This window comes from Psittacula echo (assembly GCF_963264785.1).
Source record: "Psittacula echo genome assembly, chromosome: 10".
NCBI lineage: Eukaryota > Metazoa > Chordata > Aves > Psittaciformes > Psittacidae > Psittacula > Psittacula echo.
In genome coordinates this window covers 22,185,177-22,433,448 of record NC_137741.1, presented here as the reverse complement: position 1 = coordinate 22,433,448, position 248,272 = coordinate 22,185,177, and the positions used below count along the sequence as shown (strand labels likewise).

The 248,272-nt window shown below is 57.9% G+C and overlaps 17 protein-coding genes across 19 annotated transcripts in view; 10 read left to right on the top strand and 7 right to left on the bottom strand.

The window, feature by feature from the left end:
• Positions 1-3,002, bottom strand: part of TTLL13 (tubulin tyrosine ligase like 13) — a gene marked incomplete at both ends in the record, with an annotated part of 9,977 nt that extends 6,975 nt beyond the window's left edge. Inside the window, 4 exons of the mRNA XM_080626778.1 lie at positions 524-654; positions 1,169-1,287; positions 2,520-2,560; positions 2,722-3,002. Of these exons, the coding sequence (XP_080482904.1) occupies positions 524-654; positions 1,169-1,287; positions 2,520-2,560; positions 2,722-3,002 (572 nt within the window). The remainder of the gene's footprint in view (positions 1-523; positions 655-1,168; positions 1,288-2,519; positions 2,561-2,721) is intronic.
• A 17-nt stretch (positions 3,003-3,019) lies between these two features.
• GDPGP1 (GDP-D-glucose phosphorylase 1) lies at positions 3,020-4,207 on the bottom strand (the record flags this gene model as incomplete). The annotated part of the gene is made up of 1 exon (XM_080626649.1): positions 3,020-4,207. The coding sequence occupies one exon, from the start codon at positions 4,205-4,207 to the stop codon at positions 3,137-3,139; it is 1,071 nt and encodes a 356-aa protein (XP_080482775.1). The 3' UTR covers positions 3,020-3,136.
• A 29-nt stretch (positions 4,208-4,236) lies between these two features.
• Positions 4,237-6,934, top strand: CIB1 (calcium and integrin binding 1). The gene is made up of 7 exons (XM_080626650.1): positions 4,237-4,360; positions 4,451-4,485; positions 4,933-5,035; positions 5,350-5,503; positions 5,739-5,857; positions 5,941-6,029; positions 6,256-6,934. Exons 1-7 carry the CDS (start codon positions 4,310-4,312, stop codon positions 6,275-6,277), a joined length of 573 nt encoding a protein of 190 aa, XP_080482776.1. The 5' UTR covers positions 4,237-4,309; the 3' UTR covers positions 6,278-6,934.
• Positions 6,935-8,961: 2,027 nt separating this feature from the next.
• Positions 8,962-16,378, bottom strand: SEMA4B (semaphorin 4B). The gene is made up of 15 exons (XM_080626545.1): positions 16,302-16,378; positions 15,948-16,141; positions 13,337-13,497; positions 12,975-13,037; positions 12,783-12,881; positions 12,582-12,693; positions 12,338-12,454; positions 12,102-12,259; positions 11,456-11,637; positions 11,229-11,379; positions 10,920-11,130; positions 10,728-10,843; positions 10,440-10,603; positions 10,260-10,354; positions 8,962-10,153 (listed from the first exon to the last, which is right to left on the bottom strand). Exons 2-15 carry the CDS (start codon positions 16,048-16,050, stop codon positions 9,378-9,380), a joined length of 2,508 nt encoding a protein of 835 aa, XP_080482671.1. The 5' UTR covers positions 16,051-16,141; positions 16,302-16,378; the 3' UTR covers positions 8,962-9,377.
• A 7,509-nt stretch (positions 16,379-23,887) lies between these two features.
• IDH2 (isocitrate dehydrogenase (NADP(+)) 2) lies at positions 23,888-26,614 on the top strand (the record flags this gene model as incomplete). Its single annotated transcript, XM_080626530.1, has 10 exons — positions 23,888-23,953; positions 24,506-24,671; positions 24,938-25,098; positions 25,172-25,315; positions 25,405-25,541; positions 25,634-25,785; positions 25,866-25,978; positions 26,054-26,151; positions 26,259-26,351; positions 26,527-26,614. The coding sequence occupies exons 1-10, from the start codon at positions 23,903-23,905 to the stop codon at positions 26,612-26,614; spliced, it is 1,203 nt and encodes a 400-aa protein (XP_080482656.1). The 5' UTR covers positions 23,888-23,902.
• Positions 26,615-50,505: 23,891 nt separating this feature from the next.
• Positions 50,506-56,839, top strand: AP3S2 (adaptor related protein complex 3 subunit sigma 2). The gene is made up of 6 exons (XM_080626351.1): positions 50,506-50,748; positions 50,919-51,010; positions 51,086-51,197; positions 52,901-52,972; positions 55,827-55,934; positions 56,184-56,839. The coding sequence occupies exons 1-6, from the start codon at positions 50,680-50,682 to the stop codon at positions 56,310-56,312; spliced, it is 582 nt and encodes a 193-aa protein (XP_080482477.1). The 5' UTR covers positions 50,506-50,679; the 3' UTR covers positions 56,313-56,839.
• Positions 56,840-59,434: 2,595 nt separating this feature from the next.
• On the top strand, positions 59,435-64,279 carry ANPEP (alanyl aminopeptidase, membrane; the record flags this gene model as incomplete). The annotated part of the gene is made up of 19 exons (XM_080626777.1): positions 59,435-60,039; positions 60,126-60,492; positions 60,570-60,696; positions 60,820-60,974; positions 61,055-61,168; positions 61,254-61,397; positions 61,493-61,558; positions 61,671-61,736; positions 61,881-62,053; positions 62,138-62,214; positions 62,321-62,454; positions 62,541-62,596; positions 62,678-62,825; positions 62,904-62,995; positions 63,133-63,243; positions 63,318-63,485; positions 63,558-63,698; positions 63,829-63,910; positions 64,121-64,279. 19 exons carry the CDS (start codon positions 59,435-59,437, stop codon positions 64,277-64,279), a joined length of 2,985 nt encoding a protein of 994 aa, XP_080482903.1.
• Positions 64,280-64,578: 299 nt separating this feature from the next.
• LOC308225692 (uncharacterized protein) lies at positions 64,579-66,683 on the bottom strand (the record flags this gene model as incomplete). The annotated part of the gene is made up of 2 exons (XM_080626776.1): positions 64,579-64,656; positions 65,739-66,683. 2 exons carry the CDS (start codon positions 66,681-66,683, stop codon positions 64,579-64,581), a joined length of 1,023 nt encoding a protein of 340 aa, XP_080482902.1.
• A 3,010-nt stretch (positions 66,684-69,693) lies between these two features.
• Positions 69,694-70,936, top strand: LOC308225691 (uncharacterized protein; the record flags this gene model as incomplete). The annotated part of the gene is made up of 2 exons (XM_080626775.1): positions 69,694-70,581; positions 70,874-70,936. 2 exons carry the CDS (start codon positions 69,694-69,696, stop codon positions 70,934-70,936), a joined length of 951 nt encoding a protein of 316 aa, XP_080482901.1.
• Positions 70,937-70,964: 28 nt separating this feature from the next.
• On the top strand, positions 70,965-75,020 carry LOC308225690 (gonadotropin-releasing hormone receptor-like; the record flags this gene model as incomplete). The annotated part of the gene is made up of 4 exons (XM_080626774.1): positions 70,965-71,167; positions 73,342-73,891; positions 74,231-74,441; positions 74,626-75,020. 4 exons carry the CDS (start codon positions 70,965-70,967, stop codon positions 75,018-75,020), a joined length of 1,359 nt encoding a protein of 452 aa, XP_080482900.1.
• A 1,908-nt stretch (positions 75,021-76,928) lies between these two features.
• On the bottom strand, positions 76,929-78,717 carry TMED3 (transmembrane p24 trafficking protein 3; the record flags this gene model as incomplete). The annotated part of the gene is made up of 3 exons (XM_080626771.1): positions 76,929-77,165; positions 77,642-77,890; positions 78,385-78,717. 3 exons carry the CDS (start codon positions 78,715-78,717, stop codon positions 76,929-76,931), a joined length of 819 nt encoding a protein of 272 aa, XP_080482897.1.
• A 2,187-nt stretch (positions 78,718-80,904) lies between these two features.
• On the bottom strand, positions 80,905-82,428 carry ANKRD34C (ankyrin repeat domain 34C; the record flags this gene model as incomplete). Its single annotated transcript, XM_080626648.1, has 1 exon — positions 80,905-82,428. The coding sequence occupies one exon, from the start codon at positions 82,426-82,428 to the stop codon at positions 80,905-80,907; it is 1,524 nt and encodes a 507-aa protein (XP_080482774.1).
• A 30,894-nt stretch (positions 82,429-113,322) lies between these two features.
• On the top strand, positions 113,323-139,783 carry RASGRF1 (Ras protein specific guanine nucleotide releasing factor 1; the record flags this gene model as incomplete). The annotated part of the gene is made up of 27 exons (XM_080626599.1): positions 113,323-113,598; positions 122,796-122,902; positions 123,823-123,970; positions 126,187-126,279; positions 126,888-127,141; positions 127,471-127,550; positions 127,962-128,155; positions 128,520-128,629; positions 128,773-128,891; positions 129,318-129,478; positions 130,066-130,129; positions 130,468-130,604; positions 131,198-131,280; positions 131,875-132,123; positions 132,228-132,598; positions 132,965-133,090; positions 133,640-133,810; positions 134,148-134,254; positions 134,593-134,705; positions 135,022-135,082; positions 136,264-136,367; positions 136,708-136,792; positions 137,074-137,271; positions 138,065-138,144; positions 138,489-138,606; positions 138,897-138,965; positions 139,691-139,783. The coding sequence occupies 27 exons, from the start codon at positions 113,323-113,325 to the stop codon at positions 139,781-139,783; spliced, it is 3,771 nt and encodes a 1,256-aa protein (XP_080482725.1).
• Positions 139,784-140,364: 581 nt separating this feature from the next.
• On the top strand, positions 140,365-147,127 carry CTSH (cathepsin H). Of its 2 annotated transcripts, XR_013957720.1 has the most exons (13): positions 140,365-140,953; positions 141,096-141,127; positions 141,231-141,336; positions 141,426-141,496; positions 141,933-142,037; positions 142,286-142,372; positions 143,056-143,111; positions 143,864-143,945; positions 144,023-144,091; positions 144,494-144,600; positions 145,031-145,156; positions 145,777-146,216; positions 146,995-147,127. XR_013957720.1 is itself a non-coding variant. In XM_080626046.1 (12 exons), exons 1-12 carry the CDS (start codon positions 140,878-140,880, stop codon positions 145,850-145,852), a joined length of 993 nt encoding a protein of 330 aa, XP_080482172.1. In that variant the 5' UTR covers positions 140,365-140,877; the 3' UTR covers positions 145,853-146,321. The 2 variants fall into 2 exon arrangements, 1 of the variants encoding a protein (XP_080482172.1); XM_080626046.1 differs by lacking the exon at positions 146,995-147,127 and having other exon boundaries at positions 145,777-146,321.
• BLM (BLM RecQ like helicase) lies at positions 146,828-162,189 on the top strand (the record flags this gene model as incomplete). The annotated part of the gene is made up of 21 exons (XM_080626770.1): positions 146,828-146,922; positions 146,995-147,548; positions 147,948-148,134; positions 148,567-148,688; positions 149,002-149,137; positions 150,105-150,850; positions 151,693-151,869; positions 152,269-152,387; positions 152,852-152,965; positions 153,715-153,813; positions 153,898-154,046; positions 154,855-154,961; positions 155,731-155,891; positions 156,346-156,541; positions 156,949-157,139; positions 158,159-158,306; positions 158,678-158,877; positions 159,645-159,837; positions 160,245-160,367; positions 160,779-160,983; positions 161,886-162,189. The coding sequence occupies 21 exons, from the start codon at positions 146,828-146,830 to the stop codon at positions 162,067-162,069; spliced, it is 4,206 nt and encodes a 1,401-aa protein (XP_080482896.1). The 3' UTR covers positions 162,070-162,189.
• Positions 162,190-162,835: 646 nt separating this feature from the next.
• WDR76 (WD repeat domain 76) lies at positions 162,836-171,823 on the top strand (the record flags this gene model as incomplete). The annotated part of the gene is made up of 13 exons (XM_080626769.1): positions 162,836-162,904; positions 163,082-163,378; positions 164,194-164,286; positions 165,004-165,059; positions 165,810-165,930; positions 166,720-166,821; positions 166,904-166,947; positions 167,032-167,185; positions 167,532-167,684; positions 168,758-168,978; positions 169,658-169,810; positions 170,844-170,897; positions 171,544-171,823. The coding sequence occupies 13 exons, from the start codon at positions 162,836-162,838 to the stop codon at positions 171,797-171,799; spliced, it is 1,773 nt and encodes a 590-aa protein (XP_080482895.1). The 3' UTR covers positions 171,800-171,823.
• Positions 171,824-174,629: 2,806 nt separating this feature from the next.
• On the bottom strand, positions 174,630-239,312 carry FRMD5 (FERM domain containing 5; the record flags this gene model as incomplete). Of its 2 annotated transcripts, XM_080626044.1 has the most annotated exons (14): positions 174,630-175,210; positions 177,348-177,454; positions 177,559-177,627; positions 178,255-178,329; positions 179,554-179,645; positions 180,198-180,261; positions 181,080-181,168; positions 182,886-182,973; positions 183,433-183,556; positions 184,846-184,943; positions 187,833-187,911; positions 188,145-188,187; positions 188,730-188,834; positions 239,211-239,312. In XM_080626044.1, the coding sequence occupies 14 exons, from the start codon at positions 239,310-239,312 to the stop codon at positions 174,630-174,632; spliced, it is 1,716 nt and encodes a 571-aa protein (XP_080482170.1). The 2 variants fall into 2 exon arrangements, with proteins under 2 accessions (XP_080482170.1, XP_080482171.1); XM_080626045.1 differs by lacking the exon at positions 188,730-188,834.
• Between the last annotated feature and the right edge of the window lie 8,960 nt (positions 239,313-248,272).

Below are 248,272 nucleotides of genomic sequence, written 5' to 3'. Positions count from 1 at the left end.
GGTGACGGAAGCCCCACCTCGAGGGCTGCAGGAAATGGTAAGAATTAAACCTGTCTAAGAACGGGAGCCTCGTCTCCTTACAGCCACCAGAACTTGTGCTCTTTGGTCTCTTTCAGCTACAGCTCTGTCATTGCTTGCCTCTACATGGCCAGAGAAGCCCAACCTCTGCCCCAAAGCCCAGTGATTCAGTATCAGCATCAGCCCTCTCTTCTATCCCCACTACTGCAGTGGGTGGTGGGGCTGCAGGGGCTGTGAAGATGGTCATCACTGCCAGTGGGGTGGAAGTGCCTCATGCCCTGTCCTGTGCCCTTCCTGCCCTAATTCCAATAGGAATTAAAGATGTGCCAAATGAGAAAAGTGTCTCCACATCCCCTTGAATGCCAGGGAACATTATGAATGCCCGGACCAAGAGGTGAGAGCTCAGTGAGGATCCATCCCAGCCCCTGCTGTACAGCGAAGAGGGAGGTTCCCACCTCCCAGTTCCATGCCTCTGCTCTCAACTGCACTACTGTGCATCACTCACTCTGCTGGCAGGCACCAAGTGCGGGGGAATATCTTGTACTCCTTGGGGAAGAGCTTGAGCATGCGGTTGAGGTTCCGAGCCAGCAAGTCCTTGCGGCAGATCTCGATCATGCCTGGAAAGTGGTTGATTTTCTGGAACAGGCGCAGACAAAACCCAGGATCAGCACAGGAAGAGCAGGGACCCTCCTGGAGGCTGAGGAAAGCCGGTGTGTGGAGAAACCAACGGCAGCACAGGGAGCCGGGCCTGCGGGTGCCTTGACCCGCTGCTGAGGGAGAAGGTTACACTGCAACTGCTTAATCTGAGCTTCACCAGCGTGATTTATCTGCTCCCTCCATCTCAGCCCTGAAGCTCTCCCGCCTTCCATCCATCACATCCATCACAGCCTCAGGAAGGAGCCATTTGTCATCATAACAATTTATTTCATGCTACATTAAAGGGGCTGGCAGCTCTCCAGTTCACGCCACTAACTGCCAGAGCGCTGCTGATGGCACCGTATACCAGAGGCACAACGGCAGTAAAGGCTTGTGAAGCTCCAGAACTGGTGTGGAGAAGGGGGCCCAGGTACTAGTGCAGGCACTGTTCTGTTAACAGCCCCATCTCACCCTCCTTCCTGGGCAACTCCTGCCTTTCCACAGGGGCAGTTACCTGAAAGCGCTTCATTTCCAAGACACGCTCCAAGGAGACCGAGTTGTCCGTCCAATACACCGTCCACTCCTCATTTTGTCCCACCTCTCTCAGCCCGCAGCACTGCGCTGCCCGCCGCACTGTGCCAAAGCAAGCAGGTGACAAGGGCCAGGGTCTGTTAAATCCCCACAGGAATCAGGGCTGGAGCGTGGAACCAACCTCTGCAGCTGCAGCTCCCCTCTGAGATGCAGGGCACCCGTGGGACCGCCGGGAGGTGGCCGGAACACAAGTGTTACCCACCTAAACCCACCTCAGGCCCTGGCTGCGGCTGTGCTGGGAGCCATCAGCCCTCAAAGCCCACATGCTCAGGGTCCTTCCTGAACTACAGCAGGCTTGAATCCACCCTGGGTCTGACACCATGCGGGCAGACATGAGCCTTCTGAAGGTATGAGTTTGGTCTTTGAAATCAAAAGCAACCCACCAGCAGAATGCACAAGCCCTGCAGCAGAAGGTCTGTGTTAGCACCAGTTCTGAACTGAGCCTCTCGCGGGGCTGGGGAGTTGATGAAGGTCACTGCATGCCAGAAACCATTGTGAAATGGTTCTGGTTCTTGCCAACCACCTCCTGCCGTGGGTCTCCTCTGCCTCCCGCCATCAAGCTGCCCCAGCATGGCCTCAGGTGAAACGTGCAGCACCCATCCCACTGCCTAAACCCCATGTTCCTCATGCTGTGACCTTCAACAACGTGGTCACGCGGTGAGAACAGTCATTAGCAAACTGGCTAATAACAGGCTCCTGGCATTTGACGGATGTTAAGATAGTGCTTGTGGCAATGAAGAGGAGCAGGGCAGGAGGGGACCAGCTCCTTGGAACATGTCACTGGAAGCAGACAGCACAGGGAAAAGCTCCAGGTACCGATCCTGCATGTTCCGTCACTGGCTTTAACAGATGCACAGGTACTGGTCTTGCATTGTAACTGCTCCTGACTAAACCCTTGTCACTGGAATAATCTCCTCAGGGAAGTGGTGAGTGCCCAGTGTTGGACACTGTTAAGGTTTGTCAGGACAGGGTGCTGGGACATCCAGTCTGGGTCATGCTGGGCCTGGAAAGGTTGGACCAGATGGTCCTTGAGGTCCCTTCAACCTGGGATTCTGTGATTCCATGATTCCTTGTCACCAATTTTAGCAGATTTATGGCAAAAGCAGGGCACCTCGGTCCAGGGGGTGCAACACCCCAAACCTCACACGGGTCCAGGCCACTTGCAACCGATGAATGTATAAACCAAAACGAGCATGGGGTGGGGATTCGGCACCAGCCCTTCTCCCTCGCTGTCGGTGGCACCCAAGGGACGTCCTGCAGCGCCCCGGACTTACCGCTCTCGTACCTGCAGGCGGTCAGGTTGATGGATGGAACACTGCAATTGAGAGACCACAGAAGAGCTGCTCAGTGAGGAACCGTGGCCCCGGGCACAGGCAGGAGGGACGTTCACACATCACACACACACAGCGCGGGCTAACGGCCGCGGGGATAACGGGAAACGTGACCCAGAGCCAACGCGGTAAACAGGGTCCCAACCACGGGGCCGTCCCGGGGCGCGGCAGGGTCGGGATTATCGGGACAGTTACAGGGGAAGAGCGTTTATTGCGGTTCGGAAGGGCCCTGGCGGCGGCCCCGGGGCGTGCGCACGGGAGGGAGGGGTTCTGGGGCAGCACCGCCGCACGGTAACGGCAGACACAGCCGGCACAAGGACCGGCGCTCGGCCCCCCCCGCACTCGCCTGCGTTTCCTCCGCCTCCTCCGCTGCTCGGGGTCGGGGGTGGCAGGGCCCGAGCTCTGCTCCCCGCTGCCGGTCTCCATTGCGCCCTCTGCCGGCGGCCGCCCCGTTGCCATGGCGACAGCGTCGCTCCCGCCGGGCGGCGCCGCGACGCCCCCCCTCGGACCATAGAGAGCGCCGCCGCGGGCGCCAGGGCGCAGTCCTCCGCCGGTGTCGGTCAGCGCTGCAGGAGCCGCACCAGGTCCCCGCCGAGGCGCAGCAGCTCGGGCTCCGGCAGCAGGTGCTCGCGGATGGCGCCCAGCGCCTCCTGCTCGGTGATGCGGTGGAAGAGCGGCGCGGCCGGCAGCGGCAGGTACCCCGCGAGCTCGCACAGCGCCACCTCCAGGCCCGCGCCCGCCGCGCCGCCGAAGCTGGGCCGCCGCGCCCACAGCAGCACCCGCAGCCCGCGCCCGGCCCCCCCGCCCTCCGGGGCCTCGCCCCGAGTCGCGAAGACGTTGTAGGCCAGGCCCGAGCCCGTCAGGTGCTCCGCGGCCCGGCACACGTCCTGGCACAGCGCCGGCAGCGCCGCGGGACCCTCCGCGTACAAGAGGAAGGCGGGCGCGGGGACGGCGCGCAGGATGCTGAGGCCGTGGCAGAGCGGCTGGGCCGGCGCCGCCTCCACCAGCAGCGGCCGCGGCAGGTAGAAGCCGTGGAGGTGCAGATGGTTCACGGAGGCGCGGCCGCCGAGGCCGTTGAAGCCCACGCGGAACCCCGGGTGCGCGCTGAGGAACGCGGCCTCCAGCGCCCCGCGCAGCGCAGGCGCCGTGAGCGCCTGCGGCAGCCGCCGCTCCGGCTCCGGCAGCAGCAGGACGTGGCCGCGCTCCAGCGGGCTGGCGTTGATGGCCACCAGCAGCGGGTCGGGGGCGGCGGAGCCGGCCCTGCGCAGCCGGAGCAGCACCTCGCCGCGCCGCAGCCGCGTGAAGTTGAAGACTCGGGGGTCGAAGGGCTGCCGGAGGCTGTGCACCAGCTGCGGCGGGCGGCGCTCGGTGCTGCGCTGGACGTTGAGCTGGGCCACCAGGCGCATGGGGCCGGGCAGGACACGGGTGGGCAGTGGCCCCAGCCGGTATCGGAAGAAGCCACGCTCCATCCTGTCGGTCCAGCTGTCCAGCAGCGCCCGGTCGAAGCCGGACAGCGCGGAGTCGGGTTCGCCCTCCCACCCGGCTGCCTGCTGCACGAAGTCCTCCTCCCCGTACACGAACTCCTCGAGCTCCGGTTCCCCGGAACCCGACTCCTCGCCCTCCGCCGCCATCGCGGCCGGGGCGCGGGGCGGGACTTTAGGGTGCATTGAGGCGGGGCTTGAGGCCAGGGGAGCGGCAGACTGACGTGCGCGGCGGAAGCGGCGCGGGCCGCCATGGGGGGCTCTGCCAGCCTGCTGCCGCGGGAGGCGCTGGGCGAGTACCAGGTACGGGCACCGGCACCGGCTCTGCCGGGGCGGACGAAGCCCCGAGGCCGAGCCCCCCCGGCCCAGCGCTGATCCCCGCTCTCCCCGCAGGAGCTGACGTTCCTGAGCAAGCAGGAGATCCTGCTGTGAGTAACTGCCGCGGGGCGGGGAGCGGGACCAGCGCTGCGGGACCGGGGGGCTTGTCTCTGCCCTGGGGCTGCCCTCCCGACGAGCGGCCACTCGACGCCCCGCGCGAGCCGGGCCCCGCCTGGGCCTTTCCTCGCCAGCCGGGCTTCGTGGGGCAAAGGTCTGGCTGGTGCCAGCCTGCAGAGCGGGGCGCTGGCCGTGGCCTGGCGGGAGTTTGCTCTTCCCTCCTGATGTCCCGGGTGGGCGGGCACCAGGGCCGGGCTGGAGCTGTGGCTGCTGCAGGACCACCCTGGCCGGCTCCTGCCCATCCCGCTCTGCACCGCTGGCAGGGGCTGTGGGAAACGGGCTGTCAGCCGCTGTGCAGCGCTGGGAACCGCTGCCTGCGCTGCCCGTGCCCAGAGGGCTGCCTTCCGCCACAGAGCGGCTCTTGCTCTTGCCTCTTCAAGTGCCTACAAGAGGTTCAGTGAACTGCTGCCAAAGGAGGAGAGGGAGAATGCCTGCTCCGCGCGCGTTCCCAAGAGCCGCATCCTGACGCTGCCGGAGCTGCGGGTACGGTGCTCAGCAGGCAGCGAGCGGGACGCGCTGCTGCGCCTTGGGTCTGGGCGGGTTTGGGTAGGGCCCTGTTTACCCGTCGCAATGCCGGGCGCTGCCCTGGACGTGCTGCTCCAGCAGCCACCGGGAAGCTGTTCACTTGCTGTGCCAACACCCAGCTTCCTCATCCCGCCACGCCATGGAGGAGCCTGGAGATCCCTGCGGGGCGGGGCTGCTCCTGGGAGGCACAGTGGGGCTGGCACTAGCCTGTGGCTGGTGTCTGCCACGCTGGAACGGGCCCGGCCCTGTCCTGAGCCATTCCTATGTTGCAGGCAAACCCTTTCCAGCACCGGATCTGCCATGTGTTCTCCACCTCGGATGATGGGGATGACAGCATGTCCTTTGAAGACTTCCTCGATATGCTGAGCGCCTTCAGCGACTCTGCGACCTCAGACATCAAATCCCACTACGCCTTCCGCATCTTTGGTGAGGCGGGGGGTGGGTGCCGGGTCCTGGGGTCCCCACACTTCATGGTGGGGGTGTCAGGAATGAATCCCAGAGGGCTTTAGAAACTCCTGTTGAAGCTGCTGGTTTGGTGTGATGCTGTGCACCAAGAGAGGTGCAGTGTGGAGCCTCCTGTGTCTTCGGGCTGCCAGGCCCTTTCCTCATGGCTCTCTGGGGTTGCTGCAGCCCTGACAAAACAACTTTCCTCTCCCTAAAGACTTCGATGACGATGGAACGCTGGACAGAAAGGACCTGGAGAAGCTGGTGAACTGTCTGACGGGGCAAGGCGAGGAGTCACAGCTGAGCAGCACAGAGATGGAGCAGCTCATCCAAAACGTGAGGACCATGAGGCAGGGCATGAGCCACTGCGTGGTCCCAGCCACACAGAGCTCACCACTCGCCTTTCCCTCTCCTTTCAGATCCTGGAAGAGTCCGACATTGACAAGGATGGCACCATCAACATCTCTGAGTTCCAGCACGTCGTCTCCCGCTCTCCGGACTTTGCCAGGTACAGTGTCTGCAGCAGCACAGCTCATCAGCACAGCCATCACTGTGCTGGCGTTGGGGCAAAGCTCTCAGTGGCTGCAGGACAAGGCCACCCTGTAGAGGTCTCTCATAACAGCAGAGCCGCATCCCGTGCAGGGTAATGCTGTGCCTCGTAGCACACTGGGTGCTCACAAAGCATTTGCGTGTGCCCCAGGGAGGAGGTGCAGAACCTGTCGTGTCTCTTGCAGCTCCTTCAAGATCGTCCTGTGAGCGCCCTGTGGCTCTCCAGCAGAACTGCTCCTCCTGCTCTTGCAGCTCTTCGTGCTCTCAGATGTTTCCTCTTCCAGCAGCAGCACCCAGAAGCCCACCCGGCTTATCAGCTGCACCGCACAGTGCCTTAGGCAGGACACCCTCCTGCTCCCTTTCAGAGGTGGCTCTGGAAGCGGCTGCGTTCCTGGCAGCCCCTCTGCTCTCCCAGGGTAGCATTTTAACTCCTTATGCAAACCAAGGGCAGCTCTGGTGGGGTGCTTCTGGCTGGGGCCCCCTCTCTGCCCTCAGTACCAATTCGTGCCTTCAGTAGCAGGCAGGGAGCTGCCTCCCCTCACCAAGCCCCTGCCCAGGAACATGGAGCCATTCGAGTAATAACCCACACATGGAGTTGTTTCTCCAAGCAATAACCCACACATGGAGTTGTTTCTCCAAGCAATAACCCACTGCTCTGAGCAGTGACCCAAGGGGCACTGTGGATGTGCTATCCTGGCAGCAGACCTGTCCCACTCACTGCTGCACAAGGCGCCTGACTCCCTGGCACTGACCACACTGCTCCCCTTTCTCCCCTTTGCTTCCCTGCCCCTCCTCTGGCTCAGCAGCCGCACTGCCCCGGCCTCTTCCTCCCTCTGCGCTGCAGGACACAAATAAAGGGCTCTGGTTTCAGGCTCTGCTCTGTGCTGCCTTTGTCTGGCTGCGGGGGCTGTGCCGGAGCACTGCGGGACTGGTGCCATGTGGGGTGCTGGGGACACAGCCTCCTGCCAGGCCCCTCTGCCCACGCCAGCTCCAGGGGACAGGTCCCACGTCCTGCCTGGTGACAGCCCTTTCCGCAGGCCACCTCCCTCCTTGGGCCCAGGGGTTGTTCTCAGCAGCACAAAGAGCTGGGCTCTGTGGCAGGAGGCACAAAGGGAAATCCAGGGCAGGCGAGCAGCCACCTTTGCTGCGGGCAGCACCAGGGCCTTTGTGTCTGTTCATCCATCAGCTTGGCCTGGCCTGCTGCCAGCCACAGCAACGGCCCTGCCTGCACTTCCAACCACCCTGCCTGCTCTGCCTGTGCTTCCAGCGGTTCACTGTCATGGTCCTGTTTTTCCTGGGAGCAAAGAATCATAGAGCCACAGAGGAGTTTGGTCTGAAGTGACCTTAAAGCTCCTCCAGCTCCAACCCCTGCCATGGGCAGGGACCCCTTCCACTGGAGCAGCTTGCTCCAAGCCCCTGTGTCCAACCTGGCCTTGAACACTGCCAGGGATGGGGCAGCCACAGCTTCTCTGGGCACCCTGGGCCAGCGCCTCAGCACCCTCACAGGGAAGAACTTCTGCCTAAGAGCTCAGCTCAGTCTCCCCTCTGGCAGGTTCAAGCCATTCCCCTTGGCCTGTCCCTACAGGCCCTTGTCCCAAGCCCCTCTCCAGGTTTCCTGCAGCCCCTTTAGGCACTGGAGCTGCTCTCAGGTCTCCCCTTCAGGAGCCTTCTCTTCTCCAGGCTGCCCCAGCCCAGCTCTCTCAGCCTGGCTCCAGAGCAGAGCTGCTCCAGCCCTCGCAGCAGCTCCGTGGCCTCCTCTGGACTCGCTTCAACAGCTCCACGTCCCTCTTGTGCTGTTACCCCAGAGCTGGATCAGGACTGCAGGTTTGGAGCTGGTGTCTGTGCCCGGGTCTGTCTCACCAGTGCCACAGCTCACGGCTGTCTCACAGCACTGGCGCAGCCATTTCTCACGCGCTGGCTCCTTGTTCCTGGCCCTTCCAGCTCAGTGCCCGCGGTGCTGATGGTATCTGCAGCCCTGGGGGCCGTGTCTGCTGGCATTGCACCAGCCAATGCCTCCGGTGGCTTTTTTGATGTCCCAGAACAGGCTGGGCAGGAAGCCGGGTGCGCTGGTCCAGCCGGGAGCAGGCAGTGCCGGCCCTGGGGGGGTTCCTGCCTCCACACGCTGCTCCCCCCAGCCCTGTGCTTGTGCTACCGTGGCACGAGTGTGTGCTAGGGCTCATGAGTGGCGCTGCACCACCAATCCCAGCCATCAGCCCTCATGGAGCCAAATCCCACTGGCAAAGGGGCTGGGGTTCGCCTGCAACTGCGCGGACAGGGACAAGGACACCCTGATCCTGGGTAAGGAGCTGTCACAGCCATGCTCCTGCCAGAGGTTGCCCCACTCTTAGCACCGCGGCACCCACTTTGGTCACCTCAGCCTTCCTCCACCTCTTGGGGTGCTGGGACACCATCACTCATCGCTCTGCAGCTCTGTCCCACCGGAATTCCCACAGCCTCCTCGCCACAGCACAGCCCCAGCAGAACTGAGCACTGCCCAAGTTTGCTGCTGTGATGCACAGCACCCGACAGCAGGGTCACAGGGACCCTCCTGCACCAGCCCTGGCAGCATCGCTGCAATGACACGCAGCCGCATCCCTGCAGAGCCTCAACTGCCCCAGCCCAACGCACAGCCAAGCACATGGGAACTTCGCAGACCAGATCTGAGCAAGAGCGCATCCCTCGTGCCCCGTCCGTCCGGCCCTCTCGGGGTGAGGAGCAGCCGGCCAAGGTCAGGCTTTCCCCCGTCCGCAACGAGAGCTGGACACGGTTCCCCCCCAGGCTGGTGCCGCTGCAGCAGCACACACGGTCCAAAGGAGACACCTGGACTTTATATAAAAACCACAGACGTTTCTGCACACGCACGTGGGCGCGGGGGGAGCCCCTGCCCGGGACACGATTCACATTTCCAACGTATTAAAAACAAACCAAGCACAGACACACAGCACATGCCCGGCCGCGCGCCTGGCGCCGGTCCTGCACTGGCACATCACAGTGAGTCAGGGCGCGAGGGGCTGCAGCCGCCCCTCCTGCCCTCTGCATAGAGGGGCTCCACAGAGCCAGGGCGAGGCACCGTGTCCATCCCTGCTGGGGGGAACGTCCCGCAGGCTCCCGGAAGGCACGAGGTGCCCCTCGCTCCTGGAGCCGGAGCAGCAGAGGTGATGCCCGGGAGTTCTGGGGCAGCCAAGCCACCGCACTGGAGCGGGGCCGGGCTCCGGGCATGCACACACAGACAACATGGACCCGGATGTGGTCCGCACGGCTCAGCAGAGCAGAGGTGGTGTCGGGCTCGGGCCTGGCTCCTGTCCTGTCACACCACCGAGTCCTGGATCTCGGAGCCCAGGCGCACCCGGGGTCTTTGGCAGGCGGGAGACACCTCCACGAAGCTGTCCCGGACATGGAGGGGCCTCTTCTCTGACTCAGAGAAGGCGCGTTGGGGGCCGGGGGGCTCGTGCACGGGGGTGCTCACGATGTAGTTGTCCTGCAGGGCCTGGTAACCCTTGTGCTCGGGCACTGCGCTGGGCAGGCTGCTGCCGTTCAGGGGCAGGCTCTCCACCGGCTTGCGGGGCGGCTTCTGGTGCCGGCCAGGGTCGCCGGGCTCCAGCAAGGCTTTCATGCCATCGCGGTGCCGGTGCAGGAGGAAGAGGGCCAGCACGAGGACAGCGGCAGCAAAGAGCACGCACATCACCAGGAACTCGGTCCAGTAGGTCTTGCCATCCAGCCGCGCCGCAGCGCTGCCCACAGCCGACGTGCTGCGTGACGTGCTGACGGTCTCCAGGGCGCCCCGGCCGGTGGCCGCCTTCCTGCCGGGGTCTGGTGGCGCGCGGGGCAGCTCCTGCACGCTCACGCAGTAGCTGGCCATCAGCTTGCGGAATCCCTCCTCCAGCGACCAGCACTCGTAGGTGCCGGCGCGCTCAGGGCTGCCCACCAGGATGAGTGCCCCGTCAGGTAGCACCAGGTAGGAGGCATTGACGGGCACCCCGTGGTGCAGCCACCGCCGCGAGGCCAGGTTGGAGAGCAGCTGGCACGGCAGTGGCCGCACCGTGTTGGGCGGCAGCAGCACCCGCTGGCACGGGGCACCCGAGGCTGCGGGGACACAAATCATGGACACGTCAGCGAGCAGATGGGGATGCTGAGTAATGGGAGCACTGGGACACCTCGGGCTGGCAGCAGCCCTGCGGCAGGAGCTCACCTGGGGGCAGGAGGATGCGGGGACGTGGCTGGGAGGTGTTGGGCAGCGGGCAGAGCCGCTCCGTGTCAGCATCCTCGATGTCCTGTGCCCAGAGACTGCGGACAGAGAGGGCTCAGGGCAGCGGGGTGCTGCAGGGTGCCGCAGCGGGGTGCTTCAAGGTGCAGGGGATGCAGCACTTACTGGGGGTGTGCCGGGGGGTGCACGGTGGCCCTGCGGCAGGCACCCCGGCTCCAGGCACAGAAAGGGTCCCGCGCCAGCACGCACTCCCCACAGCTGTGGTACAGGCTGCAGTTGGCGAAGGGCACCTGAGCCATTGCCGTGTAGGTGGCTGCGTACACCAGACCCTAAGGAGGGGAGGCAGTGGGGTCAGTGGGAACCATGCAGAGCAGGTGCTCCTGCAGACCCCAGCCCATGAATAGGGGCTGCCTACAGCATCCCACCCCCAGCACGCCCATGCTCAGCTCCTGCCTGGTCCTGGTCCAGCAGCAGCTGGAGAACGGGCTGTCCGGCGGGGAAGAGGCGGATCTCCTCGATGATGTGCACCCCGTGGTTCACACGCACAGCCTTGTGCAAGCGCCCGTCATCTGCAAACACAAGGATGGTGCTGAGCGGGGATGGGGGCACCCTCAGCACCGGCCCCCGCCCCATGGCGGTACCCACCCGTGCCCAGGAAGAGGACGTCGTAGGTGCCGTGCAGGCCCTGCGTGCGGTGGACGCTGATCTGCTGGTAGCGCAGGCGGCTCTGCAGCAGCAGTGGCTGGCTGCGCACCGCGCTGTCCATCAGGAAGTGGTCCTTGATGAAGTTCAGCACCCGGTCCGGCATTTGGAGGGAAGAGTTGATCTTCAGGTGCCGTGTGTGGCTGGTGATGCACTGAGGACAGAGGACGGGGTTCGGCTGGGGCATGGGAGGCAGAGCACGAGGGGCTGTCCCACATCCTACACTTGGGCAGGCTCTAAGGAGGCACTTACCGTGCCCGGTCGGGGCTCTGGCACAGGGCCGGTGTCCGTGTACCACTGCTGCGTCTCACGGTTCACCTCCTTGTAGAGCCCGCCAAAGGCTCGCTGCACGCTGCGCATTGGGAAGGCGCACACGGCCGAGCTGCCCAGCCCACCCTTGTTCCTGCCAAGGGAAGGCAGAGATCAGGCACCCCGGTTCCGCCGAGCCTCCCACCCCGCAGGCCCTGCCTGCTGCTCACCACTGCGAGGTGAAGACCCCATAGAAGAGTGTCTCCCTCCAGCGCAGCTCCGCCGGGGTGAGCACGAAGATGTCCTGCAGCACGTTGAAGGGGAAGCCGTCCTCGGGGTGCGAGCAGAGCAGCTGCGCCTTCAGGAAGGTCGTCCACCGCCGCTGCAGCACGCGCTCCCCACCCTGGTCCCCCTGCATGGCACAGTGGGTCAGGGTGCGGTGCCACCCATCAGCGGGACCCCCATGGGCTGGGACAGCAGAGCAGGGTCTGTCTGTCCATCCATGCATGCAGCAGTGCCAAGGCCCCAGCAGAGCAGCCCCGGTGTCAGGGATGCGCAAGTGGGAAGGCTCCAATGCACCCAGGGGAAGGGAAACACGACCCGAGAGGAGGACGGGTCTTGTGTCCCCGCGAGGGAAGGGGCAGAAGAGATGGAAAAGGGCCACTGACACCAAAGATGCTGGTGGGAGCAGCAGGCTCGAGCCTCAGCCTTGGGCTGGGTGATCTGGAGCCGTAACTGCCAAGAGGGGTCTCCCATGGGCGCTGGTCCTCTCCTGGGTGTCCAGGAACCGGAGGATGGAGATGTGCAGGGTGGTCCCACATCCCCACACACCCCAACAGTGACACCTCGGGCACATCCCCGCTGCCCTGTGCCCACCTTGCACACACGCGCTATGCGGGACACGATGGTGTTCTCGAAGTAGTCGAACTCCTTCCCGGTCTCACTGAAGAAGAAGTAGACCTTGTCGTCGTCACCCTCGGGGTTGCCGGCAGGCAGGCTCTCCCGCAGGTAGGCTGAGCCCACAAACACCGGGTCTGGGGACACAGGCACCTTGAGCACTGGCCCCACGCCTCCCCCAGCTCAGTGCACGGAGACCCCGGCCCGGCTCTCACCCTGCAGCCAGTTGAGGGAGTTTTCAGTCTTGAGGGCGATGCGGCTCTCCTGGCTGCGGTAGATGGTGGGCTCATTGCCCTGGAAGTTGCTGACAGTCCCAGCGTAGAGCTCGCCGTCTGCCAAAGAGACGCTCCCGCTGGGACCCGGCACGCACCGCTGGCACAGCACCACTCCCACCAGGGTCCGTGCTCAGCCCGGTTCAGCCGGGCGCTGCCAGCAGCGCGAGGGTCCCGGTGGCCTTACCGACCATGACAGCCGTGGAGCGGTACTCGGGGTCGAAGGGGCAGCGTCCCTTCCCGTCCTCCAGCAGCACCTTCCCCGACGCATCCCGCTCCAGGCTGAAGTGCTGCACGTTCTGCAATGGGAGCGGGCTGTGAGCGGCAGCAGCGGCAGTGCTGGGGTCCCGCAGCAGGGATCCCCCCAGCACCCGCCGCCCGTGCTCACGATGTAGGCGCAGGCCGGGCTGAAGGCGCAGGTCCCGCACGTGTAGAGGTGGGTGCTGTTCAGCTGCAGCAGCATCTTGATGTAGTTGTGACAGTCTCTCTGCATGGTGAGAGCATCCGGCTCAGACTCCTGCACGCACGCCCCGTGGCATGTCCCGCTCGTGCTGCAGCACAGGCACGCAGCGCGGCTCACCTGCGGGTCCTTGCCTTTGAATACACACTGCCTCTTCTTCTCCTCATCGGCGCTCCACGGCAGCTGCAGGGAAGCGACAGTCACTGCAAGCCCCCCCGCACCAGCTGGTCCCCATGCACCCCCTCCCCAGGCTGGCAGAGCTCGTCCTCACCATCAGTGTCCTCCCCACCCCAGTCACGGTGGTGAGGCAGCCACTGACTGGGGCCAAGCACCATGATGACCACAGCAGCTGCTCCACACTGTCCCAAGCAGCTTCTGAACGTGCAGCAGCTTGCACAGACCCTGAACACTGCCAGCGAGGGGACCCTTGCACCGAGATGTCCCTTCCCGAGGTCCCACACAGGGCTCAGCCCCATCCTCACCCTGCGCGCCAGTGCCCCAAGCTGGAAGTGGCTGGTGTTGATGGCGACAAGCACCTCGCGAGCCCCCACATAGAGGGTGCTGCCATCAGGGCTGAGCAGCAGAGCTGTGTAGTTGGTCACACCGGGCACCTCAAACCGCTGCACAACGCGCTCCTCCGACTCTGCAGAGCAAGAGTGACCAGCATCAGCCCCGCGCAGCTCCTGGCGCTCAGCATACCCACGTACCGCTCCTGCCCTGACCCTCTGCTCGGCACAGAGCTGCCATGGCTGGACCCGGCTCTCCCAGGCACATGCAGCACCGCAGTGACCGTGCATGGCCACAATAGCACCTGCGGGCAGCCAGAGCCACTGCCTGGTCCCGGCCACAGGCACAGCCCCAGGGCACGCCGTAGCAGCCCTGCCTGCACCAGGCACTGCAGCCAGGGCCACGCTTGTCCTGCCATGCACAACCCCGGGTGACACAAACGACGCAGCCTGGCCCCACAAGCGCCCCAGCTTGCGGCAGGGAGGGACGGGCACCGGCACCGGGACCTCGCACCCGCACACGGGTGGCTCCTGCAGCTGAGTCACAGAGCGCCCATCCCGCGTGGGTGGCCTGGCCCCGGAAGCCCTTCCTCTGCTCTGCTCCTTTGCTCCGCTCCGGTCTCCTCCTTTCCTCTCCTCTGCTCTCCCGTAGCCGCTCTGAATCAGACGGTCCCGGCTGTGTCAGCGGGACGTGTCAGCCTGAGTCATGCTGCCAACACCCTCGCTTCTGACACCCCTGTGCCCTGGGGACACCCCGACCTCCCTCGACCCCCTGCCTGCTCCGGGGTCAGCCCCAGGGCTCCCATGAGCCTTTCCTCTGTGCAAGCCAGCTCAAGGACTCGAGGTGCTGTGGTGCCGGTGGTGCTGCGGGGCAGGACCCAGCTCTCTTCTCCATCCCCAGTCACTCCCCATGTCCCAGTCACCACTGCACGGGGCAGCATCTCCCCCATCCTCAGGCACCCAGCACAAGCCCCAGCTCTCCTGCAGCAGCAGAGAATGATGCTGACCCCCCAGGGCACCATCCCACGAGGGGTCCTGTGCTCCAGCTTTGCGGTAATGCTGCCCAATGTGGGCACAACCCAGTGCAGGCAGCAGAGGGACAGCGGGGCCCCCTACACCCCGCATTGCCATCCCAGCCCGGGGAGCTGCAGGAGCTTGTGCTGGCTGCCAGGGGACCTGTTAGGACAAGACCTGCTTCTTCCAGACAAACCTGCTGGAGGCACATCCAGTGCTTCCAGGGGAGCAGCTCCCAGCTCCTCCCTCCCACCAACTGCAACCCCAACGCAGCCACGGCCCCCAGGAGCCAGCACTGGGAACATGCAGTCACCGGCAGAGCGCCGGGCATGTGCCCCCCCCCCCCCGGCCCCACCTGACAGCGCTGGGATCCACATCGGGACCCCAGGAACAGCCCCTGAGCTTCAGCCCCACAGCCCCAGCAGCATCTGCAGCTGGGCAGAGCTCAGCCAGAACCGGTCTGTGCAGGCAGGACCGGGCAGCGCAGCTCGACGCGGTGTGGCACGGCATGGCACGGCGCCGAGCGGGGCCATCCCATCCAGCTCGGCGGGTCCCACATCTGCTGGTGCCACCACAGCCGTGCCTGTCGGTCACGGGAGCATGTGGCGGGGCCACGTCCCCGCTGGTGAACCACAGCGCGTCGAGCCAGGGAGCGCTCCCAGCTGCCCACATCCCGCTGCCAGTGCAGCCCAAACCACGGCACCCTCCCAGGCTGCCCCACAGCCGGATTTAGCCACCTTCTGGCAGCGCGGCCGCCACAGACACACATGGGCGGCCACAGCCCCAGCGCTGGGCGATGGAACTGAGCCCAGCAGGTGCTGGTGCCGACCCCAAGCTGTCCATGGAGCATGTCCTGCTGCTTACCCACCCTACATCAGCCCCGGAGAGCTCTGCAGGGCGAGAGAGGTCTGTATGCAGGACGATATTCCCAGCAAGGGGCTCTGCCTGGCCCAACAGCCCCCAGCCTGCCCCAGTGCAGCCCCAAGCCCTGCCAGAACCACACTGCTGGTGGGGCTGCAGTAGGTCTTGGAGCAGCCTGCAGCCGAACACAGCACAGCAAGAGCCCCAGGGACACAGTGGGAGGGGAGAACACCCACAGGCCCCCAGCTGCCCATGAAACAAGGATAAAACCACGCATGAAGCAGGTAGAACCCCTGTGCCTGGCTCACCTCATCCCATGCTCACACAGGATGTGGGGACAGGAGCACCCCTGGGTGTCTCAGACCCATGCAGGGTCCCGATGCAGAGCTGCATGCTCCCCTGCTACCACCTGCAGCACACACAGCCCCGCGGCTCTGCCCCATCCAAGTAGCCCGACCCCAGCCCTCCACTGCCGGGACCCTGCTACCCCGGCCATGCCTCGCGGTGGGCCACGGGCCTCGGCACCCTGGGCAGGCTGGGAGGGTGCTGTGCAGCCTCAGCACCGACGGCTGTCACAAGGCGTTTCCACGCTGCCGCCCCGTCCCGCAGCGTGGGGAGCCCCGGGGCTGGGCGGGATGCTCGGTAACCGCGGGGGGACAGAGACCCGCCGGAGCCCCCTGGGATGGACACCCTCGAAGGCGCAGACACTCACCGTAGGGCAGGCTGACCCGAGGGACGGGCTCCTGCGCCGCCGAGAGCACCAACGCCGCCAGCACCGAGTGCGCCAGGACCGGCAGCACCGGCAGCGCCGCCATCCCGGGCGGGGCCGAGGCGAACCGAACCGAACCGAACCGGGCCGGGCCGGGCCTCCGCCGCCTCCCGCGAAGCCGCCCGGGCGCTGCTGACCTGCAGGGAGAGACTGGCTCAGCGGCGGGGCTCGGTTCCGCTCGGCCCGGCCCCGCCGCCCGCCCGGCGCCGCCCTCGCCAGCCCCGTCCCAGGGGCTGCCCGTCCGCCCCCCCAGGCACAGGGGCGGGGCGGCAAAACACGGACACAGCCCCGCCGTACCGACTCCAGCCCCGCCGTACCGACCCCACCGGGCCAGGCTGCCCAGAACCGACCCAGCCGCCCGGTACCGATCCAAGCTGCACCCGTGCGGCGCGAGCAGCTCGGAAGAGGAGGCGGCCGCTTCCCCGCCAGGACCGCCCCCGCCCCGCCCCTCCCCGCCCAGGCGGCCCCGGGGGTCTCCCGGTGCTGCGAGCACCCCGGTACCGTGCCCCCGCCCCTCCCGGGCAGCCCCGGCCTGCATCAACTGGTCCTGGTGACGGGGGCAGCTGTGTTCCCTGCTGCGGCGGCGGTTACCGGCACAGGAGCGGGGAGGTCCCTGCACCGACAGCTCCCTCCCTGCAGCGGGGAAACTGACCGGCCTGGGATGCTGGGGTCGGTTTGTCTGTCCGGGGGGTCTGTCTGCCCGGGGACAGCTCACCCCAAGGCTGCAACTAGAGCCGGTGGCCGCGCTGGGGGCTGCTGCTGCTCCCGCAGTCCCCAGCTCCAGCTTTGCTCCATCTCCACTCTGCAGAGGCTTTCCCCGGCTGCCCTCCGAGGCGCGGGCCGGGGTCTCAGCCGGGGCCGGGGTCTCTACTGAGAGCTGTGGTCTCTGTTGGGGCCGTGGCTGCTGCCCTGCACAGCCCCGTGCTCCCTGCCCTCCCTCAGGAGCGATGGGATCGCACGGGACACGGCACAGCTGGGCAGCAGGATGCCTGTGCCAGCCCCCCGCCCTACAGGGCAAGGCTCTCCCGGCACCGGTGTCCGCGCAGGCCAGCCCCCAGGTACACGGGACACGTCCCCGCCAGTCGCAGTGCGCCGTCCCGGGGGACTCCGGGGTGAGCGTGGTCCTGGTGGGGCCGCAGCACGGTCACGGCAACGAGCAGCATCCTCTGCCCGGACCCACGGTGGGCTCCGCACCGCGGGAACACGCAGCCCCCGGCAGGAGCAGCCCCCGCAGAACTGCCCGCTCGTCCAGCGGTTGCCACGGCAACGCGATATTAATGACAGCTCCTGATTTTGCCATGGCAACGGGGGGAACGGGGTCTCCCCTCGCCGCGGCAGCTCCCCCGGGGCCGGGGCTGCCCATCACCAGCCCCCCTGCGCAGGGCACAGCTCCACGGCACCCTGCTTGGCCAGGCCTGGCTCCGGTGCCCCCAGCCATCGCCACCACACCGGTGGGACCCCTCGTGACCTCCATGCCCCTGTACAGCCCTGCCCATGCTCTGCCCACTCTGCACTGCCGGACCGTGCTGGCTGCCCGGCTGTACCTGGTGCCCAGGGGCTGGTGCTGCAGCTGGTGCCCGGCCTCCCTTGTCTCCTGGCTCCCTTCCTGCTCCCGCTGTGCTCCCAAAGGTGACGTCCCTTCCTGGGGCCGGGGACAGCCCAGCCAGCTCCACCCCACCGGCCTTATCAGCACCCTTTGCCCGGGAAGTGCCACAGACAGGACAGGGCTCTGCGTCATGGAGCCCAGCACGTCACCATCACCCTGCGTGGGATGGGAGCAGACACCCACAGCCATGGCCCCTCCGCCTCACAGCACCTGGGGGGCCACGGGGGACCCTAGGGGCCCAGACTCGCCTGGGCATGGCCATGTGAGCACCCATGCAACACCCCTGTCTAATGGCATGCAGCGATGGGAGCCCCATGGAGAGGCCAGAGGCTCTTGGGTCAGGCATGGTGTGCAGGCAGGGTACAGGCAGGGGGGGACAGGCAGGGAGAGAAGGCAGGGAGGGCAGGGAACAGGCAGTGGAGCAAGGCCAGAGCTGTGCCTTTAAGCGTGGCGGCGCTCCCCACGCTGCTGGCAGCCAGGCCTGTTTACCACAAACTCCCATTTATCTCCTCCGCGGGCCCACGCAGGCTGCCAGCCCTGCCAGGGCACCCTGCAGCACCCTGCCCTGCGCGCCCAGGCCCGCGTGTGCAGGTACCTGCACACACAGGCACCGCAGCCCTGCCGCTGTCCCAGCCTGCAGCCGCGGCTCAAGGTGCAGCTGCAAACCCCATGGCCTGGGGTCACCGGGCAGGGGCAGTTCTGCACTCAGTTCCCACGCCAGCCCCGTTCCTGCAGGCAGCAGGTCCTGGAAAGGAAGCTGCGGAGACGGGAGCTGCTGCCTGTAAGGAGCAGGGCTGAGGCTGCCTGTATCCTGCTGCTGCTGCCTGCGCCCCGCTGCTGCTGCTGCTGCTGCCTGTGTGCTCATGCCTTCCTCCTGCTGCCTCAGTTAAGGCAGTGGCACAGGCAGCAGCACAGACACAGGCAGCGCACAGGCAGCAGTGCAGACACAGAGAACAGGGAGCAGCGCAGGCAGAGCACAGGCAGCAGTGCAGGCAGAGCACAGGCAGCAGTGCAGACACAGAACAGGCAGCAGTGCAGGCAGAGCACAGGCAGCAATGCAGATACAGACCAGGCAGTGGCACAGGTAGAGCACAGGCAGCAGTGCAGGCAGAGCCCAGGCAGCACCACAGACACAGAACAGGCAGCAGTGCAGGCAGAGAACAGGCAGCAGTGCAGGCAGAACACAGGCAGCAGTGCAGACACAGAACAGGCAGCAGTGCAGGCAGAGCACAGGCAGCAGACAGGCAGAGCACAGGCAGCAGACAGGCAGAGCACAGGCAGCAGTGCAATACGTCTCTTGCTCAGACCCGCAGCTGCTCGCTTGCAGCCCACACACCCAGGCTCTTCCTTCCGACCCACGTCTCCTGGGGCTCACAACCCCCGGCTCGTCTCTCTCCTGGAGGCTGTCAGACAACCCCGGCCCCCCCGGCCGCTGTGCACAGGCGCAGAGGGGGAGCCCTCGTTTACTCACGCACCTGCAGCCGCAGGCTCCAGCCTTGCTGGTCCCACAGATGCTCCCAGTGCCACTGCTCAGCATCAGGAACTCCACGTGTCCCCAGCACCCAAGCGCCGCGGGTGCTGGCAGGAAGCAGCACACACGGTTCTGCTCACTCCTCCAGGAGCCCCAGGGAGGCCTTCAGCAGGATGAGGGGCAAGCGCGGGGCAGCCTCCAGCCTATGGTGAAACCAGGCACTGGCCCTGGTGCAGGGCCCGTGGGGCATCCTCCCCATCTCATGGGCACCGGCCATGCCACCCTCCCGAGCCCAGGGGCTGCAACCCTGCAGCAGGCCTCTCTGCAGCCAGCTCTGACCACACTGCCAGGACCTCCTGATCAGGGTGCTGGTGTCCAACAGCAGCACACAGCAAGCCCCACACCCCCGCCTTCACCCCATGGAGTGACTGGGTACCCCTGGACCCAGCCTGCCAGGCACCACACAAATGCATCCATCCCATTGCTCCCTCTGCCCCTTGTACTCTGCTTCGGCATGTGAGGACTATGGGGTATCCCCATGGTCCAGCTCCCACCCAGTGCCAGCGCCTGCCTGCACCCACACACCCACTGCCTGCACTCATGGATGCAGGATCCATGGGTGCTGCCCTGGGCCCCTGCTGCGTATCCGGCACCTCTTGGGGTGCACAGGGCAAAACAGAACCAGTGAGCACCCCTCAGTGCTCGCAGTGGGCTCTGAGCACCGGCGCCACTGCACACCAACGTGCAGGAACTGGGGGGGTGCGGACTCCTTCCCAATCATCGCTGGCTCCATGGAGCCCACGAAGAGGGTACTGGGCTCCTCGTGCGGCTCCGTGGCACCCTCGCAGCGGTGCTGCCTAGGGCTGGAGGTGCCAACCCCAACAGCAACCCCAGTGGGAGCCCCACGGCCCATGCGGCCGCGTCCCCAGCCCAGCCGGGCAGCGCGTGTAACACACCCTGCACACGGGAACAACCCCTGGAATCAGCCGTGCGGGAAGAGCCCCGCGGCACCGCACCCCCCGCGCCGGCACCCTGCACACCCGTGTGAACGCTCACACACGCACACGCACTCTCTCCCCATGCACACTCTCACATGCACACGCACACACTCTCACACCCAGGCCCTCCCCCCCCCCGTCCTGCACACCCCGATAGACCCCGCACCCCCCATGCACCCCCTGCACCCTGCACACGGCGGCACAGGAACCCTCGCCAGAGCCGTGCTCACACACGCACGCAGCCGCCCCTGCACACCCGCTTGCACGCACACCCGCACCCGCAGACACCCCCGTGCCCGGTGCCCCCCGCCCGCAACCCCGTCGCGCCGCCCGCTGCTCACCGCTCGGCGGCGGGGCCGGCTCGGGGGGTCCCCGCCCGCGGCGGGCCCGGGGCGGCTCCGGCGGCTCCGGTGGCTCCGCCCGCCGCTCACAACAAAGGGGCCGCCCCGCCCGGCCGCCCCCAACCCGCCCTGGCACCGGGGCCCCGCCCGCCGAGGGGGAGGTGGTCCCGGTTCGGGGGGGTCGGTCCCGGTCCTGGAGTGCGGGAGCTGGGGGAGGCCTTGGCACTCCCGGGCGGTCCCTGTGTGCTGCCGGGGGGGTGATGCTGGTGCTGCCCCCCCGCAGTGGTGGGCTCAGCACGGCCATGGGGCTCAGCACGGTTGTGGGGCAGGGAGGAGTGTGGCTTGGGGACCACAGTGGGGTCCCCGCTGGGGTGAGAGGGGGCTCACTGGTGTCCTGGCTGTGGGACACCCAAAGCATGGCTTGAGGCATCGCTGTGAGGTCCTGGTGGTGACACCCACTCTGCGCATTTTGGGGTGACTGCTGGCTCGCACCACCCCGCAGTGGGCCAGGTGGAGGGCCCAGGCAGGGGTCGCAGGCAGGACCAGCCAGTTGTGGCCCTGCACCCCGTTTCCTGCAGCATCCTTCCCCCTGGCTGTGCCACATGCAATTCCCTTCCCTTGTCCCATCCCCACTGTCATCCACTTGCCTGGGCCACCAACTTGTTTGTAGCCCAGCTCCATCGTGCCATGTCCACAGAGCCACTGTGCCACCTTGCCTTGTGCCGCATGCACGGCGCTTGGCCAAGCCACTGGCACATGCAGAGGCTCTGCTGCAGGCAGCTGTCTGCCCTGTGCCTGGGGGTGTGGGGAGGGGGTGCTGGTGGGGGTCCCACAGTCCCTGTTGTCCCTGCACCGCAGCCCTGGGGGAAGCAGTTCACAGGCTGATGGCTCCAAGCGGCATCCATGAGGGATCCCGTGTTTGGGAGCAGCATCGCTTGCACCGTGTGTTTACAGCGTGGAGCCCCCTCCCACGGCCACCACGGGGCTGCCCGCAGTGGATGGACCCCCCCCAGGCCCTCCCCTATTCTGCGGCCGGCCCCTGGTGGCCCCACGCTGCTGGACCCGCAGCCCCCCCGGACACGTCGCTCACCCGCAGCCCCCCCCGGCCCGGCCGCGCTGAGGAGTGGCAGCGGCTGGGCCGTGCTGCGGGCAGGGGCTCTGCCGGGAGGCGGCTCTGGGCCGGTGCCACACGGCCGCTGGCGTGACCCGGTCGTGCGAGCGCTGCGGTCACCGCGCTGCTGCGAGGCCGGGGGGCAGCCGGTGCTGGGGAGGGTCACCCCGCGGAGTCACGGGGAAGGCGGTGGGGGAGCCCCATGGAGCACTGGGTGCCGGCCCCCCCGCGCTGGCAGCGCCGCAGGCGGCTGCTCTGGTTAATGTTAAAGCCAGGCAGAATGAGTGCTGCCGGCCCGGCCTCCCCCCGGCCCCACCGCCTGCGCAGGCAGGTCCAGCGGGACGGTTCCTCCTCCCGCAGAGGGATCTGCGCGTCCCCTGTGGCTAAAAATAAGCCCTTGGCTTGGCCAGGGCAGAGGCACTGGGGCTGAGCAGGCTCCAGGCCACCCCGGCACATCTCCTGGCACTCAGGCATGTTCTTGGTGTGCCCATGGGGTGCATTTCCCCCTTCATTCCCCGTGTAGGGGTCAGCTGAAGGTCCCCTTGGGGCAATGGCAGCAGCCACCCACCCCACTGGGCCCATCAGCCCTGAGTCATGAGCTGGCATCATGTAGTCACACTCACTTCTATGTAAGGAAAACCTGAGGTGGCTCCAAACCCTGGAATCCACCATCAAGCGTGTTCCCTGATTGTGCCCAGAACGGGGACAACCATCTCCTTTTGCTACCACAAACCCTCCTGCTCCTCATACCCCACACAGACATAGTGGTGGGGTGCGATGCCCACAAAGGGGGGGACATCTCACTCTAAGGACCCTGGTGAAAGCTGATCCGGGGCTCACCGGTCACCTTGTGCTTTGGCACTGATGGCATCCAGCAAGTGGCATCATCCCGCCACCCCATGCACACAATGGGGGGGGCACGCTGATGCTTTGCAGCGCCACATTGAAGGCATCACTCCCTGAGGGTGTTTTGATGGAGAGGGGGTGTGGGATGTGGGGTGAAACAAAGGCCCGGAGTTCCCCCTCCCATGGGACCCCGCGAGGGCCCCTTCGGGCACTCGCGGGGCCCTACGGAGGGGGGGGAACCAGGGTAGGGACCGCCCCGGGGCGGAGCAATCACGTCCCCGCTTCTCCAGTGCCGCCGTGTCCGCCCCGTCGCGCCCTGCTATGGCCGCCCGTTACCTCCGCGTTGCTCCGGTGCTGAGCCGCTTGGTCCGCTGCCCCCTCCCCGCCGCTTCCGTGGGGCAGCGCCGGCACTGTGAGTGTATGGGGGGGGTGAGCTTAGGGGTGGGGGTACCCTGAGTGTCCTTAGGGATGCACCCGTTCCGAGTGGGATTTGCAGCAGTCGCGACCCACGGAAGGGTTTGCACGGAGGGTCGGTTGGATTTGGGGGTTTTGGAGGTGCGATTGAGTCCGCATCCCGCTTACAGCCAGTCCGGGGGGGGGTTCTCCCGGTCCCGGGCGGTTTTTGGGTCCGTACCCTGCTCACAGCACGTCCCGGGCGGCGGGGTTTTGCTCCCGGTCCCGGTTCTACGAGGGGGTTTGCAGCCCAACTCGTACCCGGTTTGATCCTGGAGGGGTTTGTGCCACCGGGTTTGGTCCCCAGAGGGGTTTGCCCGGGTCCCGGTCCCATGTGGAAGTTTTTCCACCCGACCTGCTGCGCGGTGTGGCCCCCGGAAGGGTTTGCTCCCGGTCCCCGTCCCACGTTGAGCTTTGCAGCATCCAGGTCCCATCCCAGCTTCTGGTGCTGGTCTCCTATGGGGTTTTGTAGCTCAGCTTGGCGCCCGGAGAGGTTTGCTGCTGGTTTTACACCCCAGCTTCCACCCGGGTCCTCCTCTGAGGGGGTTTGCTCCCGGTCCCTGTGCTGTGCGGGGTGTCCCGGGGTCTGACCCGGCCCCCGTCCCGCTCCAGTGCTGGTCTCACGTGAGGCTTTGCTCCCAGCTCGCACCGTGTCCCGCCCCGCGCCCGTGTCTGTGCGTTGCTGACCTGCGCTGAGTGCGGCCACAGCAGGGCTGGTGCGGGAGCAGCCCGGACCGCGGGGGGGTTGTGCCCCGACATGTGCCCGAGGGGGGTGTGCACCCCAACCTGCACCCAACCCCACCGGATGGGTCTCATGGTGCCCCTGGGACATCACACCGAGAGCAGAGCTGTTGGGCTGGAGTGCAGAGCCGTGGGGCTAAGGTATGGGGCTGGGGTGCAGAGCTGTGGGGTTGAGCTATGGGGCTGAACTGCAGAGCTGTGGGGCTGAGCTATGTGGCTGTGGTGCAGGGCTGTGGGGCTGAGCTGTGGTTCCGGGTGTGTGCCCCTAACATGCCACCACTTGCTCCTAGATGCCGACAAGCGGATCAAGGTGGCCAACCCAGTGGTGGAGATGGACGGGGACGAGATGACGCGAATCATCTGGGCCTTCATCAAGGACAAGGTAATGGGTCCAGGACAGCTGCTGCTGCACAGGGCCCCCGCTGCCCGCCCCGCCTCTGCTCCCCTCCCTGTGTCCCGTGCCCGTCCTTTGTTTGCAGGGAGCAGGTGCTGGAGTCAGCCCCGTCCACAGGGACCTGGGAGGTCCCAGGCAGGGGCTGGAACTGGGGCCAGGGCTGGGGCTGACTGTGCTGTGCCATGGTGCTGTGCTGTGCCATGGTGCTGTGCCATGCCATGGTGCTATGCTGTGCTGTGCCATTCCATGGTGCTGTGCTGTGCTATGGTGCTGTGCTGTGCTGTGCCATGCCATGGTGCTATGCTGTGCTGTGCTGTGCCATGGTGCTGTGCTGTGCCGTGCCATGGTTCTGTGCTGTGCCACGCCATGGTGCTGTGCTATGCCATGGTGCTGTGCTGTACTATGGGGCTGTGCTGTTCTGTGCTGTGCCATGGTTCTATGCTGTGCTGTGCCATGGTTCTGTGCTGTGCTGTGCCATGGTGCTGCTCCCTGTGCACCCAGCACCATGCCCAAGCTCTGATACTTTGTGCCCCCCCCCAGCTCATCCTGCCCAACGTGGATGTCCAGCTGAAGTATTTTGACCTGGGGCTGCCGCACCGGGACAAGACGGATGATCAGGTCACCATCGACTCGGCGCTGGCCACCAAAAAGTACAGCGTGGCTGTCAAGTGTGCCACCATCACGCCGGATGAGGCCAGGGTGGAAGGTGGGCAGGGGTGAAGGGCCAGGGTCCCCATGGTGGCACAGGTCTGTAGTGGGCTGGGGGCCCTGTGCTCAGTGCTGTGCCCTCCCCCCTGGGGTGCTGTGTGGGGCTGGGGACAGACCGTGCTGAGCCGTGCTGGCTGTGCCTCTCCTTGGCTGGCAGCAGAGCCTGGCAGCAGCCCATGGCACGGAGGAGCCGGGGGGGGCGTGGTGCTGGGGCTGTGGCTGGTGGGGGGTCCCTTGGTGGGGCCTCACCTCGGTGCACCCCAGAGTTCAAGCTGAAGAAGATGTGGAAGAGCCCCAACGGCACCATCCGGAACATCCTGGGGGGGACGGTGTTCCGGGAGCCCATCGTCTGCAAGAACATCCCGCGCCTGGTGCCCGGCTGGACCAAGCCCATCACCATCGGCCGGCATGCCCACGGTGACCAGGTGAGCGCCGTGGCAGGGGGGGTCCGGCAGGTACTCATGGACTCTGCCCCACGCTCTGCCCTGCCCTGTGCAGTACAAAGCCACCGACTTCGTGGTGGACAAGTCCGGGACGTTCAAGATGATCTTCACGCCGAAGGATGGCAGTGGGGCGAAGGAGTGGGAGGTGTTCAACTTCCCCGGCGGCGGCATCGGCATGGGCATGTACAACACGGATGAGGTAACGGGGCAGCAGGGGACCCCTGTGGGGTCCATGGGGAACCTGGCCAGGCTCAGGGTCCCATGGGTGTCCCTGCGCTTCCCTTGCAGTCCATCTCAGGCTTCGCGCACAGCTGCTTCCAGTATGCCATCCAGAAGAAATGGCCTCTCTACCTGAGCACCAAGAACACCATCCTCAAGGCCTACGACGGCCGCTTCAAAGACATCTTCCAGGAGATCTTCGATAAGTACGGGCTTGGAGGAGCTCAGGCTGCTGGGGGGGAGACCTGGCATGGGGTGGTCATGGCCAGGCCTGGCTGATGCCCCCCTGGATCCCCAGGCACTACAAGACTGAGTTCGACAAGCTGAAGATCTGGTACGAGCACCGGCTCATTGATGACATGGTGGCCCAGGTCCTCAAGTCCTCCGGGGGCTTCGTCTGGGCATGCAAGAACTACGATGGGGACGTGCAGTCGGACATCCTGGCCCAAGGTGGGGCGCAGTGGGGCAGGTTGGGGTGGGCTGCATGCAGTCACCCTGCCAGGGCTGCTCTGACCCCTGTCTTGCCACAGGCTTTGGGTCCCTGGGGCTCATGACCTCGGTGCTGGTGTGTCCGGATGGGAAGACCATCGAGGCCGAGGCAGCCCACGGCACCGTCACCCGCCACTACCGGGAGCACCAGAAGGTGGGTGCGCCGTGCCCGTGGGTGCTGCCCGCGCCACACTGCCTGTGCCGGGTGCTGAGCACTCTCTCTGCGCAGGGACGACCCACCAGCACAAACCCCATCGCCAGCATCTTCGCGTGGACACGCGGCCTGGAGCACAGGGGCAAGCTGGACAGTAACCCTGAGCTGATCAAGTGAGCGCGGTGGGATGGGGCGTGCTGGGGCTGTGGGTCCATGGCACAGGGGTGCTGGTGAGGTGCCAGCTGTGCCGGAGCCGTACGTGTGATGCTGCCATCACCAGGTTTGCCCAGACACTGGAGAGGGTCTGTGTGGAGACAGTGGAGAGTGGGACGATGACAAAGGACCTTGCCGGCTGCATCCATGGCCTGGCCAAGTACGTGTGGGGCTCTGCAGGGTGGACACAGGTGCCCATCCCCAGGGACTTGGGTCTGTTGCAGCTCATGGCCGGGCAGGGGTCACATCTCATGCCCTGGGCTGTGCTGTCAGCAGTGGGGACAGGCAGGGACCCCCAGCCATAGGTCCCTCTGTGCCCTGTTCGTACCCTGCAGTGTGAAGCTGAACGAGCACTTTGTGAACACCACTGACTTCCTGGACACCATCAAGAACAACCTGGACAAGGCCCTGGGCAAGAAGTAGGGACTGGGGGCACCCGGCCCCGCTGCTGCAGCATGGATGGACCCGGCGCCTCCAGCCTGGCCCTGCAGCTCAGGGACAGCTCAACCCTTTTTGTAAGCAGTTTTCTTATGCCTGTTTATAAAGCTTTTCTAGCAGGGATGTGTAGGACCAGGGGGGCCCGCACTAACTCGTGTACCCCCCCGTGCCAGCAGCCATTAAACACCTCACCCCACAGCATGGTGGTGGCTGCCGTGGCATGGGCAGGGGGTGCGGCGGCTCCAGAACCCGCAGGTATGAAACCTATTGCTAAACAGCTCCTCAAACCGAGATGAAAACCAGCCAGAACACAGCAGGGGCGTGCACCAGGGTCTGAATGTGGAGGGGAACACGAGTCCACTGGTGCCAGCTCTGCCATCACCACGAGAACCCCCGGCCCGGTGCTGTGATGCTGCAGTCACCTGGCACCCCCTTGCAGGGGGGACACACGTGGCAGCTTTGTGGTAATGGGGCTGAGGTAGCGTTGGGGGGGTCCAGGCTGGCCACCACTGCGGCCACCTCTGTCCTTCCCAAGGTGATGGCAAGGCTGGGGGGCCCCTGCACTGCCGGGAACACTGGGGCTGGGTGTTGGCACCCTCCAGAGCCAGGCTGGGGTGTTTGGGGGTGGGTGGAGGATGCTCCATGTGGGGAGTGGTGGGACCTGGACCTGTGCAGCTGCTGGCAGCGTGTGCAGGGGATCAGCTTGGTGGTCCCAGACCCTTCCCACTAGGACCCCATGGCAGGCAGTGTGGAAAACCAGGACAGTGCTCCCAGCCCCAGCACTGCCCCAGCTCCTCCTTCCCCCCCACAACACCCCGAGCAGAGGATGGACCCTCTATCCCAAGGGCTCCCCAAGCACTGCCATTCCCTGAGCCCCAGCACAGCACAGGGGCTCAGAGCAGGCACTGAGAGCGGCTGTGGCTCATCAGCAGGGCCCTGGTGCTGCTCAGCTGCCCCATGGGTGGTAGGACCCACTCTGGTCCCCAGCCCCCCCTGCACAGACCACACACGGTACACAGGTTTACAAAGCACATTGGTTGGAGGAAACTGAACGCGGTGAAAGGATCAATCCAACCACGCGGCACGTCTGACAAAAATAAATTACTTTCAAAATAGCCTCATTGCTCCGGGGGAGCAGCGTCACCTCGGCCGGCACAGCAGCACTGCGGCAGCTGCGCCTCCATCGCCTGCGCCTGGGGAAATACACTGTGATAAACGTGCCCCATGGCTTGCAGCGAGACCCACAGCCCCTCCTGCGGCGGGCAGGGGCTCCTGCCCCATGGGGAGCTCCGGGCTGGGGGCTGCAGCCCCACACGGCCGTGGGGCAGCACCAGGAGGTAGAATCAGTAACACGGCATTGTCCGGGATGCGCCTTGCCCTGCCTGCGGCTCAGTGTGTGCCGGGGCCGGAGCAAGGCCAGGGTGAGGATGGGGCTGGTCCTGGCTCAGCCCAGTGCAGAGCGGCCGGTGCAGAGCAGGAGCAGGGCAAAGGGAGGGCAGAGCCGGGGGCATTTGCCATTCCCGCTCCAGGCGCTAGGGAGGTGGGGAAGGACCCCACCGATGGTGACAGCTCCACTGTGGCTCCAGCAGCAGCAGCCCAGGGCTGAGCCCCGCTGCACCAGCTCATTGTGTCCATGGCAGCAGCCACTGCCTCTGCCACTTCCAGCTGCCACCAGCAAAAGCTTTGGACATCCCTGTTTAATCCCTCACCAATCCCAGCCGGAGCCCCTGTCTCCAGGGGCAGTGGTGCAGGTCTGGCCGGGTGCTTCACCTCCGCTTAGCACAAAACGTCCACGCAGCCCCCGGCAGCCTGCTCCTGCGCTACAACATGTTGTAGTACGCCATCTCCTTCATGGCCTGCTCCGTCAGAGTGTGCTCGTCCTGAGGGTTGCCCACCCCCCCGTAGCCATAAGAGTTCTCCTCCTCGAAGTCGTCCATCTCCTGCTGCCCATCCAGCTCGGTGTGGTCGGCCCCAGCCAGTTCCATCATGGGATCTAGGATTCAGCACAGGGATACTGATGATGGACTCGGGTTAGAGTCCAAAGCTCCCCAGGAGCCACAGCTCTGCTTGACCAGGACACTGGTGGGGGGATCTCAGCTCAGAGGATCCCCAGCCATGCACCCAACAGGGATGGAGTGATGGCAGAGCACTGCCAGAGCAGAGAGCTGGCATCGGTGTGCTCACTGTGTTACATGCAGGGGTCTGTAGCACCCATCCCACCACAGGGACAGGGAGGCATCCTCCCAGCGCAGCCCCTGCCCTTGCATCCCTGCACCGGCTGAGTTGTCCAAGGTGAGGAGGAAGAAAAAGGGCAGGAATGGGGGGATCCTACCGGGTCCCCCCAGGGCACACTTGAGGCAGGCATCAAGCTGATGGGAAACCAAGGGGATGGAACAGCCAGAGCTGGTCTCCAGCTCTGTCCCCATGAAGCAGGGGTGGCCCCGCTGCATGGCTGCTGCCGCAGGACCTGTGCTGGTGCTCCTGAGGCTGCAGCATCTCCTGTCCCCACTCGGTGTCCTTGGGCAGGTACTGAGGGGGCAGCCAGAGCAAGAGCAGCAGGATTTACCCTCCCACCCTGTAAAACCCTCGACCAAAAACACCCCGATGGCATCATGAGAGGGCACCGTCCTGTCGGGAGATGCTGAAGCCTCAGCGGCTCCTTGAGGAGCTATTTATTAACTGATTGTTTAATGAAGTTAATTATTAATATTAATCTTACTCCTGCTCCCATTCACTACCTTTCTACGGAGGATGGGTGCGTGGCTGGGGACACGGTGTTGTCACCATGCGGTGCTGGCAGGACGAGGGCAGCCTTTGGGTGACAGACATGAGGCTGCCAAAATCCGCCCATCAGAGCTGCCGCAGCGCAACCCAACTCCCCAGCAAGCAGCTGAGAGCCGGGAGCAGCCGCAGCAGATAGAACCACAGCACTGGCCACAGCCTGCACCTACCTTGGCTGTCCAGGCTGATGTCCATCACGCCGTGCTTGACCTTCATGTGCCGGCTGAGGTTGCCCTTCAGGTTGAACTTGCTGGAGCAGTAGGGGCACTTGAAGGGCTTGCTCCCTGCGTGCAGGTGCATGTGTCCCAGCAGGTTGTACATGCGGTTGAAAGACTTCCCGCAGACCTGGGGGCAGCGCTACTGTCACCGAGAGCTCCCCACGGCACCAACCCACCACGACCTGACCCTGCAGCACCCAGCGCTCCCACCGAGAGTAACGGGGCTGCTCCCAACTCCCCGCTGAGGCGGGGGCCCCAGGGGCGCTGTGCTGGTGCTGCTGGGAACTCCAGCACCCCTAGTGCTCATCAGAGAGAGGCAGTGGTTGTCCTCCTCCAGCACTGGTACCCACTGCGCAGCTCGGAGCAGAATGATGAGCTGTTTGCCAGAGCGAACAGAGGGAGGCATCACAAAGCTGCTTTCCTGCGGCCGAGGACTCAGCCCAGCACGGCCGGGTTTCTCCGGAGCACAGAGCACCAGGTACTGCACTAACCCCTCCTCCCCGGGTCTGCTGAGCCTCCCGGCCCCCCCGTACCTTGCATTTGAATGGCTTCACCGGTGAGTGCACAATCATGTGGGTCTTGAGCGTCTGCTTCTGCACGAAGGTCTTGAAGCAGATGTGACACTGGTAGGGGCGGACGCTGGTGTGAATCAGCATGTGCCGCTTCATGTTGGCCTGGAGGGTGAACTCGCGCCCGCACACCTCGCACTTGAACTCCTTCACGCCCTGCAAAGGGTGCAAGAGCCATGGGCAGAGCCTGGCCCCGGGCAGGCAGCAGCAGCCATGGGGTCACTGCACAGACCCCACTGGAGCTGGGCACAGTGCGGAGCAGGGACTGCGCTCCCCAAGGACGGCCTCCTCACACTAAGCTGAGCTCTGGGGACCGGTGTGTCTGCCTGTGGCAGGAGGTGGAACTGGACGAGTGCTCAAGCCAAACCAGTCTGTCATTCCATGATTCTGTGACTGCCAGTGGGCTGGGCCCAAGGAGCTGGGGGCAGATTTGCCCTCATCACCTCATCCGCAGCTTCCCCAGACCATCTCCTGCTGCCCTCTCGTCCCCTTCTGCAGGTGCAGAGGGCACCACTGAGCTCAGGGCCATCCCTGTGCTGCCCCACGGCCGATTCCCTGGGGCAGGACCCTGCCTCCTGCCTCACCTCCAGACACAGTCTCACCCACCCTGGAAATTGCAGCCAGTACTGAGTCAGTGCTGCTGAGCAAGAGCAGGGAAGGAGCTGGGGACTGCAGGTGCCAGAGCCCACCCTTACCCATAGTGATGCCCATTCACTGCTAATCAGTGGCCCCAAGAGAATGAACCAGAGGTGCCTCTGCCACCCGCAGCACCCGTCTCCCAGGGCTCCGGGTGCATGGACACCTCCCTCCCCCAGCACCCACATCCAGAACTGGCACATTCCCTCCACGCACATCCCGGGCAGCATCCCCGGGTGCCCCGACCCCTACCTTGTGTGTGAGGGAGTGCTGCTTGAGGTGGTGGATCTGGCTGAACTCCATCCCGCACTCGGTGCAGACGAAGGGCCGGACGTTCTGGTGCTTCAGCATGTGGTTCTGCAGCTGGCTGCGGTAGTGGAAGGACTTGCTGCACTCCAGGCACTGGTAGAGCGTGGGGCCCTGGTGCGTGGAGAGGTGCCGCTTCAGCTGGGTGAGCGTGGAGAAGTCCAGCCCGCACTCCACGCAGACGTGGCAGCGCCCGCTCTCGTGCTTCACCTCGTGTGCCTTCAGCTCGCTGGGGTAGGCGAAGCCGCGGCCGCAGAAGCGGCAGCTGTAGGGCTTGATGTCGCTGTGCAGCAGCATGTGCCGCTTGAGGTGGCTGGTCTGCGTGAAGGCCTTGCTGCACACGCCGCACTTGTGGGGCCGCGTGCCCTGGTGGGTCAGCAGGTGGGTCTGCAGGTGGCTGGGCTGCTTGAACAGCTTGCTGCAGTGCGGGCACGAGTGCGGCTTGATGCCGTTGTGGCCCAGGATGTGCGTCACCAGGTTGTACTTGGAGGTGTAGGACTTCTCGCACATGCGGCACTGCCAGCGCTTCTGCCGGTCGCCTGCCTCCACCAGGTAGGAGTCGTCGATCTGCACGTTGATGTCCAGCCGGTCCAGCTGCGCCTTCTTGTTGCGCTCGCTGGTGGCTCCGGCCGGCTCCAGCTCGCCCGGCTCCTGCCACCCGCAGCCCGGCTCGCTCTTCACAGGCTCGGGGGACGCGGCTGCCTCGGCCTCGCCGGGGGACGCGGTGCCCGCCTCGAGCGCGCGCTCGGTCCGCAGGGCCCCCTCGGGGCCGTTGGCTGCGCCGGCCCCACTGAGGCGGCGCTTGGAGCCCTGCAGCTCGAGGTGCCCGTGCCGGCGCAGGTGCCGCAGGCGCCGCGGCTTCCTGCCAATGGCACCCAGGTCGATCATCTTCACGGCGCTGCTCTGCACCGCTCGCTCCGGGCCGGGCTCCTGCTGCGGGGCCCGACGCCTGCGCTGCCGCTCACCCTCCTCCTCCTCCTCTGCAGGCACCGGTTCCTCACGCGGGGCCTCGTCCTCCGCCTGCTCGCTCTTGACCTTGGGCACCAGCCTCACCGGGGGCCGCTTCCTTCGCCGCGCGTGCTTCTCCAGGGGGGACCCTGCCTCCAGGGCATCCTCCTCCTGCCCATCCCCAGCCATCGGGCCCTCGCCCTCCGGCTCCACCGCATCCAGCAACTCCTCGCCCAGTGCCGGGAAGAAGCCAGCAGGGCTGACGGTGGCACCGAGCAGCTCATTCTCCGACACCAAGCCCAGGACTGCAGCCTGTGCCAGGGACAGCACCACCACCGCGTCCGTCTGCGTCCCGCACTCCGTGAAGCGATCCATGTCTCGCCGCCTGCCTACGCTGTCATGGCTGGGAGAGACAGACGTAGGGGTTAGTGGGGGATGCTGCTCCATTCTACCCGTCACCCCTTTCCTCATCACCGACCACAAACCCCAGACCGACACGGGTGTTGACAGTGTGGGTACCCGGCACCACGTACCCCAGCACGGCCCCGGGGGCCTCAGCTGCACAGGGAGCGGGGAGCCAGGCTGTGGAGGGGCAGCTCAGCTCCATATCCACTGCTGGCAAGGCTGCTGAACCCCGAGGCTGAGATCTGACTCCTCACATGTCCCAGAGCTCCCCAGCAGCACCCTGGGCCCAGGCATTCATGCAGTGTGGGGACGGCAAAAAGCCACATGTGCTGTTCTGCCCCATGGTCCTTGTAGGAGCGAGGAGCAGCAGTGAAGGGCACAGGGAGCTTGAGGAACCAAAGCCCAAACTGGTCAGGAGAGGACTACGTGGTCAGTTCAAACCCTGTAAAAGCCTCAGCTCTCCAGAGCCCCCCTGCAGACACAGAAGAGCTGCTGATGTCTCACTCCCTCCCACCAGCAGAAGCCCGCAGCCAGCCAGCAATCCAAGGAATTCCCACTATAAACTACCCAGGAATCTGGGATAGCAAAGCATGGCGGAGCTGCAGGGCAGAGCGGAGCAGGGCAGGCACTGATGCCGGCACCTCGGGGATGCTGTTCCACCATCCAGCCCCCCCCACAGCTGGTGGCTGCAGGTTCCCTGGTGATTCAGGCTGGGAATTTGGGAGCAGAGATCATCGGACAAAGCAGAGCAGAGTGAGCCGAGGAGCAGGAGGGTGTGAAGGCACAGCCAGGTCTGGCAGCGGGGACGGGGAAGGGCACAGGAGCTGCCAAAACTCCCTTCAGTTGTGCTCTGTGAGGATTGACCAACACTGTGAGAACGTGCTCATGCTCGGCTCCCTTGTGCCCATGGGCCTGATCCCCTGCAGTGAGGACAGGGCAGAGTCCCGAGGGATGCAGAGCCCCATGGATGGGGTGCAGGGAGGCGCTGGGAGAGCCGCCAGCAGATGGAAGCGGGGAGGCCGCTGCTTCCTCCCGCGGCCGGGAATGTTCTCCTAAATGTAATTATTTCTGCAGCTACAACAAAGAGGAATCCTACGGGGGAAGTAAAGCAGGAATCCACTCTAAACCCGACTACGCCGCCATCCCGGAGCACCCGCATGGTGCAAGGCAGGGCCGGGCTGAGGAGAGCAGGACACACTCAGCAGGTCATCATCGCGTCTCACAGCCAGGCTGGTTACGGGCTGCGGGACGAGGGGCTGCAGGCACAGCACCACAGGCAGAGCACAGGCAGCTGCCTGCTTCTGCCGGGCCCTGGTGAGCCTGGTCTGTGCATTCCCCCCGTGCCGCCTCCAGCCCCTGTGCGGAGACAGGGAAAAACCCTGTGCTGAGAGGAGACCGGGAGGAGAAGGATGGGGGGGGGGAGGAAGAGGACGGGGAGGAATAGGGGGAGGGGAAGTGCGGAGGCAGCGAAACAAAGCAAGAAGTGAAGGAGGGCGGTGGTGGGAGGAAGAGGAGGAAATGTCTGAGGAGGTGGCTGCCAGCACCAGGATCCCTTTTCCCAGGAGACCCCTGGCTGCCTGGGCTGACCAACGCTATCACTCGCAGCAGGGTGAAGATCCCTTGTCTCCCTCCTCCTCCTCCCGGTGCCTCCCACAGCACACCATTGCCCAAACATCCCAGCCAGGCTGCAGGGGATGAAGAGGCTCCTGCTTCCCTGCTCCAGCTTCCCAACCAGTACCATGCCCATTCATCACCTCCGTGCACCCACCCTGCCCCACACCCAGAGCTGGGTCCCAAATGGAGGAGGTGACGGGTGCCGGGTGGCTGGAGCCGAGTGGCTTGCAGGCAGCATGGTGTGAGCAGCGCTGCTGCCTTGGGATCTGCTGCTGGAGCTGAGGAAGCTGAACTCACAGAGCCTGCTCCTGGGGCCCCAGCTCAGGCAGGGCAGCAGGTCCCTCTGCTCTGCCTGGGTGAGTGGAGCCCGGCTGGGAAGCTGGGAGAGCCACCTCATTTGGCCTTGGGCTTTGTTCTCCTTCTTGGTTTGGGCAGTTTCTGGTTCCACGCACACAATGTCTCAGCCCAGATCTCACTTTTCCCAACAACCACTTAGGACAATAAACATGCTGATCCCGGCTGGAACAGAGTGCTCCGATCGATCCTGCCATGGCAGGTGCTACCAAGTGCCATGCAAGGACAACCAAGGGCAGCACAGGATACAGCCAGCTGGCAGCAACCAGGACGGGAGAGGGGAGGTGGGACACAGGACAGGATCTGGCTGCTCTCCTCCATCTACAGCAGTGCCAAGGGGACTCCCCAGCACAGCTCCAGGTCTCTGCCCCAAGCACCATGAGGTGAATGAGGAAGCTGATGGAATCACACACATACGCTCCAAGAACAGCACCGGTATGCTTTAAGAATCATTGAATCAACCACATTAGAAAAGATCTTTAAGACCATCAAGTCCAATCATCACCCCAGCACTGCCAAGGCCACCAATAACTCATGGCACTAACAGAACAGCATCTAAAGCAGAAGGAAGCAAGTGGTGGATTCCTGCTTAGGGCTGAGCCAAAGGCCTCGTGTTGCAAAATCCCCTGCACAGCTCCTGTGAGTGCGGGGCCCAAGGGCTTGAGGAATCGCTGCACAGGCACCACAAGGGAAGTGGCACCAGGATGATGCTCCTGTTTCACTTCCCGCTCTCACTTCCCTGTTCTGCCTCCCCAGGTCCCATACAGCAGGCTGGAAACGCCGTTTCCCAACACACTGCAATGGAGGTTGGGTCACAGATTTCAGCCTCCCCTAGGAGACACACCAGCACCCCAGGGCACTGGGGTCTCTGCTGTCCCTGCCACAGGGATGGGTGGGAATCAGAGAATCAGACTGGTGGGAAGGGACCAGCTTTAGCTCCTCCAGCTCCAACCCCTGCCACAGCAGGGACAGCTTCCACTGGGGCAGCTTGCTCCAAGTCCCTGTGTCCAACCTGGCCTTGAACACTGCCAGGGATGGGGCAGCCACAGCTTCTCTGCGCATCCTGTGCCAGCGCCTCAGCACCCTCACAGGGAAGAGCTTCTGCCTAAGAGCTCATCTCAATCTCCCCTCTGGCCTCTCATTCAGGATTCCATCAGGCCATCTTGGCACAACAGTCCCGGCACTGCTGCAGTGCCAGAGCACCAGGCTGGGTCTCCAGGATGCTTTAACAAGTGAGCTCCATCCTGTGTGGAAAAGCAGCCCCATGAGGGCTGCATTGCCTCGATAACGCCCCAGTCAACACATCATCTCCTTGGTGCCAACAAACGGCACCAGTAACGACCAACATCAGCAGCCCATTTGTCACCAATTCACAGCCCTTCCGGGGGCACAAATCTTGTGCAAAAATAACCCTGCTCCTGCCTCGGTTTCTCCAAATCCGTTTCTCGAGCACCCCCGGTCCCTGCCGACAGCGAGGCAGCTCCGGTGAGGTCCTGACGCCTCCGGCCCCCCCGCACCTCCCTTCACTGCCCGCTCCCTGGGCAAAGTCTGTCTCTGTCTCGCTATGTACAACGCTGAGATCCCATTTTGAGGAAGAGCTGCCACAAGAGCAACTCCTCCCTCTCCCTGCCTCCGGCACTGGATCCTCCTAGGCTGACCGGGCAGGTTTTCACTCACCAAACTCGCCCATCCCTGCCCATGTACCACCGCTGGACCTGAACCCTCCTCTGGGCTCAAACCAAACCCTCAGCTCAGCTCCTTTGCTGGTGGAGACACTCACTCGCCCGCACCTCTCCTGCACGTGGAGCTCCACAAGCGCTCCTGGTGCATCCCCTTGGGAACCCGCGTGTGCCGAGCTCCCGCTGCCCTCGCCCGCGTCTCCGACGCTCAGAGACGGGAATATCGCAGCGGGGCCGCAGCAGCGGCTCCCGTCCCTGCTCCTCGGGATTGTGAAATGGGTTCTCTCTCGCGTTCCTCCTCCTCCTACCCGGGAGGTTTCTGTCTTGCTGCAATTTCTCTTCCACTCCCCACTCTGCCCCGGCACACCCTGAGCATCCCGCCCCGCCCCGGCCGCCGCCTTGGAGCCATCATCAGCTCCTCCCCACCTTCACAAGCTCATTTACATGACTCTCACTTCCTCCTGGGGCTTTATTGCTACTTACCTCTCGCCCCACCCAAACCCCTCTCACCTGGAGCCTCTCACACCAGGCAGATCCCTCCCGCCGCAGCCCTTTGCCCAACGGCCTCTTCGCCCCCCAGTGCGTTTCCCGCCCGCTTCCGTATTTTCCAGCGCTGCATCAGACCGAGCCACCCATCCCGGGACACTTTTCCCTTCGCTGGTTTCACCCATCCGCACCCCCACCTCGCACCCCCGCGCCACCGGCCGCTCCGAGCTGAGCTGCAGCAGACACCAGCGCTGGGAATGGGACTCTTGGCAATAATCCTGACTGGAGCAGCCTAAACACAGTACATCTGGGTCAGGAAAACCTCGGTGCACACACACGGGCTCTGCTGCAACAACCAAGATCTGACGGGGGAGACCAGAGCAGACCCCCCTCCGCTCTTGCAGTGCTTTATCCTGGCTGATATCCCCTCTAAGGGTCCACAGCCCTCAGCCACCGCTGCTCGCTGCTGACGTTTCAACTCCTGCAGACCCTTGTTTCCCTGCACAGGCCCTTGTTTTCCACCAGGCTCCCTTTCCTTTGCTGCTCTCTACACCAGGTGAGCAGTGCCTCCACCACATGTCCCCCAGCCCTCCCTGCAGGCAAGGACACCAAGGGCCCCCGAGGGTTTGTGCTCTACCTGCCTGAGGAGCAGTGACCCCTCGGCCAGGGCTGCAGGAGCCTCCTCGCTGCCCCTGTGCTCCGTGCTCCATCCGAGGTACGTGCAGGCACGAGTGGGTGCCAGGGCCCTACTGGTACCGGCTTTGGCTTATCTCCACCTCACCACACGCCCGTCCTCAGCATTATGGGCTGTAGGACAAACCCAACAGCAGCGTGGGAGGATTTGTCCCCACAGAAAGAAAACCAATGCTGTGACCAGAGCAGCACCATCAGGCTGTCCCACGGGGGGCATAAAGCACCCCCATGCTCCTTGGCTTTGAACTGGTGCAGTGGTGAGTCCTGGGGCTACGGGATCCTCACTGTTGGGACCCCTTTGCAGGACCCCCATTGTGGGACCCCCCTGCCGCAAGCTGCCTGCAGCTCTCGGTGCATGGCACAGACATGGTGTTGGAAGCACCATGCAAAGCCTGTGGTGCACCGGGGTCAAACCTGAGCATAAATGGGACTGAACATGATCAGGTGCAGTTGAGTCCGTGGGGGGCCTTGTAGGGGTAGGAGGCGTTAAAGCTTTCCAGCCATTTCTATCTGAAAATGGGCGATCAACATATGTGCAATACTTGGGAGATAGCTTTGATTTTATGTTTCTTCCTCTCTTAAAAGCAGCTTTAATTTAAATTTAATAAAGGAAACATCAGTCTTTCATCTCCATTTTCTTTGCTGTTTGCACATGAAGCTCCTCAAAGCACCCACCAAAATTTTAAATAGTAAAATAGGCTTTTCTTGAAAATCACAACTAAAATGGTTCCTAAAACTGACCCAAGGTGTTTGTCCTGCACCAGCCCATGGCAGAGCCAACACCACCGCAGTGACCTCCACCACAGGTGAACCAGGCTGGAGTGAGGAGCCAAAGGTCTGAGAAACAGGAACCGATGCGCGGGGCCGGGGGCTGCTGCCTAATGAGCTTCGTGTTGGGAGAGAAATCCAAACTATTCTTAAATCCACCCAACCCACGTCTCCATGTCAGAGACCACCTCCATTTCTGAAGGGAAACTCTTGTTAATGGCTCCTCTAGAACAAAGAGGAAACCTACTTGTGAGCTGATCAGAAAGCAGAACTGCTCCCTTCAGCTTTGGCTATGCTGACAAGGGAGGATGTGCACAATACCACGTGTATCACGTGAAGTGGTTCAGGGTGAAGTGGTTGGGGGCTTTGACACAACCTAATTTGCTGCATGGGACAGAACCCCAGAGTGGTTTGGGTTGGGAGGGACCTCAAAGCTCCTCCAGCTCCAGCCCCTGCCATAGGCAGGAACACCTTCCACTAGACCAGGTTGCTCCAAGCCCCTGTGTCCAACCTGGCCTTGAACACTGCCAGGGATGGGGCAGCCACAGCTTCTCTGGGCACCCTGGGCCAGCGCCTCAGCACCCTCACAGGGCAGAGCTTCTGCCTAAGAGCTCATCTCAGTCTCCACTATATAAGTTTCAGTTTAAATCATACCAGGATTCATTCTGACCTGACAGCCGATTCCCACGGGGGAACCTTTGCTCCACACATGGGAGCTGGGCGCTGCTTTGCCCAGTGTTCTGGTCTGGGATGCTTGGCTGTCCTTGCTCACTCAGTACCAACCTGGTGCTGGCACATGCGGCACCCAGGCTGGCACCAACTCAGGTGTCCACAGCTGAGCTCTGGCGCTGTCATCACGGCACACACAGCACCTCGGTGCCATCCTCCCTGTGAGCAGGTCGCTGCTCCGCCCCCTCAGCCTCACCATCGCCCACTGCCTTTCATTATCTGTGCCACGCAGCAGCTACATATGGAAGGGGAACACCAGTACCAAGGCTGAGTGCAGGGAAGGGCTCTCGCTTCACCAGCCCTTCAGAAGAAGATCCCTGTGCTCGACTGGGAGCGGGTGCATGTGTCATCACTTCCAAGGGCAGGAGAGGTTCCATCCAGGGGAGCGGAGTCAGCCTGCGAGGCACAGCCGGTGCTGCTCATCGCAGAGCCGCCATCCCGAGCACCCACCCACACGGGGCATCCCGCTCCCCATCCCATGGGAATCGCTCTCCTCCTCCACCGAGTGGAGCCTCCATCCCTCCCTGCCCCCAGCATCCTCCATCCCTCCGTCGCTCCCTCATTCTTCCCGTTTCCCTGGCAACGCCCATCTCGCGCTGGAGATCTGTCCCCCCTCTCCCTCTTATCTTCCTCCTTTCTCTTTCATCTATCTCCTAATCTCCCTCTCTATCCCAAACCCCCATCCTTTGCTTCCTTTCTTTCACTCTTCCTTTTCATCTCCTCCAACATCTTCTCTATCTCGGGGGTTACAATTATTTGAATCTCACTTTAAAAAGAAAATAATCCACTTCATGAAGGGCCAGCCCTGCTCCCGCAGCCCACCCGCACGGACAGGACCCCTGCCCATGCCCAGGCACGTCACTGTGCTTCAGCCTGGCCTCCCCAACCTTCCTCAGGCAAAAAATGACAGGGAAAAGAGCACTTGCTGAACAATAGAGACCTGATTGCAGTGGTCTGGCCATGGAAGCATGAGCTGCCCGGGGAGGACAGGCTCTGCCAGGGCGTCGGGGTGGTTGGAAGGAGCAGGGGAAGCCTGAATCACTTCCCAGGACTCCCGTGTTGTGGTGGGCAGCTCAGCAGGCACCCATCTTTGCAGGTTCCTTGCCACATATGCATTCCCTGCACCAGGAAACTGCTGTGCAAGGATGGACCGAGCCAAAGCAAACACTGGAGCCGTGGGATGGAGAAACCTGCCAGAGAGGATGTTAATGCCCCAGGCAGCACAGGCGGGGAGGATCCTATCACCCCCCAGCTGCCGCCCCTGGGGAGATCCTGGAGCTTTGCTCAGTGGCACAGCAACATCTCTTCTTCAGAGGACCAAACCCATCACGGCTCTGAGCCTGATTCATCAGCACTTCTGCCCAAGCAGCTCTCCAGAAGCAGGGCATTGGAGCTGCTGGGAGAGCTCTGCTTGCACTAAACTGCGCCTGGGGAGCAGCAGCTCTGGACCAGCCTTGTCCTGCTGAGCTGTGTGGTGTGACCACATCGGAGGGAAAGGATGGGACCCACAGGGACCTGGAGAGGTGGGACCGTGTGAACCTCACGAGTTCAACAAAGCCAAGTGCAAGATCCTGCCCCAGCACAAACACAGGCTGGGAAGAGGATGGGTGGAGCAGCCTGAGGAGAAGGACTTGAGGGTGCTGGTTGATGAGAAGCTCCCCATGACCTGGCTTCAGTGTGACCCCAGGGACAGGGAGCTCTTAGGCAGAAGCTCTTCCCTGTGAGGGTGCTGAGGCGCTGGCCCAGGGTGCCCAGAGAAGCTGTGGCTGCCCCATCCCTGGCAGTGTTCAAGGCCAGGTTGGACACAGGGGCTTGGAGCAAGCTGCTCCAGTGGAAGGGGTCCCTGCCCGTGGCAGGGGTTGGAGCTGGGTGAGCTTTGAGGTCCCTTCCAACACAAAGCAGTCTGTGACAACCGGTGTTCAAAGGTGTAGGGTGAGCATTGGCTGGGGTCAAGGGGCTGCTCCTGCGTGGACCCCGCTCTCACAGCACAAGCACCCACAGACCTCCCCATGCTTTAAGGGGGTGTTTATCTGCACTTTGGGATCAGCAGCGTCCGTGGCGTGGTAAGGAGCAGGGACAATTCCCACCCCAGGCAGCCTTGTGCTGTCCCAGCTCGCTTCAAAGGCTCCGCACTGAAACCTTGCTCTCCCTTGGAAAACAGTTTTCTGCTTTTAAGTGAAATAAACAGGGGAAGGAAGACTTTCAAGTTCCTCCTCGCTGCAGCGGCTCCGCAGCGACAGAGTCCCTTTCCTCTCCGAAAATAGAAGAGCTATTCAAAAACGATGCAAGGAGAAAAAAAGGAACTGAATAGAGGAAAAAGGAAAGAAAAAATGGAGCCCCAAGGGGGTGGGGAAAAACAGAATGAAAAGACAGCAAAAGTAAAGAAAAGGGATGAAAAATAAAGGAGGGGGAAGAGAGAGACAGACAGAGAAGCTTTGAAAAGAAAGAATGCTCCCAGCCTGAATACAGTGTGCATGAAAAAAAGAGCGCTTGAAAAGAAACAGCCAGATGAAATGACCTCTCATTCAGCGCCCGTGCCAATCACCACCACAATGTAAATCCTTTCTTCTTTTCTACATTCTCTCTCTTTCCAGCGGGGGCAGAGGGAAGAGGAAGAAAGGGGAGTTAATTCTCAGCAGAGCAGAGAATAAATCTGCTCTTTGCTAACTCCCTGAAAGAGACGCGGAGCTACTTCCAAAAGCACCTCTCCCAGGGATCACACATGCGGCTCTGGGAAGGACCATCCCCACCATCGGGGCTCCCAGGGGAAAATCCACTGCTCAGGGAAAGCCACGAGCAAAGAGCTGGAGGAAACCCCTCTGCAGGCACAAGGGTGGCTGTGGAAAGCAGCCGGTGCCAGAGATCTAGGTCAAACCCCAAACCCTGCATGGAAAGATGAGGGATGGTTGTGATGGAGGCACAACCCAGTTGTGGTTAAGGGTGGTCCAGGGCTGCCCCTTCACCCTGCAGACCCCAAACCCCTCCGCACATGGAAGCGGGTTCAGACACTGCAGCCAGGAGAGGCCTGATGGGACCAACAAAGATGTCCCACGTGTGAGCCCAACAGCAGCATCACCGCTGCCCTGGCACCGGTTAATCATAAACTGCCTCAAAGCAGAGCAATAAATGTGGCTGGAGGTCAGAGGAGCCGGCGGACGAGCAGGAACTGGAGCACCCTCACAGCATAACCCAGCCGGCTGGTTGGGAAAGGGGAGAAACAACCAACGTGTTGTGAATGAGAGATGTGACACCCCAAAGGGACGTGAAGCAGCCTCTCAGGGTGCAAGGACCAAGGGAAGACCCCCCGCTGCAGGGTGCCAGTCTCACTTTCAAGAGCATCGCTGCCCTTATCCTTGGGAACAGGTTTAATGCAGGTGCTGCATCCCCAGTCAGCTCTGCTGGGCTGGGAACATGGTCACTGTGGCTGAAGGATCAATTAACACGTTTCCAAGTGAGCCAGCACCCATGGGACATCCATCGCCATGAGCACACCATCACCAACTGCAGTTTGCTCCTGGTAGAGGGGACAGATCCCAGATCAGCCTTTGCGGGGCAGAGGAGCACAGCGCTCCCAGCTTAGTGCCACAAGGAATTGCTCCCAGCACACGGAGCCCCCCCTGCAGAGCTCATGGTGACACCGGGGAAACGTTAGATCACAAACACATCGAGTGCCACGTTCAACAGCCCGCGGGGAAAGGAGGGAGAAGCAAAGCCTTTGGGCAGCCACCAGATCCGCTCCCACCGTGCCAGGCACCAGGCTGGGCCCTCTGGGAACGTCCCAGTTTCTCCAGTAAACGCTACGGGACCCCTCACACCATCATCCTGGGAGCAAACCCGAGCGCTCAGCTGCAAACACCGCCCTGGTTTCAGATCCGTGAGGTTCAGGGTTTCAGATCCTGTTCCACACAGCTGGGAGGTGCTGCTGGGGCACACACAGTGTGGGAGAGGGGAACGGCTGTGAGCTCCAGGGAATTCCATCGGCTGCAGCGAGGCTGCTCTGGCCCCTGCCTGCACACATTAGGGTTCATAGGAATAGGGCTGACACCCCACATCACCTTCACCTCCTCAGAGCTCCAAACGGGCTTCCAAGCACCAACGCACCAGCCCCATCCACAGCCCCTGCTCCATACACCAGAATGGTCCCAAACCCCCAGCACAGAGCAGCGGGAACAGAAAGAGTCTGGTTCAAAACACTGAACTTTGTCATCAAAGGAACAAAACCTCCTCCAGCGCAGAGCTGAGCCTGACCGAGGTGAAGAGTGCGACACAGTGACAGGTAAAGCTCCAGCCAGTGAAGACGGTAACTGATACGGAAAACCCCTCTGGATCTGGAGGCACTGCGCCTGCCTGCACCCGATGTCCCTCACGCTCCTGGTGACTGCTCTGGCACCCTGTGCCAGCGCCTCAGCACCCTCACAGGGAAGAGCTTCTGCCTAAGAGCTCATCTCAGTCTCCCCTCTGGCAGGTTCAAGCCATTCCCCTTGGCCTGTCCAGGGCCCTGCAGCTCCCAGACACAAGGACCCCAGGACTGCAGAGGGTGGGAATGTTCATACCTTTCACTCTTCTCAATCACCATTTTAACATGGATCTCCAGGGCTGGGCTGGCCACAGGCGTTTGCCTTTGCTGTGACAGCCCCAGGGCCTGCTTTGACCCCCCTAACCCCCTGTGTTCATCACAACCTACGTAAGTGCTGTACTTTGTGCTCTCTCCTCTCACAGCGAGAAAGTCCTATAAATACACCAAATATTCAGCTGTTGAAATAATTTGCTTATACGTGTCCCCTGTTGATAATCATAAAATGAAACCAAACCACTCAAACCCCCATAAATCACTTACTCTCTGCAGACAAGATCTGCAGTTACCGTGACGGGCTTCACAAGCATGTGCTGAATGAGCAAGAACCTCGGCAAAGACTCTTGGAGCCACCAATTGAGAAGGGAAACAGAGACGTGAGCAAGGGCTGGAGCCTCCCACAAACAGCCATGGAGGAGACACAACAACAGCTCCAGAGCGATGCCAGGGTGAACCGGGGGGACAGACCGAGCAGCGCCTGCGCAGAGCAGGGAGGTGTTTTCTTCCCTGTGAGGCGCTGGCACAGGGTGCCCAGAGAAGCTGTGGCTGCCCCATCCCTGGCAGTGTTCAAGGCCAGGTTGGACACAGGGGCTTGGAGCAAGCTGCTCCAGTGGAAGGGGTCCCTGCCCGTGGCAGGGGTTGGAGCTGGAGGAGCTTTGAGGTCCCTTCCAACACAAACCAGCCTGGGATTGTGTGGTTCTGATATTTAAGTTCCTACTTCACAAATGCCCCCATTTCAGAGGGCTGAGGGGTCAGTACTTGAGAGCAGAAAGTCCTCTGTGAAGGAAGACTCACCATCCCCATGGATTCACACATCCTGGCTGGGAACAGAAGCCCACTCCCTGGAATACCCATCCTTGCAACTCATTAACTCTTCCCAAAGGCACCTCAGCCCTGGATGATCCCAGTCCCCCCGCCATGCTCTGCATTGTCCAGTCCCAGACAAGCGGGGCCGGGCTGCCCATGACGCACCATGGCCAAATCCATGTCCAGGCTGTGCCAGGCATTAAACTGGAGCCGCAGCGGGTGCCGGTAGCAGAGCCATGGTGCCGCACAGTGCGGGGGGAGAGCAGCGTGGCGAGGGCAGGGGATGTGCTGCAGCAGCCCCAGCACGGGGCAGTGGGGACAGGCTGAGCGTGGAGGGAGGGAACTGACCCGGGGGCACCCAATGTGTTGGCGATTTGACACAAAAGCTGGGAAGGGGCAGGGGAGAAGTGACCCAGTGTGATGGACCCTGCGAGACGAGCTGAGGAACAGGGGAAATGCAAGAAGAGGAGTTTTGATTTTAACTGAATTCTCTCATTTCATCACAGGGGCCATTTAAACGTTGCACCGAGGTTGCTTTTCTCACTTACAGAGGCCCAGAGCCATAGAGATTCCTGTTATTAGATGTTCCCCACCAGAATGTGCCTGCTCACACCTCTGTCACAGCTCACAGCACATCAGAGGGATGCTCACTACCACAATCCCCAACCGCTGCCACCCCAGGCGGGTCTCAGACCCTTCCCCGTTGCTCATGCTATGACCAATCACCCTCTGCCTGAAAACCTGGTGGCATTCCCCATGGCATCATCCCTCTTGCTGTACTTAGAGAGCAGAGCAGCATCCCATCCATCAGCACCTCCAGGCTGCAACCCAGAACTCCTCAGCAACACTCAGACCTGATTTATGACTGATTCAGTTCATTTATAGCCTTGGAAGGTGAGGAACAGTTACAGGTTTCCCTCCTTCGCAGGTCACTGCTCTGCTGCCCACAGGAATCCCCCCGTCACTGCGCTCCACTGCCCTTCGCTCCCTGGGCATCACCTCTGGGGTAAACCTGGACTTCACAGACTCCCCTCGCATCCCTCCCCGCCAGCGCTGCAGGTGCTGAGCAGCACAGGGCACTCTGCCCTGCACCTCCCATTGCCTCGTCCTCCTCATCCTCCCTCACACCAGCACATAGCAGATCCTGCGTGCTCAGGGACTCCATGGTCTGTGCCACCGGATCCCACAGCCTGAGGCTGCCCCGTGCCCAGGAGTGGGTCTGACCATCTGCCAGCCCCAATCCCCCATTCCTTGCTCCCAGACCGGCACAGTCCTGGTGCCACTTTCCTCTCCCCAGCCTGGGGAGGGACTTTGCCAGCTGCGAGTTAAAACCAACATATTGGGGTTTAAAACCATCCGTAGGACTGCGACGCTGCTCGAGGCTCCCAGCAGTCCCCAGGCTGCAGGACACCCCTTGCTCCAGGTCAGCATCCTGCATGGCCTCCAGCACTCCAGCACCCTCTGATCCCTTTTTATCCCAGGAATGAGTCTCAAGAAGTTTCACCTGAACTTTCCACAAGTTTTTCCTTGCCCTGCACAAAGGAGCAACCCGAACACTGCCCATCTCCCCCATCCTCTGCTGTGGAATGAGACATGCCTGGAGAAGGAAGGAAGGAAGGAAGGGTGGGAGATGAGGCTTTTCTTCCCACTTGAGAAGGTTCACAGTGATCCAGGATCTAAACAAACAAGAAGCCCCAACCCCCACAGTCACCTTTCCTTTCCCAAAGCCTGGGATACTTTGTGGAGAACACAGTTCAAGTGTTCAGAGGAGTGGGACAATGGTGAAAGGATGAAGGCACTGCAGAGGCTTCGTGCTTGCCCAGGGTTTTACACATGAGGCTTGCACGTTGTTTTCATTACAAATACGTTCCTGTCCCTTTCGTGCTGGGCAGAGCTGAGGGCAAAGAGCAGCGAAATTAAAAACTCTTGTTTCTCCCCCTTAATTTAAAGTTTAGGGAAAAAACCCTGTGCTACATGTTGGGAACACAGGGAGGGATCCCGCTCCTCCATCCAAACCAGGGCAGGAAGAGCTGCAGGAAAAGCCCCGAGTTTCTCAGACACAGAAACGGCTCCAGCAGGAGCATCTTTCCCAGCTCAATTCCTGCCCCACACCTGCGGGCACGAGTGTGTTTGTTAGGGAAGGACTAAGGATGAGCCAGGTCCCTCTGCCAGCACAAACACCACAGCGACATGCGAGGGAGGAGGAGAGCTGCGCACGGGGCTGGGGGGGAAAAGGTGTGACAGGGACAAAGGGAAAAGGCTCATCGCCAGATCCCAGTCCTCTGCCCCCAAGGTCAAGCTCAGGAACCTCCACGGGGACCATGACTCATCCTGAGGGCTCCTGGCACATCCCAGCACCATCCTTCACCAACCACACTGCACCAAGCATGCCCCGGGACAGTATCTGGGATGCCTCATGTGCTGCCCCTCCTGCTGGTGTGCCCACACCTGGGCAGGGGTCCTGCTGGCAGGGACAGGAGCTGTGCTCATGGGTCAAGGGGACCCAAAACCAGCGGAGGGAATATACCACTTCCAGCTGCACAGCAGAGCAGGATGGTGGCCACGCTCCTCTCTCTTCACACTATGTTTCCTGAACTAGTTTAGGAGCAAAAAACCTTTGGATTGAGGTCCAGTGAAACCAACTGAAAACATGTTACTGGAGGTCAAACCCAACTCTGCCAATGTCACACAGAACAGATGCAGGGAAGATGCCCTAAATCCCTCTGCTGCAGGTACCCCCAGTCAGCTCCCAGGTTCAGGCTGGGGACGTGTCCCGGTGGGCAGCAGAGCTCAGGTTATTGTGGTCTCAGTTACCAGTTCAGAGGGATGGGATGGGATTGCTGTTTGAGAGGGCATCCATGGAAGCCCTTTGCAACAGAAGACCCCGGCCTAGCCAGACTGTGGGCTCTGCTGGTGCTGGCTCTCACCAAGGGGGATGCACAGGGGTCTGGTCCCAGCCCTGCATCCCACTGCAGCCCATGCCTGGAGCCAGGTACCCCAGGCCCTCCAAGGAGATGCTGAGAGGAGAGCCCCTGGGAAAGCCAAGGCTGAGGGGCTGCCTCCAAGCTCAAACCCATTTGTTAAACTCCTGCAGCCAGCCCAGGCTACCAGCACCAACCATGCTGAGACCAGCACCACCAGAACATGCAGCACCACCGGGCTGGTTCCGAGCCGCTGGAGGAGAGACTCTGCCGAGCCAGGTTTGGGACCGTGGTGTGGGACTCTGTGAGTTCACCCACTGCTGGACTCAGACTGGGACCTGGCAGGAGGTCAGGGTCTGGGGTGCGCCTTTCCCTCCCATCACAGCCCTGCCTGCCCACACAGCACGCAAGGAAACTACTAATGATTGACTTCTTAATTAATTATAACTAATTTAACCACCGCATCCTGTTGATTACAGGAGCTGCACAAACAGAGTTTCCCGAGCAGGGCCGCAGCAGACAAAGCAGCCCCCGACCCAGCAGCGGTGCTGTGCCCCCTTCCGTGAGATCCCCCCCTGGGGCCACCATGGGGCTCCAGCCCCGGGAGCTCCCAGGGTGTCTCTGTAATGGACCTGCCCGGTGGGGACAGGGCAGTGGGGACCCCCAGAGCCACCCCCAACTCATTTAATTCCAGTCCCGTCCCCCCCCCCCCCGCTGCTGTGGGGGGGGTCACGCCGGGACGGCCGATCCCCTCTGCCTCGAAACTGCCCCCGGACTTGGGGTGAGGTCCAGGCGGGGTCCCCCGGCTCTGTCCCAGCCCTGAAGGGAGAGAAGCAGGGGCCGAGGATGCTGGGGGCACCCCGGGGTGCTGCCGGCGCCCCTATGAGACCCCCCCGGGCACACGCCCCCCCGCTTGATACCCACATGGCCTCCCGCCGCCGCGCCCGGTACCCCGGGAAACGGGAGGGGTTGGTTCCGGGGGGGGCTCCCCCGTCTCCCGGTACCGGCCCCGCGGCTGGACCCCGTGGCACCCCCCCGCCGCCCTCCCGCAACTTCCCCGGCCCCGCGGCCGAGGAGAAACTTTTGCGAGCGACGACCGGGAAACTTGGCGGGGAGCGGGGGGGCGGGCACGTGCGGGGCGGGCACCACCGCCGGGACCCCCCCAGGGTGCGTGTCTGTGTGCGCGTCCCGCTCCGGTCCCTCCCGCCGCCATCGCGCCCGGCTCCGTTCGCGGGAGAAGGTGGAAGGGAACGGGAAGGCGGCGGCTCCCCGTGGCCGCGGACTGGCGGGGGGGAGAGAGCGGGGGGATTGGGGGTATCCGGTCTGCTCCCCCCCTCCCCGGTTGGAGCGGGGGGGTCCCGCGGCCGGGACTCACCGTGCGCTCCGCGGGGCGGCGGCGGCGGGTGCGGGCCCGGCGCTGGGTGCGCAGGAAGGAAGCGGGAGGGACCGCGGCTGACGTGAGGGATGCGGAGCAGCGGCCCCTCCTCGCCCGGCCCCGCCGGCCGCCCTTTATCTCCCCGCCGTGCCCCCGCGCCCCTCCCGGTTCCCCGAGCACCGTGAGCCCCCTCCCGCACCCCGCACCCCCTCGCCGGGTCCGCCCTCGGTACCGGGTGCGGGGAACAAAGCTGCGGGGCGCGGCTCGGCTGTCGGTAATGGGGATGGGGGTGTCCGATGGGCCCCCCCCTCCAAGCCATCCCCTTCGTGGTCCCACCGGAGACTCCTGGCCCCTTGGTTTTGAGGGGGGATCTCGCCATAAAAGGATGCTTGGGGAGTCACGCTGCATCCAGGAGGGACCTGGTGGGCATCAACAGTGATAGGAGTATGGGAACCATGATTTGCACCCCAAAAACCTTGGGGGGGGGGGTGTCACAGCAACTGGAAACGGCCTCCCCATAAAAAGGGATGAGTGGGATTTGGGATGTTGGGGTGCTGGGGGGATGCTGGGCACCCCCAGATGCTGAATGGGGCTGTGGTGGGTGGGAGAAGGCGGCAGGTCTGGGGCTGTACCGAGGGTTTGGGAGCAGCACCCTGGCTCCCACTGTGAGGAGGATGAGGGTCTATGCCTTGGGATGAAGGTGCACACGGAGACCACTAGATTCGACTGGAGTGGAGAGAGGATGGATATTCTCATCTCCATGGAAGCAGGAGGAGCTGGACAGACGAATGGCAGCAGTTAGTGTGGAACCGCAGCCCTTTGTCTGGCAGCTGCTGCTCGGCTTCAGTTTGGGTTTTTCTTGCATTCTTGGGTGAAAATCACCCTCACCAGCCCCTTCGAGCTGCCCGTGCCCACAGCGTCCTACACCCTCCAGCCACGCGTCCCCCGGCCCGTGGCTGTGCTGTGACCGGAGGGGCAGAGACCAGGCCCGGTGGACGCAGCCCCTGGAGCCACCGTCCCCCCAGGTCGCGGCCGTACCCCCCCCCACCCCCCGCCTCTCTGGGGCCCGGTCTGAGCCCAGAAGGTGTGGGAACAGCGAGGGCTCGGAGCCAGCCGCGGCGAGAGCCGCTCCTTTGGCGTCCCGGCGATGCTCCGGCACCCACGGAGGGATGGGGGCGAGCACAGCGAATGCCGGGCAGTGGCGTGAGGCACGAACGGGCTCGGCACGGCCACGGGCAGCGCAAACCGGGGCGGTGGAGATGGGAGCCTCCGGCAGCCAATCAGGAGAGGGAGACTGCAGGAGCTGCAGGCGGCTCAGCCAATGGGGACGCGCAGACACGATTCCGTCGCTGCCGCAGCCGATCCTAGAGGCACAGGGTCATTCCGGTTGGTTCCCAGCACTGCCAGGGCCACCACTGAGCCGTGTCTCTGAGGCCCCGGCTGCACGGTGTGCGAACACTGCAGGGTGACTCCAGCACTGCCCTGGGCAGCCTGTTCCAACCCGGACCCCCTTGGTGACCGCCCCCAGCGCACACAGCCCCGCGGGGACAGGCTCCGACCCAGTGCTCACCGGGGAACAGCACCCAGCCGGTGCCGCACGTCACCCGCACAGCCAATCAGGACGTAGAGATTCAATCCGCAGCCAGCTCAGCCAATCAGAATGTGGGGACACAATCCTGAGCCATCGCAGCCAATCAGAAGTTGGGGACACAATCCTCACACAGTTCAGCCAATCAGAATGTGGGGACACAACCCTGAGCCATCTCAGCCAATCAGAAGTTGGGGACACAATCCCTCACACAGTTCAGCCAATCAGAATGTGGGGATTCGACCCTCAGCCAGCTCAGCCAATCAGAAGTTGGGAACACAATCCTCACCAGCTCAGCCAATCAGGATCGGACCCTGCCGGTGACCTCTGACCCTGCCGGTAACCCGGAACCCGGGCTCGCTGCCGCTTTAAGAGGGGGCGGGTCCTGCGGCCGAGCCCCGCCCCCCCCCGCGCGCTGCCGCGGTGTGTCCCCGCGCGGCTCCCGTCGCTCATCGGCTCGGGCGCCCCCTGGCGGGCCCGGGGCAGCGACATCGTCACCGACCCCGTCACCTGCTCGAGCCCCGGAGCGCTCCTGCCCTGCGCCCAGCACCGCTCGGGTGAGGGGCTCCCTGCGGCCCGGCCCCGCGCCCTCCCGCCGGGATGATCAACGCCATCCTGGTGTTCAACAACCACGGCAAGCCGCGGCTCGTCCGCTTCTACCAGCACCTGGTGCGGGGCCGGGGGGGCTCGGCGGCGGCGGGGGGCGGCGGGTCCTTCGGGGCGCCGGTCTCTGCCCCTCACCCTGCGCTGGCCGTGCACGGTGCCCCCGGCGGGGCGGAGCGGGGCAGGGGCGGGGGTGCCTGGGCGCTGCTCCATGGTGCCCGCTCCCGGCCCCGCAGGCGGAGGAGGTGCAGCAGCAGATCATCCGCGAGACCTTCCACCTCGTGCTCAAGCGGGACGATCACATCTGCAACTTCCTGGAGTGCGGCAGGTAACGGGCGGGACGGGCGCTCCCCGGCGGGCACGGGAGCCGGGCCCCCCACCGCCCCCCTCCGTGTCCCCGCAGCCTGTTCGGCGGCTCGGACTACAAGCTGATCTACCGGCACTACGCCACGCTGTACTTCGTGTTCTGCGTGGACTCCTCGGAGAGCGAGCTCGGCATCCTGGACCTCATCCAGGTCGGTGCTCCCGCCGCTGTGTGCCTGTCCCCCCGAGCACTACCCGTGCCCTGCGGCCGGCCCCACAGCTCTGGGGTGTGCTGTGGCTTGTGCCTGTGCCCGCTCGAAGCGGGTGAGGAGCTGCCGAGCAGCAGAGCGCCTCCGCCTGGAGCAGCGGGAGAAGTGAACTGCGATGAATTTCCTTAAGAAGTAGAATCATAGAAGTGTTAAGTTTGGAAAATACCCTTTAGATCATTGAGTCCAACCGGTAATCCCAGGTTGAAGGGATCTCAAGGACATCTGGTCCAACCTTTCCAGGCACAGCATGACCCAGACTGGGTGTCCCAGCTGTACCCTGTCCAGCTGAACCTTAACAGTGCCCGGTGCTGGGGAGTCACCTCTTCCCTGGGGAGATTATTCCAGTGGCTGGTTGTCCTCATTGGAAAAGTTTTCTTCTTGTGTCCAGTCAGAATCTCCTCAGTGGTAACTTGTGCCCATCACCGCTTGTCTTTCCCATGTGACTCCCTGTACAAAGGGAGTCTCTGTCTTCTTTGTAGCCACCCTTTAAATATTGGACTATGGAGATCAGGTCTCCCTGAGCCTTCTCTTCTCCAGGCTGAACAGTCCCAGCTCTCCCAGCCTTTCCTCACACACTTCCCAGCCCTTGGACCATCTTTGTGGCCCTTCCCTGGACCCTGTCCAGACTGTCCACACCTTTTTTTGTATAGCAGGGACCAAAACTGAACTCATGTTCCAGGGGTGGCCTGACCAGGGCCGAGCAGAGTGGGACAATGACATCTTTATCCCTGCTGGTGATGCCCTTGGTGATGTTGTTCCCCCCTGCCTCCCCGTTGGCTTTCTCTGCCGCAGCTGCGCACTGGTCACTGCCATGGAGCTCTCCAGCTGGGCAGATCAGAGCCTGTGCTGCACTCTGGGATTGGGTTTTCCCAGGCATAAGACCTTGTTGAACTTTGTAAGGTTCTCCTTAGCCCATCCAGCTCTTCCTGCAGAGCAGATCTCACTTCCCAAGTGTCTTTACCCACTCAGTTTGGTGTCACTGACAAACAAAACAGTGCCACCCTGGCACTGCCAAGCCCACCCCAGTCATGCCCCCAGGCACCACATCTGCATGTCTTTTATATCCCTGCAGGGATGGTGACTCCACCACTGTCCTGGGCAGCCTGTTCCAATGACAGGCTCTTGTTCCTTGACAACCCTTTCAGTAAACAGATTGTTCCTCAGCTCCATCTAAAGCTCCCCTAGTGCAGCTTGAGGCCATTTTCTCTTGTCCCATCCCTTGTTCCTTGGGAGCAGAGCCCAGCCCCTCCTGGCTCCATCCTCCTCTCAGGCACTTGTAGGGAGCCATCAGGTCCCCCCTGAGCCTTCTCTTCTCCACACTGAACCCCCCAGGTCCCTCAGCCCTTCCCCATCACACTGTGCTCCAGGCCCTGCACCAGCTCCGGTGCCCTTCTCTGGCCCCGCTCCAGCCCCTCAAGGTCTCTCTTGTAGTGAGGGGCCCAGAGCTCCAAGTGTATTTGAAAGCAGTGTTCAGACACCGCGAGGCCATCGCAGGAGCTGGGTTCCTGCAGGTTTAGCTCAGGGTGACACCTGGGAGACAGCAAGTGTAGGTCGGGGCTGTGGTTTATTCACCTGTGGGCACTGGGGCTGGGGCAGGCAGCATCCTGTGATGGTTTCGTGCACTCACCTCCCTTCTGCATCCTCAGGTCTTTGTGGAGACACTGGACAAGTGCTTTGAGAACGTCTGTGAGCTGGACCTCATCTTCCACATGGACAAGGTGGGTTGTAGGCTCTATGTGCTGCTGCGGGCCAGTACCTGGCTGCTGCAGAGCCCTGCCCTCCCTGCAGCTCCAGGGGCAGGAGCCAGCCTGGGGCTCTGGAGCCTTTGGGAGAGGCTGTTGGTATGCTCAGGATCACCTTTTGGGGAGATACTGAGATGCAGGTGGGGGAGTTGTCAGCCTGGGCTCACATTGTGTCCTCCTGATGAGAGATCTGAGTTGCTGGGCTCTGTTCTGAGTCCTTGGGACACTGGTTTCATCTCTGAGTGCTTGCCCTGTTGCATTGCTGCTGCCGATGCTGGATCCCTGCAGTCAGTGACAGGATCTGTGCTGAGGCTTCACTCTCTCTGCACAGGCTGCTGGTGGGGCTGGGCAGGCTCTGGAGCAGTGCAGGTGTGTCCTGCCTCTTCTGCCTGAGCTGTGGGACCATTGGGAGTCTTGTTAACATTTTACTAGAGTTACAGGAATAAAGAGAAGGAACAATGGGAGTGTTTGGAATGCAAAGTGCTTGGTAAACCTTGGGTTGAGCCTGTAATGGTTCCTCTTTAGCTGGACAGTTTCTGGGCGGGAACCTCTTCTCTGATCATCTCAGAGATAGAGCTGAAGATAGCCAGGACTGTGCTTAGGGACAGGAGAGACTTGGCTGATGTGTTCGGGACTTGCATGGCTGCTGAGAAAGGTTTTCTTGCTTTGCTGGAGACAAAACGTGTCAGCAAAAGGGAGGAGTAGAAAAGAAAATCATCAAGGCTGTAAAATGTTCCCTCTCTGGCAATTCCAACTCCTGGAGAGGAGTTGGTCAGCAAACCCTGCTGGCAGGGATCCAGGCAGCGAACGTGCCAGCGCTGGGGAAGGGAGACTTGGGTTTCGCAATGTGCCTGCTGTAAACTCCTGCAGTGCTGCAGCACTGGTTATCCCGTCAGCAACAGGGCTCTCTCCCTATCCAAGCAGACAGGAGAGGAAGGGGGAAGTTGAGAGGAAGGACAGTACCTGTGGAGAAGTGCCAGCAGCCGCTGGGTCACCTCTGGCCACAGCTGAGGAGGATGCACTTTGGTTACTCGCTCTGTGGTGTGACTGAGACCCGGCAGCTTTATGCTCAGCCCACAGCAGAGGTTATTCCTGTGTTCCCTGCCTGTTTTCCCAGCGGGAATTGCCCTTCCTCTGAACCCTCCTGCCAGCAAAGGGCTCCAAGGAGACAGGAGATTTCTGGTAGGGGAGATGCTGGGCTCAGTGGCCCTGAGGTTCTTGCTACCAGTCAGGCTTGTTTGCTTCCCATCCTGTGCTTCCGCTGCTTCTCAGCCTTGACTTTAGTTCTTAGCCACTATCACTTGGTCATCTCGTCCCTCTTTCTATATTTGGCCTGTATTTGTGTCTCCCGTGTTCACATTGAGTGCCCGTGCTCCCAACAGCTTGGTTACAGCATTAGGGAACATGCCATGGGGTTTTCCATTACTGCCTTCAGATGCACCTCATGCTGTGCCCGAGGCGCAGGGTCCTGCAGCGAGAGCTGCTGTGGGTTTCGGATCCGGCTCCGGCAGCTGATGGAACCCGGGGCTGTGTCAGCTTTGGGAGCAGCAGCCTCGGAGCTGCCGAGATCCCTGTCACAAGGGGAGGCTCAGGGGAGGCCGTTGCCCAGGCCCTGGTTGTGCTTCGTACTCTGTGGAGAATGTGTTTCGCTGAGCAGCTGCAGGGCCCCGCGGGGGACACGGTTCCTCGGGAAGGGCTGTTTCGATTTGGAAAACAAAGCCTGCTTGGGATTTCTACCCTGCTGGTTGGGGTCCAGCTCGGGCTGAAGCCAGATCTTGAAGGAGCAACATTTCCTGCAGCCCAGATGCTCTCCTGTTGCAGGAGCTGCGGTGTTTGCTGTAGCTGGGGCTGAGCTATGGGACTGCAGGTTCAGTGCTGCGGGTGCCCTGGGAAGGGGCTGTCACCCTGGCTCACCCTGTGCAGTGCTGATCATGGAATCACGCCTTAAAGCTCCTCCAGTCCCAGCTCTCTGCCACGGGCGGGGACCCCTTCCACTGGAGCAGCTTGCTCCAAGCCCCTGTGTCCAACCTGGCCTTGATCCCGCACACACTCCTGATGCCATGAAGAGGATGGGGCCTGCACAAGGCTGGGATCCCCTTTCCAGCAGGTTCTTTTGCTGATGCGATTTCTCACAGCACTGCCCCGGCAGCACTGGCTGCACAGAGTTCACAAGTGCAGCCTACCCTCATGAAGCCATAAAACAATCTTAAGAACTTCAGTATCTTCCAGCATCAGCCTGTTTCATGAAACTAACCAGGGACCCATAAATCCATTATCTGTGCTGGGTGGTGCTTGGGAAAATGCAGAGGTAGCAAGGGAGGCTGTGCTGAGCGGTGGGGCTGGAGGGGGTCACAGTGCCCAGCAAAGCTCAGTTGCTGCCCTGGGCTGCTCCTGTCTCCTTGGGCTGGAAACCAGGATGGGCCCTTGGGGCATCACTGGCTGGAGGCAGCAGCTCCCTGCCTTGGGGCAGCTCAGTGTCACGGTCCTGCCTTTCCTCGGAGAGAGTGGTTTGTGTTGGAAGGGACCTTAAAGCTCCTCCAGCTCCAACCCCTGCCACGGGCAGGGACCGCTTCCACTGGAGCAGCTTGCTCCAAGCCCCTGTGTCCAACCTGGCCTTGAACACTGCCAGGGATGGGGCAGCCACAGCTTCTCTGGGCACCCTGTGCCAGCGCCTCAGCACCCTCACAGGGAAGAGCTTCTGCCTAAGAGCTCAGCTCAGTCTCCCCTCTGGCAGGTTCAAGCCATTCCCCTTGTCCTGTCCCTACAGGCCCTTGTCCCAAGCCCCTCTCCAGCTTCTGGGTTCACAGCCTTCCCCTCACTTCCCTCACAGGTTCACCACATCCTGCAGGAGATGGTGATCGGTGGCATGGTGCTGGAGACCAACATGAACGAGATTGTGGCACAGGTGGAGGCCCAGAGCAAGCTGGAGAAGGCAGAGGTGAGCAGCCACACTGCAGGGCAGCCATGGGACACCCAAATGGTGTCCCCAGTCCCTGCCTGCCCCTGTCTTTGGGGGCCAGGCTGGGGATGTCCCTCCCAGCTTGCTCCTTGCTGTTGTGGAGCGTAGGAGGCAGCCTGGGCATGGAAATGGCTGTTCCCATCAAGGTTAACAGCCCTGTTTGTGCTGTTGTTGTGAAGATGGGGCTGTGGGGTGAGGGCTGGGGATCACTGGTCCCTCTCTCGGCAGGGAGGGCTCTCGGCAGCTCCTTCCCGCGCGGTCTCGGCTGTGAAGAACATCAACCTCCCAGAGATCCCGCGTAACATCAACATCGGGGACATCAACATCAAAGTGCCCAACCTCTCACAGTTCATGTGAGCTGCCCTGACCGTGTGCCACAGGCTGGGGGGGGAAGCGGGGCTCCCCCTGCCCCCCTGGGCCCAGTGTGCTGTGGGGCTGGCAGCAGCAGGGAGCGGTGATGGGCTCAGCGAGGATCCGGTGCTGCTGTCATGGGTACCTGGGCTCGGTTCTGCTCCCTGGTGTCCCATCACGAAGGGTGCCCTTCCTTCCCCTCCCTCCCAGGCAACGTGCAGCCTCTGTCCCTGCTGTGGGGGGAAGAGCCGGGTCCTGCCTCTCCCGGCACTTCTTGGGTTTCCAGGCTGTAAAAATGCACTCGTAGTTGATGGCTCCTGCGTTGTTGCCCTCTCCATCCCCGTGCCCACCCTGGTCCTTGTGCCGGGGGAAACCAGCCTGGCTGGGGTTGTTCCGTGGAGCTCCATGAACTCGGGAGCTGGAGCCAGCCTGGGGGGTACCTGCAGGGCCCAAAGCTTGTAGGGTCAGGCCAGGCCAGGCTGGGGTCTCCTGGAGCATGTCCCTGTCTCCTAATAAACATCATGTGAACCTGTGTCTGCTGTGGGTGCTGCTGGCCTGGCGTGGGGGAGCACCAGGGGCGCCAGGGGCTCTGTGAAGCTTGTGGGTGGGAAATGAGGCCTGGGACCCCCTAGGCTGAGGCTTGTGTCCCCCCATGGCTGGGGTCCTGGGGCTTAGGGTGCAGGGGTCCCTGTGTGGCGGGAGCTGCTTGGTTGGGTGCCCGTGCCCTTGGCTCTGCCATGGCTCCATCTGGCAACCAGGCTCCGGGCTGGCTTCGGGGCCCCTTCCTCTGCTTCCCCCAGCCCATGGGACCTGAGCTCTGGTGCTGCCTCCACTTCCCCTGGCAGGGAAACCGTGACTCTGCCTGGAAGGAATTTTCCTGCTGTCTCCCCTCCCTGCAGCTTAACCCTTCCCCAACTGGCCACGAGCCACTGCCGGCTCCTGAGGTCAAGGAGCTGGACACCCGGCTGCTTCCTCTTCTTTGTCAGCCCTCTTCCTCCTCCTCCTTGTGTGGCTGCTGGAGCAGTGCTGTGGAGGGAGCAGGTGAGTGGTGCTCTGTCCTGGGGTCTTGTTGGCACCAGGATGGTTGTGTGGGATCTGGTTGGACTTTGGTTTGCCCAAAGCAAAGAGCTTGGAGTGGTGACCATGTCCTGCTCCTGGTGCCAGGGTAGGTGTGGGGCATGCAGTGCTGGCTGCGCCGTGTCTATGTCCAGCCCCGCTGCAGGATGTGTCTGGCCACACGCGCTTCCTCTGTGGCCAGGGGATGTTCGTGTGCTGCCAGTAATGGCTCCGGCCCCACTGCTCCTTCCCACATCCTGCCCCGGGTCTGCGGGAGGAGCAGGGGCTGTGCCGGGGCAGAGCGAGTCCCGTGCTGGTCCTGCCCATGCCGGGGGGGAGCAGGCAGAGCCCACGGGGCCGTTGATGCTTCACCCTGGACCCATCTCCCCACGTGGAGGCTGCAGCCCTGACCCAAGTGGGAGCCTCGGGGCTGGCGCAGTGGCTGTGGGGGAGCCGGGACAGGAGCCCCAGTGACCTGGCAGAGCTGAAGGTGAGGCCTGGCTGCAGGCAGCAGCGTTCCTGCCCTGGGCAGGGCTGTGGGTGCCTGACACTGGCATGGACCCCCTGAGGGGCTGCAAAGGGGTCACCAGACCCCTCCTGCACCCCACTGTGAGCTGGGGGACACGGACAGGGAGGGCAGGGGCTGCCCAGGGGCTTCGTGCTCTCCTGGCTGAGCTGCCTGTGTCATCCAGAGATGGGGCTGGATCCTGGCTCCATCACCCATCCCAAGGTGCCACTTTGGCCCCCATGGGTGCTGGGTTCTGCGGCACTCAGCAGGGCTTTGCTTGCTGGAGAGTGTCCCCTGACACCAGCACCCCCTGGCAGCAGGGCAGAGGGGATGGAGCTGGCCCTGGCCCAGCAGGTAGCCCTGCAGTAGGTAAACATTTGCTTTTGCTCTGCCAAGCACCAGCTGAGCCCAGTCCTGGCCCTGTGCCCAGGCAGTGCTGGGTCACTGCACCCCACAGACCCACCTGTGCCCCAGAGACCTACCTGCACCCCTTGCAGCCCGCAGGTTGCCCTCAAGGACTGGGACGTCCATGATCCACCGCTGCCGGTAGGGCTGGGGCAGAGGGTGCTGGGCTGGGGGGGCTGAACAGGGGTCACCCCCAAACAGGGACCGTTCCCAGTGTGCCTGGGTGCTGTGGGTGCCGCGAGGAGGGCGCACGGCCAGGCTTGGTTCCTCTTGGGTGATGGTTTGTCCCTTCTGCCGTTCCCCCGGGATGAGCATGGCAAAGGCTGGTGTGAGGATGCAGATCCCCAGCAGCACCCTGGGGGGCTCTGGCGTGTAGGGGATGAGTTGGGGGGTTTATCCCCAGCAGCGGGGCACTGCAGTCCCAGGCTGCATGCGGCTGAAAGGGTGTTCCGGGATAACGCTTCCCGGATGCGGTGGGGAACACCCTGCATGGCCTGGGGGGCTCGGGCTGCTCCTCCTGCCCCGGCAGAGCTGCCATGGGGGAGTGTGTGCCTCCATCCGCACCCCAGCACCGCCAGCGCGGGCTCCAGCCGTGCCCCCGCCGGGGCTCTGTGCCATGGGACCCCCGCGTCTCGGCGGGGCTGTGGCCGGTGGGATGCTGAGCGCAGCCCGTGGCACGCGCAGGCTGTGGGTGCCCGTGGCTGGTGGCAGCGGCACGTGTGTGCCTCGGGCTGGAGTTTGACCGAGCTGGGCGCTGCGGCCCTGGACTTTGAGAGGGCTGCGGGCAGGGTGAGCGCCACGGGGACCCCCGCGGTGCGCTGAGCCCCGGCCGTGCGGTGACCGCTCGCCCCGTCCCTCCTGTTGCAGGGCCAGGCAGGTCCCTGGGAGCCCCGGCCCGTGCCCTCTCCCGCGCTGCCCATCCCTGATGGGGCAATCTCGAGGTGTTGGCTTTCCCCCCCGCCGCAGCGGCACGGGCTGTTAGTGCTCCTGCGAGCCCGGGACGTGCAGAGCTCATCACCGGGGCTGCCACCACTTCGAGCCTCACGGTCCTTTAATACTTCACTCATTAACTTGGACTGATAAACCCGGTGGGAGCGAGAGGTTAAAAGCCGTGCCAGGCGGGCAGCACCTCCCTCGACAGTCGCTCCGCAGCCCCACCATGGCGGCTGGCTTCTTCATCAGCAAGAGTGTGGCCGTTGTGGCCGTTGTGCTGGGTCTGGGCGCCGTGGCCACCATCATCGCGCTCTCGGTGGTGTACGCCCAGGAGAAGAGCAAGGCGACGGATCTTGGCAACAGCAACACCAACACCACTGCCACCGCTGCCCCTGTTGCCTCCACCACCCCCACTGTCTCCAATGCCTGGGACAACTGGAGGCTGCCGACCACACTGATACCAGAGTTCTATGAGGTGACCCTGCAGCCCTTCCTGACGCCTGATGCCAACAACATGTACATCTTCAAGGGCAATAGCAGCGTGGTCTTTGTCTGCATGGAAGCCACCGACCTCATCCTCATCCACAGCAAAAACCTGAACTACACCCTGCAGGGCTCCTTCCACACCTCGCTGCAGGCAGTGGACGGCTCCAGCGTGCCCCCCATCACCAGGACCTGGCTGCAGCCCACCACGCAGTACCTGGTGGTGCAGCTGGGCAGCCCGCTGCAGCAGGGCCAGCGCTACCGACTCTTCAGCATCTTCACCGGGGAGCTGGCCGACGACCTGAACGGGTTCTACCGCAGTGAATATGTGGATGAGTCAGGCACCAAGTAGGTGGAGGGCAGGGGATGGGATGGAGAGCGGCCAGGCACAGGGTGAGCGGAGGGAGCCGGGTGCTGACGGGGGTCTCTTGTAGGAGGGTGGTGGCCACCACACAGATGCAGGCGGCTGATGCCCGCAAAGCTTTCCCCTGCTTCGATGAGCCAGCCATGAAAGCCAACTTCACGGTGACGCTGATCCACCCCTCCGACCACGAGGCCATCTCCAACATGCCTGTCAGGAGTGAGTGCGGTGGGAGAAGCCCTAGTTGGGGAGGGCTGGGGGACCGGCAGGGCTGTGGGGTGACCTCCCCCTTGCTCCCCAAAGGCACCCAGCAGCAGCAGATCGATGGGAATACCTGGAACATCACCGAGTTCGAGACCACCCCCAGGATGTCCACCTACCTCCTGGCCTTCATCGTCAGCCAGTTCACATACGTGCACAACATGTCTGAGAATGTGCTGGTAGGATGGGGGGGGCACAGACCGACCCCCTGCCCACCAAGGGCTCTGAGCCTGAGCCCCACGTCCCACCCCTTCAGATCCGCATCTGGGGCCGCCCCGAGGCCATCACTGAGGACCAGGGCGAGTACGCACTGCAGGTCACTGGGCCCATCCTCAACTTCTTCGAGAAGCACTACAACACAGCATACCCACTGCCCAAGTCCGGTGCGTGCCGCGGCACTGAGGGTTGGAGGCACCGGGGTTGGTGGCACCGGGGTTGGTGGTACCAGCATTGGAGGTACCCAGGTTGGTTGCTCCGATGCACCAACAGGACCCCTCTGCCCCCAGACCAGGTTGGCCTCCCCGACTTCAATGCAGGGGCGATGGAGAACTGGGGGCTGGTGACGTACCGGGAGAACTCGCTGCTCTTTGATGATGCCTACTCCTCCATCGGCAACAAGGAGCGGGTGGTGACCGTCATTGCCCACGAGCTGGCGCACCAGGTACTCACCATGCCCCCGCTGCCCACCCTCCATCCCCACACTGTCCCCGCGGTGTGACGGGTGCTGTGCCCCCCCCACAGTGGTTTGGGAACCTGGTGACGCTGCGGTGGTGGAACGACCTGTGGCTGAATGAGGGCTTCGCCTCCTACGTGGAGTACCTGGGTGCTGACTCAGCAGAACCCTCCTGGAACATTGTGAGTGTCGGGGCAGCAGGGTACATGCAGGGTGCAGGCAGGCTGAGGGCAGGGCTGAGGCGGGCGCTGTCACTCACCCCCACAGAAAGACCTGATGGTGCTGAACGAGGTGTACACGGTGATGGCGACAGATTCCCTGACCACGTCCCACCCGCTCTCCTTCCGCGAGGACGAGATCAACACCCCGGCTGAGATCAGCGAGGTCTTCGACTCCATCGCCTACAGCAAGGTGGGTGCAGAGGGGTCCCCCGGGCGAGGGGGGCTGCGGGTGTCCCCTGCACCTGGTGTCCCGTGCACCGGGTCTCTGAGCCGCCGTGCCCGCAGGGAGCGTCGGTGCTGCGGATGCTCTCGGACTTCCTCACCGAGGACGTGTTCAAGGAGGGGCTGCAGGTGAGGCTCTGCCGGAGCTGGGGGTGGTTCCCGTGGCAGGAGCCTGCCTGGGTGCTCTGCAGGTGTCCCTTGCCCCGGGCCTGCCGCTGCTCACGCTGGTTGTCTCCTGCAGTCCTACCTCCACACCTTTGCCTACGGGAACACCATCTACACGGACCTCTGGGTCCATTTGGAAGAGGTAGGAGGGGGCTGGCAGCTCCCGGCTGCTCCCACGGCTCAGCCACATCCCTGCTGCTGCCCTGGCTTGGGAGTTCCTGGCCATGGGGTGCAGCACCCGACCCGCACTCTGTCACTGGTGACCCGTGGCGCTGCCCTGCCACAGGCTGTCCGGAACAGCAGCCTCTGGCTGCCCGGCAACGTCAGCGACATCATGGACCGCTGGACACTGCAGATGGGCTTTCCCTTGGTCACCGTCAATACCCTGGATGGCTCCATCAGGCAGAACCACTTCCTGCTGGACCGCGACTCCGTGGTGGAGAGACCCTCTGTCTTCAAGTGAGTTGGCTGGGGGCAGTGGCCGGGGGTGCTGGGGAGGCCGGGGGTGAGGGACGGTCCCACTGCCTTCCTGTCCCATCACAGCTACACCTGGATCGTGCCCATCACCTGGATGACGCTGCAGACCACTGGGGAGAGGCAGTGGCTGACCAACGTCTCAGGTACAGCGCATCCTGCCTGGCGGGGAGCAGGGGTCCAGCTGCAGGTCAGGGTCCCGGGGGGGAGGGTACCAGTGGGGGGGGTCTGAGCCTTCTCTCCACCTCCCAGAAACCAAACCCGAGTTCAAGGTGAACAGCTCCAGCTGGCTCCTGCTGAACCTGAACGTCAGTGGGTACTTCCGCGTCAACTACAACCAGGAGAACTGGGACCAGCTCCTCAACCAGCTTTCCACTAACCACGAGGTACATGGAGCTGTCCGGGGCCAGAGAGTGGCCCCCACCCCATGCGCCCCACTCAGCGCTGATGCTGACTTTGCCCTCTCTTCCAGGCCATCCCCGTGATCAACCGTGCCCAGATCATCGATGATGCCTTTAACCTGGCCAGGTGAGCTGCGCCGGCTGCTGGGGTGCTGGCAGCGCCAGGGGAGCACCCAGTGGGTGCTGGTGCTGTCCTCTCTCCGTGCAGGGCGCACTACGTTGATGTGACCTTGGCCTTGAACACCACCCGGTTCCTGAGCCGCGAGACCCAGTACATGCCCTGGCAGGCGGCGCTCAATAACCTCGAATACTTCAAGCTGATGTTCGACCGCAGCGAGGTCTTTGGGGTGATGACGGTGAGCAGAGCCCTGTGCCAGGCCTGGATCTGCCCCAGAACGGAGTGTCTGGTGCTGACCATCCTCCTGCCCCCCCAGAAATACATACAGCAGCAGGTGACACCCCTCTTCAACCACTACAAGACCATCACCAGTAACTGGACCACCATCCCCAGTGGCCTGATGGATCAGTGAGTGCCACAGCCCCAGGGCTGGGCTGTACCCCAGGGTCTCACACCTGGATGGTCACCAGGGCAGGGCATGGTCCTGGTTGTTCCCTGGCTGCCGTGTGCTGGTCCCCAGCCCTGCATGGTCCCTCTCTCCCCAGGTACAGCGAGATCAATGCCATCAGCACAGCCTGCTCCTACGGCATTGCCGAGTGCCAGGACCTGGCCAGAGACTACTTCCAAAAGTGGCAGGAGGACGTCTCCAGGAACCCGTGAGCGCCCTGTGCCCGGTGCTGCGGCCGTGTTGGGTGCGGGGCTCCTGGCTGACGACTTCTCTGTCCCACAGGATCCCCCCGAACCTTCGCTCCTCCATGTACTGCAGCATCGTGGCCACGGGCGGGGAGACAGCTTGGGACTTCATCTGGGACAGGTTCAAAGAGGCGCCAGTGGTGTCCGAGGCTGACAAGCTCCGTACGGCCCTCACCTGCAGCCCCCTTCCCTGGATCCTCAACCGGTGGGTGCAGGGTCCCGGTGGGTGCCACGGCTCTGCCCCTGCAGCCCCTCACCGGCGCTGTGCCTCCCCCAGGTACCTGCAGTACACCCTCGACCCCAGCAAGATCCGGAAGCAGGACGCCACCTCCACCATCAACAGCATCGCCAGCAATGTGGTGGGGCAGCCCCTGGCCTGGGACTTCATCCGCAGCAACTGGAGGAACATCTTCACCCAGTGAGCGCCGGGGGGGGGCCAGGGCAGGCAGCACACCCCATCTGCCTGGGACCCTCGGGGGTGGCACCAGCCCCTGTCCCCAGTCCCGCTCTACCCAGAGCCCCCGGCTCAGCACCGCTCTGCTCTCCAGGTACGGAGTTGGCTCCTTCTCCTTCTCCCGGCTGATTTCATCGGTGACTCAGCGGTTTTCCACGGAGTTTGAGCTGCAGCAGGTGAGGCTGGACTCTGGCAGGGTCCATGCGACCAGGAGCAAGGGACCCCAGCCCTGCTCTGGCTGCTGGCACCATCCAACCTGCCCTTGGCAAGGGGCTCCTGCCCCTACCCCCGGGCCCCCAGGCTCTGGCCAGCTTCTGTCCCTGTCCGGGGGGCAGTGGGGGCAGCCGGGTGCCCCACGCCTGTTCCAACTTCTCTTCCCCCGGCAGCTGGAGCAGTTCAAGGCAGACAACCAGGACACCGGCTTCGGGTCAGGGACGCGGGCGCTGGAGCAGGCGCTGGAGAGGACCCGCACCAACATCAACTGGGTCAATGAGAACCAGCAGAAGGTGCTGGCCTGGTTCCAGGGCGAGACTGGCTCCAGCTAACCAAATAACCAGCTAATGTGCTCACCTCCCAGAGCCCACTGCCCTGCAGCCTTGCCCCCTCCCCATCTCTCTTCACTCCATCCCCTCAATCCCCCATCCTGAAACACTCCATCCTGGGGACACCCCAGGAGACACTCCAGGATCGCTGCTCCTGAGGGGCCATGCCTGATGCCTGGTATGATGGGCAGCAGAGGGGGTAATGGGGGGCTTTTGGCCTGGGGGGTCCCTGCAGCCATTGCTGCCCAGTGAGGCTCTGGATTCTGTGGCCTCAGGCAGGGCCTGGGGTGTGAATAAAGGGTTCACACCATCACCCTGCCCTGGGTGCTGCCGGGGGGGTGGTGGTGGGGGGGGGTGGTGGGGTGGAGGGCAGGAAGCGCCTGGGACCATGGGGTGGGGGCCGTTAGGAGCCTGGTGCTAAGTGGCTCTGGGGGCTTTGGTGACGCCAGGCCCTGGCCCCTCTGTCTGACGGCTGCGTGTGAGCTCTCCCGCTGGGCCCCTGCCCTGCTCCGGCGCTGCTGTGAGCACCCCCTGCACGGTGTGACCCTGCGGCAGCCGCTGCAGGATAGGGCAGGAGGCACCGGCTTGGGCATGGTGTGCAGGAGGGCTCTGCAGCCTGATCCCGTGGGATACTCAGGTCCCCAGGGGCTGGAGCTGGATGGTCCCAGCAGCCCCAGTGCCAAACCCTTGCAGGGAAGGGGCTGGAGCTGCCCTTCCCGGTATCGGGGGGGGCTGGAGGTGCCCCCCGGGTGGTGGGTCCCTCCATCACCCTTAGGGACAGCTCTGAGCTGCGGGTGCCCCTGGCTCAGAGGCAGTGCGTGGCTCTGTGTGCGTATGGGGGGTACCAGCCCGCAGGGTGCCTCCGCTCCAGAGGCACTGGAGATGGGGTGCAGCGATTGGGGTCGCGCAGGAAGGACCCGAGTTGCAGCAGTGCACAGCAGCTTTATTGAGGAGTCCAGCCCCGGTGTCCGTCTGGTGCAGCAACGTCCCTGTTCCCTGTGCAGCCTCTGCGGCCGCGGGTGCGGGATCAGCTCCAGCCCCCCCAGTGCCGTGCTGGGGGGCAGTCGGGCAGGACCGGGGCTGTGTGGGGCACTGAAGCGAGGATTCTCTCCAGGGCCGGTGGGATGTGGAGCTGTGTGGGAAGAGCTGTGTGAGGTGAGAGGCTCAGGAAGGCACCGTGCCCCTGCCCAGCACCCCGAGCCCCTGCCCAGCACCCTGTGTCCCTCACCTCTGGCCCCACATCCTGTGCCCCATGCCGCACACTCCACACTCTCTGGCTCAGCACACATCATGTGTGCCTCAAGCCCAGGCAGACACCTTGGCCATGCCGTTGGGGGGGATTTACAGGTGAAGCTCGTTCAGCAGCCCATGAAGAGTATCCACGCCCCTGCCCACCCATCCTTGGGCTCTCTCCCAGCCCCGGGGTTGCGGGAGGAGGGAATGGGGATGGGGCTGTGAGTACCTGGAGGTGCGCAGGCCACTGGGAGCCAGGCGCTGGGGTCGCAGGGGGACCTGTGCCCGTCAGTTCTGCCGTGGGAGGCTGAGGCGGGGCTCCAGGCTCCAAGCAGCAGGAGGAAGCTGGCGCTGTGCCCGTGGCCGGGGTGCGTCTCTGGGGGGGCTGCAGGGGGGTCACTGCTCCGAGGCTGCACAGCGGGGATGACCAGGACCCTGAGGTGGAGCCAGGGCTCCCGTGCATCTCCGGGGGGGTCGTGATCGAAGGGATGTAGGGGGGCGACCCCCAGGCTCCCGGCCCCACGTCTGGAACCCCAAGCACCTCCGGGGGGGGCCCTGCTGCAGCGCCACAGCGAGGTGATGACCCCCAGGCCCCCGGCCACACGCCGGCAGCCCCGAGCAGCTCCGCGGGGGTCCCGGCCACGGGAGGTGACCCCCAGCCCGCAGCGCCGGGGGGCGAAGCATCGCGCGGGGCCGGGGCGGGCGGGAGCGGGCGGGGGTCCGGGCTCCGGCAGCACCCCAGGCCCTGGGGGCAGAGCGGGCAGTGCCGGGGCGCCGCCCCCCGCCGCCGGGCCAGCGCCTCCTCGCTGAGCCCCAGCAGCGCCGAGAGGTGCGCGATGTAGCGGGCGGCCAGGCGCAGGGTCTCGATCTTGGTGAGGCTCTGCCCGGCGGGCGCCAGCGCGGGCGGCAGGTAGTGCCGCAGCCGCAGCAGGGCCTGCGCCAGCCGCCGCATCCGCAGCTTCTCCCTCTCGCTGGCGCTCTGCCGCGGGCCCCGCTTCCTGCACTGCCACGGCTCGGCCCTGGGCCCCGGCCGCCGGCCCCGAGGAAGGCAGCGGGACGTGCCCTGTGGAGCGGCGGGAGTTGGGGGGGTGGCATCATCGGGGCCCCGCAGAGGGGCACCGTGTGCTGGGAGCTGGAAGCCGCAGGGCAGGAGAGGGGCTGGGGGTCTGGCCATGGCTGGGGTCTGCTCCGCTTCCCGGGACTGGGGGTGCCCAGGCTTTATGCGACGTGGTGTCTTTGTGGCCGCCCAGAGGTGTCAGAACCTACAGAGCCGGGTTGGGGCCGGCCGGGAGCCTGGGAATGCCAGGCCCATTTGCAGAGGTGTCAGTTCTGACTCCTCCGACCCTTAATTGGTGCTGCCCGGTGCTGGGAAGTGTGCAGGAACCAATTCACACGGCCATGAGAGATGCTAACGCGTCCACCAGCCCTGCCAAGCCCGCATCGCCTTGCACAGCAGCCCTACCACTGGGACTTGACCTTCCAGTGCTGGCACGCTGATACCCAACGATGTCCCCACACCTCCCCAGGGCCAGGATTCCTTTCTGGGCCCACAGCTCAAACCAAATGCCTTGAGAGGTAGGGGTGTGCTGGTGCACCAGTGGTGGGATGAGACTAGAATCACAGAATCCCAGACTAGTTTGGACTGAAGGGACCTTAAAGCTCCTCCAGCTCCAGCCCCTGCCATGGGCAGGGACCCCTTCCACTGGAGCAGCTTGCTCCAAGCCCCTGTGTCCAACCTGGCTTTGAACACTGCCAGGGATGGGGCAGCCACAGCTTCTCTGGGCACCCTGTGCCAGCGCCTCAGCACCCTCACAGGGAAGAGCTTCTGCCTAAGAGCTCAGCTCAGTCTCCCCTCTGGCAGGTTAAAGCCATTCCCTTGGCCTGTCCCTACAGGCCCTTGTCCAAAGCCCCTCTCCAGGTTTCCTGCAGCCCCTTTAGGCACTGGAGCTGCTCTCAGGTCTCCCCTTAAGGAGCCTTCTCCAGTTGAACACCCCTGGCTCTCTCAGCCTGGCTCCAGAGCAGAGCTGCTCCAGGCCTCGGAGCATCTCCATGGCCTTCTCTGGACATGTTCCTTTCCCAGGAGACATCCCTGTGCTGGCTGCACCGATTTGGTCTTCCTGACCCACTGTGTGAACCCCAGGCTGTGGACTGGGTCCCCAGTGGGCAGGCCCTGGGGGATGTTGACCTCTTTGGGATGCTTGTTTCCTGGGATGCTTTTATATCCCTCACCACTGGGCAGGGCACTATCCTTGCCAGTGGTCACCATCTCAGCCGAGGGTACAAGAGTGCGCAGCCAGGGCTGGGAGTCATGCAGACAGAGGTGCTGGAGCAGGGACGGTGAGTCCAAGGAGGACATTACGGTGTCCAGGGGAGGGTCCCTGGTGGGATTCCTTATTGGAGGACTGGCTGCTCCTGGGGCACAGGAGGGCTTTGGCCAGGAGCATCATGAGGAGCCCTGTGGCCAAGCTCCATCCCTGTGCCCTCACCACCACCCTATGGTCCTAAACGTGCCAGAGGAACGTGGGGGGACCCATCTCCCCCAAAGGGTGGGGGGCTGCGGGCTGTCCCTCAAGGGGCTCTGTCCCAACATCAGTGCTGTCACGGCCCAGCCGTGCTCCAGCACTTGTCTAAACAGAGAGAGGTGGGAAGCAGCAGCAGCGGCCGCAGAACTCATTACCCGGGAGCTCATCAGCTAATGAGACCCAGGAGGGAGCCCGGGAATGTGCGGGGGGAGTGGGGTTGGGGCAGCGCCGAGGGGCACAGGGGAAGGGGCCGAGCCCTGGGCTGTGCTGTTGCATGCTGAGCACCCCGCAGAGCACCCTGGACCCCCACTGCAGCCCCCAGGAATGGAGACGGGCTCTGGGACAGCATCAGACATGTGCACCCAGAGACATGCTGGGAGTCAGGGTGGGCACCAGCACCCTCGGGGCTTGAATGGGGCATGGCTTGTCCTCCGGCAGCACCGGGCCGAGTGCCATGGCACACGTGGTGGCATGAGAGGACCACAGCAGGTCAGTGTTCCATCCCCACTGCCCCTGCACCGCTGGACCCCTGGAGCCCTGGACACCCGCACAGCGATGCCAGGGGCCGGGGCTGCCCAGGCTGAGCCGTGTGCCCGGTTCCAGCGTGGCAGGAGTGCTCAGGCAGCTGTGAACGATAAGCAGGACTTATCTTGTCAGCTCCATGTCACGGCATTGCCAGGGAAAACTGAACAAGCTTCATGTGACCGCTACGAAAAAAGAGCCCGTGAGCAATGAGGCGCTGATGACCCGCTGTGTCACCAGCAGTTCCCTGGGGAGGGGCTGCCCTGTCACCCCACTGATGGCTCCATGCCCGTACCCAGATCTGTGCCCCATATCCTGCTCGGTGCCCAGCTCCGTGCCCCATTGCTGGCTCCATGCCCTATTCCCAGCTCTGTGGCTGATGCCTGGTATTATACAGGGGGGCTTGCACCTCCGGTTCCGGGGGGTCCCGAACCCCCGCCTTACCCCGGGCTGTGCTGCGGGGTTCCCGTGCTGGGGGTTCCCGTGCTGAGCCCCACGTGCCGGTGCCGCCCCCCGCCCGCTCCCTGATGGATTTTCCTTCCCGCGCGGGGCCGGTTTCCCTGGAAACGTTCGCACCCGCCGGCACCGACACCTGCGGGGCCTGGGAACGCGGTGGGGGGGCCCCTCACACACCCCCCCCCCGTGGGGTCACCGCGCCCGGGGCCACCCCTCGCAGCGCTACCGGCACCGGCACCGGGCTGCGGCTGCTCTTCCGAGGGGTGACTACGAAGTGCCGCTAGCGGGGACCTGGAGGGGCTGTGCCCGGGGCGGTGTCTGCGGGAGCCACGCTGTGTGGTGGTGGACGTGGACCCCCAGAGCTGGTACTTCTGCAGCTTGCACCCCAGTGCAGACCCTATAGGACACCCCACTGCAGCCCCCACTGCTCACCCCACTGCACAGGGCCCAAGCCCATCCTCAGAACAAGAGGCAGAGTGATGGTTGGCAGGGAAGGGGTAGGCAGTCGGAGCAGCCCCACAGCTCTGGGGTGAGATTTGTCACCCCCGTGTTCAGAGCCCTCGCCCCCCCCCAGGCCTTTGAAGTGCTGCTGGTGTCAGCCACGAAGGTGCCACTTCACACCTCGGACCCGCATAAAGCCAGGCCGGCCGGGAGACGCCGGCACACGGCCCCGCAGCCGCAGCCATGGCAGCCCCAGGCATCCCGCTGCCCCCCACATCCCTGCTGCAGCACTGGGGCTGCCGCGGCCCCCCGGACCCCGAGGGCTACAGCAGCAGCTCGCCCGCAGCCTCGCCCGACTCCTGCGGCCTCTCATCGCCCGCCGCTGCCCGGGGACCCCGGCACGGCCCCGCTGCCCCGCGCGGCCCCAGGGGCAGGAAGGGAGCTCGGGGAGCAGGGGGCCCGCGGCAGAGCGCCAGCGAGAGGGAGAAGCTGCGGATGCGGCGGCTGGCGCAGGCCCTGCTGCGGCTGCGGCACTACCTGCCGCCCGCGCTGGCGCCCGCCGGGCAGAGCCTCACCAAGATCGAGACCCTGCGCCTGGCCGCCCGCTACATCGCGCACCTCTCGGCGCTGCTGGGGCTCAGCGAGGAGGCGCTGGCCCGGCGGCGGGGGGCGGCGCCCCGGCACTGCCCGCTCTGCCCCCAGGGCCTGGGGTGCTGCCGGAGCCCGGACCCCCGCCCGCTCCCGCCCGCCCCGGCCCCGCGCGATGCTTCGCCCCCCGGCGCTGCGGGCTGGGGGTCACCTCCCGTGGCCGGGACCCCCGCGGAGCTGCTCGGGGCTGCCGGCGTGTGGCCGGGGGCCTGGGGGTCATCACCTCGCTGTGGCGCTGCAGCAGGGCCCCCCCCGGAGGTGCTTGGGGTTCCAGACGTGGGGCCGGGAGCCTGGGGGTCGCCCCCCTACATCCCTTCGATCACGACCCCCCCAGAGCTGCACGGGAGCGCCATAACCTCCGATACGTGCTCGTGGCCATCCCTCCTTCATGGGGCAGGAGCTTCTCCGGACCTCCCCGGAGACCCCCTCCTGGATGAGGGGCTGATGCTGCCAGAGTTTGTGGATGCAGGGACTGTCACCCAGGTACGTGATTGGGGTGAGCCCATGGGCACAGGTCAATCCCTTGTGCACTCAGAGCTTGCGGCACTGTAAGGACCAGATTTGGGGTGACAACAGCCTTGTCTGGGGTTAGGAAGGGAGAGGTGTCCTTCTCCTCCCTGTAGCGGGTGCATGCAGGTCCCTGACCCTCCCCAGTGCCACCATCCCTCGTGTTCACTGAGGTCCTATTAGCTGGTCCCATTGTGGGTGGGCTCTATCAACCCACCCAAGCTCCTGTCCTGACTAGTCCCCCTCTGACCCTTGCTGTGCTCCCCAGGACCTGTCTGCAGACCTGCTCTCCCTCTTGGAAGCTCTGCTCCCACTGCAGCACCAGGACTGACCCAGTCAAACTCCAGCTGCCCGGTGCCATGCGGCCCCACGACGCACTACATGGATGGAGCAGCTCGGGGAACCGAGTCCGCTCTTGGACAACAGGGGGTGGTGGGGATGAGCTGCCTCTTGTGTGGGCCTGGAGCTGTGCTGGACACGCTGGAGTGCTGCGACTGTACATAAATAAATCCTCATGCCCCTCCATGTGTCATCGTGTGGCTGTTCGCACAGCAGCAGCCAGGTACAGGATGGGATGCTCCATTCCCGGGTCACTGCATTGGCTCTGGGATCAGGTTTGGGAACAGGAGAGGATACCCAAGCTGCTGAACTCATGCTCTGCACACAGGCCAGCCGCAGGCATCTCACCAGGCTCTGGTGTGGGTACAAGCATTGCCTGGCTGGGCTGCAGAGGTTGGGGACTGCTGCTCGGGCAGGCTGGACCACATCTGGGAAAGCCATTGTGGGGAGGCCGAGGAGGAATGGGGGTCACCAGCACCGCGGATCCAGCTCTGGAGCTCGGTGTGAGCTGAGCATTGCCTGTCCCCTGTGCTGGTGTGAGCCCCACAGCACAAAGTGAAATGTGAGTGTTGGGGATCCAGCAACAGGCTGGGGCGTGGGGCTGACCCCCCCCACGTGGCTGGAGACCCCGCAGACAGAGCGGAGTGCGGCGGTGGGGGCTACAGAGGGACCCCGTCCACGGTTCCCCACGGGGGTCCCCCATTAATGGGACCGTGCTGGGCCTGGCAGCCGGGTGCGAATGCGCCGGGGCTCTGGGGCGGGGGCCTGCGGGGCTAATGAGCGCCGCTTATCTGTGAAATGACTCGCTAATTACGGTAATTCCCTCTGCCGAGGCGGGCGAAGCCTTTGACATGCAAACCAGCCCCCGCCGCCCTCCCCTCGGCTGCGGCTCTCCCCAGCCACGGCCCAAGGGACTTGGGGATGCTCCTGTTGTGGGGACATCCCTGCTGCCCTGAGCACCTACCTCTGCTCCCGGGGGCTGACCGCGGGGTTCTACGGGAAAGGCAGCTGCACAAGGTGTTTAGCAGGGGCCCTGCTCCATTAGAGTGGGATTTGGGATGAACCGGTGCGGCGGGAGCGGGTGTGGAGGAACTCGGACTGCAGGGAAAGCTGTGCGTGCACGTGCACATGAACATGCACATGCACATGCACATCCATATCCATGTTCTGCGTCTGTGAGTGCATCAACAGAACCATGAACCTGGGTCTGTGTGTGTGCACGTGAGCTCTGTGCACACTGGGGGTGTCTGTGTGTGTGCACGTGAGCTCTGTGCACACTGGGGTGTCTGTGTGTGTGTACATGAGCTCTGTGCACACTGGGGTGTCTGTGTGTGTGTACGTGAGCTCTGTGCACACTGGGGTGTCTGTGTGTGTGTACGTGAGCTCTGTGCACACTGGGGTGTCTGTGTGTGTGCACGTGAGCTCTGTGCACACTGGGGTGTCTGTGTGTGTGCACGTGAGCTCTGTGCACACTGGGGTGTCTGTGTGTGTGCACGTGAGCTCTGTGCACACTGGGGTGTCTGTGTGTGTGTACATGAGCTCTGTGCACACTGGGGTGTCTGTGTGTGTGTACGTGAGCTCTGTGCACACTGGGGTGTCTGTGTGTGTGTACATGAGCTCTGGGTACACTGGGGTGTCTGTGTGTGTGTACGTGAGCTCTGTGCACACTGGGGTGTCTGTGTGTGTGTACGTGAGCTCTGTGCACACTGGGGTGTCTGTGTGTGTGTACATGAGCTCTGTGCACACTGGGGTGTCTGTGTGTGTGTACATGAGCTCTGTGCACACTGGGGTGTCTGTGTGTGTGCACATGAGCTCTGTGCACACTTGGGTGTCTCTGTGCACAGGGGGTGGTGCAGGGTGCATGACTGAGCTGTTCCCATCTTTGCTACGTCAAGGAGGAACCTGAGCTACCAGCCAAGGGCACCCAGGGCTGCCTGCCAAGTGCCTCCTGGCAGCGGGTGCAGAGGTGCTGCGGGTGCTGGAGCCAGCAGAACCTTCCCCACTCATTCACCAGGCACAGTGCGGGTGTGGACGAGCAGTGACCCTGCCATGGCTGGACAGGACACCCTGGTTGGAGGTGAGGTGGTGCTGGTGGGGAGCGGGTGCTGGTTCCCTTGGGAACTCTGGAATTGCATGTGAGTGTCTCCATCCCCATGCAGGACCATAAGGGATGCTCCAGGCTGTGGGATGATGGGCAGCACTTGGGGTCAGCCAAGACTGACTCACTCTGCCCTCTTTGGTGCCAAGGACTCCTGTGGCAATGTGAGGGGAGCGGGGATGGAGGGAGCAGCTGAAGGGGGAGGCAGTGAGCTGGGGGGGAGCTGGGGTGCAGACATTATGGTGTGGGGCAGGGAGCAGGGCTCCAGGGGACCTGTTCCCCCCGAGCCCCCATCCCAGGCTGCCTGTTGCCACAGGAGGGGGCCATTTGGACGCAGACCCCACGGGGAACACCACCGTGGGCACCCTGCATCAGGGCTGTGCCTGGACCTCCCCTGCAGAGGGGGCTGAGGAGCCCCTGCGGGTGCCCACGTTCTCACCCGCTGCCCAGGCGCGTGTGGCCATCACCTTTGCCCTGTTCGCCCTCTCCACCGGCTGCAACCTGGCGGTGCTTCGTGTGGCAGGGTCCCGGCGCGGTGCCCGGTGCTCCCACATCCGCCTGCTGCTGCAGCACCTTGCTGGTGCTGACCTGCTGCTCACCGTGGCCGTGATGCCGCTGGACGCCATCTGGAACATCACGCTGCAGTGGCGGGCAGGCGACCTGGCCTGCCGCCTCCTCATGTACCTCCGGCTGCTGGCCATGTACGCCTCTGCCTTCGTCACTGTCGTCATCAGCCTGGACCGGCAGGCTGCCATCCTGCACCCGCTGGCCATTGCCCGCGCCCGGAGGAGGAACCGCATCATGCTGCAGGTCGCCTGGCTCCTCAGCGCACTGCTTTCAGCACCACAGGTATCAGTGCAGGGCTCTGCTCCGGCTCATGCCCCATGGAAGGCGCTCATCCTTCCAGGGTGCCCGGCTGAGTTATTCCCAGGGCCGGTGCTGCTGTGAGCACTGCAGGATGGGGATGGAGAGGGCCTGGAGGAGAGGCAGCCCAGCGCCCTCCTCTGTGTGCCCCGATTCCCTGGGAGTGGGGAGCCCGTCTGTGCATGGGTGACTTCGGGTCCCACTCTGATGACCAGGGTCTGACTCTGTGGCTCCAATAGTCCCTGGCTTGGATACTGGTGTTCTACCTTAGGGAAGCCTGGAGCCCCTGGGGAGCGGGCTGCCATCCCTCTGCTTTGCCTCCAGCTTTTCCTCTTCCGCACGGTCACGGTCACTATCCACCCCCGGCACAACTTCACGCAGTGCACCACGCTCGGCAGCTTTGCCCAGTCCTGGCATGAGACCTTCTACAACATGCTGGGCTTCACCTGCCTTTTCCTGCTCCCACTGCTCATCATGGTCTGCTGCTACACCCGCATCCTCCTGGAGATCTCCCGGCGCATGGGCTCCAGCCTCTGTGAGTGCCCGGGATGCCATGACCCTGTGCCTGGGGGCTCTGCAGGGACACTGGGATGGGGAGAGCAGGAGGGAGCCCTGGCTGGGGCTGTGTGGGGACCCCCCAGCCCTCCCTTAGGGCATGGGGTCCCCATTCCAGCCAGGCTGCTCAGGGTTCCCTGCTCATGGGCCATGGTCTCCCCCAGTCTCCTCCCAGGACGCATCGCTGCGGTGCTCCAGGAACAACATCCCCAGAGCACGGCTGCGCATGCTGAAGATGAGCCTGGTCATTGTCTCCTCGTTCATCCTCTGCTGGACCCCCTACTACCTGCTGGGGCTGTGGTACTGGTTCTGCCCCCGGGCCATGGAGAAGAGGGTCTCACCCGCCCTCACCCACATCCTCTTCATCTTTGGCCTCTTCAACGCGTGTCTGGACCCCATCACCTATGGGCTCTTCACCATCCCCTTCGGCAGGCGCTGGGGCTGCCCCTGTGGGCACAGATCCAAGCCCCAGCCGCCCTCCCTGGCCACTGGCTCCTTTCACTGCTCGGCCTCATCCCTGCCACAGCAGCAGGAGCTGCCTGCAGGCACCGGCTCCTGACACAGCAGCTCCCTATGAGGGGACACGGCCCCGTGCTGTGGGGATGCCCCGGGGTGCTCAGCTGGAGGGACAGCAGCAGTAGGACAGGTCTGCCAGGGTTTGGGGGGTCACTGCCGCCCCTGCACCCCAAAGTGCCTCTGCAGGCTGTGGGGCTGGTGTGGGCGCCCCCAGCCCCTTCTTGTGCCTGCCAAGCTCTGCACGGCAATAAAGTGCCCCATGGCCACCTCCTGTCCTGCCTGTGTCCCTGGCTGAGTTGGGCTGGGGTCCCCAGAGCCCCGACCCCCAGTCCCTGGCGTGGCTGCTGGTCTGGAGCTGGTCCTGGCTGCTCCATCCCTGCCATGGGGTGGTCCCAGTGCAGGGCAGACCCCAGAGTGCCCAGGGGGGTGTCCGGGGCTGGTGCCGTGTCTGCGCAGCGGCTCCTGGTCCCAGCGGGGCCCATGGCTGCAGTCTCCCTGCCGCTGTGGCCCCGCTCTCCACGGCAGCTCCTGGCTCCCGCTGAAGGTCACCGCGAGGCCCCGGGGCCCGGCTGCTCCCGGCTGCACGGCAACTGCCCAAGGCCGGCGCTGCCGCAGGAGCCTTGGGGAGTGCGAGCGGCAGCTTCGCTGCAGCCAGGACTGAGGCAAGCAGCCGACTCCAAGCAGCGCCTCTGGGGCTCCCCCTTTGCTGCAGTGGGCGCTGGGCTCCCTCAGCCCCTCCATCCCTGCTGCCCAGCGGGACCCGGGCACTCCGGTTTACCCGGAGCTGCATGTCCCGGGAGCGGTGCCCAGCACCTGCAGCGCAGCCGCGGTCACAGGGTTTATTGAGAAGTAGCAAAGCAAAGAACCAGTGGTGCTGCTCCTGGGGGTCTTTGCCTTGCGGGGCTCCAGTCCCAGGGGCACAGGGGATCCTTGCTGGGGCTGGGCAGGGATACGGCTTCCTTGGGATTGATGGGGCAGAGCTGTGCCCGCTGCTGCTGGGATGTGCAGGGGTGACAAGCCCCAGGTGTGGATGATGGTAAGTATGAAAATAACAGTCTGCAATACTTAAAGGGGTGACAGTTAACCTGGAGAGGGGCTTTGGACAAGGGCCTGTAGGGACAGGCCAAGGGGAATGGCTTTAACCTGCCAGAGGGGAGACTGAGATGAGCTCTTAGGCAGAAGCTCTTCCCTGTGAGGGTGCTGAGGCGCTGGCACAGGGTGCCCAGAGAAGCTGTGGCTGCCCCATCCCTGGCAGTGTTCAAGGCCAGGTTGGACACAGGGGCTTGGAGCAAGCTGCTCCAGTGGAAGGGGTCCCTGCCCATGGCAGGGGTTGGAACTGGATGGGCTTTAAGTCCCCTTCAACCCAAACCATTCCATGATTCTGTGATCTTGCATAGGGCATGTCACTTGCTCCTGTGGCAGAGAAAGGCCTGAGCAATACTTTACTGTGAGGACAGGGACTTGCAAAGCAATAGGAACCACAGGACCCATCGAGTGACAGGAATCACCAAGCAATGAGCTCCAGCTGAAACCTTGGCTCTGTTTATGAGTCAGCAGCTCCTGGGCTACTGCTGTTGGCTTTGTCTCTGCCTTGGGGCTCTTTCCCCCATGCTCTGACAGTACGCCAGTCGTTGGACAAGGGTCTGGAGGGTTGATGCTGGTCCAGGACACCCACCCGCTCCCCCAGAAGAGCTGGAGAGCAGACACAGACCGGCCGGGAGAAGGGACAGAGCCACAGGCAGGGCAATGCTGCAGTGGGAGGTGATGCTGGGGGGACCTGCCAGGGGATGCCTGTACTTGGGTGACAGTTTCCCACCCAGCTCAGCAGCATCACGGCATCCCCTCCTCCCTGCAGCGCCCTCCCCACAGCAGCACCTTGCAGAGCATGAGGTGACCCAGGAGAACGCTGCTGCCCGCTCCCAGCGCAGCTCAGCATGGTGTGGCTGAGGCTCTAGGTGCTGGTGCTGCTGCTGCCAGGGCGCTTCTCAGTGAAGAAGCTTTTGAGCAGCAGCACTTGCCCAATGCTGACCACAAAGAGGATGAGGGTTTCCCCAACCGACCAGTACGAGACCCGGCCGTTGAGGTCCTCGGCTCTGCTCCGGTCCTGCGCTTCCCGCAAGCGGTAATGGGTCTGGGAGTCAATCACCGTGTTCAGCGCCTCGTGGATGGTGACGCAGGCGGACTCCATCTGGGGAGACAAGCACATTCCAGTGCTCCTGCTGCGGCACGGTGCTGAGGACAGTGCTGGGACACCCACGGCAGGACAGCAGTGCCCTGAGCTGCTGAGTCTCTGCCAGCTGAGCTCTGCTCAAAGCGGCAATGCTGGAGACCTCCCAGTGAAGGGACCCTACTGTGGGCACCACAGCACAACTGAGAGGCACTGGGGCTGGCCCAGCCCTGCTGTGCTTCCCATGTGTGGGATGGGAGCCAGGTGCTCCAGTTGGAGCAGGTTCAGGCCTGGAGCAGCCCCTCCATCCCTCCCTGGGAGCAGGATGTAGCCTGCATGGCACGGGGCGGGTGGCTGGTGGTTGGCACTTCTGCATTTGGCAGAGGGGAAGGGGAATGAGCCCCAACCACTGTCCCCTGGGGCCATCTGGCCACAAGCGGGAGCTGCAGTAGGACCTTCCCTCCATGGCAGCCCCATGTAACTGTGCAGTGACCTACCTGTGTCAGCGCGGTGACGCGGTTGCTCATGTCAGGCAGGATTGGGGGCTCGTCGCCCACCTGGAAGTCAAAGTAGACGGTTTTGTGGGAGAAGGTGGAGAACTCGTTGCTGAAGCAGAAGGTGTAGACGCCCTGGACTTCAGTACGGTGTGGGAAGCTGTCGTACTGCTTCTTGGTCTCCTTGTAGATTGTCCTGCCATTAGGGTCCTCCACGTAGCAGTCCACATCGTAGTGTCCGCCGGTGATCACCTGCACAAGGAGATGCAGCAGCACATGCCAAAACCTATGGTGAGAGCATGTGCTTTTGCCCATGGCTCCCATGGCCAGCCTAGACTGCGGGAGCACGGGGAAGTTGCACCCCATGGGGCACGCAGCTCAAGTGGGGAGTCACAGCTCAGGGTGGGCTGTCTGGGTCCAGCCCTGAGCCAGGGGCTCCTGTGGTCACATCCCAGTGCTTGCTCCAAGACAGGCACCACTAGGCATGAGAACAGGGTTGGGAATTGGTCCTGGTGCAGTGCAGGGGGAGATGGGAGCTGCATGGGAACGGTGCAGGTGCAGCCCTGCCAGGGGCTCTGTGGGACATGGGCAGGAGCACAGAGCTGCGGGTATGTGGAGAGGGTGACGGGCACAAGCAGGGGGCGATGGTGTGGGCAGGGTAGGGACATGGGGCTTGGGGGTTGGACAGAGGGCAATGGACACAAGAAGGGGCAGAGGCGCAGGCAGTGGCACAGGCAGGGCAGTACCTGGTAGTCCAGCGTGAACTTGAGGCCGCGCTCCAGCTCCTGGTGGAAGCACTGCCGGTCGCTGTCGGGCAGCTCGAACGTCAGCTCGGTGCCGCCGGCCCGCAGCGCGCCCAGCACCGACACCAGCATCAGCACCGGCAGCGCCCGCATCCCGGCCCGCATCCCGCCGCTCCCGCCCCGCCTGACGTGGCGCGCACCCGGCACCGCCACCGGCGGCGCTTCCGCTGGGGGCGGCTCCAGCGCCACCTCCCCGCCCCCGGGGCCGGGCAGGCGCGGCGGAGGGGCCGGTATCGCGGGACCCGTGCGGCCCTCAGAGCGGCGTCGCGCCAGCATCACCCGAGACCCGGCCCGTCCTGGGCGACACGGAACGAGCGTCCGGGAGCGCTGCCCGCGTCTGTTCCCATGGGAGAGCACGGGGAGATTCCGCGGGTGACCCGTGTCAGGCTGGGAGAGCCGGGGGTGTTCAACTGGAGAAGAGAAGGCTCCTTAAGGGGGGACCTTAGAGCAGCTCCAGTGCCTAAAGGGGATACAAGAAATCTGGAAAGGGGCTTTGGACAAGGGCCTGCAGGGACAGGACAAGGGGAATGGCTTTAACCTGCCAGAGGGGAGACTGAGCTGAGCTCTTAGGCAGAAGCTCTTCCCTGTGAGGGTGCTGAGGCGCTGGCCCAGGGTGCCCAGAGAAGCTGTGGCTGCCCCATCCCTGGCAGTGTTCAAGGCCAGGTTGGACACAGGGGCTTGGAGCAAGCTGCTCCAGTGGAAGGTGTCCCTGCCCGTGGCAGGGGTTGGAGCTGGAGGAGCTTTAAGGTCCCTTCCAACCCAAGCCAATCTGTGGTTGTATGACCCAATTTCTGCAGACATCCCATCTCCAACTGCTGCCCAAAGGCATCAAACATTGGTGTTTTTTTTTTTTTTAAAAAAGAAAGAAGACAAACACAAAATATCGGTGTATTTAGTAACGAATGGAGGATTTCAAATTCCGCACTCTAAAATATAAGACAAACGTCACTTACAGCACAAATATGCCTGAAATGCAATCTGAGACATTTGACCTAAAGTAGAAACTTTAAGGCTGTAAAAATATAACCCCTCCCCTTTGCTCTAAGCCGCACATTTAAACCTCAAACAGTCCTAGAGAACCTGGGCTGTTACAGCCAAAGCCCGGCTCTGCCTTGTGCAAGGCTCTGCAGCAGCCTCTTGAGCATTGGCTCGTGCCCTGGGCAGGGAACCGGGTCCTCGCCAGCTGTGTCGGTGGATGGATGGAGAGATGGAGCACGTGTGGGTGAGGCAAGGGCCGAACCTGCAGCAGCGGGTGTCAAAGCCCCGCTGCCCGTGCAGTGGTGTCAGGACACGTCAGCCCTTGCTGGGGTACAGACCCCAGCGCTCCCTGGGGTACAGACCCCAGTGCTCCCCGGGGCCCTGGGCTGGCTCCCTCCATGCCACTGGCTCCGTGTGATGGGTTCAACGGAGGCTGGCAGCAGCTACGGCACATCCAGGCCGTGGTCCTGTGGTGTGGGGGACAAGCAGAGCTCCCTGCAGCGCCTGGCTGAGGCTGGGGCCCTGCAGTGCCCGGTCGCACTGCCCTGATGCTGCAGAGCTGCCTGTGCTGCCGGTGCAACCCCAGTCCCACAGCAAGATACCACGTGTCCTATCTGCAGGGCAGGGCCACCGGGTCTCCAGCACTGGGAGGGAGCTGCACTCATAACCCCATCTCCAGCTATGTGGGTGTGTTTGCTGGCTTGGGCTCATGTTGCCTGGGGATGGGCCTGTGCAGAGCTGCTGCAAAACCCAGCGTTGGGCAGAAGCTCCCCATGCAGCCAGGAGCACTCCCAGTCCCCAAATTCAGTGCGGTGGGAAATGCCCCTGAACCTTGGTCACTCCAGAGATGGAGACAGACGCACTCCAAGCCAGGCACCAGCCTGCAGCAATGAGGTGTGAGCTCAGCTTCTGGAGTTTCCGTGCTTGGAAGTGTCTGAGGTGGAGAGCTGTCTTCCTCTCCAGCACGGATAGGGTACCAATACATTCAATTGCTAGGAATGGGTGCTCCTGCTCTTCCAAGCACACCCAGCATTAAGCTCTTCCCCCTGGCAGGCACTTCACACACACGTCACCCCACGGCTCACTCGTGTGTGGCTCCACACAGGTTTCTATGTCTGAATGAGCTGAGTGGAAGAAAAATAGGTTATAAATAATGAGGAATAAGCGACCTGCAGGCAGGAGCCAGTGTGTGAAGCTGGATGATCTCAGATGGTCTGGGACTGATCTCTCAGGTCATCACTCCTCGTGAAAGGTTCAGAAGAGACTGGAATACAAGAGAGGCTCCAGCTGCCTGGGCCGGATACCCGGGCTCCCCACACAGCTCCAGCGAGTGGGAGCAGGAGCCTCCCAGTTGAGCCCCTGGGCACAGGTCTGGTCCCTGTGATCACCAGCGCTTCCCTGGAGCTGAGCGATGTGGGAACCATCACACTTCTGTGGAGCCAGCACTGGTTTGGTGACCTCTGCGGGAAGCAAATGGTGATGTGGCTACTGGGCCACGATTTCCTCGAAATCGGAGAGCTGCCGCATCTGCTCCGCCTGCATGGAGTGTCTGCGGAGCAGCTTCCTTTTGGCTCGCAAGTCTCCCCACCTGGGTGAGCTGTGAGCGAAGGACACCAGAGCCTTCAGGCCAGCAGCCAGCGGGGAGGGGGCTTTGCTGCTGGAGCCGATGTCGGGGATGGGGGGGTTGGGGTTCACGTTCAGAGGGGGCAGGTATCCGGGCCTGCTGTGTGCGATGTGGTCCAGCAGCAGGGTGCCGGAGCCTCTCCTCTCCAGCAAGCCGGGCGGCCGGCGCCGCATGGTCCCAGGCGAGGTGCCAGTGCTGCTGTCCAGGGCGTCCCGGGAGCCGTTCAGCGAGGCAACGTGGGGCCCACTGAGCCTCCTGCGCTCCGACGGCCCCTTCCCCTCAGCCGGGCTGGGGATGCCGCAGAGCTGGGGCTCGTCATCGTGGTGCTCGGTGCTGAGCCGCCGCCAGCGCAGCGCCGCAGCTGGGCCCTCCGGCTCCTCGGGCACCGTGCTCCTGCGGGGCAGGCGCTGCATCGTGGCCGGGCTCTTCTCGAACGCTGCCTTCCTCAGCGGAGCCCTCGGAGCGGGATCATCCACCGGCGGCAGGAGAGACGAGTCCTTGCTCCTGCTGCCGCCGCGGGAGAGAGGAGCCTTTTTGGAGAGTGAGAGGTCGCTGATGCCCGTGATCACCTCCTCATCCGCACCCACCCGTGTGTCATCGTGGTGTGTGGAGGCTGCCAGCACCGAGGGTGCCACCAGACCCCACGGCTCTGAGCGCAGCCGCTTGAGCCGGGGCAGCCGGGCTCTGTGGGCTGCCCCAGTGTGCTGCCCTGGGGAGGGCGGCTCGTTGGCACAGGGGCTGTCCCCAGGATGTGATGGGAAGATGCTGCTCTCCTCCTCAGCAGGGGAAGGTGCTGAAATGGGAGCTTTTGGGTGGGTGCTGGAGGGTGCTGTGCATGCCTCAGGGGGGCTCCTCTCCTTGAAGTCCAGCAAGGGTGGCATGTTCAGGTACTGCTTGGCCGTCTTGGTGCCAGAGGCAGATTTGTCCATGGTGATGATGATCACCTCCTTCCCTTTGGCTTTGCAGGCATTCAGGAGGTGCTGCAGCACATTCTTGTCATTGGCGTTGATGGCGTGGACCAGTGCTGATGCTCCTGAGTGGTCCTCCAGGCTGGGGTCTGCTCCGTTCTCCAGCAGGAGGGACACCACGTCCCCACCGGCACCACGGATGCAGGCGTGCATCAGGGCTGTTTTCCCGGACTTGTCCTGGATGTTGGGGTCAGCTCTGTTGTCCAGCAGGTACTTCACCATCTTGGGCTTGCTAATGCTCTGCTGGTCAACGTGCTTGGTGATGCAGGCCACCATCAGGGCCGTCTCCCCTCTCTCGTTGCTCTCGTTGATGTAAGCCCCCCCTTCCAGCAGCAGCCGGGTGAGGCGGAGCCGCCCGAGCCACACTGCCTTCAGGAGGGGGTTCCCCCCCGTCTCCAGCTCTGTCACCTCATCCATGGCACTGGTTGTTTTTTACTGGTGGGCAATGGCAGCGTCAGCCGGCAGCTGCGGAAGGACTGTAAGGAGAGGTGAGGTTTGGTGCTCAGCTCCCGCCCTGCCCTGCCCTGCTGGGGAGCCCTGTCCCTGGCTGACCATGTTCAGCCCACACTGCGGAACCCCAAAGCCACCCACCCCACGCACTGGGTCTAGTGGAAGGTGTCCCTGCCACGGGCAGGGGGTTGGAACTGAAGGAGGTTTAAGGTCCTTCCAATACAAACCATTGTGTGATTCTATGACTTGGCTGCCAGGGTCCCAGTTGACCTTAATTGCCCTGAGGAGCTCAGCTGAGATCCCCACCGACCTTCCTGCCCCCCTCCCTCTCCCGCCCCTCCTGGGTGAGGCTCTATTTAAATGCAGGCCTAGTCCATACCAGCCCTGGTGTGATCTATGAAGGTGCTGGAGCCTCTATCCGCTCTGCCACACCAGCTCCTTCACTGGATTTCCCTCGATTACCCAGGACCTGACTCACCACCCTTTACCCTGATGGCTGCTGTTGATGGGATCAGACATGGACTCATCTATGTCTCATCCCAGCCTGTGCTGTGGTGGTCCTCGGCTTATGACTTGTGTCTTCTCACAGAGCAGCTCTGCTCTTGCAGCTTCCTACCAGGACACCCTGGTTCATCTCCAGCTATGCTGCCCCAGTGGCCATGCTGGCATCTGCCTGAATGCAACCTGATTTCCCCAAGTGCCAGAGTAATCCGAGCAGTCCTGACCCCAACGTGGTTTCCACTAGGTCCTCTAGGTCCTTCGGCTGGTAACGCAGAGCCCACTGGAGACAGTGTGAGCATCTCCTACGGCTTCTTGTGCTGAAGCCACCATCTCTGCTTCCTCGCTGCTGAATCTGTGGTCACACTGTCTGTAACCCGCTGCTGCTCGATGCTGGTGTGAGCTGCTGCTGGAGGAGCAGCTTCCACTCCCGGCAGCTCCGCAGCAGCCTGGCTCCGGAGCATCAACAGGCGCTTCCCTGGCACTGGCTGTGGGGAAATCGGGCAGGTAAGGACCCAGCCATGGCACACGACCCGAGCACCCCATGGCCCTGCTGCCAGCTCCTCAGGAGCAAACCTATCCCTGGCAGCTGCAAAATCTGGGGGCTCCAGGCAGAGGCAGGGGCTCGGAGTGGTGCTGGAGGGACCAGCAGAGCCCAGCTCCAGACATCCCGGAGGCAGACACAGCCCCGTCGCCTGCCCCAGTTCCACCCCTCGGGTCTTGCCCAGCACTTCCCTGGAGCATCCCCCCGGCCCCCCCACGCTCTGCGCTGCGCTCCCCACCTCCCGTGCCCGGAGAACCGCGGATCCCGCAGTGCTGGGACCGGCTGTAAGTGCTCGCACCGGGACTTCCCTCGGGGAGGGGCCGCGGTTGCTCCCCTGCCTCTTACCTCCGGCTCCTCGCTGCTTCCCGGTGCCGCCGGAGTGTCTCAATCCCGGGGGCAGCCTCGTCCTTTCCCGCGGGTTGCAGGGGCTACCGACCGGGATGAAAGCAGGGATACCGGCAGGCGCCCCCAGCCCCGCCGCGGCCGTCCCGGGTCCCGCCGCCTCGGTGCCGATCGTGGAGAGGATGGAGGCGGTGTTGCCCGCCGCGCCCTGCCCGTTACCTGCTGCTCGGTGCCGGTGCGGGGTTACCCGGCCGGTCTCCCCGGTGCCCCCGCCAGCATCATCCCCCGTGTACGCTCCCGGTGCTGCGTCACCCGCCGCTCCTGCCCGCGGGGATGGGGGGGCGGCGCATCCGCCCCCGGTGGGTGCGGGGAGCGGCGGGGGGTGTCCGTGTGCGCACGTGTCCGCGCCCACCCGTGCGCGGGTGCCCGTGTTCGGGGTGTGTGTGCACACGTCGGGGTTGTCCGTGTGTCCCTGCACATGAGTACTTGTGTGTGCCCACGTATAAGGGGTGCACGGAGGTGTCTGCGCAGGGTGCCGATGTCCCTGTGGGTGTGTTTGTATGTCCCTGCACACGTGTGCCCATGTGCAGGAGGTGTCTGTGCAGGGCTATGTATGTGTGTGCGTGTGTCCGTATGCCCCTGCAGCGTGTGTATCTGCATGTGCAGGAGGTGTCTGCACAGGGGTGCCCATGTCCCTGTGTGTCTGCGTCCCTGCACATGTCTATTTGTGTCCATGTACAAGGTATGCCCATGTGTGGGCGCTGTGTGTGTGTGTGCGCCCATGTCTACATATCCCTGCACATGTGTTTTCATGTGTGCCCATGTACAAGGTGTGTCGGGGTGCCGGCACACAGGTGCCCGTGTGTCTGTGTGCCCGTGTGCATGGGGAGCTGTGCCAGCATGTGCCCAGGCACCGGGGAATGGCGTGCGCTGGTACATGCGTGCTGCCGGTACAACACCCCTGTACACGTGGCTCTGGTTTATCAGGCTGCTGCTGCCTGTAAGGGTGTTTGTCATGGTGCTCTCAGATAAGGTTGGCAGGAGGGGGAATCTCTCTTGTGATTGCTAAAATATAATCTAAAATTGCAACCTTCTTTGGTAGAAGTTGACAACAATAACTAGAGCTAGCAGGGAAATTGCCAAATTAGCAAGCATTTAGGAAAACCGTATGGCAGCTTCCCTGCGATCTCCAGGAACACGGAGACTTGTGTTTGCTGAGTTGGCCCAATAAGCCCTGATGGTGTGTGTCTGTTTGTTTCAGAGGCCTCTCACCAAACATCTTTGTAACCTGGCCTTACGTAAACGTTTGACAGTTCAGATTCCTGAGTGCTCTCCTCTTAATTAGGAAAGTGTTGGCAACAAGTGGTGGGATCTGACATCCCCCCACCCACAAGGGACCTTCCTCTTCTGCTGACCTTGCCATTCTCATTAGTTCTCATCCCTGTGCCAGAGCCCAGGCTGGTTCCCAGCTGCAGAGCTGGGCTCTGCTGCAGTGCTGGGACCCCTGCCCAGGGCTGGATGCTGATGGTAACCCACCCTCTCCACACGAATGGTGTCTGTGTTTGCCTTGTGCTGAATAATTCACAGTGAGTGATTAATGGAGATGCCCCCCCTTCCTTTCCCCTCACACATGATCACAGGTTGTGTTTTCTCTTAGTTATTCATAATGATCTGCTGAGTCAGCCTATGCTGCTCCTCAGGCTGTGATTTGCTCCTGGATGATTCACTGTGGGATCTGGGGAAAGTTTCTGCTCCCTGCCCAGGGCTCTTCTCCCCATGGTGCCTTCCTCCTGGACAGGGCGGAGAGCAGCATAGATGACACAGTGGTGACACCAAAGAGAATAACAGCGATGTCGAGTGCTTTGCTGGGCCACTCCAGCAGTAAGTATCTCACCACAGACAAGCTGTCGGCCAGCTCTCGTGCGTCTGTTCCAGTTTTCTAGAGTTATAATTAGTCCGGCCCAGCCCAGAGGAGGAGGGAGCTGCTTTTGGCTGCTTGTTGGGACTGTAGCAGCCCGTCTGGTTTGTGTGATCCCCAGGGGCTCTGATGATGCTTGGGAGGCTGAGGGTGCAGGCTCAGGGACAGGGTGGCAAGGGGCAATCCTGGCTCCTTGTGCTTCCAAAGCCTGGGACAAGCTGCAGCACAGACAGCCCATGGGCAGGACCATCTCTCCTGTCGGGGGCTGTTGGTGCTGGCTCTATTTTGGGTGTTTTACAGAGCAGTTGCGAGGGCTGCACGCAGCTATTCCTGCCAGCTCATCCCTGCACAGCCTCTTTTTATAGCCATGCTTCTTGGGGGGATGAGTACAGGTGATGGGGAAGCTTTCAGTGCTGGCATTCCAGAGGGGACCAATCAACTCTGCTGCCCCTCTGGGGCATGACCCATGTCTTCTGGGCATGGGGAGGATCTGTATCCCTGCCATGGGGCAGCTGAGGGTCCCAGTCTCTGCTTGCCCAATGCCTGGCTGCTCCAGGAGGATGCTGAAGGTGTGTTATTGATTAGGGCTGATGGCAGGTTTATGAAGTCCAGTGTGGGTTCCTCAGCCGTGCCCGTGCTCCTCACAGGGGTCTCATGGGGGAAGAGACCCTTTCCCACTACATCCAGATATTTTCCTTGCAGGACCAAAGCTTGGGGCACGTTTGCATCTGCTTTAGTGTTGACTCTGATCGCTCGGGCTGGACAAACTCAGTGCTTCCCTTCTTGCTTCTAAAAGCAGGTCCGAGCCCCGGGGGGTCCTCTGGCTCCCAGAGCAGCAGGGCTGGCTGGAGCGGGTGGGGTGCTGGGGCTCGGAGATGCTGCTTCCCTCTCCCCATCGCTCCTCCCGGGCAGGGCCGGGTTTTCTCCAGCCCCGGTGTGGCTCTGCCCGAAATAGCCGCCTCCTGCCGGTGCGTGTGGAGGCAGGAGCGGCCGGTGATGCAGCGCTTCCCAAAGAGCAGCATCACCGCGCGCGGGGCCGAGGTCTCTATGGCAACCGAGGTAAAAATAGTGCAGCAGCTTTTAGGAGCTGTCAGGGCCCGGCGGGAGAAATCCTGGGATGTGGTGTTTGGGGAGCGGGGCTCACCGTACTGATGGGAGCCGCTGCCTGTGCCAGGGCTGCTCTAGGAAGAGAGCACAGGAGGTGGGGCTCAGGGCATGGACATGGCAGGGCAGAGCCGTTGGCTTTGCTGGCCTTCTCCACATGCTGCGAGGACAGCCGGTGGGGATCAGCAGCTCCATCCCTGCTGTAGAGATGGTGACCACACATGGAAATCCACTCAATCCCTTTTGCCAATGCATCCCTCGCAGGATGAGTCTGGCGTCGCTCTACCTTCCACTTGCAAAGCAGCACAAGCGGGGCACTGCCCATGCCCACCCCGAGATTTCAGTGCCCATCTCCTGATCCATGTCTGCAGCATGAACAAAGTTTAAACCCCTCTGTCAGGAGGAATGCTGGGAGCTGGGTGGGATCTGTCTCCATCCTCTGCTCAACAGTGCCTGCATTAATTAGACTCTGACTCTAATAAGCTGTGTTAAGACCTGGCAATAGAGGCGCTGCTGCCGTGTGTCACTGCACAGCGAGTGTCCTCCCTTGCTGACGGCCGGCTGGCATTTTGCACAATTAACTCAATGTGCTGGGCCCTGGATGGCTGCAATTGCTTGGATCCTGACCCCTATCCTCCAGGGAAGGGAGCTCCTGGCTGTGAGACCAAGTGAGATGCAGGCTGATGGGCTCAGGGAATGCTGCTGTGCTGGGACTCGCCCACCTTGGCACAGAGCGGGCAGAGGGGCAGCCCCAGGTACTGGGATTTCCAGCCCCGCTGTCTCCATTGCCGGAGCTCTGGAGGTGAAGATCCACTTCCTGAACCCCTTCCTGTTCCCTCTTCTCCTCTCACATGGGAGTGGGAATGTGTTTTGAAAGTGGCTGTAAAATCACTTCGTCAACCTGCTCCCATCAGTACGGAGCTGTATGCCAGGGAGCTGCGTTCCCTCCCGTGAGCCTGTGCTGGGGGTGCAGCACTGAGCCCCCACGGGTGTCCCTGCTCCCCTCGTCCCCTGCTCCCCTCGTCCCCTGCTCCCCTCATCCCGCTCCCATCCTGCAGCCGGCGGTTGCCCTGACGACGCATCCTCCCTCTCCCTACACTTCCTCCTCCTCTTTCCTTTGCAATCTACGCATTCCAGCACCTCCGCGATGTTTCACTTCCGTCTCGGCTCTACTCCAGAGGATCTGCAGAGAAGCCCTTCGGATTGAAGGGCAGCTCCCGGTGCTAGGCTAGAAAAGCACTGAATAGTTGCTGTTGGGAGCTGGGAACAGTTGTGTTGCTGTGGGGTGACGCAGCACTGCTCCATCCCACTGTGGTGAACGTGGGTCCTTCCCAAGCCAGGGGCTGTCATGGCAATGCCACCCCTTCCCTGAAGCCACAACCCCGGTGGGGTCTCAGGGGCTGCGGCAGGGTTTGGAAGCACATGGGTGATCCTTGGTGATGGTGTTGGGTGCTGGAGCCCATGGTGGAGTGGTTCACATGGGTGCTGCTGAACCCACCAACTCCAGGAATTCTCAGGCAGGCGCAGGAGGAGCTGATCAGTTCCGTCTGGAGCTGTTACTTGCCAGTTGCATGCAGGGGGTGGGAGGAAAAAGCCACTTGGCCCAAGGACAGGGGGTGAAGAGGCAGAGGTGAAGCTGGGAGTGCATGTGTGAGCAGGGGAGGGGACGGGCTGGTGGTGCTGGCACCTGGATCAGAGCTGTGGCCCATCTGCAGCCATGTCCAGAGCTCAGAGCCTGTGGGGGCTGTGGAATTACTGTGGTGGGAGACGCACAACTTGGCCTGCCTGAGAACCCCACCCTGCTTGGAGGCCAAATGTGCTCCGGGTCTGGATAATAACGGTGTGGGTGTCCATGATGTGTCCACTGCACGCTGCATCCTCTGCCATGGCTGGGACACGGTGCATGCTGCATCCTCTGCCATGGCTGGGACACGGTGCGTGCTGCATCCTCTGCCATGGCTGGGACACGGTGCGTGCTGCATCCTCTGCCATGGCTGGGACTTGCTGTGGCTCCTGGCAGGTGAGGAGGTGCTGGGTGGAGGAGGGAGATGATTTGAGTTTGCATTACACAGAGCGCTTGTCGGAAGAGAACTGATCCGTATTTAACAACAGAGCCCTGCAATAACCTGCAATTACCTCTGAGCCGGGCTGTGGGGGTGGCTTTTCACAGCACAGCAGCGCCAGAGCGCCTCTGTGCACTTGGTGCTGCAGGACGGGGGTGCTGCGGGATGGATGGGTGCTCCCACCATCTGCTCTCACTGGCCCTCCTGAGCCCCTCACTCCTGTGTGTGGCTCTTCCTCCTCTTCCTCCTCTGAGGACAGCCCTGGTGCAGCCCTCCCCAAGCTGGCAGCATTTGCCAAAGGGGTGTCCTTGGTCTCTTGGTGACAGGGACATTTTGTGTCTTGTGGGTGGAGGTGGGTGAGGAGCACTGGAACAAACCCCTGTGGGGCTCTGCTGCCACATCAGCATCATGTTCAAGGCCAGGTTGGACGGGGCTTGGAGCAAGCTGCTCTAGTGGAAGGTGAATCTGCCTGTGGCAGGGGGCTGGAACTGAAGGAGCTTTAAGGTCCTGTCCAACCCAAACCATTCTATGTGATGGACAGTGAGATGTGCAGTGCCACAGCAAGGAGCTGCCGTGAGCAGGGCTGGGGCCGTGGCACACGCATATCCTGCAGCCATCCTTTGTCCCATGCCATTGCTGCCCCAAGGGCTGCAGCAACTTTAATATCTCTCTGCTGAGTGAAATTTCCTGGTTGGGCTTTCATGTCCACCGGGACACTTATGAAATATCCGGATTCATTTTTTTCTGAGGAATTGGAATTTCCTATTCATGGATTTAATATAGGGGCTACGTGCTCTGGGAGGGAAGTGGCTGCAGCACCGGGGCTGGCTCAGTCATCGCTGCCCATCCGTGCTGACACCCCCTGGCCGCGGGTCCTGGCTCCGCTCCCCATCGCCCATGGCCAGGGCTGGCGCTGGGGAATTCGGCTGCCTCAGTAGTTTTCCAGCCGGCGCTAAGCCGCGTTTCACGGCTCAGCACCCCCCTGCCATGGGTGAAATCCAAATGCACACGGACAATCCGCGGGCGCTCTGTTTGCAGAGGGATCAGGTGAGGTCCCGGCACCAAACCCTCTCATGCAGAAGCAGCCGTGAGAATGCAGACGTTTGCCCCCAGCCCCTTTGTGGCTCCTGGCAGCTCTTGGCTCTCTGCACGGGGAGGAATCCCGACAGCGCTCAGGTTTTTTCTCCTGGACCAGCTCACGGGGTGAGGAGGAACCTCCTCCTCCTCCTGCTTCATTCTGGGACTCACTGCAGCCTCCCCACATGCTGGGAGCAGCCCTGCCTAGCTGAGGGGCTGGGGAGACTGTTTGTGAGCAGTGCTCTGCTCCCATGTCCCCTCCCTGGTTGCCTGGGGGGATGTCACATGCAAGGACAAGACCCTGTGTTGGTACTTCGCCTCCAACAAACTGGGTCTCAGGGGTTGGGATGGGGACTGGGCTCTGGGAGCAGGAAGGTCTAAGCAGGAGGGTTCCTGAAGCAGCACCAAGGTTTTGGGGTGCATCTGCATAGGGCTGCCTCCTCCATGTTGGTCCCTGTCCTGGTGCCTGCACCTGAGAATTGAGGGGATTTGGGGCACTCATCTCTGGGAGCTCCAGGACCTCCCCTCCAGCCCCTGTCACTGTGATGGGTGTGCAAGGAGATGCAGGCAGGGGCTGCCTGCGCCGGTGTCACCCCTTGGTCCCCATGCGGGTGGTGATGCTCCCTGGAGCCCCGCGGTGCTCTATGGCTATGGGGGATCACAGGGGACCCAGGGAAAGGAAAACAGTGAGCTGGGAATGAGAAGCAGATCCCGGGAGGTTTAGAGCTTCAGGGCAGCTCCCCAAGGGACCCCCATGGGCTCGGTACGACACGGCTGCGCCCCAGCAGAACCCCAAAGCTGCATGTGAGCAACGCGGGGCTCTGCCAAGCAAACCCTTACCTGGAGCTTCCCCATGTCCTGCTTTGCTCCTCTGGTGCCCAGCTCCTGCTGTCAGCTGCAGGTCCAGCCGTGCTGCGAGAGCTCACCTTAAAACTATGGAACATTCGGAGTAAGTAATGTTTCATGTGAACAGCCCCAGGCAGGTGCAGAGCGCAGGAGCTTCGCACACCACAGTCATTTCTTACTTTTGTAATGACTCTTTATACCAGTTCCAAAGGATTTCAAGCTGCCTCCACCGGGACACAAGCGAACGGTAACGTGCCGGTGCCACGCTCCAGCACCCACATACAAACTATCTCAAGACCTCTTAAATACCAGTGTTTTCCTGCAGGACAGACCTGTTGGAGATGCTGAAAGAGGACAAGCCCGGAAGGAAGGACAGGACCTGCTGGCTCTTGGGTAAAACAAGATGTTTCTTTAACCCTTGAGTTTGCTTTGCACTCGGGTTTAGTTGGAGTCCCACATCCCAGTCAGGACAGCCTGGGGAGCGCTGGGGCCGACGTGCCGGGATGATGCTCGTGCCTCTCGCATACCCTTATCAGTTCTCCGTCCAACAGTTACAGTGAAGAAGCTGGGCTGGAAAAGTGATAAGGAGATGAGAGCGGCCTCAGGAGACGTCTCCCCTGGAACTTTAGAACAGAAAACACAAGAAGCTGGAGCAGGGATGGGTGAGGTGGAGGTTTGGACATCCCCAGTTGCCTCTTCCCGTCCGTGGCGCGGTGTGTCTGCGGTGGGGTGGCAGCACCTCGTATGCCAGTCGCCTCTGCAAGTGCTGCCCGCAGTAAGTGCCCCACACCCGCGGCTGCGGCTGCTCCAGCCCCACGGACACTCCCTATTCCCAAATTTCATAAGCGCAGTCCCCTCCCTGTGGGGAGGGACCGGCCTCGGTGCGGGGGGGACCTCTCGGGTCGGGCTGTGTGCAGAAACCAGGGGTTGAGCCAGGCGCGTTCATCTGACGCTGCAGAAAGGCACCAACAGCCGCTGCCTCCCCCCAGTGCCGTGGCAGGGCCGGGGATGCCCCAGTGCCAAAGGCAAGAGAACCCCATTGCGAGCGGCTGGGAACGGTCCGTTACCACAACCCTGCCCACTTTACTCACTGAACATGGGGCCCTGTGCCATGGTGCCACCCCACCCCCTGCCCCATGGCAGCTGCCCCTGTGTCACCATGTCCCAATCTCTTCTCTTGTGATTTCTCCCCTTGGAGCACTTGAGGGCAATGGCACAAGGAAGGTTGTCCAAGCGCGGTCCATCGCTTTGGGGTGGGTCACTTGTGCATGCACCCGCTCTGCACCCACTCTGCATCGAAGCACCCCGACCCCTCCTGCTTCCAGCTCCAGCACAGCTGAGGCCGGAGCTGGGGAATCCGGGTTTCCACTCCCCAGCCTGGGCATGTGAGCGCTTGTCTCAGCCGTTGAGCCGGCCGGGGAACGGTCCTGCTCCAAGACACTTGGGTTGAACTGGAGATTCTCCTGGCATGAGTCAGTGGCACACAACCCTGGACTCATCTGGAGCCACTGCCGGGGTGACGTTAACAAAGCCTGCAGGAACAGGTAACCCCTGCTCTGTGCTGTGGCTGCCCTGGCCCCAGCCGTGCAGAGCTGCGGCTTTGGCTGTTGGATGAGGCCACGTTCAGTGTCTGACTCTGTTGGGAGGTGCAAACTGTCCCACACAAACCATCTGTGAGCAGAGGAGCAGGGAGAGGGCCCTGATATTTCCCTGTGTCAGAGTGAGCCCACCACAGCCACCTGTGTTTCCTAGTGGGGGACAGAGGTGACGGTGACAATCGCATCCCGACTGCTTTGGATAGTGGGAGATGCATGGGGGTACAACAACTCCTGGGTGGCACCACAGGGCTGTAAAGAGCTTCCCACTAGTGCAAGTGGTGCCGCATGAGCAGCCCCTGCATGGCTGTGGCTCTTCCCACCCGGCTGTAACAGATCTTGGAATTTGCCTGCTTTGGAATTTGACTGCTTTGGAATTGTCTCATGTGCAGGGTTAGCAGGAGGAGCAGCTTGAGTCCCACAGCATCGCTGCTGGCTCCAGAGGCTCTCACAGCGTTCCCAGCCATGCCAGGACTGCTGTGGGGTGGGAAAGTGCATTGGACTCAGCCAGACAGAGCCCGCGGGCCCGGCTCCGACCGAGCCAAGGCTTTCATCTGTGTGAGCAGCCAGTGGACAAGCACAAAAAGAGCGAGCAGCCCCACGTCCCGTGTTGGTTTTGATGATGATGTAGCTCAGCAGCTCCCAGGGATGTGAATGTTTGTGTCAGAGTAAACAGGGCTCACTCCCAAAATGAGGGTCTTTCTGGAATCAGAGCCATGGAATGGTTTGTGTTGGAAGCGACCTTAAAGCTCATCCAGCTCCAACCCCTGCCACGGGCAGGGGCACCTTCCACTAGAGCAGCTTGCTCCAAGCCCCATCTAACCTGGCCTGGAACATGACGCTGATGTGGTGGCAGGGGGGTGATGCACCAAGTGGAGGGGCAGAAATGGTGCTGGGTTGTCCCGTCCAGGTTGCAGTTGGTGCTGGCCAATGCCTGCTGCCCATGGGGCAGAACCCCTCTGGCAGTGGGGCAGGAGAGCTCAGGGCACCCTCCAGGAGTGGGACCTGGGCTGCTGTTGGGCCAAGGTGTGGGACTCATGGGGGTTGGTGCAAGGTGAGCTCCCTTCGCTGGTGCTCCTGTCTGTGGGTATTAGTGCTGAGTGTCCTCCCCCCACATACCTGTGTTATTAAACAGCTCTTGGACAGAGAGAAGTGAGCTTCCTGCTGCTGCCCCCCGGAGAGAGGAGGGAAAATCCGCCGGGGGTGGGGAGGAAATTGCAAATACCTCCTGATGCCCCCCCCCTTCCCAGCGGATCCCTTCTCCAGAGCCTCTGGACCCTCTGGCTGCCAGGGAGGCCCTGGCACGTCCAGTACTGGATGCTGCAGCAGCCTCGTGCCCAACAGGTCCCTGGGGTGACATGGCCGGGCTGGCAGAGGCTAAGCCTGCTCTGGATGGCCCTGCCTTGGCAGCGGTTGGACAGGATGATCTCTTCCTAGCCCTAACGGTGCTGGGATCCCCTCGGCTGCCGTGCAGCCGCGTGCCCCGGTGCGGTGCCGGGTGCGGGGTCTCCGTGGCGGCAGCGGGGCTGCACTGCCCGCACGTAACCGCTGGGTGTCACCTGCAATATGGACTGTGCGGCGCACACAGCCTCTTGTACAGCCCCGCGCACGGCTCCTGCCCGGGCCTGGGCTGCAGCAGGGATGGAGCTGCAGGAGGGGTAGAGGCTGCAGGGGCAATGGAGCTGCAGGGGCAATGGAGCTGCAGGAGTGATGGAGCTGCAGGAGTGATGGACGCTGCCCACAGCAATGCTCAGTGCAGGGCACCGACTCCAGCACCCCCTGGGCTGCAACAGGGCTCTCATGCAAGCCAGGAGGCAAAGCTGGTGACTGTCTGTGCTGCAGCCGCAGCTTCACTGGCCAGGCTGGGACACCCAGAGCCACCGTCCCCTGGCACCGTGGAGGGTGGCACCGGGGGTCCTGGTGTGACACCCCGATGTGTCCTGCACTGTGTCCTCCCCGCTGCTGCTGACACCTTCACACTTCTTCCCCAGGCTGCTCTGCCTCATTATTCCCTCTCTGCTCCTGCCTACACTGTTAGGTTTGATTTAGCACTCGGGATTCCTGACTCCTCTCTGGCAGCCCCTGGAGTGGGAAGTTGTGGTCCCCAGGGCTCGAGAAGTACCTGCGCTGCTCTGGAGCAGCCTTTCCATAAGGAGTTGGTAAGAACCACAGAATCACTACATCTGTAACAAAATGACTGCAGGTACAACAACACACTTTCATTTGGCTTTTTTTCCCCTGGAGAGCAAATTATTCATTATTAAGCTTCATTTTCACATCCACATTATTCTGCTGTTGTGGGATGCAGCCCTTCCAAATCCGAGATCAGTCACTGAAGGAGCTGCATGTGAAATTGCTTTCGGTGCAGCTTCTGCACTGAGGAGCACCAAACCCGGGTGCAGAGCAGGACTCATTGCTCTGCTTCGGTGAAGGGGCTGATCTCAGGGTGCTGGGCTGAGTCACCCCCTCGGGTTCACAGGGGTAGGAGCTGCAGGAGCCTCGTGCCAGCAGCAGCTGCCTGATGCTGTGACAACACGTTTGCGGTGCCCAAGCACCTGCCCCCAGGGCTCTCCCCTCTTGCAGTCCCTGTCCATCCCTCACCCTGGGCCCTCCCTTCTCTCCGGGGCTGAGGCTGCTGTGGCACATCCCCTGGTCTCGCATATGGGAGAGACCCGCAGCTGCATGGCACATCCATCAGCACTGCGGTGCTGCCTGCCCCCGGCAGGAGATGGGCAGGTCCTGGCTCACCACCTGGGACAATGCCCCCTGTTCTCCCCGCAGAGGCACTGTGGGAATTAGTTCCTAACAGCAAATGGACGTGGATAAGCCGGGAGCCCCCGGAACAGCTGAACAGTCCCAGCTCTTTCAGCCTTTCCTCACACGTTGCCCAGCCCTTGGACCATCTTTGTGGCCCTTCTCTGTCCATGCTCATCTCTTCCCCAGAGCTCACCCTACTTACAAAAAGCAGAACAAATGTGCCACAGGCTCTGCAGGTCTTGCCTTCGAGATGGGGCCAAGCAAGTGCTCCTGGAGATTTTTTTACTACAAACTGATTTGGAGTGGGGTCTCATATTTTACAGGTAAAAGAACATTGCAGTGCACCAAAGCCACGAGGACCCAGTGTGATCAGGAGGTCTCTGTGGTGACCTGGCATCTCAGAGGTACATTTATTCCTTGGCTCCTGAGTCATTTTCACTGATTTTCCCAGTCAGAAGCAGCTTTCCTGTGATCACCGCTCCCTGCTCTGCTGTTCTGGTGCTGGTGTGTGACACCCCATGGCCACTTCGCTTGGCAGGCAGGACAGTGCAGGGGCACTGGGCACTGGGATCTGCAGACGATGCTGTGCCGGATGGGGTGACAGTGAGTCAGCCCCCCTAGGGTGACCCCCACAGCAACTGCTTTGCCCCTCGGCCCCTTAGCTCCAGGCAGCACTGTCGGTGGGCTCAGCCATGAGCACATCTCTTGCAGCCACGGTGGGCACCACGCTCCTCCCCTTCCTCATCCCCATTTATTTCTGGCTCCCAACTTGTCATAAATGATTTGAGCTCCACAGTTTTCAAAAATTTGAGCTCCAAACCGTTATTTAAAGCCTGACAGGATGCAGGAGTGTATTAAAAGCTTATTTTTAGACCCTTTCTTAGCATGAGAGGCTCGCTGGGTGGCAGTTTGGTACCCCTGGCTTTCCACTGAGTGCCTGAGACCAGCCTGGAAATCCCATGGGATGCAGTGTCCTGGGTGGGGGCACAACTGGGTCCTGGCTCTTGGCTCCGACCAGAGGAGCTAAGCAGGCACAGGGTGCACAGCTACTGGGATCCTTAGATGAGCTCTTAGGCAGAAGCTCTTCCCTGTGAGGGTGCTGAGGCGCTGGCCCAGGGTGCCCAGAGAAGCTGTGGCTGCCCCATCCCTGGCAGTGTTCAAGGCCAGGTTGGACACAGGGGCTTGGAGCAAGCTGCTCCAGTGGAAGGGGTCCCTGCCCATGCAGGGGTTGGGACTGGAGGAGCCTTGAGGTCCCTTCAACCCAAACCATTCCCTGGTTCTATGGCTCTAAACCCTAGTGTGGGTGCCTTCACCTCCCCGTGCACACAGGTGCTGTGCCCTCATGTATTTCACTCTCAGTGGTGGATGACTGTAGTTCTGATTTGGGGTATTTTCTCTCCTGCACTTAATTAGTCATAAATGAGAGGTTTGATCAGCCGCGCACTGCACATGCCCAAGTGCTAATGAGGTATTTCCACGCTGAATCACCAACTAACGCTTTACACCGATGGTTTTGTTATTCAAGCTGCAAGCCCTGGCTCCGGAGCACAGTGTTTGGGAGCTCCTGTGCACTAATGTGCCCAGACAGTGGAATGCAAGCAGAAAAGATGATGAACTCGTCATGGAGCACTGACATATTGATGTGGCACCTGCACCTGCCTGCAGGGCTTCCAGAGGCGCTGGGGAACCAGCCCAGCATTGGACTTGTTTTCAGACCCAGGCTGCTGTTTATCACACAGCCAGGGTAAGCCGCTAACACAAGGGAAGCACTGCGGCGGGGAGAGCGGGGATGGTGCAGTGGGTGCTGGCTGCCCATGGCCACCAGACCCCAGCCCTGATCCATGGGGAAAGGGGATTTGCTGGGGCTCAGGGTCAGGGTGGGCTCTGCACCACCCTTGCTCCCTGCAGTGCGATTCCCAGGTACCCGAGCCCATCTCACCAGGATGGGGACCAGCCATGTGTGCCCCCCCCCAGCCAAGCCGATGGGGTGAGACTCTCCTCCACCCCTCTTGGTCTGCACTGGGGTAGCCAGAGCGAGCATCACGGCAGTGCCAGGGCGAGGTGTGGGGGCTCAGTGGCAGGGAGGCAGCACTGCTGCCCAGCCATGGGCTGGGTGAGTGACCCAGATCCTGTGGATGCCACCGCGCAGGAGCAGCATCCCAGCAGCAGGGTTTATTTCCTGCTAGCAACAGCACAGAAACGATGCTGCTTCTATTTCCATATTTTTCCTGTCGCCGCTGCTCCATTCACAGTCTGAGGCAGAGATCAGCTCCCAGGACAGAGAGCTGGAGGCAGAAATATTGTGCAGGCTTCAGCAAAGCTGCTACTCTGATGAAGCAACCCAAGCTCTCACCGCTGCCGCCCTCCTCGAGGTGATGGGGTTGGTGAGGCATTCAGCAGGTTCCATCACATGCAGCAGCTCAGCGGTTCTGTTTGTGCAAACGTCTCCACAGGGGATCGGGGAAATGATGCATTTAGAGGGATTTTACCAACAAGTTGCAAAAATGCTTCGCCAGGGGCCAACATAACATGAGCTGTTAGTGCTTGTGTTTATTCATGAGCAGCAGTTGCACATCCCTTGGTCTCCCTGTTTGCCTGGACCTTCCTGTTCCCCTGCACAGGGAGAACAGGTCCCTTCCCAAAGGGCAGGGGAGGAAAGACGAAGAGATTTCCTTAGAGTAAGGTTTAGGGATGCGAGGGCTCGAACCAGGTGGATAGTTTGGTTGTAGGAATAAGCCACGTATGGCCAGGGAAGTTTGGAAAGGCCAGGTTGGACAGAGGGGCTTGGAGCAAGCTGCTCTAGTGGAAAGCGTCCCTACCTGTGGCAGGGGTTGGAACTGGAGGAGCTTTGAGGTCCCTCCCAACACAAACCATTCCATGGTTCTGTGATTTTGGCCGAGTACCCAAGCAGAGTACAGAGGCTGTGAGGATGTTCCCATGAGGACAGGCACTGGATTGACCTGAGTGTGCTCTCAGTGCTGTTCCCGTGCTATCCAGTTTCCCTGAGGGCTGTTTTCCTGTTCTTGTGCCCGGTGGGGTTTTCAGCCAGGTTTCCATGGGGAAAGCAGTGCATGGGATGGAGTCCATCTGTCTACCTGCCCGCAGGGGACCACAGGCACTGTAAGCGGGTGGGCTTCAGCCAGAGCCAGCTCCTCCCGCACCTTGTGCAGTGATTCCTGGTTTCCCCCAGCTGCTGCCACAGGGGAGCCTCAGCGCTGAATCCATGGAGGGGTTCCAGGCTTCTTTGAGGATACTCTATTTTCTATATCCCATTTTCCACCACTCTGTTCCCTGCTGTGTCTGATGAGAAAGCCAAAGCTTTGGCACATTTGAATGGCTTTATATTTTTCCGTATCTTTTTAAAACCTTTATCTGACTCCTAAAGGGTGCAATGAAATTCCAGGCGGAGCTGCGGCTCCTGCAGCACACAGAGGTTCCACATTTACTGGAGATGTTGCTTTATGTCCTACTTGTTCGTGCTAATTTTGTCAGCAGGAAAGATGTCTCCCCCAGTGCTCCACAGCCCTCCATGGATCCGAAACAAGCCAGGGTAATCCAGTGCTGCCACTGCACCCGGAACTGGTTGGTCCTGTGCAAGGAAACAGATAAAATACCCTGGAAAACTGTGAGTGCCTGGAAAAAACACCTCATGTGCCACTGAGCATGAGGCAGCATTTGCTGACGTGCCAAACTGTTCAGTTCTTCCACACAGCCGGGGATTTGAAGCCATTCCCCTTGACCTGGCCCTACAGGCCCTTGTCCCAAGCCCCTCTCCAGGTTCCCTGCAGCCCCTTCAGGCACTGGAGCTGCTCTCAGGTCTCCCCTTCAGGAGCCTTCTCTTCTCCAGGCTGCCCCAGCCCAGCTCTCTCAGCCTGGCTCCAGAGCAGAGCTGTTCCAGCCCTCACAGCAGCTCCATGGCCTCCTCTGGACTCGCTCCAGCAACTCCACGTCCCTCTTGTGCTGTTGTCTCAGAGCTGGGTGCAGGATGGCAGGGGGGTCCCAAGTCCTTCTCCTCAGATTGCTCCATCCAGCCTCTCCCAGCCTGTGCTGGGGATTGCCACAAGCCAGGGGAGGACCTTGCACTTGGCCTTGCTGAACTCCATGAGGTTTGCATGATCCCACCTCTCCAGCCTGTTGTGGTCCCTGTGGATGCATCCCTTCCCTGCAGTGTGTCGATGGCACTGCACAGCTCAGGGATGGACACACTGATGATGACAGGCAGTGCATTGATGTGCCCAGCAGCCCTGGGGCTGGGGCATCCCTGTGCCCAGTTGGATCCTGCCTGGCTGCTGGGTACCAGGGTGCCCTACGCTCTCTGGAGAAAAGGATTCACGGAGCATCCGGGAGGCAAATGTGTCGCCATGGCAACGGGGTATGGAAACACCATCCAAACGTGTCAAATGAGGGGAATTATAAATACTAAGCCCATAGTCTGATGCCAATCAACAGCTCAGTTTAACATTGCTGCTTTCGGCTGCATCCTGGTGCCACTGCTCTCCCCGAACCCCACGTGAACACCCATGGTGGGTCTGTGGCTCCAGCCACACACCAGCCCATCCATCACCTGCAGATGTAGCCCTGGGGTCAGAGCTTCTCCCATGAGAAATTAATTGTTAATAACACACAGCATGCTTGTTTTCAAAAAGCCAGCAAATGAATTTGTAACCCATTGGCCCTGTTTATCTGTCACCGGCACTCCTGGGTTCGCAGTTTTAATGCACTGCAGCAGTTAATCAAAAGTCTCTTCCAGCAACAGTTTTAATTAAACTCACTTTCACTTCTTTTTTTCCCCTTCTAATTCAATGCTGAAGAAGCATTGCTGAAGCAGCTGATCATGACTTAGATCATGACTTGGTTGGGGTTTGTTGTCTGACATTCCCCATGTACATCACAATGCAGCAGAATCACAGAACCACAGGCTGGTTTTTGTTGGAAGGGACATTAAAGCTCCTCCAGTTCCAGCCCTGCCACAGGCAGGGACACCTTCCACCAGACCAGGTTGTTCCAAGCCCTTCTTTCAGGAGCAGGAGCAGCCTGTGCCAGGGGTCTGTGTGGCAGCACCAATGGCACCAGGCAGTGCCGAGCAGTGCTGGGGTCACAGCCCATAGTGAGTGACTGGGATGGCTCCTGGTCCCACTGGAGCCACCTGGGCTGGGCTCATCCTTTCTCTTCCAGCAGCACATGCCCACGTCCCTGCCCTCCTCCCCAGTACAGGTGGCTGCCGGCTCCTTCCTGCCCACGTGCCCATCCCGGAGAGGCTCTGCGGAATGTTCCAGCACTGAATCATGTTGGGCTGATTGGGAGCCAAGTCCTGTGCTGGCTGGATCCCCCCCAGTGGTGTAGAGTGAGGTGTATGGGTGTTCTGCACAGTGGGTAACGATCGTGCTTTTGGGACAAGGCAGCAGGTCAGAGCAGGAGGATGCAAATGGGATCTGGTCCCAGTGACCTTGCCTGTCCCCATGTCTGTGCCAGGTGGTTTTGTTTCTACCTCCTGTGGAAGGAGCAGGAGCATTTCCCTGGTGAGTGCTGCCCGGGTGAAGGTGTTCCACGCAAGCACTGAGGCAGGAGCAGCTCTGTCCAGTTCTGTGCTGTAATGGCAGAGCCGCATCACGCAATTCCCGGGACAGCCTCGGCTCCTCCTTCAGCTGAGTTTCCAAATCCATTCCCAAACAAACGGCCCCGCAGCACTGACACCTGATCTGGAATTCAGCTTCAGCAGCCAGATCTGCTCTGACAAGCTGCTAACGAGCTCCCACCCCGGCAGCCGAGGCAGAGCTAAGCGGCTCTGACAGGCCTCTGCTAAATTAGCACATGTAAACGCATCCCGAGCGACGCTGGTCCCGAGCAGCCTTTTTGTGGCAGAGACAAGCTAAATATGACTGCCTCTGGGGGCGGCGCTACGGATCGCAGCATCCTCGGTGCTCCCCCGTCCCCACGGACAGACCCCGCCGCTGCCGTGTCCCGGCGCGTTCCGGCTGCTCCCGCCGGGACGGCTGCGGTATGGGCATCTCGGATGCAGGCAGTATCCAGCGCAGCCCCCAGGCCCCAGCTCCATACGGACCCAGGGCAGATCCAGCAGCAGGCGGGCCGTGTCCCCACGAGGCTGCTGTGAGGCCGGCAGGGGCTGTGCTCCCAAAGCAGCTCCTTCCAGCCCCACACAGAGCCCGGTGTTTCTCCCTCATATTTAGCACTGCTAAGGCACCGGCTGCCCTGCACTGAGCAAAGATGTGCTGGGCAGCCGTGGAATCCATACCCCAGAGCATCCATGGAACAGCAGCACCCTGGGGGGGATGAAGGGTTCCTGGAAGCATCCTCTTCCCACGGAACTGGGATCTGCCCCATGTCCCACGGGCAAATTTGGGATGATTTATGGTCCTTTCCTCCTGCACTCACTGACAGTGAGTGGACACCTGGCCCCAGTTTCCCGGTGGATATTTCCTTTGCTCAGTTTGGGGTTTCCTTTGGCCAGTTTGAGGTTTCCTTTGGCCAGTTTGGGGGTTTTTATCCCGTTTTTCCTGAAGCCCATGTTTCACAGCCCTGGTGCAGGATCTCAGAGGTCACATCTACACCTCCCCTGGTTCCATTCCAGCCCCCTTGCTCCCACTAGTTGTGTGTACACACAGAGAGCGTCCAATGGGTGGCATCTGACACCCGGAAGGTTTGTAACTTAGACAATGGGAAAACCAATACCCCAAAAGGTGACAACTGCTTTATTCGTGCAGCCAACATGGCCAATTCCTGTGTTTTAGAGGCATGTTTTGCCATTTACTGAAGTCAGTTGGAACAGAGAGACAAAATCCAACGTTTGTGACACCTCCGACAGCTTGGAAGGGCTCCTTCAAATGCAGCAGCACTCAGCAGGCGTGACATTTGAAACTCACTTATTTCATTGCCAGGCAAAACCTTATGCCTTTATACTGCATTTTTCCTGCTGTTTTTCGGTGCAGGAATTTCTCCCTTTTCTGGTTTCATTCCATTGCGAACAGACCAGCTTGGGGAAAAAATAAAATCTCTGCTGTAAGAATAAATTGGCTTTGAAATAGCAGAAATGTGGCTTATTCATGTGGCTCCGGGCTCGGGGAGAGCTCCTGGGTATCCACATGCCTGCCTTGTTACCTTACCCTGTCCACCAGCACGGGGGTGCAGCCATTATACCCCTGTGCTGATCCCTTGAACTACCTGAAATGGGAAACACTAAAAGGCTGTTTCATGTTTGGCTTTTTAGGATTGGTTCACACACTGTATGCTGAGCTCTGAAGTGCTGCCATACACATGCTTGGAAAACCTTTCCCTGGTGGGGCTTTGGATGCTCATGGATTCATGTGCTGCTCATATCCAGAATCTTCTCTTTAAGGGAAGTGAGGCCTCACACCTCGGACAGAGCAGCCCAGGGATGCTCACTTTTATGGCGAGTCCATTCCCCTTGCATACAAGTTGTTTCTCATGGGTTCAGCCTGAGGTAATGGGAAGGATGAAGTGGGAGGGATGCAGCGATGCAGTGGGTCTGGCTGCCCACAGGGAGCATCCAGGGTCCAGCACATGAGTGGGGAGAGCAGCTGCTTGAGCAGCTCCTTGGGAAGGCCCAGGTGGGAGCTGGGGAGCAGTCAGCCCTCGTTAGCCATCAGCACCAGGTGCTCTGAGTGATGCCTGGGGAAGGGGCAGGCAGAGCTGGTGCTTCTGGGTCATCTTCAGCCATAAAAGGGGAAGCTGCTGCTTGGCTTGTGCTGGTGGGGTTTGTGGGGTTGGGTGTTGTGGCCAAGTGATGGTAATGCCCTGGGAATCTCCCTGTGGCTCCTGTTTCAGCTGTGTATGCAAGATGAACAGGAAGGACAGTGATGGTCAGAGGCAATTTCTGCTCCCTGTATCCCAATGCAGTCTCATTGGTGTGGGTGATCCCAGCACTGTGGAGGATGCTTGTGCCAGGTAAGGCTGATGCACTGGGGTGTGCTACCTGCTGCAGCAGAGCTGGCCTGGAGCTGATGCCCTGGAGGCAGCATCTGCTGCTCAATTTTATTATCTTTGGTAAATGAGCCATTTAGTGGGAACAAGTTGTTGATGGTGACGTTCCAGGTTGTGTAAGTGCTGTGGGGTGACCTGGGCTGTGAGAGCTGGGCTTGTTTGAGCATGTGTATAGATTTGGAGGTGCATGAGGCAGCCACTGGAAGCAAAGCTGCCCTGACAGTGGGTGGTGATTGGGAGCAGCCCTAGGCAGGGACCATGCTGTGGGCATGGGAAACCTGGCACCTCTTTGGATGCTGTGGGTGACAGAGCCAATACAGCCCTGTGTATGCAACGGGTGGCTGGGGTGGGTCTGGCCTTTGGGCTGTTATTGGAAAACAGGTCTGGTTTTCATGGAATCGGACTGGTTTGGGTTGGAAGCGCGGCAGCTCTTCTCCCCAGTGTCCCATGGGGGTGGCTGCCACAGTCCCCGCTGTCCCTCATCCCCTCTCTGTGCCGCTGCCAGGAGCCTTGGCTGTGCTCGCCTGTGCAGCAGCTGAGGCAGCACGTGCATCCCCTTCAGCCTCCTCCTCTGAGCGGTGTTTGTGCTAAAAGAGGAATTCAGCTATTTGAAATACCAGCGTGGATGATTCAGTGTCTGCTCAGGCAGGCGCGAGGGAACACGGGTGCTGCTCTCCAGGCTTTATTCTGGGGACAAACCCTCTTCCATTGTGCTGGTCTCCCCTAGTGAAAGTGATGCTGTGAGCCTGCAGCCTATGGGGCTGCTGAGGGGAGAAGGTGGCTTTGGACCCTGCTAGAATAAGAGTTGATGGAGCAGACTCCCTTGGCCAATGGCACTCCTGCAGCCCCAAAGGCTTTCCGTACCTTCAGAGCTGGATCTTTCCTGCGTGTTTTCATCTTTTTGTTGCTTCTCCTCACCCTGTGTCTTCTATACTATGGTTGGGAGGTGAAGGTGTTGGGGGCCCTGAGGTGGGGTGCCCTGGTCCCCAACCCCTCACTGTGCATCCTAGGGAGAAATCATCCCTCCAGCTGCTGTCGGAGCTCCCATGTGGATAATGCCTCCAGGAGCAGAAGAATTTAGCAGAAAATTCTGTCTTTTGGATGCAATTGGTGTGGGCTTTCCCACAGCCCTGGTTTCCAGGCACTGGAGGCTGCTGGAAATGCTCTCCTGGAGACAACAAATCTCTGGGAGAGCGGGAGGCCTGGTGAAGTGTTCCTGGGGGTTTTCATCATCCATTTTCCCCCACTGCCACAACTGATCCTTGTGTTCCGTGAGCGATGGGTGTAGCAGCAGCACAGGGACAACGCTGCATTCCCCCTCAAGCCCAAGCATGTGATGCTGTGGGGTGCATTGGACAGGGCTGGGTTTAGGAGGCTGTGAGGGAGCAGGGGGTGTGCTGAGCCCCACATCCTGACCCCCCGACAGCAGCGATGTGTGCTGCAGCATCCCTGTGGGACCTGCAGTGAGGGGACAGGCAGCATCGGGCTCTGCCAGGTGATTCCTCACAGCCTGCTGGGGTATCAAAGTGTATCTGTGTAACAGATACTTATAGAGGCACAGACTGGCTTGGGTTGGAAGGGATCTCAATGCTCATCCAGATCCAACTCCCTGTGCTCCCAGTGAGCAGCTCCTCACTTGAGCTGACACGAACATGAGGGTGAGGGGCTGGTGCCTGGGAATGGGAATTTAACAACCCAGCTCCAAAGTGTTTCCTGGTCAGTTCTGGATCCATCGGGACAACTGAACAAGCCTGTCATTAATTCTCTGCTGCCAGTGAAGCTTGAACGGGCCCCGGGTGCTGCAGCCCAGCCAGTCCTGTGGCCATGAGGTGGGAGAGCCTTCGGGAACCTGGATTCACATGGTCCCGACATTCCCGTCCAGTTCGCTAATCCCCTGATCCACCTCTGTCCCACAGAGAAAGCACAAGAATGAATCACATCTGATTAATTTGCCTTATCCAGAAGAATCTCCCTGAATTAGCAAATGCTTTGTGTCACTTGTTTCCATAAGCAGCATGAAAACATCCTGCAGAGCCGGCATCTGCATCCATGGCAGTGCCAGCCCTGCCCGGAGCACGCTGCAGTGAGCAGGGCTGGGTGAGCACAGTGAGCCCTGGTGGGACATCATCTGCTGACCGTGACCTTGGAGCACGTTTCTGAGCCAGCCCAGGTCCTGCCTGCCCGGTGTTCCCAGCCACGTCTCCCCATGGCACTGCTCATGGAAGGCTGCCTGGGATGTGCTGGGATCTGCTCCGTCAGCAGCACATGCTTAAGCTGTTTAAAAATAACCCTGCCGCTCTCCGGTGACTGATGGGGTCTGTTACAGCAAATCCCATTGTGACGGGAACCGAGCAGCCTGTGCCGGGTGTTGGAGCCTTCCCCTGGGACTGGGGACCTCGCTGTTGGGGCCGGGGGCTCACTGCTCTCCCACGTGTTATCTCCTGACACAGCCACAAATAGCATCCAGCAAGGGCGAGGAGACCTGGTGCCTCTCCTTGCTCAGCTTGTGACTGCCTGTACGGCCTTGGGCAAATCACTGCCTTCTGTTGTGAGGTGAGGAGAGGGATAGACGTGTGCTGAAACACAGCGTGGGACAGACGAGGAGGGTCCCCACATCCGCAGGTGAACCAGCTCCATCCAGCACCCAAAAAACCCCGGCAAATTTCCCGAAGTTCTGTAGCAACACATAAAGCTGTACAAACAAGGGTCGGGAGCTGTGGCTTGGGTGCGAGGAGGTGGTATGGATGTGGGACGTGCCTCTGTGGGCCAGCCCCAGGGATGCTGCTGGGGGCCAGCCCTCTCCTGCACCTTGCAGGGACGTGGGATCACCAGCTCGAGGGATCAGAGCTGGGAAATGCTGGGGCTTTTCCAGGTGCTGTAACACCAGAGTCCGTCCGCCAACAGCAGGCGGGTGACGGAGCTGGAGGCCTGACACAGCACTTTCTTACTGGGAAGGTGAACTGGGGTGCGTGGATCCCGCCGTGCCCTTGGTGAGGATAATCCCATCACCTGCATAAGCTGCTCATGCAGAGCTGATCGGTGGGTACTTGTGGAGAGTTTGACCTGCAGCAAGTGGGGAGCTGCCTGGGTTAGTGAGTGACACCCGTGTTCTGCCCCCAGCCCCCTGTGTCAGCCAGCGTATTCATTGTCTGCTGTCAGGGCTTATTTCACCCCTCAAACCAAGTCCTGTGGCTCTGGTGTCTCCTTACGCCATTGTAGCAGTTACAGGAGTGTTTGGTGTCTTCCAGATGTGCTGGTAGAGGGACAGAGAGAAACAACTTCTCCATGACAATAAGTGATTAATTGCTTTAGAGACTTGGTTATTAAGTTGTTGATCAAGGATGGGATGCATCTGAAGTAGCATCACCCAGAGCTCCCCCTAGTAGGGCTGCTGAGGGAGCCCTGCAGTCGCACGGTGCTGGCCTTGCTCCCCATGGCTAATCCCACTGTGCCTGGGGATTACACACCTGAACGTCCAGTCCTGGGACAGATCATCCAAGGTGATCCTGCACTGGCAGGCACGGCTCTGGTGTCTGACACACAGATTCTTCCCCAGAATCTGTGGCATTAGTGCAGCATCTGTCCAAGACTTGGAGGGGGTTGAAAAACCCTGCTCCTAATGCTTGGGTGTCTGAAGGCAAGGGTGCAGGGCTGCCCCCAGGCTGGTGACACTGACCTGTCCCCAGTCAGGCTGCGAAACCAGGGTTCAGATGGACCCTAGACCTCAGGTCCTGCTGCTCTGTGCCTGTGGCTTTGGGCTTGGCCAGCCCTGGCTCTCCCCTCTGGGCATGTCCTGAGGAAGGATGCTCAGGATCTGCTCTTGCACCTCATCACTGCGGGTACCAGGCCAGCACTGCTCATTGCACAGGCATCACAGGCAAAGCGTTGCCATTTTCTGTGCTCCCAGCTCAGAGCAGAGCTCGCTCTTCCGAAGTGTCCAGAGGATTTCAAAAATAGAACTTCAGCAGGTCTGCTTTTAGTGTTGCTGAGTAAAGGTCTGCTGTGCTCCTGGGAGACGGGCAGAGGGATGGGAGCCTTCTCCAGCCATCCATGAAAGCAGTGAATGGGGAGAAACCCTGTTATAGACGTTCATCATTCTGGGGACGTTGGAGCCTGCTGGGATTGGAAGGATGCTGTTTGCTGGGGTGTTGCAGATCTCCACCTGGGGCAGCTCCACCTCTGCTGGTGCTGGTCACATCAGGCTTCGCACCCACCTGTGTGCACACCCAGGGCTGTGGGGCTGCCCCACTGCGGGCAGAGCCCGGCTCTGGTTCGGCTCCTCCCCTCTTCCTGCCAGTGTCGCATTTAACACCTCACCAAGTCTGTGATTGTTTGTTTACCCCTTCGCTGGTAAGATGCCATCTTGGTGCAATTAGAGAACAGGAACAGCGCATTCCTGCTTCCCAGAGCGGGTCAGGCTGGGCCTTGCCGCTGGTTTGAGGCTGGCTTAAGCCCCAATCGACCCTCACCCCATGGGAGGTGCTTGGCACCGAGACCCCAGCACCGGGCCTGGGCAGTGGAATTGTGTGAGTCGGGGCTCTGGGGAGTGCGGCTCCACTTTAAGTTGTAGCTTCGGGAAAACCATTGCGTCCCCGTGGCCGCAGCTCGGAGCAGCAGGAGCCCTTCAGCCCAGTGTGGTGTTGACTCTGAAGCCTAACAATGGACGACGTGCAGAGCTATTCCATCTGCAGCTCTCATCGTGCCGCTTGCACCAGCTTTAACCTGGATCTGCAGGGTGGCAGGAGCTGCTGTTTGTGCATCCATGGGGAGATGGGCAATCCCGCTGGGAATGCCAGCAGCAGCCAGGCAGGCACCTGGAAGGGAGACAAGCTCCTGGTTCCTACCTTGTTAGCAAGGAGCTGTCTTTCCCTGCAGCAAGTGCCCAAGCATCGAGAATGCTCCCTCATGATGACAAAATTGAGGTACAAATGCGTGATTTTAGTCCTGCTGCTCATGAAATGCACCCAGGAGTTGCTGAAGCTCTGCTGGCAGTGCCCCCGGGGTTCTGAATATCCCATAGAGCCAGGCATGGGGAATTCTGCTCACCACCATACCGGGCAGCCTGGCACTGGAAGGTGGGGAAGATGCTCCAGGGCTCCTTGCGCTGCCACACACATGCCCTGGTTGTGCCCTGCCTGTGGAGGATGAGGAGGGCAGTGAAGTCCCTCAGGATGGGCTGATTTCCAGGGTGCTCCATCACTGGTGTGGGGCTGGGGATGCTGGGGACCCCTGGCACAGCCTAGCTCCTGCTCCGGATGCTCAGCAATGTGGAAACCCCAGAGGAACACAGTCGGATACACAGTGAGTGAGTGGGGATGTTTGTACCTGAAATACCCTGCCCCTGCAGGGCTGGGGGGTCCTTAGAAACCTGCAGCTCTGGCTTTAGGGGAGGTTTCAGTGCTCTGTCTGTGGTGTGGCCAGTGCTGTGTGGAGCAGCAGGGATCCCCAGCCTGTGCAGCACAGATCACACGCATACAGCTATAATTTTAGCTGTGATGTGCTCGGTGAGGCTCCAAAAGTGCTGCTTTGTCTCAGGAATGCCTAAAAATAACGGCTGGTTACCCAACTGCTGCTGTGCAAGCCCAGAGCCTCCCCCAGCCCCCGAGCCCCGTGTGCTGCTGCTGCTCCTCACACGCTGCCAGCAGCGTCACTGCTCCGGGCACCTGGCACAAGGTGCTGGCAGCGGCCCTCTGGTGATGGATCCAGCTCCCCTGGGAGCTCTCCATGGAGATGGGAATGATTCACATTAGGTGATCACCAAATGCTGTGCGTGGGGCAGCTGTGAGCAGTGCTTGTCCTCATCCAGCCCCAGCGGCAGTGGTTTGAGGTGATGCAGTGGGTGCTCAGTGCCTCTGCCTGACCCTGACATGGGACAGGGACAATGGCTGTCTGTGCCCAGATGCCTGGTGTTCTTTGCTGGGCTGGGCAGAGGCTGTGTCATTGTCCAGCTTGTCACTGGTATAGAATGCTAGGATAGTTTGTGTCAGAAAGGACCTTAAAGCTCCTCCAGCTCCAACCCCTGCCACGGGCAGGGACCCCTTCCACTGGAGCAGCTTGCTCCAAGCCCCTGTGTCCAACCTGGCCTTGAGCACTGCCAGGGATGGGGCAGCCACAGCTTCTCTGGGCACCCTGTGCCAGCGCCTCAGCACCCTCACAGGGAAGAGCTTCTGCCTAAGAGCTCATCTCAGTCTCCCCTCTGGCAGGTTCAAGCCATTCCCCTTGGCCTGTCCCTACAGGCCCTTGTCCCAAGCCCCTCTCCAGGTTTCCTGCAGCCCCTTTAGGCACTGGAGCTGCTCTCAGGTCTCCCCTTCAGGAGCCTTCTCTTCTCCAGGCTGACCCAGCCCAGCTCTCTCAGCCTGGCTCCAGAGCAGAGCTGTTCCAGCCCTCGCAGCAGCTCCATGGCCTCCCCTGCACTCGCTCCAGCAGAGCACAGTGGCACAGGGATGGCTGAGGCCAGCCGGGACACGTGGAAGGAAAGGCCCTGAGCAATCCGTGCCTTGATTAAACATGGGAGGAGGCATTTCCAGCCCCTGTACCTCAGGTGAAGGAGCTGGTACCCAGCACTGTGTGACGAGGAGCGGTGCTTGCACCCTCTCTGTGGGCTCAAGAGCTGCTGGCATAAATTACCACATTGTCATCCCTGGAGCTGAGATTCCCAGAGAACAGCTTAGCAGTTCAAAGGGCTGCTGAAGCAATTTCGCACAGCATAATAACAGTCCTTGAGCTTTCCCGTTAAAACCTGTCAGCGAATCCATGGTTCTGGCAGCGTGGCTGCCTGCTGGCTCTGGGGTCAGCCCTGTCCTGGCACCCCTCTCAGGGAGGAGGGTTCTAGGTGACAAATCAGCCTAATGAATCCGCAGCATCTCTGTTGCAGTGAGGAGCCCTGGTTTGTACACCCCTATCCAGTGCTGCAAGCAAATGGCACTGCTCCATCTGCTCGGCTCCTGTGCTGGTGGGAAATGGGACCTGGGAGGTGGAAAGGGGTATAGGTGCTGGTGGTGGGGCTGGTGGCACTCACCCTGCCTGGTGAGAACACAGCCTGCTAACCTGCTGCATCAGCAGCTTTGTCTTAGCCAGAAGATGGGAGAGCATCCCGAATTCCCATCTCAGGTGAGTGATTTCAGTGCCTGGTTGATGAAAGCCCTTTGCCCAACTGGGACCAGTAGACCTCAGTGTGGGAGAGATGTCTGCTCCCCACAGAGAGAGCCCCATGCACCAGCATCCTGCCCTGGGCAGGGCTGTCCCCTTGCTGCAGGTTTGTGCCCCTTTTCCTGTCCCTCTCCTGCCTGGCACATACATAGCTTTAGTTCACGCTCCAGGAGGCCAGTGATTTCTAAAGCAGGAAATAAAAAGCACTTCCAAAGCCCAGCTCCTGCAGCCAGGGAGGCAATGGGCAGCTTCCACCCGCATTTACTTCTTGCAAGCCCTGGAAGTGCTGATGAGCAGTGAGGGAAGTCACCGAGCTCCATTGGGATCACCCTCCTGGCGCAGCACAGCCCTGGTTAAAGGGCCCTTTATGGGGATCACACGTGGAGCTGCCAACACTTGTAAAGCAAATGGCTTGTGCCTGTTATTTCCAGCCCCCGGAATGAGCACGGCGCGTGGATCCCGCTGGAGCTCGGCTCCGGGCACTTGCGGCTCTGCAGCTTCCCATGGACCTTATCTGCATTTTTACATAATGCTGCCAGGAGCCTTGCAGAGGAGGAGGCGATGCAGGAGCTCCGGGCGCATGGAGCGTGGCTCCGCAGGGCCCATTCCCTGTCTGCACCACGGGACTGGGGAAATCAAAATGGATCAAGTGCCTGGTGGGTTTCCAGAGCTGTTTGCTCGTGGAGCCGGTTACTGCTGAGGGATTCGCAGCAGGGAGAAGATGCTTTTCCCTCTCAGCAAATACGAGTTCATCCTATAGTGTATTCTCAGGCCTGGTGCATGCTATGGATTGAAAATGAGGATGGGGCAGTGCTGGGAGCACCCTCTCTGGGGCTGGGCCAGGTGCTGCTCTTGGGATGTGGGCTCGTGCTCTTCTGCTTCCCAGCCCGCTTCCATGTTTATTAAACACTTCAATGGAGAGAGAAGAAATCACTGCAATTAAAATACTTGGAAACCCTGGGAAACCTTCACTGCAGGCAAAATCCCTGCCTTGTGGCAGTCAGTGGTGGGTCTGTCTCAGGGGAAGTGACGGACACTGCCCGGAGCAGAAGGGTCACACCACAGATGCCTCAGGATCAATGGAAGCAAATGTCACATGGAAACACCAAAGCTCACTCTGGTTCAGAGATCAGAGTTTCTGAGTCTGCTCCAACCTCATGACCTGGCAGTGGAATTTTCTGTACCACCTAAAGGGGGGTCCCAGCTGCATGCCTTGGCCCAGCAGCAGAGGCTGTGGTGGTGGAACAGGATGTGGAACCTTCCTGATGGCTGGAATAATGGGAGAGGGGAGAGCCCTGGCCAATGGAGGGGGTCAGCCATACCGTTTGGGGAAGTCCTGGAGATAAGGAGGTGTGAGGGCAGCAAGGAGCTCTGCTTCCTGTTCCTTTCCGGAGCTGCTTTGCCCCAGTCTGGCATCAATCCGGTGCCTGGCAGTGCTCAGGCTGCATCCCTTGGGGAGTGATGGGTGCATGTTCCAGGGAGTACCCAGGCCAAGCAACTCCATCCTGGAGGCAGCACCCTTCCCAATTCCAGTTCCCTCCTGTTGCCGTGGCAACCCATGACCTCACTGCATTCCCTGGAGATCTGCCAGCATTTTCGGTGGAAACAAAGCTAATTAAGAGGGTTTTCCTGATGCCCTCCCTTGTCTGCAGGGGCTGGGGACACTCGGGGCTGGTTTCCCTGCCAATGCAGGCAGGCAGCCGCCCATGGGCAGCAGGGTGCCTGTGCCACCTCGCAGCCACCTCGGGTCCCACACATGCCAATCACTGTGGTGTCTGACCGCCCCAAAACAGAACAGGAGGAGATGGAGCAATGGGGTCCTCTCTTCTCTCCCACATGTGACATGGGGGAGCGGCTGTGCAGTTACTGGGGTGCCCTAGTGGGAGGTGGGGATGGGAAGGGGGAGGACGGTGATGAGGGTTCCTGATGCATGCTCCTTCCTGCATGCTTGAGGGCCTGCAGCGTGCAGGGATCAGATCAGCTCCATGCTCCTGAAGGGGTGCAGGCTGCGTGTGGGTCCCAACAAGGGGAAAGACATAGTGGGGATGTCCCATAGTCAGCATCATGTAGGGCACGACGCAGAGATGGTTCCTGGGACGAAGGAGAGCTGGTGCCTGGGGTTGCTGTGGATGCTGTGGGTCTCTATTAGACTCTATTAGACCCAGGGCTCCTGCTATGTCTGGGGGTCCCTCTTAGCAGCTCCTGCTGTACCCAGGAGTCCTGTCCGTGCTGGGCGTTCTGCGTGTCTCAGTGGTCCCTCTTGGCTCAGGGGTCTGGCTGTGCCTGAAGGTCCCATGTGCCTGGGGGTGCCTCTTGAATTGTGGCTGCAGCCATGGGCAGGATTTGCTGCTGACACAGGAGTCCTGCATGCCGAGGGGTCCCCTACGCCCAGGGATCCCTCTTGGCCTGGGGGTCCTGTGTGCCCGGGGGGCTCCCGCTGTGCCCTGGGGTCGTGCCTGCCCTGGGGGTCCCATGTGTCCCAGTGACCCTCTCGCCTTGGGGGTCCCACGTGCCCGGGGGCGCCTCTCGCCCCGGGGGTCCCTTCTGCCCCTGCGTGCCCGGGCCCCCCCGGTCCGGGGCAGGTTCCCGCTCTACGGGTACCCCGCAGCCCGGAGGGGGGCGGCCCCGGGGAGCGCTGCGCGGCCACCCCCGCAGCCGGCGGCAGGACCAGGGCCGGCCCCGCAGCGGCTCGGCTTGGTTCCGTTCGGCTCCGTTCGGCCCGGCGCTGACGGGCTCCCGGTGCCGCCGGCGGCTCCGGCGTCACATGACCCGCCCGTCTGCGGGAGTCGCGGCTCCGGGACGCGGCGCTGCCCCGGCGCCGCGGGAGGCGAGGCGCTGCGCGGGCAGGCGGCGGGGCTCGGCCGCGGCATGAGCGGCCGCGGCGGCCGCCGGCTCTCCGGGGGCAGCGGGCGCCGCTGATGCGGGCGCGGGGGCTGCGGCTGCTCGCCAGGGACCCGCCCGCCGGCCGCTCGGCGGGGACCATGTGAGGAGCCGGCGGTGCCCACCACGATGCAGAAGGGGATGCGGCTCAATGACGGGCACGTCACCTACCTGGGGCTGCTGGCGAAGAAGGACGGCGCCAGGAAGGGCTACCTGAGCAAGCGGAGCTCCGACAACACAAAATGGCACACCAAGTGGTTCGCGCTGCTGCAGAACATGCTCTTCTACTTCGAGACCGACTCCAGCTCCCGGCCCTCGGGGCTCTACCTGCTCGAGGGCTGCGTCTGCGACCGGGCGCCCTCCCCCAAGCCCTCCCTCTCGGCCAAGGACTCCCTGGAGAAGCAGGTGGGCACCGCGGGGGACCGGGGCCGCCGCACCCCACCCCGCACCGCCCGGGGATGGTGCCCCGGAGAGTGTCCGCCGCGTCCCCCGGGGCTGCCCGGGGCGGGGGATGCGGCTGGTCCGTACCGGGGATGGGGGATGCTCAGCGGGGTGCAGTGCCGCGCTGCAGCGCACCCCGGGCCGGGGGGGTTCTCTGCGGGGGTGTCTGGCTCCGACCGGAGCCCCCCCGGGCATGCTCCCCCCGTACGCCCCCGTGGCTAATTAACCGCCGGTAATTGCGGCGGGGCTGCGGCGCGGGGCGCCCCCTGGCGGCCACGGTTCGCACTTAGCGTAGCCCCACGCGTGTCCGCGGTCCGGTCGGGGCTCGGTGTGGGTCGGCCCCGGCGCTCCCCCCGGTGCGTTTCCCCGGTGCAGCCGCTGTATGACCCCCAACCCTCCGGGTTTACCGATGTGCTGGGGGGTGAACCGGCCCCGCGCTGGGCAGCGCAGGTTGATGCCGTGCACGGCTTCGTGCGGGTATCATCCCGTTCCTGCTCCCCACGTGTGCGGTTTGTGCTCCCGCCGCAAACCCACTGGCAGCACCGCACATTCCGTCCCGTGGGACGCCCCTGCCCCACGCAGGGCCGGTGCTTGTTGCCAGATGTTAACATCTGCAGGTGGAACGCACCAAAACAGTGAAGCCGCTGAGAGGCCCTGGGAGAACCCCGGTCCCCCGCGGCCGCAGCACCAGCCGGGGCCGCGGGTGGGTTCCTGTGCCCTGGCTGTGCCATTCCCGGGCGGGCAGCGTGGCACCGAGCGTGGGTGCGATGTGGCAGCTTGTCTGGTGGGTGACGGTTGCGCCTGAGCTGGCAGGCAGGGATGGGGCTGGTGCCGGGTACGGGGGAGGAAGGGCTGGCTTCCAGCCGGGGGTGCAGATCCTGCCCAGTGCTGCCAGAGCTTCCAAATCCCCTCCAGCCTCATGAGTGTGCTCAGGAGCAGTTGCGGTTGGCTTCACCCCTTGAGCACGGCCCTGGTGGCGCAGGGGGCACCGGGAAGCCCTGGCGAGGAGAAGCGGGGGTGGTTCTCCGGGGCTGGGGGTTGTGGGATGCTCCGAGCGGGTCCGGCTCTGCAGGGCTTGCGTAACTTGTGCCTAAACCGGCTCCCGGGAAGTGCTGGGAGCGTGGCTGCGGGACAAGCCCCACGGCACCCCCCGGGCTGAGGGGCAGCTGGGGGATATGAGCCCCATATTAACCTTTAGTTAATTACAGCCTGCTTAGTGCCCCCAAAATCCCTGCCACAGCAGCCAGGGATGCAGCACCATCGCTCCGTGGCACAGTTCCTTGCTCCTGGCTGGGAGCATGGGAATATTTCCCTGTTCAGATCAAAATAGTGTGGGTTTTATGCAAGGGCTCTGCCTCCTCTGGCTTCGGAGCAGCCTCCGGTGCATTGGCTGCGGCTGCAAGGGGGACAAGCTGCTGCCCTGTTTTCCCAGCCATGTCCCTTTAGGTAGCAGTGGAATAGATGTTCCTGCATGTTCCTGGTTCGGCTTCAGTCCAGCTTGCTGGCCAGGTTTTAAATCCCTCACTGTGTTCTGACTCCTAGTGTTTGTGCAGGAGGGATTTTCCAGCAGGTAAACATGATGGGAGGATGCCACAGCCCCTTTCCAGTTCAGAATGCACCTGGAAGATTTATTCCCAGTGTAGGCAAGCGGCTGGGGCCATGGTGCAGTGAGATCTGGCCACACCAAGGATGTACCAGGTCACTGGTCTGCACCCATTCATCGAGGTTTAGTGTCTGGCTTTATAATTCTCTGTCATTCCTTAGGACAGATGTGAGGGGAAGTCTCGGCGCTGGTGCCCGCTGCTCTGCTAATTAATGACCTATGGGTGAGATAAGCAGCAGAATGTTGATGGTGCAGATCCACAGCAGGGTCTGGGAGGAAGCGTGTGGAGCCGGTGGGGATCCGAGGGGAAGGTGCATGGGTTCTGCATCCCAGCAAGGCTCCTGCCAGCCTGGCTGGTGCCAAGCCCTGGGCAGCCCCTTTCAGGTGCTGAGGAAATTTCTAGCAGTGCCCATGATCACCATTAATTGGTGTGGAGGGGGTTTTTCTCTCTGGGCGGTCACAACTACTGCTTTGGGGGCAGAATTCCCTGCAGCAGAGGAGCTCCCGCTTTAGATTCCTTCGTGGAAGTGAAGCCTGACACGTTCCCACTTCTCCATAAAGGAGAATATTTAAAAGGTGGGTATCTCAAAACCCCCTCCTTTTAAACTCACACGTTGTGCTTTGGTGGGGGTGTTTTTCCTGGTAATGCAGCGTGGTTTTAGCATACGGGGCATGTGCGAATGAAAGAGCAAAGTTGTTTGGAAAACTGTTGGATGGGATCTGGTCACCTCTGGGAACTTTCTCTCCTGGTTTTGTTACCTTTTCACACAAATGGCATTTTCTTTGAAGCAGTTTGAGTTGGAGGATGGTTTATGGCTGGGTGGGCTCCGGCCCGGCTGTGGCTGCAGGAAGGTTCTGCCAGGTCTGCCTGTGCTGTCCTGCTCGGTGCAGGATGTTGGTGGTGCTGGTGGTGCTGGGCAATGGGAGTGCAAACCCTCCCCTTTATTTTGCTGTGAGGATGCTGTGGTGGCTTCCACGTCCCATCTCCTGCATCACCGTGGCAAGGGGCCATGGAGACCCCCTGGGTCCGTGCTGCATTGCAGGGAGGGTGGGCAGGACATGTGGTGGGATTGCACGTGACGGGGCACAGCCAAAGTGGGATCCCATTGGAGGAGCTGAGCAGATGCAGAGGTCCGGAGCTGATCCATATCTGACCTCAAGGGCCAGGACCAGGAAGGCCCCAGTGCCGGGTGAGGGCTTTCCATTGCCCATGAATCAGGCAGTGGGAATCACAGCTGGGCTTGCTCCATGGATCCATCCTTGAGTTGTGCTTGCCTACCCACCCCCCGGTGCCATGAGCTGTTCCTGACCAGCCGCCCTCCGTGTCTCAGGCCAGAGCCAACGTGCTGCTGAGTCAAGTGATGACAATGGGCACAGCCCTTGACTGGAGGCTTGGGAGCTCTCTGGAGCCAAGTCCTTCCCCCCAGCCCCGGCTGCTTGGGAACACACAGCCTGGAGCTGGCGATTTTCTGCCCCATCTCTGAAGCGGGTGCCAGGGACGGGTGTCACATTTGTGTGTGTGAGGCCCCAGGGAGTGTTTTGTACCCGATGCAAAGCTGAGGATGGGTGGGCAGTTGGTGGCTGTGAGTGGCCATGGTTTCCCAGTGGAATGGGAGGAGGTTTGTGGAAATAGTTCCCACCGGAACATCGGGAAAGAGTTTCTCTTACATCTCCCTGAAGCGTGTCCAGCCCCGGCCAGGCTCGTTTCCCCGCACAGCTCAGCAGAGCACGAGAAAGACACCTCTCAGCATCAGCAGCACAAAGTGCAGTGGGTGCTGAGACAAAGCACGGTCACCGAGGGAACCCTGTCCCATGGCACCATCCCTGAGGCACTGGAAGAGCAGGATGGATGCAGAGCTGGGGATGCTTGGGTGCTGCAGGGCGCAGCAGATGCCAGGGTCCCCTTTTGGGAACCCCTGTGAATCCTGGCTGTGCAGGGTTATCTGGGCCCAGGCTGGGCTCTAGGCAAGGGGGAGCAGTGGCAGGGGACCCACGAGGGGCTCTGAAATGATCCCAAATTGAGGTGGGTGGGAAGGGCTGGAACTGGATGAGCTTTAAGGTCCCTTCCAAGCCAGACCAGTCTGGGATTCTGGGATTCTATAATCTGTGTGACCGATGGCGGTGAAGTGATTGCAGCTGGGTCTGAGCACAGGACACATCACCTCTGTGGGAACGGGCTTTGTCTAGGCTGAGAAACTCCCCCAGAGCTGTCATATAAATCCAGACAGGGTGATTTTGGGGTAACGTGGCTTTCTCAAGATGTTTGGCTCTTCCCATCAGCTTAACTCTCCTTGATTTGCTCACCTGGGTCTCTGCCATGACGGCCGGCCCATTGGCCTGTCCCATTGGCTTTCCCCGTTGGCCTGTCCTGTTGGATTTCTATACACTATAAATTACAGCAGTTTTCCCAGACTGGGGGAGCTGCGGGCAGGCTCTGTGGGAGGAGCTGCAGGTGGCAGGAGCTCAGCGCTCATACCAGCAGCACAGACACCTGAGTGTGTTCTCCTCTGATCTGAGCTTCTTCATCCTAAATCACAGTTCGTGATCCTAAACCTCAACTCCTCATTAACTCATGGGTTATGCCCTGACTTTCGTGTTTAAACGTGATGTCAGTCCGTCCCCTTCTGTCACACGTTCTCACCCAACAGATTGAACTCTGCTAAGGAAGCAGGGGGAGGAAGGAACAAACCTTCCCAATAGCTCAGCAGCCCCGATTCCTTTTCTCAGCTGCACATACATGTTTTGCAGATGTATTGCAAACACAAAGGTGCAGTCATTAGAAGGGTATTCACATGTGAGTCTGGCCAGGGTATGAATGTCCACGGTCAGGACTTTGATATAACACCAGTGTCTTTATTAATTACTCTTATAGAGTGATGCCAGGGCTCCATTTCCAAGCTGTGAGGGGAGGGATGGTGCTGGTACTGGTGTGGAACTGATGATGCCTGCATGGTACCGGTGATGCCTGTGTGGTTACAGTGATGCCTGTGTGATACCAGCGATGCCTGTGTGGTATCAGTGATGCCTGCATGGTACCGGTGATGCTTGCATGGTAACAGTGATGCCTTTGTGGTACCAATGATGCCTGCGTGGTAGCAACGATGCTTGCGTGGTGGTGATGCCTGCGTGCCTGTCTGCCAGCATTGCTGGATGATGTGCCATAGAGAGGAAGAATGGATGTTTGTTTTAAACGTGTTTCTGCCCAAGGCTGAGAGTGGGATTCACATGGTTGAAGCCCCTGGAGCAGAGGGTCCCTGCCTGCTCTTTGCCCCATTCATGAGCGTGGGGCTTTGAAGCCCACTCGATGCAGCTCATGCTCAGCTCTGGTGTCTGTGCATGAGCATCCTCACTGTCTGTCCTGAAGCAGAGGAGAGGAATTGCAGCCTCTGGGATTTATTTCTTACTGTTAGCAAGCAAATAACCTGCCTGACACCATCTCCTCCTCCGAGTCCCAGGTCCTATCTTCCCCGAGCACATGGTATGTAGGTCAGGGAAGTTAAAAGCTGCCATTGCTGGCTGTGGATGTTTGGATTCATCCATCCAGAGCAGGAGAAGTCTCCTCCTTTGCCCTTTATGTCAGCTGCAATAACCATCAGCTCTGTGAGCAGGCGGCTGGTGCCTTCCTGCCACGGGTGATGGAGCTGTGGGGTGCCCGGTGCGGCAGGGGGATCCTCATTACAGAGTGTGTTTGGGGAGCATCTCCCATGGGGTGGAAAGGCCCCTGTGATGGCCCAGCAAAGCCGCTTCGTGCAGGTAAAGGTGATGGGTGTCATTGCTGAAGGTTAGTCCTGGTCCCCCCACTCTCACCCGAGCCAAGCACTGTCGATGTGGCTGCAGGAGGAGCACCCTCCCTGTCCATCACAACGTGGGGATGCTGGTGCAGCCACTGGTGTGCTCTGTGCTGTGAGTGCAGTGGGGAGCCCGGCTCCTGCGAATGTGGAGCTCACCAATGGCCCTTAAACATCCCTGCAGAAATGCCATGTGGCTCCCTGTGGGACACAGGGATCTTGTGTCTTCCCAAGATCATGGGACCTTGGACTTGTGTCCCAGCCAGATCCCAGCGTGGGAACCCACACAGCACAGTGGCAAATGCGCTAATGCGTCCCATTGGCTTTTATGGGGAATGTGGAGGATGGAGGTGCCTGAGCATCCAGCCACGGTGAGTGAGAACGGGCGTCACAGGGACATGGGAGCAGGCAAGGCTCATCTTGCGGTGTGCAGGCACCTGCACCTGGGGACAGTGGGACCCACATCCTGCAGCACACAGGGACCCGTGCCCGGGGTGCAGGGACCCTTCTCTGGGGGTGCACATGCAGCAGGTTTTGGTACTCCAGCCCTGAGCATGGCAGGAGGGCAGAGCATCGCTGTGCCAGCCCTGCCAGGGACATCAGACAAGTGGGAGGATGTTTCTGGGAGATAGTCCCTGCACATTAATCACCAGGGAAGTCTCCTTCATTAATTCAAAGTCGTTTGTGGAGGTTCTGGAAGCAGAAATAGCTCCTGAGCAGCATCTCGCTATTGTACTCGCCTCTCAGTAAAAATAGCCGAGTGGGGCTGGGGATCTTCTGCGGGAGAAGTGACAGCGGGAGCGGGGCTGGGAGCAGAATCAGGGGGCCTGGATGGGCAGGTCCCTCCCTGATGGATGATGCTGGATCAGAGCCCCTGGTACACACAGGCAGGGCCAGGAAAATCTGGACCCTGGTAGCAGGGCTGCAGCACTAGGGCCTGGGGGGCTGGGGGGGGCCACGCGTCCCACAGCAGATGCTCAGAATCATGGAATTATGGAATGGTTTGGATTGAAGGGACCTTAAAGCTCCTCCAGCTCCAACCCCTGCCACGGGCAGGGACCCCTTCCACTGGAGCAGCTTGCTCCAAGCCCCTGTGTCCAACCTGGCCTTGAACACTGCCAGGGATGGGGCAGCCACAGCTTCTCTGGGCACCCTGTGCCAGCGCCTCAGCACCCTCACAGGGAAGAGCTTCTGCCTAAGAGCTCATCTCAGTCTCCCCTCTGGCAGGTTAAAGCCATTCCCCTTGGCCTGTCCCTACAGGCCCTTGTCCCAAGCCCCTCTCCAGGTTTCCTGCAGCCCCTTTAGGCACTGGGACATGGAGGAAGCTGGAATATGCCCCATAATTAGTGACAGCTTGCAGGGAAGCAGAGTGAGAGGTGGTCTGGGGAAGGGCCATCAGTGCTTCCATGGCTGTGAGTTAATGAGGTCTTCAAAGGAGCAAATATTGGCTGTGGGAAGCAGCAGATGGAGCTGTGGGTAGTTCCTGCTCTGCTCCCGGTGCCCAGCAGCACAGCCTGCCTGGGAAGCTGGCTATGGAATGATGCCGGTGGCAGGAGCTGATCCTGCTGCCCAGCCTCGGCCCCAGCGCTGCTGGAAGCACTCCTGGATGGATGTCGCGTTGGATGTGTCACTGTGACAAGAGGGAAGATCGTAATTCACTGAAGATAAAAGGTGGTGGGAGTGTTATTACTCAAATATAAAATAACTTCCTCCTTCCGAGTGTGCTGCACTTCCCGGGCCCTGCGTGGGGATGAATCTGTGACACGGGAGCTCCCGAGACCTGGCTGTTCATTCCACGTGGAGCTGAACTGTCCTGGGCAGGCGCTTTTGGCTGTGGTGGGACCCTTCTGTCCAGCTCTGCTGCCCACAGCCTTGCAATGGCCATTTGCTGAACTGGAGTTTGTGGTTTAAGGTGGGTGATCCGGGACCAAACCGCTCTGTGCTGGTGCATCAGGAGGTGCCTCAAGTGGGCAGAGCAGGGCACAGGCAGCGAAGGTCCCTGGCCTGGCCCCTGCTCTCATCTCTGCCATCCCAGCAAGCCGCAGAGCTGAGGATCGGGCTCTCTTAACCCCATGGGTGCAGGGCTCTGGGTGGGTGCCCTTGCCCATGGGAGCACACTCAGGGGCTGCATTGACCCCAATGGACCCGGGAAGGGCTGCCTGGGGCTCAATGTCCATCCCCTCCTCCAGGACCGGGTTGGGGGAGCCCTGGAGGCATCTCCCTGTGTTTTGGGTCCCACAGGGACTCTGCTGGGTGCTGTGGGTGTCAGCGTGGTTCGTCCCTGTGGCACTGGAGCTCGTGGGGGCACTGGGGCTGGGAAGGGCCTTTCCCATCCCTTGTATCCCTGTGGTGCTTGGAATGCCCCCGGCATGGCGGGTGCTGCTCCTCAGCTGGTGTTTAAGGGGAAGGATTTCCAGTCTTGCCAATGCAATGAGCTCTTTCTGATGCTGTTTGCAAGGGAAGGAATGTAGGAGAGCTGGGCATCAGCAGAGGTGTGTAACTACTGCATGGCTCTGGAGACCAAAACGTCCCGGGTGAATTTCCTGTTAGAGATGTCTCTTTGCCAACAAATGCCTTTGGGGTGGGAGGGAGAAGAAAGTGGATCAGAAGCAAAGAGCTGAGGAGCTGCTGCATCTCCAGCTGTGTCCATGGGCAGAGGTGAGCTGGCAGGGATTGAAACTGGATGAGCTTTATGGTCCCTTCCAACCCAAACCAGTCTGTGGTTCTGAGATTTTATGGGTGTCCGTCTGCCCGTGCTGCTGTGACCGGCTGCATCCCGCTTTCACTGCAAGTCTCCTGTCTCCATCTGGAGATCCTTTTCCTTAACACCCCTGAGCCTGTTCAGGAATGAGAGGGGAGTGAAAATGATCAGGGAGGGCAGGGAGAGCGTGAGGGGTGGGAATGGGAGATGCAGCCCTGCTTTGGGGCAGCATGGTGAGCTGTACCCTGGTGCTCAGCGCAGGGGTGGTGAATGTGCTGGATGGGTCCCAGCCTTGCCCTGGTGCAGCACCCGCTGCCTATCCCTGCCTGCAGCCGGTGGTGGGGCTGGTCCCACACAGGCTCCTGCCTGTGTTGTGGTGCCCATCTGTGTTCCCATGGCACATTGGGGACTGCGGTCACAGGGGTGCTGCAGATTGGCTCGGCTGGAGGCTCCTGCAGCACACCCGTTAATTCCGATCCCTCATGCACCCACAGGAGCAGGCGATGCCAGGATGAGCTCTTTTCTCATGGGTTCCGTCTGAGCCCAGTTATTCTGGGCAGCATCCGGCGTTGCAGCGTGGTCCCTGTTTCCAAGGAGACCTCAGGAGCAGCACAGGCACACCACGAGCAGGCACTGCAAATGTCAAGAGAGGATAAATATAGCCCCGTGCGGTGCCTCCTGTGCCTGTGAGAGCCTCCTGCCCGCAGCGGGGCCAGCCTGGGCACCACCGTCAGCACCAGGCACCAGCTTCGGTGCCCAAGTGTTCAGCAGCCTGGGTCCAGCTCATCCGCTCCTTGCCCTGGGCGAGGGCTGTCTCTGAGGCAGCTGCAGCCTCTGGGACCTTGGTGGGTTTAGGTTTGTGCTTGCTCAATGGGATTTCACCTTGGAGCATCCCTCAGCCCGCTGGCACTGCCTTGATGCACGGAGCAGCTTTTACCCTAGGGCACACCTTGTCCGTGCTCCTGGTGCTCCAGCACATTTGTTTCTCAAATCGAGCCCCGGTGGTGGATCACAAAGTGCTTCCCCAGTGGCCCCCGTGCAGTGGCCTCACCCTGTGTTTGCTCCACAGCATTACTTCACCGTTAACTTCAACCACGAGAACCAGAAGACGCTGGAGCTGCGGACGGAGGATGCCAAGGACTGCGACGAGTGGGTTGCAGCCATAGCTCATGCCAGGTATCACCAGCACCAGCGCACCCCGGCAACTGGGTGTTGAGGGTGAAGCCGTGGGGAGCTGTGGGCAGGCTGCAGGCAGGGAGCCACTGAACTGGGGGCTTTAGAGGGCTTTTGACCTCCAGCCCTGTGTCAGAGACCCTCCCATCGAGCAGGAGGAGGCTGCATTCAGACATCCCCCATCCCCGTCCCAGTCCCCGTCCCTGTCACACGCTGGCAGCCTGGTGCTGCCCATCCCAGCTCAGTGCTGGGGGATGCCTGATGCACCCCCAGGCCCAAAGACCATTGGGGAGGGTTTATCTGGAGTAGCAAAAATGGTCAGGAAGGGTGTTTTCCAAGGTCCTGTGCTGCGGGATTGCTAATGCAGGGCACTTGCACTGGGAGGGGGCCAGGAGCCAGCATGGTGCCACGTGTGTGGTGAAGGAGGGTCTGGGCTGGCAGCAGGAGACAGGGGGCAGTTGAGTGCTGAATGCAGGAGGTAGAGAAAGCTCATCTGGTGCAGCATCTTCACCAGAGCCAGTGTGAAGGCTTGTGGCACAAGTGTCCTTCTTGTTAAACTTGTGGGGGAGAGCCCTGGCCATGGTGTTGAGTTGGTGGGGTTTGGCGGGGTTTTATCTCCTACCATTTCCTTAAATTTGTGTTGCTTTTACTGTTCCCACCCTGGGGGAAACCCAGGTCCTCCTGGACCGCTCCGTTCTGGGGACCAGCATCCCAGACTGCAAGAACTGGCTCCAGTTCGTTCACCCTGCAGGTCCCTGGAGCTGGAGGGGTCAGGGCAGTGCGAGGCAGCCAGGAAGGAGAAACCAACCCGGCAGCAAACCACAGCCCATAGAGCGCTGGCTCTGTGTGTGCAGAGCCCAGTTCTGTGTGTGTGCGCTGGGGGTGGCAGGAGGAGGGATGCTCACGGCCGTGTCTGCCCGCAGCTACAGGACCCTGGCGACGGAGCACGAGGCGCTGATGCAGAAGTACCTCCATCTCCTGCAGATTGTGGAAACGGAGAAGACCGTTGCCAAGCAACTCCGCCAGCAGATCGAGGACGGGGAGATCGAGATCGAGCGCCTGAAGGCCGAGGTGACGAGCGCGGCGCCGCCACCGGCGGTGGCATCGCGCTGGCGCAGTGACGATGGCTCTAACGCCACCAGGCTGGGGCTTCTCTGGACAGAGGGGCTGGGGGTGCCCTTGTTGGGGTTTACCTTGCAGGAGCCGTGCAGCGAGCAGCTGTGGCTGCCCCAGCACAGTGCATGTGCGGGCAGGAGAGGTTGGCACTGAGCACAGGAGAGGTTTGGTACTGAGCACAGGAGAGGTTTGGTACTGAACACAGGAGAGGTTTGGTACTGAGCACAGGAGAGGTTTGGTACTGAACACAGGAGAGGTTTGGTACTGAGCACAGGAGAGGTTTGGTACTGAACACAGGAGAGGTTTGGTACTGAACACAGGAGAGGTTTGGCACTGAGCACAGGAGAGGTTTGGCACTGAACACAGGAGAGGTTTGGCACTGAGCACAGGAGAGGTTTGGCACTGAACACAGGAGAGGTTTGGCACTGAGCACAGGAGAGGTTTGGTACTGAACACAGGAGAGGTTTGGTACTGAACACAGGAGAGGTTTGGTACTGAACACAGGAGAGGTTTGGTACTGAGCACAGGAGAGGTTTGGTACTGAGCACAGGAGAGGTTTGGTACTGAACACAGGAGAGGTTTGGTACTGAGCACAGGAGAGGTTTGGTACTGAGCACAGGAGAGGTTTGGTACTGAGCACAGGAGAGGTTTGGTACTGAGCACAGGAGAGGTTTGGTACTGAACACAGGAGAGGTTTGGTACTGAGCACAGGAGAGGTTTGGTACTGAACACAGGAGAGGTTTGGTACTGAACACAGGAGAGGTTTGGTACTGAACACAGGAGAGGTTTGGTACTGAGCACAGGAGAGGTTTGGTACTGAACACAGGAGAGGTTTGGCACTGAGCACAGGAGACGTTTGGCACTGAACACAGGAGAGGTTTGGTACTGAGCACAGGAGAGGTTTGGTACTGAACACAGGAGAGGTTTGGTACTGAGCACAGGAGAGGTTTGGTACTGAGCACAGGAGACGTTTGGCACTGAACACAGGAGAGGTTTGGTACTGAGCACAGGAGAGGTTTGGTACTGAACACAGGAGAGGTTTGGTACTGAGCACAGGAGAGGTTTGGTACTGAACACAGGAGAGGTTTGGCACTGAGCACAGGAGAGGTTTGGTACTGAGCACAGGAGAGGTTTGGTACTGAGCACAGGAGAGGTTTGGTACTGAGCACAGGAGAGGTTTGGTACTGAGCACAGGAGAGGTTTGGTACTGAGCACAGGAGAGGTTGGCCACATCCTCACCGTGGTCTCTTCCTTAAATTTGGGATTTTGGGGTTACTAATCATGGGTTCATAGCAATCCCTGACCATGAGTCAGGGTACACTGATGGCTGCTTTGAATGCGGGGGGGTCGGGGGAGCCACAGACCTTTCCCAGGAGCAGTTTCGGCACCACTGAAGTCGTGCTCTCCAGCAGAAGTGGATCAGTCCCAAAACCACCGCAGCTGCACCCGCTCTATGGGGGGTCTTCAGGGACCTCCAGGAGCTCCCCAGGTCCTGTCCTGGCTCCAAGTCAGGGGGAGCAGCACCAGTGCTGAGCATCCCGATGAGCTTTCAGAGCTGGGAGATGTGTTGTGAGCCCTGCAATTCACTGAGGGTTGGGATCAGAGCTGCAGCCGGTCCCATCCCCTGTGTCCAGGTGTGTTTGATTTTACCTTGCGTGGGTTTGGGGTTTTTTTGCTTTGCACACACTTTGAAGCAGAGATCAAATAATCTGCTTCTACTTTCATGTGCAAGTTCTGCTCACTCAGCTTAAAAAAAGAAGCCAAAATAAAGCCATGGCACCAACAAAGCCACTCCATGGGTCCTGGCCAAGATGTGCCTAGAGCCAGCACATTGCAGGGTACTGCAGGGACGGGATCTATGTCCATCTGCAAGCCTTAGGGTGCAAACGACTGGAGATTTTTCTGCTGTTTTCTCTCCAACTTGTTTTTATCCCTGTGATGGGTTCAGGGGTGCTGCAGGGATCAGTCACACCCTGGCAGCTCTACATGTTTCCTTCTCTGCTTCCTCTACCCATTTCCCACTAAGACCCAATCCACACAGCATGTCCCTGTGTATGTGGTGGCACAGGAGGCACCGAGTGGCTGCAGGGCTTGTTCTCAGCCCCCAGGACATGCTGGGATGCACTGGGCTGTGCCTCACGGTGCCTCTCACACCCGTTCTGTGCCTGCAGATCGCCTCCCTGCTCAAGGACCACGAGCGCATCCAGGCCGGCCAGAGCAGCACGCCCAGCGATGACGACAGCGACATCAAGAAGATCAAGAAGGTGGGTCCCGGGGTTGTGGCAGTGCGGGAGACGAGCTCCATGTGGGGCTGGGGCAGCGGGGTGAGGACCTGCCTCTGCTGACGGGAGGTTTTAGGGGGAAAATGTGGGAGCCCTTCTGTTGGTTGTGTTTGCTCTGCGGGGTGCTCCCCACTTTCACTGGTGAATGTGGCATCACTGCCCGTGCTGGCTCCTGCACAAACAGTGTGTCTTACATAGTCATAGGATATCCGACTGGTTTGTGTTGGAAGGGACCTTAAAGCTCATCCAGTTCCAACCCCTGCCATGGGCAGAGACCCCTTCCACTGGAGCAGCTTGCTCCAAGCCCCTGTGTCCAACCTGGCCTTGAGCACTGCCAGGGGATGGAACAGCCTGCAGGGCTCTTCTGCGTGCCTCTGTAAAAGAGAAAAGAGGACAGCGCCTGCAATGAGTGCATGTAAATGAGTTATTGCTGGTTTCCCAACTGGTTGCTGGGTCGGAGCAGCACCAGTAACACCAGTAACAGTGCACACCTCATTCTGGAGACAGGGAATCCTGCAGCACACACAGACCACAGGATGCCTGCCCTGCTCCATAGCCCTGGCTCTGATGCAGCCCCGCTCTGTGTGCAGGTGCAGAGCTTCCTGCGGGGCTGGCTTTGCCGCAGGAAGTGGAAAACCATCATCCAGGACTACATCAGGTCGCCCCACGCCGACAGCATGCGCAAGAGGAACCAGGTGGTGTTCAGCATGCTGGAGGCAGAGGCCGAGTATGTGCAGCAGCTCCACATCTTGGTCAACAACTTCCTGCGGCCGCTGCGCATGGCCGCCAGCTCCAAGAAGCCTCCCATCACACACGACGATGTCAGCAGCATATTCCTCAACAGGTGGGGACCATCCCGGCGCATCCCGGCATCCCGGTGGGCAGGCATTGGCATCCACTGCCTGCCTCTGGAAATGGGTGTCAGGGCACTCATTTCCCTGCAGGAAGGGGGTCGGAGCTCTCCTACCTTGTGGGTTCACTTCTGAAGGGAGCTCCCAGCTGCTCAGTTCCCCCCTCTCCTGCTCTGTCCTCATCCGTCGTTCCCTGCGGGATCCCCTGTATGCAGCCAACTCCCAGCTGGTCCCAGGGCCCCCTCTTTGCCGGTGCTTTCCTCCGGTTGCTCGCTCTTTGCTCTTGTTCTTCTGCCTTTTCACCCTTTGCTTTACCTTCCAGCGAAACCATCATGTTTTTGCACCAGATCTTCTACCAGGGCCTCAAGGCAAGGATCTCCAGCTGGCCAACACTCGTGCTGGGTGAGTGCCTCTCGCCTCCTCATTCTGCTTCCTTCTCACTCGTGGGCAGAGCCGAGCCTGCGCTCTTCTTCCTCCTCCTCATGCAGCTGAACAGGCGTTTGTTCTGCTATAACTGGCAGCAGCAGGGAAGCCTGTTGATGATGCTTGTTCATGTTGGGCATGGAGGCAAGGACTGGAGCAAAAAGCCCCAGAGAAACCCAATTCCTGGTCCTGCCATGCACTGGAAGGGGTGGGCTGGGCCGTGCACAGAAGGGCTGGTGCTGGAACATCACCGGTCCGATCAGACCCTCAGCTGGTGCTACAGGGGGTCTCTGGAACCCAAACTGGGCCTTGCACAAGCAGCAGGAGGGGCTGTGCTGGGACCCCAGGACGCGCTCTGGAGCCGCTCACCCACCGTCCCTTTGCTCGCAGCTGACCTGTTCGACATCCTGCTGCCCATGCTGAACATCTACCAGGAGTTCGTGCGGAACCACCAGTACAGCCTGCAGATCCTGGCGCACTGCAAGCAGAACCGCGACTTCGATAAGCTGCTCAAGCACTACGAGGCCAAGCCTGACTGCGAGGAGAGGACCCTGGAGACCTTCCTCACCTACCCCATGTTCCAGGTGACCAGGATCGGCCCCAGCGGTGCCACCACAGCAAAGCCCAAAGAGGTCCTGGGGCTGGACCTGCGTGGTCCTGTGCTGCTTCCGTGACCTGCCACAGGCCCCATTGCTGTGGGAGGACTCTGGGAGAAGCTGCTGCTTCCTGGTTATCCCACACCTCTGGGACATGGATGGGGCACAGCAGGGTCCTGGGCAAACCCCACACCCTCTTCATTAAATTTCAGCACAAGGAGCTTTTCTTAACCCCCCAATCAGTGTCTACGAGACATGGTGTCCCCATGGTGTCCCCAGGAGCAGTGCCCATAGCCCTGTGTGCCCCCTCCATCCCGTGCTGATGCCCTGCTCTGCTCCTGTTGTGCTGCAGATCCCCAGGTACATCCTGACGCTGCACGAGCTCCTGGCTCACACCCCCCACGAGCACGTGGAGAGGAACAGCCTGGATTACGCCAAGTCCAAGCTGGAAGAGCTGTCCAGGTCAGACCCACACTGCCCGTCCCTGCCCATCACTTCCCGTCCATTCCCATTCCTTCCCATCCTTTTCTATCCCTTCCCATCCTGGCATTGGGGCCCATTTGTGTGGATCTCATCCCAGCTCCAATTTCCTCTCCTTCCTTCAGGATAATGCACGATGAGGTCAGTGAGACGGAGAATATCCGGAAGAATCTGGCGATCGAGAGGATGATCATTGAGGGCTGTGAGATCCTGCTGGACACCAGCCAGACCTTTGTGAGGCAAGGTGCGAGCCTGCACTCAGTTTGTGTCCTCTGCGCTAGCACAGGCCCTGCAGCCCTCGTCCTGCATCCCCCATCCCTCCACATGGGGTCTGGTGCTCGGTGGGATTTAAACACATCGCTCCTCTCTGAATTTCCTCTGCTCCAAAGCACCTCACTCCTGGTTTGGGCACTGCATTGTGCTGCGTCATGGAGCAGAATCTGTGCTTTGGCTGTTAGTAATTCCCTGCAGCCAGGGAAGCGGTGGGTTGTGTCCTGACTCGCTGGGGTACCACATGAGCACCCACACAGTATGGACACAGGGGTGGGCTGGGGGCATGGCTGGTCCTAGCCCTGGTGCATGGGGGCACGGTGACGCCGCAGTCCCAGGGCCAGGCCCTGCAGAGCCGGGATGCCGGATGCGGTGCCAGGGCCGGGTCTGTGCCCCGCAGGCTCCCTCATCCAGGTGCCGATGTCGGAGAAAGGGAAGATCACGCGGGGCCGGCTGGGCTCGCTCTCGCTGCGGAAGGAGGGCGAGCGGCAGTGCTTCCTCTTCTCCAAGCACCTGATCATCTGCACCCGGGGCTCCGGGGGAAAGCTGCACCTCACCAAGGTGGGACGGGGGCACTGGGGTGTGTTGGTGGGGTGCAGGCACCTTGTCAGCGGGGGGGGAGCTCTGAGTCACGGGCAGCGATGGGAAATCACGAGTTCTTGATGGAAGAAGTTGTGATTGGCAGCAGAACCCGTGACAACTGTTCAGTGGGAACCTCGGCCCCAGCCAGGCTTGAACACAGCACTCGGGCTCCTCCGGGCCGGGCCCAGGACTCTGCTTTTGTTGAGTTTTGCAGTTACTGAGCAGGAACCCGACAGGAACTGCTCATTACTGGTGCTAAGTTATCAGGGTGAAAATGCCAGCGCGTGGCACAGAGCTGACCCCTGAAAGCAGACCCTCGGGAAAATGAACCTAAAGCCCATATGAAATAGTTTATAAATGAAGCAGTGGATGGGTTGTACAAGGAAAAGCGCGACAGCCCCGCAGCCGGAGCTGCTGCCTTCCGGGCAGAGCAGGCACTGAGCTGGCCATGGGCTGTGTGTGCCCCTCGGCAGCATCGCCCCATTCCTGTCCCTTGGCCGGGGGCTGGGATGTGGAGCAGGATCCAGGGGGATCCCGACACTGAGCCCTGCCTCCTGCCCCTGCAGAACGGTGTGATCTCTCTCATTGACTGCACGCTGGTGGAGGAGCCGGAGAGCACCGATGAGGACGGTAGGAACCCCCATGTTGGGCAGAGCCCCCAGGGAACATGGAATCATAGAACCATGAAATGGTTTGGGCTGAAGGGACCTGAAAGCTCATCCAGTTCCCACTCCCTACCACGGGCAGGGACACCAAGTGCCAGCTCAGGCTCCACTGGTCCTCACCAGAGGCCTCTAGCACGTGTCTTGGGTTCTCTCCTGGCACATGGCACCAGGGCTGTGCTGGCACTCCCAGTGTGCAGCAAAACAGGGACCCTTTGCTCAATGAACCTGTCCCACCCTGACCACAGACAACCCACAAAATGCAGCAAACCCCAACACACTGTGTGTGTTTTTTCTATTCCAAAGCAAAAGCATCAGGGCAAGACATCGACCACCTTGACTTCAAAATTGTGGTGGAGCCCAAAGATTCCTCCTCTTTCACCGTTATCCTCGTGGCCTCGTCCCGGCAGGAGAAGGCTGCGTGGACCAGTGACATCAGCCAGGTAGGCTGGACACAGCCCAGGGCAGCCAGGGAGAATGGCTCCATGCAGAGGGTGAGCTGGAGCTGGGGTCACTGAGAGCCTGGACATCCTCAACAGCTTTCTGCTGTCTGATAGCTCAAAGAGGAGGAGGAGGGAGGTGACACAGTCACAGCAGGAGGAGCAGGGTCTGTCCCATTGTGCTCTGCCTGCATGTGCAGATACATGGCTTGGATTTCTTCTCTGGCCCAGACTCATGGTACAATTTACACCTGCTCTTCATTTGCTTTGTGCAAATCATAGAACCAGGGAATGGCTTGGGTTGGGAGGGACCTTAAAGCTCCTCCAGCTCCAACCCCTGCCACGGGCAGGGACCCCTTCCACTGGAGCAGCTTGCTCCAAGCCCCTGTGTCCAACCTGGCCTTGAGCACTGCCAGGGATGGGGCAGCCACAGCTTCTCTGGGCACCCTGTGCCTGTGTCCCACCACTCCTGCCCTTAGCAGGGCAGTGCCTTGTCTGGACAAGCCCAGGCTCAGGCTCTCTCAGGGTGTTTCCCAGCCGGGCAGCACTGGGGTGTCCTTGCTGCCTTGTCCCACCTCCCTCCATGTCTCGTGCAGTGCGTGGACAACATCCGCTGCAACGGGCTCATGATGAACGCCTTTGAGGAGAACTCTAAGGTCACCGTCCCGCAGATGATCAAGTGAGTGCTGCGGGGCCGGGCCCCATGGAGCAGCTCCCGCGGTGCTGCCCATGCCCTGCGAGCCCGGTGACAGCCCCGGCACTGGAGTGTGCTGGTGCCAGTGCCGCGGTTGGGAGCCATTGTTAGCTGGGAGGAGGTTTGTGTGGGGCTGGGCAAGGGGAGGCTGAAGGGGAGAGCTCAGGGGAAAGGTGATAACAGTAAAGGGGGTGAAGCAGCAGAAGAGACGGGTGCAGGGGTTGTCATCCCGGTGGGTGCTGGGTGCAGGGATATGTGTGGCACAAGGGGGGACGGGCACAGCTGTGGAGACAAGGGGGTGTCCTCAGCACATTGGGGGGGGCCCTTTGCTGTCAGGCGTGGGGAAGGGTCCTGGTTCATGATGTGCCCCAGGAGCATATGTTTTGTGCACAAGCCTCTGCCCATTGAGCACTCTGTAGTGCTTCCCATCAGTCTGGGTGCAAATTCCCTACCTCCCCCCTGGGATTATTCCCAGCTGCATTTTGCACAGGGGCATCCGTGTGAACGAGCCCCTTCTCTGTCCCACTTCCTCTTGGTTTCGTTCCAGGCTGGAGCCACAGAAATCTTGTTTCTCTGCAGGTCTGATGCCAGCTTGTATTGTGATGATGTTGACATTAGGTTCAGTAAAACGATGAATTCCTGCAAGGTCCTGCAGATCCGCTATGCGAGCGTGGAGCGGCTCCTGGAGAGGCTGACGGACCTGCGCTTCCTCAGCATTGACTTCCTCAACACCTTCCTGCATTCCTACCGCGTCTTCACCACCGCCCTGGTCGTCCTCGACAAGCTCATCACCATCTACAAGAAGCCCATCAGTGCCATCCCCGCACGGTGAGCAGAGGGAGCCGGGGCTCGTGCCGGTTGCTGGTGGTGGAGGATCTCCGCAGCCTCACACAGAGTAGGTGCGAGTTCAGCCTTTCCCTGTCTCCCCCCAGGTCCCTGGAGCTGCTGTTTGCAAACAGCCAGAACAACAAGCTGCTCTATGGCGAGCCCCCCAAGTCCCCCAGGGCCAACCGCAAGTTCTCCTCGCCTCCCCCCTTGTCCATCACCAAATCCTCGTCCCCCAGCCGGCGGAGGAAGCTCTCCCTCAACATCCCCATCATCACCGGGGGCAAGGCGCTGGACCTGGCTGCCCTGAGCTGCTCCTCCAATGGCTATGCAAGCATGTACTCGTCCATGGCTCCCTTCAGCAAGACCACCCTGGACATCAACAAACTGTACGTGTCCAGTAACTATCCCAATAAAATCCCTGACGAAGGAGAAGCAGCTTCAGAAAAGCAAGAGGAGTCGCTGCCAGGTAAGCAGGGTAAGTCATAGAACCACAGGATCCCAGCCTGGTTTGGGTTGGAAGGGACCTCAAAGCTCCTCCAGCTCCAACCCCTGCCACGGGCAGGGACCCCTTCCACTGGAGCAGCTTGCTCCAAGCCCCTGTGTCCAACCTGGCCTTGAACACTGCCAGGGATGGGGCAGCCACAGCTTCTCTGGGCACCCTGTGCCAGCGCCTCAGCACCCTCACAGGGAAGAGCTGCTTCCATATATCCTGGACCTTTCCTGTACCTGGTTGTCCCAATGGAATGATTCAGACTTTAGGAAGACCTGGAAGAGATAAGACATGGCTGTGACGTGCACATGTCCAGTCATGTAAACAGGTTTCCTGTGCCCTCTGTTACAGGCTCGGAGGTGTCGGTCCGGGAGGAGTCGGACACGGATCCCAACCACAGCGATGAAGCAGAAGCTGAAACTTCCCCAACAAAATCTCCAACGACTCCCAAGTCCGTCAAGTGCAAAAACCCGTCAGGTAACGAGTGAGCCCAGCTCCGTCCCGCAGGGTCACCCGGGGCTGCTGCTGCCCCTGAGCCTGCCCGTGCAGAGCTGCCGATGCTGCGGGCCCGGGGGGGCAGGCCTGCACCCTTCATCTCCCTGCAAGTGGACAGAGAAACGCAGAACCTGTCTGGTTCTGTGCATCTCACCAGGTCTTCTTGGCCCTTTCCTCCCCTCCTGGGGGCAATCTGGTGCCATAGGAGCAAGTTATGCTGCTCAGTGTGAGCCTGGGCTGGCGTCAAGCATGGATTTATCTCCCCGAGTGCCCCCTGTAGCTATCTTACACCATCTACAGCTCCCTCTTGGCTTAGCTCCTGCTAAAGCTGGGCTGGATGAATTCTTTTGACATGGTGACACCCAAAGCTGCCCCAGTGGTAGGAGCCAGCTCTCCATGAGGAGCACGGTCTGCACCGACACCTCCATAGGCCCTGTTCCCCAGGGGCTGCCCATGCCCTGGGGCTGCAGGCAGTGACCCGGCAGGGCTGGCGTGGTCCCCGCAGTGGTGTTGGCTTCCTTCTCCCGCCAGACTTCTCGCTGTTCTCCTACAACAACGGTGTGGTCATGCCGTCCTGCCGGGAGCTCGACAGCACCCGCAGCGCCCTCTCCGCTGCCTCCGCCTTCGCCATCGCCACGGCCGGCGCCAACGAGGGGACCCCCACCAAGGAGAAGTACCGCAGGATGTCCCTCGCCAGCGCAGGTACCCTGCCCCGCGCTGCCGGGACAGGGGGCATGGCTTTGGGGTGCTCATCTCCACCATGCTCGGCTCCCTGCAGGAGCACCCTGGCTGGGGGACAGCCACCGAGCTGTGTCCGTGGGTGCCAGGACATGGGTGCTGCCCAGGGAATGGGCAGTTTGCAGGCAGTAAAGCCCTTTGCACCTATGGTTGAGCTGCCCACATGGTGCTTGCCCTTAAGAAGCACTTAGAGATGCTTGGGAAGCTGGGGTTGCTCATTCCAGCAGTGCTGGAATGCCAGCTGCCGTAAGCGATTCCCAGTGGAGTCAGAGCTGTGCTAAGGACTCGCTGGCAGTTTCAGGCTTCCCAACAGACCAGCGGAACGGGGACAAGGAGTTTGTGATCCGGAGAGCGGCCACCAACCGTGTCCTCAATGTGCTGCGGCACTGGGTCTCCAAACACTCACAGGTGGGCGCCGAGGGGCTGGGTTTGGACATGATGCTGGTATGAGTTCAGTTGCGTGCGGTGGCGCGGCCAGGATCCAGCTGGAAAGCCAATTTGACACTTGGTTTTTAATGAAGCAAATGATGCACAGTGAGCGTGGTGCCTTCCTGGCCCATTCCTGATTGCCAGGCATGGCAAATTGGGATTGTGCAGGGAAGAGGCAGCCTCTGCCCTGGCCAAGCAGCCACCCACTGTGGGGCCATTGGTTCTGGCTGGGTGTAGCTGGACAGGGAGTGGAGCTGCTGGGGATCCACATCACTCCCATCAGCACATTAACACCATGGCTGTGCTGCCTTTGGCAGGACTTTGAAACCAATGAGGAGCTGAAGTTCCGAGTGATTGGCTTCCTGGAGGAGGTTATCCATGATCCCGAGCTCCTGACGCAGGAGAGGAAAGCAGCCGCCAACATCATAAGGTGAAGGGCTGAGGGTGGGAGTTGCTTTTCCTGGGTGCTGGGGGTGGAATAACTCGGATAAGAAGTTTTTTCTCTTTAAAGTGGGACCTAAAATGCACCCTAATAGGTGCAAAGCCACAGTGCCCTGCACAGCCCTGTTGGATGGTGTAGGTCTGATGCTCTCATAGAATCATAGAATAGTCAGGGTTGGAAAGGACCTTAAGATCATCCAGTTCCAACCCCCCTGCCATGGGCAGGGACACCTCACACTAAACACACACCTCACACCTCACACTAAACTCTCCCAGCACAGTAACACTGCCTTTTCATGCCACAGGACCTTGACACAGGAGGATCCAGGAGACAATCAGATAACCCTGGAGGAGGTCGTTCAGATGGTAAATACTCTTCCGCATCGTCACGCACTGGGATGGTGGTGGGGGAACAGCTATAGATCCCCATGGTCCAGCACACCCCCCTTGGTGGAGGGCAGCGGTCCAAGGCCAGGCGTGCAGCTACAAAGCAGGGACTCGGATGGGGAGGGACAGGGCCAGCTGCAAGCACAGCTGGATCTATAATGGGCAGAGGCAGCACTAACCCCCCCGCCCCCGGCCATGTTAGTGCTGCACTGCTGGCAGGATGCTGCACTGGATGTGCCTGCCCCAGGGACACAGGAAAGCCCCGCGTGTCTCCACCGTGTCCTCCACATCCCCAGCCCTGTGCCAGTGCTGCCGTGTGCTGGTTCCAAGTGATGGGCACCGGCCCTGCTGCTGTCGATGCCGCTCCCCTGGGAGCAGAGCCCTGGAATGTGCAGTGGTTTAAAACCATCACAGTGGCTGTGGTGCATTTATTGCCTTCCTGCGCTAAAACCCAGCACAGTCTGCTCCCAGAGAAACCCCAGAGCCACTTCAAATGGGTTGGGTGCACCTGAAACAACAGCAGCTCTGTCCCTGCCTCTGTTGGTGCTTCTCAAGTGGCCGATCCCTCCCGGGGTTCTACGAGTACTGGAAACCTCCTTTGGAGAAGACAAGCAAGACCAGAGGGTTCCGTCTTTCCCTCCACCCAGCAGCAGGGACCTGCAGTCAGAGGCACAGTGCGGGCACGAGGGAGCCCTGGGGTTTGGAGTGCACCCTAGGATGATGGAGGCTCCCCGACCCCCTCATGTGCATTGTGCCGTGTGCTGGACCCTCGCTGGGTGCTCAGAGCCCTCCCACACTGTGCAGGGTGCTGCTGGGTGCCACCGGTGCCACTTGCCCATCCAGCACCCTGTGCCCTGGCAAGGTGTGACCCACACCTGTGTCCTGCTGCGCACCCACAGCCCCTCAAGGGCTGGCGTTTGCTGGTGTTTGCTCCCCAGAGCCACTTTCACAACCTCCTTCCCGCAGCCAGGAGGGGTTTTGCAATGGGCTGTTCACCCGTGCTGGCCGGGATGGTCCCTGGGGCTGGCTCACCTGTGGGGGGGCCTGCTCCAGAGGGGCTGCACCCCAGAGCGGGGGGGGGCAGCCAAGTTTGGCTTTGTGTGCATGACACAGGAGTTCTTAGCATGCTCTGAACCCTCATCATTGCCTTTGTCCCTCAGGCTGAGGGAGTCAAAGCAGAACCCTTTGAAAACCACTCGGCCCTGGAAATAGCTGAACAATTGACGCTGCTGGATCACCTGGTCTTCAAGAAGATCCCCTACGAGTGAGTGGTCCCCGTGGTGAGGAAGGGCTGTTCCGCAGCTCCCTGCAGCCTGCCCAGGCTAAACCCACAGGGTGCAAACCCTTCCTTCATGCTTTGCCAGTAGCCCAGCCTGGGCTCAGCCCAGATGTGGGGCCTGACCCTGGCACTGATCTGATGTCCCCGGGGTGACCTGCTTGGGGAGACCCTTCCACATCCATCACACTTCCAAGTGCATCCATGTGGTCCCTTCCTGGCAGTGGGGGGGGCATAGGTCCAGGTATCTCCATCTCATGTGGGTGCCGTGGCACCTGCAGGGCTTGGGCACCCCAGACAAATGGGATATTAATATTGTCATTCTCAGAGAGTTCTTTGGGCAAGGCTGGATGAAGCTGGAGAAGAACGAAAGGACCCCGTACATCATGAAGAACACAAAACACTTCAATGATGTGAGTGCAGCCACAGAGGGGGTGGGGAGCTGGGCAAAGACAGGGCAGTGCAGCCCACCCAGCGCTGGCCAGGGGCTGGGGTGTACAAGGTGCATCTGCCCCAACTGTGCTCAGTGAGTGCTACCTGCCCCAGGGACCCGTTACAGGTTGAGCATCTCCTGAATGACAAAGATGCTCAGGAGGCATCTGTTGGGGCTCCTGCAGCGAAGGGAATGCTGCAAGGCTGGAGGGTGCATCCAAAGCCATCCTAACAGTGGGGCCGGGGCCGGTGTCTCCCAAAGGTCAGCAACTTGATCGCGTCAGAGATCATCCGGAACGAGGAGATCAACGCGCGGGTGAGCGCCATCGAGAAGTGGGTGGCGGTGGCAGACATCTGCCGGTGCCTGCACAACTACAACGCGGTGCTGGAGATCACCTCCTCGCTCAACCGCAGCGCTATCTTCCGCCTCAAGAAGACCTGGCTCAAGGTCTCCAAGCAGGTAGGAGCGCGGGGTCGGCCCCGCTGGGGAGCAGGGCAGGCTCTGGTGGGCTGGGAAAGGGGGGGGGAGATGATGCAGACACAGGCATTGATGAAATGCGTAGGACACAGAGACCACCTGGTCCAACCTTTCCAGGCACAGCATGACCCAGACTGGGTGTCCCAGCTGTACCCTGTCCAGCTGAGCCTTAACAGTGCCCGGTGCTGGGGAGTCACCTCTTCCCTGGGAGATTATTCCAATGGTGATTGTGCTCAGTGGGAAAAATTTTCCTCTTGTGTCCAACTGGAATGTCCCTGGGAAAAGAGTCATTGTAGCTCTGTACACACACACAGATGGTTCTTTATTAATGGCTTTCTGGGCTTCTGAGGCCAATTATGGATGAGCAGAATGAATTCTTGTGTTACTTGGTACAGAAATAGCTCGTAGCTGCAGGGTGCAGAGCCTGAGGAGGCCGGGGCTGCCAAGCAGAGCCACTCTGTGGGCTCCCGGGGCTCTTTACCCACAAAGTGGTAAACCTGAAATTAACACAGGCTCTGGTGGAGGCAGAGGTGGGAGCAGGGGAGGAAACAAGTGTGGAGCCTGTCCTTATGTGGGGGAGGAACAGCTGCTCCTGGATGTCAGCAGGAGCCGGGATAGCGGCCAGGGCAGAGCCTGTCCCTGTGGCAGTGTGCAGGAGCCGCTCGGGGTGCTGCGTCCTGGGGGCTCTGTGGGCAGGGCGGGATGGGAGCGACCGCAGGACCTCACTGCCCCGGCTGCGGGGCCAGGGCTCATGCGATGCGCGGGTCTCTTGCAGACCAAGGCTCTGATCGATAAGCTGCAGAAGCTGGTGTCGTCCGAGGGCAGGTTCAAGAACCTGAGGGAGGCACTGAAAAAGTGAGTGGATGACGCTGCTCCTGCGGGGGCTGCGGGCTGGGGCTTGGCTCACACAGTTACTGCAGAGCCTGCACTAACCACGGCCTAAAGCTCATCCAGTCCCAACCCCCTGCCACTAGAGCAGGTTGCTCCAAGCCCCATCCATCCTGGCTGCTCCTTTGAGCAGTGGTGTGGAAAGGCGTGAACAAAAGGGACTGTGAAGAGGCAAATCACTGCCAGACACTGGGAAACACCCCCACTTCCCCCGGGGGAGCATCCCATGGGCTGTGCATCACTGGTGGACACTCCAGAGCCCCTGGGTAAGGTGGGTTTCTCTCTCATTTGTTTCTGGTTTGTTCCCGAAGTTGTGACCCTCCGTGTGTGCCCTACCTGGGAATGTACCTGACTGACCTGGCGTTCATCGAGGAGGGCACCCCCAACTACACCGAGGACGGGCTGGTGAACTTCTCCAAGATGAGGATGGTGAGTGGCCCAGCCTCTCCTGGTTGGAGCTTTGCAGCTCAGTGCTGGGGTCCTGGCGGGGTCTGTGCAGTCCCCAAAGCCACCATCACCCACACAGCTCAGGGCCACACATGTCCCCTGCACAGAGCCAGATTTGCTCTGGTGAGGAACGTGTCTGGATGAAACAAACGCCCTTTGGATTGTGCTGCACTGGAGGGACAGAGCGAGCCCCACTGGCTGCCCATGCACTGGACACAGTGCTGGTGGTGCTTGCTGTGCTGTTACAGCTCCTGTCTTCTATCTCTGGACAGATTTCACACATCATAAGGGAGATCCGCCAGTTCCAGCAAACCTCCTACAAGATCGAGCACCAACCTAAGGTATGGCGTTGGCCTTGTCCCGAGATCCACGTCTTCCTCTTAAATCACAGCACCTAAGCCTTCAACTTCTGCCAGCTCCCTTGGGCAAGATGTGATGCTTCTGTAAGAACTTTAAGTCAGAACCAGTGTAGGTGTGGGGGCTTGTGCCAGTGGGGCTTGTGTCAGGCAAGGTGTAACAGAGGGGGACAGGAACAGGAGACATGGAGTGATCTCCCTGCTGGGAGCAGAGCACGTACTACACCCCCTGCACCATGGGGCTGGATGGCCTCTGCCTTGTGGTGACCCTACACATGTGATGAGATGAAAGGTGTCACCACGCTCGCACTCCCTGTGCCGCAGCACCGCAGCCACCCTCTGGCTGCTGGGGAGGTTCTGCTGCATCCAGCACTGCAGGAACAGCAAAACCTCCTGAGCCAGCGCTGCCGGACCTGCCCCGTGCCGGCACCCAGGCCAGGCCAAACCACCCTCTGGTGATGCCACCTCCCATGTGTAGTGGCTGGAGCAGCCCAAGTGCCCCTGGACCACAGGCCCTGGCTGGGCTGGCGGAGACTGGGGAGCTCCTCCATCAGATAAGTGTGTGCAACGCCTGTGCCGGTTGGCAGCAGCTTCTGGCTCTTCCCTGCTGCTCATTTACTGCTCAGGCTGTTATCCTTTCCTGACTTCACCCTTTGTGGTTGGCCACAGCAGTGGTGAGTCCTGCCCAGCAATGGTCTGTCCTCCCGCAGGTGACGCAGTACCTGCTGGATCAGTCCTTTGTGATGGACGAAGAAACCCTTTACGAAGCTTCTCTGCGAATAGAGCCCAAGCTGCCTTCCTGAGCGCGGAGCGGTGGCGGGCGGCCGCTCTGTGCACACGCTGTCCCACCCTGTAAATACCTGTTCGTTTCTGTTGAACGCCCTGGAGTGACTTCACGTCTGTGCTTCTCCGAGCAAACCGTCCCCCCTGTTCTTAGGCCGCTCTTAGACCCCGCGTAGGGTTCCCCGCATCGTTCTAAGGTTTCATGCACCGACACGTGGCTGGAGTCCCGGGCTCTTTCCATGATGATGATGATGTTCTTCTTGTCATTGGCTCTTCTCGAGGGGGCTGGCGGTGGGGCAGGGGCCCCTGCGGCTCCCCACGGGGCTCCCAGGGGCACAGAGCAGCTCTTGCTGGGGCAGCATCAGTGGTGATGCCCCGGGACAAGCTGTGTGTGTGAGGGGAAGAGACCATGATGAAGTTCATCCCCTCCGGTGCCCTCGGCCACTGCCCCTCTCCCTCCCACGTCGGGAAGATGGAACCGTCCCTTTGGCTCTCCTCGCTGCATACGGCTCACGACAAGCTTCTGTGGATATGCTGTAGATCCGTAAACCTTGTGACCACTCTGAGTAACATGATGTAGAATTAGAAAACGATGACCGAGTGTTTTTATTACATATACTGTAATCCTGTCTAACCACCTTCTAGCAGGAATATAGTAATGTAGTGCTTATTCTGTGAATATTACCATGTATTTTTTACATTGTACAGTATATAAACACAGTTTAACTCTACAGTGGCAGGCATGCTCCACTCCGACAACCACAACACTTTTGCTGTAAGCAATACCTCGTGGTATGAGAATTCTCTTTCAAGCCCTAAAACTATTTCAACTTACAGCTTGTTTGGAAAAGATAAAAAAGAAAAAAAAAGATATTTCCATTTTTTTGTAAAAATATATGTTTCCTGATTACCTCTTGCTAATAAATCTATTCTATCTCAGGGTGAACCGCGCCTGCTCGCGTTCTTCAACCGGCACGCACGCCCCGCCCACCGCGGGGTAGCTCCGCCCACCCCCCGCCCGCTGCCCGCCCCTCCGGCACCGCTCGGGCGATTTCGGCTCGGTTCGCTTCGGCCCTGTTCGGGGTGGTTCGGTTGGGTTCGGCTGAGCTCGGCCATGAGCTGGGCTGTGCTGCTGCTGCCTGTGGCCGCGCTCCTGGCGCCCTCCGCCGCCTGGGCGCCCTCCGCCGAAGGTAGAAGGGCACCAGGAGGGGAGGGGAAGGGGTGGCCCGGCCCGGCTCGGCTCGGCTCGGCTCGGCTCAGCTCGGTCTGGCCTTGGCCCGGGCGCTCTCCGAGCCGGGGAAGCCGCTGACGCGTCCCCGCTCTCTCCCGCAGACGAGCTGCAGTTCAAGGCCTGGATGCTGCAGGTAAAGCCCCGGGCGTGCCGGCGCCGCGGGTTCGGGGCCGGGGCTCGGAGCGCGGGGGGAGCCCTGGTGATGTCGGGGCGCGGCTGACGCGCTCTGCCCGCAGCACAACAGGCGGTACGACCCCGGCGAGTACCCGCGCAGGCTGCGCACCTTCCTGGGCAACAAGAGGCAGATCGAGGAGCACAACGCCGGCAACCACAGCTACCAGAGTAGGAGCCGCGCCCCCAGCCCCGGCCCGCGCTCGCCTTCAGGCCTGGGCCTCAGCGAGCCGAACCCTCCCGTGTCCTCCCTCTTGTAGTGAGCCTGAACCAGTTCTCGGATCTGACCTTCGCGGAGTTCAAAAAGCTCTTGCTGTGGAGAGAGCCGCAGGTAACCGAGCAGTGTGCTGCGGGGGGGAAGGCAGACCCGGGCTGCGGGGGCCTCTGGGCAGAGCTGCACCCATTGCTGTGATGCCCGACATCCACTTTGCCAAGTCAGTGCCCTGTGCTGCCTGGTGAGAGCGAGGTGAGCCCCGTCCCTTCCCCCTCTGCTCTCAGCTGTTGACTGTCACTTCTGCTTTTAGTTTTCAGGGCTGAGCTGTGTTCCTGTGGGCAGACCTAAGGCCTGATCATGGCTGTTTGGAGAGTTATTGCTCCCGGAGCAGCTCTGGCACTGCTGCTGGGTGTAGGCCGGCTCTGCTCCTGCAGGGCTGGCCGGGCTTTCCCCAACTGTAGCGGCTGGTGTGCAGTGGGCTGGGGCTGTGGATGCAGCGTGGCAGTCGCTGCTCGCTCCAGCAGTCAGTGCAGCCCTCCTGCCTCGCTTGCAGAACTGCTCAGCCACGAAGGGCAACTTCCTGCGCAGCTCCGGGCCGGCTCCTGACTCCATCGACTGGAGGAAGAAGGGAAATTTTGTGACACCCGTGAAGAACCAGGTGAGGAGCGTGTGCCATGGGCGATGCACTAACAGCGCACCGGGAGAGGGGCTAACGGCTGCAGCAGGCCATGGTGCAGGGATGGGGCGTGTGTTTGTGGGGCAGCGAGCTCCCTGGAACCCCTCTGTGGCTGGGGTAGGACTGAGCAGAAGGCAAAGCCCTTGCGTGTCCTTCCCCCCCAGTGTTCTGGGGAGGCTGGTGACCCTGGAACATCTTACGGAGCATTCTCTTTCTGGTTTCCAATGCAGGGCCCCTGTGGGAGCTGCTGGACGTTTTCCACTACAGGCTGTTTGGAGTCTGCTATTGCTATTGCAACAGGAAAGCTTCTCTCTCTGGTAAGAGGCTTTCCTTTCCTGTGCCCTGACAGCAAGTCCTGCCTCCAGTTATGTGCCAGGACGGGCTGGGACAGCCACTGGCTCCTTGTTCTGAGCTGGACACCCAGCCCTGCAGACCCATTATAGTGCTCCACATGCTGAGCTAAACTGCAGGGCAGCGTGGCTGGGTGCTTTCTGTGCCCAAGGATGTGTCTGTTGCCATCCCCTCGCTGTGTCCGTGTGTCCCACTGCCATGGCCTTGGGCAGAGCCCTTTTTGGAGCAGGACAACATTGTAGGCAGATAGGAGCTCCCTGCTGTAAGCAGCACATTGTGAGGCTGTTTATTTTTAAACTCCCAGAGGATTTATATTCTCGAAGAACTGGAAAGGCAGTAGCCACTGCTGTGACTTATTGAACAGCTGAGGGTTGGCTGTAGGTGTTAAAAACAAACTTGACCTTTGGAAGAGATCTCAGCCTGCCCTCCCATGGGTGGGACAGTGGCCCAGTGACCTGGCAGGCCTGAGGGGGATTGCCTCCTGCAGCAGGAGCATCCCAAGCTGCTGGCTCCCTGCCTTCCTTATCCCCTCCTCAGGATGTGGAGTGATTCTGTTGGTAAAATCCGTGCTCTTTGATTGCCTGCATTTTATCTCACGTATTCTGGCTGCAGGGGTTGGATATGTACTGACCCAAAACCTTTCCCGTAGGCAGAACAGCAGCTAGTTGATTGTGCCCAGGCTTTCAACAACCATGGCTGCAGTGGGTAAGTAGTATGATGTAATAAAGCATAGAAATGAGAGTATGTCATTTTCCATGATTGACAGCCTTCTTCAAGGCCTAGTGTCTAAGTCTTGGAATGAGGTCTTTGTTTCACACTGAGATGTGTCTGTGTTTGCTCATTTTAATTTTGCCCTCCCTAGAGGGTGGAAAGTGTCACTAAACGTCCAGCATTTCCCAGCCTTTGTTGTTCCTTGTTAGTTTTTCTTTGGATACTTGTTTTGTTGGAGTGGTTTCTGATTCCAAGTCATGGGTACTCTGTAGGCAGGCTTCAGTGCGCTCAGGGAGAGCAAGGGGGGTTGGTATGCTGCTCCTCATGGGTCACACACATCTCGTGGTGCTTTAAGGAACTCACGGAAACCTCTGCTTCCCCTCTGGTGAACTCCTCCTGGATTGTTAGAGAAGGCAGAAAATAGAGCTTTCTGTTTTCTGTATGATGAGTGCTCCCTGAGGAATGCTCAGAGCTGAGCACAGCCACTCAGTGCTTTTTAGTTTTCTTATGACTCCTCCTTAGTCCTTTCTCTGTTAGCACATCCTGATAACACTCCTTTTCTTCCCCCTGTGGAAGAAAAGACCCCCTTTGGGATGCACTCCCAAAGGTGGCTGGGGCAGGGAGCCACTTGCTGGGATGGGGTCCCTCCCTTTCCCCCTGGTCTGTGGGACTGTGGGAGGATACGGATGGCTCTGCTTGTTGTTACCATCCGAGTTAACCTGTGTTCTGACTGTGCTGTCTTGTAGGGGCCTGCCAAGCCAAGCCTTCGAGTACATTCTGTACAACAAGGGGCTCATGGGGGAGGACACATACCCGTACCGGGCTGAGGTATTCCTAGTGCAGCTCAAACGCATTCCTGCTGCGGCAGAGCGGGCTCTAACTCCTATTCCTTTCTGTCTGCACAGAATGGCACCTGCAAGTTCCAGCCAGAGAAGGCCATTGCATTTGTCAAGGATGTCATCAATATCACACAGGTGAGGCCCCGAGGGCTGGTTTCCAAACCTGCAGGGCTATGCCAAGCCTGACCTGGAAGGTGCTCGGATGACATGGGATGTGCTGGGCCCTGCAGGGTGAGCTGCATGCTGTGCGCTCCGGGGAGAGGAGTGTGCTGTTGGCATGCACACTGCTCCTCCCCAGCTCCCTTTTCTGAGGGTGGCACTGATGAAGTGGTGGAGCCAAAATACAGGCAGTGGAGCTCTGCCCACTTTCCACAGCAGTGTGCCTGCAGGCTCTGGGAAAGTCGTGGTTCTTGTCTTTCAGTGCAAGCAGAAGGCCAGGGTTAGCCTTCCCTGCTGGGCTCTGGCCACAGGTCTGGGGGTCCTGGCTGGTCCCAGTGTGACTGGGAGATGAGTAACTCTGGGATCCTCTTCCCTCAGTATGACGAGGATGGCATGGTGGAAGCAGTGGGGAAGCACAACCCGGTGAGCTTTGCCTTTGAGGTGACAAGTAACTTCATGCACTACAGGAAAGGAGTCTACTCCAAGTGAGTGTTTATGCACCTGGGAGGTGAGGGTAAAGTGTAGGCCTGGAATCCCTTCACATCCCCGTTTCTCCTGCTTTGCAGCACTAGCTGCAGGGACACTGAGCTGTTTAAAACAGAAAACAGAAAGCAGAAGTAAACAGCCCTGATACACTGCTTTCCTGGGGGATGAGGGAACAGTGCCTGCAGCCAGATTACTGCTAGGAACCAGTCCAGCCTGAAGGCTGGGCTGTGTTTGCACTGAAGGTCAGGAAGGCAGAGAGCTGGGACCTGCCATAGGGTTGGGGCAGCCTGGCCCAGGGCAGTGCCTGTGTATCTTGAGCTGTGGGTGGTGCAGGCTCAGCTCAGGTGCTGCAGCAAATCTCCGGTAAAAGAGCAGAGGTGCAAGTGAGTCTGAGACATGAGGTGACCGTTCCTGTCCCATTCGCTGCAGCCCACGGTGTGAGCACACTCCGGACAAGGTGAACCACGCTGTCCTCGCCGTGGGGTACGGAGAAGAAAACGGGACCCCTTACTGGATTGTGAAGAACTCCTGGGGCCCGCTGTGGGGCATGGAGGGGTAAGGAGCTCCCACTGCAGCCTGTACATGGTGAAAGAACCAGAGTGTAAGATTCCACCTGCCTGCGTCAGCCCCAGGTTGCTCCTTAGGTTCTTGAGCTGGAATTTCACAGCTTACACTCTGGGAGGACCAGGGGAACCATCCCAGCCTTGGAAATCATCCCAGCCTCGGGAGCAAAGGGGATAGAGCTCTACAAGCAGTCCAGGGGGGCTGGTTGGAGCAGACCCTCAGATTGATGTACCCACTGTTGTCTCCAGAGGTTCGGCTGTACCAGAGCTGTAGAGCCACTGGTTTGCCTGGTGCCAGCCAAGCACCATGTCCCTTTTGCGCTTACAAACAGGTTGTGCTGGGAGTGAGTTTCTGCTCGGCTCCACAGGTATTTCCAGCTGCAAGTGAAATGTTTTAGTCAGGTGCCAACTCTGGTGGTTTGTGCTACAAGGGACACAGGGGATAGCAACACTTGGTTAACTACCAATAGGAACAGCTCTGTCACAGGTATTTCAATGCTCCTTGTGCTGGCATGAGAAAGGAGCTTGTACATTAAAAGCAGTTGCATTAGGCTGTCTGTTTACTGACTGTGTCAGAGGAGGGAACACTCAAACCTTTCTTTCTCTTTTTAGGTACTTCCTTATTGAACGTGGCAAGAATATGTGTGGCCTCGCTGCTTGTGCATCTTACCCAGTCCCTCAGGTGTAAGAGGAGAGCAGAGGCTGGCGAAGAGGGCACAGGAAAAGGAATGACTGCTTGCCTCTGACTTTGAGCACTGCAAGCAGGACCCTGAGGGCACAGTGAAGCACTCATTGTTACCACGGGCACCCTCGGCTTGCACACAGCTCCCAGCAGCGGGAGCCTCCCCTCCCCAGCCAAACCCAAGCTGCTCCTGAGCTCCAGCCTCTCCCCCTGGCTGCACTGTGCTGGTGGCACCGGGCGCTCTGGGACAGCGGGAATGCTTCCCTGTTACCCTGTGCACCATTAACTAGAGCCCAGCACCGCTCCCCCTGTCTGCGGGTGCCACTTCCCCAGCACCAGATGTAACCTGTGGACATCTTTTAATTTGAAGGTGATTTCTCCTTTTTCTAGAGAGAGCAGAGCTGTGATTTGTACATTTTATCTGTTTCAGCAAATCTTTCTAGTATTTTTTTTAATTAAAAGCCGGGTATTTTAATGCTAACACACGAATGATTTTCTTTTCTGAATCCGGGGAAGAAAGCAGGCAGCTTATTGCTACTGATTTATAAGCGCTGGGGAAGGAGCCCGTGTGTCAGCAGCGGCACTTCTGTTGTGTTACCTCACGGTAACCCCGCCGCTGACTGAAGCTGACCCGCCGCCGGTGCGGGCCGTGCTCTCCGCGGCCCCTAAGGATCGGGGGGCAGGGTCCGGCCGCGGCGCCTCCTGCGAGCGATGGGGGTGCGGGAGCATTAAACCCCCCCGGTCACGCACGTTGTTTATAACCGGCTTTAACGCGTTGCGGTCAGCGCCTCACGCGCCCCGAGGGGCGGGCCGGAAGCGCTCTTTTGCCATAGAAACGGAAGCGCTTTCGTCACTTCCGCTCCGGCACGCCTACCCAATGGCGGCGTGCAGGCGGTGTTTTGGCGCGGAGTGCGAACGCTGACGGCGTGGCCCCACGGCGGACAGGGCGCCCCCTAGCGGCAGGGCGGCCCCCCGCCCGCCATGGCGGCCCCGCCGCAGAACAACCTCCGGGAGCAGCTGCGGCGCCACTCGGCCCGCGGTGCCCTCAGCGCGCCCCCGCCGCGGCACCGGCCCGCGTGAGTACCGCGGGAGTACGGCGGGGCCGGGCGGGGCCGCGCCGGGCGCTGACCACGCTCCTCTCTCCACAGGGGCTTCACCTTCAAGAAGACCTCCCCTGCGGGCGGCCCGTCCCGGGCCCCGCGGGCGCTCCCCGCCGCCGCCGCCCTCCGGGACAAGGACGTGAACACCTCGCTGGTCGCGCCGGCCGGCAGGACCAGCCACATCCCGGCTTTCTCCCCGGCGGCCCATGGCCGGGGCCAGGACCCGGACGGGGCCGGGGCGCGGGGCGCGTCGAGAGGCGCCGCGGTGCGGAGCGTGGCCGAGGGCGGCCCCGTCATCACCATCGAGGACGAGTGGGATGACATCGACGACTTCGATTTGTCTGGGATCGAGAAGAGGCACTGCCGGGGGCCGGTGCTGTCCCCCAGGGGACAGCGGGGGTCAGGCGAGGCCCCCCCGGGGGCAGCCCCCGGCTCGGCAGAGGACGCGGGGCCTCGGGTCTCTCCGGGGGCTGAGCCGGAGCCCTCGTCCCCGCAGTCGGTCATCTGCGTGGAGGACGCGGCGCCCTGCGGCAGCGAGGGCCTGTGTGAGGATGCGCCTGTGGAGGTTGCTCTGGATGATGGCGGGCAGGAGGCTCCCCCCGGTAACGCTTCCTTTTCATGTACCCGCCACGGGAAAACGCGTTCGTGTTTGCAGGCAGGGGCTTGGTCTCTCAGCAGGGAGCTGCACGCTCGTGTCTGATAGCGGCCCTTGGGTGAGCGCAGGCTGTGCGGGGCAGGGCTGCAGGCTGCAGTGTGCGCTCTGTGCAGCCGGGCCTGTGGCAGGGCTGGCTTTCCAACACTTCCCATATGGCATTGCAGAAGTGAACAGTGATCGTCTCTAGATCAGAGACTCATTGTAGAAAGAAAAGCACTTTTAAAATTCATGCGAGAGACATAAAATCACCTCATACTTGGCTATTATTCTTTCTCTGTTCAGCTGCATTTTTGTTCATACCAGAACGAGTGTACTCTGTTACCTAGCAATATTACTGCACTTTCAGCTCCTGCTGGGACAAGTGAAGGCAGCCAGAAGCCAAGCAGCTACGACAACAGCCCTCCTGAGCTGGATGAGGCTGAGCTCGCGGCGCTCACAGGTGCTGAGCTCGGGGAGGACGATGACCTGGACGTGATTCCCCCCTCCCCTGAGGAAGAGCTGCCGAACTTCTCACCTTCTGTGAAGAGCTTCAGGTGAAACAAAGCCCATGGGTAAAGCTGTCTGTGGGGTGGTTTTAAAAGTACCAAAAAGGGCATGAAAGTAGCGCTTGTGGAAGAGTCACTGGCTGATCTGGTTGTGTCTGTTCCCACAGTGTCCATGAATGGCTTATGAAATACTTCTCTTTATGGCCAATGTTTAAGGTGGTTTTGCTTCAGGAAAAGCAGAATTGTTTTTCCTTTCCTAGTGGGAGGGGAAAACCATTATTGAAGCAAGTCTGCACACTGACAGACAGATGAGTGACACTGCTCAGATGCTTGGGTTTTAACTAGGGGTTAACTGGGGCTTCAGAAAGGTCTTGGTCTTTTCACACATCTTCAGTGCTGTTATTCCAAAAGGTGAACTTCTCTTGACAATGCCTTGATAACAGATACCTGTATTTTAGTGACTTCTCCTTTTGACCTTAGTAGTGTTTGCAAAGAGTCTCCTACTGATGGAAGATCCACAGCGGGCAGCATTGCAGCCAAGCCTGGGACTGCTGCCATAGCGCAGCCTGTTGCTGGGAGGGATCCTGGAGTGGAGGGTGCAGGTACGTGAAACCTTTGGAATTCTATGTCCCAGGTTTTGGGGGTGGTTTGTAACTGACTGTGTCATTTCTTCTGGAAGTAAGTTTCAAAGAACTGTGGCAAGGTTGGAGAACAAATATAGATGGGTAATGCAAAGGCAAAGATGTGTAGATGAGGTGGGTTCATGCGCACAGAAACAGTTCCTGTATGCAAATGGACTTTAAAAAATATTTGGAATTACTTAGACTCATTTATTGCAATTTACTGTCTTTTGGGAGAGTGCATCACCTTATTACATATTGGAGTATTACTGTCTGCTGAAATCCCTCCATCCAGCAGATAAAGGCTTGCCTCTGGAACAGCAGCTCTATGGTGTCATGGAGGAGATCTGTAAGCTAGTAGAGGCCATTCCACTCCATGAGCTCAAGTCTCTATCGTGTGCTAAAGACCTTCTCCAGCAGCGAGACCTCAGGTAGGCTTCAGTGAGCTTGGGCTGCTGGGTGCTCAGCGGTGCCTGCCTGCAGGTGTCCCCAGCTCACCAACCACAGGGCACGAGGAGCTCTGAAAGGCTTAAAATCACTGAGCGGATGAAGGGAAAAACATACCCCAACCTGCTGAAAGTGTTGTCAGTGCCCATGTTCTGCTGGAAGAGAGGATCCGCTTCCATGTCCAGTATGAGCAGGGGGTGTGCTGTACCCCTTCTCTGGAGGTGACCTGCACCACTGCTTCCGGAGCAGCAGGGTGAGGTGACAGAACCTGTTTTGATGCTCTTGTAACCAGATACATTAGTGTCATATCCTCTCTCTGAGACTCGCTGTCACTGGCTACAGTGATTGACTCCTGCTAATATCCATGTGCTTCTCGCCTTTCAACCTGGTTGTTGATACTGCATCTGCTGCTTTAACTTCCGCAGCATCTGATGACACAACACATAGATAAAATACAGAGATTGTGGTTTTTACTGGACTGCAACTATGTGCTTTTTCTGAGCATTCTCAGTAGAACTGATTTATTCCATTTCCCCTTATTACCACAGTCAGACACAGTTGTTAGAAAGTACAGAAACCCATAGTCTGGTTCGAGCATATTTTTACTTTATTAACTTCAGGTTTGTGCCTCGAAGGATTGTGATTTTCAGTGCTCTATCCTGCCTGGTCAGCCCCTTGCTTTGGGGAGTTCTTTCCTTTTACAGCTGCAGAGGAGATGTAGTACTCTTGTAATTAGTTTGCTCGCCTGAGCTCTGGTGTCCTCTTCTCTGGATTTGCTTGACATGTTTTTAAAATACGGAGACACAGAATCCAAAGTAAGCACCATATGGTAATATTCTGAATAGGAGGGAGACAAAACGGTTTAATGTATGCTGTAGAACTTGATAAGTCATCGCTTGTGACTAAATATCTCCTTTTCTCTCTTCTTCCTTCCCTTGACATCTCTCCCAGGAGAAAACTGCTCGCTAGTTTTGTTGCTTTGAACAAAAGTAGCTTCAAAAGCAGCTTTCCCAGAGCCTGGCAGGCGCCTGTGGAGCGGGGCCCTCCCACATGTCCTGGTGCTGCACCATGTCCTGGCCCCAGCTGGAGCTTCAGTTCTGACAGAAACTCTCCCAGAGCCACAAACCCCCCATCCCTGCTGCTGGGTTCTGCTCATTCAAGCAAGTTTTCTACCCCCAAAAATCAAACCTTGGATACCTCTTGTGCTTCAAAGCAAAGCGTTGAGGACATCACCTCCCCAAGCACCACGGCGCTGTCTTCCTCCAAGGTGAATGGTGCAGAGGAAGCTTCCCTCAGCCTCCATCCTGAGGTGACCCTCAACGGCCTCTGGTGTGAGCACCCAGGGGTGAGGAACAATGAAATCCACCCTCTGCTGCAGAGGCCTCTTGCAAGCACAGCTCCAAAAGGGCAGAGCAAGGCTCCCATTGGCATTCCTGCAGAAAACACTTCAGGTATAAATGGTGCTGACTTTGACCTGGACCCCTTTGATATTGATGATTTTGAGGAGGGCTGGGAGGACGTGGTGGATGTTTCGGCACCAGAGAGGCAGTCCACACCCTTGTACCAGCCCATCAGGGAAGGGCCACCTGCCAAATCGCTGCTCTCAAAGATAATGTCCAAGGCCAAGGGATCTGCTGTTGTATCAAATCCTGCTGCTTCCAAGTCAAGCTCCTTGATGACAACAAAGAACTGTTCAGGTAGGTTATGTGTATTGGGGTGACTTTCCCTTTTTATATCTGGATTTACTTGATTTACTAAGGCCAAGTAACTTCCTGTAGGTTATGTCAATGCCTTTTGTTTCTGTGGACATTTCTCTTGGTTTCTTTTTGCAAAGTCATCTTTTCTGTAAGGTTTTTTGCCTCCAAGTGATGCCAAACTTCTTGAATACCCATTGGCCATGCAGGTTGCAGGCTGCTGGGAAGGTGAAGCTGCTGAAACTGGGAACTAGCACTTTCCTATGTTCTAATTAAGGAATGATCCTGCAGTTGTTCATTCAAAGCTGTACAACAGCTTTAGCTGTTTATGCAAAATGTTCAAAAATGGACACTTGCTGAAGGCAGCCTGATCCACCTGGGGGACAGAAGTGGGTCGGGGTTACTTGTGGTTACTGCAGGGGTGGGTTGGTAAAAGGGAGATGAAAACATTAACCCATTTTACCAGCTTCTCTGTCACTGATCCAACTGGCACCTACCCTTGGGTAGCCACTTCTTAGGAAGTCAGGATTTGAGTTTAAAAGGTTTCAAGGGTGTAAGTGGTGGCAAAGTCATCTGTTATCAAAGGATGGTTTGGGTTTGCAGGAACCTTAAAGCTCACCCAGCTCCAACCCCTGCCACAGGCAGGGACACCTTCCACTGGAGCAGCTTGCTCCAAGCCCCTGTGTCCAACCTGGCCTTGAACACTGCCAGGAATGGGGCAGCCACAGCTTCTCTGGGCACCCTGTGCCAGCGCCTCGTCCCCTCCCAGTGGAGCAGTTCTATGTTACAAAAGGGATGCAACCTGATATTGTGACTTACTGTAAGAACCTTTTCTTTGTCTGTAGCTCCAGCAGTTGTTAACCCCGCACTGGAGCGTTTCAGGGGTCTGAAATTTTCCCATTCTGAAGAAATGATGACTATATTTCACAAGAAGTTTGGGCTGCACTGCTTCAGGACAAACCAGCTGGAGGCCATCAATGCTGCTCTTCTGGGTGAAGACTGTTTCATCTTAATGCCCACTGGTACGTACCTCCAGACATCACACAGCGTGCACTCACTTGGGAAATAAAGACCTGAAGTTCCTTTTCAAGGCCTGTGACAAACCTTTCTCTGTGCCTTTGTGGTGGTGGTGATACATTGTGCTGCTGGAATTCTGGGGCGGCAGGATTTCTGGAACACTGTGTGCTGTGGTGTTTTGAATGAGGTGATTGAATTTCTGCCTTCCAGAGTATTTCATATGATAGTTCTTCCTTGTCCTACCGGTACCCCATTAGAGGCAGTCATTGGTAAAATTTATTGTTCCTGAAAGTGCTGTAAAATGAGAAGTAAGAAATAGGTCTCCTCAATTCCTCCTCTTCCCCACACTCCCTCCCTTTCCTCTGGATATCTAGCACGTGTTGTGCTCTGTTTAATCCTCACAGGTGGTGGTAAAAGCTTGTGCTACCAGTTACCAGCGTGTGTCTCTGCTGGAGTCACTATTGTTATCTCTCCGCTAAGGTCGCTGATAATAGACCAGGTTCAGAAACTGAAGACTTTAGATGTAAGTTCAAACAGTTTTATTTAGTTGAAGAGCAGGTAAGTGCATTGGAAATCTGAATTTTTACAGCAAATCTTATGAATATTTCAAATATGAACTGCAAAAATTGGTTAGATGGGAACTGTAAAAGGCACACAAGGTTGTCTGGCAAGATCTAAATCAGATGAACTAGAATATCTTGGCAGTCTAACTGCTAAATTTACTGATGCTCATGTGTGTTTGTTATTGAAGCTTAGTTTTGAAGTATAGATGCCCAATTTTTAGGCTCTGAGTGTTGTATTTAGTTGTATTTTGTCTTGGTGAAGTGTCTTTTTCATCCTTAGTGTGTTACTGAGGTTGAGAGACCATGGAACCAAAGGTGGATAATACGTTGTAGGACAAAACTGCAGAGGTTTATAACTAGATGTAGGAATGTTTTTGGAAGTTCTTTTGCACCTATTCAAACTTGATATCTTTTTTCAATCTAGATTGCTGCAACATACCTGACTGGCGATAGAACAGATGCTGATGCCTCACAAATATACATGCAATTGTCAAAAAAAGATCCTGTGATAAAGCTCCTGTATGTCACCCCTGAGAAGGTTTGTATTCAATGGGAACTGTAGAATTGTGGGGGCAGCAAGAGGAGGGGTTGCTGTGAAGTATTCAAGGGGAAGCACTGACCTTAGAGTGGGCTTCTGGGGGGGAAAAACTGTTCCACACTGTTAGGTAGTTCAGTAAGAGGCTGTACAGATGTAACTCATCTCAGTGATAAACCAAGAATGAGAACTGAGTATGTTTATAAAATCCAAACTCTTAAAACAACCCTCCATGCCCGTCCGTTTCGGTGCATCCTGCTGCACATTAGTGGCTAACTGCTGTCAAGTAGCTGTTAGAATCTAAACTACTATGAGTAGAATAGTACAAGGAAAATATATGTAACTGCCAAGGTAATGTGTGATTGTCAAAAGATTGCCTTGTACTTAATTATATGCTGTGTTTAAAACCGTGTTATCCCACAAAAGCTTTGTATGAGGGGACTGTTCGGTGTGCTGATTGCATTTCTTTCCTCAGTATTGTCTTTCCCTATGTTTCGTGATGTAAGCCATTTAAATTTACTCATATTGTAAGACCTCTGGGTACATGCTCCCACAACCTTGCATAATCCCACACCAGCTGCATCACTGCTAATTAAAATGAAGCTCATTCCATCTTCCTTATGTCTTCAGGCTTCACCTGTGGGGTCAGGATTAAGTTTGCTGCACAGAGCAGTTGTTTCTGTGTTCGCAGTCAGGTGGGGGGACGCTTTGCTCCCTTTTCTTTCTAATGCCACTGGTGGATGTGGACCTAGGTCTGTGCAAGCAACCGGCTGATGTCAGCCCTGGAGAACCTCTACAACAGGAAGCTCCTAGCACGGTTTGTCATCGATGAGGCCCACTGTGTCAGCCAGGTAAGAACCTTGGCTTGGTTTGTAAGAGGGCAAAAGGCTCACCTGGAGCATCCAACTGAGTTACACTTGAATTCTGTTTTTAAGTGGGGTCATGACTTTCGACCAGACTACAAGAGACTGAACATGCTCCGCAAGAAGTTTCATGCTGTTCCCATGATGGCCCTTACTGCCACTGCCAACCCCAGAGTGCAGAAGGATATCCAGAATCAGCTCGAGATGCTAAGGCCACAAGTGTAAGTTGCTCAGCAGCTTCCTGAAGCTATTCATGCCAGAGAAATGTTGAGTAGAAAACCTAGTAAAGCAAGAAAAGCATCACAGGCTCATCTGAAACACTGAAGCAGTTGTACCGATGAGTGTGTGCATGGAATTGAATGTGAGTTATACGCAAAATGTTAAAGTAGGAAGGAAGCAACTTGCCAAACTCTTTCTTGCATGACTAAGGAAGTTGTTTAATAGAAAATAACCTCATGAAATTTTCTGTGTCACTGACAAAATGTGCAGGTTGTATTTTAGGGTGATTTTCTTAGAAAATTGCAAGCACTGAAGTGGTTTTTAATTAGCATTGGCAGTAACAAAGATAATGAGGTTCTGCTGGGCCTGGAGGCATTGTGATGTTTTCATGGTACACAGTGGGACAATAAAGCACTCTGGTTTGTGGATTTTATTGTGTAGTTTAGGATAGAAGAGGTAGGTGACGCTGCATTTTGCAGATCTGGTCAGTCAAATGTGGATGCTAGTATTATTCAAGAGGGAAATGAAGGCAAGACAAATCACCATGTGTGGTTTATGGGTGTTTCTTCCTCTCCACAGTGCCATGTAGCTGTGGTTTTTCACAGCTGTGAGAAAAAAACCAGGAATTTTAGCCCCAAAGTATGGGCAATGTCAATAACTGTGGGCATAGTGGAACCATAATTTCTTTGCAGACAGTGCAGAACAAGTAGTAGTAAGTTGGATTTGGGATGTTCCAACCAGTACCTCGCTTGTTGAAAGGATTGCTGCACCCTTAGGGCTCATGAGCACCCATGAACTGTTGTGTTTTAGGTTTACAATGAGCTTCAACAGGCATAACTTGAAATATGATGTATTGCCCAAGAAGCCAAAGAAGGTGGCAATGGATTGCTTGGAATGGATTAAGAAATATCATCCATGTGAGTACTGAGCAGCACAGTGTGCTTGCGGGGAATTGATGAACTGCTTTTCAAGGCAGAAAAAGCTTTCCTGATGCTATAAAACCCCCAAACTTGTGCCTTTCTGTAAGCAATTTGTATATTTACAAGAAAACCAAGTTGGAGGCAGAATGACATTAGTGCTAATGGGATTTGGATTTATGAGCATCCTAAAGACAAGAGTTCAAGTTAAGATGGAAAAGTGAATTCTAGTAATGCCTTGAGTAATATTTCTGGAGGTTGCCAGACATTTTAGAATTGTGTCTTCAGCACAGAAAGGTCATCTCATGTCATACTGTTTAACTGCTTAATTCTGCTGGTCTGCTTATCTATGGTTCCCCTTGAAGATACCTTCAGAGATTCCAGTCTTTCCAGGCTCCCTTTTGGAGTCCTGCAGCTCCTGCTGCTGGATTTACTGCACCCAGCTCCCTTCACAGCTTCTCTAGTGCAGTAACTTAGTGCATCGTTGCCTAAACTGCTCTAGCTCTTGATTGATGTGCTTTAAATCCTAAGATTGCTCAGTACTGAGCAGGAAAACTTTTTTTGATTCAAAAAACCAGGGAACTGGGCGAGGAGAAACTAACAGAGGCATCTGATACTAATAAAATTACTTTGTTAAGCAGTTCTTGCATCACACTTACCAACCTCTCCCTACTGGACTAGAAGTATTTGCTTGTCAGGTTATGACTGTTAAGCAAGTGAAAGGGAGTGAAGCTGTGCTGTAGCACTCATCATTTTTATGTGTTTGCAGATGACTCTGGGATAATTTATTGCCTTTCCCGACACGAGTGTGACACCACAGCGGCCACTCTGCAGAAGGAGGGTCTGGCTGCACTGGCCTATCACGCTGGCCTCACCGACTCCAACAGAGATCTTGTGCAGAAGAAGTGGATTAACCAAGAGGGATGCCAGGTAAAAAAGCAATAGAATTCAGAGCACTTCTGTGCCTCTTGGCCTAGGAAATGAAAGTGAAGCTGGGTAATGTCAGTGCCAAATGGGATGCAGTATGAAAAAGCTGATCCGAGTGGATCTGCCAGGACACATCAGCTGTCTTTGTGCTGGGAGTCCTACAAGTCAAAGATTGCAGCTCTGCACAGAGGTGTGATCCTCCAGGAAGGAGGAACTGAGCAGCACAAGGCTCCTGGAACACCTCTTGGCATGCTGCTGAATCATATATTGAGACTCAAATGTGGAGTTTTCCCTTTGTCTGGAATAGCTCTCTGAAAGGAGAGATGGGTTTGCTGTTTTGTATTCACCTTAGAGTGTTAGAACTGGAATTCTGGGTTCTGCACCGTTTTGTCTGGTTTTAGTGTGGAGTGCTGCACAAATAACTTCATAACTGTGTAACAAAATATGTCCTTCCTAGGTTATATGTGCAACAATTGCCTTTGGGATGGGAATTGACAAGCCTGACGTCCGCTACGTTATCCACGCCTCTCTTCCTAAATCCATAGAAGGTTACTACCAGGAATCCGGCAGAGCTGGGCGGGATGGGGAGATGTCCCACTGTGTCCTCTTCTACAGCTACAGCGACGTCACCAGACTGCGGAGGCTAATCCTGAGTGAGTTCTGCTGTAACCTAATGGAAACGATGCTGAAGAAGTCAGTCACTGGTTCCTTTTAGACCCTGTTATTTCCTCATTTACAAGTGCCGTGTGTAGAGTGGCACAGAGGGGAGAGCTCTGCATCTTTACCTGACTGGTGTCCTGTAATGAAAAACTTGTCACTTGTACTTAATTTTAGTCAAAACTGTTTTGTTTCATACATATCCATCTCTTGATTCTTACCATTCTGGTCTTATTTCCCTTCTTCATTCTTTACACCTTAGAGGTAAAATCTGCTCTAGGTTAGTTCTGTACTAACTTATCTTTTTTAAGCAAAAAAGAATATTGTATTTTGTCTATCTGATAATATCTAAAAACGAAGGGGTGCAGATAGAACAAATATAACTGAATTTATTGCATTTCAGTGGAGAAAGATGGGAACAGCCACACGAGGCAGACCCACTTCAACAACCTGTACAGCATGGTTCACTACTGTGAGAACGTGGTGGACTGCAGGAGAATCCAGCTTTTGGCCTACTTTGGGGAAACTGATTTTAATCCCACCTTCTGTAAAGATCACCCAGAAGTGATCTGTGATAACTGCAGTAGGAAGAAGGTAAAAATCATAGCTCTTATTTATAGTGGTGTTAAACTGGTTTTGCATTTAGCTGTGTTAAAAGCTGGTTACATGGCATTTGGGAAGGCAAATGGAGAAAATCCGGGAAGATGCCTTCTATTTTTGTAATGTTCCAAGTTATTTCCAGAGTTTAACCTAGAATAGAATTACAGAGTGGATGATCTACTACACAGATAGTAGACTATCCATGGGCTCACGATGTTATTTCTGTCAGAGCAGTACTAGTGAGGTGCAAGGATGTTCCTTGTGTTGATTTTCTTGGCTGCAGTGCTTACAGGAGGCAGAGCTAATGCCCTAATGGCTATGGGGAAATCCCTCAACTGCCTGCTCTGATGTTTTCAGGGCAGCTTTGTGCTGCCAGGGTAGCACGAGTGCCAGGTTAAGAGAAGTGCACTGCTCGAGGTGGCCCAAAGATTAGGGTTTATGTACCAAGGACTGAAGCAGACTTGTTAGCAGCACGAGCAGGAGTAGAAATGAAGAGAGCTGTGGAAGCAGACAGGGAAGGAACGCTGCTCTATAAACCAGATCAGTTGATGAAATTGCTTCAGTCTTGTGTTTGAAGCATTACCTTAGGTGGCCGTGATTCTAACAAGGTCAACTAGAATAATGCATTTTCTGTCCAGTCTTCTCATTTTAATCTATATTGGAAGTGTAAGGTCTGGTGCATGGCAATAGAATAATTACAGGAATGCTTTCAAATGAATTACCTAGATTGCCAGTGTTCAGCTGCAGCCTTGCACATCTCTATAGAATTAACACCTCAGAGGTTATTTACAATCTGGTGGTGTGTATTCCTGCATCTTCCAGAGTGTGATCAAACCCAGAATCCCTGTGACTATCTGGTATCACTGTAGGTGTAGAAATTCACTGTTTCTCTGCTCGGAACAAAATGAATTCATGACTAGAAAAAGCTCAGTAACGGAAGCCCAGGTTGTCAGGAATGACTGTGTTAGGTCAGAACCACCTAACGTGGTTCCTAATCAAGTCTATTTTAATAGGATTACAAATCAAGGAATGTAACAGATGAAGTGAAGAACATTATAAGATTTGTACGAGAGCATTGTGAACAAAAGGGACGAGCAAATGGAAAGAGAAACACAGGTTCTGGGAGATACACCTTGAATATGATGGTAGACATTTTCCTAGGTAAGTGCTGCTCTTCCAGAAACAGCTCCCAAAGAGACTCGGTGCGGGATCCCTGCCGGGGCATCGGGAGGCTGTTCAATGCCAGCAGTAGGTTAAAGGAAGATCTGTTTTGCAGAATTATTCTTTCCAGGAGTCTCTTGCTGGTAAATGATCCAAAATAACTGAGACGAAAGCTTTAACCCATTTCAGTTGCTATAGTGATCATGTTAGTTTTCTGGTGGTGCTCAGAGTTTCTGGTGCTTAAATGCGGTTTTCTATGTGCACAGACTATGGAATACTCTTGGGAATCTTCCACAGCTGCGTTTGTAAACACGTACATCCACACGTAGGCTTCCCAGTTACAGGCTGATCCTGGGATCTTTGTCACGCAGGTACAGCAAGTGCGAAGATTCAATCTGGAATATTTGGGAAGGGAGCTGCCTACTCAAGGCATAATGTGGAAAGGCTATTTAGAAAACTGGTCCTGGACAAGATCCTGGATGAAGACCTGTATATCACAGCTAATGACCAAGCCGTGGCCTATGTAGTTCTGGGAGAGAATGCTCAGGCAGTGCTAGATGGATCACTACAGGTGAGTAAAAGTTTCTTTAATGCATTGTTTGAAGGAATGTGCTACAGTTTTTATGCAGCGCACAGCCCAGGATAGTTCAGACATGGTTTGCCTGCCAGCTGAAGTACAGAACTGATCTTCAGCAGATGCACGGAACAGAATCTAGCAAGCACGGTTTCTAGTCCAGCATTCTAATAGTAATGTGAGGCAAAAGGTGAGTTGGAGAGCGTTGGAGAGGATTAAATCTTTCTCTTGTCCCCCCATCCATCTTGATTCCAGTTGACAAGAAAGGAGAGCTTTGACCAACACAGAAAAGCTACCTAAGAAGAAGAGAAGAAGTAGTGCTACCCTCTGCATTTTCTGCTGTATTTTTTCCTCGTCACTGGTGAGCAGTGATGGAAAATGCACTTGAAGAAGGTCATGGAACCAGTCCCAGAACTGCCTGAGGCAATGTCTCCTCTGCATTAGTGCTGTGCTTGAAGGAGAGCCCTCAGCATTAGGCCTAGTGACCTCTGTCTAAAGCTAGCTGAGAGCTGGCTTCTCGGGGATTTGTGCCTGTGCTGTGTGTACCCTGCTAGTCCTTTGCAGAAGAAACTTGGGGGCAGTTGAATAGCTTGTAAAAGATAGTTTAAAAAGTGGGAAAGCAGTTGTGTTTGTTTCGTCAAAGAGCACTTCTGGTTTCCTTGTTACCATGTTCCCTTTGTATTCCTGTGTTATCAATCAGTCTCCTAATCATGGCTCTGCAGTAACTCCCTGGGCAGAGATGATTGATTGGCTTCTTTTGACAGGTGGAGTTCCATGAAACAGAAAGTGCCAGTGCCATCAGAAAGCAAAGGGCCTCCCTGGCAAAGATGTCCCAGCGGGAGGAGATGGTCAAGAAGTGCCTCAGTGAGCTCACAGACACCTGCAAAACGCTTGGGAAGGTCTTTGATGTGCATTACTTCAACATTTTCAGTACTTCAACGCTGAAGAAAATCGCAGGTAATGTGGGTAATGTCAGCTCCTTGGTGCCTGGGGCCCCTGCTGCCAGCTGTGTGTGACAGGAAACCTGCGTTCCTCACGTTGGTGAAAGCAGGTTCAGGGGTATGTAATGCAGGCGGATGAACCCTGGGAAGCAGCTGGTGCAGAGCAGGTTCCTGGAGCTGCAGCAGCACTGCTGGAAAAGAGCCAAGTGAAGGTCCTGCAGTGCAAACCTTGCAGCGCTGGGGAGAAAACTGTTGGAGTAGTTTTTGTACTAAGCACCTAAAAATCTGCTAGAATAAAGGCTTCCTTCCTGGAGCACTTCATGCACAGGGTGGCACTCAGAGGAACTCCAGAATACTCTACCCTGATCTCTTTAAAAACTGAGTGTGTTTGACGTGTCTAATTGGTACCTTGTTACTTTGCAGAATCCTTGTCTTCGGATAAGGAGGTTTTACTGCAGATTGATGGTGTCACAGAAGACAAGCTGGAAAAATATGGTGCAGAGATAATGAAAGTGATGGAGAAGTACTCGGAATGGACCACACCAGGTTTAGTATGCCTTGTACCTAATGTGGGCTTCCCTGCTGAGTACCCTTCTCCTCTATCAGAAGTTTCTCTCGAAAGTTACCTGGTTTTAAGTACAACCAACTAACTCTTACTAGAACTAAACTCATTCTTACAGTTTAGTAATGACAAAATGGGAGCAATTGCATACTTCGAGAGCATACAAAGGTCTTTGCTATCCTCTCACTAGTTAAATTCAGCCTGTCTCTGAAAGACTAAGAATGGGACATGGGAGCCAAGCTTACTGCTCTGCTCCTAACCTGTTAGTTACTGGGATTTAAACACAGTTACACAGTGCAGAGGAGGCTGTGAACAGCAAGGACAGATGTTTTGGTGCAGCCAGTGCATGACTGGCCCAGGCAGTATCTTGATTTCATTTTAACTCGTGTCTGTAGAAGATGCTGCTGGCCAAAGTATGGACACAGGCACGGGAAGCACTGGCACACAAGGGAGTGATGAAGAGGCAGACGAAGGAACAACCTCAAGCTATTTTTGCAATAACACAAACCAAAGAAGGAAAAGGAAAAGGCCACCAAACTTCAGAGACTCCAAGCGGAAAAAGACAAGTAACGGTGGTGGCCAGCAGTTCCAGCACAGAGGGTATGTTGCTTGTGGTCACCTGTAACTGGTGTTTGCCCAGAACAGCAGGAGGATGATCCCAGAGTTGTACTGTTTTACCCTATGATGTTTTCAGGAGTGTGGGCTTTAAGGATAGCATTGGAATTTTCCAGGTACCTGGTACCAACTCGTCTGCTTTGGTTTTTCTATCATTTTTTGTTTAAAAAGCTGCTGGTGAGGAGGATATTAACACTTGTCCTTTGTTTCTGACTTGCCTGCCACAAGCTATGTAGTGGCACTGAATTTCAGTGTGCTGCCGGAGCCATTCTTAGCAGGCTGACTGCAGTCTGGGCTTGGAAACACAGAGAGAGCTTAAAATCTAAGGATTTGATGGAATATTTGAACTTTAGTTCCCAGTCCCTTGTTAATTCCAGTTCTCCCTCCGATTGTACTTCACAGTTGCGCCTGCATCAGGAGCATAACGCTTGGATCCAGGAGGCTGGTTAGTCTTGAGCTTCTAGGGCAGATCCACCACCGAGCTACTGCAGGGTGATCATCCTTTGAGCAGTCACCTTATTTTTAGCAGTTGGTGTAGTTATTAGTCTGGTAACTCAAGTAGCAGCAGCTTGTGCTGAAGGTTCATGATCAACACATGATGATTAAACAGTGCTGAAAGGAAACAAATGAAAAAGGAGTAGCAGTTGGAGAAATTCTGCCCTCTTTCCAAATGGGGGGACATTAGAAAAGTTGGGCAGTAAGCTCTTATGTGAGGTTATCAGTCGTGCCTTCTGAAGGGTTGCTGTGCCCATAGCCTGCCTTGCACAGCAAGGAGCTAACAGCCTTCTAGAAAATCTAATGGTGGTGTCTATGAGTATAGCAGGGGTGGAGGGAGCGGGGCAGGTGAAGCGGACCTGACACGTTGCCCTGCTCTCTCCGTTCTGCAGTGGCTACAGCAAGTACAGAAGGACCAAGAGGCAGCCCAGCTCCAAGGCTCCGGCCCCATCTGGCAGCAGCGCATCGTGGCAGGGCTTCAGTGCCACGCAGGGAGCTGCTGGAAAGCTGGGCTTCATGGCACTGCCAAAGCCCAAAACCAGACCCTTCCTCCAGCCCTCTTATGTGGTGCTGTAACTGCTGAGCAAAAGCAGCCCTGGATGTAATCATTGTTAAATTGTTGTTTACTTTGTGAAACCTTCCCCAACTTGTATATTTGTCAGGTACAAAAGCTCATGTTAAATAAATGTTTTTAAACTCGTACGTTTATTTAGAGCTTTCCTTCTACTATGAACCAAGAGAGTTCTGATGGGTTCTAGAAACCCAACCATTGCCGTGTAAAGGCTCACTGGGAGGCTGCTGACAGCGACCTCGGGGGTGTGTGTTGGACCACAGAGAGAAGGCAGTTGGTGCCTCTGGGCTTCTCCCTCGCAGCATCTCCTTCGCCTGCTCTGGCCTCGCTCCAGCAGCTCCACTTCCCTCTGTGCTGTTGCCCGAGCGCTGGATCAGGACTGCCGGGGGCTCCCAAGTCCTGCTCCTCACGGCTGCTCCATCCCGTCTCCCCCTGCCTGTGTCTGTGCCAGGGGCAGGACCTTGCACTTGGCGTTGTAGAACTCAAGGTCCCACCTCTGCGCTCTGGATCCGTTCCTTCCCTCCAGCGGGCCGAGCCCCGGGGTCAAGCGCCGTTCGCACCGGTCACTTTCCCTCCCGAGCCCGCGCACCCTCCCGTTGCCTGGTACCGCGGTTTCCCCCCTCACGACGCAGTCCCGGGCGCGGGCCCGCAGCGGGGCAGGAGGCGGCTGAGGCCGCGCCCCCGGCCGCCGCCGCCGCTGTAGGCGGGAGCGCGCCCGGGCCGCCCCTGGCGGGAAGCGGGAAGCAGCCGCTCCGCCCCCCGCCGCCCGCCATGGCGCTCTCGCAGCCCGGGACGCTGGAGCCCAAGCAGCCGTCGCCGCGCTCCCTTCAGCGGATGCAGGTGCGGGGCGGGGGGAACCGGCGCGGTGGGAGCGGGGCCGGCGGGCGGCGCGGGCCGGGATTCGGAGGAGGGGGCGGCAGAGGCGGCGCGGGCTCGTGCAGGGGAGGCCCGGGACGGCCGGGGCCGGGGGGGGTCCCGGGCTGCGGATCCCGCCGACCCGCGGTTCCCACCCCGCAGGAATCCACCCCGACGGGGACCGCGGAGCTGCCGCCGAGCGCGGAGCCGGGCGGGCGCGGGCCGGGAGCGGGGCGGCAGCTGCGGGTGCTGCTCACGCCTCTCGCCGTCGGGGGCCGGCGGCTGCTGCCCCAGAAGCGGCTGTTGGGCACCTACGGCGGGGCCGCGGCGGGCAGGGCCCCGGCCGGGAAGAGGCTCTGCCTGGAGCGCAGCCCGCAGAAACCGGCCCCCGGCTCCCTCCCCGCCGGCAGCGCCTGGGATGAGGAGAGCGACGGGAGCGACGCGGGGGACACCCTCCTGGTGAGTGCTGCGGGACCCCGCGGCCGCGGGTGGGAGTCACCGAACCGTGGAACGGTTCGGGTTGAAGGGACCTCAAAGCTCCTCCAGCTCCAGCCCCTGCCACGGGCAGGGACCCCTTCCACTGGAGCAGCTTGCCCCAAGCCCCTGTGTCCAACCTGGCCTTGAGCACTGCCAGGGATGGGGCAGCCACAGCTTCTCTGGGCACCCTGTGCCAGCGCCTCAGCACCCTCACAGGGAAGAGCTTCTGCCTAAGAGCTCATCTCAGTCTCCCCTCTGGCAGGTTCAAGCCATTCCCTTGGCCTGTCCCTACAGGCCCTTGTCCAAAGCCCCTCTCCAGGTTTCCTGCAGCCCCTTTAGGCACTGGAGCTGCTCTAAGGTCTCCCCTTCAGGAGCCTTCTCTTCTCCAGGCGTGTTTACAGGTGGATGCTGTCATAAGGGACGATATTTGTCAATGTTCATTTATATTTAAGTCATCCGTTCAAATTCTCAAGCCCATCATCTCCCCTATAAAACATAAGAATGACCTTGGGCTGCATTCCCTTTGTGTGCAGTGGTTGCTGTGGGTTTGTCTATTGAGTCACAGCTGGGTTTGTTCTGGCAGGGTTTTGAGGAGCTGCCCTTTTTGTAGCATTAGTGCTGGGGGATCAGTTCTGTAACACAAGTGAGTTGCTCTGTGGAGGAGATTGGTGTGGATATGGGATCAGCCCAGTTTGTACGGGTAGACAATAACTCAGAGACTCACTCCCCAGGAGGCTGGGACATCTCTTGCACTGTGTCACCTAACGATGAGGAGCAATGGGCTTTTCATTTTGTAGAATGGGGACTCTGAGCTGTCAGCTTATGAGAGGAAACGGCTGAAGAACATCACAGAAAATGCCAAGTTCTTCGCTGCTCTGAAGCTGTATGAGGTTTGTACAGACTCCAAGCAGTGTCTGAATGTGCTTTCCAGGTGTGATGATGGCACAGTCATCCCTCTTGCCGTGAAGCCCTTCCTTAGCAGAGATGTGTGAGGAGAGCCATGGAAATGTCCTGGGACATCAGGGCTGTCCTGACCGGATACAACAGCGGGGTTGTGCTGCTGGTTTGCTTTGCTCAAGATGGGAGGTTAAACTGGGAGCACCCTGCTCATGGGGTGTTTGTACCGGTCACAGTGCCTGTGGTCACAGAGCCTCATCCAACCTGGCCTTGATCACTGCCAGGGATGGGGCAGCCACAGCTTCTCTGGGCACCCTGTGCCAGCGCCTCAGCACCCTCACAGGGAAGAGCTTCTGCCTAAGAGCTCAGCTCAGTCTCCCCTCGGGCAGGTTAAAGCCATTCCCCTTGGCCTGTCCCTGCAGGCCCTTGTCCCAAGCCCCTCTCCAGGTTTCCTGCAGCCCCTTTAGGCGCTGGAGCTGCTCTCAGGTCTCCCCTTCAGGAGCCTTCTCTTCTCCAGGCTGACCCAGCCCAGCTCTCTCAGCCTGGCTCCAGAGCAGAGCTGCTCCAGCCCTCGCAGCAGCTCCACGGCCTCCTCTGGGCACATTGTGCAGCAGGACGATGGTTTTGCAGCCAATGCAGTAGTTGGGTTGTATTTTATACAGGCTCATCCTTTATGCTTGTTAAAAGCTTTCTTTTCTATTCTCTTGAAGTCAGCTGCAAGACTTCAACAGATGGCAAATAAGAGACAGTCTCACACCACCAAAAGGTAAAATAACTGTTTATGAGATTTGTATCCCTGTTCCTTCATTGTGTGTTAGCTGCTTCAGCACTTCCATCTGCACGGACCTGATGCTGCAAAGAGAGAGAGCTGATGAGGTGCCTCTCTATAAAGCTAAATCGGAATAACTAATGATCCTGAGCTGCCTGAGTTGATGAACAGCAGCTCCTCTGGGTAGTGCCTCTCCTCTGCTGTCCTTTGGGGAGAAGATTACACTATCTTTTCTGTCAAATTACAGAATTTGGGGTTTTTGTTAATGGTGGGAGAAGGTGTGGGAAAGAGAGAGGTGGAGAGCTAGGTGCAAGGGATGGGGTAACCGGCTGCTGTCAAAGCAAAGGCATTTGGCAGAGCCAAAGCAGTGCCAGAGAAAGCAGGACAATGAGCTCATGTCCAAATAAAGAATAAGATACATGATGGAACAAAGTGGGAGAAGGTGACTGGGTCGGTGAATGGGAGGATGAATTATAAATGAGGAGGGCTGGGAAGAGGAGTGACTGTGGCTGCATGTATTACAAGTGAAATAAAGCAGCAGCACATCTGTGTGCATTGCAGAGTGCTCTTGTTCACTGCTGTCCCTGAGCAGAAGCAGTCACAGCCCTCCTGCAGTGAATCAGAATGGGGCAGGTCGGGCTGAGCCAGGGTGTTGGAGCTCCACATCAGAACCTGCTCTGGAGCCTCCTACTGAAACACAGGGGATTTCTTTAACTGTGTGACTTTGGGATGTTCTCATTGTTCTAGAGCTAAGCCTAAGAAGGCAGAAGATGAAACAGTGCTTCGAAGATCCATGCGCTTACAGAGAGTCGATCCGTCGGGAATTCCATTGTCAGAGCTGCCTGCCCAGCCCGAAGCAGAGGAATATGTAAGATGGGGAAGGGTCGGAACAGAAGCTTTATAAAACCAGTGCTGATGAAGCTGACTGCTAATACTTGTCATTGCTGAGCTTGTAAACACCACTGGGCGATGGGAAGGTGCAGTGTTGTGTGGTGGCAATAGTCAAAGGTCAGTTCTTTCCCTGTCAGGCACCCTGGATAGCAGGATTCAGTGTCCTCTCTGCAAGTCAGTCATGATGCTGATGAAATAAATAGTGCAGGTTTGGGTGGTGTCAGGGTCTGACTGGATAAAATCCCATGGTTGGAAGTACTTTGTTTGTGATCCCCAGAGAGAAATGAACACCCAGCCGAGGTCAGGTACCACAATGGGCAGTTGGGTTATGAGAAAAAGAGAAAAAGATGATTATTATAAAAAGATAGTGCTAGGACAGATGGGAAAAGGATAGGAATTGAGCAAGAATTTGGAGTGCAGGGAGAGAGGGAGTCACTACCTTGAATGCAGGGGCACCCCCAGGGTCTTTAGTCATCGTCTTCAGTGGAGGATGTCCCCCAGGGGTCCAGCTGAATCTGTCACACAGTTCTTGGACACCAGCCTTGCTGGGGTATGGGAAGAGAGGAAGACCCAGGGCAGAAGATTCCCTTTGCTGTTGTGTTCAGTGAAGTTCTACTTATCTTTTTAATAGGGCTTGATACAAACTTCTTTATGTTTATTTCTTGTATTACCAGAGATGTGTTCCCAGAATGTCTCATGTGTGGGAAGTAGCAATTCCCCCTGGTCTGGTTGTTTTGAGTGATGAAAACTGCTGATGTCTTTCCAGCCTCAGGTGCCAGCCGGACCCTTGCCAATGATTCCAGAAGATCAGGTGGGAAACAGCAAATTGACAGATGACCTATTGGCTACATGGATGAGGATAAGTGAGGTACTATCAGTTATAGTGAGTTATTTTTGGATAATGTGACGTAGCTGGGACTCTAATTCTGATACTTCCTTTCTGTCTGTAGGTGGAAGCCCATGGTACTGAAAAGCTCACAAGTGACATGAGAAGGTAATCTGAGGACAGCAGGTAAAGCTGGGTATTGCCTTGTTCTTCTTTCTCCTCCTGAGTAGCTGTTTCTGTGATGTTGTCTAGGTACCAGGACAGCCTGAACAGCATGGTGCTTAGTGAAGATAGCATTAAAAAGGTGGTGAAATACCGAGTGTGTTCCATGGCTATCCATCCTTCAGAAAGCATCATCTTGGTAGCAGCTGGAGACAGGTGCGGGCAGATCGGTCTCTGGAATGTGGTGAGTTGCTTATGTGCTCTTCACCTGCAGAGCTGTTTGCTGTGGGATGGGTGTGCATGGGGCACAGCCTGGAGCATCCTTTTGGCAGGCTCATGGTTCCCCATTCCAATGGATAGCACTGGATCTCCCCTCTATCAGCTTAAGGCCCTTCCCCCTTGTCCTGCCACTCCATCCCCACTACATACTACGTGTGCCTGCACACTGGGCACCTTGCTGCATCCTCCACTGCTGTTACCCGGAGCAGACTGGAGAACCTTTGGGAAGCTTTACTTTGGAAGCTGCAGCAATGAATAGAAATAGCACCGTGATTAGCACCCATGTCCACTGGATCTCACTTGTGTTTCAGAGCTGCAAGGCTGAAGACGGAGCACATGTCTTCATAGCACACAATGACCCGATCAGCTGTATGCAGTTTTCCCCATTCAATCCCGCTCACTTGCTGTCTGTGAGCAATGAAACCCTGCGATGTGGTGATGTTACTAGGGCTGTCTTCGATGAGGTGAGTGCTCCTTTGGTAATGCTGCAGGCTCCTTGGAAACCTTCTGGTATGTGCTGCTGTGAAGTTTCAGTCTCGTCGTACCCAGGTTGTTGTTTGGTGGTTGTTTTGTTCATGAGGAAGTTCAGGATTCCATTTCCACAAGGACATGTGCAGTAACCCTTAATTAACATCAGAAAAATACAGAGATGCTTCCTGCTCAATAAAACCCAGCCACAGCTTGGGTGCTCCCAAGTTCCTTCCTGCAGAGACAGTCCAAGTACTGAATCTAATTTCCCATCTCTACTTAGGCAGCATGTGCCTCTTTTCGGAAGCATTACCTTTTAATGATGACAAAGGAGAGCGAGTTAAAGAACTAAACCTTACACACAGAAAAAAGCAAACGGAGCCCAAATAAACGTTGTAAAACAGCAGAAAGCATGAGCTGACTTTGCTTTTCCCAGGCTTTAGGAGAGTAAAACGCTGTGCCTGTCTCTGGTGAGGCAGGCAGCTGAACTGAGGAGCTTTGTGAGGCTCTGCTGGCTTCTTTCTGCCAGATGCAGCTGCACTGATCACCTCTCCAACGATGGGAAGTACAACAAGCTACAGCAGTTTAAAGCCCCGATCCTTACAGCCACTGTAATTCTGGTGGGGCTGCAGGCAGGCTGCTGCTTGGGAAACATCTGCAATTGGTTGCTCAGGAGGGTGCAGGGGGCTCACTCTTTGAGACAGAGGCTTAAAGAATGTGCCTCTAGAGGCTGAGGGCAGAGAAGTGCTGTTGTCCAGCTCTGTTTACCTCCGTTTACATGGAGGTGGTGGTGCCCTGTGAGTTCTAGCAGGGAATTTGGAACATGTTGTTGCCTGGTGGGTTGGGGTAGCAAATTGCTCTGTGGAAAGCGCCTCAGTTTTACAGGAAGGCTACCCATGTGCATAGCTGAGGCTGGGGCTGTCAAATTAGCTGGTCTTCGTTAGTGGTTTTAGTATATTAAAAAGGGAAAGCATGACATCTACAGCCCATAGTGTGGTTTGGGCGTCATGGATAACTCTGTGTATTTTGTTGACTTCTTTTGGTTACGTTTGGCATTTGCTGTGCTCAGATCTGCAGAAGTGAAGACGAAGTCGACCTGTCTTCCTTTGACTTTTTGGATGACAACGCCTCCACTGCAGTAGTAGGACACTGGGGTGGCGGAGTCTCTGTTGTGGACAGGAGGACCCCAGGGACGTCTCCAGAGCTCTCTGCAAACATTGGCTTCAAAAGAACAAGGACAGTGCACGTTCACCCTGTGAATAAGCAGTATTTCATTGCTGCTGGCTCCACGTACGTAGCTCTAGAGGAGCTGTGATTATTCTGTGCTTTCAGTGCTCTATCTGCTTTGGTGTCTGAAGTGTGGTGTGGGTGGAGGGCAGGAGCAGCAGCTGATGAGGCAGCCTTTACTCTTGAGCTTTTAGGAAACAAGTTTTTAGTTGCCAGCAGGATTTAAGTGGGATTCACTTTAACTTCCTTTTGGTAATGGGTACAAAGGAGTGCTTTGAGTCACTGTGGGGTTTCATAGAATCGTAGAATAGTTAGGGTTGGAAAGGACCTTAAGATCATCCAGTTCCAACCCCCCTGCCATGGGCAGGGACACCTCACACTAAACCACGTCACCCAAGGCCTCATCCAACCTGGCCTTGAACACTGCCAGGGATGGAGCATTCACAACCTCCCTGGGCAACCCATTCCAGTGCCTCACCACCCTCACAGTAAAGAATTTCTTCCTTAGATCCAATCTAAACTTCACCTGTTTGTCAGGTCATGGTGCTGAGGGGTTTTAATGAGCTGCTGGTTTGGGCTGGCTTTGGTGCTCTCAGATCCTTTGGAGGCACTGCTTGTTTGAGTGTGCTCTGCTGCACGCAGAGCTCAGGAAACCTGCGGTGTATGGAGCGGGACTGGGTGAATGGAGGATGAGGATGGTTGGGCTGTCCCCTGCTGAGGCGCTGCGTGTGCTCTGCTGCAGGGATGTTTGCATTTATGACGTTCGGTGCCTGACGGCGAAACAGAACAAGCCCGTGAGCAGCCTGAGAGGACACACGAAGAGTGTTGCCTCTGCCTACTTCTCCCCTGTCACTGGGAGCAGGGTGGTGACGGTGTGTGCCGACAACAAGCTGAGGTGAGCAGCGTGGGAAGGAGCAACCCCTATGCAATATGGCAGCTGGGCTTTATCATTGGTATTTCCTACCTGCATTACCCCTCATGGAGAGCTTCTGTCTGTAGCACGCTCTTCAGAAGTCATATGTACGTGCACTGGCATTTAAATGTTAGTTTTATTTTTTTCCCTAATTCTCATTTTCCTGACGAATACTCACAGTGAACAAGTCCAAACCGCCTTTAACAACCCAACCAAACCCCGCAAGCAACCAAGCAACCCGCAGCCAAACCCAGCTCATCAGCACAAACACACAACGCTTAGAAACTGGGGTTATTTTTAGCTGCTGGTACTTAACATGATGGTTCTGTCAGCTCGTTTATAACTAGTCTGCCAGGGGATGGTTTAACCTGCTGTGAGTTGTGTTGTATTAGGGATCTGGTGGGGGGCGTTCTGCTAGGTGGTTTTGTGACCGTAATTCAGTCAGTCTGTTCCTGTACACACCTGATTGCATGGATGTTCTGTCTGAAATTGGATTTTCTTTCTCCCCTTCGCCTAACTGAGGAAAGAGTTCTTCTGTGTGAGTTCTGCCTCACTGGTATTTTGTCTCCTGTGATGTATTTACTAGATTTGTTCTCCTTAGTAAGCTTGGCTATGAAAATCATAAATCCTTGGTGCTAACAGAGCAAGTGTGAGAGCACCAACAGAACGAGAGTAAACCAGGATATTTGTGGAGAGAACAGATACAGGTTCATTTATTCAGTGCCTGTTAATGCAGTGACTGAAAGGATGGAGGAGCCTACAAGCTGTTTCTGTCCTCCTGCTGTAACAGCTTTCAGAAGCGATGACCTTCCACTTGAGCTGAAAGCTCATCCAATTTAAAGAAGCAAATTTACTCGTCTCAGTTGGAATATTGGTGCTTCCATTTGAGCTGGATGCTGTTCGTTACTGTATTCCAGAACTCTGTGGGGTCTGGCCATGCTGATCCATGCTGTGTGAGGCCAGGGCTGCCTTTTTTAACCTGCCCGTTTTATTGCCACGCTGGTTTATGTTTCAGGGTCTATGACACCACCTCTTTGTCACCCACGGTCACGGCTCTCAGCACTGTCAGGTAAGCTGAGCACACTGGGGCTGCAGGGTGTTGTGTGCCCAAAGACCACGGCTCAGTGGCAGGAGGGCCGTGAGAGCAGACAAGTGCCCACCTGGTTGTGTGACTGCTGAACTGTGCTTCCTTTCAGAGTGCTTTCTCTTTGTGCATTTGGTTTAATATCAGAGGTTACCTCTCAGGTCAGTGGCGTGGTTTGGGGTGGAGGCTCAAGGCTTGTAAAGCACTTTGTGCTCCAGGAGGGTGAATTCAGGCTGTGCACAAAGGGTGAACCAGGAGGTTGTCAGGGCTGGTTTGCCAGGGAACCACTCGTAGTCTGTGGTTTATCAACAGGCTCGATGCATGTTTGTCCTATTTTGACTGTAATACAGAGCCATGAAGCAGAACTACTTAAATTGATAATCCCATACGTTGGAGTGCCCTCAGCTTTATCTTCTTGCTCCACCGCGTTTCTTTGTCCTGTCCCACCCATCACAGGGTGGTGATCACCAAAGAGACCAGAGCAGCACGATCAGGGGGGAAGTGCTGATAGTTCAGGAAGCGGGAGGCTGGGTTGAAGCAAGTATGGCAGAAATGATGAGGCTTTCCAGGGCTGTATTCAATAAGAGGGATGTTTCTCTCTCTCTTTTTCTCCCTGGTTCCTTCTCTGAAGCCACAATAACAACACGGGCCGCTGGCTGACCAGGTTCAGAGCAGTATGGGACCCCAAGCAGGAGCATTGCTTCGTGGTGGGCAGCATGGCGCGGCCGAGGCAAATCGAAGTCTTCCAAGATACTGGAAAACTCTTGCACTCGTTTTCTAACGTCGACTGCCTGGGATCCGTCTGCTCCATCAACATCATTCACCCCAGTAAGAACATCCTGGTGGGTGGCAACGCCAGTGGCCGCCTTCACGTGTTCAAGGAGTAGAAACGTGGTTCAGGTGTATGTATTTTCCTGTCTGCATTCCCTTGGTTTAAGCCCCATTCTGCTGCTCCCAAACCCACGGGATTTTCTCAGGATGAAAAGTGTATTGTAAAAGCTTTAAAATAAATTTTCTAAGCTACCTTTGGCTTCTCTTCTGTAACTAGAGAATAAAATGAATCAGACATGCTGTGGTGTGAATTTGTACCAAAATGGGTACTTTTTTCCCCAATTTTTCAAAAAAAAAGGAAACCTTGGATCAGTAGAATCCCAGATCTCCATCTCCCCTCTGGCAGGTTCAAGCCATTCCCCTTGGCCTGTCCCTACAGGCCCTTGTCCCAAGCCCCTCTCCAGGTTTCCTGCAGCCCCTTTAGGCACTGGAGCTGCTCTCAGGTCTCCCCTTCAGGAGCCTTCTCTTCTCCAGGCTGCCCCAGCCCAGCTCTCTCAGCCTGGCTCCAGAGCAGAGCTGCTCCAGCCCTCACAGCAGCTCCATGGCCTCCTCTGCACTCATTCTGTGGCCAGTGCAGCAATTGGGGCACTTTGCTTTGCTCACAGGGAGGCAGCACGGAAGAAATCTGAGACCAGCTCTGGCTTCCATGATATTTAAATATTTATTTAAATTTAAAAATACTTTTCATGGCACCAATGATTTTATGCTAACTAAGATATTGAATATGTAGAAAAAGGTACATTTTGAAGGAAAAATGTAACTTACAGTATTTGGCACATGAAAGGTTAATTTCTAGATTTTTTTTTTTTTATGAAAACTAAGAAATTCACATTTTCAGGTATTTTTACTGTCTACTGCTTCAAGATGCAGTATGCTAGGACGAGATCTTTATTTTCTGAGATAAGAACCTATGGAAACAACATTTTACTAGAAAGACAGGTAAAACTAACAGGTCGGGAAACACCAGACGGAGGATGGACCGGACAGGGAGAACGGACAACGGGAAGTCACCACTTGTGGTGGTGCTGCAGTAAAAGGCTGGGTGGAACCTGCAGAGGTACCCCAGGTCTGCGGCGCCGCAGGGAGCGAGGCCGGGGGCTCCAGGGGCAGGCGCGGGGCCTGCGCTGGGCTCGGGGAGGAGGGCATCTCGCTGCGGATGGGGCTGTGCTGTCACGACATCACGCAGTACATCAGTGGGAGGAGGAGGAGGAGGAGGAGGAGGGAACACTGCATCTTAAACCCGGGGTGAAAAACGGCAGGTTCGGGACTACCACGCACTGCATAGAAACACCATTAACTACGGGCTGAGGTAGGCGCACTACGCTAAGAGTTATTTTGCTATGTTATGTTGCATAAAACAGGATTATCATGTAGAACTCCATCCTCCTGCCTGCCCCCAGCAGGGCTGAGGCAAACCCTTTCTCGGCCCTTGTGCTGTGCCCTCAGCAGCCAAACACGACCCGGCCGAGGTCTTTATTTCCCCCCCCCGGACAGATCCAGGACCTCTTTTATTGCAGTAACAAATGACCCAAGTCTGGCCGTGGTGTTGGATCAACCTACATCATCGTCACGCTCCTCCAGGCCCGGACCGGGCAGGAGTGGCCCCAGCAGTGATAGATGGATGGTGGGATGCTCAGAGACAAGAACATGGAAATCAGGCTGTTGATAACTGCAGTTATGGCCCCAGCGTACGGAAAATCTCTCCCTGAGATGAAATAAAACGTGCTCACCTGTTTTCACCTTCTTTTTGTTAAGTGTGTCCAACTTCTCAACCAAATCTGAACCCAACTAGCTTTTATTGCTCCCTGTGGGAATAGACTGCTGCTTCCCAGGCCACTGGAGGTCCCGGTGGTCGTCACAAGTACAATGAGTTGGGTTTCTTGATTTTTGCTTAAGAAAAGATGGGTCTAATGGTTGTCCATTGGCTTGTTCAGTGTCACCTCCCCTCCTGTGCGTCTGTCCTTTCATCTTCAGTAAAGTCACCAAATCAGAGCTCCTTTCTCTAATCCAGAATTAGTGCTGGGTTAATTGCTGTTAGGCTTCCAATAGTGTTCAATTCCTAAACCCTCTGCTCAACGTGAACCGCTCGGCCAACCGATCCGGCAAGTAAAAAAAGACTTGATCAGATTTGATAACAAAATAGCATTTCCTTGTTAAAATAGACCTTGAAACTGTCTCTTTTTTTTTTTTCTTTTTTTTTTTTGGTTCTTTTTTTTGTGTGTTTTTTGTACAAAACAGGTACAGCTTCCGGAGGGAAAAGGTCTTCCTAATAAATCCAACATGGTCACTACCAGGCTCGGCCAAGGGTGCCTGTTGTGCTCGCCCTGCCCCTGGGAGCACTGATGCTGGGAGGCTGGGGAGGAGGTGGGATTGCTGAGGCTGCTGTGCTGCAGGGAGCAGGGCACCACAGCATTCCCATCGCATCCGGCTGTGCAGGAGGCTCCGGGCAGCAGGGACGGACTGCGGCAAAGCGGCACGGGGGCGGTGGGGTGCACAGTGGTGGATTTAGTAACGTAGGAGTACACGAGTGTCTGAACCACTGCTCGGTAGCACCATTGCTAAAGCTTCTGTGGCACGGCATCACCGATGCTCCTGCAGTGCTGGGCAGCAGCAGGACCACAGCACATCCCTCTGCTCGGTGCTCCCGTGTGAGGGGCGGAACGGTGAGGTGCTGCGCGGGCTGCGGGGGCCGAGCGCGGGGGGGAGGAGGCTCCGGGGGCTGTGCCCACCCTCCTCTTCCTCCCGGGACGCTGCCTCCGGCCGCGCCGCGCTCTGGGTCGGGAAGGGAGGGTTATGAGCGTGTGCCGAAGGCGCCGCGGCGCGTGCCGGGCACGGCAGCAGGTCTCTCCCCAGGCCCCCGGCTACTTAAGGTGGTGGCTGCTGCCTTCAGGTGTCAATGAGCAGGCTTACCACGGCGCGGACTTTGCAGGCAAACCATCGCCTGAGGGGACAAAAGTATTGGTAATGGAACTGCTCGAACTCGGGGGTCTGGCGGATATCGCGGAAAAAGGCAGTGTCAAGGTCGGACTCGGTAAGGACGATGAGGAGGAGGAGCAAGACAAAGAGGAGTCCAACTGTCACAAGGAGCAAACGGAGGACACTTAAAACAAACTTATTCACCTGCTCGGCCTGCGCCGCACCCAGGCTGCCAGTGCTGGGGCACAGTGCCCGCAGCTCGCCCGCCTCCTCCGCCTCGGCCGCTGGCGTGCCGGCCTCTGACTCCTTCTCCTCCTCGATGGAGCACGGGGCGCCGTTGGCCTGGCGCGAGAGCAGCATGAGCTCCAGGCTGTGCTCGGCCACCGGCGTGGGCAGCACGCTGTCCGCGGGGCTGTAGTTCTCGTCCGCGATGACCGCCACGCGCTCGCTGCTGTCGGCACGGCCGCCGCGCCCCGGGGCCACGAAGGCGTCGCCGTGGGAGGCCGAGCGCACCGGGGTTGAGTGGGCGCTGTCCCGCAGGGACTCCAGGCCTGGGGGACAAAGGGGACACTCAGGGGTGTGCAGGACCCACCCTCACCTGCGCTTGGCTGAGCATCGCTGGGTTTGGTCCCCATCAGCTCTCCTGCACCGGTGACGCGGGAACACCCGTGTGACCTGTCACCGTCACCGACAGCCGCTGGCTGCCAGCCCGGGCCGCGGGCTTGTCGTCAATCGATCACAGACACCGTGTGCTGCTGCTGCGCTGAGGTGACAGACACCCGCACCGGGTGAGGCCCCTGTGCCGTCAGCAACACCAGCACCGAACCGGGAGCAGCCATGGGCAGGGATGATCATAGAATCACAAATGGTTTGTGTTGGAAGGGACCTTAAAGCCCATCCAGTTCCAACACCTTCCACTACCCCTACAGCAGCAAAGAGGGTGCAGGGGTGGGGGGGTAGAAACACTCCACAGTGTCTGCACTGGGGCAGCCGGTGGGAGCCCCGGGACAAGCACGTGCCCGTCTCGGGCTGATGCATTAAAAGACAACCTTGGGGACATTTCTCCTGTTAGGGAGGGCACAGTGCACCGCGGCACAGTGTCACTGGGGGCCCTGGTTCTGCCAAAGGGTGAAGACCGGGCCCCATTCTGCCAGCATTCCCTGGGGCTTTGCAGCCTGTTCCTTGCAAATACTCCCCAGATGCCTCTGGATCAGCTCAGCTTAACACGAGTGCCGCTGCGGGCACCGAGCACAAGGGGCAGCTCAGGCGATAAGCACGGCGGAGGAATAAAGCTGTTCTCGCCCCGCCAGCTATGTGCGCTCGGGTGTCACACAGCTCATGTGAACAGCCCGGCAGGGCGGGCAGCCCATGGCGGGGGGCCCCCTGCTCGTCTCTGCAATGAAAGCAGTGCTGGTACCCCCAAACCAAACTATCCTGCCCTCTGCTTGCTCCAGGCACCGGCAGACAAAGCTCAGCAAGCTGGGTCCAGCCCTGACACGGGAGCTGCTTTGGATAATAACAGCCCAGAGCTCAGCCAGCACAGGAGACCCCATGCACATATCCTGCGTCCCATGTCCCTTATGGGGGAGCCGCGGGAACCCCCGGTGCCGGCGCTGCCGCAGCAGGGCGCAGACCCGCAGCATTACCTAGCATCCGTACAGCTCCATGGCCGCGGGGAGCTCTGCAGCGGGGGCCGGGCAGGGCCGGGACGAGCGGCAAAGCCCCCAGTGCCCGGGCCAGCAGGCGCGGCCCCAGGGCCAGCACCCGCACCCTCACCTCCCGGCAGCAGTGGTTGGCGAACCGCAGGTCCACGCTGACTTTGGTTTTGATCTTTATCAGGCATTTCACCATGGCTGCCCTTGGGACGGCTGCTGCCCGCGCCTGGGCCGGTGACGCTGCTACCGCGGCCCGGGGGGGTCAGGGCTATTCTGGGCTCCCTTGGGACCGAGGTGAAGTGGGAGCGAGGAGCAGCAGCTGCCGGGGCAGGGGTGGTGCCGGGAGCGCTGCCAGCGCCGGGCTTCATTGCGGGAAGCTGCTTAACGCTGCAGCGGCTTCGCAACGGCAGCGGCGGGAGGCGGGGACGGGGGGCTCCCAGTTAAGCAGGCACAGAGGTGACCCCGGCCCGCTGCTGCCCCGGAGCCAGCGCAGGCGTCAGCCCTGGGCTCCCTCGGGGGAAATGAATCCCTTTCCTGCTCCGAGGGACCCGGCTCTTTGGGCAGGCGGCGCTTGTGCACCCTGTTCATGTCCACAGACCGGGGAGTGGGATCGGTGTGACTGTGCCACGGCAGGAACCGGCCCCGCAGCCCATAGGGAGCAGGGCACCCACCGCACACCCAACATGGGGCCTTCTGCTGTATCACCAGTTCAGTCTACACTAACGTTGATGAGAAGTCCCGCTCTGCTTTGCTTCTGCCCTGGAAACTTCTGTGCCACAGCCGGCTCCAGCTTTGCTCGGGTTCAGCTGCTGATGCCAAACTGGCCCTGAGCCACAAGAGCAATGTCTGGTGCTGCCTGGACTTGCCATAAGACCCTGGGGACACACCAGGAACCTTCCCTGCCCCGGCGCCCCCACACCAGCATCAGGAGCTCTAAAAATCACCTGGGGTTTGCCTGCAGTGTGTCTGTGCCTGTGCCTGTGTATGCACACATATGCACGTCCCCAGCACCAGGAGGTTGCCCATGTCCTACCTTCCATGATGGAGATGTGCACAGCTCTCCTGCGGGTGCGGGGCACGCTGCTCAGCCGGGGGCCATGGGTGATGGAGGGGCAGCTCCGGCTCGGCACCAACCCTGCCCTGTGGATGGGAACAGGGACAGTGTCAGAGCCCTGGTCTGTGCCTGGACACGGGATCAATCCCACTCCACTCCAGCGGCTTTCGTGCTGCTGCCGGCCTCTTACCGGTGAATCTCAGGTGGCTCCCTCTTGATCTTGGCGCTGGACTCCATCACCTCCTTCGCAACACGGCCACTGTGGGTGGTGCAAGAGCAGCAGTGTGAGGACATGAGCACGGCACCACGAGCTCCCCTGTGGCACAGGGAAGTCACAGGGAAAGCACAACAATCTGCTGGTGAGAGGAGCAGGGTGACACCTCTGCACCATGGCTGCTCCTGCCATGAGATGCTGGACACTGCAGGGTCACCTCCCCTCCGGGGGGACCCACCACGGGCATCCAGGCAGCCAGCAAGGAGGATGCTGCTATCGTGCACCTCGAGCTGGGGATGTGCTAGGGTCTCTCGTCCTGCAGATACGAGGTCCCAGGGCCAGGCTCTCGCCACTGGGCCAGGGACCAGCAACACCCCCTGAAATTTAGGGATTGGGGTGATTGGTTTCACTTCTTGTTCTCAAAAGCCAAACCCCAAAGGCCCCATCCCCTCCTCTCCTCCACTCCTGTCCCTCCAAAAATGTGCAGTTCTGGTGCTGGGGGGGAGTGTGTCAGTGGGAAAACAGAGAAAGAGGCAGCGATGGCCTCGCTGGGGCTGACAGGAGGACCCTTGGCACGTTCTCAGACCACTGCAGCCCTGAACTGCTTCTCAGAGCACCACCACAGGAGCTTCCAAAACCATCCAGTAACTGCTACTTACTGTCATTATTTACCTGTATCGGAACCGGCTTCCCTTGAAGAACAAGTTGCTGCTGGACACTGTCCGGACCTGGCTCGACTTCTCCAGCCTGCAACGACACCAAGAGCTGTGTGAGCATCCCACAGAGGATGGCCAAATCACAAGGACAAAGCCCTGAAGATGTGAAACAGCACCAGGAATGAAACAAGGCCCTGCCAGCAGTGGGGGGGCTCGGGATGGTGGGACACGAGCACTTCAACCAGCAGTGGGTAAATCCTCTGGGATGGACAGTCCAATCCCTCCTCATCCCATGGGAGCTGGTCCCTTTCCCAGGAGGGGCCCAGCAGCACCTCGGCCAAGCCTCCGGCCCACTCCACCGGGTGCATAACGCAGTGGTAATTCAATGACACGATTAATCACGAGGAGATTTGTAAAGCAATATTGCAATTTCATTTCATGTTAATATAATGAGAAATGGAACCTGCTGATTGCGGCCGCTGATTGCAGTATTCCCAGGGAGGAAACATCACACGCTTTATCTGCGCCTTGCTGATTAAAGTAAAATTCATTACAAAGCACAGAGTAGGCTGGGCTTGGGCACAACATGAGCAGGGTGGTAAAGCCAAACCACCCTGGTAAAGCCAAGCCAACCCCTGGCACCTCCCTGGCTTGGGGCAGGCAGTGCAGCCCCGCTAAACACAGCGGGGGCAGGAAAGGTGCTTTGGTGGCCACACATTGGGGAGCTCAAAGCTCTGGGAAGGACAACACCTTCCTAACCTCCCCCAGCGGCAGCTGCAGCCCAGATAGCCCCCAAAGCCAGCAGTGGTGGGAATGGTCCCTCGAGCCATGGTCCCCAGCAGCCCAGGCTGTGCATCACCTCCCCGGTCCCTGAGTATCTCCCATGAACAGTTAACGTGTCCCCAGAGAGCTCAGAGCAGATTATTTCTGACAGGTTTCGGCCTTCCCCATTACAAGGCAGCCCTACAGCACCCCTGGGCGATGGCTCCACTTCCCTGGGGATTTCTGGGCAGGATTCAGCACAAACAGCCCCTGGGAAAGCAGTGTGAAAATCCATCCCCCATCCCTGACAGTGTTCAAGGCCAGGTTGGACACAGGGGCTTGGAGCAAGCTGCTCCAGTGGAAGGGGTCCCTGCCCGTGGCAGGGGTTGGAGCTGGAGGAGCTTTAAGGGATTCTGTGGTTAGGTCAGAAAATGTTCCCTGTGCTTTTGGTGACTTTGCCTATGCCCTGGGACCCGGCTGCAGCGCTGGGGCAGGTGCTGTGCAGGGCAGCACAGAACACCCATCACACACACCCGTGTGGCCTGGCACTCACTTGTAGAAAGCCTGGTTTTCTATCCCGCACTTCCAGAGGTGTTTGCAGGCTTCTGGTGTTGGGGCAAAATACGTGAGAACAATTTTCTTTTCCTAAAGGAGAAAGACAGGGAGTCTGTGGGGGAACAAGTGAGCGGTGCCCGTGGGGCAGGAGGCTGCAGTGTGGATGGAGCCAGAGAGCAGCATGGACATGGGCAGATCCTCCTACAGAGCCGCTCAGGACACAAGGAGATGTTGGAGCATCACCACAGTGATGCCACAGTACCCGCCTCCCGCCTCCTCTGGGTCACTTCCCTTTTGGATATCCAGAAACAGTTTTACAAGCCCCATGCTGGTGGCTCGTGTGGAGCTGACTGCAGCCGAGGTCCCCAGGCTGATTCCATTAACCAGGAATGGTGGTAACAAATAACCACAACAACCCTGGATGCAGCCCCTGGGCTGCACGGAACCCGGGGTCTGCAGGCTCTGACACCCAGAGCAAGGCACCCAAAGCAGAGGTGACCCCAGCGCTGCCACCAGCCCGCAGCCCCTGTCCCATAGCCCTGTCCGCACACCACCAGGTGCAGGGTGCAGCCTGCCCGCTCCATGGAGAGCCTGCTGAGGTAACACCCGGCTGCGCTCGGCATTCCCACGGCAGGCACTCACCTCTTTCTGGCTTACGTACAGATAGAAAGTCTTCCCTTCGAATTTCATCTTGGTCACCTCGTTCCTGAAAGGACAAGGACAGGCGGGTGAGGGCTGCGTGGAGCCCAGCACAGGCCACCTGCGGCACAGGCATGGCACGGGGGCTGCAGGTTTGGGAGTGGGGCAGCTTCAGGACCCTGCTTCTCATCCCTGGGAGGAGCTCTGGATCAGAGACCAGCATCTGCTGGAAAGGGGGACACCCATCAATGGGGCACCCCAGGGTCACCAGGGACCGGCTGGGTGGCAATGCCAACTGCGAGGGACACACCAGCCAACAGCTGGGATGCAGCAAAGGCCGAGGAACAACAGAACTGCTTCAGAGGGGCGGGGGGGAGCTCTGCAGGACTCAGGGCAGTTTAATGTAGACAGATGTAGAAAATAGTGTCTGGGGCAACAAAGCAAATGGAGAGAGCACACAGCTCACACGGGAGAGCCCCTGCACCCTGACCGGGACAGGGCTGGGGTCCACTTGTTTTCTCCCCTGCTTGTGGGTGGTGGGTGTGCAAGCTCTGTGTGTGCTGCTGCAAGCGTGTGCAGGGCATGGGATGGGGTTTCCAGCTGCTGCAGCATCACTCCTGTCCGTGCCTCAGACCCCATCCCAGCTCTGATGTGGGCACTGAGTACACTCACCACTGTCCCATATGGGAACATTGCTCTGTGACTGGGGAAGGCACCCGGTGCTGGGATCATCTACGTGCCCCATCCATGGGAGCTCACGTGAGCATCCCTTGAACGCCCCAGGGAGCCGAGGGGCTCTCATGGCCCTGCCCTGCAGCACCACAGGCACCTCATGGCTGAGCAAACAGAATCGAGCAGCATGGGCGATGCCGGGTGGGAACTCACCATTTGATGAAGTGAACTCTCTTATTTCCCTGCAGAACAACGAACCCGAAGGGGGTGAAAGCCAGAAACGCCGCGTTCCCAGACACATCCTGGAAGACAACATCTCATCAGGATGCTTCCAGGCAGGGCTGGACAGGGCTCGGCTGCCCCAGCAGCCTCCTCCCCAGTCATTACAGCAGGAAACAGGCAAACCCCGTTAGTTCTGACTGCCCCAGAGCCCTGCAGAGCCAGTGCTGCTGGGCAGCACCGGGACTGTTGTAACCCAGTAACGAGTGTCCTGTATGGAGCAGGCAGCAGTTAGAGTTAATCACAGTGTCCAGTCTGCAGGGAGGTGCTCACTGACTGCCCTGAACATGGCACACACAGACCCTTGGGGTTCTAACAGCGTTCTGAACCCGCTGTGAGTGATCATTGCTGGTGGGATCCACCCTGGCTGCTCTTCGGCCAGCAGACACCCAGGTGGGTTTCGAAGGATGCTGAGCCGAGGGGACGGCGCACACCAGGCTCAGGATTTCTGGTGCATTGGGCAGGAAAAACAAGTAAAGGAGTTTTAGAGGGGCTGCTGCAGAGGAGCGATGTCTGTTTGTGCCTGCAGTGTTTCCCAGGGGAAAGCATGGCAGCATCTCCTCAACTTGGGGGCACAAGGCTCCCCTCACCCTGCTCCCAGTTCTGCCCTTTCCTGAATTAATCAAGAGGGGAGACACCTCTGCCATTTGCTCTGCAGCCCAGGACTCTGGGTCTCAGTTACCCTGCTGGCACAGTGCAGGGAGACAGAGCTGTTCCCAGATCTCACGAGTCTGAGCAGAGAACAAACAGGTTTTAAATCTAGATTAGATCAAAAATCCACCCTAATCTGTCCAGGGTGAACGGCCAAAGCAGAGCACCCGGAACCGGCACTCAGCACCCTGCACATGGCAAGATGGGGACCCCCAAACCCATCGTGTCCCAGATGCAGCAGCCCTGTCCTGCAGGAGGGTTCCTGTGCGTCTGTGCAGAAACCACCTTTGCTGGGGGACAATGTGAGGACACAGAGGCTTGGTAAGGGCTGAGGTGTTGAATGGGGCACAGGAAAACAGGAGCAAAGCCCTCAGTGGTGCTGAGCATCGCTCCTGAGGCAGCATAGCCCAATGCAGCCCGTATTGCAGGAGAGCTGCACCAGCGCCGTGATCCAGCTCCTCCAGCCTGGAAAATCCTCTCTGGCAACCACAGGCTGCCGGCAAACGGGACAGGCCTCCCCAGGCAAGGTGTATTTACCACAGTCGTGCATTTATGAGGCCCAATTCGGTTCAAAGCCCCAGGAGACCACAGAGCAGAGCCCTCAGAGTAACATTCTCTGCCTGCTTTGCACCCTGCATCCATCTGCATGCGATCGGATTATAAGGGACCAGAGAGAGCCACATGCAGTGACATCTGCAGTCAATAAAAAGCATTTCAGACAGCAAACTGGATTACTGGCCGGGGAGGAGCAGGGTGACAGACTGTCTGTGACAGATTAATGCTTGCTGGTTTCCCAGACACATCCCTGACCTCGCTGCTGCCTCCAAATGACACGCTTTAACAGAAGACGATCAGCCGCTGTCTTTCGTAGCTGTCTGCATGTGAAAACGCTTCCTTACAGCTTCCTGAAGTACCCTCTGGAAGGATTCTGGAGCACTCATATCCCTGCACCTCTTTGTGCACAGACTTTGTGCCCCGGTTGGGGCTGGGTTTTAAGGCTGGGGACTGTTTAAGACCAGGCACTGGGAGCAGATTGTTACCAGAGGGAGAAACCCAGCCCCAGCAATGGCGTTAGGAAAAGTGTTTTACCTTGCAAGGGTGGGGGTCAACCCCGTAGGTCTCCAGAGTCTGGGCTTTCCTGAGGAAATTCAGCTCTGAAGTAGCTGGTGTCTGCCCACTGCAGGGGGGGAAAACAGGGGAAAGAAGAACATTCCATGGGAGACGTGAATGTGACAGCCCTCGGCTACAGGCTTGCTGTTAATAAGAGGCATCAATCATGGCATGTCCCCACGACATTGCTCAGCACGATCAGCAGCAGGAGCCCAGCACCTGAACATCCTGCAGGACACACACTGAGCCCCGCACTGGGATGGACCCAGACTCAGAGCACCTGCAAAGGGAGCACTGAATGTCCTGTACAGGCATTTCTCCAGGGGAGGAAAGTGGAGTTTGCTGGGCAGCAGCAGCAGTGAGGGCATGGATTGCCCAGGCTCCTGGGAGTTAATCCCACCTCGACCTGCTTCCCCAAAGCCTCTCTGCTCTCCATGTTTGCCTTTACCCACGCTGCCAGGAGCACTGCAGGCCCTCAGCACCATGGCACCACTGGGATACAGCACAGCCAAGCACCCGGCCATACCTCAGCTCCGACTTGTGGATCTCTGCAATTTTCCTCTCCAGCTTCTCTGAGTGTTTGGGGAAGAACTGGAACTTGGAGCTGTAGCCTTCTGGGTGCTTCCCCGGGTCATAGTCCCCGATCTCAGCTGGTAGGAGACAGAACTGGTCAGGAACAGCAGCGCAGCCCAGACCACAGCGAGCATCCCCATCCGACCTGGTCACGCTTCCTATCAGGAGGGGTCGTTTGATTCCCCCCCCCGCTGCGCTCTGGGAAGACCCCTCCTGCAGTCCTGATCCAGCTCTGGGGCAGCAGCACAAGAGGGACGTGGAGCTGCTGGAGCAACTCCAAAGCAACTCCAAAGGCCATGGAGATGCTGCGAGGGCTGGAGCAGCTCTGCTCTGGAGCCAGGCTGAGAGAGCTGGGCTGGGGCAGCCTGGAGAAGAGAAGGCTCCTGAAGGGGAGACCTGAGAGCAGCTCCAGCGCCTAAAGGGGCTGCAGGAAACCTGGAGAGGGGCTTGGAACAAGGGCCTGTAGGGACAGGCCAAGGGGAATGGCTTTAACCTGCCCGAGGGGAGACTGAGCTGAGCTCTTAGGCAGAAGCTCTTCCCTGTGGAGGAACAACTCAAACCATTCCCTGAGGCTATGAAATGCCTGAGACAGGCAGCTCAGCCCCACACCCTCCTCAGCAGGGGCTGTCGCATCACCCTGTGGGAGCTGGCAGCAGTCGCTGCTGGTGTTTCGCTGTGGAGCTGGTGTCTCCTGCCGGGACTTACAGCAATCCAGCAGCCAGCTGCCCCTGGGGATGAAAGGACCTTGCTCTCGTTTAAATCCCTCCCATCTCAGGTCCTACGTGAAGTGGAGACATTACATTAATTTTAATGTCTTCAGCTTAAAGCTCTAAAGTGCGTAAGAACACCAGCCCTGTGGGATACCTCCAAACACTCTGGAGCTGAGATCTGTGGGGTTTGATTGCCAGGGTGCATCTCTCCAGCTCATCCTGGGGACATGACTACAGGTACCAGGGGACTGCCCAGAGAGGGGCACCAGCATCAAGCCAATCACCCTTGGGTGGGGAAGACCACATCGTGGTGCTGATGGCACATCAAGGTGCTTCGGTACCACACCAGCAGCTCCCAGCTCTCCCAAACAGCCTGAGAAGCTCCCGCTGTGCACTGAGTGTTGCACCAGCCACCTTTATGCTGCCAGAACCGCTCTGGGAACATCAGCAGTGCCAGGCACCGGCTGCAGTGAGACCCCAGCACCTTGCTCAGCCCCCTCCCAGCCAGCCCTGAGCAGCACAAACATGGCCTTGAAGCATGAGCCCTGCACTGGCAGGATGACATTTGTATTCTAGGTGCAATGATCTGTTGTAAGTGAAATAATGTAATCAGTGCTCAGCATGAAAAGCAAATTTATCTTGTCATAAAGCATTACCTTGAAGGATATAGGCGGCCAACAAAGCAGCATCTGAGGTCTTGCAGAGGAGACGGCCGTGGTAGAGATCCCTTTTGATCTGCAGGAAGACTAAGTACCTGAGGACAGAAGAGATAGTCCATTTATTAAGCAAAGTTTAAAATACCTAACTAGGCAATTTAATGTGGAGTATCTGCCACAAGACACTAACAGTGGAACAGCTGCCACTGCACGAACATTCTCTCCGAGCAGCCCATTTATAAGACATTACACTTGCTAGGGGTGAACCAGTGCAAATTACCAGGCAGTTCCTGGGTCAGGGCTGGTGCTGGGGCTCAGTCTGCACATCCCAACCCTGCTCCTGCCCGTAGGGACATGGTACCTGCTCCAGGGCTGGCACCCGGCCCAAGGGCTGATGGAGATCTGCACCAGCACAGCCATGGCAGAGCTGCTGGCACAAAGAGCTGTCACCAGGGACTGGGGTGCCCGCAGATGATGCTCTGGAGGGGCCTGGCGGTCCTGAGCCCACCCACCACTGCTGCACTTCCCAGTCCTTGCCCTTGCTGCTGCTCAGCTCCCCATAAGGTGATTTTCTCCTTCCCAAACTTCGTGTCCTTCCAGGCCTGTGCGCACGCACCCACTTCCCTCCCCGTGCTCGCCGATGATCAACACTCCATCATCCCCAGCGAGGTGCCTCTTATCTCCATGCACCAAAGCCCAGTGAAAGATAAACCCAGTTGGAAAATTACACATTTGAATAAATGTAAACCTCAGCAGCAGTCTGGGCTGAGTCATGGGGCAGCGCGCTGGGAAGAACCTTTGGATGGCAAAAGCTAAGTCAGAGAGTGAAGGAGCTCAGAACTGTGTTCAGATAACCAGCTCTCTGCAGTGCCTCAGTCATGCTTCCTTTCCCAAATCCCTATTTAGGACGAGATAAACCCCTGATTTTCACAAATAAAATATATTAAAGAGAAATCCAGATATTAAAGTGGACTCGGTGCAGTGGAAGTAAATTTTAAGCCCAGGTTTAAGCCAGGCACATCTCGACCTGCAGCAAGCAGGGGCAGCCCACCCACACAGGGGCTCACCCTGGGGCCGCTGTCAGATCTGGATCCCAGCACAGACCTCACAGAAATCACACAAATCAAAGGGGCTTAATGCTGTCATTGATGCCCCCTGCAGCCCCCTGTTCCCTCAGACAGGGAAGGTGTGGGCATCTGAGCTGGTTTTACAAGCAAAGCCATTCCACAGGTGCCAAACAGGTTTTCCAAAGCCTTGGAAAGGGGAGATTCCCAGGGCAGCACTGGGCTGTGGGATGAGGCTGCCTTGGATGAGGACATTAAAGACGGGAGTTATTTCTTCCCTGTGAGGAAGATGGGGCTGGACCCGGCTGAGCTTTCAGGTCCTTTCCAACCCAAACCGTTCCATGACTCTGTGATTTCTGAGCTCCTTGGCTGGCTCCATCCCCAGGGGAAGGATGAAGGATTTCCAGGCACATAGGAGGGGAGGACTCACCCTGAAGCCTTCACCAGCCAACCAGAGCAGTCCCCAGCACCACCTCAATGCTCTTGGGGTCCAGCTCCCACCCTGCAGCCATGTAAAGCCCTGACCTGCATTTCAATTCTCCGGGCATGCTTGACAAGTGCAGATGCTTGCTAAGCTCTCATTAAGGAAACACAATTAACACAGTGTGTGCACGGCTTAATGCCCACGTAGCAGCTGGGGTTACTCGCAGGCACGGCTTTGGCCATTTCACATTTAAATTAAGGCTGCTCAGGGCTGTATTTGCTGGGAGCAAATGTAAAATCTGCAAAGTAAGGAAATGGCTCTAGAGCAGACCCAGGAGATGTTTCTGTGTGAAAGTATTCCTGGCACCTCTGCGGGTCCCCAGAGTGTGCCTGTGTGAACAAAGGGATCCATCCTCCCCAAGAAAGCTGGTTGCAGCTCAAGTCTGGCAGCAGCAGAGCCTGGCACTCGGGACGTGAGGCCGCCTTTTAAGAGGCCAGCAAATGGGCACAGGGCTCTTTACAAATGCTTTCCTCCTGCTCTGCGTGTCTCCCCTCTGAGGTCAGACCCAAACAGAAACTTTCTCAGGCTTCCAAATATCATCTTAAGGGGCTCTTTGGGGTTTGGGTCCTTGTGTGAAACACAAGCACTGCTGTGATTCCTCTGCGAGTGCTCTTCGCATCCTTCCTTCTGGCAGGAACAGCAGCATGAAGAGCCCCTAAAGATAGAAGCTTGAGACAAGTGCTGCCAAGTTTCTGCATCGCAGTTTATCACCGTTCCTCCCAGAGCATCCATGCCCCTTACGGAAAGGGATGGGGCTAACTACTTCCAGGGGATGTCAAGGGAACTGGAGACACTCGAACCCCCTCCGACAGACCGCACACACACACAGTGACACCCTGATGTGCTCAGGCAGTGGCACTAACAGATGATTCACAGAATCCCAGGTGAACGGATCTCAAGGACCACCTGGTCCAACCTTTCCAGGCACAGCATGACCCAGACTGGGTGTCCCAGCTGTACCCTGTCCAGCTCAGCCTTAACAGCGTCCGGTGCTGGGGAGTCACCTCTTCCCTGGGGAGATTATTCCAGTGGCTGGTTGTCCTCATTGGAAAAGTTTTCCTCTTGTGTCCAGTCAGAATCTCCTCAGGAATAACTTGTGCCCATCACCTTGTCTTTCCCATGTGATTCACAAGGAGCAAGAGCATTAGCAGAAGCAGAAAGTAGACTATCACAAAACTGCTGCTCCTGCTTGAACCCACCTTCCCTGAGCGGAGCACACGTGGGGAATGCCACATTCCCACCACACCTGGGACAACCCAGGAAAATTCAGGTTTGTTTGGAAATTGAAATGGCTGCTGCTCTCTCTGGACTGCGAAATGAAGCTTGAGAGTATGGTCCTGCCTTGGCCAAGCCTTTGCTGCCCCAGTGCTGGCCAGTGCAGGGCTCCCGGTCCCACCACAGCAGGACCCCCAGGACCCCCATCCTACATCCATCCTTACCTGGTGATCTCCTCCTTCAGAGCCGCAGGATCCGTGGGGTAGAACTTGACACGGAAGCACATGGTGAAGGGAGGCTGGGCTGCAGCGAGAACAGCGGCACTGCGGTCACCGGAGGCAGGGCTCATCCTCTCCATCCTCCCCAATAACCCCGCTCCAGGGGATGCTTGGATAATGCTGGGGTCTCCCCTGCCCTCCCCAGTACCCCCAAACACATCCAGCTGCCCTGGGTGAGAAGGGATGGATGGGCATGGGGCCATTCCCGGCTGTAGTGATCCCTGTGTGTCCAGGGCGTCTGTGCACAGCAATACTCACCCCGCATCTGCTTCACAACCGACTTGGTAAATTCCAGCCAGTGCTGAAAGGCAAAGGAAGGTAATTAAAGAGATTCAGTTACAAACACTCTCAGTTAATGACATCGACCTTTGAGGCGACAGCACCACGACCTGTGTGAGCTTCCCACAGGGTTCTGCCGTGGGCTCTCAGCTCCGAGCAGTCCCATGTCTTGTTTCCCTCTCCATTACCCAAGGCAACAGGCACATGTGTTTTGCTGCTCGGCACAAAGCTGTTGCTTATCCTAACCTGGGTGTTAAAGCGTGACTCTGTGCTAGAAATAGTCCTGCAAAGCCAGTGTCAGGAGATCTCCCCTTTCGCCTTTGCAGTAGCATCAGATCCTCTCACTTTGCAAACACAAGTTGCTTCCACGCCTCGCATGGGGACCCCAGAGCTGCATGAGCTCTCCCGGCTCACACATCCTGATGGCGAGGAAGCATCAGTGGAGCCTGAATTCGGTTTTATTGCAGCCATTTGCCTCCCGCTCCGGTTTCCCTCCCCAGCAGCAAGGATAAGCCTGATACCACCGAGCTGCAGGAACCCCCATGGCCCAGCCTGAGCTCTCACCCTTTGCTTGTCGGGGTCCACAAACCGGATGCCAAAGTAGTCCTTCTCCAGCAGGTTCAGGTGGTGGCAGAGAAGGTCGAACAGGTACTGACCCTTGGCATCTCTCTGCAAGACAGAAACTCATTTACAAAGGGGCAGGAGGAGGGTGGTGGAGCAGAGGAGCCAGTGAGTGAAGGCTTGTTTCAGCAGCTCCGTAACCACAGCCTGAACTTTGTGACAAAGTAAAGCCCTGTTGGTTTAACATGCAGGGACATTGGACACACCGCACCAAGCCCTGGGAAAGGGTTAATGCCAGGCCCGGGGGGTTCCGGCTGGTGCCTGTGGAGCGCCTGTTTGATCAGATAATGCACACGTTAAATGTATTTGTCAGGAAACAGGAACCTGTGTTATCTGAAGGAGGCACTGTCGCCTGTCAGGAGCAGCCTTTGATCCGCGGAGATGCAGCACTGTAAAGCAAGTCCCCCATCGAGTGAAAGGCAGAGCAGGGCTCCCGTCTCTACCAGGCAGTTCTAACGCTTCTCCCTGCCTGGCCTAGGCGAGGGGGTTTCCTCGGGGGTACCTCACCTGCTTTAAGCTTTTCAGCAATAATAAGAGCAGGCAGGACAGAACAAGGGGAATGGCTTGAACCTGCCAGAGGGGAGACTGAGCTGAGCTCTTAGGCAGAAGCTCTTCCCTGTGAGGGTGCTGAGGCGCTGGCACAGGGTGCCCAGAGAAGCTGTGGCTGCCCCATCCCTGGCAGTGTTCAAGGCCAGGTTGGACACAGGGGCTTGGAGCAAGCTGCTCCAGTGGAAGGGGTCCCTGCCCGTGGCAGGGGCTGGAGCTGGAGGAGCTTTGAGGTGCCTTCGATGCAAACCATCCTGTGATTCTATGACCTGGCAGCCTGGCAGTGAAAGGGTCACTGAACCTTGCCTGGCTCAGCCCAGATAGACCATTACTGGGCTTTTGGACCTGCTGTTGAAATGCAGCAGAGCAGCCAAAATCCTGCTGGCAGAGCCCATGGCTGGGGATGGCCATGGGCTGGGCACCGCAGTGAGCCCTGGCCTCCCTCAGCTCAACTCACCCTGATTTATTACCATGGTTTTAAGCAGCTTTCCTGGTTGTAGAAGTGGAGACTGGAGGCAGCTGTGCTGGGCATAGAGGGGGTGAAGCAGCAGGATTGTGCTGGGAGCGGTGCCATAAGAGCTTGCACCGAGGCAGCACAGCGCGGCTGGGAGATGTGCTGGAGCTGTGCAGGCAGCGTCCTGCCAAACCCACCCCAGGCTGGGGGGATGCTGAGACCATAAACAAACAGAGCTCCCTGCAGGCAGCAAGTGCTGCCAGACACCGAGAACATGGCCCCGCAGCACCGAGCCCAAGTGTTAGGCATCACCTCTGCGTGCTCTGCTCTCCTGCATTCCTCATTCCTCCTCACCCGGCCAGAGAGCAAAGCCCACCCCTCACCCTACGATGCCCCAATGTACTCAGCGCTGGGAAAATGAACCTTTCCCATTCCCATACTCAAATACTGAAACTCACATTCCAGCTGCACACTGGCCTCACTTAATGCTGGTCAGCTGCATTTGTTGCAGCCCCGCAGCCATGGCTGATGGCCATGGACCTGCTGGTGAAGGGGTGCACCAGCCCCACAATGATGTGGCGCATTGTGGCCATGTAGGATGTGTACAGCCACGTCCAGGCTACCCTATGCTCAGGAATGGTGATGGTGCCCCACAGAGACCACCCTGCAGAGGAACAAGATGCCCAGGGACAAGGAACAAAGCATGAAGCACAGGATGCTGCCGGCCGGGCTCGAGGCACGCAGAGATTGCCAGCACTGCCGGCCGCTGCTCAGGAAATGAGGCCGTTCATTTATGAGCCTGAATACAGATTTAGGTGCTGAACTTGGAAAACGGTGGCCTAGATTGTGCTTTATTAATAGGCTAATGGAGCGCCTGCATGGATCATCCATCGCTGTCAAAGAGCCGCTGCCTGGTGTGGGCTGTGTGCCCAGCTCAGGTACAAGGGCAGGGAATGGGAAGGAGTAATGAAACCTGCCAGAATCCAAATCCCTCTTCCTGAGTTACAGCAAATTATCATTCTTTCACTAAATAACGTTCATTTTCCAATGAGAACTGAAGCAGCAACACAGAGCTTAAGGAAAGAGAAACTGCAGCAGCATCTGGTGAGCAGGAGAGCAAACACCCCAGACTTGCTTGTCTGTCAGGCACAAAATAACCTTCCAGATCAGCTCTGCTGTGCAATAGAGGAAGACTGGACGTCTTCCTGCATTACAGAGAAGTAGTAATAAATAGTGATGCTTCCTTCCCCTTGTAAATATCGCCTCAGAGGCTGAACGCTTGACACAGTGCAGAGGTTAAAGCGACCGACTGCAAAATGGGTTTGGAGTTGCAAAAAGACACACTCCTAAATCATCCCAATCAGCTCTGAAGGGCTGCGGGGGCCGGCGCAGCTGCTGCAGCACGTGCCCTGCTGCAGTGGTGACAGCACATCTGGCTGCAGCAGCCGGGACCCTGAGCGCCGCAGACAGTTGCAGGCACAGGCACGCTGCCCACTGCCTGCAGCGCCGGGCTCCAGCCTGCTCCGGCTCCCCGGGCTTTCACACTCGGGAAGGTTTGTTACAGGGAACAGCCATGGAAAACACCAGAGGAAGCTGCAGAAGCAGGAACCCTTCCAGCCACACGGGAAGAGCCCACATCGTGCCCTCCTCGCCTGAGGGATTTGCTCCTGGCTCTTCTCCCTTTCCCTACCCGTGCCCCAGACGAACACGAACATCTTCAGACTGCTTCTCTCTGCAGTTCTAACCCAGAGAAATCACAGCAAAGGACAGATCAGACACCCCCCTCTCCCCAAAAAAAGTCCAACAGAATGTGGTGAAAGTGAAAAACCACAAACAGCATTACAGGGGAAAGGCTTTCTCTTTGATCTCTCTAACTTGAATTAAACACACTCTAAATTAATCATTATGAGTATGTCTTTCAGGAAATTATCTGAGCTGTCTTTACAAATCACAACTTAAAAGAGCTCTCTATTGCATAATAACAGCTTAAATATGCCATGTTTTGATCTTTGTATGTTCTTATAAAATAAGTCTTCTGTCTGTCCGAAGATTTGCAAGTTTCTAGGTCAGCCTTTCAGGGCACAGCAGTCAAACGGAGGGACTGCCACCAGCTGCCCCATTCACCATCCCGCCTTGTGCACACAGGGAATGCCACGTGCCGAGCCAACACACACCACATGAAGTTATTTACTGCCCAATATTAACACCTGCAAATGGCTTTTTTCTGGTCTTCAACTTCTTGAGGAGCTGCAGATAAGGCACCCCACCGCGTCCAGACATGTGCGGGTGTGCAGGGTGGTGCATTGCTGTTATTAACATCACTTGTGCGATGGAGCTGGGCAATGAGGCACATTCCCAGTAGAGGCAGTGCCAGGAGCCACGAGCTGATGCTGTGCTGCGGGTGCTGCTTCCAGCGCAGAGCTGCAGGGGTAACGCAGGCTGCTGGTCCCTCCTGATGGCCCACACTTGAGTTGCCCTGGTTCCTTGCAGTCCCTACCTTTGCCTTTGGTGTTGAATGAGCTGAAGCTGTGCCCCTGCTTGCAGGAGGCTGCTCTATGGCACAGGCAGGAAAGCTGCAGCCCTGACTTTCCTGTGATGGTTCCTGCAGCCCAAAGCACGAGTAAAACCTGAATGGCTTCAGCACTGCAGGGCAGAGACACGCCACAGCCACCCAGCCCCACACACATGAAGCTGCTCACGGGCCCATCTCTACCAGTGGGTGCTGGCCAGAGAATGAGGCTCCCCTCCTGCCACCCCAGGGCTCTCGTTCAGGGAGGACATAAACCCCGTGGATGAGGATGCTGCTATGGGAAGCAGAAGCGGTGCTGGCTCCAGGCATCCATCACTACCCACACTGCTCCTCTACTAACCACTTCAGAGCCATCCAGCCCTCAGCATTTTTATGAGGTACCTGAGGAGCATTAATGTGTCAGCAGCAGCTTAATAGAGAGATTTACTGCTCTCTGCTCAGGGAGGAGACAGGTTCATCAGTGGCCTCAGCAACTAGCTTTTCCAGGGAGTTTTATGATCCCTTTATACATGGGGACAGAAAAACAGTGCTGTGCTGATGGCAGGGAGATCCTGCTGGGATTTTCCAGTAGCAAACACATCCATTCCATGGCTTGGAACCTCCGTGTGCCCAGGACAGTACTCAGAGGCCTGAGCACCACTGCTGCCAAACCTGCCACCTCCATGACTAGTACCAGACCAGCAAAGCCAGTTCCCAGGATGAGCCTGAACACAACCAGCCCCTGAGTTACACCACCGTGGCTCCACAGAGCAACCACAGCACGTACCTAAGAAACAGCAGCATTTGGAAGCAGCTCCTTCCTGCATTGTTTGGTTTGGAAATCTCATCATGGGGCTGTCCATTCCTCCCGCTTCCCCAGCTTAGGAGGAGATTATTTCTTAAAATAAACTGTCAAAAAAGGTCTATTTTAGAAAGCGAAGTTTAAGCTTAAGTCTCTTTAGCAGCAACGTCTGAGCTGGGGGAGATCAAAGACCCACCGGCTCCATTGCCAATGTGAAGAGATTTCCACCAGCAATTTGACTGCAATGCTGTGGTTTAAGTGCTTCATTTCCAGCATTCAGCATGGCACTGGATGAGCTGGGATTTATTATCCCTCACACAAAGTTCCTGTGCACTTTGCAGGCAGGGCGAGCCCCAGCTGACAGCTCAGCCCTCAGCCAGTGCCGCAGCCGAGCTGTGGTGCGATGAAGAAACGGGCACGATGTGCCTGAGAATATTCAGTTCCAGACAGGAACAGCAGCCCTGGAATCCGTGAGCGCGCCTGGACCAGAGCACAGCCTGCAGGGCTCTACAGGATGTGTTACCTGCAGCTCCTGCCCTGTCCCCCCAGCCCCTCTCCCTGTCCTCTGCCACGGACAGAAGCATTATTAGCATTATTATTCACTCTTTTGGTGTATTATTATTGGCTCTTTTGCTGCTATTGCATCAGCTGATGCACTTGCTCCATGTAAGCAGGGCATCAGACCCTGCCATGGCAAGAAGGGGAGCAGGTCCCCCCCTCCCTGCCCAGGACACCTCCAACTCAAACACACGGAGAATCTGGCCAGCAGCAGGAGCTCAGCACAAAGCTGCTGTGCTCGAGGGTGCTGGAGGCTTAAACCCCTGTTGCCATAAATCACAGCACCAAGGAGCCCCTGGAAGATGCTCTTGGAGCCATTGGAGCTCAGGAGCGTGCCAAGGGACTGGTCCCAGGGATGGTCCCCTGGGTTCTGAGAAGTCCCTGCAGAGGATGAGCCTTGAGCACGAGCAGCCCAGTGCAGCAGGAGGAGAGGGACGAGCACGAGAATGTTTCCAGCCAAACCCAAGCCTGGGGCTGGTGTCCAAAGGCAGCACCAGGGAAAGGGAGGATAAAAGGCCATGGAGAGCCAGGGAGGACTTGGGACAGGGACACTCAGATCCCAAGGAGCTCCAGTTCCCAACAGCAAGGTGCTGCGGATGTGCTGCTGCCCAGACCCAACCAGGCCCCCCTACCCTTGGCTCTCACATGTGCCAAAGGAAGGGGTCTCCATGAAACACACAGAAAGCAAAGGTGATAACAGCAGCAGAGTTGTCTGATGGGCAAAGGGCAGCTGCAAGCAGGAAGAAAAGTGGGAAACAGAACAATTCCTCGACAACCCCAACTCCTCCTGCTCCACCACATGCTGTGGCCACTGGAGCCCACAGTCACCTTTCCCATAGGAGACTCAGAGTAAGGAAAAGGGGGTTTACGTAACACTGAATGTAATCCTGCAGTATTTATAGCATATGCATTTCAGTATTAATTCCCTTTTAGCTGTAATCCTTCCTCCCCGCTGACACAGTGATTTCCGTCTTCAAGACTTATCCGAGGAGTTTGCTCCAGAAGTTTATAAAGATTCTGAGAAGAAAAGTTCCTAAGGAAGTGACTCTGGGTGCCTTAACCTCCAGATTATCAACACCCTGTTTGAATCCACAAGCAGGTTATTAAAGCCCTTGACATGCTGGTGGATGCAAAAGGGCCTCCACAGCTCTCCATCCCTGAGTTCAGCTGCTGTTTCTGCTTATGTCCCGTTTAGGAAAGGGTCCACTGTGCGACAGCAGGTTTAGCACATTTTTAAATCCTTTAACAATCACAGGATCCCAGCGTGGTTTGGAAGGAACCTTAAAGCTCCTCCAGCTCCAACCCCTGCCACGGGCAGGGACCCCTTCCACTGGAGCAGCTTGCTCCAAGCCCCTGTGTCCAACCTGGCCTTGAGCACTGCCAGGGATGGGGCAGCCACAGCTTCTCTGGGCACCCTGTGCCAGCGCCTCAGCACCCTCCCAGGGAAGAGCTTCTGCCTAAGAGCTCATCTCAATCTCCCCTCTGGCAGGTTAAAGCCATTCCCCTTGGCCTGTCCTGCCTGTGGCAGGGATTTGGAACTGGATGAGCTTTAAGGTCCCTTCCAGCCCAAAGCATTCCATGATTCTCTGGTTCCACGATCTGACTCCAGTGCCTGTGGAAGGAGCCCTGCGCTTTGTGGTCAATGCTATTGCACACACAGCTAATGAAAAATAAACCAAAACAAGCAAGGGAATGAAAACCTGAAAGCAGAACCCAGCACCTCCGGTTTTCTTGGCAGCGTTCCTGCTGGAAGCTCGCTTCTCTCCCAGCAACTGAATGCAGCAGAAAACTCATGGGAGGAAAGGGAGAGAAGTATAAATTGCTCATGAAAAATTCACCTCTCCGGAAAGCCAAGGAAGGCGCTGCAGGAACACGGGGCAAGCGTTGCTCTAACTCCTAGCAAAGCCCCAGCCCAGCTCCCGAACCAGCCACCAGTTCCAGGGACTTCAAACCGGGACCAAAGTAAAGCAAAAAACTAAAGGGAAAGCCTGCATCCAGACACAGGGTGGAAGCTCCCGCCCCATCCGGGATCAAAACTCACAGCGGGTTCAAACACAATTAATATGTAAATCTCCCGGAACTGCACCTCAACAACAGAGACCCTCGGGCAAGGAAGGATGAGCACAAGCCTTACGATTAAGGCAAAACAGATCTTATTTGTGCGACAGAAATGACCATATGTGAGTCCTTTAGGGAGGCTGTAATCAGTCCGATTAACATGATAATGAACTCTGATTTACCCAGCCACGGGAAGATCTTTGTCCTCAGAGACATTGTGTTGCTGGATGAATATTAACAAGGGCGACTTGTTTTGCACAACCAGGGATGCCACTTGCCCGTTAATCCTCCCCATGGGAGATTTGCCAGGGAAAGAGAGGAGGGACAGAGCGCTTTGAAGGTGCGAACAACCCACACTAACAGGGCAGACAGGGAAACCTCCCAATAAACCTGATACCCCCTTCAGCAGGAAGTGGGATACAGACACAAGCACCGCAGACTGTAAATCTCCACAATGACCATGCTATTACCAATAACACCGTGGAATAAATCTTAGATAACACACTGGAGCTGCAGAGGGCTCCTGCAATCTCCTCTAGTTCATCCTTGGTGAGAACAGCTTCTTATGCGGCTGGAAAAGCATAAATTGTGAGAAAATGCTGCTGTGACCCCCTTTTCCAGACAGGGGACCCCGAGCAGCTGTGCTCCATCTGTCTGCTCCAGCATGCTGTGCAGGGATGCTGAGGGCACTGGAGAAGCAGCACCAGAAGCTGCAGTCACAGTCATGTGGCTGGCTGTTCCCTTCTCCCCTTCTCAATCCTGGGCTGCTGTGCTCAGTGAGCTCAGACTGGGAGATCCCAATGGGCAATGCTCTCGGCCTGTGCCCTGCTGCCAGCATCCTTCTTACCAGCACCGAGGATGACTTGGCCAGAGGCAGCTGGAAAAGCTCACACGGGTACTGCCAGGAAGCACTGGGATATAAAAAGACAAAGTGGAGAGACCATTGGAAGCGGAATCTGCCCCGAGCATCACCTCCAATGGACTGAGGACCACATTCCCACGAGGATGCAGCTGCATGGCTGACAGCAAGGGCAGGCACCAATGACTGCACAAAGCGATACCTTTCCAAGGGAAGGGGTACCTGCACCAGCACCTGTTCCCTTGAAGCCATGGACAAGAGAGGTGGGCAGGAGCTTGGGTGCAGGCAGCAGCACAGGCAGGGGTGCAGGCAGGGCAGCATGGTCTCTGCCATGCAAGGAGCCCCATCTGTCAGCCCCAGGCCGGGCAGTGTGCATGGAGACAGCAGGCACATCTGATCACAGCTCTGCTCCCTGACTAAATGCTCTACAAGCTTGTTGAGCAGCTGGGTGTCAACTTCAGAGCACAGCAAAGAGCCTGGTTGATTCATCACAAGTCTGAGATGAAAACACGCTCAGCTGAGAACCGGTAACAGCAGCGGAGCCCCAGAACTGCATCATTTAATGGCACCCATTCCTTGCCTTGCCCAGGACCACCACCCACTGCCCCCCCTCACAGAGCACGGCCAGCAGCCCCTCTCCATGCTGACTGGGCAGCTGCAGCCAGGCACATGCTGCAGCAGTTGGGACAAGCAACCGGTCAGCTCTCATCAACCCAGGTGCCCAACGTGCTGCCTGACACCAGGCCAGCACCCATGGGGAATCAAAACGCTGACTTGGCACTGAAGATGCTGTACAGGACTGCTGCCACCAGCAGCTCGTGGTATCAGACCGATGTCATGCGTGCTGCACGTGTGCCCATCCTGCTCACACCCCACGTGTGCCAGTGCCACTTGCTCCACCGCGGGGTCTAGGGGCTGGAGCCCCAGCTCAGCACTCAGCCTGGCCATTAACAGGGCTTCATCTGCACCAAGGACTTGGAAAACACCCAACCAAAGCCCCACTTCACTTCCCAGGTCACCTGGAGCTGACTCTCTCTTCCCCCATCTCTAAGCAGATTTTTTTCTCTTTATTAAGGTTTTTAGGCTGACCTGGAATGGCAGAACAGGTCCGAGGTCATTCTCTTGCACATCACACACTGACCCTGCAAACCCACCAATGCTTTCAGCATTCCAAGTTGCAGTAGCTCAGGTCCACACCAAGCACTTACAGAGGCTGTGGGTTTCAGGGAAGGGAAGGAAGAAAATCTGCTTTAGCTGACAAGGTTTTATTTCTGAAGGCTGGCGGGTGTAATATCAGGAACAAGCACTCGAAGTGATATATTTGTCATCTCAGCAAGGCCTTTACTGTGCCTGTGGGTTTAATGTCTCAAAATACATATTCATTTAAATGCAAATGCCTGGTTTCACCTGGGACCCAACAAAAGCTTTCCCTGAAGCAAATGGACCTTTCACACTGACACTCCATCCTCTCCCTTCCTTCTGCAGATCAAAGCCTCTGAAGACAACCTGGACTTTTGACCTGGATGACCTTGTCCTTGGTGAGCTGCAGCCTTTACCTCCCAGCCCCTTCGCACCTTCCTAGCCCGGAGCCAGGCAGGGTCCTGCGGAAAAGTGCTCTGGGAAAACAGATTTCTGCAGGAAAACGCAGCTGGAAGGTGGGAAAGACAGGTCAGAGCTCAATGCTGGCTGGCGCCGCAATGCTGCCCTGAACCCCACCGAGCTGCTGAGCATCAGCAACATCTCACAGCATCTCCTGCACCACCCTTCAGTTATGGAGCACCATCGGGTCTGTAGGGATCACGCAGCCCCTGCCACCCTCCATCTGCTCCCTGCCCTTGTGCTGGGAAGGGCTCTGCTGTGGTGACCAGCTCTAGGCACTGGGGTCTGCACGACCCCATCCTGCTGAATGTTCCTGCTCCCCATAGCCCCCCTGCAATGGCACAGCCAGCCCCGCTCGAGCAAGGTGTGCAGCACACTGCCATGGGGGGCACCGCGCGCAGCACACTGCCATGGGGGGACACTGCCCTGGGCTGGGCACAGACCTGTCATGGCAATGGGGCTTCACTCAGCTTCGTTTTAAGGACAAGCCCCCAAGGCCCTGTCCTCCCAGCCTGATGCCAGAGTCACTCTCGACCTTTTCAGATGAACCCGAGAGGCCGAGAAGCCTTCTCCTGGTGACATGATCCGGGGATGGAGATGCGGGCTGACATCTTCCCTGCAGGCGCTCACAGCACACAGCGTGCTGGCATTTGGCAGAAGACACAGCAGGGAACTCGAGGCTGTTCCAAGCTCAGAGCGGGTCCCTGGCAGGCGCTGCTGCACCCCTTTCTCCATCCCCATCACCTCACTGCAACCTGGGGTGCAGCCAGGGCACCCACACACAAAAGGCATCGCAGGGAGCAACGAGCAGCCCAGCCTAGACCCCAGCTGGGGAAAAGCGTAATCAGCTCCTGCACAGACCGTGGGCAGACGTAAGGGGTTTGTTTGCTCTCTGAAGCTGGGGGTTTAGGCAGGGTCTGCAGCCATCCTGCCTGGGAAGCTCTTGGGGAAGCGGAAAGAAAACTGTCACTCACCCTATTCCCAGGTTCTCTGGCAGGATCCAATTATCCCCAGCAAGCCATGAGCAGAATTAGTTTGTTTTTACCAACAGGAACAAGTGACCTTGTTTCTCTGTTCTGTCCTGAGCTTTGGTGCATTTTCTCCCCCTGCAGCCCTAACCAGCCGCCTCTGGATGGGGACTGCTGACGAGATGTGGGAGCATTTCCCCTCATTGCCAGGCAGGAGAATTCCTCATCCCTGTGGATGCTGTTTGAATCCCAGACAGTGACATGAGCTGTACCTCAGACTGGGGGATGAACTGCACAGCTCAATGGCATCCCCAGCCCACAGGGCTTCCCAATGCCTGTCTAGACCCTCCTAGCCATGCAGTGATATACCCCAGAACTGCACAGGGAAAGGTGTGGGAAGTCTGGTAGAAAGCCAAGAGCCTCTTCCCAAATGCCACAGCCCCTCACTGGTAGGCAAATGGGGGACCTGGTGTCTTGCACGAGAAAGCTCACAAAACCAGCCTGGATTCCTACAAACAAAAGCATTTCCCATATGATATCCTGTAGAATAAGCACTCTATAATCCATGCTAACAGCATCACATTGCTCTCACCACTCGCTCCAGCAATGTGATCCCCTGAGTACACACAGCATCCTGAACACAGCACCCATCAGAGGATGGCAGAGGGAATGAGGCTCAGCCTGGCTGCAATACTAAACCCCCAGAGCCTCAGAAAGATGCCTTCATGTTAACTTGTTTACTTTCCATATCAAAAGACTGAATAAGGGATTCTTAGCACTACTCAACAAGAAAAATGTTTGACAAAGCATCGTGCCTCCAGATGAGCTGTCAGCCAGGCTGAGGCTTCACAGGAGTGTTACTGCTGCGTCTGCACAACAGGGAAGAACCAGGAGCAACATCAAGGGAGGGGGAACCGACCAGAGCAGGACCCTGATAACACTGCCCCATCATCGGTTCCCCAGCCCACCCATTGCTGCAGCCACCCCCACCGGACCCTCTGGGCTCTCAGCCCTGCAGAGGAACCAGCTCCAGCATCTCCCATCGCACCCACAGCCCCGGCACACAAACCCGGCCGTGCTCTGCAGAGCTGCGGTGGCTTTGCCAGGGTCACCAGCAGGCACAAGGCTCTGAAATGCCAGGACCCAGGTTCCTGCCCACCGCAGGCAGGGCCAGGAGCAGCACATGGGGACCTGGGAGCTGCCAGCAGCAGCTCTGCCATCCGGCACAATCCTCAGTTACTGAGACTGCAAAAGCTCTTAGGATTTGATTCCTTTATTTTATATCAGGCCCCTGAGCAATGTGCAGAACCATGGCTCAGAGGCCACCCAGAAACCTGTTCCACCCCATGTGCACCCCAAAGGCTGAGCTACCCAGGGGCCCAGCACCCCTTCCACAGGCCAGAGGGGACATCCAAAGCTTGTCCCACTCCCCAGATCATTGGCAATTCTCAGGAATACTCGGGGGGAGGAGAGCCAAGCCCTGGATAAAGCAGGCAGATCCTTGGCCATAGCATGGAGCCGGGTGTACCTGGGCAGTGCCTGCTGCCAGGCTGAGGCTCTGGAAATGGGATGGGTGAGGAATCTTGAGCACCCCAGCACTGACACAGCTGGATGTGCAGGCAGCAGGATGGGTGCCTGGCTTCTACCTCTCCTTTCCCAGGAGGGAAATCACAGGGGGCTGCCCTGAGTGGGTAGAGCTGAGCAGCAACCTCATTACACTGAGTGGGGTGAGGTCATGCTTCTTAATCACTGCGATGCTTTATTGCCCAGCTCAAAACATGACAGCAGATGACAGTGATGTCATGTGAGCCTTCACTGCATGAACTGGGGTGGTGCTCCTGACATGAGCCACAGGAGTGTGCTTGGAGCCTGTCTGCTGCCTGACAGGGTCTATCCGAGCTGATTCTGGGGGACATGAGTGGGAAATCAGGTCTTGCAATCAGGTCTTGCCAGCATGAGCAGGGTCAGCATGAACTGGCAGAGCATCACCTCCGCCCGCACCCAGGCTGAGCTGCTTCTCACAGCCTGAGCACCCATCTGCACTGTGCTAAACAACGGAGCGGAGTTTACAACCACCAAGCCAAAGCACGACCAGGACCAGGGGTCCCGCGGCCGGGTGCAGGCTGTGCCACAGGGATGCGGCTCCAGTGGGTGCATTCCTGCTCCCTGGCATGACCCAGCATCCTCTCACGGAGAGACCCCAGCTCTGAGGTGCCTGCTGATGATTTATTGCCCAGGACTACTTGGAGATGGATTTAACATGGTCCCCACAGGCAGGCTGAGGTCCCAGGGGTTCCCCTCATCCTGGAGCACAGTGCTGCAGTGTGCACAGGCAGCAGATGCAGAGCTGGGAGCAGTCAGGGCAGTTTTCCTCACTGGAAGAGCATGGGAATTGCAGACCATCATTTCCTTTGAGCTTGGCCTGTTCATTAAACAGACTCCACCAAGCTCAAACAAATCATCCCTTTTAAAAATCAACTCCTGGCACCACTAAAATTCATGGACATTAAGAGAAACCGTTGGAATTCTTGTGCCAGAAGTCAGGTTTTCTGCGCTCCCATCCGCGTCCTGGGCAGCCACTGCAGCCGGGGCAATGACACTGCCTTTAAATGCTGCTTAGAGAGAATTTCTTATTTAGAGATAAAAATAATCCACAGAAACCGCTCAGGGCGCTCCCATGGGCGCAGCAGAGCTCAGGCACAGCCTCAAGTTTAGGACAGGTCTCCCCTGAGAGCAGCATTTTCAGGAGGGGCTGGGTCTGATTCCCCCTCCTGGGCACTGGGGACCCAGGGACACCCACCCCGAGCACCCCATCACCGGGACCCCATCACACATGGCCCTGGCTCCCAGGCACCGCTCTCACCACCAGCTCCCCACACCACACATCTGTCCTTTGCATCAGCAGCTCTGGGAACACAAACCCCAGCCCCGTGCATTCACACAAAGCACTGATTAAATGATGTCAGGCAGCAGATTACTCATGTTGATGGAGAAAGCCATTGTTGTAAGCCCAGATGGCTGCGTAAGCTTTCCCGCAGCCCGGATGGGATCGAGGGCTGATGAGAACCGCGCAACTTAATGGAAGGAGACTTCCGATCAAGGGCTTGATTGAAGCTAATGTGAGCGGAACAGCCAAATATGAGGCACTGGATTACTCACATACAGCAGCTCAGCAGTAAATACTGGTTATTAGTTTAGTTCTGCTCCCCACAGAGCCACTTTCCCCTGCCTATAGCCAGGGCACACATCCTGCACAAGCCAGTTTGGATGTCCATGAGATAAACATCTCCATCAGAAAGCAGCCCAGAGCCCCCCCTGTGCTGCACTGCACCCCCTGAGCATGAGCAGCAGCTGCGTGAGGGGATCCTGCCCCTCTGCTGCACTCTGGGGAGATCTCCCCTGCAGTCCTAAAGGGGAGACCTGAGAGCAGCTCCAGTGCCTAAAGGGGCTGCAGGAAACCTGGGGAGGGGCTTGGGACAAGGGCCTATAGGGACAGGCCAAGGGGAATGGCTTGAACCTGCCCGAGGGGAGACTGAGATGAGCTCTTAGGCAGAAGCTCTTCCCTGTGAGGGTGCTGAGGCGCTGGCCCAGGGTGCCCAGAGAAGCTGTGGCTGCCCCATCCCTGGCAGTGTTCAAGGCCAGGTTGGACACAGGGGCTTGGAGCAACCTGGTCTCCGTGCCCATGGCTGATCCTTCATCCCAGCTCTCACCAAGCTCAAGAGCCTCTGGTGTTACCTCTGAAAAGCTCTCTGGAGCTGCACCAGGTCCCCTGTGCAGGATGGGTGCAGCGCCTCTGCTGCACCAGGCACGTTTCCCCTTCAACTGCTTTACCGGTGATGAGGGAAAGCACGACAACAGCGCACCCAGCCTGGCTGTGCCACGGGTATTAAAGAGGAAAACTCCTTCCATCACAGCCTTCAACAACCTTAACGTGTTCCACAAGCTCATGGGAAAGTTCAGTGTTGTCAATGAGCTTCTCGGGAGCAAGGGGAGATGTGAAGGAGGGAAAGTACAAAACAGTGACTCAGCTCCAACAAAGTAGCTCTGCAGCAGCTCTTGAAGAGATGTGAGGCAAAGTGAGAACACAGGAGCCCTGACAAAGAGGGAGCACAAAAGAAACCCTCTCCTTCAGGCACAAGCCCCTCGGAGCCTCCCAGCATGGCTGCGCTCTCGGTGCCTGCTCAAATGAGACACCCAAGCTGCCTGCAAAGGAGGATTTTCAGAATTAAACCCTCTCCTGGCTGGGATCTGCAGAGCACAGAGCAACAGATGCGTAACACCAGGAGCTTTCACCCGCCCGAGCAGCCAATCTGGGGCAGCCCAAACCTCTGCCAGCTTTAAAGACACCATCCCCAACAGCTCCTTCCCATGGGTACAAGCACCTGTGCCCAAATGCTGCTGCCCCCCAGCCCCGCAGCAGGGGTGCCCCAAGCCCACGGCCACGTGCTTGTATCCTTCCATTTGATGTTTACATGATGCCAGGCACCACAGCACTGAGAAACGTCCTCAGAGTAACAACCACAGCTCAGCAACTTCACCCAGCACCCAGGGCAGCCTCATTTCCCACACTCCAAGTACTGCAGAGAGAGGAAACTTGTGCTGAGCACACATCCTTGTGTGCAGCCTAGCTACATGCAGAGAGGAGGATGTGGGCTCCAAGATGCCCCAATCCCTCCAAAGTCTGCACCTCAACCAAGTCCCACACTTGCCTCTGAGCATGGGGTGGGCTCCCCTTGGGAAGGGCTGAAGTTTATTCCAGCCCTACAATTGCTAACACTTTGGCTCTATAAAGCCTCTGCTGTGGGCAGTAGGAGGGACACCCACCCCAACCTGCATCCTAGGTTTCTAATTGCAGGTTCCCTATAGCTTCCACCTTTATACTATTGTATAAACACACACACACTGAAGTACTACTGGAATATAAACTAACCTTATTTTTCCTACAACAACCAACCATGTGAATAATGAACACCAGCGTCTATTGCAGGAGCCATGCAATTAGGAACAAACCCACAATTCCATCCTGCTGCCTGCATGCAAAGGGTGAAGTTAAACCCATTCACCTGAAGGGAGGTCTCTTAATGAATCAGGCTGTGGGGATCTGTGGTGCAGTACAACACACCTGGATTCAGAGATCAAATGCCATTTCAAATGGAAAGAGGAAAGAGAAAATGTGATTAAACAGTTTTTCACAGCAGATATTATTGGCTCTACCTTAGGCAGAGTTGATCTGATTTAAGCTTTGCCCTTGCAACTGCCGAACAATATCTGCTTCCATTTCCTTTTGCAGTGCTCTGCTCCTCACCTGCAACCATTTGCAAAGGACAGCTCCAGGCAGCAGAAAGCTGCATCACTGACAGAAAGGAACAAGAGGACCTGGCAGACAGGGAGAACAGCAACAAGGGAGAAATAATGCGGCCACCAGCGTGGTGAACCCCTGGGACACATCACACTGCCCTGGAGAATCAGCTCCAGCCCCTGATGAGAACACACATCTCCAGCAGAACCTCACTGTCAGAGTTAGAGCATCCCCAGACCCTGGGAGCAAAGGCCCATTTCCCTGCCAGGCTGCTCCGCTCCGAGGTGGGAAGAGGCAGCAACAACAGCCCCGAGCTCCCTTCTCCCTCCTGCTGCACCCTGTGCTACTGAGCTCACTCCAAATTACTCATGTTAAAGAGGCCCCTCAACCCACCTCAGCAATATTTACCTCCCTTAATTAAAGATGGCAGCAATAAACATGAGCTACAGACAAAGAGCGATATTAATAATCCCTGCCTTAGGGAGCCTGGAAGTGCTTCAGATCAGATGATGCTTTGTTAGGGAATTAAACCAATATATTGCCACATAAAGGCAATATTAAAAATAATCATCATGAATTAGGCTCGAGAAGGCGGGGGGGAGAAGCACCTTCCCATGGCTTTCCCAGGAAAAGGCACATGACTGCCTCCAGCCCAGGATGTGCTCCTGCAATGGGACCATCCCAACACCAGACTTGGGTGCTTCTCTCCAGGAGCCATGGCCATGAACACTTTGCCCCAACATTGCCATTCTCAGTCACAGGTTTCAAGGTGATCAAACCTAAGCCAAACAGTCCAAGGCTTATCAGCTTCCCCTGCCCTGGGGACAAGGACCCAGCTCAGATGCAAGTATTTGCACCCAGAAACAGCGAACTCTTGGCAGACTCCAGATGTAAGCATTTAAATGGCAGTTCCTTTGGGATAGCGACTGTTGGGCATGTCAGGGTCACACAGGTTCCCTTAGAAACTCTTCCTATGTTGTACATCTGCAAGAGAGAGCTCCAAAAGCCAGATGGGAAACAGGATTCTGCCACTGAACCACAGGGACGGTGTCAGCCTGGGCAAGCACCATGCTCCAGCCCAGCCCTGATCCCGGGAAAACAAAGGAGCCACCAAACACAGCTTGGGAAAAACACACCCTGCCAAATGGGTTTGATGTTTTGATGAGATTAAGAAGCAGTTAATAAAGGCAGTGCTGTTGATTTAATGTATTTAGACTTGCAGCAGACACTTAACCTGGTGTTGCATGGCATTCCGATTAAAAATTAGAATGATACAACATCAGCACGACACGCACTAACCGGATTAAGAGCTGCCTGAGACACCACTGGGATGCTGGATCCACCGGGTGGGTGTTTCACAGGGATCTTGGGAAAAGAGGTCCAATGCCCAAGATTTTAACTGAAAACCCACACAATGACCAAGCATGGATGGGAAAGCAGCAGACAACGTGGCACAGCAAACGAGGTGCCTGGTCATGGATACAGAGCAACAGGGATTGCTTGGTAAATTCAATACAAGTTAAAAATCAACATTTCTTCTCTGCCAAGTGAAGTGCACACAGCACAGAATGGGAAGCTCATACCCGCATCTTCTTCACCAAGGTAACAAAGCATCCCCATCTCATGACAGAGAGGGAACTGAAGACCATGGGGGTGTGGGATGATGGACAGAGAGACCAGGGAAGCCAGGTGCCGAGGCAGGGATATCACCACCAGCCCCAGCACCTCCAGGAGCAACACAAGGACATTAGCAAAGCCCATGCTGTCCCCAAGCACTAAACCACACAGCCTTGGGGAAAAAGCTGCTTTGAACCTGCCCCTGGCTGGAGGAGCACAGCTTCCTGCTCCACTCCTCCCTGACCACAGAACTCAAACCAAGGTGGCTCCATAGCCCATGGCCAGGGATTGAGGTGTCCCAGCACCTCACATGGTCACAGTTCATACCCAGAGCTGCTCCTCTCACCACCTGCTCCAGGCTTCTTGGAAGGAAGCTTTGATTTGGGCCACCTTGCAGAAATCCATAACCTGCATCTGCCCCCCCGGGGGCTTCTTGGATCTTACCCATGATATTGGTGCAAAGTGCTTGAATCCCAGGTGAGGTGAGGGGGAAGACCCTGCACAAACACCCTACCTCTGCAGTAACCACTGCTCTTGGTCTTCCTGCCACTGAAAGCTCAGCTCTTCCGCAAAACCTTTGATGCAGCCACAGCCTGAGCATCACCGAGAGCAAATGCCGCCCCAAAGTAAGTGCTTTAGGGGACAAAACCCTACAGTCTCCTGGAGAGCCAAAGGGCTCCCACCCCAGTGGGCTCAGCACCACCAGCACCCCAAAAGCACCTTGTACACAGCTCTGTACTCACCATAGTCACAGCACACAGGTACCTGCTCCCAACAGACCCAAAGGACTCCCTGCCTCATAGCTGCTCCCCTTAAATAAAGCCAGGTCCCAGCTCAGCAGGGTGGAGCAGAGGCGACCCAGGTGGGTGCAACTGGGACTAACTAACACCATTAACACCTTGCAAGGAGCCCTGCTGGGATGAATGGGGCTGAGCATCTGCTGGGACAGAGAAGCACCTTGTGCGGGGGTCCAGCTGCTGGGATGCACCATCCAGCTCCTGGGCATGGATCCAGGGTGCTCAGACCGTGCCCAAGTTCCTACAGGCACAACTCTTCCTCACAGCTTCAGGCACAGCATCGGTTTTCCACAACACACAGAAAGCGAAGAACCATTCCCCCCTCCACAACCCCCAGATGCGTTGCCATGTTCCCAGGTAACGCTGGGTTATCGGCACTGCCAAAGGGACCTCCCAGCAGATGGCAGCTCTCATCGCTGCATTTCCTTCTGTAGCCTTCGCGTTTCACCTCCGGCTCCCAGCTGCTGCAAGAGCCGCCTTCGCCTGGGCTGTAAATGGTCAGCAAAGGTTCTTCTCGTTCCCCCAGGAGTCCTGGGACAGTCGCCGCCCTGCAATGCCAATCACAGCCCATCTCGACACACTGTGACAAGGCAAAGCTTGTGCATATAAGTGGCAATCTTCTTTTTTGAGGGAAGAAAACAGAACTTTCCTGTATCGTTAGTGCTAGCAGAGCAAAGAAGCAGGTTTCTGTTGTAAATCTCCATCTCCTGTGTCCTCACAGTGGCATCAAGGTCCCCATCCTTGTCTGCTGCAACTACCCCCTTCAGATTCTGTGGGATGCCTTTCCCGGTCTGAATGTCAGTGTGAACATTTGTCCCAGGAGTGAATGGGATGTTGTCAGTGTCTGACACCCACTGGCATTTCCCAATCAGAAACCAGATGTGGATCCTGGCCACACAGCTGGCATGGAGGCAGTGCACGGTGCTCCAAACCCCTCAGCAGCAGCTTCACCATTGAACTGGGAAAAGCACTTCACCATCACCCAGCTTAAAGCAGGCATGAAGTGAGTCCGCAGCCTGCATCCTGCAGCCCATGAGGACACAGGCACAGGGACAGGCACCAAGGTGGGAACACTAACCCTGGATCTGCTTTGCAGGGCTGCGAGGGGCCCTGGCTGCCCCGGGGGGCAGCGGTGGTGAAGGGCTCTCTGCTGAGCACATCTCCAGCACAGCACACGTGCCTCTGCCAGCACCCAGCGGTGATGCCAGAAGTGCCAAATTGCTGCACTCCAGCAGCTGAGGCGACAATATCTGCTGATTATTTATATACAGAACAGCATATGGCCGCCAGCAAGAGCAGCCTATTAAGCACAACGTCAGAACAGCTCTACTCCATCCTGAGCAAACCCTCCCCATCCCTCAGCAGCACAGATCATTATTAATCACCCTTTCTGCCCTAGCACAGGGCTGCTAAATATTGTTCTGTGATGAACCTGCTTTATAGTTACTGGTGATATCCATCATTATTTTAATATTACTGATACTTGTATCGCTGATATTTATATTTCTCAAACAGAAGCTGTGTCCGGCTGTATCTCGTGCAAGTGTGGACAAAAAAATGGGCTTTGATGGGCTGTCACTGTTGTAGCCCAGTTCAGTGCAAGAGCACAGCGAGGGTTTGCCTTGGCTGAGGTTTCATCTGAGCACCAGGAGGTCGCACTGCAACAGCCAAGTACGTGTTCTGCTCCTCATCTTCACTCATATAGGAATATGAAGTAATAGACAGGACAAGGGGAATGGCTTTAACCTGCCAGAACAGGGGAGACTGAGATGAGCTCTTAGGCAGAAGCTCTTCCCTGTGAGGGTGCTGAGGCGCTGGCACAGGGTGCCCAGGGAAGCTGTGGCTGCCCCATCCCTGGCAGTGTTCAAGGCCAGGTTGGACACAGGGGCTTGGAGCAAGCTGCTCCAGTGGAAGGGGTCCTTGCCCGTGGCAGGGGTTGGAGCTGGATGAGCTTTAAGGTCCCTTCCAACACAAACCATTCCGTGGTTCTATGATAATGGTAAGGCAGGAATTGCCCTCCTTCTGTAGAGGAAATTAAAGTGCAAAATATGGGTTCCATATGGAAATATGACCTTTGGCAGGGGCTGATGTGGCACCTCTGAGCTGCAAGTGCTCTGAAGGCTGAGCCTGGCAGTGGGAGCACAGGAGGGCTGGGGCTGCAGTGCGCATCGGTGATCCCCGTCTGCTCCCAGCAACCAGGCAAGATCCAGCTCCCTGCAGGTGCTTTCCCAGGCATCATGGGTGACATCATCTGTGCCTCTGCAGCTCCAGGAAAGGAGGACAAATGCCTCCGCTCTGCTCAGCCCTGCTGCTGGTGAGGAAGAGGAGCAGCCGGTGAGGAAGAGGAGCAGCCCAGTGCCCAGGCAGGCATGGGTTAAACCAGCACTGCTGCTGCTGCTGCTGCGAATCATCAGCACCCAGCACCAGAAGTACAGCAATCTCACAGCTCCGTGCAGTATGGAAAGCACTGACCTGCCTGCACTAAGCTGGATTCATTCCTTCTTGGCTTTCTGGAGAGCAAAGTCACAGGCAGCTCAGACTCCGGCCTGACTCACCTATTGTGCTGTCACCAGATAGCTCTCACCTTCTCATTTTAGCTTTGGAATAAAATAAGGCCCAAAAACCCCCCACCAAACACGTGAGCATTAACAGCAGCCCATGATGAATCCTGGCCTGTGGCTTTTGGATGGTTTGAATTAGAGACAAAATCTCCATCATTCCCTTTGGTGAGTTCTTTCCACACTTCTGTGCACTTTCTGTTAAAGCAATGCACAATCCCACCAACATTACACTAATGTCACCCCCAGTGATTAGATCTTGTAGAGGGTCTCCTGAAAACGAGATGCTGGGAGGATACATGGAACGTGCATTCTGCAAGTTGAAATACTGGAGCTTTTTTCTGTTAAAACCATAATTTCATTGCTGCTACCTTGTAATTTGCAAAGAATGAGCCAGATTTCAGCATGATTCCAAGCAGCAGTTATACAAGTGGCTAATGGGTTTATGAGCATTGCAGTCAGCCGCCACAGGACATGTGTCCCCTCTGCTGAGATCCTGGCCATGGAAGCTCTCTGATGGCTGAGCCAGGCTGGTCCCGAGTGTCCTCAAGCCACCCCCCCTCAGAGCCTTATTCTCCCTCTCCCTGAGAACAGGGTTCCCAGCTGAAGGGCAGGGTACTTTGGTTGACAACAAACAGCAAAGTCCTGGGGAACAACGTGTCTGGAGGTGACCTGGAAGGGGGCTTCTCTCCTGCTGCCCCCCAGCAGGTGATGGCTGGACCCCATGGAAACGCTCTGATCCTTGCACAGCCTCCTCAGTCTCAGAAGAGCCACGGGAATGCCCAGCTGGGCCCTGTAACTCTAAATATTGCCATCTGCTCCCCTCGCACCATTAATCCCTGCCTCTCCATCCTTCCTGCCAAGCATGAACTATAAATCATCCCATCTCCTTCCTCTGTGCCCCGGCAGCACCGAGCCTCATCCACCATCCATCCACCACCCTGCCCTGCATCCCTCCAAGCCCCTTCTCACTGCCTTCTCCTCCTCACTTAAACCAGGGCAGCCTGGTCCCTGCCTTGGGAATTAGCAACTCGCCCTGGCACAAAACATCACCATGCTGCAGGGCTGATGGAGTGACCCTCGTAACAGCCCAGTGTCTGCATGCGCCTTCAAGATCACTTCAGTGCCTCATGCAGAAGTGCTGATCTCCTTTGTCACCTAAGGTGACCTTGCAAAGGATTTGGAAAGCCTGTAGATAGTCTTCTTTTTTAAGCATATATATAAATATCTAACTCACCCCCCAGGCAGGTCCAGGCAGCACAGTCCCACCCAGGTGCAGCAGGAGGGGCAGGGAGCCTGGGATGTGTTAGAGGAACACCAGGATGTGGAAGAGGAATCTCAGCTAAGAGGGACCATGGCTGTCCTGCAGCACACAGCCCATCACAGCTCTGCTTTCCTGCAGTGAAGGGGCACATGGACTGTGTGGAGGATGCTGCAAGCAGCATTTAACTCCCTCTCCCTTCTCCTGTGGGGCTGCAGAGCAGGAGGCCACGTACCCCCAGGACCCACACACGGCTCTGCTCCTCCAGATCTTTAGATGAGCCAGCCCTGAAGGGCTTGTTGCAAAAGCAAATGATAGGGAGAGAAGAAAAGGGACAAAAAGGGCATTCTCAGCTTGCCCACCTTCTGCTGTTGCTGGTACCCGACCCCAGCTCAATACAAACAAGTGACAATCATTTTGTTCCCCAAACCATCCGACATCCTGCCCCTCGCAACCATGGTGGTGGCAGCGCCTGCCTGCCACCTCCCTGCTCATGACTGACACGAATCAGCCCCTGCAGTGTTAGAGCCCCTTTTCCTGCCTCGTGCTGCTGGGGGAGGCGGGCTCGGGATGACTCAGGTTATTAACTGCACACACCAACGTGGGAATCGGCTGCTGTGGGCACGGCAGCTGCAGATGCCCCAGATGCTGGGCTGCAGCTCAGCAAAGATCCCTGTGGACAGCCACGAGTATTCCTGTAGGAGGGTGACATCATGTGCAAACGTGTCACATTGCTTCATGTCACACCCGTGTCCCAGCCAAGGGGAGCACCAATCTGCTGCTGAGCCCCACCAGCGGCCTGGGGACCGGTTGTCAAACCCTCTGGGAGAGGCAGACGCTGGCTGATGCTGCACACGAGACCTCTGCACCCACTCTGCTCCTTCCATCCTCCTCCTCCTCCCTGAGTGTGGGGTCAGTCCAGACCTGCCAAGGCAGCTCCTCATTAAAATCCAAACCTGAAAACCAGAATCAGAGGCACCAACATGGGCAGAGTAACCCATAAAACCCCTTAAAAATATAGGAACTAACCATCATTAACTGTCTTGGGGGGTGGAAATGCAACTACCTCATTTTAGCTGAGATCTATTTCTAACCACACGATTTCGTGTATGCCATGGGCCTTTTCTCCTTGTTCTACTGATTTTTTCCCTAATTTGTTCCCTCTAAAGCCTCTCTCTGTTCTCATTTAGATTTTCACCTTCACTGCTTTCCTGAGCAAAACTCATCAGATGAGAAAGGAGCTGAGAAATCCCACACAGTGCGTGGGGATGGGGACCCTGTGCCCACAGCTGGATTATAGCTGTTGCCAAGGTGTTCTGGGTACCAGGTTCCTGCAGGGCTCCATCCCAGCTCTGCAAAACCAGGACACGAACGGTGGCATGAACACCATTTGTGAAGCATCAAAACTTCATCTCTCTGCAGTCCCAAGCACTCCCTGCCTGTGAGGAGCTCATCGGTGTTAAAGGCTGCTTACAAAAGCAACTTTACTCTGGAGAAGGACTAGAAGGACCCTCACATGTCACCCAGTGATGCCACCCAGCAGCTCCAATCAGAGGTCCCCCAGTCCCTCCTGTGCCTGGCAGAGGCTGCTGGGGATGGATGCAAAGGCAGACGGGACCTGCTGCCTGCTTCCTTCCTAGCCAGAAAGATAACGACATAAAGGATGCAACAAGTCGGTGACCCCAGTGCTAACCGGCTGCATTTGCAGAGGCGGAGGGGAGCAGGGACACGGCACAGCATTCACCCACTGAACAGCAGCGAGGTGGCTGGAGCTGTGAAGGGAGGCTCCAAGGCAGCCCTGGGGAGAGGATTTTGCTCTGCCCAGCCCGCCTGGGCAGGATGCGGGAAGGCTCAGCCCAGCCTCCGTATCTGCATCACAAAGAGGGAGGTGAATACACTGGGGAGGCTGCGAAGGGCTTCCAGACAGCTTCTGCCTTGCAGTGCTGAAGAGCTCAGTCTGTCTAATATATCAGAAAGAAGAGTGAGAGGTGACATGATTATCATCGGTAAGTGCCTGCACAGAGAGAAAATACAGCTACTGAAGGGCTCTTCAATCAGGTGCAGAAAAGCAGCACAAGAAGCAGGAACAGTGAATCGGAATGAGGAGCAAGAAGCAGTTTTTAAAGATCAGGGTGATTAAGCAGAGGAATAAACTGCCCCAGGAGGTGTCGGGTCCCACTGCTCATGGTGCACCCAAAGCAAGGCGAGTGCAGGCTGCAGCCCACATCCCCACCTGCGCCTCTGCTGGTGCCTGCACCCACAGCCCAAGGAGAGGTGGTGGGGACGTGCACTGTGGAGATGTCACCCGTGGTTTGGGATATCCTGATTGGCACCGTGCCTCGGGATGAACTTCCAGCATGATCACGCTGGCACGGGGCATGCGTGGCTTAGGGGAAACACAAGGTGGGTGTGGAGGAGGCTGAGTGCCCAGCCACAGGCATGGGAGCCTGGTACGGGAGCCAAGGCAGGGGCTTAGTGAAGAGGTGACCTTCTGGTAGCCAACCCACTGCCCAGCAGCTTCCACATACACAGACTGTGAAAGAAAGCAAACAACACCGGCAAGTGCTTCAGGCGTCCCATCCCTGGCAGTGTTCAAGGCCAGGTTGGACACAGGGGCTTGGAGCAAGCTGCTCCAGTGGAAGGGGTCCCTGCCTGTGGCAGGGGCTGGAGCTGGATGGGCTTTAAGTTCCAACCCAAATCATTCTATGATTCTATGTAACAATCACATTTGCTCTAAATTTTCCCTTTGGAGACAGCAATCCTTGCCCAGAAGTTCGGTGACACGCAACACCAGCACAAGCTTTGCCTTGAGGAAGGGTATTGCGCTCACATTAACCACAGTACTTGGGAAAGGAGGCAGGAATAAATGTGAATATTGAAAAATGGATGTGAATATGGTGGCTCCTGTGAGGGCATTCCTGATGACTTAAAATGCAAATACCCCAGCCCGGGAGGACACAGATCTGAGCCAGTGTTAATGGGACCAGGCTGGGAGGTGGCAGCAGGGGCATCGCTGGAGGATGCCGTAGCCATGGCAACAGGAGGGAATATGGGAGGGAGCACGGGAGGAAACACAGGAGGGAACACGGGAGGGAACATGGGAGGGAACATGGGAGGGAATATGCCACCACACAGATCAAGGGCACAGTTTTACTGTCCAAGCGCAGAGTTTTTGTGGAGCAGTTCCTAGGGACCTCGGGGTAATAACGGCTGCATCCTATTTATTGTGGGCCTTTATTGTGTCTGTAATGAGCTCTCCAGGAAAACCTGGAGAGCGTTTCCTCGGAGGCTGAGCGCCAGAAGCACAACTCCAAGTTAAGTGCTTTGCTTCGCTGGCAATTCCCTCCCATGCCCACACGCTTTGAAACACAGAGCAGACTGATTAACTATTAATAACAGGGCAGTTACAAACAACATCCTATGCCCCGTTCTGTGCCACGGCGTGTTCCCAACGCACCCAAAGCTTTGGCAGCGTGGAGGGCGGGTGGTGGCAGTGGGGCTCCTCACCCTCCTCAGACCTGGGATCTACCACCAAAGCGAGGACCCTCCTGCATGGAAATTCCCATCATGCCACAGCAGAGACCAGGGCTGCAGCCATGGGCAAGCACCTGCAGAGCCACAGACTCACCCAGGCACAGCTCAGGGAGCAGGATCAGCCTAAACTCATCACCTCGCCCTGCTTTGGCAGGAACTGGCTGGTGTGGAGCCAGAAACCATCAGCCTTGGGGAGGCTCTGGAGAAGCAGCACCTAAAAACATCTTTACGATGTATCCCATGGCATGTACATGCTCCTGGTCTGAGCAGCTCAGCCCAGCAATCACCACATTTCTGTACCACCCTCGTCAGCTACAGGAATAGGGCAGCAGGTTTGGGTTTGATTCAGTGTTTACCACGAACCATTGTCCCTCTGCAGCATTCCCAGCTTTCTGAGCCAACTGTGGTACACATCTCGGCTGTTCAAACATACGGAAAAGTTGTCTTTTCTTTTTTAACTCAACAAACACAGTCACCAACCCCCTTCCTCCCTTTCTGCTTAATGCAGTTTTACATCAAAACACCTTGGAGGCAATTCATTTATACCAGGCAAACTTCTAAGGCTTGCATTCTCCCTGCTGGCACCGCTGGAAGGCTACAATCCCCCAGCAGGTCAGCAAGCCGAGAGCAGGATTTCATCTGCCAATTTATTCAGATAAGTCTTTCAGAAACATGAAATAAAGTATAGAGATGGAGGCTGTCACCTCGCTGCAACAGCTGAGCTCCTGAGCAGAATGACCAAGCATGAGGAGCAGCAGCAGCATCCTGCAGGGCATGGGACAGCGTGGCCCAGCTGCTCCAGTGAGTTTGAAGGGGCAGGAGGATGCAGAGGGCACTCCACGAGGGAAAAGCAATGGGTTTAAATATGAAAAAGTGTTTCCATTAATTACTATCATTACCACCATCATAGCACTGGTGCTGTGCCCACTGGTGCCATCCAAAGCTGTAGTCTGAAAAAGGGGAAGCTGAGTCCTTTGCAACATTGGGAAGGTTTTCCACCAGTGATGGCCCGTTGGGGTCCTGCCAGTGATGCTCACCTCCACCTCCCATGTACCTGCCCCTGTCCTGCAACACATCCATTGCACTCTACGCTCCCAGTAGAGCACAAACTGCAGCCACCAGCGGCCATGTGCTGTTCCTTGGTGCAGGGAGGTTTAAGAGACCTACAAAACCCTCAGGTCTGAGCTCAGTCCCTGGCATGGGAGATGAAGAGAGCAACCGAGGGGAACTCCGGAGCAAGCAAAGGTTCTGTGGGGGGCAGCAGGAGCTGGAGCAAGCTGCCGGGTCGCTCGGGTGAAGAAAAACCCCTTTGTGCCACGCACATCGTGGGCATTGTTCAGCAGCCGCTCACACCAGGGCTGCCCTGCTCTGCGGCCAGGGCTGGCGGAGCCTGAGTCACCGGGTGCCCACGAGCTGCCTCCGCTTGTGCCATTTACGCCTCTCTTCTCACACGCTACAAAGGCTCAGCTCCCTCCCGAATTCCGAATTCCTCTTTCTCCTCTTTCCTCGCAGCATCCCCATGGCCTCCTCTGGGCTCACTCCAACAGCTCCACATCCCTCTTGTGCTGCTGCCCCAGAGCTGGATGCAGGACTCAGCGGGGGTCTCCCCAGAGCGCAGCAGAGGGGGAGAATGACCGTAGTACCTGGTTTAGCCCCACTCTCTGGTCTGAAAAGGAGCTGCAGGACCTCATCCCAGCACCCCTGCAGCAGGGAGCCTGGGTCTCTTCTTCTTCCTCTCCTCATTGGGGGTGTGTGTGTGTGTGTGTGTGTCAGCCTCCGCTTCCCTGCTTTGCTAAACCCCTCCTGCTCCCCGTTATGCTCCCGCAGCATGGCACGGCACGGCACGGCTTCACGGCGCTGGACAAGTGACTCTACAGTGCCATTACTTCCCATTAGGGTTAAACGGGCGCTGCACAGATAACGCGGTTACCTCCGCAGAGACACTGCAGCTTCCCTGACAGCCACACACAACATCAGGGTCACGAGCCACAGCTTAATTCTCTCTGATACAGGAACAAATTAGTCTGTGCAGTGCACTGGCACTGAAGTTCATTAAAGCAGGATGATGCAAGGTCAGTGCTGGGCACTGTCCTTTCTCCACAGCCCCATGCTGCCCTGGAGCACACAGACATCCTGAACCAAAGCAGGAGAGACCTTGGGCAGTGCAGCAAAGCCTCATCCCCCATCACAGTAGCACAGTGGGACCCTGCAGGTTCCACATCCCAAGAACTGTAAAAGTCTCTGGGCTTGGCAGAATCCTCTGGCCAGCTGGAGGGAGGGCTGCAGGGCCGGGTCAGGACGTAGGGAGCACTTTTGCCACTCCAGCATCCTGATCCATCATCCCAATCTGCAGGACCAGTCACTTCCCACTGTTCATGCAGCAGATGCAGATTCTCCTTGTCCATTTGTTTCACACATTATTCGCATTCACTCCACATTAATTCAGCATTCCTGCCAGGTCATCACAGGGTTTCTACATTCACCTGCCCTTACAGGACAAACCCCAGCACTGGTTCCGCTGCCACAGCAGGATCTGCTTCCCGTCTGCCCTGGCTTCAGCCCTACCTGCTCCCTGCTCCCTGGAGCACTGTGCAAGGCCAAATTCTTGATCTTCCCGAAACCTCTTGGATTTGGAACAGAAACTTGATTGTTTCTGGGTCTACTTTGATGTTATGTTTTCCTAATGAAGCCATTTGCAGCATGAGAATTAGGATTGTGTAACGATTTATACAGGAGATAACAGCTATGCAGGAGCTGCTAGCGGAGAGCATTGGCACCGAACGGAATTTGCAATGGAGGATCCCAGCCTTGGGAATTATCTCTTTTTTAAAGTGTTAGTATTTACTAAAAAAAAATTTAATTTCTAATTCCAGAAGAATAAAGGAGCTGAAGAGATTTGCCACTCTGATTTGAGCTTGCAACAGCTCGACATGGCCTCAAGGTTGGCACTCCTGCCTGGCAGGCTGACTCGGCAGTCTGCTCACATCCAGCATCCCGGGGGTGATGGGAAGTGGTCCAGAATGCAAACCCAGGGAATGTTTCACTTCTTCCCTCCACAAACGTATTACCTTCATCCCCAGGAACAGAACACACAGAGACAGCTTGTGTGGAAGATGAGGTTCCCAACTGTCTGGAGATGTGTTGGGCACTTGCTGTCTTCAGCACTAACATCTGTATCGTGATAGCGCAGGAAGCCCCTGGCCCAATACTGCTGAGGATGGGAGGAAAGCACAGGTCAGACCCAGCTTCACTCCAGCTCCTCTGCAACTGCTGAGGAAGTATTTCCACAACAGGTCGGTGGTGGATGCGATGCATCTGCCCGTTCTGGCTGCTGCTGCTCTTGGCGTCACCGAGTGCTCAGCTGCTCCAAACACCCACCTCCTCCTCCTCCAAGCAAAGGCAGAGCAGAACCAAACCCCCAAAGCTCCCAAATCCATCACACTGGTGACCCAATGAGATGGAGTCAAGAGCATGGCTGTGCCAGCGCGGCCAGAGCTCCCCGCCTTCCCACCCAACCATGGAAACCAGCGCTGCTCTTCCACCAGGATACTGCAATAGCCAGGAGAAGTGTTTTCTGTCAGCAGGGGTTGGGCTGATGGCTGCCACAGTGAGCCTCTTCCATGGGGATGGTGGTGTCAGCAAGTGATGCAACTGGAAAACAAAGAGCAAAGGTGCCTCACCTCCAGCACACATCACAGCCCCAGAACACATCTCTCTGACACTGGGTGGTTGCAGCTTTCTTAATAGAGAACATGATATTAAAAGGCTTGGACAGCTTTGCAACAGCAGCACTTCAAAACCACCATCCCCGTGGCAGACACAGGAACACGCAACTGCTCATTAACCTCAGGGCAGCTTCTGATGCAGCTCATCCATGGGGCCGCTCTCCTCCCTGGAGCACCCAACAGCTACCACTCCTGGCAGTGATGCTGCACTGGGAACTGCAGCCTCACCCTGCAAAGGCAGCAGCTCCATGGCCCCGAATAGAGTCTGGGGGTGACACAGCCGAGCTGTGTGTGTATGAGCACGTGTGCGTACACCAGTGCTCCTGTGATGCTCCCAGGGCATGGAAAAGCCAACCAAGCCCACCTCAGATACCCACACTGAGACTTTCTGCATCAAACTAATAATTATGAATGAAAATAGGGCTGAAGTTTCTGGGTTGCATAATGAGGAGCCGCGAGAGCACAAGCCTGGGGGACCAAGCCTGGGGGATGCTCAGGTTTAAACCACACTCACAGCTCCAGCGTGGTGAGTGCTTTGTTCTGCTGCAGGAGCCGCGGCCGCAGCTGGGCTGGCAGCTGAACCCACAAAAAGAGGACAAAACAGCTACCGCAGTCCAGAAAGTTGCAGATGGCCTGGAGCAGAGCTGCTGGAGCCATGAGCTTGTCTCTGCTCATGTCGAGTCGCAGAGCACACAGCTGATTAACCCCGCTCGGAGCCTGGAGCTCGCCCAGGGAGGGCGGCACAAACCCATGTTTGAGGCACAGAAGTCAGGGAAGAGGATAAAAGGGGCTTTTCAAACAAGGGCAGCACATGGAAATAACCTGGGGAAGGGAAATCAGGGGTCCAGGTCTGCTTCTGAAGTGGAAGGGTGGAAGGAAAGGGCTGAGTGTGCAGCCACCAGAGCCCAGCTCAGATTTACGTGGGGAGAAATTGAATTGAATTGTGGTTGCTGGCCAGAACCATCAGGGATCCCCATTCCTGCATTCCGACACAGACACCCTCAAGGGCTCTATGGCAGAAGGGGCTCAGTAGAGGATCCGGAGTTGACCCCTGGAATGGCCCCATGTCCATGTTCCTGCAGGGAGCAGCCTGGCCCCTGTGGGCGATGTCTCTGATACACACACACTCACAGCACACAGCCTGCAATTAAATATTTAAGCATCCCATTAAACATTCAAATTGAGGGTGACCGAATGGCATCACCAGCACCCATCAGGGCAGGAAAACAAGCATCAGCAACTCCAACTTCAAACTGCCTGCAAAACTGCCCTTGGGTTTAGTGCCAGGTGAGCAGAGGTTCCTGACTGCCCATGGAGGCTGCAGGATGGAGCTCCTCCACAGCAGGAGCCCAGGACACCTGACTCAGGACTGCGCTGTGCTGGCCATGCTGCCCGCACATGAGCTGACCAGCGCCCCGTTCCCCGCAAGGGCTGGATGCGGTGAGTTGGTGCTGGGGCTCGCAGTGACAAAAGGGCACCAGTTTCCCCCCCATGTGCTTGTCCAGCACCCTCCACAGCCCTGGGGTGGCCGCGGTCCCAGAGCAGCATCACTGCAGCTCGGGCAGTGAGTGCAGGTGAGATGGAGATTCCTCGAAAGCCACTCGCCAGGCACCTGCCGGGAGGGACAGAGGCCAAGGGCAGGGCTGGGGCCGGTGCCGGCACCCTGCGTAGCCCAGGAACATGCCCAGCCATGCTGCCAGCCTGCTGCAGCTCGCTCTGCTGCTGCCTGCCTGCCCTGCACAGACCAGCCAGCCCCAGCCCCTTTCTCCACAACCCCCCCACCCCATCTCTCTCCATGCAATCACAGAATCCCAGCCTGGTTCGGGTTGGAAGGGACCTTAAAGCTCCTCCAGCTCCAACCCCTGCCACGGGCAGGGACCCCTTCCACTGGAGCAGCTTGCTCCAAGCCCCTGTGTCCAACCTGGCCTTGAACACTGCCAGGGATGGGGCAGCCAAAGCACAATTGCTCCTCACTCCCACCCTGTCCCACACACCTCCCTGTGCAGGGTCCAGAGCATCTGAGGTTTTAACCTTCCAGGAGGTTTGGCCATGCCCTTCCCTGGGTTAGTTTAGTGTCACTGTGCAAACACCACCTGACTGCAACAAGGACCACTGTGCAAATACCAAGTGCTGTTTGTACACCAGAGTCCTCCTCAAACACAGTTAAATCTCTGGGACTTCCCTGTGTACATTTTAAAGCATCCCCTGGTTGCTTCTGTGGCAGGAAGCAAAACCATCTACAGCCCCATTGTGACCATGACCAGAAGAACCCCCATTTCCCATTTTAATCCCACTAAGGAGCTGCAGCATCCTCCTGGGTGCTCAGCTCAGAGCTGTGCTGACAGCAGCAGCTTTTGCCCTGAGGTGTTTCCCATCAGGTGCCCCATAAACTGCAGTTTAACACAAGAAATATGCCCTGACATTCCCCAGTCAGTGCACTTTTAAGTGTGTTTCAGTGACTACCCCAAAGCCATGTTGGGCACTGCCTGGCACCACTGACCCAGCACTCAGGTTCTGTGCTCAGCGGCAACGGGAAAGATCAGATGGAGCTCTCCCTGTAATTCCAGCTTTGAAGTCCCCTCGCTGCTTATCAGCAGGGATGCAGACACCCGGGGAAGAGCTGACCCCATCCGTACCACAGCGGTGTCCCAGGCACTTCAGGGAAGTGAGCCCTGGGAGCCACCAGCACACGATGCCCCAGGCCACAAGAGCAGCCCATGGACGCGCTCCAGTGTTTGCAGCTGTGGGCCTGCCATTGACTGGAAGCTCCAAACGGGAACCTGATTGTGCGGATCAGACCCAAGGAGCCACCGAATCCCGAATCGAAGCCCATGTGAGCTGCAGCATCAGGGGGACATTCCAGGCTCTGCTTCTGCAGGGGGCACCGGAGCAGGAGCTGCAGCACATGGGGCTGCAAAGGTCCTCAGGCCACTCCGTTGAGATGGAATTTTTAGTATGCACTTTTTATCCCACCGTTCTGTGCAATTCTGGCACTGAAGCATCTGTTTGATTAATGCCTGACTCGTTCTATGGTGTCCACGCACTCCAGAGACACGTGAACTGCAAGGCCTGTCTGAGGCTGAGGGTTCCTGAGCACTCCAAAGTCTCAGTTTTAAATGGGACACACAAAATGACTAATTAATAGTGTACCCTTTCTGCACACACCCAAACCCCCCCTGCAGAGGTGTGGGTACATCTCATCCCAGACACACACCTTTGTCCCCCGGGGACAGGGTATCAAGGGGCTGCCTCCGCAATAAACAAGAGAATTCCTTTGCAGAACTTAGATCAACAACTTGGAGCTCCTCAAGTCGTGCTTATCCACCCTGAAGGAAGCAACATATTTACCTCTGCATCTTTAAACCCAGCTTGGTGCTGAACGCAGGCCCAGTAACTCTCTCCTCTCCTGCGCCCAGAAGGTTGGCACTATATTGCAGAAACCAGTCCAGCTCCACAATGGCAGAAAACCCTCTCTTGTGGATTCTGGATCCAATTAAAACTATTTCAGGCTTAATGACTTGAGCTGCTGCTGGTGATGGAGAGCTCCAGAGCTTATTGTGGTGCGCAACTCCTTATATTCCCTCAGAAGCAAACCAGGAAGTGAGTGTTCCCTGCAGCAGCAGCAGTCCTGGACCCCAGGCAAAGGCTTCAAAGGAGCCAGCATCAGTGAGAGCCCCTGGGCCAGGGGATTCCCATCTCCATCCCGATGCTCAGCCTGGCCCATGCCTTTCAGTGGGGTGCAGGTTACCAAGGACATGAAAGACAGGCCAAGGGGAATGGCTTTAACCTGCCAGAACAGGGGAGACTGAGCTGAGCTCTTAGGCAGAAGCTCTTCCCTGTGAGGGTGCTGAGGCGCTGGCACAGGGTGCCCAGAGAAGCTGTGGCTGCCCCATCCCTGGCAGTGCTCAAGGCCAGGTTGGACACAGGGGCTTGGAGCAAGCTGCTCCAGTGGAAGGCGTCCCTGCCCGTGGCAGGGGTTGGAGCTGGAGGAGCTTTGAGGTCCCTTCCAACCCAAACCAGTCTGGGATTGTGTCAGACAGAACTCAGCACAGCCTGGCTGCAGTTCCACAGGGACATCCAAGGCGTTATCAGCACTGTGATGGGTCAACTCCTGGACTTGACAGCCTCAGACATGCCCTTAAAAAACCTGGCCAAATGAGCTGCACTGAAAACGGAACGATCAGATTGGAACAGAAACCCCATCTGGACAAAGGGATGTATTTCCTTTTAATGGCCACTATGAAAGAAAACCAAGGGAAGCTTCTCCCAGCAGTTCAGCCTCCTAATTTTCAGAAAGCAATGGAGCTGTGCTGTCTCTGAAGTGCAGCCAGGCATCCCAAGAGCATGTAAAACCAGGGTATCATGTCTGCAGACAGCCCCCATCCAGCACAGAGTGTGTGCAAGACTGTGCAACTCGAGTTTAATGTAAGGAAGGTTCTGCCTGTCTGTTCCACTTATCCCCATCAGAGCAGGTTTCACATATGATTAGAGTGTCTCTGCTCCAGGAAAGGAATGTTTTGTGGAACCCGCGGGAAGCAGGATGACAATACACCTCCAGACTGCTCATACAGGCTGGGGAGATCCATGCAAGTTGCACTAATTTGATCCAGAATAAACATTCTGATCACATTTTCCATCTCTGATGTGTTATTTGCGCTACAAGAAGCACTGAAGAGTGTCAGACCATTGTGCATTTACATGCACACACATATGGGACAGAGGAATAAAGGTAAGAAGGTTCCTCATCCCTGACCTCAGGGAGGGGCTGGTGGATGTGCCCGCATCCCATAGGATACCTCAGTCCCACAGCAGCACTTAGAAAAACAGCCCTTGGCCCCACCAGCTCCCAGCTCCTCCTTGGCGTCCATCCCTGTGTGGGTCTTATTACAAATCCCATCTCCCCAGATTCTCCTCATAACCTCCTGGAGCAGAAAGACCACCTCGGTTACACCTGGAAGGTACGGATCCATTCCCAGCTCCCCTTTGGGAGGGGTGTTTGTGCCAGGCTCTTTGCTGGGCTGGCTCTGAAGGTGCCAGGGACCGATGCTGTGACCCACACTCACCTCAAGTAGGGCCCGGGGCCACCACCGGTGACTGAGCGCCCTGCCTGGGCTCACCACAAATGGCTCTGCATGAAGAGCCTTCCCCGCCATACAAAGTGCTGTGCCCAGCATCAGCCCGTGCATTACTCGCTCAATTAGGTCCTTACTCTGCAGAAATAGATGGGTAAATAGACAGAGGGGAACAATCCTGTCGCTCGGAGCTGCTGAAGAAATGAAGGCGCTGCAGGGTCAGCGCTGATGGCATGTCAGGAGTACAGGGAGTGGCAGCGGAAGGCGAGCTTTGGCCCTTGTAAGAATTGTCATCTACCTCCCCCTGCAATCAGGGCAGCACCTTTCGCTGCAGCAAGTCTTGTATGGGGCTGATACAGAAACACATTTTCAGCCGTTGCTCTCTCCGAGAGCCACTGCTCCATATCTATCACTGAGGTTCCTGTAGTTTAGCAAAGGAAATAGAGGCTCTGGACTGGCAGAGATTTAATGCAAAGCCTCTGTGAAGATGCACGTATCTAAACCAGCTTTAGGAACACCTCCAGGTTTCAGCAGGGTGCCAAGGCACACTCAGCATGCCCAGGGCACTGCTGCTTAGCCAGCCATGGATAAACCCCGTCCTTCGCAGCATCCCTGGGTGTGCACAGAGGCTGTAAATGCAAATAAATGGTGGTGGAGGACAGGGAACACCCACCAAGGGGAGAAGCAGTCACCTGTCCCTCCCAGTGCTCCCAGCTTAGCGCAGGGTGGAATGGGAGCAGCCACACTGTGCCCAGCAGGAATGCAGGCATTGCCCACACAGCCTGGGAGTGGTGGGGCTTTGGAGGGAAGAGATCAGGGGATGTGGAGGAACAGCAAATGCCTTTGTAATGAACATAAATCCTCCCCCCACCTGCTCCAAGCCCAGCCTGAATCAAAAACCCACTGGCCAGTAATCACCAAAAGATGATAGAACTGGATGAGCTCCAAGGTCCCTTCCAACCCAAACCATTCCATGATTCTGTGATCAACCTGAGGCCCATGCAGAGGGGCTGGCACAGACCCAGGGTGGGGCTGGGGCACATGGGAGCTCAAGGGGCCAGGTTCCTGGGGAGCTCCTGCAGCACAACAGGGTCCAGGCACCAGCCCAACATCAGGGCACAGCATCCACAGCCCCTGGGACCTCTCTGCTCCCAGCAGTGCTCAGCATAGCCAATACTAGAGCAAAGTGCCTAGACCTTGGTGTGAAGCAAGCCAGCAGAAAGCCACTTTAGATAAGGTGGGAAGGGAGGAAGCAATAAACCACCTCTGCAGAGCAGCTCCTGGCTACAATTTCCTAATGCAGGCAGCAGGTCCTGCACTCCCCAGGACGTGCAGGGTGATGGAGGGCTCTGCTCTGCTTTGCTGATGGCAGAGATGATCCCACCAAGGAAGCAGGAGGCAATTCCCCAGCAGCTCCCCCAGCCCAAGGGACATGGAGCCCTGGATTGACACCAGCCCCGGTGCCCTGCACAGCACAGGGACGGGCAGGGTGTGCTTCTGGGGTCTGCTCTAAATCAAAACCATAATACAGGAAGAAACTACACAGCAGGAAGAGCTTCCCACAGCATCCTCCAACAGACATGTTCATTAGCATTAATTACAGCGAATGTCCTGCACCAGCCAAGGTGATGAAACACAGCATTAACCGATTAATAGATGGATTTCATGCCTTGGCTTGTAACCCCGCACTCTGGAACACGTACACACCACTGCCACATACTCCTAGCAGCAAGGACTATGATTACTGTTAACTTCATGCTCTGTTTATGTCAGTGCCATGCTGTAGCTGTTATCTGCAAACAACAGATCACCCTGGCTCTATTAAAGCAATGATATTTATATTCCAGAGCAGTTGCTCTAATTGCACAAAGGCCCCACAGCCATTTCTCTCACAACCATGGCAGTTCAGACCCCAGATCTGCAGCAGCCTCAGGACAACTCCTCATCCTCCTGCTGTGGGTTTGTGCCCATGTCCCACCAACCCCACACTGGGGCCAGGGGCATCTGGGATGGAGCTGGGCAAAGGCATCAGCCACATCCCAGCCTCCTGCCCAGGGGATGTCATGAAACGCTGCCCATCACCGTGGCTTTGCCCATCACCTTGGCCGTCAGTCCGTCTGACAGCAGCCATCACTGTCCTTGCTGCACAGGGAGCCGCTTCCGAGGGCTGGGCCAGGTTCTGTCCCTGCTCCACAGGGATTGCATAAGCAGCCGGAGTTTGTCCTCAGAGCGCACAGCGGCAAAGGCACGTCAAGGGAAGCGCTCGATCCCCTCTGACAGCTCCTTCCCAACGCGCAGCGGTTGCGACGTGGCTGTTAAATCTCATTTAGGATAGCGGCTTTTATTTTAAAGAAGGTTGTGCAAAACAAGACACAACCCAACAGGACTGCAGAACCCCACTGCTGGCGTTAGCACGGGCTGGCAACACGAGCAGCACACGAGGCAAAATCCCGTGTCCCATCCAGATTCTCCGATGTCTGATAGAAAGCTCTAACCCGCAGCCCCAGACCTTGCTGATGCTGGCAGGAGACGGGTGGTTTATATGAGCACTTCACTGGCTATGGCCATGCTTGGAAGAGACAGAGGTAAGAGGAAATGCTGTCTCCATAAAGCAGGAGTTATGGCTTTACAAGCTCTTCGCCTGTAGCAGAGTGCTCGCGTTCCTGGGGCGGCTGCAGAGACCTGAATCTGGCGAGGTTCAGCTCGTGCCCAGCATCACCAGGCAGGAGCGAAACTGCAGCTCCATAAATCTGGCTGTAATTGTGGGAATACACTGGGGATGTCGATAAAGAAAAGCCCCAGGATTACACAGACCTGGGAAAGGTGCTGCACTGTAAGATCAGCACCTCTGCCTCACAGAACGGAAATTGATCCAGACAAAAACCCTCCAAATGGTTTGTATTCTTAATATCCTATCAAATTAGTGACAAAGATGTAACAGCGGTAGGTGTAATTTACCTATCTCCTACAAGCACTAGATCCTATACAACACAGTAATTGATTTACAGAGCTGGGAGGCAAAGCAGGACTACGAGAGATTATTTATTGACTGAGGGATCAGAAACCCTCAGCAGGGAAGGTGGGTCCATCCTGATGGGGGAGAGGCTTCGCAGGATGCAGGGGGAAGTGGGGGCTTTCAGGGTAACCCTTTGTAGGGCAATGCTTGGTAGCGGCTGGCATGTTATACTTTCTCAATCCATACCCTAATTCCTGTTAAGATCACCCCTAGCTGTGCAAAAGCACTTTTAAATATGGCTTTGAAGAGATTAAATACATTAAACATTATTTTATAGATGGGAAGCTGCAGGTGTCCACGTGGACAGCTGATTCCTGCCACCTCCCCACCCCCCCACTCACCCCCCATGTACCCTCCATAACAAGCACTGCAAGGATGCTACTGCCTATTCCAGCATTAGGGAAGGGCTGATGTGCCACATCTTATCTCCCCGCAGACGCTCTCCCCAGCCCTGAGACAGCTGCCCTTCAATGTGAGCACAGAACCAGTTGCTTCTTGAGCAACCTCTCTTTTATCAGCCGAACACACCCTATCTTCAGCTCTTTCCCACTAAAAGGTAATTACCTTAAGAACTCATTACAACTACAGGATGTGCAATTACTGCCTGGAAATAATGCGCTATTTTTAGCCCATCAGAGTAAGAAGTGGCAGATTGACAAGAATTATCCCTGGAGCAGGAAGGCAACCGGCTTGTTAAGGCTGCCCTGTTTTGGGCTACAAAGAAGTTCCTGTCCCTTTGGAGGGAAAGGAGATGACAGCAGACCTGGGCAGGGTCCATGGCTGCCAACTGTGCTCTCTGCATCCCACCCCAGCTCCTGACCATCCTCTGCATCCCACCCCAACTCCTGCTCGGTCTCTGGCTCTTCTGCCATGTCTTCAAGGTCCCAGGGCCACCCTGGCTGGATGTCACATCTTCTGTTCAGGGCTGGTTGAAGCCAAATGTCCCCTGTCTGCAGTGGCAGTGCCCTGGAGTCACTTATCCCATCAGAGCAGCCCTGTGTCCTGCAGGGATAAATGCAAACAAAGATCATGGGAGTCTGTGGGACCCAGAGAGGGAAATGGACCAGTCCTGCCTTCCTGGCAGCCACCAGCTGAACTGAGTGGCAACCGTGGTGGCCACCCCACCACCCACCACAGACCCGAATGGGGCAGATGAGGCTGCCCAGGGCCATGGGAATGGTCTTCCCAAAACCAAAAGCGTCTCATTCCCATGGAGACCATGAGAAGCATAAAACCCTCTCATTGTTCTCCTCAGCCTCTCAGCACACTGCAGCCCGTGGTCACCACAGACAACTGCAGGCAGGCAGAAACATTTCTGGGTCAAGAGAAAGCCCAGGAGGTGAAACGCTTGCAAAGCCAATGAGCCACAGGACACGATGAGAAACAGGCTTCTGCTTTTCCCACTCCACCTCCCAGATCCCAGTGGGTTTGTGCATCCACAGTGCCATGGGAAACACCACTGCATGCATGGAGCCAAGCAGCCAGACGGGGTCTCAAGGAGCGCTTGCCTACAGCAACTCATGCACAATGGAAGGGGGAGAAACGAGGAGAGCAATGGGGGAGATGTAGTGCAGAGGAAAAGGGAAGATGCTGGAGTATGCCTGATGGAACCTGACAGAGGAGGGATTTCTCTGGGCTATCCTTTAAATTAGGCAAAACCATACACACAGCTTTTAAATGACAAAAAGCGCCCCTGTGCCAGGGTGGAGGGGGAGGAGGCATTGATGCTGCCACTGATGATGACTTTTCAAGTCTCCTGCAGAATAATCTTCATTTCCAAGGAACCTTCACCCAGAGGGGCCTCAAGGACCACATGCAGGTGCTGGTGACACCCCCATCCATGCACCAGGAACCCACAGCCCAATGCCTGCAGGATGCCCAGCCTAGCTCACCAAACCAGTGCCGCATGTCCTGACCCTTAGCAGAGTTTCCCACTACAGGGGCAGGAGATGCCTTTCTCGGCACAGGACACAGCCAAAAACCAGCGAGAGAGGAGGGAAAGAGTGATGGAGAGAGTGAGGATGGAGAGAGGATGGAGCAAGGAGGGAGGGAGGAGGGGGGGGCAGTGCTGCCCTGCAGCCGTGCTCGCCCAGCAGAACAGACAACCCATCCCGTTGGGCTGGGCTTGGAGGCTCCAGAGGAGCCCAAACCCTCCCGGCTGTGCCGGTCGCTGCGCAGCTCCCCCAGCGCGGCTGCTGCGATGCCTCAGCCTCTCGCCGGCGCTGGCAGCGCGGTGACGGCTCCCGCAGCGCCCCTGTGACACATCCGAGACATCTCCCGGGGCTGCTTCACCTCCCGCGGGTGGCCGTGGGCAGGGACCGTGCGCGGGGCGGCCGCGTGTGCACGGAAAAGCCCCACAGCCAGGACCCCCTTTGCCCCGCAGTGCCAGCGCGTACCATAGAACTGCAGCCTGGTTTGTGCTGGAAGGGACCGCAAAGCTCCTCCAGCTCCAGCCCCTGCCATGGGCAGGGACCCCTTCCACTGGAGCAGCTTGCTCCAAGCCCCTGTGTCCAACCTGGCCTTGAACACTGCCAGGGATGGGGCAGCCACAGCTTCTCTGGGCACCCTGTGCCAGCGCCTCAGCACCCTCACAGGGAAGAGCTTCTGCCTAAGAGCTCAGCTCAGTCTCCCCTCTGGCAGGTTAAAGCCATTAAATCTGCATCCCAGCCCCATCAACCGCACGGGCACTCAGGCACCTTTGCAAGTGCTGCACAAGGCCCCTCCTCTCTATCAAGAGCTCTCTAGGAACAGACTTTATGACTCCTTCCTAAATCTCAGCTATAAAAACACACACGCAATGCTTGGCTACCTGCAGCTACCTCCTACCAGCCGTACAGTGATGCTCTCTGGAGCCTCTCCATAAGTAATGACAGATACAAGAGCAGTGTAGGATGATGTCAGATATGCTTAAGATGTGTGTAGATTACAACACCATAAATGTTTTAAGGGCTTGAGTGAATCTGTTGCTAACCTTGTACCGAGCTCCACTGGCCCTCTCAGCCCTTCCCTCGGCAGTGGATGCCATCCAGGCAAAAGCATCATATTTTTACCCTCGTGCTCTCACCGTGTCTGACACCCTGATTAGAGGCCAGGATAACTAGTGTTTAGAGAAGAATCAAGCATACTCAGAACAGTCTCTTCTGGCTCCTGCAGTTTATCAGAGGATTTCATGTTCCCAAAGGTACCTAAAAGCCAGCCTGCCATCAGCGCTCACCCTCTCCTGCTCGCTCCTTGTGTTATTCCATGCCAGCTTGCTCACTTCGAAGAACACACCAGCAAAATGGCACCGTATTTCCTTTGCCCAGGCACTGAAGAAGTACCAGGAATGGGATCTGCATTGACATTTCAGCACTGCCAGCATGATGTGGGCATTCCAGGGCATCCATCAGGGTGAAGGCCACAGTCCTCTCTCCATCACTGATGCCAAGGCCTGTGGTGGCAGACACAAGGAGCCCCTTGGAGAAGTCCCCATAGACCAGCAGTTGTGACAAGGCTGGATCTGTACTAACCGCAGTGGGTTCCAGCTTTGTGTTGTCACATCCTGAGGCTGGATGTGGAGCTCGAGCACGATGTCCCTGAAGCAGGGGCAGGGGAGTGGGGATGAGGACATCTCCCAGACAATGCTGGTTCCCTGCTCACCAGCATCCCTGATCCTCTGTTCCCATGGCAATCCCAGCCCCACCAGCTGCACCAAGGCGTTGGCTTTTCTCCTTCCTGTGGTGAGATCCATGGAACAAAGCAAATTCAGACAATCAGGCGGTGTCCATGGGGTCACCGTGCAGTCACTGCTTCCAGGATGATTTATGGCTTCCCAAGGCCATGTAGAAGCCAACGCTGAGCCATTCTGGGCTGCCTCTTACTCTTATCCCATCTCCTGGACACTGCACGGGATGTAAAACTGCAGCCCAGCTCATCTCACCTCCTCATCCAAGCATTTATCTCGCCACAACCACCAAGCCACTACCAGCTGAAGATGGCAATTCTCCGCAGGGGTGAAGCAGACATGTGAAGGGAATGGGAAATCCTGTGTTAAGAGGACTGGTTAAAAGAACAGCCCATAATTTCAGTTAAGATCCAGCACTGGTGCTGGCTCAGCAAAGGAAACACCAGCGCCCTCATACTCGAGGAAGCTTTTTGGCTGCTGCATCTGAGCACTGGGAAAAGCAGCCCATTCTATAGACCTAGGGCTCAACATTCACAGCCATCCTGGGGAATCTGAACTTTGACTCGGAATTTAAGCCAAGCAGAGCTCCACTAGCTGTAACGAGAACCAGCCATGGATCCCAGCTCCCATCACAGGCCTTCCCAGCTGCCTGTGCCAGGCACTGGCTCTGCTGGGATGCAGGAGCCCCCAGTGCGGTCCCACCTCGGGTCACGGTGCCTTCCCACATCCAGGGGCGCATGAGGAAACACCACAGAGATGAAGCTCAGAGAACACATCTTCTCCTGCTCCCTTCCAGGGGGTGAGCAGAAAACCAGAGGGAGCTGCAAATGCCTTTCTCAAGTGCGCGAGATTGAATTGCTCACTCTCTGCTTTGTTAATGCACTCCCCTGGCAAAACCCTCTTCACCCAGCGATGCAGGAACCGCAGCTGAGTTGCAGCCCCATCTGAGAAGCCTTCCCGTGGTGGGGCTCCCCGGGGCACAAGCCCTGCCCCAGGCTGGAGTCGTGTCCTGCTCCATCCCCGCACTGTCACCAATGCCAGTGATGCTTGGGCACTGCTGCCCCCTTGCAGTTATCCCTCATGGGGACCTGCTCACTGCTGCTGGGGTTTGTACTTCCCTGTACCCAAGAATGGATCACCTCCTCCTCAGAAATAGTGCAGTTGTGAGGGCCATGGGGCAGCGGGCGGGCATGGTGGGAGCTGAGGGGTTGAAGATACAATGGGTCCCTGTGCTGGGACAAGCAGAGCTCTGCTGCAGGCTGCTCTGCTGCTCCTCTGTGTGCAACCTGTGGTGTAAAGCAACATCAACCCTGTACAGTGAAATCGTCCTCTCTGCTCATGGCACCGGCCCTGGCAAACCCATGAATCCAAGCACCCTGCCAAGCCAAGGCCATGCCCCTCTCCATGCACTCCCTGCATCCAGTCTCTCACCAACGTGTCCTCAGAGGAACCTGGATGGTGCAAGGACGAGCTGTTATTCTGGGTTTGCAGCTCAGGAGGTGGATCAGGACCCTGCTGAACCCACAGCTTCCAGTGCTTCCCCCCGGCAGCCCCAGGACACTGCCAGGATGTGACAGGGCTCATCAGCATCAGCTCATGGGCACAGAGATTAACCATGTCTGAACAACACCTCTGGAAAAGCCCAGCAGAGCTGGTTGGAAGGACACAGCATCTGCAACCAAACCAGCTCAAAATGCCTCAGACATCATTCCCTGTCCCACTCAATGGCATCCTCGAAACAAAATGCCACGTTAATTAAAGAGTCCTACAGAAATGGGAGCGCTCTCCAGTACTGGGGGTTACTAAGGAAAGCCTCAGCCTGATTTCTGTCCCCCAAGCCCTGTTAGCTGTGAGTTTATTTCACTGGGGGGGGGGGTAGGACACACGACTTTGCAGGGGCTGACAGTGGGAAGCATCCCCTCAGGGCGGACGGAAATCGCTGTCATTGTTATTTAAGGCACCATAATCAGTCGGGATTAATTTTGCATTAGCACTTATGCCTAGAACAAAGCCCAGATGTGAAGCTGAGGGACACTGTAACCAACCAGCACCAAAGAACTGCTAAGAGCAAGCAAGCTCCCACTCATGTGGAAGAAAAGCATGACAGTAGTGACAAGGACCTGGACCAGAAGACAGAAAAGTCCATCTTGGATCAGGAGAAGGACGTTCATACTGAAAGACAGCCCAGCAACAAGGCCAGGTTGGACACAGGGGCTTGGAGCAAGCTGCTCCAGTGGAAGGTGTCCCTGCCCATGGCAGGGGTTGGAGCTGGATGAGCTTTAAGGCCCCCTTCAACACAAACCAGGCTGGGATTTAGGCAGAAGTTTGGTCCTAGAGAGTTGCCTTTGGAGGGAGATCCAATAGTACCAGCACAAGGGCAGGCGATGATGCTGGGCTCCAAAAGCTGTCCCACAGGATCCCTGTATGGGTGGAGGAGGAGGGCCTGGCACGGCGGGGAACACTCCAACATCCATTGCACCCCCACTGCCTTGATCCTCTCACCAGCATCTCTCACCCCAGCCCTCTGCTGTTGTGCTTGCTACCACCTTCCCTTCTCCACTTCCAATGGCCCCAGGAGCTCCAGGCCTTCAGATCCCAAAGACGTTCTGTTCTCTTTACATTTCCTTTGGAAAGCCATTGTTGTTTGCAAGCCAGAAATATTCGTCAGCAGGCTACATAGTGCACCTCTAATGAGAGTTAAATCGATCATGGGAAGTACCTGCTCAGCATGTTTATTGTCTAGTTTTCAAATGTAACTGTATTGGATTTCAGCTTTTCTCCCCAGTCCCAATATACCGTCCATCCGATGAGCTAAGTGTATAGTCACAACCTTTATAAAGTCCCTAATCCATGCTCCTGAGCTCTCTCTCTGGCTCCAGAATGGCTATATCAATTTTTGCTTTCTTTTTATTAAAGAAAAATTCCATATAGGCAACGAGATGGATATTTCCTTTGGGATCCCAGCTTATGTGCCTAGCTAAAAGCCAATGTGATCTGAAACAGCCCTGCTATAAATCCTCTGAGAAATAGAAAAGCCTCACTGATATGACAGATATGCCACTATAATTAAAGCTGTTGGTTACAGACATTATGCAGCCAAAATAGTCTATTTCCAGCTGCAGCATTGATCACGTTTTGACACTCAGCATTAACTAACGGAGGTCTCCCAATGCCACAGAGCTTTTGTTCATTATCACCTATTAAAATGCCTCATGAATCTGGCGCGACACCGGTGCCTGGCGAGTGCTGACCTGCCTGATTTCCCTCCTTCCCGCAGCTCCCGAGCAGCACGAGCTCTCCTCCATGCTCCAGAGTCCAGTGCTTCCTTCTTCACTGCCAGCGAAGAAAGACTGAGATCTGTGCAAACCTTGAATTTCCAATGAGATGCTGGATGCAGAGAACTGCCTCTCCCAGGGAAAGAAAATGGGTCTTGGCGTGTGCTCAGCTCCGGCGGGACCACAGCCCGGCCGGGAGCAGGGGGAGGCTCCAGCTCTAAACATCTAAAGAAAATGGGTTACCGTTAGGATGTTCAAATCCTGGTGGCACAGCCAGAGCATGGCCCTGAGCTCTGCAGTGCTCGGGCCTCTTCGGGATGGGTTTCCTAACCTGCGCCTCCGCACAATGGGAGTGCACCCTCCAAACCCAGGCAGGTTTTTCTGTCTGTTCCTTGCCTGCAGAGGACCAATTTGGTTTACATCAACTTTCCCGGTCAGGACCAAAGACTGAACACTTCAGGAGAACAACCCCCCCCAGTTTCCATAAGCAGAACCGTGAACATCCAGTAATGGAAGCACAGAGTTGATCTTCAGTGCAGCTAAAAGATCCCGGGGCTTAAAACAGGGCTCTGCTTTACAAAGGGATTCTGTAAAGCTGGCACCATCTTGCTGTTGGAACTAGATGATCTTTAAGGTCCCTTCCAAGCCAATCCATTCTGTGAGTCTCTGACGTGTATCTGGAGAGACAGCTGCTGACTTCATCAAGCAAAATAAGACCTTACTGCATTTCACCCTACACATGACAAGGCAGAAGATGCCCGATGGCATCTTGCATTTTGTGTGTGCACAGAGCAAACTGGATTCCTCAGGAGATGTCAGCTGTCAAAGCACCTCTGCACACGGGGACAGTGCTTACCAAGCGAGGGCAATCTACATGCATGGTCATAGCCAAAGTGCAGTTAAGGGCATGGTACGGTCTGTATCTTTAAAATGATGATACAGGATGGACAAAGTGCCAAGTGCTCCCCAGGACTGCGCCAGATCCATCGCCGGCAGTTACAGAAATCCTGGTTTTCCCTAGAAAATCAAGCTGTTCTGCACCTGAAGCCCAGTTCACACCATTCCCTCTACACTGGCTCTTGCCAGGCAAAAAAAAAATCAGGCATTTTTGCAGATCTTGAGTTCAGTCTCAGCCAGAATTATACAACAGACATGACAACATCTGCCCCATGTGCAGGAAAACTGCCCCACCAGCCCCCAGTCCCGCAGGTTCCTTTAGAAACAGCAGTATCCCAGCACGTCTCCCCTGGTAAATTCCTGGAAAATCAGATCATTGTAAAATCTGTGCCACGGAGCAAGGGGAGGAAAGATCCCACGTGACTGTCACATACCCACCCACCGCCAGCGGACTGGGGGTGAGCTGCAGCGACTTCAGACCTCGGCACCGTTCCTCTCCTTTCCAAGTGCTCCTGAACGCAAAAGGCAGCACTTACCCTCCTGTCTAGCAGTGAAACCGCTGTAGTGGATATTTAACAGCTACCTTCAACTGCAAAAGCTCCTTGTCAATGTCCCACCACACACAAAATGAGAGACTGGCTCCTTGGAATAGGAGGCGGGTGGTGGTGGTTGGGGAGATGCAGAATTTGAGTGTGAGGCTTAAAACCATGTTTTTGCCCGAGATGCTCAGGTTGGCAGGGGCTGGGTTATGAGCTGTAATTCCATGCACATACAAATCCCTGAATGACAACACCCCATGGGGATGATGGAGGAGAAAAACCATCTCCTGACCTGCCCTGAGCCCTGAAAACAGATCCGCCAGATGCACCCACAGAGAGGGACCACAGACGCTTTTGGTGCCTCTAGGCTTGCACAGGGCAAACCAAACCATCATAAGAGGCTTGGCTTTGCCAGAACATGGCCACAGTTGTCACAACTGCATCCACCATCTCCCGAGCTCCGTCGGAATGAAAAGTAAGTGGGCTGCTCAAGGCAGTTCCAGTATCCCCCAGAGACCTTAAAAAAGCCTCCTCCTCCTGTGCGTTACCTCATTTTTACATGGCAGAAGCAGAAAATTTCTTCTTTCAGCGGCAGGTCTGTCTGGGTGTACACCTGTATTTGTCTTCAGCACCTTACAAGATGGGAAAGCGATAAGCAAAGTAGTTCCTTCAGGAAGCTGGCTGTTGACAGGGGGATAGCTGGCAGTTTCACAGCAGGTAACATTGTCAAACACGTAAGAAAGGTTAACGGAAAATAGATATTTCAGCTGAAATAGCAGCACTAGAATCCTTTTCAGTGGGTCTCCATAACAACTTGTGTTTCCGCCTCCCATTAAAATGAGAGTAAATATGTCACTAGTTTTTCAGTGGACATTTAGTGGATGCTTTCCTTCGCTGTCTTCTGTGTCCTTCGTATTTAAAATTATATACTTGGAACTGAATTTAAAGGGGAAAAGGAGGTGAAACCCAAGAAGCTGTCAGCTTTGTTGCTTTGTCTTCCTGTGCCTTGCAGGCAGTTTGTGTTCCCAACCGTACATAGGTAAATGCTGGAGCAGGGACGGAAGGATGCTGCCCTGACAGCGCGCAGCTCCACAGAGATGTAACAAGAGCAATAGGAGTCTGCTGCAAATACACATAAACAAACCCATTTGAATAGTCCACAGGGAAGCAGGCGAGGAAATGTGGCGTATTGTTCTCACTGCCCCTGGACCGGCAGGCTGTGGGTGAGACCCCGCAGCCCAGAGAGTGCTGATGGACTCCTCACTACTACATCACACTGACGGCGCTGCAGTGGCTTTGCTGGAGCCCCACCAGTGCTGGACCACAAGACCAGGTGATGCCCCAATAGCTCCTCCTGCCCCATGGACCCGTGGCCTCAGATCCAAAATCCACCTTCCTCCACGCTTCTGATAACAGGCTTGGCATCAGCCCCTGGCCCCACACCTGGGTTCAGGCTGCAGAAGGGAGGCTTTGGGAGCAGGGAAACTTCCCAGCACAAAGCCTCATGGATTCAGTGCTCTCAGCAACAGGGAGCAACCTCCAGCACAGAACCCATCACCCGGGCTCAGGCCTTCAGATAGGAGACCCATGGCATGAGCAGTGATCCGCTAACCTGATTCCTGGGAAAAGGGATTGGAAACTCTTGGAAGATGAAAACATAATGAACAAATAACCTTCACGGTACCCAGCACTGCAAGACCCACGGCTCCCCTTTCTGTTGACGGCCTGTTATTAATGATCCTGTCAGGTCTCCTAATGAACTTTGTGCTTCATGTGGGAATGTGGGGTTTGCCCAAGAGCGCAGTCAAGAGCTTGCTTTCATTTATTTACCGTATTATGCAAGAAAGTTCTTACATTCTGAACCCAAGAAACCACATTTCTGTGTTTGTCTCACGTCTCCACGTCCGTGTAGTGCTGCTGGGGTTTGAAACAGAACTGTCCCTTCAGGAAAACGCTTGCTGCATCCAGCAAGGGCAAATCATTTGTTATTTCAAGCCTCTTCCACCACCACTGACACCACAGCAAAGAATTTCAAACATTTCCTCAGACAAGCAGCTCAGTCAGAGCGAAGCCGCAGCCGGAGCATCAGCCCCGAGCATCAGCCGAGAGCATCGCCGCTTCTCAAAGCCAGCTTGTGTTTGGCAACACGGAGAACATGGAGGTAAACACAAAGTTATTACACTGCCAGACCAGCCCCTTGCCCTGGAGATGAAACAAAACACCTTTGGGAAGGTGCTTTTTCCAGCCAAGCTGCTCCCCACAGAGGTGGGACCTGTGGGAACAGGGTCCCCAGCACCGAACTACCACCTGTACTGCTTTAAGAAGTGCCTCTGTGGCATGTCACATTGTTAACATATCAGCTTTTCTGAGTCAAGCAAGCCCAACAGCTTCATGTTCAAGCAGTTGCCCCTGAGTCCCAGGCTGAGACCTGCAGCGCTGTTCACCTGGACCATTCCTCGGAACCCAGCAAGGGTAGATGCTGGGATGTTGTCCTCCCTAAACCAGCAAAAAAACCCAAAGATAAAACCACGTATGGGGGTGCCAACCACAGTGCCCGATATTTCACTGCCTGCATCAGCTTTGCCTTCCCACCAACATGCCCGATCCATAGACAAGCTCCCTATGCTCCTCCCGCTTGATGGGCTGTTGGGGAGTGAAATGATGAGGGCAAAAGAGGGGGATTCATCCAGACAAGGAACATGGGAATATCACCAAAGTAAACTTGGGGTAATCAGTTAAAAAGGCTTTAGTTAGAAAGGGAATATTCAGGTGTTACCCAGCAGCACTGAGCCCCTACTCACACGCCTTTATCAAGCACAGCCAGAGGTTAACTCTGTTGACAGGTTTAACCAGTGCCATTATGTGAAACAGAAATAAAACCTCTTCAAAGCAGCTCTGCCTCAAGAGCTCCTTTCTCTTCCCCATCAATGGAGAAGCCAGATGACCCATCAGACCTGCCACATGTCAGGGGATGTGAAGCCCGTCCACATCCCCATGCACTGCTGGGGCAAACAGGACAAGCCCACAGGTGCAGCAGCCAAAATACACATTACAAACCCCAGCGAGCAGCTTGGCTCCAGTGTGCACTGTGATGCAGGGTGCTGAGCCCACACCCCACACCAGGGGCCAGGACAGCTTCCCCATATGCAAGTAAAAATAGAAAGACATAAATTAGCCACAACAGGCGTAGGAAGAGCCCGGCTGAGGAAACCTGACGGATCCCAGCAAGACGTGGAATATCTGCGCTCGTGAGGGAATGACCTTCAAAACTCATTCACCGCTCGCAGCCTGCGCCGTGACGGCTTTTCTCACTTGCCACCACATTATCCATTCCTCCTCGGTACACTTTAATTCTGCACAGACTATAAATACTTGGCTTATAGGGCAGGAATAGAAAACAAATATTTAAGTGAGGTAACCTTGCTTGTGAGTGTGGTACATTGTACCTTGGGCCACGCATGCTTTACACCGGGATTCACTGTTTACTGTGCTGAACATAAAATAAGGCACTGAAATACATGCTCAAGTAGTATTTTCTCTTAAAGAGAAAGAAAGACACGCAAAATGACGACAGCTCCTTGGTAAATTTATATTAAGGACAGAAAATCCAGATTTTTCTTAACTGCATTGCCTACACTTTCCCTTCCAAATTACGGGTTTCTGTTTAATTTGCACCAAAAGCAGCCTCTGAGAGGTTAATTAGTTTTCCTCATGCAGAATAAGGCCGGTCGCCGTTACAGGTATCTACCGGGTCACACTTCACAGACCAAGGAGAGGAGAAGGGGGACTCGCGGCTTTGGCCATCCCCCCATCGTTACTTGCCCAAATTAACCTTATTTATCCATTTTGGGCTATTTAAGCAAAAACGCCGGTCCCGTCCCGTCCCCCGCCCCCACGCACCATCCGGTCACGGTTCTCAGGCACAGGCGCTTGGAGCGTGTTACCGCAGCGGTGCGACCGCTCCGCAGCTGCGGGACAGGATGCAACGAGGGGCCGCGAGGCTGGGGGGACACGGGACGGGACCTGCTGCTGCCGATGCCACGCGAGTCGCCTTCGCCCGAAACTCTGCCCTGGGCCCTCCGCTGCCACGGGCCGGGACGAAGGCAGCCGGTACCGGCGGCGATACCCGCAGGGGCTGCAGCGCCGGGACCGGCCGGAGCCCGGGTGCTCTTCTCCGGCACCGAGGCCCCGTCACTGCCGCGGAGACGGGGAGCGCGGTTTGCCGGTTTATAGGAATCCCACACCCCACGGGTCCTGCGCGCCGAGCCACGGACCCCGGCAGCGAACGGCAGCGACCGAGCGGGAGGCGTTCCCGGGTCCCCGTCCTGCTCCCGATCCCGGCCGATGGGCCCCGTTCCCGCCGCTCTGCACCGTGACGGAACCCAGCCGCTCATTAGAGCGGAACCAGGCGCTACCGAGGGCGGCGGGGGCCGGGGAGCGCCCACCCCAGCTCAGGGCACCCCCGGTGCATCCCTGCCCGGCGGCACTTTACTTCGCACCGAAGTCATCCTCCTCCTCTTCCCCCCCAAGCAGCCAGCGGAGGGGGGAGAGCACCGCGCCGGGGCTGCCCCCGCTCCGCTGCTCTCCGGGGACAGCGGGCGGCTCCCCGCGCCATCCCCGCACACCGCCGCTCTGGGGGGCTCAGCCCCGGAGCTCCGCTCCTTCAACCACGCTCCGATCACCGGCGGGGCTGCGGGAGCGGGGGCTGTCTTTGTTCGCGTCGGCGGGGCAGGACCGGGCCCCCCCCCGCCGCTCCGCTCCCTTTGTCCGCCGGAGCCCCCCTGTGCGGAGCCGTCCCTCCCCGCGCCGCCGCTGACCTGGATGGTGCAGGTGTACTCGCTGTCGTCCAGCAGCCGCACGGTGCAGTTGTACTCGCGGTCCAGGTTCCTGCTGCTGCCACTCATCCACCTGCTCAGCATCTTCCCGAGCCGGGCGGCGGGCGCTGCCGCGGAGCCTCCGCTCACATCCCCGCTGCCGGCGCCGCGCGGTGCGGAACTGTGCGGAGCGGCGGGGCCCGCCCCCCCCACCCCGCGCCCGCCTCGGTCCGGCCCTGCCCTGCCCCCGCTGCGGGCCGAGCGGCGCGGAGCAGCGCGGAGAGGAGCGCAGTGCCCGTGCCCGGGCCGCGGCGCTCGGCGGGCGGGAGGAGGCAGGCCTGCGGGGGGGCCAATCTCGGCGCCGCGGCGGTGACGGGCTCCGCCGCAAACCAATGCGGCACGGGCGGCGCGGCCCCGCCGCCTCCGCGGGCAGCCCCGGGCGGGAGGGAGGGGGCTTCGCTGGCGCGGAGGGGCGGGAGGGTGTGGGGGCTGCTTGCGAGGGGCTGCGCCCGCCGGTGGGAAGGAACCGGGGCTCCCCCGGGACACCCCGCGGGGCTCCGCTGCGGGAGATCCCCCCTCGCACCCGCACCCTCAGCCTGCGCCCGCAGAGGGGCTGCCCCGCACCGGGGTTGGGGGGGCAGCGGGGCTGGTGGGGGAAGTGCCTCGGTCTCTCCCCCGACACAAAGTGGGGTCAATAGGTTGGAATTCCCACACAGGAGTCAGCTACCACAGCCCCTGATCCCAGCCCAAACACCAGGCTGGTCCCCAGGGCACAAGCTTCTTTCTTAGTGCTCATTTGCTCAGAAGGGAACTTTTAAATCCCTGGTTATTAGATAAAATGGACTCTAAAAGTGACCACATCGCTGGGATGCAGCTGGTGCTGCTCTGGAGAAGTGAAACACCTGGTGGTGGTGCCAGCAGTGACCAGGGGTGGATGGGAGCACAGCCAGCAGAACTGCAGAGCTCTGCCTCTGGCTCTGGCCATGCCCTGCCTGGATGTCTCACTCCATCTATGGCCAACCCTGCTCCACTGAGGGGTTCAGCAGTGCTCCCATCACCACCCTGCTCCACACATGCTGACAAATACCCGGTCAGACACACAACAAGGTCCACATTACGCTGCCTCATGTCTAACCCGTGGCACCATGGGGCCCTGGCCCTGCTGTGCCCTCTTGGCTTTGCCTGGAGACCCACGTTCATCCCTTCTGGCAGCCCCTGTCCTCCCTTCATGAGCCCCAGCCTTAGGCTCCAACTCTGCAGCTGACTCGTCCCTGTATTGTATCTGCTCCGATCTTGCTCATTCCCTGCCTTCCCAGCCAGAAAGGCTGTTTACAAAGCCACATTCCTCACCTTTCCCTGGGCAGCACAGGCTCCCTTCCCACCAGTGCCCCCATCTCAGGGGGCAGCATCCCCTCCTGCACCAGCAAACCTCTTCCCAGTTCCACTTTCTGGACTCTCATACCCCTGACACACCATCCTCGCCATGGGGAGCCATGTGGTGGGAGGGGCTGGGATCCTGGTGCTTTTCTTTGGGACCACACAATCCAGGGATTGTCTCTGTGATGGGTAACAGGAGATGAGGCTTTCCCCGGACCCCAGGGGGCTGGATGCTCTGGGTCTGCCCATCAGAACACACCCCACCACCACCCTGCTTATGGAGGGACCACAGAGGCTTGGTTATCTTGGTATAAAAGAAGCAATTACTCACAATGTGCAATTAATGCTAACGACAGAGTGGGAACAGGCTGTTGCAGACAGTGGTGCTGAAGCAGTGGGGCAGGGACAGCGGGCAACATCCTGGAGAGGACGTTATTCCACTGAGGAAAATGGTGGCAGAGACTTGGCCTGTGTGGGCTGCCTGTCTGGGGACTGGATTGTGCAGCTCGTGGGAGGGTGGGCTGAGCCCGCACGTTGTTGGGAGGCGTGATGCAGAGCCCAGAACAACAACGGCGCTTTTCAAAAGAATGGGACTCGCTCCTGAACCATCTGGGCACTGTTACAAAGATGCTTGTATTCACTGAAGGAGCTGCGACTTTGCCATGGATCCCACTCGGCATAAATTGTTCATCTGCCTCACAGCTCCCTTCTGAACCAGCTGAACTGCTAGCGAAGAATGGGATCCTCGGTGCTGGCAGGTGCTGCTTTCATCGGGAACAGAAGCTCCGGGGCCAGCTGAGCAGCTTTAATGAAGAGCATTCACGGGCAGCTTTGTCAGGGAGCCCTCGGCCCGTGCCACGCTCTGTTGTCAGCCACGCTCCTCAGCCCAGGGAGGGCTTTGCTGATGTTCCCGTTCTCAACACAGAAACTCCTTCTCTTTATAGAGACCCTTGGCAGGAGCCCCTTGACTGAGTCCATCTCCTCACTGCATCCTCAGAACAGGGAATGTCGCTGGAGCAGGAATCTGAGGCAACTCTGCTTCTCTCTCAAGCTACCTGAAAGGAAACCTAAAAGGTTTCCACCGAGGGTATCAAAGGCTGGGAGATGCCTTTATAAAACACTCTGTTCCCCAGCTCCCATTGCCAAGAACGTGGCTTTGACGAGTAATGTTCTTTTCTTTTTAATAATGAACACAGCAGATCTCATAAATTCTCCACATGTGGATTCTCTGCTACTGGCAGTTTTCAGTTAAAAGATCCCAAGCACAGCTTTCCAAATGCATGTTTCAAGTGGACTCTTTGATGTATTTGTTTTCCAGTAGGTTAGGAACTGTTTACTGAAAACCAAATACATCTGTAGCAAACAGCCAGTTACTGTCTTACTTTGCGTTTACAAGGTGCAGAAATAGATGGTGCACTGACAAAGTGAACGCTGATCCTGCCTGGTGTGCCCAGGTGATGTTTGGGAAGCACTCAGCTGGGTGAATATTCAGTGTTGACAGGAGCAAAGACGCAACAAGTGCCTTAAATTCAGAAGTAATGCTTTGCTTTTTGCCTGTCTTGGGTATTTCAATGCACAGCCTCAAAGGACGACTGCTCAGCTTTAAGGTATGCCAATGTTTGTAAGGAATAACTACTTGTGCTCAAGATGACCAAAATATGCAGCTCTGCTGTATCTGGCGTTTCTTCTTTAGATACCTTCTGCATTTTCTTCATTGGGAGGCAGGAAATGAGGCTGTCAGCTCTGCTTTGCTTTTCAGCAGGTACCTGCATCTGAAATGATAGAAAAGCAGCATTTCTTATCATCTGAGCTCCAGCACAAACCCAGCACCATCCAGATGAGATGTCAAAACATGGCCCAAGAGCACAGGGTTTGCCCATCATTTAAATGGTCAATAGTACTGGCAGTGTGGTCATTATACTTCCAAATCAGCTGAAGTCAGTCCTGCTCTGTTCTCCCAGGCTGTCTGCAGTGGCAAGTTGGCATCGATTCAGCAGCTCTCAGGTGCTCTCAGTTTTCTATACACTGAGAAGAGATAGAAACCAACGAGCAAATTCTCTCTTATCCCTTCATTACTTGTTGTTGATGAAAAGTTTTGGATAAGAAGACTTAGCCTGTTTTCAAATACCTAGATGCCGCAATCAGCACTTCTGGGTTCCCTTCCCTTTATTTGCTCTGGATTTGGAACAAATGCTTGTATATTCTTCACACCATATTTTTCTACAATAATGAACGATTATAAACACTTTGGTAACCAACGAGGGACCCATCACTGGCTTTAGGCCAGGATTTGAGCGTGGTATGGTGCTTACAGATGGGAGGCTTTGCAGGGGATGCAGAGGAGGGAGTATTCCAGCATCAGTTAATGTTTGTGGAGTGTGGAAGCCCTTCAGCTACTGTTTGTACATCTTTCACTCTCAGCTGAACACCAGTGGCCATGGGAAACATTAGGTCCAGTGACTGAGCTACCTCCTCCAGCAAGATTAGGTCATAAATCCCAGTTCTTTAGTTAGCTGCTATCCTGCAGACACATCCCCTGCAGCGGTGGTGGTTGGCCTGGCTGGGAAGGGACATGCCAAACCAACAAGAAACTTCTTGGGTCTTATTTCTCCCATGATTTCTCCCAGCACAGGGGGAAGGAGGGTAATGTGCTCCATACAAATCTTTCTGTGTGGCTTTGGTCCCTTTATTACTTCTATATACCCTCATATTATTTCTAGCAGCCCCCTCTGATGAGAAGGGGCTGCATCATCTCACACCATGCTTCTGGAGGGTGTTTCACTGCAGGTCAGCTGCTGCAATGAGGATGAAGGAAGGAGAAATGGGTCCTGTGCACCAGGACCACCATCCCAGGTACAGTCCCAGCCTGGTTTGGGTTGGAAGGGACCTTGAAGCTCCTCCAGCTCTAACCCCTGCCACAGGCAGGGACCCCTTCCACTGGAGCAGCTTGCTCCAAGCCCCTGTGTCCAACCTGGCCTTGAACACTGCCAGGGATGGGGCAGCCACAGCTTCTCTGGGCACCCTGTGCCAGCGCCTCAGCACCCTCACAGCTTCTTCCTAATCTCTCATCTAAACCTCCCCTGTAATAAAGAACTATGTTAAAACATCTCAGCAACAAAGAAATCTCAACAGAAAAGCACGGAGCATGACTCTTCAGGTCTGCAATTCACAGGGAACTGCTGCTTTGACTCCTTCCCTGCTGCAGAGCTCATCATAAGCATGTCAGAAAAAGCTCTGCTCCAGGTTGGAGTCTCTGTGCTGCTGCCTGGCTAGAAGGGGCACGGAGGGGTTTCTCCTCTTTCTGAGTCACTGCTTTGGCAGACATTTACATCTCCAGTCCTTAACAGTGCAAATACAACTTCCAATCTCCTTGGGTACTCACAGAGGTAGTGCTGAAAAGCGCTCTCGGCAGTTTTTTGCTAGCAAGATATGCTCTGGTTTATATTTAGGGAATACAAATAGGGAATAGTTCTGAATCCAGCCCAGAAATCCATCTAAAATACTCCTGTAATTCTATTTACAGACTGCTTCTGTCAATGTTGTATCAGGCAGAGGGAAGGGTATCTGTGTCTGTGTCTGGGGACTCTACCATGAGCTGGGGGGTCTGTACGAACATGGTACCGGGGTCACCAACCCCTCCAGTGCAGTTTTGCCATGACCCACCGCTGCAATCACATAGGTTGGCATTTCTTTTATGGTTCTCGTGATATTTAGTGGTATTTTTCTGGGAGTCCCAGTTCTTGTTCCCTGTGTCTGACAGTAATCACAGTGTCTGTCAAACTGAAACAACCCATCGCTCCTGATTGCAAAAGAAGGCTTGAATATGTGAGGCATATGGACCAGAGGGTGCTCAGCAGGGCCCGAAATAAGACAGCAGGAAAAGCAGCCCTGGAGGGGGTTCTTTCTATCTCAGGCTCCTGATTTTCAGGCATGAAGCCCTGGAGCTGCTAATGCTGCCCCTGATGCGCAGCGTCACAGCAGACTCTTCTTTTCCCTTTGTAAGCATCTTCATAGCCTTGGTGTGAAGAGGGCGCCTGCTCCGGCAGCCCTGGCTCCGCAGATGAATGTGGAATGACAATGAGAACCGCCTGCCCCAGTGCACCCCCAGCCATGGCGCCATCCACCTGCCCTCAGCCAGGCGAGACACAGCACAATGCCAACAGCAGGAGAATCCAATGCTCCATGAGTGTTTTTCCAAAGGAAGGAGGAATGGGAGAAGCTCCATAACTGAAACATGGCACAGATCTGAGAGACCTGAAACCAGCGTTTGCCAACGGAAGAGCAGAGGATGCTCCTCAGCATCAAACATCTTCCTAAAACGAGTGGTTCTTGTTCACCGTATAAAGAAAATGCCTTTGCACAAAGAATGTTTCAGGCAATGGGCATCGCTTTCCATAACTCGCTTTTATTTTTCTCTTTAATATGTTTAAAATTACTTTTTTCACGATATGCCTCTTGTCTGAAGGAAATGGCTCCTGGGGTGCCTCTGCATCTAAACATTGAACAGCCCAGGTTAAGGATTTACTGCTTATTATCTTCATCTCATACACAGCACAGCACAGCACTGCACTGCCTCCGGAGGCAGTTTTCTCCATCAGGTAATGGTTAGCAGACTCAGGATGTCTGCTGGTAAACCACAGGTGAGCAAGAGCCTGGCAAGACAGACACGGAGGAGCAGCTGAGGCACCGAGCGCTCTGAAATGCTCCCTCATCCAAGCAGAGCGTGTTTTAACAAGGCTGAGAAGCAAATTGGACATGGGAGGGCAAGGCCCCCCTGGCTGTGCATGTGCTGAGGCTGCTCCTGGCAAGCCCTGGGGGAGCACAGTGGGCAGTGTCCAGGGAGCTCCCTGGCAGGCAAAGCCAAGAGCAGGAAGAGCAGGGCAGGGAATTTGCCCATGGAAAATTCAATTATCCGGTGTTCAGACCAACCCTGGAAATCCGCACTCAGTTTGGTGCTGGAGTGCTCAAGAGATGTGCAGGCAGCGCAGAAGAGAATGAGTAAAATCCCTGAGAGGCTGCAAAAATACCCTCTGAGCTCCATCTGTTTAAGTTCTAAAGAATACTGAGAGTTGGCTTTATTAAAGTATGCAACTATCTTTATGGTAAAGAAAACACAACGGTTAAAGGTTCTTTTATTCAACAAAGGGAGGCAGAGATGGTGCCGACAGCTGGGAATCAAAGCAGAGAGGCTGAGACAGAGATGAAGCAGACGGGGCTTGCACCACCCTTGGGAGCTGGGCTCAATGACTCCCCGCACATACCCCATTTCTGCAGAACCTGTCTTACTGGGAGGCAGGCTCCTGCACATGGGACCACCACAGCCCTGAGTTGGGTCTCCTCTGCTTATTCCCACTGGTCCTGGACCTGCAGCTGCTTTGGACCCTGAAAACCAGATTTCTAAAAGCTGTTCTTCAAAAAGAAGATGGGGAAGATGAAAGAGAGAGGAGTTAAAAAAGGAGATAAAGGCTTTGAAAGCAAACAGCAATTAACCTTCCTGTTCTGAACATCCAGCTTCCTGGAGCTCAGGCACATGGCACCGGGGGGGGAGCACAGCGTGGCCCCCCCGCAGGATGCAGTGCCGGCTCAGCACCACACATGGCACTGCCTGGCTTCCACACTGTGCTGGAACCACTGGCGCTGATGATGGGTACCAGGGGCAGGGAGCGATGTCACCACTGTATCCACAGTGACACTGAGAATGGGGCACAGGGATCCATGCGCTGGCTTCATTAAGCTTTTTGCTGGTGCCTCTTTGGCACTGGTCTGGCCACTGCCATGGCCATGGATGGCTGGTTGGGATGGGGGAGCAACCCAGCACAACCTGGATGGAGTGTGCAGTGCTGTGGGGCACAGTGTGTCAGGACAGCAGGCACGTGTGTGCTGGAGGAGCTATGCTCAGGTTTGAGCAGGACCCTACTGGGCTGCTTTCTCCTGCCTGGAAGCACATACAGGTCCTCCCTCCCCCGTCCCTGCTGTAGCATCTCTTCAGGGGGGTAAACCAGCCTTCTTGCGGATGTAATGCCCATGTGCATCTCCCAGCAGAACAGGAAGATGGCATTACACAGTGCTGCAGTTTATTAGTCAGCTGAAATGACCGTGTTACACCCCTGCATAATAAATCCACCACTGCGCCACTGAGGAAACCCTACACAACAAAAAGCAGCATCAGATGCACTTCAGCAGGGGACACCGGGGCAGAGCAGAAACCATCAGTGTCTGCAGCCATGGCAAAATGGTCCCAGAGCAAAGATCTATGGTCAAATGATCCAGGGGCACAGGGCGGTGACAAGGGAACTCGGCACAACCAGCCTGGCACAGGACAGGCATGGCCACAAGGACCAGAGCACAGCCTTGCAGGGCTCTTCCCTTCGGCACAGCAGCAATGACCAGGGTGGCTTCTTGCTCTCTCCAACACATGAGCAGCTCTGACAAGCTGCAATTTGCACCTACCAAGCACTTAGCAAAGATACACTCCCATAGAGAGTAACCGTGCCAGTGCTGCCTGGTGAATGAGGCGAGGAGGCACAGCCTGACCGTTAGCAAGGTCTGGTGCAACACAAAGGGAGCTGAGAGACCAAGCAAGACAAAGAGCAAAAGGTGAAGATTTCCCAGCACGTGTTGTGAGCGAGGGCAGGGATGGGGCTCTGGAGGCGGGGTGATGTTTGATGGGAACAGCGGGATGTGAGCGCTATCTCGGAGCATCAGTGGTGGGACCTCGATCTCAGTGTCACTTCCCAGGCTGGCGCCTGAGCAGGGTGTGTGTCCCGGTTCCCACCATCCCGTGCTGAGCACAGACAGACCTGAAACCAGATTTCCTCTGCCCAGCAGAAACAGGGGTAGAGGCTGCACACCCCCAGAGCAAGACACTCGCAATACCTGGAAGAGCTGTCAGCATCCTTCGGGAGTGGGAATACTCATAAATATGGAGTGGAAAAGAGTTCAGTCAATAGGAGAAGCAGCTCTGCTGGCAAAGCCCATTGCCATGGTACCTGTCAGCAGCTCGCAGCGTTGTTTCACACGTCCTATGCTCTGAAAAGGATCTTTTTTAAGCAGCAGCATTTTAGATCTGAGCAATGCAGATAGAACCATCTTGCCACCCCACCTTGGCACCCACAAACCACAGTGAACTCAGTGTGTGGTCGGTGAATTGTATTAACTCAATGTATTCCAGGATATAAAGCCCTGGAAGTGCTGACTGGCTGAACCTCACAAAGTCTGTTGCTGGTATTTTATCACATTACAGATTACTTCAATAGCAAATGGATCCTCTTGACTTGGAGATTTGCAATAGCAGCAGAATGAGGTTTTCACTCTGGGAATGTGAGTTTCATCATCAGAAAGGCATTTCATAGAACCACAGAATCCCAGACTGGTTTGGGTTGGAAGGAATCTTAAAGCTCATCCAGTTCCAGCCCCCTCCCAAGAGCAGGGACACCTTCCACTAGAGCAGTTACTCATTTCACATGGTGCTTATGCACCCACCACACTTCCCTCTGTCCTGGGATGATCCTGCCCTTTCCCACGAGCTTACAATCAGGCCTGTTATAGTTTCTATCAGTTTCTGACCCCTTCTCCCTGTTACAACCTTGGCTGAGGCTGCCCCTGCAAGCCTGGAGCCGGAGGAGCAGGATCCAGCCCTCTCCACTGAGCTGGGATCCAGGAAGGTCTGCACACGCCTCCCAGAAGAC

Bases quoted from the DNA above. Each gene is read 5' to 3' on its own strand.
- CTSH (XM_080626046.1), top strand. From the start codon at position 140,878: ATGAGCTGGGCTGTGCTGCTGCTGCCTGTGGCCGCGCTCCTGGCGCCC. The intron at 142,373-143,055 runs GTAAGAGGCTTT...CCTTTCCCGTAG, and splicing joins CAGGAAAGCTTCTCTCTCTG to GCAGAACAGCAGCTAGTTGA. The intron at 145,157-145,776 runs GTAAGGAGCTCC...TTCTCTTTTTAG, and splicing joins CCGCTGTGGGGCATGGAGGG to GTACTTCCTTATTGAACGTG.
- CIB1 (XM_080626650.1), top strand. From the start codon at position 4,310: ATGGGGGGCTCTGCCAGCCTGCTGCCGCGGGAGGCGCTGGGCGAGTAC. The intron at 5,036-5,349 runs GTACGGTGCTCA...CCTATGTTGCAG, and splicing joins TGACGCTGCCGGAGCTGCGG to GCAAACCCTTTCCAGCACCG. The intron at 5,858-5,940 runs GTGAGGACCATG...CTCTCCTTTCAG, and splicing joins TGGAGCAGCTCATCCAAAAC to ATCCTGGAAGAGTCCGACAT.
- AP3S2 (XM_080626351.1), top strand. From the start codon at position 50,680: ATGATCAACGCCATCCTGGTGTTCAACAACCACGGCAAGCCGCGGCTC. The intron at 50,749-50,918 runs GTGCGGGGCCGG...CCGGCCCCGCAG, and splicing joins TCCGCTTCTACCAGCACCTG to GCGGAGGAGGTGCAGCAGCA. The intron at 51,011-51,085 runs GTAACGGGCGGG...GTGTCCCCGCAG, and splicing joins AACTTCCTGGAGTGCGGCAG to CCTGTTCGGCGGCTCGGACT.
- SEMA4B (XM_080626545.1), bottom strand. From the start codon at position 16,050: ATGGCGGCGCTGCCGGTGCTGCCGGTCCTGGCGCACTCGGTGCTGGCG. The intron at 12,694-12,782 runs GTGAGCACGGGC...CTCCCATTGCAG, and splicing joins GCCCGGCCTGCGCCTACATC to AACGTGCAGCACTTCAGCCT. The intron at 10,844-10,919 runs GTGGGTACCGCC...TTGTGTTTGCAG, and splicing joins CGTCCTCTTCCTGGGCACGG to ATGACGGGCGCTTGCACAAG.